At 46.3% G+C, this 276108-nt stretch overlaps 11 protein-coding genes and 3 long non-coding RNA genes across 26 annotated transcripts; 6 read left to right on the top strand and 8 right to left on the bottom strand.

The window, feature by feature from the left end:
• Nucleotides 1–7034: 7034 nt before the first annotated feature.
• LOC148650676 (uncharacterized) lies at nt 7035–11655 on the bottom strand. The gene is made up of 5 exons (XM_088604690.1): nt 11560–11655; nt 10569–10961; nt 9304–9505; nt 8022–8148; nt 7035–7655 (listed from the first exon to the last, which is right to left on the bottom strand). Exons 2-5 carry the CDS (start codon nt 10913–10915, stop codon nt 7252–7254), a joined length of 1080 nt encoding a protein of 359 aa, XP_088460816.1. The 5' UTR covers nt 10916–10961; nt 11560–11655; the 3' UTR covers nt 7035–7251.
• A 42585-nt stretch (nt 11656–54240) lies between these two features.
• On the top strand, nt 54241–102132 carry n4bp3 (NEDD4 binding protein 3). Of its 4 annotated transcripts, none has more exons than XM_088604692.1 (5): nt 54241–54535; nt 90232–90645; nt 93401–93994; nt 95519–95782; nt 97416–102132. In XM_088604692.1, exons 2-5 carry the CDS (start codon nt 90256–90258, stop codon nt 98028–98030), a joined length of 1863 nt encoding a protein of 620 aa, XP_088460818.1. In that variant the 5' UTR covers nt 54241–54535; nt 90232–90255; the 3' UTR covers nt 98031–102132. The 4 variants fall into 4 exon arrangements, with proteins under 4 accessions (XP_088460818.1, XP_088460820.1, XP_088460821.1 ...); XM_088604694.1 differs by lacking the exon at nt 54241–54535 and adding an exon at nt 54784–54802; XM_088604695.1 differs by lacking the exon at nt 54241–54535 and adding an exon at nt 56220–56242.
• On the bottom strand, nt 80680–271509 carry LOC148650663 (uncharacterized). Its single transcript, XR_015926185.1, has 4 exons — nt 271272–271509; nt 258542–258604; nt 252320–256139; nt 80680–80701 (listed from the first exon to the last, which is right to left on the bottom strand). It is a non-coding gene; the product is annotated as an uncharacterized LOC148650663 (long non-coding RNA).
• LOC148650674 (E3 ubiquitin-protein transferase RMND5B-like) lies at nt 107905–120491 on the top strand. Of its 3 annotated transcripts, none has more exons than XM_088604703.1 (10): nt 107905–108218; nt 110532–110734; nt 111837–111979; nt 112923–113060; nt 113249–113349; nt 114180–114346; nt 114721–114886; nt 115270–115372; nt 116631–116785; nt 117272–120491. In XM_088604703.1, exons 2-10 carry the CDS (start codon nt 110596–110598, stop codon nt 117333–117335), a joined length of 1176 nt encoding a protein of 391 aa, XP_088460829.1. In that variant the 5' UTR covers nt 107905–108218; nt 110532–110595; the 3' UTR covers nt 117336–120491. The 3 variants fall into 3 exon arrangements, with proteins under 3 accessions (XP_088460829.1, XP_088460828.1, XP_088460831.1); XM_088604702.1 differs by having other exon boundaries at nt 107906–108218; nt 110535–110734; XM_088604705.1 differs by lacking the exon at nt 107905–108218 and adding an exon at nt 108319–108338 and having other exon boundaries at nt 110535–110734.
• Nucleotides 120401–144048, bottom strand: klhl3 (kelch-like family member 3). Of its 2 annotated transcripts, XM_088604696.1 has the most exons (15): nt 143825–144047; nt 139510–139632; nt 138210–138316; nt 136183–136304; nt 133102–133264; nt 132405–132514; nt 131411–131527; nt 130255–130404; nt 129918–130035; nt 128806–129003; nt 127381–127482; nt 127141–127269; nt 124356–124496; nt 123169–123312; nt 120401–121960 (listed from the first exon to the last, which is right to left on the bottom strand). In XM_088604696.1, the coding sequence occupies exons 1-15, from the start codon at nt 143836–143838 to the stop codon at nt 121932–121934; spliced, it is 1767 nt and encodes a 588-aa protein (XP_088460822.1). In that variant the 5' UTR covers nt 143839–144047; the 3' UTR covers nt 120401–121931. The 2 variants fall into 2 exon arrangements, with proteins under 2 accessions (XP_088460822.1, XP_088460823.1); XM_088604697.1 differs by lacking the exon at nt 131411–131527 and having other exon boundaries at nt 143825–144048.
• On the bottom strand, nt 146394–154337 carry LOC148650672 (heterogeneous nuclear ribonucleoprotein A0-like). Of its 2 annotated transcripts, XR_015926183.1 has the most exons (3): nt 153422–154337; nt 149911–150042; nt 146394–146652 (listed from the first exon to the last, which is right to left on the bottom strand). XR_015926183.1 is itself a non-coding variant. In XM_088604712.1 (1 exon), exon 1 carries the CDS (start codon nt 154233–154235, stop codon nt 153333–153335), a length of 903 nt encoding a protein of 300 aa, XP_088460838.1. In that variant the 5' UTR covers nt 154236–154337; the 3' UTR covers nt 151908–153332. The 2 variants fall into 2 exon arrangements, 1 of the variants encoding a protein (XP_088460838.1); XM_088604712.1 differs by lacking the exons at nt 146394–146652; nt 149911–150042 and having other exon boundaries at nt 151908–154337.
• LOC148650671 (heterogeneous nuclear ribonucleoprotein A0-like) lies at nt 158760–160559 on the bottom strand. Its single transcript, XM_088604711.1, has one exon. The coding sequence runs from the start codon at nt 160476–160478 to the stop codon at nt 159567–159569; it is 912 nt and encodes a 303-aa protein (XP_088460837.1). The 5' UTR covers nt 160479–160559; the 3' UTR covers nt 158760–159566.
• On the bottom strand, nt 162522–167501 carry LOC148650670 (heterogeneous nuclear ribonucleoprotein A0-like). 2 transcript variants are annotated; one of them, XM_088604709.1, is made up of 4 exons: nt 166176–167501; nt 163731–163773; nt 163389–163503; nt 162522–162697 (listed from the first exon to the last, which is right to left on the bottom strand). In XM_088604709.1, the coding sequence occupies exon 1, from the start codon at nt 167424–167426 to the stop codon at nt 166503–166505; it is 924 nt and encodes a 307-aa protein (XP_088460835.1). In that variant the 5' UTR covers nt 167427–167501; the 3' UTR covers nt 162522–162697; nt 163389–163503; nt 163731–163773; nt 166176–166502. The 2 variants fall into 2 exon arrangements, with proteins under 2 accessions (XP_088460835.1, XP_088460836.1); XM_088604710.1 differs by lacking the exon at nt 163731–163773.
• Nucleotides 171097–184486, top strand: spdl1 (spindle apparatus coiled-coil protein 1). 2 transcript variants are annotated; one of them, XM_088604698.1, is made up of 12 exons: nt 171097–171205; nt 173068–173242; nt 173851–174027; nt 174388–174582; nt 175458–175607; nt 176137–176235; nt 176344–176454; nt 179006–179146; nt 179914–180017; nt 180264–180451; nt 181040–181235; nt 184214–184486. In XM_088604698.1, the coding sequence occupies exons 2-12, from the start codon at nt 173075–173077 to the stop codon at nt 184362–184364; spliced, it is 1680 nt and encodes a 559-aa protein (XP_088460824.1). In that variant the 5' UTR covers nt 171097–171205; nt 173068–173074; the 3' UTR covers nt 184365–184486. The 2 variants fall into 2 exon arrangements, with proteins under 2 accessions (XP_088460824.1, XP_088460825.1); XM_088604699.1 differs by lacking the exon at nt 171097–171205 and adding an exon at nt 171374–172079.
• On the bottom strand, nt 184452–185241 carry LOC148650668 (uncharacterized). Its single transcript, XR_015926190.1, has 2 exons — nt 185153–185241; nt 184452–184705 (listed from the first exon to the last, which is right to left on the bottom strand). It is a non-coding gene; the product is annotated as an uncharacterized LOC148650668 (long non-coding RNA).
• Nucleotides 185342–191845, top strand: sil1 (SIL1 nucleotide exchange factor). 2 transcript variants are annotated; one of them, XM_088604701.1, is made up of 10 exons: nt 185342–185481; nt 186036–186236; nt 186731–186866; nt 187267–187375; nt 187949–188060; nt 188298–188486; nt 189504–189625; nt 190011–190107; nt 190552–190716; nt 191093–191845. In XM_088604701.1, the coding sequence occupies exons 2-10, from the start codon at nt 186153–186155 to the stop codon at nt 191453–191455; spliced, it is 1377 nt and encodes a 458-aa protein (XP_088460827.1). In that variant the 5' UTR covers nt 185342–185481; nt 186036–186152; the 3' UTR covers nt 191456–191845. The 2 variants fall into 2 exon arrangements, with proteins under 2 accessions (XP_088460827.1, XP_088460826.1); XM_088604700.1 differs by having other exon boundaries at nt 188295–188486.
• Nucleotides 191975–197383, bottom strand: LOC148650666 (serine protease inhibitor Kazal-type 1-like). Its single transcript, XM_088604715.1, has 4 exons — nt 197163–197383; nt 194542–194582; nt 193312–193421; nt 191975–192118 (listed from the first exon to the last, which is right to left on the bottom strand). The coding sequence occupies exons 1-4, from the start codon at nt 197209–197211 to the stop codon at nt 192058–192060; spliced, it is 261 nt and encodes an 86-aa protein (XP_088460841.1). The 5' UTR covers nt 197212–197383; the 3' UTR covers nt 191975–192057.
• csnk1a1 (casein kinase 1, alpha 1) lies at nt 204439–238108 on the top strand. Of its 3 annotated transcripts, none has more exons than XM_088604707.1 (11): nt 204439–205298; nt 205659–205765; nt 218782–218908; nt 219541–219639; nt 222973–223056; nt 226736–226875; nt 227955–228033; nt 228678–228752; nt 229912–230018; nt 230692–230804; nt 236525–238108. In XM_088604707.1, the coding sequence occupies exons 1-11, from the start codon at nt 205176–205178 to the stop codon at nt 236530–236532; spliced, it is 1062 nt and encodes a 353-aa protein (XP_088460833.1). In that variant the 5' UTR covers nt 204439–205175; the 3' UTR covers nt 236533–238108. The 3 variants fall into 3 exon arrangements, with proteins under 3 accessions (XP_088460833.1, XP_088460832.1, XP_088460834.1); XM_088604706.1 differs by having other exon boundaries at nt 204440–205298; nt 230692–230840; XM_088604708.1 differs by lacking the exon at nt 222973–223056 and having other exon boundaries at nt 204442–205298; nt 230692–230840.
• LOC148650664 (uncharacterized) lies at nt 242116–261395 on the top strand. The gene is made up of 4 exons (XR_015926184.1): nt 242116–242674; nt 245130–245213; nt 245368–246606; nt 259650–261395. It is a non-coding gene; the product is annotated as an uncharacterized LOC148650664 (long non-coding RNA).
• Nucleotides 271510–276108: the final 4599 nt, after the last annotated feature.

Raw genomic sequence — 276108 nt, 5'->3', positions numbered from 1 at the left:
AATGTTAACACCATGCTTAAACGCACCTCCATTCACATGGGGTTGAGCCCTCGGGTTAAGTTTTGGGTTAAGTAAAGTGTTGAAGATCGATATCTCCGGCTTGCATTTATACACAAGGAGCATTCAGCAAACGACGAGCTGAGGCAGCTTTCAAGGTCTTGTGAGTAACTGTTTGTTTCTGCCTTCCCCCAGTAGAATAGGTAGGAGTAACTATTTTGGTCCTCATTTCAGATGATCTGTCCCCTGACAACGCCCTCTGAAAAACTGATACTGTGACATAATGCTGAAGCGTCAATCCGAGGTTGCCCATAGGTTTAGAGAGGAGGCAGGAGACCTGTCATAGCTGTACAGGAAGAAATGGGAACGCAGAAAACTCCTCATGTCATCAGTTCATCCTCCTCTTCAGATATTCTGGTTGTAGAATAATTCAGCAATCCTCTGCACTTTTGCAAATCTTTCATACTTAATTGTTTTACTCCACAAAACGTGTTTGAAATGAAGAGAACCCGCGACACAGATTGAAGTTCCCAACCAGAGGAACAAGACTGCAAACTCACAGGAAAGCTCGGAAGAGGCGAAGCAATGTCTTCGCAGCATGCCAGATGGAAAATATTTCAAATTGGCAACCAGGAAAAGTTGTGTCTTGCAATGAAATTGAAACCAGCGGCTCCTTACCCAGTCCTCAGCAGGACTAAAGGCATGTTTTGTAAACTAGGGAAGAACTGAGATCTCGGATCGTGACGGCACTGGGCCCTGGCTACCTGAAACACCTCTAGGCGTCTCCTGGTGATTGTTCACACCCACATCCTCAACTCAGGTCTCCCCCTTCATCTTCCACAGGCCTGACAGCTTGGCCTGGGACTCACACGGGACTGTACTGTCCTCTCAAAATCTGCAGTACAAGTGGCAGTTGCTTCATTTCCTTCATTTTAAGGTTTAAGGTTCAGGCATTTGCATTTCATGGAAAGCACACTGCTGTGGGCCAAGATGTTTCATTGTGAGTGTTTCAGATGTACCCTCTGTAGTAAAACAGATTCTCAGCCATCCAAGTTCAAATGGAAATTCAAACACGCCACTATCTAATGGCAGGGTTTTTGTAGAAACTATGGTTCTGTCACCGAGGGATGTACTGGACTACATCAATCCATTTCCTAACCGCTTCTTCCAATTCAGGTTCGAGGGGAGCCAGAGCCTGTCCCAGCCAGCAACAGGCTCAAGGCAGGGTACCCCCTGGGACGGGACACCAGTCCACCGCAGGGCAGACACACAGACACCGGGGCCAGTTTTCCAGAAGCCAATCAACCCGTATGTTTTTGGACTGTGGGAGGAAAACAGAGCACCTGGAGGAAACCCAGGCTACATATAAACCCCACGCAGACAGCACCCCAGGTCTGGGCTTAAATGCCGAGGGGCAGCCATGTTAATCACTGCTCCACTGTGCCGCCTTCAGAGCTACTACACCACATCAGTAGTGTCAGTATAAGTAACAGGCCAAGGGATATTCAAATGTCTTTGCAGGGGTCACATTGTAAAGATGTGATGCGTTCTTCCTCCTGTGTTTAGTCCAATCCTGTAGTTTACATCAGTGTAGGTTCTACCACTGTTATTCCAGCAGGGTAAACTGCAGGCAATCCACATGCTGCATATACACTTTTCTGTCCATGTTTTCCAAAGGTTTTCTCAGTACCTGTTCAGATGTCAGTTAATTGCTAATTGCAGTCACTCATATTGGATGCAGTAAAATATTATCTATCATGATCTATCGTTGCACTAGAGTGTAATGCTGTAATCTTGCATTTTAAAGAAGCTTTACATTTCCCTGTGTCTGGTTCCCTGCTTATTTCTCAAAGTGCTGTGGCCTGTGTTTAAAGGTTGAGTTGTGCGCTCTGTCCTCTTCTGGATAGGGCTTTTTTGGTATTATTACTCTAACCTGGCAGCACAGCAATAATGACCCATAATGAGTCAAAGAACAGCAAATGCAAAGCACTCATCTGTTATGCAGATTAGAAAAAAAGGTTCTTGCACTAGGGGTCAAAGGGGATCAAATCAGCTCTCAAAATAAGACAGAAGAAGTATAAAGCTGCATTTTGAACCCTGCTACAGAGTCTTTTGGGCTGAGGCTACAAAAATCAACAAATGGAACATTTTGGAATCAGGTTTAACATATCTTGCAACTTGACACCATAGAGAAAGACAGGCCCCATTAAAGATGACAACGATTTGACTGGGAGAATCAGCCACACTTGAAAGACTTTAAAGTTCAATGTGTGAAAAAGAAATATGTGACGTTCCTAATACCTTTCTTGCATTCACCAGCAAAGCCAAGTTTAACTGGAGAAAAGCCCCCCTTTCAGAAATGTACCACAGCACATCAGCAGAGATTAGGGGAATTACACTGAAATTCAGATGGCCTTAACATTGAAAGTCTACAGCTCTGACAGATGGGAATCAAAGATTTTCCTGGAGCAGAATCATGTTCTGTGATGTGTATACCATCAACAAACGTTCATTTAACCCTTTAATTCGTTTGTTTGAAACAGAAAACGGCTTTATAGGCGGCTCGTGCTTGTAACTGTACGTATGTTCTTGAATAGGACGTTTCATGACGAGCGAGGGGAAGGAGACGCAGCTGAAGGAAATGTAAGAAGAAGTCACAGCTGGGCGAGAAGTGTGGATTTCTGTGGTCCTTTGTTACAAAACATGGAGGGGTACCAGTGTGGAGACTGGCGAAGACAATCTTGTTCTGTTTTTGGAATCGGCTTGTTATGTTGTGAAATGTTGCTCACCTAAAAATGTAAAATGTACAGAGCTCATAGCACCAGGAAGCAGGGGGGTTTGTTGTTGTTTCTGTGCAGGACTGAGACAGGGACTGTGACGTTGTGAAACATCTGAAAGGCCTCCATGTCAGGATGGCCCCGTCTGCAAATTGCGCTCGATGGGCAGGTAATGGTTCTGACTTTCTGCAAATCAGCAGGGCCGATTTCCATCGCAGAGTTTACACAGCCGGCGGAAGAGCGTGACTCTGCCCCGTCAAGACGACTGTGAAGGCCGATGTGGCCTTAACCAAGAGGGGCTCTTAGAAATTCAAAACCAGCAAGAAAGTGATCACAGCGAGGGATTATTCAAATCCTGCCCCCATGCTCTGTTAATTTTTGACCTGAAGTCGGAGTGGCAGTGATGTTTGTTGACCCTGGTGTTTGTTTAACTCAGCTAAAACATCATTTAGGAGTAATCGCTGGTTTGAACTTGAGCAAAGATGAGGTTTGATTTGTTTTCAGCAGCATTTTGAGCAAAAGGCCTGTGGTTACGACTGTACTGGACAAATGCTGTCCAGGGCATGCAATGATATGGACAAGGGCAAACAAATAAAATATTTTGGATTGGTAGCTGGTTCTCCTCAATATGTTTGAAAATACAATTAATGTATTTATATCTTTGTGTTCCATGCAAACACTGAAATATTAAGTACTTAGCAAGTCGTATATCATTGTGTATATGAAGTTCATCTACTGTACGTGTGATAATAGCTCATTTTATTCTCAGACGTATTTGATGTGTGGCAAGGTGTGTCTGCATGTATTTAAACAGAAATAAGTTGTATCTTCATCTGCCAGATACTTAATAAAATGTTACATTATTGGTAGCCTGAGGTTAATTTAGTACATCTGACAAAGTAATAATCTCAAGACAACAGGCTAAATCATTTCTGAAATCTAATATGAGGTTACAGGGAAAAAAAGCCATAATTAGCCATAAACATATGTAGAACAGGCTGTTCTGCTATTCCAGATCACATGAATCACTCAGCAACACGAAAATAGTTTTTTTTCTCACGAACGGGGAAAAAAAAAACTCCAATTCTTGTGATAAAATGTCGGCAGGAAAGATTCGACAGTTAATAATTCATAAGCGCTCGCTAATCTCACTCTAGGAGTCTAATTAACGCATCATTAAAAGCATAATTCTGATAATTATAATTTCTCACTTTTTAAACGAGAGTGCCACAGAGCTGGCTTTTACCAATTCGGCAATTTAAACAGAGGGGCTTGGAGGGTAGGGGGTAGGGTGGGCTTGAACTGCAGTATTGTGCTTAAGCCTCTTTCATCATTGTGGATAATGAACCTTTCAGGTTAAACATATCTATCTACAGCAGTAAACATCCCACAACATTTCTCCAGACTGGATTCTTCCCACAGATATGTGGGGACTGCACCAAGTACCTGTGTTTACTTGTACAGCCGGGGCTCTGCCAGCACACCTTCCTGGTCACAGTGATTCATCGTGTTACCGCGATGTTCACAGCCTGAGTGGATTTTATTTTTTTGGCTTAGAAGAAAAAGGAGTCTTGACTCGCTTACTTTTTTTCGTTTGTTTTCTTCAGATAAGCCTTTTCAAGTCAGTGTGACGCTGCAGGTTCTCGTGCTGACAGAAAGTTCTTCATTTAGAACAAAAATTAGAATTGGGTCATTTACTGTCAACTCAACCAGTGCCTCAGAGCACTATTAATTCACAATTTAACACAATAGTGTAACATTAATGTGCACAGGTCGCAACGGAACATTTAATAAACTGTGAAGGGGGCATTTTACCAGGCAATTATTTTTCCACATCCTTCAGTTGGACACACATTGAGGTCAGTGTGTTAAATTCGGTATCTTACATGGGTTTAAGTCCTTCAAAAACCTGACAATTTCGGTATTTTCACCCTGGAGCCTTTTTGTGAGCCAATAAATCGAGGTTGTGAAGTAGGCAGACAGTAGCAGAACTGCAAGTCAGTTAAATATGAGAACATGTAGGCAATTTGGAAGAGGTGTCATTTAAGAAAGAACAGATCGAGCTTAAGTTGAAAGTTGACAGTTGAATAGATTTTTATTTTAGGGCTCCCAGCTAAACAGAAATGGCAGAGCACTAATTTGTATTCATTCTACAGAAGTTCTGCCTCACTGTCTACAGAAATGCTGATATTCCAAATTTACACAATCACACACCTCCAACACACTAGGGGGTTCAGTCTTCATCACTGAAGCGTTTGGCCTGGTTTCACACCTGCCCTCCGACTCCCACCACTTGAGGGGGAGGAATAATCTCGAGATGGGATTGTACTGATTGGACCTGCCCAGATGACTAGTGAGCAATACATTTCAGAACTTCCTTCCAATTATGGGTGTTCAACCCCCAAAAATCTTTAAACGATTTCTGACTTTAGTTCACGTGAGCTTGCGTCAGTTAGAAAATAACTGTTCATTAAAACTACTTTGTTTCACAAACTGTCTACAAATAGATTTTATACACTAGATGTATGTGTCTACATACGCATGTGAAGCTACTCTGGGTGTATGCATGTCATATAAACAGTATACATTGTATATATACACCTGCCTGCATGCACACACACAACAGGAGAGATGTAAAAAATTATAAGAAGTCGCCCCACTTCGCCACCTCCCTCCTCTTTCAGCAGAAGGTGTGGTGATGTAATTCTCGACCCAACAGATGTTCAGAACATGGCAGGCATCCAAGTCAATTATTACATTCTCAGTATGAATTCAATTCTCTGTCGCTCTCATCAGAGCTGTGAAGAGGTAAACAGCATTTGCATCTCCCTCCTGCCCCCTACCCCCCACCCCACCCTACATGTTTCTCTCCTTTTAATATGTATCATGCAGAAAACAGAGCTGTTTACTGAAGACCCACGCAGCAGTCCTGCTGGCGGTCCACTTCATCAGATGAAAGCAGGGTTACAGATTCTCTCACCAGGCTTGCTTGGTGGTTATCAATGCTGACTCACATCCCCATGATCATGGGTTTGATTCCAGCTTGGTGTGCCTGTCTGTGTGGAATCTGCATGTTCCACCTCTCTTTGTGTTTATTCCAGTTCCCTCCCACTTCCCAGAGACATGCAGGTTAAGGTTTGGCTGGCTACTGTAAACTATCCTTTTCATTGAGGGAATTTCATAGTGGGGGTGTTGGTTCCAAAGCAGTACAAACGGACCCTGTTCTGGGGCGGTAGAGAAATAGGACAAGTGTGCACGATGGGCCTCAGGGCCTCCTCTCATCGTGTTCTTTCTGATGTATTTCTGATGTACTTGGTTCTGCATGTGGCACAAGGCCAATTGATCTGTACCACACCGCATGCTCCAGTGCTATCCTGAGGTCTCTTAACAAGTCTGAGCATTTCTAGCATGTTTCGCAAGAACTCCCTTTTCTAAATCATCCAGTCTTTTAATATGCCACAGTTTGCTGTTCACATGGCTGTGACCCTCATATACGTAACTATACTGGGAACCACAGCATGGCTGATGGGTCTGATAGCTACTAGCTTCCTGATTCCATTCCATCGCCCTTCTCGTGAACTGGTCTTACATGTGAGATTCTCACAATATAAGTGAGGGTTGAAGTGTCCTAGTGAGGGGACTATGAATTTCACTGCTCATTTCCCCAGGTTCGACTAGGCAAATGCCATGAGGGCTGGCCAGTTAATTTAGCTGTCCTAGCCCCTGTAGAACTTCACTGTCAGTCATGCAAAAATTAGAGCTTGTTTAGATCCTCTGTGTCATATTTTACTGTTCACATATTTGACATTTTTTCCCTCAACCCCCTGTATTATTTGATTTTGAAACTCTACTTTCTCATTTGGAGATGTTACACAAGTTCATTGCTAAGACAAATTGAAGGTTTTTGCATCCTTAATGAAGCTGTGGCTGATACCTGGCACGAGACGAACTGATTGGTTGGAGCGAACGCACTGTCTAAGAATAACCGAGTATTGTTATCATCTTAACACTTTTGGCAGGGCTGAAGGGGTAAAACCTGTGCCACTTCAGGTGTGGAAACATTGTCTAATTGGCAGAACAAAACACCTGCTGTTTTCTGAGGCATAACAAAGCTCTCAATATTATACCTTACCTGGGCTGTGGATATGAAGCGAATTGTTCCAGTCTGTGTGCGTGCAAACTTTAAGCGCTAACTTCATGGTGATTTTTCTTTTTCTTGTGAAGGTTAACAAACAAACACCTAGTGCAACACAGCCAGAGTAAATCTTTTGAATACCGGGACTGTTCTATCAGAACGGTCAGCTGTTGACTTTAATGTGAGTGCTGTCTTCTGGGGACAGAAGGGCACTTGGCCATGGGACTGCTTCCGGGGAAGAAGCTGGGTCTTTCGGGGTGCTGGGTTAGATGTCTCAGCTCTGTTGTGATCTGTGCTTGCCTTTCCCTGGAACGGCAGGCCCTCGGGCCCTTGTGCTGTCCTTCACAAGCAGGGGCAGCAGCGCCCCCAGGAAACACAGCACCACACTCTCTTCATAGAGGAGGCTGCCTCCCGGGGGCGGGACTGCGTGTCTTTAAGACACACTGGGGGGAACGCTGCGCGTGTGGACGCCCCCGGAGAGGTATTTAAAGACCGGCGGCCCAAGATCCCCCCTGCTCTTTCTCTCCCGAAGGGCAGGCGCCCGGAGGTGAAAAAAACTCTCCTCCTGCCGGAGCCGGAGCTGCCCGCACGCAGCGGAAAGGTGCGCCCGTCCTGCCCAGCCTCTGCGCTCGCTCGGCCTCTCTGCACCAGCCTCACCCCTTCCCCGGGGTCCTGGCCAGTCACATCCGCTGCCTTGCTCTCGGCCTCCTCCCCCAAGCTGACTGCCATTCCTGCCGGGGAACCTTCTGTATCAAGACACAAGAAAGCAGCAGTCAGCTCAACAACAATAAAGAGCGGCAAACAATTTTTGTTTGATGCAAAATATTTGTAAAAACCTATTATTGCTGTTGTTGTTTTTGTTACTTTTTAGCATATTGTTGGAAACGTTGCTGTGGATTTTTGTACTGCTGCTTTTGCCATTGTCCCGTGTTTCTTTTCGTTTTCATCCGCTCCCCTTCCCTTCACCCTTTGCAGGTTTTAACCCACAATCGTCATCCGAGCAAATTCTTTGGGTAGGGTTCGGCAGCTTCCCTCTGAAATGTGTTTACAGGCGGCCGCCTGACCTTTACAAAAAGCACGGCGGTTGTGAGAAGTAAATCCCGGTTCTGTACCGTCGCTAGAGCAGGGTCTCTCAGTGCCAGCTCCCGGGTCAGGGCAGCGAACAGGTACACATGTTGAGGAAGAAGGCTCTGGGTCCAGCGCACAAGGTGACGAACTTGGCTCCCCGTATTTTAAAACCTGTTACAGACAAATGACACACCTTTGTTCCACCTTAGAGAATTTATGAGGTATGACTGGGCAGATATCTAAAGGATCTTTCTCTTAGTACAATCTATAGTACGATCCAATTAATAATGAGGTTACAAAGCTCGTATAACTTGTATATACAGTCCTGATTTCCCAGACTGGTTATTAAATGTTGGTTAAAAAAAAAAAGAATCCATTCATTGACGGTAGAGAAACCTTTTACAGATTCTGAACGAAGCACAAAATTGTGAACTTTATGTGAGTGCTGTAAGACGCCATGTTGTCACAAACCCCTGGTCTCGTCTCGGGTGAGAGTTCCCACGAATTGTGACGTGAGGCCGCCCTTCCTGTTCACTAGTCACTGTGATGACTAATTTGTGATGTACAAGCAAATAAGGACAGGTTGTGCAGCAGACACTTCACTGCAGAAATGATCTGTGATCCACACGCAGAGTTAACAAGTAGTAAAACCATCTCAAAATCGAGACTTGTTTCGAGAGGATCAAAAGAGATGTATTCACAAGCCTGCTGGTTTACAGTGTCATAAGGCATTGTAGGTTTTGTTGCCTTGTTCTGAGTTGTAGAATATGGCACTGCGCATACCTGGAATTGTTGTCTGTTTGGTGTTGTAAATTGGAGGTTTCACAAGTAAATGTGTACATTTTACTTTCGTTGTGGTTTGAAGGGCACTTGTCAACGCTGATTATTTCTAACTCCAGAAATATAAAAATAGCCCTGTAAATCGTCTAGCCTGTCCATGGCTGCCTGCTTTGTCTTAATCCAAGTGAAGCAGTGAATTCTGTCTCATTTCTACCCACAATGGACACTGACACAGCCTGCCATGTGCACACATTATTTTATAACACCCCACTAGGTTCCCAAAGTTATTTTCCAGCTGAGCTTGTCATTTACTGTTCGGGAACCCTCGTTAACAGGTTTCCCTGGTTTGCTGGCCTGTGGCCCTCCTGGCCAGGAGGCAGGATGGTCTTCTTTAAGAGATTAACGCTTTACAGGTTCCAGCTCCATGAAAAAGCATTTAGCCATCTTATAAAAAATATATATCCCCAACACAAAAGTTTCTTCTTAATGAGGGTATTTTTTTCACATTCTCTCCATTCAAATATGAAAAGAAACAGGGAGGGTTACATTTTTCTTAGTCCTCCATGAGCAGAATGCAATTCGGTCTCTTTTCCAGAATATTTTTTTTTCAGGGATCGAAGACAAGGACCCGGAGGTCTTCTTGACTGGAGCCTCGAGGTTCCCTGACATCTTAAAAAAGAGGAAAGACAGCTCAATTTGCCCTCGGTGTTTCTTCCTCTTCCAGGGCTTCGAACAAAGTGTAAACCACCTGGGAAAGAAGCAGCAAAGAACGGCTAAGTTTAACTACTGAATTAATGTTCCGTGATATGAACATATGCAGGTTGATTTCCCAGACAAGCCAATTATGTTGGACAAGGTCTGGTTTGCGTACATGGCCACAGGCACCAGCTGATGTAACTTTGGAAAAAAGTCAAAGAATTGTGGCCCAGAACCTCCAGTATACATAATGAGACTGATCCAGACAATGATAGGTTAAATCAAGAAAAATTCCACTTAGCCTCGGCAAATATCGAATTAGAATTTGGTTCTCAAAATGAAAAGCCAATGTTTAACCTCTTACAAATCTTGCTCAAGTGATAAACCGTGAAAATACTTCCTGACGCTGTATTTAAGATAAGATCACTTTATTAGCCCTATACAATTCCCTGTATTAGGAATGTGTCTTTTCGCAGACCCCAGCTTGCTGTCAATGAGACACACAGACAGGGAGAGAAGCTGGGGGTCAGAGTGCAGGGTCAGCCAGCGCAGCGAACATGTAGCTCCGTGTTCTCTGTGTTGTTACACAGGATGTCAATGCACTAATGCACAACCAGTAATAACCATCTTCTTATTACGTAACTGCTATTGTAGCCTTACGTAACAATTCTACCACTTTTAATTCGGAAAACAAAAAAAGCTACGTCAGCTGTAGCCAGGATGGATGATTCTTGCCATCGCCATCTCAGGTCATACGGAGAGGTGGCTCTGTGGCTCAGGATCTGCGCCTGTGACTGGAAGGTTGCCGGTTCAAGTCCCGCGGGCGGCAGTCCTACTCCGTTGGGCCCCTGAGCAAGGCCCTTAACCCCAACTGCTCCAGGGGCGCTGTACAATGGCTGACCCTGCGCTCTGACCCCAAGCTTCTCTCCCTGTCTGTGTGTGTCTGTGTCTCATGGAGAGCAAGCTGGGGTATGCGAAAATACGAATTCCTAATGCAAGAAATTGTATAGGGCTAATAAAGAAACATTAAATACAAAGTTTTATTTGTCTTCATGTCTATTGTAGGCTATAAGCAGCGCCGTCAACAGACGTTGCGGGCTCGGAGGAAAACGTACTTGTTGTTCCTCATTAGCTCGTCTTCGTAGAGCTTGCCGAGGGAGATGGCCGCTCTGCCCAGGAAGCAGTCGGCCGCGCCCCGCGCCGGGCTGTGGTGCATGACCCTGAGGGTCAGCTCGGGCCCCCGGCCGCCCGGCGGGCGCGCGGGCAGCGGGAACGTGACTTCCTCGTGCCACCCGGGCGCGGTGGTGGCCTCCAGCGCGGCCGTGCGGTACTTCGCCTCGCCGAGCTGGATGACCGCGTAGGGGTTGCTGCTCCCGGCCGGGCCCTTGGCCCTCAGGCCCCGGGCCCCGTGCACGTGCACGGTGACGTGCGTGGGCATCCACTCGGCGGCGGCCGTCCCCATCCGCCGGCAGAGGACAGGCTGTCCCGCAGGAGCTCGGCCGGTCGCCCTGTCCGGCCGGAGACAACGGAGCGCTGCCATTACCTGAGCTCTGTCTGCGCTGTAAGCCACGTGCCTTCGGACACGGGAGCTTCTACGAGCTCTGATTCGTAAGCGCATTTCAGTCTGAAGTGTTTCAAAAAAGTTAACATTTGTCAAACTTCACCCATGAGGCACTTAAATCGGGGGGGCAGGGCTGGTCGTGTCTCATGATTACAGTTCTAACTGGAGCAGTCAAGTGTTTAATTAACCTGATTATTTTATTTGAACCCTTTAGGTGTTTTCTTAAGGTCTTTTGCAGCTGAGCACCCAGGGCATTCACCTGGTAGGTACGATTACCATCTCTTAACACACCGTGTTGCCTGGTTAGTGTAGTATCAGGCGCACTGTATCACAACTATCCAGCTCATTAAAGAATAGACCACCCATGGAGCTGAGACCTTGACGGGGAAAGAACCCTTTTAACATTGTCTTTGCGAGCAAATAAAAAAAAGTAAAGGCAAAACAGGCAGGTAACACTAAACAGTCAGGTTTAGAATACAAATGTCTTCTTTAAAAATAAAGCAATTAAATATTAAGTCTCAATAGTAGCAGAGGTGTTGACATACCTGTGTTTGACGTTCCCAGTCCTTGTCACACAGTTAAGCTGATGTATTATAGGTCCAGCGATGTCATAGTTATGTCACAAGGGGTGACAGTGCAGGACAAAGCTTGGCCCACTGCAGGCACCTGGAAAAGAGCTATTGTTTTGCACCGCACACACATCGATAGACAGGAACCACGTGTTGCAGATTAATAAATTAAGTGTAAAGTGCTGTTTTGGGGAAACTATAGGCTTGGAGAACAGTATTTAAGCGTTTATTATTATTATTATTATTATTATTATTATTATTATTATTATTATTATAATAGATAGTATTCAATTATAAGTAGTAATAATAATCTAATGTTTTAAAGTATGTGATGGCTCATTTTATTATTTGATCTTGTTATAGTATTGCTGTATAGCTCAAATCATTGTGAAAGTAGTAGAGATTCCGTTTTGTCACATACTCATTGGCTCTCCCTGGAATAAAGGTAACGCCCACCTCAGAGCCTCATTGGTCAAGAGCTCACCCGGTTTCCATGGTGATAATCACACGAGAAAGCACATGGCTCCTTGGTCATGTGACGCTGGTCCACTGCAGGGATTCACCCTTCCATCCAAACAATGGTGATTCCTACTTGTGTAGCTGTGTGAAGCAACTGAGGTGCCCTCAAGAGTACAACACCAGTGCCTACAGTGCACACTTGAATCCTCAACCTGTTTACAAAGGCTTACCCTCCATGATAAGCTGCCCTCACTTCAACTAGCTCAAGGATCAACATGGTCTGACACCCTCCAATTTCTGGGATTCAGTCCATGATCGAGCTGGACCGACCTGACTTACCAGACATCTCTTCATTTCACACAGCTACGTCTGGGGCTCACTCTTTCCCATGTGCACTCCCAGCCCTCTGGAGCTCCCTTCCCTGAGACTTTGGGAGGACCCCTGTGACAGACAGGCCTGTCTTCTGTTTAAAAGAGTTAAGCCTTTCTTGTTTGACAAGGCATGTAAGTGATTTTCTTTCTAATTATGTTTTTTTAAGCTGCGTAAAACTCCTGGAGACATGAATGTGCAGTGTTATAGAAGCCTCTGGTGATGGATTGAGCAATTGTTTACTGTGGATGATCCTCTATTTATACCTTTTTCCTTGCTTTCTAAAGGAGAGGTGGTGCTGGATGAGGTAACAGGTTTTCTCCATTATAATTTGGGCTGAGACTAAGAGGGGTCTTATTTTTCTCTATGCACGCTAAATCGGGTCCTGGACCTGGTCCTGAAGGGTCTAGAATCTGCTGTGTTTTGTCCCGACCTGAGGAATCTCATATTTTTAGACCTGCATTAGATTTCTCCTCATGCCTTTTGCCATTGATTACCCAAGATATTAATTTCATAAAAGGTATGGTTACCCATAACAGAGCCTAGTTATGAGTATGTAACAGGTTTATTCCATGCCGAAAAGAGAAGAAAGAAAACACAACGTTTAGGCCGTGGAGCCTTCTTCAGGTGTGAGGGTTATGAGTTATGAGTTTTGACTATTCAAGTTATGTGTTTCTTCAAATAATTAGGCCCACTATGTGACTGAGACCCAGCCCCCATAAAAAACCAGAAGACACTAGCCCCTCCAGGAACAGGGGTTTGAGACTCTTGCACTAAATTCAATGTTTAATTGTTTACCTACTGTACAACAGGGGCTCCCACTTATAGTCCTCAGGGTGTCTAAGTCGGTTTTCTATACCTCTTTAAATTGCTGGCCGATTATGGCTGTAGAGAATGGGTTAACTGGTCCAGGTAAATCTCAGCTGGATCCATGTAACACTTCTCCCAAGTGAAGAGCAGCTATAACTTAAGAAGATACGGAATTAGGAATTTGTCTTTTTGCATACCTTAACTTATTCTCCATGAGACACACAGACAGGGAGAGAAGCTGGGGGTCAGAGCGCAGGGTCAGCCATTTATACGGCGCCCCTGGAGCAGCTGGGGTTAAGGGCCTTGCTCAGGGGCCCAACGGAGCAGGATTCCTCTGCCGGACGCAGGATATGACCCGTCAACCTTCCAGCCACAGGCGCAGATCCTGAGCCACAGAGCCACCACACCACCTGGGAGAGACAGAAAGTGTGAATTTCAGACACCAGGGACAAGAACTGGGAAACACTGACCTTGCAATCTACACTTTGTAACTTATAACATACATGACATAGTTATACTATAATTCAATCTTTGACTATATCTAAGATAGTTTTCTTATGCTGAAACTCTGAGAACCATTCACAATAATGCAATTCGCAGTGGGAATTACCAAACTAAAAATGGATAGAATAACCCCTATTATCACTAATGGGATATGATCCCCTCTTAAAACAACATAAATTTCCAGGACCCAGAACATGGCTCAGCATTTTGGGATAAAATAATATAAGAATTACAAAATAATCTCCATAAGTAATTTTTTGGCAATAACAAGTAAAGTAACTGGATCCATAGCGCAAGCTCTTACAACTTTGTAAGAAGGTGTTTGTGCTAATCAAAATAATAGACGGCTCAAGCTGTTAAGCAACTAGCATAAGTGTTTTTGATATTTAAAGCTTGTTTTTAAAGACATCTGGTTGCTTTGGAGAAATCTGACTGAATAACAAAGCGAGTCTGTACTTGGCCTGCCTAAAGTCACCTGTTAACCCATTTCTGTCACCACAGCAGAGAAGGTGCACACAGCCAAGGTCACGAAACGCTGCAAGGTCTTCTATCTCCCGTTCCATCTGAAATTTTAATGATCTGATGTGTCGCCAGTATGTTCCTCCTTTTAACCAAAAATGGTGAAAGATGATTTGGTTTTTTTCTTCTTCTCTCTCCAAATGTGATAATAATATTGGACTGCCATTTCCAGCCTCAACCAATCACAACAGACACACACTCAACCGAAGTCCTGAGGGCAGAGGTCATGCTGGCCCTGGTTCTGGTTGACTCCAGTGATGACAGTGCCCCCTAGTGGACACCAGTGGTGGTTATGCCCTCTGGAGTGTGCTCTTTTTGTCCATTGGCAAGATGTTCCCTAAGGTCCCGTTTCTAAGTGAACCAAATATCACATCTTTATCCTTAGTGCACGTGCTTCAGAGCTGGGTATCCTTATCAACACCCTGTGTGTAGAGCATGGCAGCACAACTCAAGTCCTGCAGGGCCAGATGTCTTCTGGTGTCCCATCCACCTGAGCCCTTAATTGCTTAATTAGACTCATTACTTCCTTAATTGGGCAAATTCTTGAGAAGCTGGAGATTTCAAGAGACCTAGAAAACAACAGTGTTGAATGGCCGGGAAACCCAGGCAGCCTGGCTGTTGGTTTGTGTGCCCTGCTGGCACTCATTAACAAGTCCTAATGTGTTTTAGATAGAAATATCAAGAGCGTAATTATTGCCTTGTACCAGTGTCTGGTAGTGGTGTGTTGGGCCCAGGTTAGCTGAACAATTATGTCTGAGGTTTGGTGCCTGTGGTCAACAAATATAATCACTGGATTTGAAGGTCTCAACCTCCAGAATACCAGCTTTTGAAGTAGGTAGAAACACATTCTGACTTGACTTCCTTTAAAGGTTTTACAACATTTTAAGAAGCCTAAAGAGGAGGCAGCCCAGAGCTAACAGGTCACTAGTTAAAATTCTTCCAGTGCCCTGATAAACCATCTGTCTCCAAACAGCACCTCCCCTTGCGAATATCCAGTGAGCATCCAGATTTTTCAGTAGGAATGATATGGATAACTGGGATTTCCGGTTTTGTAATAAATGGAAATTTATTCCATTTTTAATTTAAAAAAAACAGCAAGACGGATTGAACAATCTTTTACCGTCTCCTTTTTCTTTTCAGTCCGCACTCAACATTCACCATACAGCAGGAACAGGTGAACCGTTTTATGTAAGCGAGTTAAGTCTGTTTGTCTTTGTGTTTTGCAGTCAATATAAAATCAGTAGCTCTGTATTCTGCCTTAGCAGCAGGGAAAGAAATGTGGGAGCTATTAGCCTACGCGGGCATATTGTGAAGCGGGTGCCTTTCTCTCAATTTTTTCTCTTCTCTCCTCGGTGTGAGCGGCGCTACTGGCTCCGCGCGTACCATGTGCGGCGCTTCGGCTCGGCGCCGGGCGCCTGATACCGGAACAATGTTGTTTGTGGTGGATGATGTACAAGTCTCAGACAGAAGAAAGAAGCAAAATGAGCGTTTAGCCATGAGTGTGAATTGCCTTTCGCACTAGACAGATTTTCTGATCCCATTACAGCTCCAGCTAGCATTTTTAGTGCAAATTTAACGGTGCTTGTGTCGATCGCACATGCTCCCCGTGCCTAATGAGCAAGCATTAGCCAAGGGAGTTACCAGTAATTACAGCAAGCGTCAGAATGGAGGACAGATGGCGTGCAAAGAGTCTTACTTTATTGTCCCGGCTCGACGAAAGGACTTTGAGAAAACGGGCCTTTTTGTATTTATTATCACTGGTTCTGAGTTCGAGGTTTTTTTTAAACTAAGACCTCTGTCATTGACCAGTTGCCCAACGCACATTGTCCCTCCAGATGTATGATCGGATATTTTTTTTTCTCCATTTTTAATGTTTCAGGTACGGCTACATAGAAGTGGTACTGCCCATCGCCAGATAAGCGACACTGTTTATTTGTGAAAAGTGAGAATATGAAATGGAAGCATTTTTACTGAGAAGACATTTAACACTTACCAACAGGAAAGAGACAGGCTTGTCTCAGGCATTTGTGTTGTGACACTGTTTTGTAATTAGCAGCAAAACACATTTGTAGGAAGTGAAGTTTTTTTTCCCACTTTCTTGATATCAGTACTGAAATAATAATTTATGTTATGTGATTGCAAGTACTGAAAGCTAGGCTATTTGAATGTTGAGCTTTGATTGCACATAATTAGTCTGTGACTTCTCCATATTTTAATGTGTTTTATTAGTGCATTGTTTATGGTAATTTATTGTTTATGTATTCAAGTATCTGCAATGTGTTCTACTTTTTGCCTGTAGAACACTCTGTGAATTTAATGAGTTTTTATTGAATTTCAAGACAAAAAACTAAGCTGCAAATCTAGGTAAAACCAATCCAGATCTCAGTCAGCGCTGAGGATACAATATGAAAATGCTCCTGTATGAAATAGGTAAAGCATATCTACCGAACAAAAAACCAGGTAATCTTCCTTAACGATCACCTCATTGAAAGAGTCGAAATATCAATATTTCAGGTGGGTAGCTGCGTCCGCATGCGTAGGCTGCAAAAGAAGGCTCCACGGCCGAAACGTTGTGTTTTCTTTCTTCTCTTTTCAGGAGGGAATAAACCTACTGTATTACTGGTTCCTAAATATTAATATGTTTATATGTTAATACCATCTTCTTATTCCGTTGCCTTGTTTGCAAAATGAGATTTTCTACATAACACTTTTAAATATGCATTACATATCTTAATAATATGGATGTTATTAAAAATCCATGCATGTACAAACAAATCTATAATCGCGTCTGCGCAGCAGTCACAGGCCTGAGCTCAGTGCAGAGGAGAGGCGTGGTGTCGAGCTGAGGTCTCTGAGTCGCAGGTCACTTGCTGACAGCTTCCAGAACGGCAGTGGAGCTGCTATTCTGAGAACACTGTCATAAAACAGGAAGTCCAATCGAGTTTGATTTCTATGGCCCCTTTCGTGCAACTTGGCAAGTTGGAAGGGGCTTCCCAATGAAATTCTGTGATTGTGTGCACGCTCAGGTGAGGTAAGCTGACCCTCCTTTTTTAGACACAATTAAGAAGTAACTAGTCAAACCCACAACAGTCCGGGTCGCTAACCCTGGTTTGGACTCAGGTGTAAAACACCAGTAAAACAAACAAAAAAAAGAAAACATTTAAGCTTTATTAATATGTATTTAATTCTGAATGATCTGACGCACCCAAGCACTACTGCAATTTCTTTATTTTGTGATACTTCACTGGGGGGAGGAATGTTGGAGGGGGGGGGGGGGAGATAGATTTTGGGAAAGAATAAGAAATCCCCGAAATGATCTTTATTAACATGTTTTTGGTCATGGGAAAAGTAGACGGCTGTGATCTATTTGTCATAGGTCACAAGAAAGCCAGAGACAAGCAGACGTTTAACAGTCCCATCAGTGCGATACATACTGTATTCGTGAACAGCAGACAAGCTCTGCAACCATTTCCCTGTCAACCCTGGTGGAATGGAAAGAAATCTGCAGGGATCAAGGGTTTGTATTGGAATCTCTATATGATATCAATCTACAGTATGGGTACCAAGTGAATTTAGGGACTTGACTTGATGGGGGCACCTTGTGATAATATTGGGAACCTCAACAGAAGCAGGCAGTTTCTTCTGCATGTCTCCCCTGTGGGAGTTGATACAGTTGCTCGTGTCAGTGCTGGGACTGGACCTCTAAGGGAGGCCGCGGGAGGTGGGATGGTGTGGTGATGCCTCCTGTGACTTCCAGAAAGGATGCATTAGGCTGCCTGATAACGCATTAAGTGCATTAGGATGCTTAAACGTACCAAACTACAAGCAACACAGCAAAGTGATTACTGATAATCAGCAGCTCACTCCTAGGACCTGATAATTGATATTTTTTTGGGACCGAGCAGCGATGTTCTAAAGCACTGCAGCACATCCTAAAAATACCAGCCTCAGCAGCTCCACCGTTAGCCCGGTCTTTCCCAGCGGAGCCCTCTGCTCTCCTGTGCCGCGAGCTGGAATCGGAGGTGTGAGGAACATGGCAGGCAGCAGGTAGCCACCACACGGCCTTCAGAGCCGTCTTTAACAGACTGAGGCAATTAGTCAGGGAGGCTCCAGTGTGCAGCTAACTGGAGGAGTTTTGCTGATTTTTCTTTCTTTTTTCTGCTTCAACACCTTCACACTCTTTCCTTGGGGCTCAGGGGAGGACAGGCTCCCAAAATGCGTCTCCCTACGATTCTTTCTCGCTTTGATTCAAAGGCAAGGAATTTGCAAATTGAGAACTATTTTTAAAAGGTCCCACTCCTCCCCCACACCAACCCCACTCCCCACCCCCAGGAAAAGCCTGCAAGCAACTTTACTTTTTTCTGTGTTTTTTGTTTTGCTTTACTGAGATTTTTTTCCTGTCAACACAACCTGCTGGCTGTCTGTCTCGTTTCCTGTCTCTTGCACCTGCACAGCCCCGGGGCTTGTCCATCCCCTCTCTCTCTCTTTTCCTCTTTCCTCCCCCTCTCCTTTCTCTATCTCCTCCTCTCCCTGTCCTGCGCGGCTCGAGAAGATGGCTCTGACCTCGTTTTGTGGTTCTTCTTTCAAGTTCTCAGAGCACTTTGATGATCACACTTGTCACGAGCGCTAATCCTGTTAATTTAACAGGCGGAGGACATTGAATGCGTCTTCCCAGAATTCCTGCATTGTTGCCGTTCATTCCAGCAGGTTTGAGAGAGGGTGTTTGTTGTCTTCGCATCACAAACACGGTTTTAATTAGCTTTCATAAGCTGATGCTGTGGGATGATGAAAAATATTAACACTTATATTTGACAGCAGTCACTAAAGGAGCCCCCCAAAATCTTTGAAATTTTGTCAAAGATGCTAAAAGCTTTGCCTAATTATTTCAGAGATTGATGTAATTTCCTGTGGGTGAACATATTAGATAATACAGAAGTGTAATTTTCCCAGCATTCATGAAACATGCGTGTGTTGGAATGATGATAAGAAAGGCCCAGGGGTGTAGAGACATTCGAGGGAGAGGAGAAGAAAGAATCAGGAAAGTGTCAGCATGTCCGTCATTACGTCTTGTGATCGGTACTCAGGAACTCGGCGGTTCCTCTCCCTTTCTGTCTTGTTTGTGCAGACTCATTTGGGACACTGTTGAAAACATCACGCCCTTTTTTTATTCTCCAAGGGCTGACAGATGTCAAATAAGATCTTGCTCCTGCCCCGGGAAAGGGTATTTCACATGAAACATAATTGGTAAATGAACATTATCCCCCATGAAAATAACCATTTAACAAGCGTCTCCCAGTACTTTTCAGCTTGTCATCCCGATGGTGCATATTCTAGTCATTTTGAGCGCAAAATTCAGAGTGGCTCTGCTTAATTCAGACAAGCACTTCCTGAAACAAATAAGAGGGGGTGAGAAATAACACTTCTGTGACTGTCTGCGTCCGGCCCTGCACAGTGCACACAGCCCTGCAGTGCTGACTTTGGGGTCTGGCATAATGGCTCTTAAGCAATCTATTCAGAGAAAAATCTTGAAGGCCGAAAGGAGTTGATAAGGAAAGGAATCATTGACATGGAATGAAAACATTACCAAGAGTGGAGGACGGGGCCTGTTTAACTTCCCAAAGCCCGAAGGGAACATAACCTGAGACAAAACTTTGCAACGTTAAGACCAGAGGACCTTTCGGCGATTTCAGCGAGCATTTGTAAAACAGCCAGCGCAGCCATGATTTTGCAGGATCTCTCCTCCTCCTCCTCCAGTGCCACGTGGCTCGCAGCGTGCCAGCACCTGGGACCAGAGTCAGAACCAGAAGGACTGCCCAATCCCAGGGTGCCGTGGGGCTCCTGACTGCTTCGCCTTGGCACCTCAGCTGCCAGGCAGCCCCAGCGAGGAGAAGGTGTGGGCTGCGGGGGCGGGGTGGGGGTACGAGTCGTTAATGAAGGTGCCGTGTGGTTGTCACGACAGACGGTTTGCTCAGTCGAGAGCCGCTGAGCCCCGAGCCCCGATTCCTCCTGGGCTTGTCACTCTTGGCAGGCAGAGGAAGACGTTGTCACTGCACCTACTCCCTGATCACCTTCCTGCCTCAGCTACCTACCGCTGACGGCAAGAAGTACTCTTGCCTGGTGAGGGAGCCCAATTAGATTTTTTCTCTCTCTCTCCTTTGCAGATTTTTTTTCTTTTTTTTTTTTCATTCTATTTTCTATTTGTTTTTCAAATTAAAGCCACCCCCCACGCTCTAAAAAGAAGTGACAGGTCAGCGGTAGATGACGCAGCAGACATGGAGCTCTGGACGACATAATCAAACTTCAAAATAACAGAGATTTTCTCAAATGCAAATCTAACTCATTAGGTTCATTGTTTTCTCATTAACCACCTTGCGTGTTGGCTCTTACAGTAGCAGGACTGATTTTATACCAGCAGAGTTTGTCATTACTGCATGTAAGAGCAGTGATTTAATGTATAAATTCATTTGATTAGGCATTTAACTTCTATTCAGTCAGTAGCTCACCTCTGTAAAGTTATACAATTTATGTCACTTTATTCACATGGTGGAAATTGTTGTCTTTGTGTTTGTTTTTTGCTTCTATTTGAATGTGTGTTTGAATCTACCAAGGTTGCTATTCAGCTCCTGACAGGGCATTAAAATTTTAAGAAATTCTCTATTCAACATTTGTACTTACTCATTCAAAGTAAGATGCTGATGTTAAAACCCTCAACAAACTGAAATTCATTCATGTTTTCCATGTGTTGAGTTTTGCTCATCTGTATGTGAGGGCATTATCTGTATTAGTGTTACCATGCAAAAATAAACTTGCTCATTTTATTCTGGTGGGATCCTTTTGGACTGAGAACCAATCAGTTTGGAAGGATGTTTTCCAGTTCCACTAGCATCTCATATGAGAGGCATTTCGATATTCCTTTATAAGGAGTACGAATCCAGTTCACAGGAATCATTAAACATATGATATTGCAAATGTCCATTTTCAGGGATAGAACAGCAAACTCTACTTGCAAATAGCAGGGGAATGGATATTGGTAAGCAAAGACAACAAAAGGTCACCGAGTTAGTCAGCTACTTACCCAGTCTTAATGAGGGACTCCGGGGGGATATGAACGCCCACTTTGTGAAGACTAATTGCTTAATTAATGGCCTGTCTGTTTCTATTAGGATGTTCTTCTGAAACACTCGTTGTAGTTAAAATTATCCTCTTTCGGAAATCTGGGCATCTGACCCTAAAGCCCCAAATAGAAAAAAAACTTTCAAAATGTCCATTTTTTTTCTCTCCAAGAAGCAGAACTTACCGCATCATTTGAAGAAAACCATATGCAATGGCATCTGTCTCTCTCCTGACTTCTCACAAACTGTAAAATAGCTTCAGAGTCTTTTGGATGCTAACTGCGGCACACCGTTTTTTAAAATCATACGGCCATCTGTCCAATTTTTGTCTTCTCTTTTCTACCGGTTTCTTGGCAGCTTCTTTTTATTCATTTTTTTTTCCTTCTTCATTCTACCTCCCTTCAAGTACTTTGTTGAGGAAAGTCAGCGATTTGCCAAAATAATAGAGAAGTTATGTTTGAGCCTTTGTCTTTGTCTCCAGAAACTCTGACACTTCAGTGCAGTTCTGATCTTTCAAAACATTACCCTTTCCCTTTAGACAAGCGTTTCAAAAATGTCATAATATCCAGATGCAGTCATAGTCACAGACCTTTCACATTTTTGGGAGATGCATATTAGACACATCGCAGTATCTCATGCATTTTAATTTCTTGCACAGTAAGCATGGCAGTGCTGCAAGGAGGCATTTATGCAGTCAGATCTCAGATTTCATCTGCTGTCTCCGACACACAACACAGACAAAATGGCAAACAAAGTCAATAAATACTGCTCCTTGACAGTAAGGATATGATCTCACGTAACCCTCAGGACAGTCACCACTGTGTTTCAGCACACGTATAGTAAATCCCATAACCAGCTCGGCTCACATGGGAAAATGTGGGCACTGTGCACAGCCATGTGCTTTGATTGCTTGTTGGGTGTATGTTCAAGAGCCATTAAAGAACGCCAGCTGTAAAGTTACTATTGCTTTGCTCATTCCCGTCTTTTAAGAAGCTGATGGTAGTGTTGCCATGCACCCAAAAACAGATAACAGACATAAAAAACAGAAAAGTGTTCCCTACAGCATGCTTTAAAAGTCACGCTGTTTTGAATGACAGAATATTGTCAATAATGATACTGTATATTGTAAGTGTACTATTTGGATGGGATACGCAAGACTGTTGAAACTTGAACCGAACCCTTAACCCCTGTATACTGTGGACCCTGAATAAGCTGAAGGGAGAGAAGTGGAATTTGAAAATCCCTCTTTTCGCCTCAACCACAAATCGAAAACAGGAAGCACTGTTTCCACTCAAAGAGTTGCGGGGGTCTGGAACAAACAGCCCAGCCCAAACATTGAAGCCGAGACCCTGGATGTGACCCTTGGATTCATGATCTCATTTGCAACCTTTCGTATATCCTGATGTGAACTCTTACACGCCTGTATTTCAGTCTTCGCTCTTACGTGCATCAGCACCTTATGGATCCACAACAACCTTTGATTAGTTCTCATTTACCGCCTTTTTAATTAGCAAGGGGTCTCTATGAGCAACGAAGAGGCAGAGCGCTCGCTGATGGCACTGCATAACTGCAGATAAATAAGTCCACAGACAGTATCGGGCCAGAAGTTCCAGGCACACGACAGCAAGTTGGTTGTGTTATCCCCTTATCCCTTTCAGTTTCTGTGTGGACATCCTGGCAGCTGTATTGTACCTCATAACTCAATCCCACCCCAGCCCCGTTTCTGATTCCTCAGGATGGAGGAGACAATGCGGAGCGGAACTGCGAGGCGCTGGGTCTTTCATCAGTAACCGCTTGTCTGCGCTAATTGAAAGGGCCCCCAAGCAGGATCCCAGCGGTGTGTAGGGGGGTGGGGCTTCTTATTTTCCATGGCTGAATCTTTCAAAAGAAAGGTGAAAGCGAAATGTGAAAGGTGTCGGGGAAGCCAAGCCAGGTTTTGCTTTTGCTTGGGTCTGTAAACCGAGGCCCAAGATTCTGAATTTCAGCCTGCATGTTTGTCCCCAAAGTTGAGAGGAATTGCATGGTTCCGTGTTTTGGCGCGCAGTTTGTTGTCCCGGGTAACAACATGCTGCCTAAGCTCTGTTCATTTAAAAATGAAATTAGCTGAAGATGAGAATGCATATCGCCATTTAAATCTCATGATTGCAAAGCAGCTCTTTGTTTTAAAATGTCCCTTTTCTGCTGTTTAACTAGCACAGTTGGTGAGTCTCCAGTAACAGAAGGGGGAAAAACTGCGAGTGTGAGCTTCACTAATTTAAGGAGATAATATGTCCCACTCTGTCTCATTAAAGGATAAAGATGCAACACTTTTTTAAAGGGCCTTGACATTAGCAGTCTGCACAGATCTCCTGCAGGCGTCTATTGTACAGAGTGACTGAGAACAGTTTAGGAGAGGGAGGGAGAACCCTCTAAATCTGACGCTGGTAGTAGAAAAGAAAGCAGGCTGGATTATGCTGTTCCCATCAGTATGGGGTTATTCATCAGCTAACGTCATTAGATACCATTAAAGTGATGCACTTTTCCCTATTTTTCCATTTTAAAAGGGGATTAGTAAGACTAGCACTGGTTTCATTAGAGGAAGGCATTCTTTACTAATTTCACCGCCAAAGTAAATTTTTTTCCTTGTAAAAGCTTCATTATTGATAGCAACAGGGGATAAACCAGAGTTTCAGGTTACCCGATGCTGTGAAGACTGCTACGGTAGAAGAATCCATTCCAATACATTCCAATGCTGTAAGGCAAGTCGATACAAACTGAATACTTCTTCTTCTTAATGATCAGGGATGGCTTAATGTAGTGGGCACATCTCTGGATTCATAACTCACAGGTTGTGGGTGTGAGTCCCCCCAGCAGACACTGTTGTTGTACCTTGAGTGAGGTACTGTACCCCAGGGGCACTAGTCCGGACCAGCATTACTGGGGGTGATGGACTAGGGTCCCATCCAGGGAGGAAGTCATGTGCACTCCAGTCCTCTTATTGCTATAGAAACTGTGATGAAGTCTGGCTCTATGCTACTGATCTGGACTCTACCTTTAACAATAATTAGTCTTCAACTTAATCCATGTACACAAAACACTTTAGAGACATTAGGACAGGACTGTGTTATCAACACAATGAGACTTAGAGAGTGACATCAGACAGGGCCCTGTTTTATGTCTCTTCCAAGGTACAGAGCACAAGGAGTTTCAGGGTGATGCAGTACACAATGTAACCTTAGTCTGCCTGTTACAAAATCTGTTCATTCTGGGAATCATAACACTGTTCCTCCCTTATCATTGCATGGTTGTATCTTGCTTTTTGTTTTCTCTGGAACAAAAGTCTAGATCACCATGTGCAGCAATGTCAAACAATGGATGAAGACTGTAACAACAATTAGTGTCACAACAGTGATATGATTTTGATCTGATTTAAATTACCATACCTGTTCCACGAGTGACACGCATCTTAAAGATTTAAAATTTTTAATTACAGCCACCTGCCCTTTCTGTGAAACAGGAAGTCTGCGAGCAAAGCTGAAATCCTTTACTGCCTGTTCTTTTTTTCTTGACTTTTGAATATAAGTACCTTCCCCAGATGATAAGTATGTGCATTCAAATGTACTGTGGAAAAAAACTTGATTGAAAACGTGATTGGGAAATATAGTTTTCCCCAAAACCAGCTATCTATCCCTGCACGCAACACAGCTCCACATTACAGTACTCTATCTTATCATCCTTCAGGTCATCTTTATACAGTTTCTCTTGCATATGCAGAGCATCCATTCTATTCTGAAGAGATCCCCAAGTACAGCTCCTGAAGCACTAAACCCTGTGCCCTCTGAAAAGCTTAGCTCACTGACTGACACACCCCTGAGAAATTTTTACATCAGAGCTTTTCACAGCTAATTTTCATCTCGGTTTTTGCCTTGGCGCAAAAAAGCTGTCTCTTACAAATTTTCGTGCTTCATCCCACAAGTCCTAGGGTGTAATTAAAACGTGATTAAGTGGCCCGGCCTGATGAATGTGGTCTAAAGAGCCCCATGCTGAGGTGGTGTTAGGCCCAGCATGGTGTTTTTAATTGATTCGCTTTAATCAGCGGGCAGAATTAAAACAGTCACAGTTGTTTGAAAAGGAAAAAAAAAAACTTCTGTTGGTATAGACTGTACACACCAGAAGGCCTACATCTTTCTGGAATCTGCTTCTGTGTCCTGCATAAATTAGCATTCGTGGATCAGTCCAGCTTTAAACAGAACACTTGTTCTTAATCCATTAAAATCTCACAGATACAGAAAATATTTATGCTGCTATGTTATTCTATAATCTCTTGTACAAAGTTTTCTCTGATACCACCGATAATGACTGTTATTGTTTTCATTACTATTTTCGTTGATGCTGAGCTTTTCATTCCTGTAATGTTTCAATACTGGGATTTTGCGGCTTTTCTGGAGAAGCAGGGAGGTTGATTTGGAAGCAATTGCTAGAGACCAGCAATGAGCAACAAGCAAATTTCCAAGTCACAAGAACCTGTCTTTGTCAGGGGAGCCGGGGACTGACGAGACAGGAGGACCCTGTAGGTAGCAGCAGGAATGGAGTAAACACACGGGGTTGGTCTGGGCTCAAGGTATCGGGCGGAGTCGGGGTGAGACATGAGCCCTCAGGTAGCAGACGTGGGGCGACCTCATGAGGCGAGCCTCTCGACAACCGATCCCAATGCCGAGCGAGGAGGACAGGGAGACCCGGGAATATAATGCCCCAGACACAGGACACACCAGACGTACAAGGAAAGCACAGGGCAACTAGGAACAGGAGAGAGCAGGAGCGCCCTCCGGCTGTGGAGGGCGTGACAGTTTTCGACTTCATCTTCTGTGTTGTACGGGTAGACTACACGCTGAAAATCATCACCTGTTTGGAAGTTTCTTTCAGTTGGCTGCTCCATAGCTTCAAGCGCTCGAAAAGAGCAGAAAACCTGATTTTCATTTTTTACAAAGCGCCAGGACTCATTAAGGCCTCTGGGCAAAAGACAAAGCTTTCAAACAGCAACCAAGAAATCCAGAATACTGTGGTTTGGCTTCCTGAGCAGGATTCAACACGGGCTACAGGGATGAGATCTGCTGCTTACCATTTTGGGCTGAGAATGTCTCCATTCATTACCATGTTCACCATTGCATCAGTTTTAGCACCTTTGCAGCAAGGAAAAAAACACTATGTCTCAAAACAAGATCATTAACACTTCTGTAGTGTGACTTAGTGTAAGACTTTTGTTTTGTTTTTCAGTAATTAAAACATTGCTCATTATGAAATGCCCTGTCAACGTGCAACAGGTCTTCATTTGCAAGAGCATCTCAAGGGAGTAATATGTGATAAAATTGCTTAAGTCCTCTTCTTAGGAGGTATTTGATTAGTTGAGGGGAAGGAGACAACATATCTTACTTCCTGTCTTTCCAAATAAAAAAGAAAAAGAAGTCAACAATTAAAAAATAATACATGGTTAGAAGAGGCATGGTTGTCTGAAGGACTCTGGGTACAGAAACACATGGACACACGTGGGAAAGGCACCGTGTTTCCACCAGGAATCACCAGGTCATCCACACCTTGGCCATGAGTCCGCTTGCTTGTCTTCCCAGCGACCAGGGTTCGAATCACCAACAGGACCTGCCTACCCTTTACATTTCTATGTGTATGATTACAGGTTGACCCAGGCAAACATCTCTTAAAAAGTGTGGACCTCATGCTATTGTCTCTGAGATGGAGGTGTGTGACTGATAGGTTGGCACGATGTGAGCAGATTCTACCATATAAAAAGAAGGAATACGAGCAACTTCCCTAAAAGTGATCCTTGTGTTAGCCTCCTTCCTGTTAATGTGAAAAGTAATGTTTCAGTTTCAGCCTAAAAATTCTTTGATGTCCTTTACCAAAACTGTAAATGTCCTTTACGAGTAGTGACATCATGGTGTTGTGCTTTAGTCGTTACATTATGGCGTGGTGCTGCAGTAGTGACGTCATGGCATTGGGCTGCAGTAATGAAATCATGGTATTGTGCTTCAGTAGTGACATCATGGCAGTGTGCTTAAATAGTGATATCAACAGAGTGGTGCCACAGTACTTTTAGCAAGGTGTTGTGCCACTTTAGTTGTGTCATGGCATGATGTCACAAGGTTGTACTGCAGTACTGTTTCAGGTTGAGCTGCCTGCGAGTCCCTTATAAACTATGTTTCAAGCCTCCTGTTTCAGTACAAAGAAATTAGTTTTAACCCCCCACCCCAATCACTGCAATCTGTTTTCAGAAACAATTTATAGGTCTGCTGGCAGGTACCTTCCTGTCTGAGTCACACCCTTTAGCCTCGGGCATGAAAACAATTAAAATGGGCTTGAAAGGTTTTAACAAAAAAATAAGAGAGTGTGAGTGGACATTAATAGTCCTATTTCAAAAACAGTTTACATGTAACTACTCCTATGCTTTTTATTAGCATGACCTAATGAAATGGTATCCTTATTGGTCCCAGTGTACATTTTAATTGATGAAACTGTAAATTGCAATGGAAATCTGTCTTTGCTCCAAAAGGTTAGATTGTTCCAGGATGGATGAACTTATATACTTGATATGACATTCATAAAGTACTGTGTCTCAACCCTACCTTAACAAAACCACCTTTTTATCAGTCTTGTATAATGTAGTAGGTTTTAGCCAGGTCAGCCTGTAAATCATCTTGAAACATTGTATATTCGTACCCTATTTTAAGTCCACAATCAATTCCAGCATGTGCTGTGAAATGTGAGTAATGTTCTTGTTCAACTGCTGCTTTTAAATCTTTAAAAAGTGTGCAGGGTAGCACAGGGTACTTAGTCTTTAATGTATCTCAACAGAGAAAGCCTATTGCAGTATGTCTTTGGACCCTAATCTTGATTAATTGTGCCCTAACATCTTCTCACAATGAGCATTCTGTTTTATTCATAATGGATAGTCACATTGTACCTCTGAGATTCAAACATTTGAAGATACAGTTTCACATTCCTATCTGAGCATCATGAAAACATTCTGTGCCCATCCTCACATAAAACAAAATTTGGAAAGATTGTAATGGTTGGATAAAAAAAAAGTAATTCTGTGCCTCAGGATGGCTTCATTTTCATTAGAGTTTCCAGAAATGTGGATGTTCCTTTGCAAAGAAAAATGGGTACAACTTAAAGCGTGTGTACTCTTAGTGATTAGATAAAACACAGACTGACAAGATAGGGATAGGAAAAGACAGAATCCAAAAGCGTGCTCCTAAATCCTGGTTTAGGGATAAATAAAATTTACCTGCATACGTATTTTTTGTAAATTTATTGTTGATTATTAATACATAAGTATCAATGACAGGTCCAGGAAAAATTTTAGAACTCATACCAAATCCACTTTATCAAACTGCATTCTGTGGTTCATCTTGGCACACTTTCTAAGTACCTAAGGGGGTGCTTCATTTTCACATTGATTTAATTTATTCTTTTTATGTGGCTCTAAGGAGATAAAACTCTTCTAAGCAGCAATTTCGTAACAGCTTTTCTTAAGCAATCAAATCTGCTGCATACGAAGGGGGGAAATGCTGTTTCTTAATTAATTGTAACAGATATTGTTTACTGCGCCTGGCCACTGTAGCCGCGCTGATGCTATGGTCCTGTTCCTGACAAACAGGGACAGAATGCTGTTGGCATTCTGTTAGATTTTTGAGAATCCAATCTCCTTGGTTTGAAGAAAAAAAAAAGCCTTGCAGAGAAGAGCATTTGCACTTCAGTATATGAGAATAATTTTTGGAACGAGTTGGAGCTGGGTTATTACAGTATATCGCTCATAATGGAATGATATCTGTCAAGAAACGAAGTCACCCTTTGTTTAATGATGTCCTCACCTGCTCTTTGCTTGAAAGGGGAGGACCTGGCAGTAAAGGAGTCATATCTCCTTCACGGCCTGCAGTGAGCCATTTGGACAGAACAGCACAGACAAACACGTGGCTGAGGACAGGCTCCTTGTTTCCAATATGCCCAGCCACGAAACACATCGGTTCGCTATTTATTTCCAGCTGCTGCAGGTTGTTCGCCGTGAAGCAAGAGAACGAGGGCATCTCACCACGGGGGTCGCAATTGTAACGTCGTCAAATTGATCAATCACCCGAAGCACGGGCAGGGGGTTATATCATACTAGAAAAGTGGTACAATTTCAGATGTAAAGATGCAGGAGATCCAAAGAAATTCGACGTACAGTTCTTGAATACTAGTTATAATCATCAGCGGCGGGAAATTCCAGGGGATGGGTTCTGAGATCGAGAATGGGACGCTCTGCAAAAGGCTACAAGAGTATGGAGCACGTGCCCCCAGCCCTGATACCCTGACTTCTTTCAGGGAAAGGCTGGATGTGATCACCAGTTCGCCTAGCTCCAGGATTCTCTGATCAGCCACTTCTTTCTCCAGCCTAATGGAAACCAGCCATTGCGTCGTTTGCGGTGTAGAGTTTGCAGCTGGTGAGCGGGTGAAAGTTTTGGTTTAAACACGTACCGCAGGGGTATGAGAACACTTCGCTGCAGCATTATTAGTGATAATCACTTGTCTATCCATCCACCCATTTCCTGCCTGCTTTATTCCGCACAGGGTCGCGGGGGAGCCAGAGCCTATCCCACTAGCCCAGCAAGCAGCAGGCTCAAAGGGGGTGGACCACAAACACGCACGCACTCACACCTGGGCCGGTGTTTATTAACTCGTCGAGCGCAGTAAAATGGCCAGACAGTCCGAAGCTGCAAGTCCATCCCTGCATGACCAGGAAACCTCCTGTCCCAGACGCACGAGGCTCATGGCATTGTGACCCTCAGGATGGGAGGCCAGGCCGAGGCAGGGCTCAATCAGACACGCGCCCATTAACCTAGGGAGGAGGACAGAGCGCACACAGAAAAGATGGACAGGCACATGGGGGAGAACATACACACAGAAGGCCAATAGTTCTGGAATCGAACCGGGGATCCAAGGGTACTGGCATAACAGCACGAAACACCACACCACCATGCCACCTTCAAGTCATCCACCAAACCCCTGTAAGGTGTCTTAGGAGAAAATCCTGTCAGGCAATTCAATAATATCATTAATAATATTATTCGCCATATTCTTATGGGTCAAGGGAAGGAAAGGGAAGCAGTCAGTCTGCCTTCTTCATGTGTGGATGCGAATCAACAAGAACACCACTGCAGTCAGAAAACATATGTACAGAAATACATACACGCAAAATACCTGTGTATTAATATTCACGAAACAGAATGAGAAACCATACGTTTTTATTTTCAAGAGTCATCAAATGTGCACAAGATTGTAATGAGCATGTCGGCTCTACACTTCAGAATTGTATATTTATGAGAACCCGCACTTCGAGTCAGCTGAATGGCAATGAACATGCATTAATGCTAATTGGCATTCATTTCCCAGAGGAATATGTTCTAAAAAGCAAGAACTTCAGAATGAAAAGTCAAGCCACTTAACAAGTGTAAATTGTGCTTTATTAAGCATGCAGTGGTGTTCAGAGCCCTATTAAACAGTGCTAATACAAGCAGGCCCTCATTATCCAAATATGTTATATTACCTAATGTAAAACAATTAATTGCAGTTAACAAATAAAGGATATGTTTAACTGATGATTGGTGCAATGTATATCTGGGATTCCTAGTGAAAGCTTTTCCGTGGTTAATTTGCTAATTTCACACTATGAGTTTCTTTTCCCTTCTTGTTGTATCCGGAATCCCCTGCATTGCTCTCACTGTGCTCTGGCACACTGGATAAAGACAACCCAGGATCTGAAGATCGCAGACACGAGGCTGTTGTCTGACACAAAACCTTCTAAACATTCAGTATGCCGTTGTCATAGTCACATGCAGTATGCAAGGCTAGCAAGTATCAAACTACGGGAATAGCACTGGTGAGTACAGTGAACAGAAAACAAAGTGGTAAAAAGTTAACACAACTTAACTGCCATACTCAACACTTAGACTGCACAATCACCATACTCAGCACTGAGACTGCACAATCGCCATAGCATTGAGGTCTTTTTCCTTCAATACATTTCAGTAATAGCTGTCGAACAAAGCAGTCTAACACATGATGGCCCACAACTCAGTTGAACATGCAGTATAGTGTAAAAATACAAGGTGTATCAATATGGTATCTATTAAGCATTAAGGACAAGAAAAAGAGGGAAGTATTAATTCTGGATTGATAAGTGGATTGAAAGACCTCCTGTTGGCAAACAGATACAGATGCCAGGGCATGTCTGGGCTCTCTTTCATAGTTTTGGCTACTGTGTCTTTTATCACAGAAAGTGTTTGTCATGCGATAATGTTGAAAAACCTTTTTACCTGCTCGGGGGCTCCTGAGTGCTTTGCTGTCTATCAGCGCACAGCTATAGACACCGAATGACAGTTTTCCAAAGGAATTCCACGTCTGCTGCACAAGAGTTGAAGAGACAAGGCTGCACCTGCGCTGAGCTCTGGATCAGCAAATGTACTGTTTCAACAGAAGGTACTGGCTTTTCTTCCCAAAAAGTATCTCGTTGCACATTAAACTGTGAGCACTGACGTGCTTAAACGAGCCAGCTGGGTCCCATTCTCTCTAACGAAATCTTGTTAATGATCAAGTTTTCTTTCTCCTGCCTGTGATATTTAATTAATCAATGAGGAGAGTCTCATCACTTTGAAGTTGATTTCGTGAAGTACATACAGGAATATTTAGGGTGAGATCATACCAATTGTCTGTAAACCTGCATGAAATGATTATTAATCTTCGTGAAAGAACTGACTTGGAGGACATGGCATGATCTTCCTTATGTATCAGCTGTGAGGTTATTTGGATGATGTGATCAAGCAACCATTACAATGTAAATTGACGAAAACAACAGTTTTGTGTTGAATTCGTGAAAACGAAGATAAACTTAGGACTTCAATTCTTTTAAAAAATCCTTCTTCTAGGCCATCTTCTGTAACTCTGGCCAATCATTTTAAAACATGTTATCCACTGCCACAGAGATGAAAAGGGTAAAGCTGAACTTTAACCCTAAACCTAAATCATTTGAAGGGTGAATTAATTTCCATGTGTTAATGCTCTCATCAAGAAACAATTCTTTTTGCTAACAACGTTGACACAAACAACGTCAGCATAAAAGGAGGTTTGGCATTTTGGATCATACATGGCCCTACACAAAAACACAACTCACAACTGTAGCCCACTGAAGCAGGTAAGAGGCTGGACAGTCCCTGGATGGGAGCCCTCCCGAGAAAAACTAACGTTGCTGCTGGAACTGGTGTTAGAGGGGCCAGTAGGGGGCGCTCACCCTGCAGTCTGTGTGGGTCCTGATGCCCCAGCACAGTGACAGGGAAACTATACTGTAAAAAAGCACTGTTAATTCGGATAACTCTCTGTGGTCATTAAAAATCTCAGGGTGTTTCTCGAAAAGAGTAGGGGTGTTACCCCGGTGTCCTGGCCAAATTTCCCATTGGCCCTTACCTATCATGGCCTCCTAATAATCCCCAGCTATGAACTGGCTTCATCACTCTGCTCTCCTCCCCATTGAGAGCTGGTGTGTGGGGAGTGTTCTTGTGCCCTATGGCTGCCGTCGCATCATCCAGGCGGGGCTGCACATTGGTGGTGGTGGAGGGGATCCCCATTACCTGTAAAGCGCTTTGAGTGGAGTGTCCAGAAAAGCGCTATATAGGTGTAAAGAATCATTATTATTAATATTCATGTGAGAGTCGAGCACTGTTGTGAGAGCACTGCAGGTTTTGTGAATTCTGATTATAATATGGTAGGGCTGTTTATGGTATTGAACAGAGCAGAACATTATCATAGGAGCTATTATTGCTTTTCTGCTAAGCAATTAGGAGATAGTAATAACTGGAAATATGTGTTGTATTTGTTTTGGCACATGTCACCTAAAACACTTTAATTGACTGTAAGTCATGGAGACAGTTTCATGGGCTGTATTTTTTCTAGGCAAGATAATTGTGGTCTTGCTAATGAATCAAGCCAAGCTGGTGGTTTTTCGAGGTGGTAATTACAGGGGTGGTGCTATCATCTGTGATTCTTTTATAACTTAATGATGGCACTTACCTTTGTAAATGGGATAATGCAAATCAGATTAAAAATAGAAGTCTAGAGCTCCAAATTATAATATTTTGATTGCTATGTGTATACACGTCTGAACAATAGCCTTTGTGTGTGCTTTAGCAGTATCTATTTCAATGTATTTATTGAAGAGGGTTTTGTAAAACCTTGTTTCAGGATAGATGCTCATTTGTATAAAGGAAGGAATCTGGTACTAACAATATTCATATTTAAAAATGAATCCATATCCATGGAGTTATTATTAAATTATCCATGACCTCAATATAATCCCCATAGCACGTAGATGTGGATGCAGAAAGTTTAGAAATAGTTTAGCAGATATTTACTACCTCTGTAAACTCAGCTTCAGCAATAAATCTGTTTCTAATGAGACACGCACAAGCACTAATGATTTCCCAGGTTTTGGGATAATAAAGGTCTTCTGATCTAATCTACAAGTGTACACACACAGAGAGGTCCCATTATGCTATACGTCTAGAGGAATATAGTTAAGAGCTGTTATTAGGCTTTGCCTTATAATAGCATGTTAAGCATCTTTGGGAGACACAAGCACAACCAGCAATTGCTTTGTTTCTGCCAGATCAGTTGTGTTTCGTCCAGAATATATGCGCTAGGAACAGGGGATTAATTGTCAGAGGTGCAAGGTTATAAGAATAAAGAATTCTCTCAGACGCGCTCTCACTGACTCACATTAGCTCTTCACAGAGCTCGTGATAGAGGGACGTGAAGCGGCCACACCTGCACAGTTTAAGTAGCTCTTTGCGCGAAGACTGTATTATGTTAATAATAATGCAGTCTTGGAATAATTATCCGTGTAATTGTCTCATAATTTGTAAAGTGCCAGCTAATTTAATTCAGGATTAACACCTCCTCACCTTTCAGAGACTGAAGGCTTAACTAAATCTCATGCATACTCACGGGCACATAGTTGATATTTGTATAGATACTGTGCTATCATATAGTATAACATACACAGGGGTGGCACAGTGTCGTGGGCAAGTCTCGGCACTCATAACTGGCAGGCTGGGGGTTTGAGTCCCTGCTGCAGACACTGCTGTGGTACCTTGAGTGAGGTGCTGTACCCCAGGGGCTCCAGTCCGTCCAGCTGGGTGAGTAGGACCAGAATTGCTGGGGGATAAATCCCTCTGAAGAACCAGTGTCCCCGTCCAGGGGGAGTCACATGATCTCCAATCCACTTATCGCCACGGACGCCCAGATGTGATGTGGCCTCTGGACTCACTAGGCCTCATGGGTGTTAGGAGTATTGCGAAGATACTGGATGCTGGGGATCCACCTGACAGTGTGGAGAAACGTGTGGCCGGGGGTCAGGAGATCTGACACACCTGTGGTTCCTCTGCCAGTGGAGTCTTCATTTTCCTTCACAGCCATCGCGAAGCACGAATTCTCTCCCGCTGGCTCCACTGCGGTGTAGGGCTGCTTCGTGTCTGGCAGCTCACCTCCGTGCCCACCACCCTGGGTGGTCCTGCTAGCAGCACCAGGCAGCCATGGGCATGGCTGTTGGTGGCAATAACCCGAAAATGATTGTTCCGTATTCAAACAGCCTGTGGGCCTAGACAAAATGAAAAAAAAAACATCCATCTTTTAACATGAGAAGCCTCGCTTATATTCCTTCTGTTCCTGTTGTATACGCCAACCACATTCCTTAATTTCCTGAGATTAGTTAATTACCCTTAATTTACACTTTGTTTCATAATCATTGTGGTTTAACTGGCTCTCAGCCCCCAGCAGACACAAATTTGCCTGTTATTGTTGTGGTGGTTATTGGACATGTCCAAGGGCAGATTTCAGGCTTTCTTTTCCGTCCATATTTTAATATTGCCTGTGTAATGGGTACAGCTCTGCACCTACTGGGATTTCCAGTCGGAAATCAGGTGGGGCTGCACACTGGTGGTGGTGGAGGGGATCCCCATTACCTGTTAAGTGCTTTGAGTGGAGTGTCCAGAAAAGGGCTATAGAAGAGTAAACAATTATTATAAATTATTATTATTATTTCATGAACCTCCTGCTGAGGGGGAGCCATTCAGCCACTAGAAAGTTAGTAGCTTATTGATCAAGGATCTCATACTGTCTTTTCTTGTTGCAACCCAGGGAATCAACTTCTACAACATAGCAGGGCAGCCTGTGACCTTGCTGCTTTCACAAACCTTTGTGCAGAGGGCCTCCTGTTCTCCATTTTAACGCACTTTTCCTTAGTTCCCACCTGTGGTCGTGGATTCATATTTTCATTTTTGATTATGAAGACGTCCACTGGGTTGACTTTGTCACTGCTTTTGAAGGTCAAGAACTTGAATCAGGTCCCCTCATCGTCGCCTCTTTTAAAGACTGAAAAGATTCACGTCTCCTAACCTGTCACTGGGGGGTGATCTTTTAACTACGGGAATTATGTTTGGTCGCTGACGGAATGATAAGGCTTTTCTCTGTGTGCTCTGGATTACTTCCACAGTCCAGAAACCCGTTAATTGGTGTCTAATGTGGACTGCTGTGTGTCTGTGCCATGCAAAAGACTAGCATCCTATCAAGGGTATGGTCCCATTTTGTTTCTCCTCCCCGTGAGAGAATACCGAGGGGCTATGTCATACTTTTATAGACAGTGATTCAAACCTTTCTGTAAATATGACTCAATGTAAAACAAGAGACATTTTCAGTCTCCTGTTCATTTATGTTACACATATAGTGTGCTGTGTAAAAAATGTTTGTAGAGAATTAAGCCTGAAGCATGAAAACAAGAGTTTCTCCAAAAGTTCATCTTAATGCTTTTTGACAGTTATGAGTCAGACACTTAAGCTCTGCGACATTGAAGACTTTTCTAATTTAAACATTACTTATATGAATAGAATAAATTCAATTAATTCTGGGAAGAGCATTGCAAGTTCAGGCTTGGGTGGCATTAGAATGTGGCATTTGAAATATTCATACTGTTCCTCATCTAGTTTTCAGACATCTTAAAGGGATGCCTGCAGTTTCCTGAGAAGACATTCAAGAGCCACTCATTTCAATACAATGTAAAATATAAAGATGTAAAAAACATCATGTTGAGATTGTCAAGTGTCTTGTTTCCATGTGTGATTTCAATCAGTAGCGAATATCAGCTTTTTACTATTGTTGTCTTGTTGCTACTTTTCAAAACAAATATTATCTCATTATTAATAAACACGAAAATAGACCTGAAATGCTTTTAAATTTTAAAGAACTTGTACTTTGTAACTTGATTGCCAAGTATTTTGAACAGTTCACGCTGCGTGTTGTTCAGAAAAGGTCAAATAAGGTGTTAAAACATGGTGCTCAACAGAGATGGCATCAAGCAATGAATCTGGACCATCACCTCCTGCTTTGTGCTTGGCATTGATCTTGCAGAATAACACCACACTGACGATCAGGTGTCGGAGAGAGTTCTGAGCATTTGTATACAAGACCAGCAGCAAAGATCGATGAAGCTGATCAGAAGCCCAATATGTGTCAGTGCCGTTTGTTTGAGTGTCTGCTCACTGGCATTGTCACATATATTGTTACAGCCCACAACTGTGGGAACGCTTCACTTGTGGATTAGGTATTTATAACGTCAGTATTCAGTCGCAATCTTCTGTGTGTTCTGAGCTTCAAGTAAATCTCAGTCACAGATTGCCCTGGATGTTCTGCTCCAGGAGAGGAGGATAGAATAACAGCACATTGGTGAAGTTGTATTGCGGAGTGGTTAGGACTCTGGACTGACAACTAGAATTTTTTAAGTTCAAAGCACAGGCACAGTACTTCTGTCACACCCTTGAGGAAAGAGGCTTGACTTGGATTGCTCCACCAAACTGTCCAGCAATAAAAATGTAAGTCACTTTGGATAACACATCAGCAAGAGACTCCAGGATGGATAACAGGTGAAACCCTTGTCTGTTAGGTAGGCCTCTTGTCTTTTTAATTGATATCTGAGCCGTAAATCAAACTCACCAATTAGCAAGATGGGAGGTATGTCTTGCACATCTTCTGAGATTAACGAGTTTTACATACGTATGCCCCAAAGGAGATTTTTTAATTCCAACTTTAATTTGTTTTTAGTTCCTTAAGTGTTCAAAAGTTCATTATAGGCAACTACAGGCAGTTAGCGGTTTCTGCATTGTGAGCTAATTGAAAGGTATCGCAGTTGTATCTGATTAGCTGAGGATATGTGTTTATATACATGTAGATATTTTTTAAATAGGTTAGTCAGACAGATGCATTCCATGTGTAGACATTAGTGTCCATGAAATACATGTGGATATAACTAAATGTAATTTAAAATGGTTTTGCTTACATATCTCAAAACATTTTTACAACCATTGTTTTTAAGTGTTTAAGTGTTTGTGTATACCTTACCTATGTAGTAGTGAGACCCCAAAGAAATGGCAGACCATGTAAGAAGTGTGTAGTGCAGATGTGTATTAGGGCCCTGCAGTCAGCTGTTGAGGATGCGCACTGCAGTGGGATAGAAGCTGTTCTTGGGTCTAGGGGTCCGTGCTTTAACAGTGCGGTACCACTTGCCAGAGGGCAGGGGGGAGAACAGTTCAAGCTTGATTTTGGAGAGCCAACCACTTCTTTCTCAATCCCTGTTCCAAGCAGCCATGCTCATTGGTCACTAGGTACTGCTGTGTACTATAGAGGAGTGGGAGTGTACTGGCATTAAGATTCCCAGTGGAGTTTACGGGGCAGAAAAAAAGAATTTCCATTAAATAAAACAAGAACTTTATTATCGGCAAAACTTATTGTGCAAAATGGAAAAGATACCCCATCTGTTTAAATGAAGAAAAAAATGATCATCTTCAGTAACAGCAATAACCCATTTTGCTAATGGTGATAGAAATTAAATGGCTTTGCGTTGTGAGTAATTTTAATTTAAAGCACTTTAAATTTTGCTATTTTTAAAAGTGCACTGGTAATCTGATATCATGTGTACATTATTTCTAAAAGCATGACACTTGAATGGCTTCAGGAATTGGTCTGTAGATTTATAGTAAGGGTGTCTGTTAAATGCATCATTATTTTCACATTTCTTTTGTACAATCTGCAGCAGCCCTAAATATTGGCCTGAAGCTTAGGTGTCGAGTATCAAAATGCCCTTATCTGATCCAGACCATTCTGGGAAGTAACCTGGGGACTCTTCGGAAGATGCACTGCTGTTTAAATAGCCATAAAAGCAAGATTTACTGTCGTGCTTAGGCTATATATAATGGGATAATCTATGATCCATGTTTCTCTTCACCAGACTTCTCCTCAGAATGTATAAGCATTTAAAAGGGCTGTTTTGTAACATGAGCTCAAAAGGTTAGAAAAGTAGTTTTGAATGATTCTAATGATGACTTGGATTCATTCATGCTCCCACCTGGAATTATGTAAAAGCCTTATTTCAGCAACTGTAGTTAGAAGAATAGACATGGATAAAAGCAGATTTTGTAAGACACAGTTGTGTATCGGACTTATTTTGGAAAAGCAGATGCAAGTTAACATAGACAAAAATCTGTGTGGTGTATACATACAGATTTTAAACACAAGTGCTGTGAAACAGCCCCGCCCTGAAGTGTGTGTGTAAAACACTTGCCAGTTGTTATGGTTGAGGAACATGTGAGAGGAGAGGGAAGTGTTTTGGAGGAGATGAGCAGCGATGTCTTCTTTTTTTGTCCAGCTGAGATTCAGAGCTTGACCCTAATTGTACTCATTGGCTTTGATCTCCCCAGCTTACCTGCTGTCCCGGTTGAAAGACTGTTTGTGCGACACCTAATGTGTTGACAGGTGTCAAATCGGAAAAGCTCTCTCATTGTTTGCCTGAGTGAGGAGGGAGAATGATCCCAGTGCCCTTGGGGTCTTCCTGTGATGGCATATGTCTGCAGCACAATTGTGCAGGTGATGTATTTTTAACCAGAGGGTTTAACCTAGCCCAGCTTGTCCTGCGTACATGCCATTAAGTCTTAAACACCCTTGTGGTGTGTTACACTGTTTGTTTTGTTGGTCTTGCTAAGGTTATTTGCTTTGTTTTTCATTAGAATTTTATCATGATCCTTTTCCTTTCATGTCTGGAGCTAAGTAATAGACAAAGTTTTTTTTTAACCTATTGCAAAACATCTAACAAAACGATTAACTTTTTTGAGGCATTTATATTTAACCAAATAACAAAGATAGTTTCTTCATAATGTTCATAAGTATCCCTTAATGTGCACTTGATTTATATTTATTTAACCAAATTTAACCGAGTTCCTTTACAACCTGTTCCAGTAGGGAGCTGCATCAGCATGTGTAGGCTACAAAGGAACAAGTAAAGGTTTATTCCAGGCTGAAAAGAGGAGAAAAGAAGCTCTACGTTTCGACTTCTTCAGGAGAAGGCTCCACAGCTGAAATGTTGTGTTTCTTTTCTCCTATTTTCAGTATGGAATAAACCTCTAAACCTTGGTGCTTATTGTAGCTTTATCACTGTTAGCGCTACAGGATCACAGTACCTCCAGACCACAGGGGGCAGTGCTGCGCAGCAAACTGTGGATACTCTGACTCCCACCTGCACACTCCCGCTTGGCGAATCCCATTCATATCCATCTGCTAATGATGTAGTCCAGGCCCGATGACCGGGCTATGGGGCCCAGCCTGTGCTCCTTACTGCTGAGTCACCAAGGAAGCATTTTTACTGATCATTTTTCAACAGGGCCACAACAGTTCTTGCTTTTAAGGTCCGATAGGGCTTCTCCAACCAAACTAAATGCCTTTGTTTTAAGAACGACGCACTGGGTGGTAGCTGTGTGGTTTGTGTTTTCAGAGAATAAAGCCATCGTCTTTTTTTGAAGGAGACTTTGGTGATCAATCATCCTCGATTATATTACTTCTTCCATGTTTTCTCTACATTAACACATCTAGGAACTTAAATAGGGGGTCAGAGGGGAACACGGAAAATGACCTTAACTCAAGAAAAATGAAAGCTGTACCTACACACGCTCTTTCAAAGATACGGGTTCAAACCTGCCGTGGGGGTGCTGGGGCAGACGGATTGAGTGAGCCGGATTGAAAGGAAGGAAACCAAGCGATCCTGTTGATGTGACACCGTGTGAAGGAGTAATGTCATGGTGCTGCGCCACATGTCTATCATTACGGAGCAGGAAGTGTCGGTCTCGGGAGTCAAGCTGTTTCTGCCACCACAGCTGCAACCTGCAGACAGTCCGTCCCCTAACCCTCCACGCAGCACACAGCAACAGATTGCACAAGGAGGCAGAAGGAGGTGGAGGTTACACTGGGCTGGCACTAGAAAAAGCGCTCAGGCTAAAGTCTTGGGGAGATTTCCAGAGTTATTTCACCTTGCCTCAGATGTTAAGGTGCGATGTGAAATGTTCGTGCTTTTTACAGTTTTGCTGATCTGGAGGTAGGGGGTACAATTTGACGCCCCATTCTCACTAGAAGATGAACGTGATACAGTACATGAGCTGTCTTTTACGGCAAACAAGACAGCGGCTGTTTCTCTTTCTGTAATGGAAACGGTGAACCACAGTCGCTCAAGGATAATGCACCAGACATGAATCAGGTTCCTTTGTACACAAACCTCTTCCAGTTCAAGCAAGAGCAGCCAACACTCATTGCAGTCAGGGCAGCCTAAGCTCTGCCTTGCAGCAATGGCTCCTGAGTCTTGGCAGTTCGACCGTGAGCAAGCAGACCTCTCCTGTAAGCGACTGTGGAGGATGTATGTGTCAATCGACCAGTGGCTCTGACCGGCAGGCACGCTGGAGCAGTGTGCACACAAGTCTTCGCTCTGCCTGGGCAATACAGGGCTTTTAGCAATTAGATAAGCTGACTGGCAACAGGCTACTCCAAATTGCTGAGATGTCGCATTCATAAGAATAAAGTGCAATTCCAAATGCAATAAAAACTCGAATACAGTAATGGGGAGAGGAGTGGCTTCTCTGCTGTTTCAGCGGAATTAGCATGAGACTTTGCAGGTCGTGACTCCTGAGAGGGATCAGGCTTTACTCACTATCCGAGAGGGAAGCTGCTCCATCAGGAGCTCCGAACACGGGGAAGTCGTGACCTTTCTCACTTCCAGGGCTGACGATCGTCTTACTCAGCCTCAGTCACGACAGTTCGAAAAAATGACGAATCCGTGGAATATTTAAGTGACTGGAATCTGTTTCATCTACAGCTCCCCGAGCACCGAGCCAACAGAGGCCAATGAGCTGAAGGGCTTCTGACGAATCATTATTCAGACAGTCTCCATGCAGTTTTTGTTAAAAAAAAGACCTAAAAGCTTTTGATAGCCTATTGCACCTGAAGTGGAGGCTGGGGGCTTCGCTCACTATGTCAAGGGGCACTGGGTTTTTTATAAAGTTATAAATTAGGGTTTGTCGTCAGGGACAAATTGCTCCAGGAGATTTACCATTAACACAACTCATGCTCTCCTAACTTGTTCTCACCTGCAGCTGAGCTATGCTAAAAATGTCATCATCACTCTTCATACCCCTGAGCAGGAGAATAAAAGTATTTATATATATAATATCTGAAGTTGGAGGCACGTAGATAGATCCTTCCATCACAATAATTGACAATCATGGCCACTTTGTGCCAGATGACAAGCAGCACACTTGAACACTGGTCGATCACTGATGATTCATTATGTCCACATTATTTAGGCCCTTGCTTAAGGCACAGAGGCTTGGATGACAGGAAGACACGATTGTGCTCATTTGTTTTGAACACATTATTTTGTCACAATCCAGACCAGCACTTCAGAAAGCCTCTGCCGAGCCCCCAGGCCAAAACGAGCCCTGGTCTGCCACAGACTGGGCACACACAGTCGGGGGTGACTGGGGTCCTTGCTAGAGAGTCCTGGCATTTGCACAGCTAATCCTCCGAAGCGCTAGCACTGACTCTGAGGCGTGCAGTTGCTCTTGCACACCTTTTCTGCTTCCATTAGTTTGAACAGGAGTTTGTTAATCTAATGTCATTTTGTTTTTAAATTAACCATACTAGTAGTGTATTAGTCCAAAACTACATTGTTGTTTTTTAACGTTTTACCATAAATATATTGAGTTAATGTATCTGTTGTAGTTTTCTTTAACAATTGTTGTGTAGCATAACAACTTATTTTCTTATTGTGGTTATTTATACCCAATACATTTATTTTACAAAACATCCGTTTTTGCAATAGTGTACATCTTTGAAAGGAGATCAATAATTCCCTGTTAGTATCTTGTCCAGAGATCTAATTCCATAGCAAATTTAAAGACCGAAAATTCTCCAAAACTCCTAAAAATGGGTTTGTTGTGCTGTTTAAGAGGAGTCCAGATCGCTACGTAAAGTCACAGAGAGACCTCTAGTGGTGAGTGTGGGGACTCCATCCGCTGGCTGTCCCTCGCGGCGAGTTGATCGTCTTCCATCAGCACGAGGGTGACAGGTGGCACCAATGAGCGATCCGCGTGCTCCGTGGCAGGCTGAGCACGTGGTGCCTGGGAAATGATCAGGTCACAATTCGTCACTTTGCGACGCTGACGAGCAGCAGGATGCAATGGCTGTTCTGCAAAATAGTTAAGTGAAGGATGGTGCAACGACTATAGGATGCCTTCTGGGCAACAAACGTGTCCCATTTTCAGTTTAGCGAACATGCACCGCGTCCACATATCTCTGCCCTCACACTGAATTTGCCGAAAGCCCCGAGCGTAGCTGAAAGCAGTGGGTGATAGGTCTGGCTCTCAGAATTGCTGCTAATGGAACTTCCTACCACATTCCATCTGTTCTCACACCCAGAGCCCAGGCTCACCTGCTTGACGTATCGTTTTCACTTGAAAGGTGGCCTGAAGTCAGTGGCACCGTGTTCAGGAAATCTGAAGTATTATACTGTCCTGTGACTCATAAATTCTAGCCTTAAAGGCAAGCGGTTGCTGATGGGTTAAAGTAACTTGACCTCTTTAAAGGGGACTTTCAATGATATTTTTATTTTTCGGGGTCAGCATTGCAATTCAAACCACAATAAAAGTCAAATGTACACAGCAACTTGTAAAACCTCCAATTTACATCACAGGATTTCCAGTTTACAATTTACAATTTCCAGTTATGCGCAGCGCCATATTCTAGGATTCAGAACAAGGCAACATAACTTCTGGGGACGTGATGTGGCCTTATGGCATTGTAAACAAGCAGGCTAGTGCAGACATCTCTGTTAATCCAATGGAAATATTGATCTCGACTTCGGGACAAGTTTTGCTGACATATACGACTGACTTGTTAGCTCTGCGTGCAGGTCACGTTGAAACACTTCTGCGGTGAAACGTCTGCTGTTCTTCGTTGCTCGTGCATCACGTCACATGAGTTACTCTCTTTGGTACCCTCAGCAGGTTCCCAGCTTAACATAACCTCCTTATGATGTGTCTTATATTCTGATTTCTTGTTTTCTGGCGGTGTGTTATGGTTAGAGGAAGGAAAGTCTGACTCTCTTCCGCGCGCCTCTGCAACTTGATCCACAGCTGGAGAAGAAACATTTTCTAAAGTTGAACTGAACACAAGAACAAACAAACACAAGGGTGTACACGCTGACTCGAATCACTGGCTTGTGACCGGCTGTCTGTGTGAAAGGGATGTGCCTGGGGGGACACTTTGCCTTGTGAGCTTTCAGGTAAGAGGGGCAGGCTGAAAACGAAATAGTCACATTAGACGGGGGGTTTTCTGTTTTGTTCGGTTCCCTTGTTTTTCAAAGGAAGGTTAACATGCCCATCTTCTGGCATTGAAGGACCCACTTCATTGTTAAGGGCCATTACAACATTTCTCTCTGACGAACCGCAGACTTGTTTTGAGGCTCTCCACTCACAGTGCTTTTTTTAGGCTGATTTACACGTGCAGTAAGAAACACACAGAACTTCTCGTACGCTGCCTGAACTTTTGGACTACCCAAAATGGTTCAGTTCAGTTGGTCCACCTTTCTCATTGGGTTGCTAATAGTTCATTGATCCTAGAATCGTGTCCCGCTGTTGGCTGCTCCTTGAAATATCCCCAAGAACTGGCCCCTCCAGCCTTCATACATATAACACCATTAGGTATTTGTTCATTCCATTCATTCTAATATTGAAATATTTACTGGGATTGATTACAAAATGTGATCTTTAAATAAAGACTGACTTTGGAGCCCCATCAGTCTCTTTTAAGACACCAAGTGTCTCACTGGAGTTTAGATGGCCAATATGTTTCTTCATCGCAGTAGATGGACACTACCATCAGTGTACAGGACGTCACAAAGGACAGCCCATCTTGCTGGTGGATCAGCTGAAAGATTCCCAATCAGGAGGTTTTTTTTAAGAATCGGCTCCCTCCCCTTGGAGAGAGACTTTGCTCCATACTCCCGCATCTCTCTGTGTATAGATGTCTCCTGGACTTTGCACTGGAGGAATAATGGGCCCCAGTGAATGAAAATAGAACATGAGCATAGAGTCTGGAAACAAAACACCATAAAAGCTTATCATGTACCATGATGTGTATTAATGTGGAAAAAAATGTTTTTATTTTCTATTAACCAGTAACCCTGCTATAGCGATTGTCTTCAGGGTGCAATTTTCCGAATGTTTTTTGTCTTTTCTTCACACATAACGAAAACCAGGCATAAACCTGAACTGGGAACGTGTTCTTTTTTTTTTCTTCTAGCAGTGCAGGGTCTATTTTTGTCTGGCGGAACAAAAAAAAACTTTAATAAGCAAGGCACTAAAAAGTATGTTTCACACATAATCAGGTTGTAGAGGTATGAGCAGATGCAACAGTGACACATTATTTTGGAGCACTGTTAATGAAGATGCAAATATGCATTCATTACCAACCAATTAACAAATTATGAAATGGAGGCGGACATGTATTGTGCTAAATTTACACAACTAATAATGCACAAAGGGAATTAAAGCAATTCAGGTGTGCTCAAATCATGCTTCACACCCTCCTTCTCTTCCATATGCCTAGATATCACACCTGCCTGCTTTTCAGGTTGGATTTTAATCATGTTACTCCCTATGTACTTATACTAGTGGCCTTTTATCCTTATAACGCATACAGGTAATCTCACAAGGCCCTTGCAGTTATTTATTTTTTTAATTGCGTCCTTTAGCAGGACAAAAAACTATTTTAAGCACCTTTCTGTACCTCGTTTTCTGGTGTATGTTTGTCCACATACAGGAGATGGGCCTGTGAAATGGAATGAAATAATGTAACAACAATAAAGGCTCCTGCAGCAATTCAGTATCGGCGCTACAGCAAACACCAACATATTCTGCATGGAAATGAATGAGTCAAATTCTACAAGAACTGCTCACAACAGCCTGGCAGATTCCACATCATTCATATGATGACGGGGCTTTGGCTAGAGCTCTGGATTCTATCTGGATGACTGTGGATCCAAATCCCAGGTGAGAGATTTCTGTTGGATCCTTGAGCAAGGTACTTTATAGCTTCGGCAAACGTTAACAGCTCTTTTTGGAAATAAATTGAGGACTTCATGGACTAGCCAGCTGTGGCGAGTCGTCAAATGTAATGTTGATTCTGTAAGTGCAAAGTGATCCACACATGTAATTGGAATATCCATCCATCCTTTCATTTTCTCACCACTGTATCCAGTACAGGGCCGCAGGGGAGCAGGAGACTGTCCCAGCAAGCAATGTGCACAAGGTGGGGTACACCCTGGACAGGGCACCAGTCCATCTCAGGGCACTCAGACACTACACACTACCACCAGGGCCAATTTACCAAGAAGCAAATTAGTCTACCAGTATGTCTTTGGACTGTGGATGCAAAAATGCAAAACAGTGGAGCTTAAATGTAGGTGGAACTGTGACATCTCCATCCAGGAGCAGAGTCCAGCTTATCATCGAAGTCCTGCTAAGAACATGAACGAGACCTCAGTGCCATCTGGACTCAACGTCTTCCTGCACAGAAATGTGAGGCAGCCCCAGGGCTGTAGCACTGTTACATTGCTCTCTGAGGAGTCCGCTCTTGTTTCTGTCTTGCATTTTACCAAACCCTGTCATACTAAAATCAGCACAGCAGTGACACAGAGAAGAATATAATATGTGGTGCAACCCCAAGCAGAAAAGGGAGCATGCACAAGCACAGCAGCACCTGGAAGTATATTTGTATAGGGTCTAACGCATTGATTGTCAAGGATTTTGCGGGCTAGTAGCATTTACAAGCCCATGCCACTCTTTCTATGAAGATTCTGTTGTAAGCGGATAAATTCAGAAAATGTGATTCTAAGCTCGTTAACGTGCAGGAGAGCTGTGCTGGGAATCCTGTGTTGACAGTGTTGTTCGGCTAATGAGGACTTACTGGGGTGTCATGTGCCCCCCCCCCCTCATCCCAGGAGGAGGAAGGTGCTCCCAGGTGGCTGGGCCGTGGCATGGGAACCTGGTGACATCATGCCAGGGGGCTGACCCTCAGTCTCCATTAGGCCCTTGCAGGTATTGTTTCCACATGTCAAACAACCATTTAAACTGCGATCCTTTTACACCGGCTCAGCGACTCCGCACCGCGCGAGAGCTGAAAAAGACAAAACATCCCACTTTCACCTCGCAGCACACAGGATGGGGCAGGGGCGGGTTAAGAGCCAGGGGGCAAACACCACTATCCCGTTTAACTGTTATTATAACTCTTGAAAACCCTTAGAGGGGGCGAGCACACCTCTTTCAACTTTCTGTAACTTGGCATGGACTTCTCTCCCGATGTGACCAGTGCGCGGGGAGTAATCTGTAAAACTGTTCCACATTCCGGGACTTAAAAACGTTGCTTCCCCAAGAGGAACCAAAAGAGACAGCATCCGTCTCATGAGAAGTTCCGCAGTGAAGCAAAAAGAAACTGACGGAGGGCTAAATAAAATAAACAAAGGACTAACTATCAATTCTACTTACACTAAGGGTTTAAACACAGGTGTATAGTGACGCCAGAATGTTTTTATTTGATTGAGACGGCTTTCCTCTACTTTCACTTGCTGGAGACAACAGCTCTTGTTGGCAGGAGTGACATATTCAGGAATATGCAGCCACTTACGGGAGAATCGGAGCCCGGACCTACAAGACGCTCATGAATGGCTATGTAGCATTCTGATACAGAAACATGGGATGGCCTCAGGACGCCAGGCAGGTATGGACGGGACTTGTGGTGCACGATCCCAACAGAACGTTACACACTAAGGGGAAAGCAAGGGATGAGGGATGTGTCCAGTTTTGAAGACAGGCAGGGTTAGAGACCTCTCCTCTAGTCCCAGCTAAAGACTTAAAGAACAAGGACATGAGAAATGTCGCAAACAAAGCGAGGCCATTCGGGCCCATCTAGCCCCTTCGGTAGTTGGTCGTTAACTGATCCAGGGATCTTATCCAACCTTTTCTTGAAAGAAGCCAGGGGACCACCTTGGCAACCTGTTCCACACTCCCACAACCCTCTGGGAATTAAGGCCTGGTGCAGCAGGAAGAAGAACCCAGCCTTGGAGTGCTGGAGGGGTTGTGCAAGGCCGAGCTCTGGCAGAGAGAAACAGGTGGGACCGGGCGGCAGGCGGAGAAGCTGGGAGAGGGGGACGTGTCGCACTGCAGTGTTTCAGAAAGGCCAGAAGTTAAACGGAACGGGAAGTCATTGTCATCGGATCAGGCGCAGTGGTCACCCTCCGTCACGGCCACAGGAAAGCCCTGGTTAATTTCCCTTTGAGAAGGCCCTGAACCCCTCTCCTCTGTTCATCTGCAGATGGCTCTTTCACCCGTGCCCTATTCATCTCCGCCCAGACGGAACGGGGCAGACCTCTTAATGCGCCAAACAAAGACTTGTGCAGTTCTCAGAAATGCGGCGGTACGGAGACCGTGCTCAGGCCCGTGAAGGCCATTTTTAGCCCGGCTGTTGATCGATTGCTTGGGAACTGGAAAAAACGTCCACCCCTGAGGATCAGGGCCCTCTGTGGTCGTGAAGCCTACAGACAGCTTTCACACCAGGAAATGTGGAATAAGTAGCATCAACCAACACAACACCTAGCAGACTGTCTTGTTTTTCCATCGGTTGAGCGAGCGGGTGTAGATTAAACTACGTACTAAAAACAAATCTGTGATAAACAATAGCAAACACTGTAAAAAGATGATTTATGAGTGCTTCTCAAGAAACTCAAAGCACTGTCCAACTGAAAAGCGGCTGTGTAGTAATGTTTGCGAAACAAGACTTGCACTAATCCCAGGGTGAGATCAGAAGCCGCAGGGCAGGTTCGGACGAGAGCAGCCACTCTGTCCCTCCTTTTTTTCTGCTCTCTCTGCTTGCAGCTGCCCGGTACGAGGATTTCATCCATCTGCTTCTGGGTAGAAGATAAGACTCTGGCTTCAACAGGGATATAGTTTGCTGTGGACTCCCACACCCTTCTGTGCAAAGAAATCGTCAATTCTACCTGAAGGAAGCGCACAGTGACCCCTCTCTGTAAAACAAAAACGAGCCTGTCTTTCATGCATGTGCCCTTTCCCCTCCCTTCATACCACACACACAAAACAGAAAGGCTGTTTCCCAAGGCAGGAATATGCCTTTGAAGACTGCGGCACTCTCTAAATCCAAAGGTATGTGTGCTCGCACAATGAGGAGGTCAGCAGGCTCCTTGTGATTTTCATGCTGCCTTTCCCTTTTGCACGCAGAGGAGGCAAGCTTGGCACTCTGATTCATTTTAAATCAAGAGGTGCCGTGGCACAGGAACCGATGTAGCAGAGAGCAATGGTTTATTGATCCTGCCGTCTCTGTGAGCTGCCTGCTTATGTGTGTATTTCTTCTATTTTGATGGGTAGATTTGGAGTGGCTCTGGTTTCCTCTGACAGTCCAAAGAACATACTGGCAGGTGAAGTGCTTCCTGGGAAAAGTGTCCCTGGTGTGCCTGTGTCTGTGTCTGTCTGCTCTGTGGTGGACTGGAGTCCTGTCCAGGGTGCACCCTGCCTTGTGCCAGTTACACTGATGGGCTGTGGTTGCCCTTGACCCCCAGTTGGATAAAGCAGTCAGAAAACGGATGGATGTTTATAGTGTTTGGCCATCTCATGGTATCTGAGACACAGGTCTGTGTTGTGCGTTTGTCAGCTTCTCTGTCTACCCACCTACTTTCAACCGAACTCAATGAGCCGTCTTGTCGTCTGGGAGCGGTGGATAATTGTCACAGAGCGAATTTGCGGCTGTCGAATTGCGACCTCTTGTGGTCGCGACTAGGTACTGTAGGGACTGTGCGAAATTCGGGCCGAGAGTTTCGGAAGCGTCTTCTTGACTGTTTTTTTTTTTCGTTCACACTCTTCCGATTTCGTGTTACGCTTATAAAAGAAACGACTACGGCACGACTTGTCGTAACAAGTAACTCGTGATCAAACACGACGTTATGCCGTGATAGACAAACACAAACAAAATGTTTGGTGCAATAATCGCCGTAAAACCATAAGAAAACCCACTGGAGAATTTATCAACTGTGGATCTTCTGTTGCAAATAAATGAAACCGGTGAGAACACGGACTTCCACAAACTCCTTTGAAGTACAATATTCTCTTTGTACTGATGCCATTCGACTTTTTTCACCTGTTGTAACCAAAAAAATACCACTAGGTGACGCAATTAGCTCAGATTTTGATTTTTTTTTTACCACTCGGGACTGAGGTGCCCGAAAACTGAACAAGCTATCAGAATGCAAAATTAACCAACAGGTAAATCACAAACAGTCTTATTATAACACATTGTTTGATCTGTTCGTTTGCTGTTGCTATTAATAGGTGGATATTCCAGCTCTTTGGTTTTGTTGTGCGTTAATCTGCACTGGTGGTACAGACTGTAGACTTTGGTGACTTTTGCGCTGGCTGGGGATGACTTTTTAGTGCAGGATCAGCTGAAAAAGCACGGCATCTCTGTGAACTAAAACAGGTGATAAGGAGCCGTGCTGATCTCGCAGTTTGAGGATGTTTACAATCCACGGCGAAGGCAGCACCTTGCATTTCAACGGCTGCTACCTGGGAGGGTGGCGTGAGGCGAAAGTCCCTCCCAGCGGGTCTGCGGCGCTGACTATGACCTTTCACCACCGAAGGAATGCTGGCTGTCCTGTATACCTGCGACAGGTCGTGGGAACGACAGGAAGCCGCCAGATCTCCGTGAGATAACGTCTGAGCTGGAGAAGAAGGTGAATTGCGAAAATGTCGATAGTATCACAGTTATTTCAAGCCAAGCACCATCTCGCAGCGCTCGGAGCGCCGCCTGGCCTCGTCGTCCTGGGTTTATTCCCTGTCCCTGTTCCCGATCCCGCTCTGGATTTTAACCGTGTTTCGTCTCGCCTTGGGTGGATCACCCGGTTTCGGACTTTGGACTGTCTGGATCTGTTTGGCGTTGCCACGCCCCCCGAGCACCAGATCACCGTCGTCACGCCCCACTGTGTGTCTACCCGTCCAATCCTGCTGTAACTCCCCTGATGTCCTTCTCCACTTACTTCCAGATTACACTGTCTGCATAGGGTCCTGGACTACAGTCATCACCAGCAGGCTGTTGCACAGAGGGGAGCCTTTCAAACTAGGGAAGGTTGGAAGGTCGTGGTGTCAAATCTAGACAAGCAAGGCAGAGGAAGAGTGTCTTATTAGGAAGGGGTGTATCTTTCTTTATCGACCGTTTAAATGGAGGGGATTTCTTACACTCCCCTCGGTGTCTTCTACTTTGAATCAGAAAGAAATAAGCATACTGAAGTGTATAATTCCAGATAATCACAGCGGAGTACAATCTCACTGTTCTGTTTGAGCAGCAAGGTACTGCCACAGCAATGCACATTAATATTTCATTACATCGATACGGACATCGATAGGGACTTCCGTCAATACTGAAATCAACAGGGACTCCCGTCGATGCGGACATCGATAGGGACTAAGCCTTTCTGTCATTCTCAGCATCTTAGGCATCGACCCCCGCCTCGCATTTTCAGTTTAATTAGCTTTGCAAAAAAATATGCATGATTCCAAAGAAGAACAAGAAGAAAGCAGAATATTTGCTGAGTGAGGCACGTTGAGTGGAAGGGTGATTTACCAGTGCTTCCCTTAGGAAGGGCCTGGGATCAAATAACGATGATGTCATGAGAGAAATGGATTCTGGGGTCTTCAGTGCATTCCCCCAGTGGGCACTGGCCTGGGATCTCCTTATTGTCAGGAGCTCGCCCACCGTCCACAGTAGGGAGAATAATTTCTCCGCTCCGGGGGAAGGAATGGCTCAGGTCAGTAGCTAGGTGCATGTGAGAACATTCCTCAGACAGCTGCTGCCTGGAGAAATTATTTCTACAAGCTTCTTTCTAAAACCTTCCCGCCGCTTAGCGGAAGAAACTAGGAGGTGTGCGTTATATCTTCAGGCAGGAGAGACGGGGGCTCGGCTGTACTGAGCGGGTTGTGGGAGTGACGTCACCCACGCATCCCAGGCAGTATCGAATTCCCCGGAGCGAGAAGACGCGGCGCGTGCCTCCGAGTCAAGGTCATTGACCGGACCGGGATCGACGGGCACCTTCACATCCGTCTGTCTCCCACAGGTGTGCGGGTCACAAGGCGTCCACCTGAAAGACACTGGGCGAAATGTGGAATTTCTTTGACTTGTTTGAGGCCAGCACAGCACCCTTCTCTACCCACTGCCTCGGTCTCCAGCGATTGATCTCGCCGAGCCCCTGTCCCGCGTTTAGGGAAAACGGCGCTGGAATCAGACATGTGCACTGCATTCGAAACTATTTTGTTGTCAAAGCCCCTGCTCCATGTTGGATCACGACAAGGTATTGCGTGGCCTCGGGTCTGTGCCGCAGCAGGCGTGGGTGGTACATACCTGAATAAAGGAAGCCTGATTCCTCGTCGCAAAGCCCCACTGACCCGTGTTTTAAAACTGGGGCAGGGTAATCCAATTACCGTGGTGAAACACGTTCAGAAGGAGAAGGGCTTTGAAAAGACTTTGGATTCGGAGAAGGGTTTGATTTCCAAGTCACTTATTGAAACCGTGCAAACAGTGGACGCAGTGCGGTTTCATCTTTCTCGACATGTGACCCAGATTTCTGAACCAGATGTTTCTGACTGAAACGATTCACGTCGCCACTCCGCTGAAAGGAGGTTTCTTCATCTGCACATTTCAATGTCACTCCTCTTGACCCTCTTTCCACCATCCTCAGCATCTGTTTAGCTCCAAAATTAGCTCTTAGATTTGTTTCGACCTCGCATCTAAAAATGCCTTGTAATTAATATGCATTGATCAACTGAGCTGAACCCAGCTAGTTGCCCAATAGGAAGGACTGTTTTGTTGTGTAGCTTTTTGCAGTAGGTCACATATGGTTCTGTTTTCCCGAAACAGCTTTGTAGAACAAAATGAGGAAAGGGGATGGTCTGAAAACACTCATTAAGCCTGCCTTTGCTCATGGTCCTTCTTTAAACGGACAGCTTGCTGGTGACGTATCATGTTAGCATAGTCAAACACCGGTCTGCTAATTGCACACCTCTCCAACTTTCCCCCTGAACCCACGGGGTGCTGCTGGCACAGGTGGGCCCTGCTCTTCAGTGGGGCAACACAAGCCTTCAGGCTGAAGAGCGCTATACAAAAAGCAGGCAATTTAATAATAAGGACGATGACTATGTGTGGTGATACCTCATCCTTTAAATTAATATTATTTCCTTTTTTTTTTGTAATAGAGCCACCTGCAGGATTTTGAGGTTTTGGAATGTATCGCCTTTTTCCCTCACAGCTACATGTCTCTGTCAGTCTGTTCCAGACTCCCACCACTCTGGGTGTACAGTGTCGTCTCCTTGCTGGGCACTGTAAGTGCCCTTCCCCTTCGTTTCCACTAGCGCCCCCTGGTGCTGAAGCGGTGCGCCGGGTTGACTCGCTGTCTTCGAGGATTTGGGGTACAGTGCTTGAATCAGGTCTCCTCTGTAGTCTTCTCTGTTAGACACAGAAGTGTTTAAGACCCGTCCAGCTGTCAGTGCAGGATGTGTCTTTGAGGACTGGACCTGCTTCGTCTTCTGTGGAGGGACTCCAGAACAACAATGTTGGGTGTTTTTTGTATCGTGGTTATAAAAGCTGAGCACAGTAATCTAAATGAGAGCTCACTGCAGTTGGCGTGCAATGTAAACTTGTATCTTTCCTTGATTCACAGTATATCATGTGCTTTCCTCAGCCCGCGGACACGTTTCCAGTTTCTTCCTGGATGAACATTTTGACTGAAATATTAATTTACTACATCAGTCATCTCCCCATCATTGTCTGGAGCTTTACCTATGATATCTCTGATTCCCTACATCTTGTACCGTCCTTTTCAATCCTGTTGTTACAATACTATATTAGCTTGCAGTAAAAAATTGCATTATTTTAGCCTCCATGGAAAAAATATTCCCTCTCTCAGGGGAAAAAAGGGGGACTATCCCCTTTTGCATGTGCTTGCTGTTAAATAAATTCCAGTTTCTTTAATAGAATACTTTTAATTTTTAATCCTTTTCTGGAGTTTTTTTTTTTGGCGTCCTTCCCACGGGTTTTTTTCTGACGATGATGCCGACCAGCCATGATCTGTAAAGAAACAGACGTTTTCAATGCCCGTTGGATACTGCTGTTAAAAAGTAGGTTACACCGTCAGGAAATAAACATCCCAATTTATTTTTACGCCAGACCCCGCTGGAAAGTAGCCTAGCTCATCCATTTTGCCCCGTTGGCACAGACAGGTGGCGCTGTTGCGCTTGCACAGACGGGACGGAGAGCCGAACATTTCCCAGCGCCGGTCTTCATCTTCGCCCCTGCCGGCGGTGCGTTAGCATGTGAAAAGACGGGGGCTGATGCATCTGCACTGCCTCCCTACACTTCCTCCCCAGGACCATTGAAAGTGCGCTGTGGGAGAGGGAGGGGGGGAATAGTTCAAATCGCGACGAGGGAAAAACTGCCTCAGTGCGCCGACTGGAGCCGGACAGAGAGCCGTCGGCCGCTCACTAGAAAAAGAAAAAAGAAAAATATTGTCCCCCCCCACCTTAAACCAGGTATAGCTATTTCTAGGAAGTAGCTTTTAAAAATAAAACCCGCACGCAACGGGACTACACTTGGAGGTTGTGCGCGCTGGTCTGCTCTTTAACATGGTAAGTGTTAAACCTGCGACGGGCTGCGACTGGACAACCACAGCTGTGGGGCTCCTGCGCTCGCCTGCGGCGTCGCTTCGCTTCGCTTTGCTTTGCTTTCTGTCCGAAATGCCGGAGCCCCGTGGTTTGGGGATACTGGCTACGTGCGCGGAGTCTGGACTGCTTTCTCCTCGGCGCAGGCTGGGAGAGAGATGGAAGTGGTTTCCCAGGTTTAGCGACCTCGGCCAAACAGCCGCCGGCGGGGAAAGTGCTCCAAGAACTCCCTGGGTAAGAAAAAAAAACTTTAGGGGGGCAGCTGAGGGTTTGCAATAGGGGGTCGCGGGTTTTCGTCTGCTTTCCGATAACGATTTCGCTCCCGGGTTTGGTTTGTGTGATTGTTGATCGATTGGGTCAGCGCTGTTGCCCAGCGGGTTTTCTGCTGTAGTGGTCCGTCCGGATCAAATGTGTTTTGGGGTTTTGTTTTTCCGCCCCGCTACTAAACCTCGAAGCGATCGCTCACTCCCGGCGATTTGGGTTGACTTCAGTTCCAGTCGGGTCGAAGTGGCCGCTGCACGCCAGCGGGGTCGTTAACTTTGACGTTTCCAGTGTAAGCCATCACACGTTCCGCTGCGTGCCTGAATGGATCCCCAATTGCTTGATTAAGGGGTAGTCGCAACGGGTAACGGGGTGGAAGTGCGGTCACCACGATGTCCCGGTCCAGTAGGCTGCTTTCAGGACGCAGGGGGTTTTCAGTTCTAACCCGGAAGACGATTAGCAGTCTCCATCGCGGCACAACAATATAATTGATATATATATAGTCTAATTCAGAAATGGAAACGGGGACAGTGATGGGCAGCAGCCGGAGGCAGAGATGCAGATGCACCCCGGCCCCGCGAGTGTCCGGGGGGAGGACTACACATGCACGGTACCTTGTCCGAGTGGACAGCCGAGTCGGAGAAGTGGGTGAGCGCACGGATTGCGCAGCCGGTGGGTGACATCGGGGCGACGTGTGCTTTACCTGTCATTATCTGTAATTTCCAAACAGCCGGTCCCGTGCACTCACTGTCGTGAAGGGGGTGACTCTTTCTCTACTGTAAGATTTTGGGGGCGCCACCCCCCCCCCCCGTAGTATGCCCCCCAACTTCCTTTGCCCTCCTGACAACAAGCCCCCCCGGTTTTCCTCCCACGGGGAAACCTAAGGGATACTGCGCTCTGTGGATCATTTCCTCTTGATCCACGCGTGTCAATCGCGGCTCAGCTCCTGCAACAGGGTTAATCGTCCTCAGCGCGGAGGAAGTACCCGCAGCTTGCTGGTGCTCACCAGACGCGAGTAAAACTCTCTTAAGATAAGGAAGCAATTATGCAAAAACTACTGTATTGTATAGTCGGTGCTATATCGGGAACAGAAAGCAGCTTTGTTTTCTCTCCATTGTTCAGTATACACTGGGGCTCCCAGGAGAGTGGACGTCCAAGACCCCCTCTCCTCCTCTCCTTTCTGTCCCTGTGATTTTAGAAGAAACGTGGGTTTTTTTTTGTCTTCAACTCTACCGACAGCTGCGGGTATGTGCTGAAACAAAACCAGAAAAACACCCGCAGAGCAGCCCCCAGCTCCGACAATAGACTCGCAGGGAAGGGAAATAACTTTCTGTCTTTGTGTAGGAACGGGAGCTGTTAGCACCTACTGCCAGCCCTTGGAGAGGAGCTGATTTCACTGGGCAGCTCAGTCGAGTGAGTAGGTTATGGTAGCACATCCACATCTGCTGGGTTCAAGGAAATGTGTTGATGCTATTTGAAGAGTCACCCATAAGCCCTGTATTATTCCATTATTACTGAAACACAGTGCTGGTAAATGGCTACAGTAATTCCTTGAATTCAAGATATTGCTTTATATCCTGAAGGATTCCAGAAAACTTTACAACCATGACATGTCTTATTAGTGAATCATAGTATCTATGGGTGTATCATTGAGCACATGAGCTCATTAATTCTGCACTTCACCATTACATTACTGGCTGTGATCTAGCAGGGCTTCAGGATTTTATGCTTACTCATCCTATTATCCACCTCAACGAAATAGTTTAGATTAAGGCTGACGTCTCTGAAAAAGTGAATTTCAGTGAATGGCCAGGGAGAGGCTGCAGACAAACAGCACTCCAGTGGGTGTAAACAGACTGCAGTGCTTCTTGTGCAGTTTTTCTGATTGCCTCACTGTATGTCGCTGAAAGGATCTGTTTTCGTATGGACCCTCGCTTAGAAATAGCGTTTTTGTGACCCTGAGGTGGGGGTGTCTCTGCTAGCAGTGGGAAAGGGATTTTAAAGACTCGAGTTTGCGTGCTGGCTGAAGAGGTTGACCAGTTGGGCCCGGAGCCTGGGGTGTCTTTTAATAACGGGCTCCTGACCAGTCCCTTCCCTGCCCTTCTGCAGGAAAGTGAAGAAGGGAGCTGTTGGCTCTCTCGATAGCCGCAGGACACAGGCCGAGAGGGAGCTGTTTTCTGCTCAAATACTGATAGTTTCTTCAGACAACTTTCAGCAGCTGGCCTGAGCAAAGTGCCAGGGCTGAGCCCGTCCTTGTTAGTCAAGGATGAACCATACTGCACCTTTTCCCCAGACGTTCTGAGCACTTCAGAGGCATAGCAGCACGGCACCTAACAGAATATCCCCTTACTTTACAAAACCTGAAACGATTCAGGGAAAAGCTTCCCATTGTACAGCTGTATATTCCGTTTTAGGGTGTCCCTGTGCGCATACAGGTCTGGAAGCTGGAAGGGGTGTTGTATGTCTGCTGTTTTTGCATCCAGGTAATATGTTGTGGTCAACTGACCCTGAGCAAGAACACCTGAGACAAGTTGGATGTTAAATTTGATCCTGTGCATGTTCTTGGAACAATACTAGCCTTAGTAGAACTGGTCTTATTATTAATTGCTTATTAGCTCTCTGGAGATGTTGTGACAGAGGGACAGTTCAGCGAATTACCGTGGTATCGCTTATTAGGGGCTGACTGTACTGTGTGGCATTCACTCGACTCACCAAGGCAGGATCATCCTTCCCCACCACAAGCCCAGCCGATATAACCTGATAATGCAGAGGGCCGTGTTTCTTGCAGCAGGACTATTTTCTCTCATGCTCATCGCAGCTCGGAACTGGCATCAGCTGATTTCGGCGGCAGTGCGTTCCGTGCTTGGTCTCGGCCTGTTCAGCCGATACAGCGCTTAGCTTGCATCTGCTTAATTAAGTGTCTGAGCTGTATTACAGTCCCATTGATCAACACACGGAAAGCCCTGCCTTGTCACTTCCCCCGGGCCATCTATCCCGACAGCTGCAGTCTGGCACGTTACAGCGCCTGTTGTGATAAAGCTGCAGAGCCCTGCCACATTAGAATGAGCACCCTGGTGCACCCACGCAACAGAAAATAATGTGAGTTACTCGGCGTTCTGCCGATTACGGCACGGCTATCGTCTCTTTTTCACGAGCAGTAACAGACCTAAATAATACATTGGAGGACGATACGAATGTGTTTGTGGTGGCTCTGTTGTGCGCCCTTTACCTGTTGCGTCACAACTGCGAGGGCTCTCTCGGGGCTGCATTTCCAAACTGCGGTGCACTCTGTATCTCGCACGTTGTGAATCGGTATCGTGCTACTCTTACAACATAATGTAGCAATATGACAACTGTGTGTAGGGTATGTATAAGGTTCAGCATGTGAAGGCCAGTATTCTATTTCTTCTGCTGTCCCTGTTGTACCACATTTCCGTTGAGAGTAAAATGTTTGGAATGAGGAAACAAATCAGGTGTGAAAGCCCCAGGATCCCTGTAGATTATCACAGAGACTTCTTTACAGAAACTTTAGAACCGTGCAATCCACTCCCTGTTATCAAAAGCATAGATTGCATTTAGGGGTGTCCTCATGTACAGATCAAAGGCTCTCTCCTGCAAGTGACTCCTGTCGTGTTTCTAATGCGGGGAAGTGGTTATTAATTCATTGGTGAATTCAATTGCAAGGCTTTGTGACCAACTAACCCTCAAGTATTGGCGGGATCTTCAACTGCCAGTCTCACCCGTTAAACACCAGGCGGGGAGATTGAGTCGTGCACGCATCAGATCTTCTGCAACACTGCCTACGAGCGCGCACACACAAAAATACAGTCATTCAGAGAGACGTGCAAGACTTCGATTTAAAGATTTTTGGAGACTGCTTTTTTCTGTGAAAGTTCATTCCTTCTGAGTCTTCCAGCGGGCCTTCCTGAAGGATTTGTGCAGGATATTGGTAGCAGGAGTCTGTAAGGATTTTGGCCCCAGAAGGCTGGATGATTTTTATTTTGTGGGATAGAATGGAGATGCCAAGCTTGCCTGGAGCTTGTGAGATGTTTGTTGGGTGCTGGGGGTTTTAAGGAGAGGCTTGTGTTTTTTTGGAATAAGGAGATTCTCGTGCGTTTCTATGGCTCTGAGGACTCGGGGAGTGTTTGAAGCTGTGATGAGGGAGCCCTGGAATGCTGGCTGAGGGCTGGCACGTGGTGAGATAATTGGTGTATGTTTCCTTAGGGAGAGGTCTGGGCTGGGGGTTGCCTGCTGCCAATTGTCAGCTAGCCTGCTCAATTGTCATCACTTCCTGGTCTGGGGGGGGTCAGTCAGGGTGCACAGTTTGTTTTTTTGGGTGGGCTGTCCTACCCCGGCCACCCTCTCCAGCCTAGCCCCTCAACCTGTGCGCTGACCGATCCCAGCGTTGTGGTTTGTGCCACCTGTTGTAAATGTTCCTGCGTTCCTTCCCTCTCCGGACGAACCCCCGCGTCGCTGTGTTCCTTTGATTCACAAAACAACATTGGGAACAAAAGGGGGGCGGCAGCATTCTCCCCCACCGCCCAGCTGTAACCTGGAAACCGGAGGCCTGCTGCAGAGATCGCTGACCTGCTTGATAACAGGATGGCCTTTCTAAAGCAGGATGAGTCCGAGCACGGCCTCCAGGCGTCACAGATCTTCCTCAGTCCACTGGAGGTGGAGCAGCTCGCGCAGAGCGAGCTTCTTCTCAAGCAGCACTTTTTACACCCTTGTGGGTGGAGTGCTGTGCGTACCGTGCACGCAGACCACCTTCAGGTTTTTGGTGGCTGTTTTTTTTTCCTGCAACACATGCGTGTGTATCCATTCTGCGGCCCTGTCAGCTAAACTGCATGGTCATCTTTCAAGCTTCTCCACTCTTTGGCACAGAACTGTGCTTCTGCGTTTTCGTAGTTGTGAGCATCTGAGAAAAGCAAGTCCGTTCGGAATCTGTGCGTTGGGACAAAGGGGTATTGTTTTTTCTGTTGCTGACTTTCCTACACCTTTAAGATCGAGCTGCAGTTGTGGTCATTCGAGAGCTTAAGCTCTCTTGAGCAAGGAAGGAAAGAAGCAGAGCAAATCGTGCACCTTCAGATGTAAAAAAACTAACTCTGTGTCACAACCTGTTGTGTTATTGAACCTCTCAAATTGCCTTTGATGAGCGATTCTGCACAGGAGAGAGATGTTTCTGCCCAATGTATGTCTGGGTTCTGAGGTACTGTTACTCATATTGGGTGGGGATGGAGAGGGTGTTCCTTTTAACCAGAACTCTTTAGACAATGTTGACAGGATTACTAAGCAGCATGCTTTTAAGAAGCTGGGGTGCTCGATTATTTTCCACAAATTCTGCAGCACCAAGAAGTTAAATGAAAGCCCCCTTTTTCTTCTGGTAGGGCACTTCAGCTGACTTACCACCGTTGACTCATATGTTGAAAGAAACTATCATTTAAAAAGTGAAAACCCTTTGTGTTAGCTAATGAAAGTGGTGCATTACCTAATTAAAACGAGGGTGTGTTTAGAAAAAAATCAAGCAAGCCTACTTGGCTTATGTGGTATAAGCCAGATGTCTCTATAGCTGCTCTATAGATCTCTCACGGTTTTAATTGAATTGCCATGTTCTGTTGTACCAGACATCGGTTTTTAATCCTACACCTGCAGGTGTTTCTGCACAAAGGCCTGCTCTTATTGTGTGAGCAGAGTCGATACAATGGAGGGTACAGGAGTACCCCGGAGCCTGAAACAAGGGCTCACTGTTTGAACGTCACAGTACCTGCGCTGCTGGCAAGGAGATGGGGAATCAACACCTGCTTGCGTACGAGACGGTATAGACCAGGAGATTTCTTTCAAGGGATGGAGGAGGCTTGAGGCGAAACTTACTGAACGGCATCTGTTTGGTGGGGGTAAACCCTGAAAGGGCAGGCGGGGAGAGATTGTTCTGCGCATTTTTAGGATGTGTGAAGTGCTTTGGGCAGGTACTGTGTGTAATTACAATCTGGAGAGCACAAGTTTCCCAGGCTGAGCAATCTCTCTGTTGTAAAGACACATGTTTCTGCTGGATCTCCATCCACTGGGAGGGGATATCTCGTCCTGCCTGTCACCCTCTCCTGCTCCTCCCTGGCACTCCATATCCAGTGTGCATTTTTTGATGATGACAGGGGATTAATAAGGAGGTGTGTTCCATTTCCTGTGCGTGTCTGCTGCACCTGTGCATATTTGGTTTTGCAAGGACTAGTACTCTGGGTTTCTCAACTTTACTGGCACCTCGGTATAAGACAAAATAATTTGCATCTAAGACAGTCAGTCATCATAAGTGAGATTGATCACAAACTGTTGGGAATGGTACAGCCATCCCACTTTTGAACTGATTCCTTATTTGATGGACTGAAATATTTTCTTTTTTGACCATTTTATTTATGCTTCTGATTAAAAAGGACAGCCTGAATTGTTTCTGTTCCTATTAATCCTGCGTAAAAAGAAGACTTGTCGAGAGAGTAATAACTTGCCTGGGAGAATGACCTGTTAGGCAGGAGCTTTCTTTGTTAGAAGAATAAATATATCTTAAAAGTGTTTTTCGTTCTTTCTGGGTTACTGCAATGGATTGTTTTAATGCGCAAAAGTCTTCATACAGAGGCTAACCGAAGTTCTAAAAATAGGCTCCGTAATTATAGAAATGTTTAGCACCACACAGTAACACAGGTTTGTTTTTTTACAAGTATCTAAAGCACAGCGAGGCTTTGACATTTTCCCCAAATTGAATTTGCTCTGTAACGAGTACCTCTAAAAGATTGGTTGCTACAGATCTTATTGGTTTTGAAATCTGTAAACTCTGTTGATCGGCCTTATCATGGAGGTAATATTTTGTCTTACACAGCACGTAAGCATAAACTAGAGCAGACGCCAACAAAGGTGTCTAAACCTTGTGCATCAATGCAGAGACTTGTGTCCATACAGAACAGGAGGAAGCATTGTAGAAGGATTCTCAGCGGTTTTACAGTGTTTATGCCAAGTTCACACAGTAAAGATATGATCGAGGCGAAGAATTAAGTTGAAAAGCCAACAAAACAATGTCTTTCCAGCACTGGAAGTGAAGACAATCGATCAATGGAACAGTCACGTTAGTTTTGCTTTAGCCCATCTGAGCAAGCAGTGCATGAGCACATTTTCAAAATCGTCCAAATGAAATTACGTTCGGTTCACACCCCGCAGTCAGCTAGTGGCAGCTTCTGTCTTCTCCTGTCGATCTGTGTGCCTCTGGAGATGGCAGATGGCAGACCTGTGTGAATTTCCTGGTTAAGAGTCTGGTCACTGAAATGGTCTTTTCCCCGGAGATCGGAAGCTAATGGGCACTCTAATCTCCTGTCCCTCACGGGCCAGGGAGTGACACACAGCTGATGTCTCCTCTCCTGCGAGTCCTGTAGCTGATCTACAGCGGGGGGTGGGGGAAAGCTCCATCGACCATGCTGATGGTTTTTGGGGGATTAATTAAACCTGATTCATTGGTAATTTGCTTCTAGAATTTAATTTACTTTTCAGTTTGTTTTATTTATTTGTCTTGGTTGCCTCTCCTCTGAGAAGCTTTTTTAAACACTAAGAAAAGGTGCTGGGACTCAGAACACACTTCCTGAGCAGACCAGACCAAGGATCTGTGCTGCTGTATCTTTGCATAGAGCTGTAGCCCCTTATTTTTGTACCTTTCTCTTTTGTCCTCAATGAACAGTCTGGGTGCCAGGAGACCCCTGGAGTCTTGGTCCTGGAGGGCCTCCATGTCTTCTAGTTTTAATGTCTTCCTGGGCTCCTAGTGTCTTAATTCAAATCACTCATTCACTTAATGAGTCTGTATTACCACTGTTTCCAGGTGTTCAGCCATCAAGTATTTTGCATTTAAAAGTTTTTGTATAAAACCAGATTGACAGCACCCCTCCAGAACCAGGAGTGAATCTTGCTGCCCTTGGGTGTTGAAACCACTGGCTAAAATCAGTCCTCCTGAAGTGCAACGCTACAATATTTAATTTAATATCAATTGCTGTAGTCGCACTGTCACGTACAGTGTGATGATGTAATGGCATAATTACGGTATGTACCTGTATCGCAGCAGGATCAAACATTCGGACTTCTTATGTGTGATCTGCACAAGTACCATATTGTCAATTACACTGCAGAATGAATTAAAATTGATTGAGCTTACCCTCTACAAGTGACCTCCGGGGTGTACCTAATGTTCCAGACATTGATACCATGTAAAGACATGATACCACGTAACTTGATACCATTGGCGTGATTCAGTGTGCCTTGTAGCAGCCCTCTGTCGCCTCTCTCAAGAACCTCACTGGCTTTTTGTTGTGACAAAGCCTTCTCAAAACCTTGTCCCATCTACAAAAGTGTTGCGCTTGGATATGTTTTAAAGTTGAACTGTGCAGGTGTGCGGCAGGAGGACGCCACTGGCAGGGAGCAGCCCCTCTCTCTCCGGACCTCAGGGCTTCGGAACGGAGATGTCTGTCCTCTTCGTTAATAATCCCAGCAGCCCGGCCGCACCAGCTGGCTCCTGAGGCTGTTTGTCGGCGCAGGCTGGTGGTGGCGCGGGGGTTAATTGGCGCGATGAATGGAAGTGGAGGCTCCTGACCCCCAGTGGGCAGGGGGTCTGCCTGCTCTGACACAGCTGCAATGGGGGGGGGGGCCCTCTGTGCACCCCTTAGCGAGGCAGCCCCCCAAAAATAAACCGCTAATTGAATTATTTTAGAAGTCCTTCATTAGGACAGGCTTGTTCTCTCTCTCGTGTGGTGGATCCTGTTTTTCTCAGGTCGCAAGGCGGCCACTCGGACTCCCACTGCAGCCTTCGTTATGGAGCAATTACTGGCGAAGCTGACAAAAAGACTAAAAGCGTGATACATCTGTCCAGGGGGCAACTGGGAATGTATGTGTACCTGCAAGACGCGTGAACATGGTTTTCTAAGTTGTTGTTTGTTTTTTTCTCCCAAAACTCGTGGAAGTGCACAAAGATTTTGTTTCATTTGTTTCATTCCAAACCTGTATCGCTTCCCGGTGATTTTTCATTGAGTTGCCCCAATCTCTGACTCAGAAAGGGTGCTGGACCATCAGGGATTGGTACACAATAGCAGCACATGAGACTTGCTGGGCACCAGTAGCTTTCAGCAATGCCACCGAGAGATCTGCGATCTGTTGCAGCATGTCAAATGACAAATGGCTCCGTCAGGCTGATGTGTTGGAGTAGGCAGTGCATTGCGTTGCAGGTGCTGTAGCAGTAAGTCAACTTGATTAGCAATCCGCGATCCCGGTTTGTGAGGGATGCTTTAATTTCACGCTAGACTTTTGTCTCGTAATTAAAAGCCAGGTTTTGTTGCACTTTCAGGTTTGTGCGGGCGTTTGTGCTGAGGTTTGCGAGAACAGTGTTGCAGACTGCTCTCTGAAGACCTATTTTATTTAAAGGATTACCTTTTTGGTTAATCTGAAAGTGTAGTGATGGAGCATTTTAAGAAAACACTTCTGTCCTGCATTGTTTTGTAAGGGTGGGGCAGGATCTGATTAAAGATGTGCAGCCCAAAGCTCCTACTGGGCAACTTGTGTTTGAATTTATCTTCTGGTGGGATGGAGGACGGGTGTTCTATGTGAATTTCATTGCTTTTTTTAATCCGTTTCCTCTTTGCTCTTTTACCCTTCTGAATCTCTAAAGACACTTTAAAGGGGCTTCACACACTGTCGTGCATAAATGTGTTTTTAAACTAATTACTGGCTTTGCAAATACTATACATTTTGCTTCTCCTCGGGTACTGTAGATAAGAGGAGGCACTGCTTATCAAACGCAGCACTGCGAGCGTACCTTTCGGTCGTGGACATGAATAACTGAACACTAACAAAGGGGAGAAGCAGACCCGAAAGTGCAAAGCGATTTGGAAAGACGGTGGAGATCTCCAGGTGGCAGACGGCACGCGACATTTTCACGCAGAATCTCTCTCCCGCATCTTCAGCAACTGTCGGGATGCGTCAACGCCTGTAATCTCCGGTAATTCCTGCAGATGAGGGAGAGCAGTCTGAATCCCAGACTGGCCCTGCCTCTGTCTTTCTGCCACAGAACAATGAGGCTGTTATTGCAGAGAAGAGGGTAGGGCACCCTTTCCACACGCAAGAGATTCAATCAGTAGATTGTAAGCGATGAAAGAGAGATCTTAAGGGGAACAATTGGGCTTTTCCCACAAAGAGCAGTGCCCCAGCAACTCCGGAAGGTTATTTGGCGTAGGAGGTTAAGGGTCATTGTCTTTGACTTTGCTAACGTGCGCACACACCGAGTGAAGCAAATGTTAGCTGTTATCGCTGATGTCGGGACAGTCAGTGTTATTGTCTGGAATGAGCCTAAAAGGTTTCTGTTGCTTGATGTACGCTGGTGTGCAAGTTTAAGGGCATCTGTACATTTCTATGGATATACTCTACAAATTGAAGTGTACGTACTGTATACATATACAGTGTTGTGCATGTCCCACTACTGGAGGGGCACATCCTGACCAGCTGAGTTCTTAGGACATTTTATTTCACTTGCCGATAAAATGTAAAACTATTGATCAAGACAAGGAGGTAAAACTAAATGTAAACGAAGGGGATCAGCTTGTTGAACACCCTACATGAGCTAAAAAACATTTCAGTCCTTCTAGAAAAGCCTGCTGTCCCGATAAACATTGTCCTGCCAGATCCTAGTCAAGTATATCTCTATATTTACTGTACATGTGGATGTTTCTTGTAAATGCGAGGGGAAAGGATAACAGGCTTTTGGTGAGGTTAGTCAGCACTAACATGGATTATGTCACACCCAGTAGATGTGCTTTCCTGGTTGCAGACTCCTTACGTGGGAGCTGGCTTGTTTGGGTTTTCTCTGTCTCAGGAGCGGCTCCATTGCAGCACAATGGAGTATGAGTCAAACACAGCCACTTGTGTGTATCACGGTTGCTTTTTATAGTGACGTGGCTGCTGTCCAGATTCCAGAAATAGCCCTGTTAAGACAGAGGAAGGGTTCGGAGGTACAGTGCCCTCTTCCTCCTCGTGTGGTGTGGTATCGATTGGTTCTCGGGACGGTGATCGGAGCGCGGGGCACCTGAAACCTCACCCGCCTGGTGCAGAATGAGTCATGTCTCTGGGCGACTTCCAAGAAGCAGCGGATCACCCGACTGACCCTCTACAATGGGAGCTTTTTGTGAGTTTGTCCTTGCAATCCTCTCTCTTTCTCTCTCTGTCGGCTACCTTTTCCGCAACCCTTTTCCCCTTCAAGCCTCTGGGAAACGCGAGATGAATCGTGATTTTACAGCTGTCCGTTCTGATTCACCTGGTAGTTCTGCCCCTCCGCTGCGCAAGGTCATCTTCAGTGCCGCGCACAGATGACTTCCTCTCTGCCCAGCTCAGCCTGCTTCTTCTCTGGCTCTCTCTCGTTTCACTTCACTGTAACACGAAGCCCTCGCTTTGTGTTGATGGACTTTGTGGAGTCCGTTGCATTGTCGAAATCAGCTCCACCACTTGTCAGTTACCTTGTCGGTGCAACTGGGGAAGACCGGGGAAGCAGACTGCTTAACTATGACGTGTTATAACTTCACACTGTAACTAACTTTTGAGCAAATACCTTTTTTGTCTACTAAAAGGTTTTGATCCCAAACATGAATCTGCCACAATTGCTCATCGCTTAGTTCAGTCCAGGTGGGAGAGAGAGATGTGTCTCAGTAGCCCGATCACTGTGGTTAAATGCAGCACTCCATTTCTGAAAAAGTCTGATGAGACACAGAGTAGAGGAGCGAATCAGTACAGCCTGTTTGGTAATTAGTAGCTAATTGATCCCAAGACCTACGATAGCTGTAGAAGCCAAGGTATCCATTTCAGCAGCTTCACTGGGTAGCTTGTTCCATAGTGGGTGAAGAGCCCCTGGTTCTCAGTTTTGAAGGCACTTCCACATAGTTTCCACATTCGTCCTCTGGTTCGTGCTGCACTGTCCAATGTGAGGATAGCACTGGGTTGGCTTGGTCAGTGTCTTTGAGGAATTTGGATACCTGGATCAGGTGCCCCTGTTGTCTTCTCTGTTCAAGACCCAGCCTGAGTTCAGTTCCTTCAGCCTGTGGTGGTAGCGCTGGCCGTTGCTGGCAGGAGGAAGTCAATATTTGTAAGTGGTTATACACTGAGTGGTGCTGGGTATATAACAAGTTTTTAAGAGAGACCTAAGCCTTAGAAGGCTGGGGTTTCCTGTACAGTAATTGTTCTGCATCTAAAATCCCAACATCAGTGAAGAGGGGTATGAAAACGTACCTTCCTACCCATGTATACAATGTCAAGAAAAAACAACCCAACAACCTTCTAGGTCACCTGCTATGGCGACAGTGTGCTCTTGGTTCCGGTGAGATCACGTTTCATTTCGCAGGCAGGGATTTATGGGATGCAGCTCAGCCGGAAGAGGCCTCCTCATCTCTGGAGCAGCTGGCACCCTGCTGCCCAGAGAGCTTGCTGGTGCCACTCGTAGCTCTGGCGCGAGAGGCTGGGGGCTTCCCTCGCTCCGCGTGGCAGAGCAGACTGAGCGCAAGAACTGTCCTGCTGTTTCGGCTCTGGGGCGACCTGTGGTGGGACAGTGGGCGCTGGGCAGGATTTGTCCATTTAGTTCCTGTTTCCTCCGTGCTGCTGTGATTGATTGTTAGTTATTCACCTCGGATAGGGAGGACGGTGAAAATAAATAGCATTTCCAAATTGAAATGTACGGTATTTAATTTCAGTGGCCTTTTTTTTTTTTAAATGCTCTGCTTTCTTGGATGAAGAATAGGGATCAACTCAAGATCCAGCCCTGCCCTCCAGGTGTTCCCTCCTGACGGGTGATACAGTGCGTGATGCAGCACTGTTTTGTTTTATTCGTTCTGAACTCCTGGAGAGAACCCCATTTATTAGAATATCCAGCATGCACCATGTTGTTTTCTTAAAGCGTGAAACCAGTTGAATCTCAGTGGGTGCAAGATGCATCAATCAGTTTCTTCCAGCCCAATCTTTAGCGCTGTGGCCATTAAATGCAGAAATGAACTGGATGCACGCTTGTTTTATTGCAAATTATCTTTCACATTATCTGTGAAAGGGGATTTACTGCACACACAGCAGGGAAGTAAATTAAACTCCCTGCTTGATCCGTTTCAGACTTTAATGAGCTCAGGACTCTTTTAGAAGCGCTCTGTAGCTACTGGATATTTTAGATTTGTTTTGAGTGTATTGCTCCCGAAAATATGGGATGGTGATATGGCACTATTGGTGGTACAGTGGCACAGTGGTTGACACTGCTACCTCAGAGCTCTGGAGTCCTGGGTTTGATTATGGAGTAGGGTGCTATCTGCATGGAGTTTGCATGTTTTCCCCATGTTCGTGTGGGTTTCCTCCTCCTGCAGTCCAGAGACAAGCTGGTAGTTTGATTGGCTTCTTGGAAAATTAGCCCTGCTGTGAGTGTGTGTGTTTGTCTGTCCTGCGATGGGCTGGCGTCCTGTCCTGCGTGTATCCCGCCTTGAGCACATTTCTTGCTGGGTTAGGCTCCAGCTCCTGCATAGGATAAACTGGTCAGAAAATGGGTGGATGGATTTGGCATGAATTAATTTTAAACTTCTGTCCTGACAGATCTGTAAGTGCAATATGCACAGCTGTGAATCCTGACCCGGTTCTCGGTGCTCTGGGGTGCAGTGCCTTGTGTGGTTTTCTGCAGGGCGAAAGAGACTGTGCAGATTTCACTATCCTTGGTCATTCCTGTCTTCTTGCCCCTCTCTGCAGTGCCTGCAAGTCTGCACTGTGAAAATCAGTCTCAGGTCGGGTTGGGGTGGGGGGGGGGGAGACAGAACTCATCCCCTGGGACTGTAAGCAAATCCAGTGCTTTAATATGAGGTCAGCCTTGATGAGATGCACTGGCTCGTAAACTCCCCCCTTCGATTAGCGCCGGCCATTGAAGAAGGGGAGATGGATGGCTTCTGCTGGGCTGCCCCTTGCTGGGTCTTGTCAGGGGTGTTTTATTTGTACTCGATAACTTCGATCCCTGGACTGGGCATAATGTACGCTGGAACATGAACACAACTGCCCCCGCGCGCGCACACACACACACACACACACACACACACACACACACACACACACACACACACACACACACACACACACACACGCGCGCGCCGGGTCGGTGATGGATGACACCAGCGAGCTGGGGAATGTGTGTGCCTTTGCATGTTAAAGACTCCTGAGGGCTCTGACAGAATTTATGGAGCGCTCACCGACCAAAGGCTCTTTTATTGCCCGACTTTTATTTTTTTTTAAAAGGCTCACCAGCTAGGTTCAGGGTTTACAGGAGGCTCCAGAAGTACATAAGCACAAACCAGCAGGGCTTTTTTTGTATGGCGTCCTCTTGTTAATTTCTGAATTTTGATTCCTGTTCCACCAAAGCCCTGCTGGCCAGTGAGAATAAAAAATCGCACTTCCTTTCTCACTGCAGGTCTCCGGAGCTGGTTCCTCAAGGGGATCAGAGCAAATCAGCTGGCTGTTTGCTTCTTCGTGATGTGTCTGACCTGATTTCGAATAGTCATTTTATTCTGTTAATCATTGATTGATACAATTATTTAAGCTATTCATACGTTATTTGCTCTTCAGAAGTATGGCCTAAATTTCAGTTGAAGACATCACACAGAGTCTCCCTTATTTGTAATGCTGTTACCTTTGAGATGGTCTAATTCCCAGTGTTCTCTTTCTGCAGGTATAATTACGACCTTTTCTCATTCTGATGCCATTTTCTTTAACCACCCAATTTGGCATCACCAGCTTCACACCTGACAGATGGGAAAGGTATGGCACTGCCTTGATAGCAGCCCACCGATAAGTTGTCTGCTCGCCTCATGAAACTCAAGACCTTACCCGCTGTGTGTAGCCGTTTGCCAAGTTAATGTTGTAGGTGTGCACGGTCGTGTTTTTTTACCGTCGGGGGACGTGCAGTGATAAATATTGCAGGAGAAGCCATGTGGGTTGCTGCCTTATTTTCTAACCACCTTCTGTGTGGAGAGCCTGTGTCTGTGTGCGGACCTAACCTCCAGGTTTGTCGACACGGTGGTGTCTGTACCATATGACGTGTCTTCACAAGAGCTTTGTCAGATTAGCAGTAAGGTGAGGCCTGCAGAAGGCCACACTGTTGTGTTCAAGTTACTTCGAGGGGGCAGCTCTGAGGTGACCCCGAGGACAAGAACTCATCAGTCACAGTATCACTTTCTGTTAAGGTCCCACGGCACGCGGTGTATGTTTTCACTCCATGGAGCTGGAGCTCTGAATTTGCCTGTGGAGTCAGTTCATGATGCATTTTGTTGTTGTTGTTGTTGTTGTTGTACCACTTTGTTGCTCCAATTCTTGTTGTAACTTTTTTAAAGTACATTTTCAGGTAACCAGGAAGATACTGTAATTACCTTATGTCTATTTTTTAATTAATAGTAAAAACCAAAAAGCAGTTAGTTCCTTGTGAAGGTCTTGAGCTTTAAATTTCTGCAAGAACTATTCCAGTAGTGTGAAGCCTAAATTGCTCCTGGTTTCTTTTCATAAACATACAATTTTTACTGGAGCTCTAACCACTGTCTGTTCCTGATTCTCCTGTATTCTCGGAGCTCTGGTGGTGCAGTCAGACCTGATCAATCATCAGTTGAAAACTGTAGACTGCAGAGCGTTCGGTGTTGTGTGTCAGAACCCTCCCAGTTCGTGTTGGAGAGTCTTCATCCGTTCCTGCGTTCAGTTCTTGACTCATGGAACTCATGTTTGCATTTGCTTGTTAATTTTATAAAGCTGCTTAAGCCCAGTCCACACCGAAAGCGCTCTATAAGTTAGCACAATATGGTTATTAGTATTATTACTGTTACTTAATAAACTATCTTTAGGGTTTCTTTCTATTCTGAGAATCCTTTGTTTTCCCATTGCAATTGGCTGGACTTTCTCCAGGCTTCCTTAGTGAATCGGTTTCCTTTTCGTACACCTGTTCAGACCTGTTGCTCGCCGGCTGTTCCCAGGGGCTGTGCCCAGCAGCCAGGAAGTCCTGCTCGTGCCAACGACTTTAACAGAGTCTGCCGATTGGCGAGGAAGTCGGGTTGCCCGAGGGGAAGCTTGGACGGAAAACAAACCTCGTGCCTATTCTGATGCCATCAGTAATCAAGGCGCAGTAGTAAGTATAGATTAGGACTCCAGTGGTGATTTGTCTTTGTATTCATAGTTTCTTTGCAGACTGCTGACCGGAGAGAGAGAGCATGCCCTCTCAGAATGAGGATAGCGATGCTTAAGTAGATCCGGATGGTCCACATGAAGCATTGTGTTGACAAGCTCCTTCTCCAGATGTGGGGAAATGCGATTGCTTTGCATGATGGGAGCGAACAGCTATGTGACAAGGCATGGCAATGGTTAACTGTGACCAGTTCACCTCTGCAGCACGGGGGTTTAATGGCATGGTTTGCACGTAATGGCTTTTTGAATCACCATGTAACTCTCTAGAAAGAGCCATGGCACTGCTGGATTCAGGGGGCAGTCTCTGCTTTGCTCCCAGCAGTGTGTGGAAGTGTGGTCCATGTGATTTATCAAGTTCCAGTGGTGCTGCTGTTCTCTCTGGGGTTGTGGCAGCAGACTCAAGTTGTTTGGCCTGAGTAGCATCAGGAGTCAATCCAGACCTGCAAATTCTAACCTCCCTGCCTGGCGCACAGATCTGTTATTCCTCATCCTGTGATTGGATCGTGCATTGGATTGTGATTTGCTCAGGTACAGCCCACTTTTGACAGCTTAAAGAAACAGTTGAACCCATGTTTCTGTTGCCTTCTGAAATTCTGAAGACAGCTGGAGGGTGTGCTGAAAATCTCAAGAGTTAATAACACTCTGTCAGCCTCCTTAACTTACAGTACAATGCAGAAAAATTACAGACAAACGTCTTTTCACTTTTAAAGTAAGTACTCACGGCTGAGTGAGCCCCCCGTCCCCCCACACACACACTGAAATTGTGTGGGTTTCCCTTGCAGCTTTAGTGCCTGTTGGTATCAACATGAGCCAGAAAGTTGAGTTGCTATGTTGGGGTCTGCTCCCCTTTATCGCAGCCAGTTTGTCATTATTCGTTTTATTTTTGTCCTCTCTTATGCTGTCATTGGAGAGGCAGTATGTACGTTATGAAACGCTAATGATTTACAAAGGTCAGTCGTAAATAAACATAAATACAACGTGAGGGTTCAGCAAACAAGAAGAACTCGCTAAAGTCGCATACGTCATGTCACTGGATTAAGAAAAAGAAAATGGATATTGTGATGTGTTCTGGTTACAGACATTAGGGTTTGGACAGATTATCAGGGAAATGAATTTAGCAATATGTTCTGTGGGGTGTATCATTTATCTTTAAACCACATTTAAACCACAAACTGAAGTGCACATAGATATTTATATCTATGTGATGAAAATGAAACATTATGAATTTTTAATTTGAAAGAAATGTACTTTCCATGAAAGAACCAGGAAAACAGGTCAGACCACGTTTTCTGTCTGGTTGCACTTCAGTAATGTACAGAACAAAAGCAAGGGAATGAGGAATTGAGTCGAGTAATCAGACACCTATTTCCTTGAGATGTCCATGGCAAGGTAATAATAACGGGGGGTTATTGTGGGGGCCGATTTTCTGTGGCGAGGTAACATTTCAGGATTGTTACCCACTAATCAAGCCTCTTCCTCCCTGACGATTTCAATTAGCGCTAAAAATGGACTGGTCTCCTCCCCGTCAGGGGTTCACGGCCGTGCGCAGCTGTTGGCCCAGCGTGTTCTGACGCAGGGCTCCTGGTACCTGCGAAAGGTAGCAAGTTTCCTTTTTTTACTGACGTGCACCCCGCTCCAACTTCCAGGATCCCCGTTTACAAAGCATTTCTGCTGAAACAAATGTTTGTTCACAGGGTTTTTGCCTTAGTATATTTTGTTGTATAAGGATCGGATGTTCAGTGTTTCTCACAGGGGCATGGCATGTTTTCAGGATAGGAAGCACGTGCCCTTTTTTTCCCCCATCCGGAACAGCACAGGAAGCGTGCTGGTGTTTGTGGTGTTTGTGCTCTCTGTGGCTGGCTGGGGTCTTAGCACTGCTCCAGCGATGTGGGCCCTGCTGAAGACACAGTGGGTCAAGAGGAGACACGGCTGAAGCCGATACCCCGGCTTCCTTCAAGAAATGGCCAGATGAGATACTGGGATCAATTAACTCTTCGGGGTTAGAATCCGGGGTTCTTCTGTCGAGTAGTACCATTTGAAAGTCACCTTTGCCTCCTGCCTCATCATGTCGGTTAATAGATTTTTGCGAATCGATCCATAGCCTGGAATATGATATTCCACAAAACCACAGAAGGCAGGTGACAGATTGAAGCTGGAGTGGATAGTGAATCCATAAAATGTGAGGTTTGTTATCCAACACGCATGAATGTTGTAGCATGATGATAATATTCAGAATTCAATTACATGCAAGTGCCTCTAAACACTGTAAGCCAGCATCCAGAACCAGCAGTGACTGCTGTATTTTGACACTTGTGTAATGACGAGGGCACTTATTTTACAAGTAAACCATTTTTTTTGCCTTGTCAATGACGTCTAACAGAAATTTAAAAAAGCTTTGCAGCAGACAAGCTGAGCAGCACTTGAGCAACTGTAACATCAGGGCAGGACAGCTCATTTTATTATGGCAGTCCGGGGGAACAGCAGTGTTCACTTGGTTTGGGACCACTGCTTACTGGGCTCAAGAGTTTTGATTTGCTGTATATACGTGTATCTTACTCGTGTGAAAATGCGCATTTAAGAGAAGAACCTTCTTAGGTGACCTTTTTACTGGCTTCTAGCCCAGTCTGCAACAGGACATTGTTTTACTTGAGATGCATTGTCATTCAAAGCCGTTCATGGAGTAGGAAGTCAAACTTGGGTACACCCTTCAGTTCTTTGTGCTGTGTCCTAATTCTCTAGAGAATTCGGCCTTAGGGCTGTTATTCTGTCTTTCCTTTTCAGTTTAGCTTTTGCCAAACAGCTAATTTGCAATTTAAATCAACCAAGAAAACTTTCCTGTAAGTGATGAGTCTTTTATCAGTTGCTGCTGTCAGGCCGAAAGTGCTCCCCGGCAGTCTCTGCCTGTGGAGCAGATCTCTGTTAGCGGAGCTTGAGGAGAGGGCAGATCGGCCGCCTGGCTTTCTGCTCAAGCCGGAGCGGATTGTACTGCGCCGCTTGGTGGGTTTGAGGAGGCCAGTGTTCGCCCTCTGCGGTGTCTTCCTCCCCTCCCCTTTGCAAACAGACCACCATTGTTTTGCGTTGATAGGCTGGCAGACACGGTTGTTTTGGATTTCTGCGACGCACATGGGATCCGGTAACGACACTGCAGCACGATAGCTAGATGTCTGGGATTCCTTTCCTACGCTAAGAGTTGAAGCGCAAAGTGGACGAGCAGAACGCCACAGGACAGAGTCGCGGTAGTTAGGACTTTCCTATTACGACGAAAGGAATTCCTGCAGCTTGTAAGTGAGATTTTTTTCCCTATAAATCTGGTGGTTGTGGGCTTTCTGAGCTTACCTGTAAAAGTACTTGTGTTTTAACGCGCTGTAGGGTTTGGGCAAGAGGGGATTTTAATCCTAAAACATCCTCTTCAGTAAGCATCCTAAAACATCCGCTCATACTAAGAACAGGAGGCACTTCTTTACACAGAGGGTGGTGGGAGTCTGGATAAGCTACCCAGCCATGTTGTTGAAGCCGGTACCTTCTCGGATCAGTTAGCTGGTAACCTTTCTGATGTGATTAAGTGCAATGCGCAACACTTCAGTGTTCGCCTTTCAGGTGAGACGTGGATATTTTGTACAGGATTAATTTGTTCGTGTTGATAATACAGCAGCCACAAAGTCTGAATCTCTACTGTAGAGTGCTCTTTATATTAGGGCTTCTCCTTTGTAGACAAGAGGGCACAGCTTTTTGTTATGTGTTTGGTGCCACCTGTGTTTGGCTGTGTGCTCCCTGTACATCTGCACACCATAAAGACAAGACACCTGGGGACACCTGAGACCTTGCGTTAAGCTGTGAACTAATCTTCTAAAACCCCCTCTCTGAACCAGAAGTAAAAACAGCGAGCTGCGGCCACGTCCTGTCACCAGCGTTGTTACTTTGTACAGTGTAAGGTGCTGTCATCTCGTGAAATGCACTATGCCTTTGGTCTGGACAGGCCAGCCATTGAGTCCTGAAAACCTTACTTATGGGGTCAGCTGTACCCTTTGCCTTGTGCTTTTTAGGACCTTTGTCTTGCCTCTGAAATGTCTTCACGAAGGCACAAGAAAGATCGAGTGGGCTTATTTAGATAATTATTTGGACTCCCTTATTTTTTATTTAGCACAGTTTATTATCTTGAATAACTCCTTAAAAAAATATTTTTTTCTGACCTTCCAGCTAATCAAGGGGTGGAACTATCCCACAAGATGTTTTTGTTACACACCTTAGTTCTGTCCTAAAAGCATAGTTTTCTTGTATTTGTTGTGGAATGCCTGCGACCCCGCTGAATGAATTGTAAGCAGTGTTCAGTTTGGTATTGGGCAGTAGGCAGGAACTGATTTCACTTGCTTTGCATATCAGTTGGTCTATGAAACGTCTCGTCTTACCGATACTGATACTTCATCACCAGGTAATGCAAATTTGTTTCATTCAGCCGTCACTTTAAGTTAATTCTTTAACGTCACTGTACAGGAAGAGGCTTATCAGATGTTGACTGTTTCCAAATGCGTTAATTTGTTGGGGAAAGTATTAAATATTTTGTCTTACACAATTCACAATTTTACTTTATTTTGTAATGTGCATTTACCCCCCCCCCCCATTTGCAGCCCACAGCAGTGAAGTAGAGTTGGCAGCAGACTCGCAGGCACACAGGAAACCAGGGCACCAGCTATTGCACAGCATGCTGGGAAACTCCCGTCTGCAGCCAATTGTGTGGCACGATCTGGCCAACTCCAATTCCCCTGCCAAATCTCCATATGCCAGCCAAAGTTACTCAATACTTTGTGTTGAAGTCACAGAAATCCCAGTAGTGCACTAGATACCACTAGTTCCAGAAAACAAGAAGCAAAGCAGATACTGTATATAAGTGTGACAAACCCTCTTGCCTCAACATGTTGAGCTACAGGTGTGAAAAAAGGAAATGCCATATCTTTCAAGTGCATTAAATCATGCATGCTTTTCAAAACATAAGGAGTCATATTTTGTACTTTTATGAGTTGAATTGTTGTTGCCTCTGTGCACTGCAGTATCAGGTGTAAGGTACCTGGTACGATTTCCGATAGACTGTAACACGATGTTCATTATTTCTCATCACACCAAAGGCCTCGTATTTGACTGCACCTAGTAGTTCAAATTTTCAATGATTTCTAAAGGACAAAGCTGAGACTCGCTGCGTCAACAGGGGCGATACAATTTGGCATGATGGCGCTGATCTGGGAACAGGTAGGAACAGGGGTGGCTGGGCCATCATCATTACTTTCTGTCATCTTCGTCTCCAGATTTTCATCACCACCGGCACGGTGCCAGTAAAAGACTGACTCTTTTTTCCGGCACATTTTACTGTCGTCACTTGACAGAAAAACATATAATCCACACTCTGTCCAACCCCCAAAAAAATAACGGCAAATAACGAGTACCAGGATCATCCAGGGAATAACAGGCACCACTTGGAGATTCCTGGCCTGAAAAGATACAGCCTGGATTCAAACCAGCAGCTCCTGGGTTTGGGACCCATCCTTTATTCACTTGACATTAGCTGTATGTCATGTGCTGTATCCATTTCTTATTGCGTGATGAACAGGTCACTCTTTATTTTCACAGCAACAGGTCTCGGGTCTGTACTTAATTACAGAATTGAGTGGGTGTTTTAGGAAATTTGAGCATATTAATCACTTTTTCAAAAAAATGAAGACGTCAGCGCAGGGAGTTTTGTTTGGAAAATGATTAAGCACAAGCGGTTCTATATATCCTGTCTCCTAAGTTTACCGAAGGTGTTTTTTTTACTTCTGCGTGAATGTCGAGGTTGATCCATCAGTTCCCCTCCACTGATCTTGTTACTCTCTCTCTCTCTCTTCGGAAGAAGAAGGTATCTAACAATTACCTGGGATACAAACTGCAAGATTAGCATTTCCAGCTACGTGTACTAACTGCTTAATTCATGGAACCGAAACTGAAGCTCAAAAACGAAGTGTGCAGAACGACTGTCGCGTGACTTCAGACGATGGGGTTTTCTGTTGGGAAGGATCTGTTGATATGAGCTTTTGTCCGAGATCATCTTGAACTAAACTTCCCTGAATCCACAAAACAGTGAGTCATTCAGCAATTGTATTTTTCCTTCAAGCCCTTTTGTCTGTGCTGGGACCCACAGCGCTTTGTATACATTTCTATGCGTGAGTGGCAAATACTTTTAAAAAGGCCCCTCACAGCAACTTTATTTTTCAGACATGAGCCTTGTCATATTGCTGCTATGCAATAGCTCCCAGTTTGAACCAGCTACATTCCCAAGTTTAAAGCCTCTGAAAGACAAAAACCATATACTTTTCATCAAACTATGAGGGAACGTGATACAAAGTATTCGGAATCTTCAAAGGAATTGACAAAGTCAACCCAGTGGCCACCTTCACACAAGTGCACTTAAAACTGAGAACAGGAGACTTGTCTTCACACAAAGGGTTGTGGAGGTGTGGAACAAGCCACAGAGTCGTGATGTTGAAGCGGGTACTTTGGCTTCCTTCAATAAACGACTGGCAAGATCCTTGGATCCATTAGCAAATTCCCAAATGGAGACCGGAGACAGGGTGTCCTGCCAGGACAGGATGTTTCAGCCCCCAGGTGGGCACACTGCAGCTCCTCTCCTCAGATGGCTCTGGCACACCTACATGTGTAACTGAATAGGGAAGAGCTGCTTTTAAAAGAAAAAGGTAATCGTAACCCCCTTTCAGTCAATTTGATTAAAGCATCAGCCAGCTGAATCAACAGTAATCTCTCCTAGGCTTCTGCATGATGCTGGCAGGCTGAATTGGTCAATATTTGTCATCTCCAACTGGGGAAGGCAGAAAAAAGTATAACTTCTGGGCAATGTTTTTTTGGGAGGTTCAAGGGCAGGTTAGTGTAATCCCTCTGTCAGAGATGACACCTCAGGGATGAGGAAAAACCCCAGAGTGTCGAAACAGTCCAGCGAGAGGCCACTTCTGTTGTGGGACTGTGTGAGCCAGCCAGCAGCAGTAACCTGCCTGCAGCCCTCGGAACTGGAAAGGTCGGATTAATTATTTCCCGTGTTGGAATGCAGAGAATGCGATTGTTTATCAAAAAGAAGCCTTCATTGTCACAAGGTCAGAATTAAGTCCAAGGATAGAGATATGGCAAAGAGAACAGCAAAGCAAAGAGTTTCAATCAATAGTCAGCTTCTCTGGGCTTTTGGAGGGGGGGTTATGTTAAAAAAAAGGCTCTTCCTCCTGAAAGGGGTAAATGAGGTGGCCTGGCAAGGGAGTTCTCTGTGCCTGACGATTAAAAGAATTCAGTCTGTCTCAAATTAGGGTTCTCGGAGACGAAAACACTGAGGACAGCAGTCCTGGATGCTTCTCTTGTATCTTGGCATCAACAGTGAAAGACCTGGAAGTAATGTAAATTGTTATTCATTAACAAACAGAGCAATTGAGTGAAGGAAGGCCAAGGTGAAACTGAATAACCTGCAGCCTTTTGCAAACAGTTTTGAACCCCACTGCTCTAGAAATGTACGATTCATTATCGTTGGCGTTTTTTTACAATGATCTATAATCTGGAGTTGTTAAACCTGACAAAGTTTGTGTATTAGTACCTTTTCATGCAACATTTCTGGTGGTGTCCTAGAGCTTGTGTATGTTTAAAGCGATGTATTGCAGCTTACAGTTAAATATCCAATTTCAAGGGACACTTTACATGATTGTTTCCAAAGAAATATGGCCAGAGCCAATTCACTTATTACTTTTTTTATCCAGGCTCCAAGACTGCAAGGCATACAAGGAGAGATTTAGTTGAGCTTTTGCCAGGATTAAAATGGATAGTACCCCTAACTCTCCAAAACATTAATTGTATTAAGCTGCAAAGAACAAGTAATAGGTTTATTCCATGCTGAAAAGAGAAGAAAGAAAACGCATTTCAGCTGTGGAGCCTTCTTTGGATGTAAGGGGGTTGTATTAAGCTTTTCTTTTTTGATGAGACTCTGAAAAGACATTTGTTCACTGTGCATGAGACACCTGTCCTTCAGTAATTTTGCACAAGAAAAAAAGTTTGTTTCCGGTAATACCAAAGTTTTATCCCCGATGAGGTGCGTGAGCGCATTGGAGCCTTTGGGAGAGAATGGAAAATCAAAAGGATATGTACTGTCCATTCACTTTGGCCCGTCTATTTCTGTTCTCCAAACTAGAAGAATTTTTTGTATTTATTAAAAAAGTGCACTAAAATTTGTAAACCCAATAAAAGCACATAGATGTAAACATTCCAACTCCCATTAAGTCTGCTGTCTACTTCGGTCTACTGTAGTCAATGACATTCAAGAATCTGTTCTTGAAGAGTAAAGGATTTGGTTCCGTGTTTTCATAATAAAAGCTTGTCAGTCTCATACCTTCACTGTGTTGAGTCAGGCAGCTTTAACATTCTTAGGGATTAAAATATTTCTGCATTTGCTGCAGACAAAAGCCAAAGTTGCCTATAAGCAATTAAATGTAAATATATGTTCCATGGACACAGTTTAAAGTACTTAAAGTACTGTATTCCTCCTTGCTTTTTCAGAATGAGGTATGGGGGTTAGATGATGCTTTGAAAGAGAGAGAAACTACTGTTCTGCTTCTTTAAAAAAGTGAAAGAGCTACAGCAGGTTTTGAGAAGACATGACAGTCTCAGGCTAATAGCGATAGAGTGTGGCTTTGCATGCGTACTCATCTCAGTCTTTCTGTAGATAGACTTAAACAAGAAGCACCCAGACTAGAGTTAACATGCATGTCTAGTACATGCTGTAAGAGATGCAGCGTTTAGGTCTGAATTTGTTCTTTTTTGTATTTAATTCATTTTGCATGCTCTAAAAACAAAATTTAGGATTTTTCCAATGAGCTTGCAGTATCCTGCTAACAGCCTGATCTTATCAGATCTCAGAAGCTAAGCAAGACTGGTGTTGTCAATACTGGAATAAGCAGATCTCCAAAGAAACCCAGGTTACAGCTGTAAGTGGTTTGGTGGGCCAGTAGGTGGCGCACTCCAAACCAGTGCCCCAGTATTGCAACCCAAGTTAAGCTTTGTTTGAATGGACACTTACAACAGTGGAATACCGAGTTTATTTCAGACATGTGACCCTGTATTAGGCAGTATAAGGCATATGTGATTGAGGATTGTTCCAGAAGCTTGTGTTAATGCTTTGCATTGTTGCTGTCTTGACCAGGAATATAAAGTCTTGGTTGCTATATTACAGGATAACGAAAGCATGAATGGCACACAAAGATGTATTCACTTTTATTAAGCATTTGACTTGCAGAGCAGATGCCAGAACAGCACGGTTCTTGGCTTGTGATCGATTGATGGGCTCCGCGCTGCGTTAAGAGTGGTTGCCCAGGCCCTGCCGATGGGTAGGTAACGTGAGTTCCCTGAGTCAAGGCATGCACTGTGGGGCAGCAGGTCTGGGCCTGAGCGTCAGTCGGACAGATCAGCTGTCCTTTGCTTGTTTTTTTTACCAGCTCAGTTCGGGATTTGGACAAACTCCTGGAATGGCAGTACCAGTTTCCCAGAGGCCAAAAGGGAAACGGAACGAAGCTGAGTTTCAGGAATGTTGCAAAACAGGGTTTTTCTCTTTTTTTTTTTTTTTTTTTGGTCCTCGCAGATCTACCTGCCTGATAAGCTCCACACGTCGACTAAACAAAAGGAGTTCAGGAACCCCCATACCCACACTGCAGAGCTGAATGTTCTCCAGTGAACACAGGACACTGAGACAGCTTTTTCCCAGCACAGGCTTGTTGCATTGTGGGAGATGAAAACACGTCCCACATTGCACGACCTCAAGCTGACCTTTCTGCGTCACTCAGTTACCGTTCTTCTTTGTGAAAGTTACAGTGTGTTCTGAGAAGGAACTTTCCTCCAATCACTGACATTCCTCCCCCACACAACTCCCAGTGAAACAGACTGCTGACTGCAAAAGAAAGGAAAAGTTAATAACGTGCGAGTCCCTGTTATAAACCTCCTCAACATGCAGTTCCACATCCTAACGATGACTTCAGAATTCCCCGTGCTTGAGTCCATCGTTTTCAACTTGGGGACTTTAGGTTAACCCAAAGTCGGTTATCTTGCGTCGTGCTGAGCTGACGTATATGTCTGGTCGAGATAAGTTTGTTTAAAATGTCACATAAAACAATTGGCAAATCAAGATAAGGGTGCTCTGGGAAGAGTCTGCTGGGAATCCAGCAGGGAGCCACTCTGGGGGGGTGGCCTTGGCCAGAGGTTCGAGTCAAGGGTCCCTGTCCTTCTCTTCCGCCCTTCTTCAGGTGGCTGTCGTTTAGCTTCGAGCTCCTTCCCGAGTTCTTACTGAATTGGCTTTTTTTTTTTCCCCGGTTTTGGTTCCTTTTTTTTTTTCTTTTGTCTTTTCCTCCCCAAAGACTGGAGTGGAGGTGTGAGCCCTTTGAAGTGGCCGGTCGCTCTGGGTCACCGCTCCACAATACCGGCAAGGAAGGCTTCTTACACCGCTGCTGGTGCTGTTTTTTGGGGCCTTTTGTCCCCTGTATGAAATAAGCAGAATCCCTCAAAGAAGGGAGCAAAATGCACAAAAAAACCTAACGGAAGCTTTCTGCAGTGTACACATCAAAGGTCTTAAATGTTCAAATTCCGTTTTCATGCCTCTAATTAAAACTGCTTCAATTCACTGTAGGCACACAGAATTAAGAACATGGTATATACTGCAGTTTTGGGGCTTCTTAAACTAGACTGTGGCAAGTCTAATGTCTGATCAATAGAACGTGCTGCATTGGATTCTGTATGGTTTTCTCCGCACATTTACAGTAAGTTAACTGGATTATGTAGTGCAATTTGTTTGTGCATTGTTTTAGATATCTTCGATATCTTAAAGTTGCAAAGGCTGTCTTTTTATACCCGTTGAGTTTATTGTCCTGGTCTAATCCTGTTAGCTGTATCCCGACTTCAGGTCAAAGGCTGTGCTGACCTGCCCACAGCTCTGCAGAGACTCGGTGACGTGTCCAGTGAGGCCTGCAGTCTTAGTTGGAGCCCCTCATTGTCAAAGAAGGGCGCTTTCAAACTAAGAGAAGCCGTGATGCGTTGTCTGGATGGCATCCTCTGCTGGGTAGATTCTAAAGGCTCTGAAGGACAGGTCCTTGCACAATAATTGGATTTTTTTTTTGCATTTAATCTCATCAACACTTGTGCCAAGAGAAGGAGTCCTCTCTGCATTCCGTATTTAAAATGATAGCATCTTTTCTGGGGCTGTTGCAAGGCATTTAAAAGATATTATTATTTTGTGCCAAGTGTCTTCCATCATGTATATTCGCCTCCTTGCCAAGAGAGAGCAGACAGATATGGTCGTAATCATGTGTTTTTTTCATGATCAGATAAGTTGCCTTGGCATTGGAATACCATGACAGCTGCAAAACACCTTGCATAAAGGAGAGCACAGGCAACTGCTCTGGTGGATGGACCTGGAGCGTCATGCAGGGCCTGATGCAGACAGTCATGCAGTAGGCAAATGACCAGAGAGAGAAAGTACTGAGGGAGAATCGGGCAGCTCCGTTAATTGTGTGGGTGCAGAAACACAGTGTGTACATATACAGCATAATCGTTATGATACAGCAGAGTTATTAATATGATTGTGCTCTTGTGTGAGGATGCGCTGTGCTGTACTGCCTCCCATGCAGTGCCACAGTGAACGTGCCCGAGTATGAGGCTGCGTCCTCACCTACATGTTATCCTTGTTTGTACTTCACAGAGTCTTCATTTAATCCATTAGGGACTGCAGTAAGACTAACTGCACGAGAGTTTGCAGTGGTTTGTTTTACAGTCGACTAGAGGCTGTGTTATTATGTATGTGTTATTTACGGTCTATAGACTGTTGCACAAATGAAACTTATGAAACAAGCTGTAGAACACTTCCATGTTTCACTATATGCATCATCACGTACAGGAGTCTGGAATCGAATAAAACCTGGAATTGCAAGAACATAGCTGTTTAATGGGAGCTTCATTATCAGCGGTACATTCTGACACACCGAAAAGGGAAGATGATCTGATAGTAGTGCTGTCAGATACCCATTCCTGAGACAGTGATCCTGCAGGTTTTAAATGGACCGTTTGACAGCTGGGAAGGATGCTATTTTTGACACTTGAAGCCAATAATCCAATTAGATATAATTTGAAGAGCTCAGCTGGGCAATAAACTAGGGAAGCCTGTGGAGTTTGAACTCCCAGTTTGCACCCCCAAGCTGTACTTCAGCACTCTGAGAGTAATGTTTGCAAGTGTGCGCGTTCATAAGAAGCTAAAAACGTCAGTCGGGATCAGAAATGGGAAGAAAGTGCAATACTGTAGAGCTGAGAGACTCTACAGACTCTAACTGCCACCCACAAAATCCCAGGGCGTTTCTCGAAAAGAGTAGGAGTGTAACCCCGGCATCCTGGCCAAAATCTCCCATTGGCCCTTACCAATCATGGCTTCCTAATAATCCCCATCTATGTGGCTTCATTACTCTGCTCGTCTCCCCACTGAGAGCTGGTGTGTGGGGAGCGTTCTGGCGCACTATGGCTGCCGTCACATCATCCAGGTGGGGCTGCACACTGGTGGTGGTGGAGGGGATCCCCATTACCTGTAAAGCGCTTTGAGTGGAATGTCCAGAAAAGCGCTATATAAGTGTAAGCAATTATTATTTATTATTATTAATTAAAATTGAGTAGGACTGTAGGAATAATCCGTCTCCACTAGGTGAAATGCTATTATGCCCACTGGTACAGCAGACACCTCGCCGAAGTTCTGCTTCCTCATTAGTTCAGTTCCAGAAAGTTCCAGATCTCGTAACTAAAAACTTGCGGAAACTTGTCCACCATTTTGTTTTGTGTCTTTTTTTCCTCAAGAGCACCTGTGGGTGATTAGTGGACGTAAAGTCTGAGTTCCAAGGAGCTGCCTTCATCAAAGTCTGTCAGAGAAGGAGGGAGGGGAACCTACGCTAGTATCTTGGTTACCCAAGCAGAAAATGAATCTTCTTTGCTTCAGTGAAGGGGGGAGGACTTGTGGTTTCATTTCAGGAGCATGAAACTATAGCTGGTGCGTGAGGTGTTTGTAGGGGGTGGAGGCTGTGGTTGTGCTTGGCCTGGAAAATGACAAGCCACGTACGTTTTGAAGCATGTACTGTATGTGACGCAAGTGTTTGGGGGTTTAGAGAGCCCAAGGCTGCGGTCTGGGTTTATCACAAGTGGTAAGGGAAGCTGCTGGCAGTTCATAAGTGGGCCCGGAAGCTGAATGAGCCGTCGGTGCCCTGCTGGAGTCTGTGCAAGGCCCTGTGAATGAGTATCCCCAGAGCAATCCACTCTTCACAGGCTGTGTGTCCTTCGAGACTGACACCCTGAATGGGCCGGATATTTTCCAGGGTGGGGGAGCTGAGTAACTCAGAAATACAGGGGCAGGCTGTATGTTGTTGCTGTTAAAAAAAAACAAACGGACGCAGAGGAATGGAGGAGATCGTTGTCGACAAAGTTGCTGTAGGAATGTGTCTGCTTTTCAAGAAAATCTGTTCTTGAACTGTTTTCAGGAATCGTGTCCTGACCCTAACAACTACACTGAGGTGCTATATTCTTAAATATATCAATATATCATTCCTATCAGCAATCATACTCCACATTAGTCCTGTACAGCATTAGGAATGAATGCAATAAGCTTTATTCGAACTGGAGAAACCCAGTCAAGCTAACTGGGCTCCTGGGTGCTCCTATGCAGTTCAGTGCTGTTCTGTGCTTGCCCATTGCTCTGGCAAAGCTGAGCAGGAACAAGGGGGAATACTTGCAATTAAACGTTGGCGTGTGTTTTAATGTGCGCTTGTCAAATTATTATATTGCTAGCGCTTTTCACTGCGCTCCTAGTTTCCTTGTTTGGGAAAGAAGTAGTTGTCTTCCACTTGGCGGAAAGCGATTCAAGTGGAAAGAGAGGTTTGTGTGAACGCAGTTGTGGACCCTCAACTTTAATGGCCTGAGTTCACAATATTGTATTCCTGCTCTCTTTGTACCAACAGGCAACTCTGTGGTAATTTGCCTAGCAGCAATTATTGATGATAATTGTTGGCAGTAATTTCCTAGTGTAGATCCAGTCATCCGTGAGTTTTGAATTTAAGCTTAGTTAAGCAGTTTTGCACTTCAGATTTAAAGGCCCAGTAAATCTTCAGTCTCTTTTTGATTTTTTAAAAAACTTTTTAAATTTTTTTTACAGCTCTAGCCTGTCACAGTTCTTCTTAGTAAATGCTCTATCGATTCTTTTTAACCTTGGCAGGAGTTCAAACTCAAGAAAGCATTTAAGATAATTTTTTTTTGTCGAGGTTGAAAAATCCTATCAAGTTGTTTTCGAGGCTGGGCTTCTGCGTAACTGCAGAAATAAATTTCAGGACCCACGCAGGACAGGAGACACATATTTCCTTCCATAGCTGAGCAGTGAGAAGAGGCTGGTGTCAGATATCTTCTCCATGGCGAGCTAGAGAAAACGTCCTTCAGCTTCTAGAAACATTTCTGCACTTCTTTGCCTTGCAGACAAAGTGTTTGTTGATGTCAGCGTTCTTAAGGAGTTTCCGTGGTGTCACTGTACCTGACAGCTCCTTGTTTACGACTGGCTCGAGTTAATACTTTGAGCCATGAAGAGAGATTTGCGACGAGGCCGAAACGGAAAAGTTGACGCATTCATTAAAGGTGGAAAGGGGGAAAAAACAATAGGAAACAGATTGCTGAAGCTCTGCGGCACCTCACAAAGATGAAGAGCGTGCTTTGCAGTACTCGTTTGGATTGGAGCACACAATGGGCTGTGCTTAACTTTTTGGCTCCAGACAGCTTATTAAGCGTTAATAGGGGGATAAACTGCTCTAAGACAAACAGGACACCATGCTTTGTGCTTCGCCTTATCCCAGGGAGCCCTGTTAAGAGCATGGAGTTCATTCCAAAAGGGTGATTTCAGAGCAGGGGGGCTTAATTGGAGAGATAAGGAGGAGGGCTGTGATTGCAGCAGCCAATGGAGAGAGACTATGGGAACAGTCCACGAGCCATTCCAAGGGAGAGGGGTAGGCGGGGGGGGGGGGTCAGTGATGAGTATCACTGTGGTATTTAGCACGAGGGGCAGAGTCCAGTCCTTTCCCCTCATTAGCAGACTACTTTGGAACGGCCCGATGGTGGACACCTCCCTCTGATTGAGCACCGAAGTGGGAAAGGAACAAACCCTTCTCTGTCTGCTTTTGCCCCCCTCCTTCCCAGAAGCGGGCGCTGCAGTAACCTTTGGGGGCAGGTGAACCTCGTGCAGGGCGAATAATGTTTCAGGCTCCCGCATAAAGTTAAGCATGCCTTTGATCTCAGAAGGGGAATGGTCTTGAAAGCTCTGTGCCTTTTTTTATGCGGTTCATTCCGACTTGCCCCCCTTTTACACCATTGTGCAGTCACTTAGCCTGCCTCTTGAATCTGTCCGAGAAGCAGAAGTGTTTAGCGAATGAAAAAGGTGCTTGCTCGGAGCCCACCTGACCTGCTGGGACTCACTCCTGTGCTAGCAGTGCAGGGAAAGAAATCTAATTTCCACTGTGCAGCAGTCAGCTCTGTGGCAGAGATTGCTAACAATAATTGGTACAGATGGTGCTATCTGGCTATAAAAATTCAGTTAAAACAAGCACTTAGTGTCGATGTTTATAAGATAATTAAACTTCTAACGCCTGAAAAGGACAGAACAACGCTCTTATTTTGTTTCTATTCAGTTATTCGTTGTTGCAAGGGGAACTGAGGAGCAGAAAGCATGTGAGCTGTGAGCTTCACTGTCACCTGGCTGTAGTTGAAAACCAGTCTGAAAATGCTCTGGGTTTTCATGTCAACCCCCAACTCCCCCGAAAAAGAAAACGTTTTCTACCACTTCCTTGTTTTCATAAATCCCCTGTGAAGCTGTGCCAAACATTTCCTTCCAACGCTACAAATAAAAACAGCTTTTGTTCTTTAGCTCAGATGGCTCCCTTCCAGCTGCCTTTTAAATCAGTGCAACCCGTTGTGTCACAGATTCCATCAGAAATGACTGACTTTTAGGAGGAAACCTTTGTGTTTGCAGTGCAGTGGAATAATGGACTAGCTGGTGTGCTGAGCCCCTTGATGAAGTGTCTTCTGAAACCCGTGAGAAAATCTCTCCTCCCCATAGTTTCATTGCACTTAAACTTATTAACACAGAAAGTAAGGATCTGCTGATGTTTATGCAGCACTGAGGCAACAACGATGAGAAGTGATTTATTCTCACACTGTGCATTGCGGATCAAAGGCAGAGTGCATCAGCAGAGTAATAGGAGCAATTTGCTCAGTTCTAAAAAATATAGCATTATACATCACCTTCTACAGCAGATTGGCCTATTCACTATTCAGCAATGAAAACCGCACTGGAAAACAGAGAAATTCAGCTGCGTGACGGCAACACCAGAGTGTAGCAGAGTTTACACTCTAGGAAAGTGCTGTGTGGCTTCGGGAGATACCCTGCTGGTATTATAGGGGGTACCCAGGTGTGACCCAGACACCTCTGGACCTGCGGTTACCCAGCCCCCGCAGTATGTCGCTTACATGTTTTCCATTCCTGTGGCTCTGCTCATCTCTCCTCCCGTCCTGAGGGGTTTTGAACTTCGAACCCCATCCCACTGACTCCCAGAACGTCCGCGAGTGTGTGCTTCTGCAGTGGTGCGGGCTTCGAGACTGGAACGAGCATCCCGATCCGCGTTGTTGAACCCGATGCCCTGGCTTCCTGCAAGGTGACCCTCGGATCAACGGGCTATTTAGGACTAAACAGGTCAAACAGTCCCCTCTGGGTGGTAAACCTCCCTTATGCTGTCGGTTTTCCATCTCACCGGGGTTTGGAGAATGTCTTTTCTCTCACTGCTGGCTCTGGAAAATCCAAACACCGCCATCTCAGTCCCGCTACATCAGGCACTAGCAGCTCGAGTGTCCGGTCCTCAGGCAGGCTGGCCAGACCCCGGGAGCAGATACAGGAAGTTTGCACTGGGCAGAGGAAGCTGTGCATTGGTGCACATGGACATCTGCAGAAAACAAGTTTTCAGTTGTCTGCCAGTCACCTCCAGCTTTTACAGTACACCTCCATGACGCGCTATCCTGTGAATCTGGGTCATTGATTTATTTTAAAAATGTGCAAGAATAAAAAAAGGTGAGAACTCTTGGATCAGGGAGCTAAGCAACACATGCAAGTAAATTAATGTGCCGATAAAACGTTAAGAAGTCAGAATTTCCTGCTGCTCCTGTGGTGTTTTTTATGGTAAACAAATTTAGTACTTCCTTTTACACACAGTTGGGTTCAATAGAAGGCTTCACTGGGCAGTTCCAGAATAGGAAAGAGAGAACCTTTTCCACACCTTAAGAGAGTAGCTCCCTCAGGACCTTCACCATTTCCTAACCATCCGGTTTAGTTAGTTTACATTGCATTTTCCATGTTATTGTTCTTGCAGTTTTACTTTTTGTTTCAGGAAGGATTGCATGTGTGTATATTTTTAGCAACAGGTTGTGCTTGGCCGTCAACTAAATCTGAGGCCTACCCCTTGTCAACATCCTTCATCACTTCAGAGAAAAATGAACCTTGCACAATACTGTACTGCATGTAGGGCCTTATGTAGACGCTCAGTGAGAGGATATTTAAACTGGGGGTGGGAATTGAACTTGTCCGTCTGTTTTATTTGCTTATTTTAATACACCAGGCCTACTTGCTTCCATAGACTAGAGTTTACTGCAGCACAAGGCGGTACCGATTAGACACAAGCCATGTGAGAAAAAAAGAACCTGATTTATTTTTGCGCAGGACGTGGTTTAAAAACCAGGGATTGAACCCTTACCAAAGGAGCAGTATTCATTTACTTTAACATGGTCACCAACATTGATGCGAATTTTAAAAACCGTATCTTACAAGTGCATGATTTTGTTTCTAATTGTTTCTGCATTATCCACGTCCATGTGGACACACTTGGGGTCGCTGGGCAGCTGGAGCATATCCCAGCAAGCAACGAGCACGAGGCCAGGTACCCACCCTTGACGGGACGCCAGTCCCTCTGGGGACACACACAGACACACACTAGACAACCACGCTTGGTAGTTGGAAGTTAATTGATCCCAGGATGTCATCTAGCTGTTGCTTGAAAGATCCATCAGCTTCTTTTATTCAAGTTATAACAAAGTGTCAAAATGATGGGGGATTGAAGGCTAAGAAAAGAGAAATACATTCTGTCTTGCTTGCCGTGGAGTGGGATAAGTAGAGACAGAAGTGCCTGGTAGATCACAGTTGTGCGAGAGGAGAACGCCGAGTGCTTTTCCAATTTGATCACTTTGCTTTTTGCGGTGTAAACATAGGAAAAGCAACTAACTACTATAACCACCCTCAGATCAGTGCTTCTCTATATGTAGCAAAAATAATGAGCAAAGAACCAAGCAAAAAAAAGGGCAGACACAAACACCCATATCTGGTGGCTTGGTCTGTCGCATCATGAGCAGAAAGCAGAAACTCATTCCCAAGTGCATGGAAATAATCCTAATTGCTTACACTTATCTAACGCTTTCCTGGACACTCCACCTCAAAGCACTGTACAGGAAATGGGGATCCCCTCCACCACCAGCAGTGATGATGATACAACAGCAGCCACAGTGCGCCAGTACACTGACCACACACACCAGCTCTCAGTGGGGAGGAGAGCAGAGTGATGGAGCCAGTTCAGAGAGGGGGGTTATTAGGAGGCTGTGATTGGTGAAGGCCAGGGGGAAATTTGGTTAGGATGTTGGGGTAACACCCCTACTCTTTTGGAGAAACGCCCTGGGACTTTTAATGACCACAGAGAGTCAGGACCTCTGTTTTACGTCCCATCCAAAGGATAGTGTCCCCATCACTATACTGGGGCATTAGGACCCACACAGACCACAGGTTGAGCGCCCCCTACTGGCCCCACTAACACCTCGTCCTGCAGCAGCCTCAGCTTTCCCAGGAATCTCCCATCCAGGTGACTGGCCATGCTCACCCTGCTGAGCTCCAGTGGGCTGCCAGTGGTGAGCCGCAGGGCGATACGGCTGCTGGCGGAAATACCGTCTGGGGGCTCAGCGACACCCGGCAGAACTCCGGATTGACACGAGGCCTCCCCTTTTCCCTCCCGTCTTTCCAGAGCGCCCTTCAGTGCCCGTGACCCATGGCAGCAGCACAGGCCTTGCCCTTGACCCACCACCCTAGCAACCGCCTCGGAGAGCCCCGCCCCCGCCCGCTGTCCTCGGAGCGGCGCAGGTGCGCCATGGGGAGCGTGGGCAGCCTGATCGAGCGCCCGGACGTCTCCCCCGAGCGCCCGAAGAGCTGGCGCCCCCCCGCCGCGCCACTGGCCGGACTCCGGAAGGGCCCCGCGCAGCGCGAGCTGCTCGGCTACCTCGGCGCCGCCAAGAAGGAGCCCAGGGCCGGCAAGGCCACCGCCGCCGCCGCCGCCGCCTGCATCAAGAGGGAGCACGGCAGGGAGGAGGAGGGCGTCTTCACCAAGGTGTGCCACCGGGACGGCGAGGGCTCGCTGCCCACCCCGGGGAGGATCGAGAAGGTAACTCCTCGCCGCACGGGCGGCCACTCAGAAAAAACAGAGAGGGCGGTTAGCGGAAGCACACGGTGAGCGAAAGGACCGGGTGGGCGTGGCGCGGTGGGCCCTGAGGTCAGGGAGGGAGCTCGCTGGGACGCAGGTGCGCTCAGCGTCCAGCCTGCAGCTGAAGGGCAGCCGTCCGGATGTGCAGGACCCGAGTCCTGGGATGCCTGCGTGGAGGTAGGTGTTAGGAGTGAAGGAGGGGAATGAAATCCGTCTGCCTTGGTCTGCGGTTCGAGGGAGCCCTCTCAGGCAGATCAAAACCGACAGCCCCAGGGTTAAGAAGGAGGTGGAAGCCCTTCCGTGTGATGAGCTATATCAGGGCTCCTTAGTGATGCGCAAAGGCGATCAGCTGCACGCAAGTGTGTTTTTCCGCCTCTGCTCCGTTGTGTGCTTGGTATTTTGTCACGGGCATTGGGTGCTGTGTTTGTTTCGAAGCCGGTTTCTCTATAGATGTGTTTCTTCTCCTGCTGTCCCTAATGCGCTACAACTCTTAGTCTCCCGGCTCGTGCAGGAGACAGAATGTGGGTGCCGGTACTGGCCAGGGCCCGTTGAACAGTTGGGGCCGATATAAAAAGAAGCTGCTCTGAAGTGCTCAAGACTGGAGCATTGAAAAAAAGCATTATGTGAGCTCATGCACGTTGGAGTTGCAGTTTGTCCTTTAAAGGACTTGCGATTCCACATTCCAAATGGGTTATATATTCTGTGTGAATTAACATTCTTCACACCTCGCTGAAATGCTGTCACCATCGTGATGCTGCAAGTCGTGAGGCAAATTTAGGTCTGCCTTAAATAGAACTTATTTGCTAAGGGGCTTCTTACTGCCTCGTAGCCTGATCTTGTCAGACCTGAGGAGCCAAGCAAGGCTGGGCCTGGTAGTTATTGGGGTGGGAGAGCAGGTTGCTGCTGTTATTAGTGATGGTGGACCTGTAGGTGGCGCTCCTACCTCGGCATTGGCATTTCTAAATCAATGTGTGGCAGCACTGTGCTTCAGGGAGGTACTGTTCTTCAGCCGATCTTCAATTAAGATCCCCACTAATTGTTCATTAAAGATCTTCATGACAGTGGGCGTAAGAGCAGGGGTGGTTCCACTCTGGGCTTGCACAGTCTGGCCTCTCTAATGGGTGAACAAATAACTCGCTTCTCCACCAGTGTAGGTGCATGAGAAGGGTTCCTATACGTTAAAGACATTTGGAACTCTTCAGGATGAAAACCCATCTATAAAAGTAGTTAACAATTAGTCTTGACTCGTTTGTGCCCTAAGAAGCCACGCTCTGGGCTCACAGTGTGTCACTGTGGTGCAGAAGGACGTGTACAGCCCTTGGTTTCTTCAGATGCTGAAAAGCCCTTAGCCTCCTTCTGATGAGAATGGCCACACTTCATGTTCCCTGCCCTAGTGTGACGCGTTTTGTGTCATAAACTTGAGGAGAAAACTGATTTAAGTCTGCACGGGGGTGGTGATGTGTATAATATGTTCTTTATGGAGGTAACACCCAGATGATTTAAAGAAATGCATTCCCCTTTGAGAGATGCAGGATTTAGCCGTCCCTGTGGTTCCTGGGGACTTGCCTTTCTAACAGATGTACTGTCCAAGTGAGTCAGCTGAATTTCCGTGAGTGTGCATTGCCGACCCTACACTTTTCTTAGATCAGGCTGATCCCAACTCCCATCTGGAACCTGGGAGTGCGGCGTGTGTGTTTCTTCATGATGTAATGCGTGCCTGGAGCCAGTGCTTTGTCAGTAGCTGGTTTTAGTCATATCGCGTTTGGATAGCTGTGTGTGATGACTTCGAGGAATGCATTTCAGTTCAGGCAAGCCTAGAGGAAATTAGAGCAATGGGTTTTTGGTCGTTGCTTTTTAACAGAACAGGTATGGAGAGCTGCCATGACTGTAGCTGTCTGAGCTAGCTATTATTTATGGGCACGTAGTTCCCTGCTGTGTGTACAGTAGGTCCAAATCGCAAATTCCTGTCAGAATCCGACACCCCGCCTGGCTGGGTTCGCAGGCAGATTCGAAAAGAGGGTAAGTGGAGATCCAACTCTCGTCATTGTGAATTGTGATCGGGAGATACTGATCCTGTTCAATTAGGGAAAAAAAGCCCACAGGAGACCATATTGAGCTTGAGCAGTTAGGATTGCCATGCCTGTGGCTGTAAAAATGGATTTATTTTCAGAGTGAAAGATCTGCTGTGGACATGAAGACGTCAGTGCCACCCTTGCTGCTTAAAAGTCGACCTCTCTCCAGCAGAGGACCTGTGCTGACATCAGCGAGCTCTTCTTTTTGTTCTGAGTTCATGTCTCGCTCTGTTCGCTGGAACGTTTTGTTTTTTTTCCAGGTCAGCATTGCGTTGGGCGATGTGTAAGAGGCGGTGTGGGATTTTCGACGTGCAGTAGCCGTAGATCTGTCCGAGGCTGAGGGAGAAGCGTTCGGCTTCCGTGCTTGATTAAAACGCAGTCGGGCTGCTCGCGAAGCAGAGGGTTTGGCTGGGACGGCAGCCAGAGAAATGCAGAGTCCGTCTGCGGGTTTAGACTGAGACCGCGTTGTACCTCTTGACCTGGGGGGCTTACTAGGCGCCTTAATCAATGAAAAGAGCAGTGGTTGTGGTCAGGTAGGTTCAGATTTGCTGGGAATGTAATCCTGAGACGCTGTGGCTTTGCCAGGATTAGGGGTGTCCTCCGGGGTGTCGCCCTCACTAATGTTCTTTTCCTTGCTTTCCCAGTCTCGCTTCCGGCCCTCTGCCTTCAAGCCGGTCGCCCCGAGGAATTTCAGCTCCGTGCAGAACCTCTACTCCCCCAGATCCGAGGAGCAGGAGAACAGCTTCTCCGGCGGGCCCCACGGCCCCCACGCCCGGGGGCCCCAGAGCACGGCGCCCGCGTCCTCGTCCTCTTCCTCCTCCTCGCCCTCCCGCCAGCGTCCCCGGAAGGCGCTGCCCGCCGCCGCCGCCACCCCCCCGCGGGCCCTGGGCCAGGACGAGGAAAACCTGTCCGACTCCGGGCACAACTCCATGAGCAGCCTGCCCCCCTACCGCCCGCCCTTCAGGCCCCACCTGGGCCCCATCAGCGCCTCCATGGGCCACATCAACCACATCGGCTCGCTGGACCGCGCGTCCGCGGGCGCCCGGGGCGGGGCCTCCGCGGGCAGCATGGCCGCGCTCGGCCGGCTGCCCTGCCGCGGCGAGGCGCCGCCGCCGTACGAGCTGTCCCGCTCGCTGGAGGACGTGGTGAGGGACCTGGAGGACCGGCTCCTGGAGAAGGAGCATGAGCTGAAGCAGATGAGGAGGAACCTGGACGAGAGCGAGGACGCCATCGCGCAGGTGAGGGCGGGCGGGCGGCGGGCGCGGCGGAGGCCCAGGGTTCGAGGTGGACCTAGCCGTCCGAGGCTTGTTTATTGTAGCCCACTGTATTGTTTTTCACTTACGTTGACTCCATTGCGGATTTTGAGTAATCGGACAGCCAATCCCATCCGCGTTCGGCCCTCTCTTGTCCTCGTGTGCGTGGTGGCTTGGCCGATCAGTCCGCGAACACCCATTCGCTCCCCGAACTGAAGCCACATCCCACCAGTGGTTTGAGTTTGGGAGTGTCTGCTGTCCACAGAGATGCCAGGGAAGAAAGCAGATCTCTGGCTCCAATCCCCATTGGCCTGTGTGCCTTTACAGCTATGACAGAGGATTTGGCTGCTGGGACTTGGGGACCTGTGTTTAAAGTTCCACAGGCAGGCAGGCAGTGGCTCAGGGCCACGGTATAAACAGGGGTCATAAACTTCCAGACCTGAACGTTTTAAGCGTTTGGTCATTCTGATTAAGTGCTGTGGAGTCAAACCGGTGAGCTGCAGGGAAGTCTAGTCATTGCCGTCGTTCCGGTGAACATTCCGAGCTAGGCTGTGATCCCGGAGGGAAGAGAGAACGGAAATTCCATTCGGAATCAGGTGCCGTTGATGGCTGTGTTGAATTTGCTCAGAGCCGAGTTTGAATCTGTTTCTGTGCACAGAAACCCCCCCTGGCATGGCAGGCCCAGAGTAGGCAACTTTAACTTTGAAACCTTATATAACCCATCTGTGACGCATGATTTCCACTTCGATGCAAATGTGAAACATTTCGCTTTCTGGATTTTTTTAAACAAATGTTTTGGTCAGGAATTACTCCTGTTCTTTTTTTTTCTGTGAAAATGCAGTGGTGCCGAGGCGCGCAGTGTGGGCACCCATTCAGACAGGGCAGGACAGAGCAGACAGAGGAGGGCAAAGATTAAAACACGCCACCCTGTTTTGCAGAACATAAGAGAATCCTTCGTCTCGTGGCATTTAAAGACAGTCGCAAACTAGGAGCTAAAAGAATGAGTCACAATGGATTCCCTTTCATTTATAACCTTTATTTTTTAACAAATGCAGAAATGGCCATATAAGCTCAGCACCGCCCGTCAATAAGAGTTTTTTCTAATAATGCGAAAGAACCTGGATAATAAATACAAAGGCTTGAATCAGAGAACTTGGATTGTCTGATTTCTTAAAGGGGTCAGAGGTTAATGACGTTACTGAGCTCTCAGGGTTGTATGGCTGGAAGCCTGTTGATCTGGTCAAGATTATTTTGCTTCCCTTCCACTGGCAGACCAAAGTCCTAAAGTCCTAAAACGAAAAAACGACCAGGACCATTGGGGCAGCCTCCCTCACTCGCTTGCGCAGGCCTGTCCGCGGCACGGTCCAGCTGCGTTTGCAGGCTCTGTGCTCAAGGGGTGGCCATGCAACAGCACTGCCGGCGTGAATGAAGCGATCCCCCTTCCCATACGCACACGCTGGGAGTTCTCCCCGTTCTCCTTCCTCCTCTCTCTCTCTGGCCGTGCGGCAGGTCTTCGAGGGCAAGCAGAGGCTGTGGGAGAAGGAGATGGAGGAGCTGAAACGCCTCTACTCCAGCAAGATGCGCCAGGTTTCCCAGCAGTCCCAGCGGTCCCAGCGCACCCTGCAGCTGCAGGTCTACAAGGCGCAGCAGGAGAAGCGCAGGCTGCAGGAGGACCTGGAGGCCCTGCAGCAGGAGTGCCAGAGCCTGAAAGCCCGGAGTTCCGGCCTCCAGCAGGAGCAGGACAGCCCCAGGCTGGAGGAGACTAAGTGGGAGGTGAGCAGGAGCAGGGCCGAGCAGTTTCCATGGCTGACTTGGAGAGATTAAGTGGACTAGCTGGCCAGTTTGTCCACAGTGGAAGCTCAGGCCTAGTGTGTCTTTAAAAACGTGCAGACTGAGACCTGATTTTGCCCCTGTGAATCAGCATGAAGTAATTATTTGTGTGGATTCTTGGTTGCTTGTTGTGTTTTTGCTGACCGTATTTCTATATGTAACCTCCCATCAATGCTGGTATAATGTAAATAGTTGATATTATATATATATAAAAAGCATAATACAATTGTAAAATGAAAGATGAAAGCAGGAATTTATTTTACTTTTGTATACATTTTATCTATCTTAAATTAAAAAAAAAGAAAAGCATGTGGACTGCAGGGTGATGCAGCAGTCAGGGTTCTGCGCTTGCAGCTGGAAGGTTGCGGGTTCAAATCCCTGTCGTGCTTTTGAGGACGGTGCTTCAGCTGAACAGCTGTAGTAAAAGGCCCGGCTGCATAGATTGGGCGCAAATGTCAGTTGCTTTGGATAAAAGCTTCATCCAGCATCATTAGTAAAAATATTTGGTGAACAAGACTACTTTCAGCAATTTTTGTTCCAGTGTATAATTTGCTCTTGTTGTTCCATTTCCTTTGGATTTCTTTAAATGAGTAGGTGGTGTGAATTTTGCACAGGGACGAAAGGTTTTAAACATCACCCTGTAAAAGCATTTTTTTTAAATAATTGTTTTTGGTTTTGCCAGAAGAAAAAAACAGATTGGGCTTGGAGAATTTAATTAAGGGGCTGTGAAATTAGGAACTTCTTTCGTTTTTGAGAACGGAAGATAAAACTTCTTGATATTTCTCAGTACGAAGTTTTGGACACTGGGCATGGTAAAGGCACATGACATGCGTGGCTTTTCTCAAGCCACCCAGGAGCTCCCAATATTTCGTTTATTTGTTGATAACATAGCGGCTGGGCCTTTTATTTTCATTTTTTTGTGTTTTGTCTCTGCGTCTCTCTCGGGGAGTCTGAACTCAAGCATGTCCAATCGGAGAGACAGCAGCTCTGTCTCCTCTGCTCTGGTCCGCATTGTCCGAGTCGGAGAACCTTGCTGGATGTTTCGTCCAGGAAGTGGGAGTGGTGCCTTCTAATTCGTAAATGTTTTAATGGCTGTGAATTATTCTTCTCTTATTCGCAGTTTAGAATAACCAGCCACTACAGCCTGTAACATTCTAACATGCCTGTTGCATTATTTTGGCATTTGACGAGCAGAGAGATCCAGTGCCTTGCAGGAGTGTGGCACGTCTCTCGCTGGCATGCCAGCTTCTAGCAGCTGGGCAATTCCCAGGGATGGTTCCTGCTACAGGCAAAGCCTTGTCAATGTAATCCCACACCATGCCTGGTGATCCGAAAGGGTGGTCCGCCGATTGGGCATCTTTCGATGTTTCAAGTCTGGCCACTTGTCATTAGCTGACTGTGACTGTGGCAATCCGTGGTCACAGTCTGCCGACGACTGATGGTAAAGCCTGCAACATCCACAGGGTTCAGCCTGCTTCCATCTCCAGCCGCTCAGGAACTCCGGATCTTGAGGTTGTTGCTTTTATCCACACGGCCGCCGTCAGTCCTTTTTTTTTAGATCGGCTTTTCGTCCTAGGTGTGCCAGAAGTCTGGGGAGATCTCCCTGCTGAAGCAGCAGCTCCGCGACGCCCAGGCCGAGGTGACCCACAAGCTGGGCGAGATCTTCCAGCTGAAGACGCAGCTGCGCGAGGCCCGGGCGGAGCTGCGCGCCAGGGACGGCCAGATGGAGGCGCTGCGGCAGACTCTGCGGGGGGCGCGCCGGGGGGACCGGGAGGAGAAGCAGCAGCAGCAGGAGGAGGAGGAGGAGGAGGAGGCGAGGAAGGCTCGCTTCTGCCCGCTAGAGGAGGAAGAGGAGGAGAGGGAGGCAGGCGAGGAGAGGCCGGCCAGGGGCGGGCAAGGCACCACCGAGGAGAGGCTGCGGGCGGAACTGCTGCTGGAGAGGAGGCAGAACGAGGCCCAGGCCTCCACGTTCGAGGCCGAGCGCCAGACCTGGCAGGCTGAGAAGGAGAAGGTGATCTGCTACCAGAAGGAGCTGCAGGCCAGCTACCTGGAAATGTACCACAAGAACCAGGCTCTGGAGAGGGAGCTGCGAGAGCTGAGAGGCGGCAGTGGAGGCGGCGCGGCGCCAGGGGCCGACAGGCCGCTCCCAGGCCTGCCCTGGATCGAGAGGATTGAGTCTTCGGAGATATAACGCCCACCACTGCCAGCACAGGCGAAACCCGCTCCCCTGACGTCACTTACGGGCCCCTCTCCTCCCTGGGGTGTCATGCCCTCCTGCTGCTTTTGGGCGTTCTGGGGTGGAGGGTCTGGGGATTGTCCACATGCACAAGTGCTCCTGGCTCGGAAACGACGCCCGCTGAAGGTTGGCACCGGTTCGAAACCAGACCCTGCCACGGCTGAGGGTGTGCCAGGGCAGAGGTGCTACGCAGAGGCACGGCAGACCAGCCCTGACGTCGTGACGGCGCTCCGTCCAGCGTGTCGTTTCAGAGATGAGCGCAACGGGATTTGCATGACTCTCCCGGACACTCCCCTCGCGGTGCATCGGACACCAGTTCACACACCGCCCGGAATCGGCCAAGCAGGCCCACACCATGCAGGCCGCAACAGCTGGCCTTCTCCAGAGGGGTGAGAGCTGTTCAGGCTTCCCAAAGGACAAACGCCAAAAAAGGCATGGGCAGCGTTTTCCTCCTGAAAATGCACAAATGAAGTACGCAACTAAAGATCTCCGAAAAGAGATCCAAGACTCTTTGCTGCCCGTCCTTCGTGACTAACTGTTTAAAGAAATGGCTTTAAGTACATTTGGTGAATGTAATTGTTTGTGGATGACTCGGAGCTGGAGGAGTTTGGCTCTTGAGAAAGTGTGAGAGCTACTGACGCCGCATGTTTTTTTGCAAAGCTGGTATAGATCAGGGGGTGGTATCATGGAGCAATAGAAAAAGGGATTCTCTTTTTTCCGTTATTGGTACAATACGTCTGACTGCCACAGCCTTTAGGAAAAATGCTGGGCTGTTCTATGTAATTAAAAAAGGGAGAATTAGACTTGGGAATTTTGAATGAACTCTGTCTTCCCCAAGATATCGACAAGTGTCTCAGCACTGCCTCTGAATTAATAAAGCATTGATGACTGGAGTTCCCCCAGAAGTAAAATATTCCACACAGTTTCTGGTGTTTGGAGGGACAGGGGGATTCTCGCTAGATCGCCAAAACAGGTCTGCGTGTTTCACATGCAGTTGGATTTTAAGGTGATTCTTAGTTTCCCGGGCTGTCTCACTTTAAATCCAGATTTAGGGCATGGGACACCTTACGTTCCGCTGAATTCACCGGTGCAATTCTCGGTCCCAAAGTCAAGCCCACGTGGTAGTAGATGGTCACTTCTTGAAAGCTGACCGCACTCTCTGTGTTCCCTAGGGAGGTGCAGAGTGACTCATGTCATGTGACTCATGTCGGAGTGATTCAGTTATCACCAGAAACAGGTGATTTTCTGGCCACTGGGGTTACTGTCCCTGTCCTAGATGTTAGTGACACAAGGTATGCACTGAGGTGGAGGATCTCTGTTCTGTACAATGTATGGTAATGCAGTCAGAAACTCTCGCCATACTGCGATATGATCCAGTATCTCAAGTGCAAAGCTGTGCACTCCTTTGAATGTAGGAAGTTAAAGGAAACTGGTACACCGCAACACCTGCACTGTATTTTAGGGCTGAGCTCAGAAGCTCATGGAATATAAGAAGGGCTCCTGACTGGTGTGTACTAATGACAGGATAGTTTGTCTTACAGTGTTCTTTTCCCCTGTAAGAACAAATGGATAAGCAAAAACATCAAATTAACAAAACTCTTTTCACCCCTTAAAAACAGTCAAATATGGACCATTACTAGAGTCCTTCATACAAGTGCATTAGTGTCTAAGAGCAAATGGGTTTAATAGCATCTTTTTAACTGCAAATGCACCATTAATCCCACTGCTGTTCCTTTTCAGCTTATGCATCCCTTTTTGACATTTAGATACTCACAAAGTGGTGTGCTAAAACACCAGACTTTCAAACAGAAGAGTTTCTGTAAAATGTGGAGCAGTGTTCTGGACTTGTAACTGGACGTTTGTGGGTTCAAATCCCGGCTACAACACTGCTGTTATATTCTTAAGCAAGGTGCTTCACTGAACCTGCTCCAGTAGAATTCCCAGCAGTCTAAATGGGTCCAAATACAAGTTGCTTTGTGTAAAGGAGTCAGCCAAATTAGTAAGTGCATTGCAATTTTGTTAACACCTATTAACTGTCCTGGTCCTCTGAGTTCTCACCACTGTGTCTTTCTGCCTCTTTCAAGGCTAATAACACAACAGAAACGGTTTAAGATTCCAGGAGAATAAAGCTCTTCAGAAACCAGGACTGTTCCATTTAGTAATCATCTCTGTCCTGCACAATGTGTCAGAACTGTAAAGATGAATCTCTCTCTCCCGATTTGATTTAAACATATAAGTGGTCATTTTAAGATATAATGTGTTTAACATAAAAGAATAATTAATTCTATATTTGTTTGCATTAAACAGAAGATCTCCAGACATATCTCAGTTATAGCTGGTTTTGTCATCAACGAATAATTGTGATTCAGCTTCATAACTTGCAGCTTAACAGTTCTGATTTAATCTCTGAAGGTGTGTATGAAGGACATGAATAAACGTTGGTATTTGACAGCCACGTGTATAAACTAATAAAACATCTGTATGTCATGAATTGAATGAACAGATCAAATGTGTTGATTGGCTAACAGTCTTTCTGTTGGGAGAAACTGGAGATTGACGGAAGACTGTAAACCCATTGTATGGATATCTGATGCCATCATTAATGTTTCTCGCAGCTTGAAACGCTTAACGAGCCTGTGACTGACGATGCAGTCGCAGAGTGGGTGTCCGGGGAAAGAGTGTGATGTCCCCCTGCACAGTTCCTTAAAAATGCCTTTTCTTTTTTCCGGGACGAGCCAGCTTGTCTTGGCTTTCAAATTCTGTCACAGGCCGAAGTGCATATGAGCCCATATCCGATCCGAGTATAGTAAAGCCATCTACAAATTGGTGCGAATCTGAGATTGATAATGGCATCGGCCCTCTTGCTCCTGGAAAGCGAAGGTGAAGTAAGCAGGGGACAGTGTAGACTAGTGAGCAAGCCTGTGGACTGGTAACAGTCAGGCTGCAGGCACGAGTCCCTCCTGTAGACACGCTGCTTCTGCTCTTGAGTTATTAAACTTCTCCCAGTCTAATAACCCTTCAACACAATGAGTACAGTGAAGGTACTGTACTGTGCTCTGCAGGAGCAGTCACGTTAATTATTTTGGCCTTCTGTGTTAAACAACCGTGGGACAGCTAAGTGTAAGAGCAAGACAGTGTCGGGGAGTCCTAAATCTTCTACTAATAAAAAGAAAATAAAAACATGCTGTGACTTGTGAGCAAAAACCCTTAATGAAATCCAGAAGAATTATTCCACACGTGCCCTCTGAGACCCCATTTAGGAATAGAATATACCTACCAAAACTAGATGTACTAAATTACTATGAAATTAAAATGGCTATGACTTCATAAGATAAATATTTTACCCATCAACTGGAAAGTAGAAACCAGACGGCTATCCAGGCATAAAAATCCACTCAGTGCTTCATTCAATAAACTTCCCCTGCAAAGTAAAGTACTTGTCAACTGATAATCTGCTGCATAACTTTAAAAAATATATGTATATCTAAGTGGCCACAAGCTTCAGGAGAAGACTTTTAAGAATCCATCTCTCCTGGTGGTGTTTTGTTTGTCACCCTGACGGGCGTGCACATCTCCATACCGGCCGATGTGGTTTTAAAATGTGCCCCTTTTACGAAACCCCAGGACTGCACAGTAGTTTTGTTAATTCCTGGAAAAGGAATTCCAATGTTTATCACGGCGATGATCAGAAATCTGGTTTCAGTCATTAGGTTCCCATGGAACTGAGGCTGACAAACATTTACCTCCGGAGACAGGCATTCCAGGTTCCAAGAAAGAATCGGGAAGAGCAGATAATTAGAGGCAGGGTATCGTACCTGGATGAGGTAACACATTCCTCCCCTCGCAAACCACATACCCTCAGAGCCTCAAGCAGTGTTTGGCAGTATTGTATCCAGATGACTAAAAAGCTACCCTTCAACTGTCATAACAATTTTAATGCTTCGTCTTGCAATAGAGACACGTTTATTTTAAACGATGGGTATTAATTAAACAAAGTGCCAAGTATATAAACATTGTGTACCATGCTGTTAGAAAATAAAGGACATTTTCATGAAAACTAGGTACGTCGTTTCATTTTGCCCGTGGTCAGAGGAAGGTGTAGACGAAAATCCGAAACACCTGGTGCCCTTTCATATAAAATCCTACACTTCAACCTGTTCATATTATTTATTTGCAATGAAGTCAAAGGGATTTGTTAACATTGTTTAAGAAAGGTGGAATTTACGGCCATTGTGATTGCAAATGTGTTTAGTTTTTTTTTATAATAGGGTGCACTAGTCTCTACAAAGAGGAATATTCAGAATCTGATTTCTTTTCTTTTTTTTGTTTTCCACTATTCCTGGTGTGAGCAGATTGACCCTGTGAAAAATAAGCCAAATATATTTAATTCTAAGTTGTGTTTTTTGTAGGTGTATTTAGCGATGGAAAATGACCATTTTACAGTACGTAGAGAATTACTGTACAGCCATTCATAAAAAGTCTCCCTCTAAATAAATATAATGCATATGTGCACACTGCAGGCATGGGAGTACTGTACCATGTGTATCACTTCCTCTGCACAGGTTGAAGTTATTCCTGCTTCCTCCTCCTTTTTTTTTTTTAGCTCAGGGTGACTTAAACCCCCAGACTTTTCCTGGACTTTTCCTTTTCCTCACTATTAATTCCTGCGTCATCATCGCTGCATGTCAGGATGACAAATCGCGTAGGCAGACCGCGAAGGTCCTTCTCCAGCCTTCTGAGGGAGTGATGGGGGAGACTCCAGAGGAACGGGTTAGTACTGTATTTTGGTATATGCTGCTGGTCTATTGGGGGGTGGGCAGGGTGCCATTTTGGTTTTGTGCCTGTAAGCTCTACCCAACTGCTGAAGAGCTCAGAGCACCTGCCTGTGATCAGCTGGCCAAATGGAATTGACCTGAGGACTTGGAAGTGGTGCTGATGCCGTGGGAGACTATAGATAGATGAGCAGGGTATCTAAAAGCAGGCTAATCTACTGGACCTCTTTGACTTCCACCAGGACAGAGCAGGACAAAGTGTAGAGGAGAAATGTGTGACAAGTACAGTTAAGGCAATATTATTCACTGCTCTTGGGAAGCCAGAATAACCTTGTTTCAGACGTGGGCCATCAGCATTCATACCTAGTATTGCTTAAAGGCTGATAGAAACGTTCGGACTCCGACACGGCACATAACCCTTAATTACTGATCACCCGAACCCTGCCATCTTAAAACCCTGAACTCCCTCTTGTCCCCCAGACAGGACAGAGGAAAGAGGAGCTGCAGGTCACTTCATTTCCGACCTGAAATAAGGTTCTGCTTCCCTGCCCCACCTGTGTGAAGTCATTGGGTTATAATCATTAGCGTAATGTCCAAGCAAAAAATAGACGTTCTGGTGCAGTTCCACAAATGGGATATACATTTTTTCATGAAAACAGGAAGGAACTAGCAAGGAAGGTTGTTGGGTTTTTTTGTTTTTTTTTGCAGTGCACAATGTGAAAAAAACAGGTTAAAGGGCTTTGGTTTTTCTCAAGGGTTAACTGTGCATAAAAGTACGTTTACTGTAAAAATACTGGTAGTTCCTCCCTGCCTGTGTTTGTGTGTGTGTGTGGGGGTGGTTCTAGCATCGCTATCTCAGCTTCCTTTGTTGCAGTCCCGCTATTTTTTTTTTGCATGTTTTCACATTTTTCCCCAACATGGGGGTTGGAGGTCAGCTGAGTTGAGCTTAAAGAAAACACACATGCAGGCCTCTGTTTGTCCAAGGAACAGGTGTTTCCACGGAAACATGGGCAATAAATGACAAAGGAGAAGGGAGGGAGGTTCCTCTTTCTGCAGTCAAAATAAAGTGGCTCAGATAACCTAAGATAGCCTGCCTCTAGTTTTGCTATACAGTACATATTTAGCTGGCATACAGTCTATTTAATGCAAACAGTGTATCTGCAAGAATGTGTTTATACAGGGAGAAGTCACACGTTAATGAGTGAACAAGAGCCCTGCTGACCCCAGATAGCGTTACACTGGCAAAAAGAAGCATAAACCACAGACTCTCTCCCCAACAGGTTCATCTTTCTTTGTTACACAAGATATGAGGTACGAACTGTCGGAACCAAGACAGGTTAAAGGTTTGCCGTCTTCTGCAATGAAGGTCACGCGCTGTGGAAACATGAGGACCTGACACTTGATTGAGATCACAGAGTAGCTGCTTGCTGTTGGACATCCTTGTGTCACGTCCAAACTTCAGAGTTGTGCTGTGTTTGAATTTCTCCCTGGAGTGGGAGCTTGAATCGCATTCCCAAGCCAGCCTGAAGAAAAACAGAAAACGTTTTTAAAGGACTTGCCTTCTGTCTAAACTCAGTGCCCTTTTCCCCTGATGTCCCCTTACTGCATCGCGGCTTGTCACTGATTGATTCTCAGGAGTGCTCTTCAGCTGCTTGCTCCTGTTCTGGCTGAAACAGGGCTGTGGGGATGTGCAGATCCCTTAGGACAGCTGCGTGCCTGTATTTTTAACTGACATCTGTGATCCAGCCAGACCCTTCCTGTAACAGAGTAGGTGGATCTGGAGGTTAAAGTATCGGTTAGGCTACCAGTGGCCAGCCTAAAGACACTCCACTCCAGAGAATGTATGATCTAAATGCGTGGGGTTGTTAGGGCACTGGTATCAACAGTGTGAAGCCAGATTCTCCTAAGACTTCCATCAGTCCTTGGGTTAGACTCTCACTGTCAGTCAGGGCAGAGAGAAGCAGGCTCATCAGTTCTGGAGACCTCCAACGGAAACTAGGCCGTTGCTATTATAAATTGTGTTGGAGGACTAATCGGTGGCACTCTGACCTCTAACCCACACTTTGCGAAACAGCGCCCCAGTATGTTAACCGGGGGGCACTGTGCCGTAAGCGTTGCCATCATTTCCAACAGAAGTTAAAATGATATCTTGACTTCTTGGTCAATGAAGATGGCATGCCATTGTAAGGGTGTTAACGGTAGCATCCTGTCTAAATTCCACTCTGGGCTTGTGTGGTCCGGCGTTATTGTAGTTCCGTCTTTGTCCAGCTGGTGAAGCAGTTTCTCACTCCTCCCCCTACTCTGCTGCTGAGCAGCGGGGCTGCTGGTGTTGAATGGCTGACCCACATCACCCAGGTGATGGTGAAGTGGGTCTTCGAGACCAAGACTACATCTCCCTCTTGTGGTAGACTTTGGTAATTACATCTGTGTCACGAGTTTCTGTTGTTTCTCACTACCTCTAAATTTCCATTATGTTGATAATTTAACTTGAGTTTCAGCTGTAAAAATAGCTTGGATCGCTTGCTTCCAGCTTGCATGTGCATGCTACTTGATGGTTTTAGAAATGGATAAGCCCATTATTTTTGGATCATTTGTTTGGATAGTGAGGTAAAAATAAACACTGTTCTCGGAAAATCTTGGACATCTTGCATTGTTCTGCTTGTTTCATTTGACGTTTTTCCTCCTATATTCAGAAACAACTCTATGGCAATTTTTATCTTGACATTGTAGCAGTCTGCATTTTGTTGTACAAAAAGAAAACTTTCAGCTTTGTGGAGGAGTAGAATGAAACAATTATGCAAATGGTGAGGAACATTTGACAATAAGTCCACTGGGCCTGAGCGATGACTAAAATAATGACATTGGCAGTCCATGTGAAATTTACCTTGAGTTGTTATGATCAGGTTTTTTTTAATGATTCCAAACAATGTGAAATAAAACTTATTTAAAAAAACTTATAATTACTTAAAAGCTGTTACAATAGTAGAAAACATTAGTGGAGTCATTGAGTTAACTGTTGGTGTACATAACGCTTATATATTGTAACCCTTAATCAAATCTAAGGTGTCCAAGACTTTTTCACAGAGCGGGATTTAAACCGTATATAGTTGACAGTAAATATATATACCTCAGTACTAGCATCCTACTCCCCATATCACGATCTTCATTCATCCAATTCTGATCCCCAAGCCCATCTACATACTACGGGCAACCTGGCTTCTCCTGCTGCACCCCAGAGCTCGGGAATTCTATCCATAAGGATATCAAAGAGTCACCTTCCCAGACCACTTTCAAATCCTGACTCAAAACCTTCTTCTTTAGGAGGGCTTTTATTTAACTGCTTCTCTCTGCCTCTTTGCTTTGCTATTGTATTCCAAAGCCTTTTTGTCATTGTGCCACTCTGCTGTCTCCTCTCATTGTGTGCTTTTTACTTTTTTCTAACTGTAAAGCACTTTGAGAATCCCCTTTTAAAGGTGCTATATAAAATAAAGTTTATTATTATACTTGCATGATATGGGCATAGAGTACACATGTTTCTTTGCCCATGAAGAACTAGCAGGCCCTCACATGACGGAGAGCCAAAAGAAAGGATAAGTGCTGATCAAGGTGTTTATTTGCTAGAGGCCTCTAGTCCACTTCATAATGTCATGCATTAGAGGCTACATTTCAGCTGTGTGATCTGAAGGTTAGTTACAATGCCAAAGTCTCTTTGGGGAAAGAGGCTGCTACTATTCTCAGTCCAGATTAGCTGCCATTTTCTGCACTTTGTGGCTCAGGGTCCCTGCTTCACTGTGGCATCTGAAGTGATCCTTTGAGTTGGCTTTAAGCACAGAGTGGACAAATGAACAGAACTGCTTTCGGTTTTCCACAGAGAAAGTCGGGAAATGGGATGTACCCAGATTACTTTCCTTGTCCATCTCTGTTTGACATCCCATCAAGAATCTCTGATTCGAACTTCTTCCAGAGCAGGAAAGAGTTTTATTCAAAATACCTACATGAACTCGGGGAACGTGCAGACTCCACAAAGACACTCAAGACCAAAATTGACCCAGAAACCTGAAGGTGTGAAGCCATTATTCACCCTGCTTACCTTGTGTGTTGAAGCTTTTTCACATCACTGTCCTCGGATGAAATTTTATACTTAGATTATCCTAAAGCAGACCGGTGAGAAATAACCTTATGTTTTAATATTTACTGAACTTGCAAAAGCTTTACGTATGACAATCGTAATTTATGGAAATGCCTTTTATTCATTTATCAAATGAGATCATACATGGGGCTGCTTTCACAGACGTCAATGTGGACGGGACTCCGTAGCTCTTAATCTGTGTTTCTGTCCAACATGAAAGAAGCTTTTTTAATTATTCAAAGTGTTTTTTTACAAATTGCACGGTTATTACTCAAGGATTTTCTCGCGGACAGTACGAAAGGGTTGTAATTCAGCATTCACCCATGGGAGGGAGCTCTGAACAAAAAAAAACGATAACAGAGTGTACTATACACGGTCGTCGATGCTACCTTTTTTGTCAAAGACTAAAAATGAATAACGAATCGCACAAGCTACAGCTTATTAACAATTGACTGCATGTCCGCCTACAACTACATGCCCAATTTGCAAGCAAAGCATCTATCCAATAAATACTTATTTTAAAAAAGCAAGTCTACTTGGTTCCGAAGTGAAATCGCTCCTTCTGGTTCCGGTTATGAGCCCGGTAAAACGCACAATTTTATTTATGTGCAGTATTAGCAAAGCGTCGCGCCGCCGGATTTCCTTCATCTTGTCTTCTGTCAAACTGAGGCCAAAACCACTTTCCCCCCAGCTGGAGAGGGGGGGGGGGAGCTTCTCTGCTTGATAAAATGGCTTTGTTTGATCTCTTAACCAAACGACACAAGTCGCACACCGTCGAGATTACTGCGACTGGTGTATAACTGAAATAAGCTGGTTTTTCCATCACGGGTTTTTTTTTTCCCCGCTTTTGTTTTTTTTTTGTCCCGATGCGGGGTTGGTCCCTCGCAGTTGGTATCGGCCGCCGAGTCTTGAACCACAGCCTGACGTACAGAGGAGGAGGAGGCGGCGGCGGTGGTAGCGGTGTTGTTGTAGGTTGTGAAGCGTCAGAAAGAAAGAAAGAAAACATCTTAAAAAAACGGGTATTTCTCAGGACAGCGGTAGCAGCGAAAAGAAAGAAGAAAAAGAAACCTTAACTCCTCGGGTGAGACGCGGAGCCCAGACGTGGAGGCTGTGAAACGACCGCTGGCTTGGGACTGAAAATGGCAGGGTCCAGTGTCCGGTCTGCAGTCTGTTTACACAGGAAGTGCTGTTAAAGGGGCAGCCGGCGGGGGAAGTCGGGGTGTCCGGCGCTCTGGGCCGCAGGTGAGCAGGTTTCCTGTCTGCTTTCGTGCCTGCCCCGGTGTCGGGGGTGCCTGGGTGCGCTAATCCGGCCGCTGTCAGGCCCCGGTGAGCTGGGCTGAGGGGTCGGTCCTCCTCCTATCGGTAGTTTATTTTTTTGTGTGTCTGTTTTCGTCTCCCGTCGACCCAGGATTACAAAACAAAACGCGTGTTTGTGTTTGTGTGTGTGTGTGTACGTGCGAGAGAGAGAGAGGAAGAGGGGGGTCTGAAACGCGTTGTTGACTTTCTTTCTTGTGTCTTTGAGTCCCGCTCGTCTTCCTCGGGCCGGAAACGCGACCTGGAATGAAACGGGGTGGGAGTGGGAGTGGGGGGGTCCAGTGGGTACCCCCACGCGCTACCCACACAAGAGCAATAGAAACTGTGGTTCTTGTTGTACCCCCCTTCCCCATCGGGCTTGCCGGTGTGTCAGAAACCGCTCCTGGTTTCTGACCGGGGCTTGAAGACGGTGTCCTGTTAAAACAGGGTGGTGCTCTGATGGAGGCAGGGAGATCTGGCCTCCGGCTACAGTGCTCTGTACCCCCCACCCGTTGTCCTCGCGTATTGCAATGCTGAGACCCCGGCTTGCAGACGCAGACATGATCTCTCTCTCTCAACCCCCCCAGCACAGTTCAGCTGTTTCACTGCGCTAGGATCTCGCTAATCCTCAACCGGACGGCGCAGTCGGGTCGTGTCGTTCACCGCCGATCGAGCCCTCAACAGCAGTTATGCAGCGACGCCCAAAATAATCGATAACCTCTAGAGTAGTTGGCGCTTGGCCACCCCGGGCTGAGATGTAGGGGTCCCAGTGAAGTGCCCCCCCCGATTTCGGTCGGTGGGATTTGCGATCAGGCTCTTGTCAAATAACTGTTTGTTGTGGAGACCGCTGTATCCTCCCGTTAAGCTAGCCGGGGGTCTCCGCTGAGAAACTGGGGCTGGACGGGTACCGGGCTCCCACGGTACGGGCGGTCGTGGGTTCAAATCCCAGCTGAGAGGCGCTGCTGTGTCCCGTGCTGTACCCGCAGAACTGGGCTTGCAGATCTCCCATCGCTTGGGTGAACAGCGTCGGCCAGACAAAGGAGTCGTTGTGGAGATGAGGCATCGGTAGGTTTTGCTCCGCGGCGTGAATCCGTTGCGATCGTGGTGGTTGCCGACTCCTTGGAGAGGACCGGAGCGGCAGAGTTGTGGTACTTTGTGTTCCTCGGTCTGTAAAAAAAAAACCGTAATCCGCAAACCTCCTTGGTCGTCAACAGCAGCAGCCGTTGTCTCCTTCCCCTCTGAAAGACAGATATTCCCTTCCGAAAGCGCAGAACGGTAAGGATTTGAGCTTTAAAAAGGGGAGGTTTTGTTTTGCGTTTTGCTGTTTCGCGTCGGGAGACGCGTCGCTGCCGTGCCAGCATGCGGGAGCCCTTCCCGAGCAAGTGGGTGTCATTCGTGGGAGATTGCAAGGCACGAACCAGCGTCAAATGTAGGTCATTTCAAATGAGATCACAGGCCGGAGCGTCGCAAACTAGGCGCTGGATGTTCCTGTGTTTTCAGGATGTATTTATTTGTTTGTTTTACTGGCGCGTCGTTGGCCCCGCTGTGAAGTTGTTCACTCAACACACCCCCTCCTCTCCTGTCTCTGGTGTTCTGCCCAGCAACACGCACCGCGACAGGACTCCCCTGCACACCAGCCAGAGAGAAGTTGCCCCCGGTGCACGTTTGTAAACACCGCTGACGCCGCACAGACTTGATGCCGCTTTAAGGCAGATCTTATGGCTCCTCTCCGGAGAGCCCCAGTCCGGCAGATCTTATGGCTCCTCTCCGGAGAGCCCCAGTCCGACAGATCTTATGGCTCCTCTCCGGAGAGCCCCAGTCCGGCAGATCTTATGGCTCCTCTCCGGAGAGCCCCAGTCCGGCAGATCTTATGGCTCCTCTCCGGAGAGCCCCAGTCCGGCAGATCTTATGGCTCCTCTCCGGAGAGCCCCAGTCCGGCAGATCTTATGGCTCCTCTCCGGAGAGCCCCAGTCCGGCAGATCTTATGGCTCGCCACTGAACCATTTCTGAAGACAGTTGATGAGCACTTTCATGGGGAATCAATCAATCAATCAATCAATCATTTTTGCTATAGCGCACCTCTCGGCAGTCTGCTACAGAGCAGTACTCATCTGTTAACTGTCAAAGGGGAACTACGGCGCTATTTGTATATGTCGGGGTTGGAAAGAATCGGCACTGGTGAGTGCATTTCAAAGCGCAATAAGAGTCAAATGCACGCTTGCAAAAACAACAACAACAGCAGCTCCAATCTCTCTCTCGAAGCAGACACGACGGCCTGTAGCCCCTGTTCCTGCTCTGCCTGCTCCGGGCGGGGGGTCCGGCGGCGATGGAGCAGTGCGCGTGCGTGGAGCGCGAGCTGGAGAAGGTGCTGACCCGCTTCCTCATGTACGGCCACCTGTCCGAGGAGAGCCTGGACGAGCTGCTGCGCTACGTGTCCGAGCTGCGGGGGCAGCTCATCGCCTACGGTAAGGCCCGGGAGCTCACTTTTGTTCACTTATTTTTATTTTTTTTAATTAAATCAAGCATGTCCTGCCGTACAATTGCGGGGGGAAGAGCAGCACACAAGAGCGGGACAAGACTGAGTGAGAGTGTACGGTGTGCTGAAGCAACAGCCGGTGACCAATCCACCTTTAACGCCAAACCAGTCGATGGGAATATGACTGGGACCTTGAGGAACATGTTCGTAAGGACAGCCAGCAGCTTCACTAAAGCGTCTGCACATGCAAATGATCCTTAACAGGATAGGCAGGTCTGCAGATTCTCTTTCCAACTCCTAAAGCGACTACTTGCTGACTTTATTGGACCACGTTAAGCTTCGCTCACAGCCCTTCAAAGAGACCCATAAAACTTGCAGACGCTTGCAGACTTTGCTCTGCTTTAACGCAAGCGGTGATCATGTACATAGGAGAGCTGGCCTGACAACTGCATCACTGATAATGGCCTTTATGGGCTTTAAAAGTGCTGTTAATTAACTTATTTTAGCTTGGAACGTTAAGTCTTTGATTTGTAAAAAGTGAAGTTAATTCGATTGTGGATCTGAAAAACTTAATTCGTTTGCCCAGAATTCTCTTTTGTAGGAACAGAACAGAAACAGTGGCACTAGAGCATTGCAAGAATGATTGCTTTAGTTGTTGAATCTGTTTGTCAATAATTAGGCTTGGTTTGCATGCCTGATAGAAGTGTGTGAGTATGGCAAATAAGGAAACTGACCTTTCTGTTTTTCGTCTACTATATGCCCATTCCAAATGAAATGTAGTGTGATCGACGTTTTTAAAGTCCTGTCACTTATGTAAGTCAGAAGTGATCATCATATATTTTGTCTGATTTGACATTGGGAGGTGTTTGCTTCTCGTCACTTTCAGAAAAGAACTTTTTGTTTCGGAGAACATGAAAACCTGACTTGACTCCCACTTGAATTTAAAAGAAAGACTAAAGCACCCGCATGAAAAAAAAAATCCTGCGTTTTTCCTATTCTTTTTTTTCCCCGTGTATGTGCGTTGGATGTCCTGTAAGTGCGCTGACTCGCCCAGTGATGGGCGGGAGAGTAATGGCAGCCCTTCTCTGCAGGTGTGCAGGACGCGGACCTGTCCGTGCTCTCGCAGTCCATGGCCCAGTGCTGCAAGAACATTAAAGACACTGTACAGATGCTGGCTTCCCGGCACAAGGACATCCATGGCAGCGTCTCCAAAGTGGGGAAAGCCATCGACCGAGTAAGTCTCGCTGGCCGAGGGGGCAGCTGCGTCAGTCCGATCCTCGCGCTCAGGTTTTGTCCAGGGAGGTGGCTGCTGGGAAATTACATCGCCCTGACTGTGGGGAAACTGCTTTCGCATCATTACGGTTCCATAAATGATAGAGCCCTCGGATCTACTTCTTTGCTGTCCTTCACCCATGTGTTAGCAAAGACCCTCTTCGGAGGCAGACCCAAAGTGGTCTTCCCTTAGTCGGACTCTTTCCTCGTCGTCTTCCTTAACGCAAGTGTCACAACGTCGTGGGAAGCTCAACACGACGTCATGAATGATTAGCCCCTGCATGCTTTTATGCTGCCGTTGTCATTGACTTTGCTTGACATTGCGTCTTGTGCGACGTGTTCATCCCGAATCTGTCTGAAAAAATGTTTTTGAAGACGGGAGAGATGAGGGGGGAAGAATGTGGATCCTTTTAGCAAGCAGTAAATGCTGCCCAGGGAAAACTCTCTTACCCTTGTGTCCATTCATAAGTTCCTAAACGTAGTGATTACCATCTTTTTTTCTTCATACTACAAATGTTAACGAAGTAAGATGAAGTTCTAGCCACTTATTGTCCTATAGTTCTGGCTTGAGGCAGTTTTTCTAGTTCATTTTGCATAGTGATCATCGATGCCTAGTTCAGACCTGTCTGTGTGGCTCTAATGTTTCGTATTAAATAACGGATCCTAGAATTTATATTAAAATTAGAAGGTAATGTTCTTTTTCTGCCTTCCTTATTAGACCCACCTCGATTTTACAAGCCCTCCTCTGCCAAGCACAAGTTTCTGAAGTTCAGGACGGCCTTTTCTCTCATGAAGTGTGAAGAAAGTTTAGTTTTCTTTCCAGATTCCGGCACAATTAACGGAGGATTCCACCAGTTGTGCATCTGCTGGGCTCTGTTCATGTTTTGTTTGGGCTCTTCCTGTAGAACTTTGACGCAGAGGTGAGTGCGGTGGTGGCCGAGACGGTGTGGGACTCTCCAGAGAGGCAGAAGCACATGAGTGAGTCCATAGTGGAGCACCTCTATCGACAGGGCATGCTGAGCGTCGCGGAAGACCTCTGTCAGGTACATCCCAGTCTGAGCGCGAGACGCGAGAGAATTCTGGTCCCGGTTTATAAAGGGATCTTCGCTAGAATTAAAAAAAAATCTCACTTCAGCTTCAGTGGTTTTTTTTTTTGGTTGCTTGTCGCATGATCCTTTCTTTCCAGGATGGCTTTTGAAAGACCTCCATGGTTCGCTTTTCTCATCTGCAGGAGTCTGGTGTGGTGATTGATACGAGCCTGAAGCAGCCCTTTCTGGAATTAAACCGGATACTAGAGGCATTGAGAATGCAGGACCTCAGGCCAGCACTTGAGTAAGTCTCAAAGCTGATGACTGTTTTTTTTTAATTATCTCATCGGGGCTGTGTTCGAGTTAAAAAAAAAAAAGCCATTTAGTCCATCGTAATAAAGAAAAAAGTATAAGCACACATGAAACCTAAGTAATTTAAAACACGATAAGAAAAAAATGCCTGTGTTTAGTGAATGTATTAATATATATTTTATTTGTAGCGGCTTTTGACGCACTCCATTACATAAACACATCACAGTAAAATTCAGTATTGTGAAGCAAATACAGAAGATAAGTCACAGATTATAAAGCACCCAATCTTTTGGGATAGAGCTCCAGTGCTTTCAAGGTACAGCAAGACGCCCGTCTCCCAGGCGGTTCAGAATAACAGTGGGAGCACTTGAACATGAATGAGCTGAGGGAAGGTCACGTGGAGGGGAGTGGATACCAGGCAAAGCCTGTGGGGCCTGTGGATTGTCCTGAGTCAAGGAGGGCCACAGTACAGCAGGTTCTCCCATGGCTCACTACTTTTGGAAAGAGGGATTGATTGGTTCAGTTAAGCCAGTGGTGTCCAGTTATGGTCCTGGGCAGCCAGTGTCTCTGTAAAGCTGTAAAGACAGTCAAAGGCTAGATGGGGTGCTTAGGATTCCAAAAAGAAAAAACAAATGCCAATACATGAACTGACCAGGACCGGACACCCCTGATTTACACAAATAAAGCCCGGCGCTCAAGAGCCGAGGTGCAGTGAACTGAAGCTCTGAACCGTACGTCCCTGCTCTGGTCTGTCGGAATTTAAAAGCAAAAGAAATGCCGAGTGAGGAGCCGTGAGTGACGGGCAGGTTCCTCTGTCTCCAGGTGGGCTGTGGCCAACCGGCAGCGCCTGCTGGACTTGAACAGCACCTTGGAGTTCAAGCTGCACCGCCTGTACTTCATCAGCCTGCTGACCGGCGGCATGGGGAACCAGCTGCAGGCGCTGCAGTACGCCCGCCACTTCCAGCCCTTCGCCGCTCAGCACCAGAGGGGTGAGTGGGTTCGGGGTCGGAGCCTTCCTGCGCTTCTCGGCCTCTCCTGCCATTTTCCGGACTGTGGCGCGGTATTATTAAATGACTGTTTCCACAGGATTGAACAGTAGCCTCGGGCCATGAAGAGAGCCCGGTATCGCCAATCAATACACACTGTTTATGTACACTCATCAGTACTATACTGTATAAATATAGTATATATCATTTTGTATGTACAGCAGTCGTACATTTTTTAATAATTTTGATTATATCTCTAATTACACGTACATAAAAGACGTCACCGCACCGTAACAATAACTTGTCTTGCACACTAAGACCTGTAGGATGACTTAAGGTAAACATGAGAATCAAAAGCGTTCTCTGCCCCTTTGCAGACATCCAGATTCTGATGGGCAGCCTGGTGTACCTGCGGCATGGAATTGAGAATTCCCCATACCGCAGCCTCCTGGAGACCAACCAGTGGGCAGAGATCTGCAACATTTTCACCAGAGATGCCTGCGCTCTTCTGGGGCTCTCTGTAGAGTCCCCTCTTAGCGTCAGGTAGGTGCTGAACCTGTGAGCTTATGGAGCAGCCCCAGCCCTGGATAGCCGCAGTCCAGCAGGCGTCCTGCAGGTCAGCCGTTTGTAAAGAACTGGGACACACGAGTTTTCGAGAGTAAGTTTTAACAGATTTGGTTTAGCCGTGAATGGCCTGGTGTGGTCCCCGAGAGCTACAGGGTGTCTAGGTTTTCTCTGATCTGCTTAACTGGACCAATTCCCTACTAATCTTTAATGGATAAAAAGAGATTATTTCAAATGTCTGGAGCTGGACGAGTTAAGTTGGGCCTGTGCAGTCGGCTGGTTTGTGCCTCTTCAGGGCCGGGTTTGACAGCCTTGTATTGGAGACTAAATCATTCCCCCCCCGTTCTCCTCTCTACCTCAAGCTTTGCTTCAGGGTGCATGGCTTTGCCCGTCCTGATGAACATCAAGCAAGTGATCGAGCAGAGGCAGTGCAGCGGCGTGTGGACCCACAAGGACGAGCTGCCGGTAATGCGGACGGTCTCCTCGGTACCCCCACAGGCTCCAGCCTGCGATCCGGCCCACCAGGAAAGAGAAGAAGCGATGTTTCTTTAACCCTTTTTAGCTCTCCCGTGTGTGTCGAGGCAGTTTCCGTCTGGAACGATGTCCTCTTAGTCATTTTGTAATAATTTTGTAAGTGTAGACAGTAGCGGCCTGGTTCAGGGCTTAAGAATCCCCCTGATGGCACATGGCGCCCTTGGTTTTCCTCTAGTTTTTCTGGCCACCCTGTTGCTTCTTTGTTTCCCTTCCACTTCCGTTGGCGTAACTGTAAACCAGTGTCTCGCCACTGTTTGATTATCATTTAGTGTTGCTGACCCTATTCTGTTATACAGTGGTACTGCTCTCAAAAACGACACTACATTGTCATTAAAAAAGGGGCACGCCTGAGCTGGGGCACTCGTTTATGAAACAAAATGTGTTCTTTGTGTTCCCTGTTCTGCTTTTTGTTTGCGGGACAGGGTTTTGCTTTCCCAAAATGTCAAAATACAAGACAAAGATAAATATTTTGCTTTTATGGGCACAAAGTTCCACAGTCTGTATCGCCAGTTTGTAAGCTAGCGCCATGTTTGTTAATCCATTCGTTTGTTAGTTCCTGGGTGAAGAGGGGTGTGTGGAGTCCTTGTCCACGTAATCTGTCTCCTGGAGTTTTATCTCCAGCATTGTTTCCTGACATTCATATTCCAGGTCGCAGTCTGCTGCTGCCTTGACCTGCTTGTGATTCTGGTGCCACGGCCACACTGTCATCAGTCTCTCTGCTATGGGCTGGGTAGTCAAGCTCACTCTGGCAGTATGCAGTAATTAAGCTGACAGGCGTGCTGGCCATTATGAGCTCCCAGACCTAGTGCGCTGCTGGTTTTAAGCAAGGAACTACCAGTGAGCAGGCACGTCTGTGGTTTAGACATGCCCTCTACAGCGACAGTGAAGGCATGTGTACTTAAAATACAGCATTTTAAAAAACCTTTAAAAAATATCCTAATTACTCTGCTGTTGCCTCAAAACGCCCAACAAGGGCCACAATGGAGTAGTTCTGTACTAGGAGGTATTATAGCTAGCATGTAAATAAAAGCCATCATTTTTCTTACATCCTAGATCCCCAAATGTCTTGCATATGTTCAGTCCCCAAATTCTTTTTGTTCTATTGTTTCTGGGAAATTCACATTTTTGCGCTCCGAAGTGAAAGCATTTTGTCACTCTCACCTGAAGGTCCGTCTGCTCTGTCTCGTAGATCGAGATCGATCTGGGGAAGAAGTGCTGGTACCACTCGGTCTTCGCCTGCCCCATTCTGAGGCAGCAAACGTCCGAGAGCAACCCTCCCATGAAGCTCATGTGTGGACACGTCATCTCCCGGGACGCGCTCAACAAGCTCACCAACGCCGGAAAGTCAGTGTGCTTTCGAGCTCCGTCGCCTTCCGCCACGAGGGGCGATAGTAACGATCGCATGAGTATTGAGTTGGCCAGCCCCGTCCTTTCCCTTTCTCACACTGATGCCTGGATTCAATCAAGACCCCGGCTCGCCCCAGTTCACCGCGCTCGCTTCTTGGTGCCAGGTTTGAATTCTGGGGAAAGAGAAAAGATTCTTGCCTGAAACAAAAACGTGGATGGTTGAGTCCAAGTCCCAATTTCTTCTGGGGCCCAGAGATGAATTTAGTTTTAGATTTAAAGCTTTTATAATTCTGTTTATGGCAGGAGCTCACGTCTAGTAAAAATGAGCTGCATTTGTATTGGCAAAATCGGGTGGTCACTGTTAAAAAAAATGCTTTAGGAAAGCGCAGTGAGTGTTATGAATTGATAGTGTCATTGAGAGCCCCCCATTGTGTTAACATTATCCTTACCCTTGAATTTGCTAACCTTCTGTTCTCTCCACAGATTGAAATGTCCATATTGCCCAATGGAGCAGAACCCTTCAGATGCCAAGCAGATCTACTTTTGATGTCACGCTGGAGGAACACAAGATTGGAACTCCCTCGAGCTGCACTCGGGACCCAACTTCACAGGCAGGGAAACGGTTGTCTTGAGTGGTGGTCAGAGACGAAGCCTCGGGGAATGTCATACCCTCCCTTCACACACTATAGTTAGTTTACAGGGACTCTGTGTTTATGCTGGGAGTCTACCATTAGGCAGATTAAATACTGTACCTCATCAAGTAAATATTAAAAAAAAAAAAGGATCATTACCATTCAACATCTGTCTGCCGTCTGGTACTGTAACCTTTTTTTTTGTCTGTTAAAGAAATCACGGTTAGTCTTTGATGGGATCTCTCGCTACGTCACTACAATTATTTAAACTGCAGGAGAGGACTGACTTTAAATGGCACAGACGTCACTGATTTCTGGTAGCCACTGTAAATAAAAGGACAGTTTTTATATCCAATAATTGTTCCATGAGTAGCTAATCTATACCTCTCCTCTGTAGAAGTGGATGTAAATACAGAATTATAACACTTCCATGTTTTCACTCTTAAAAGCAAAATAGTTTCCACAGTGAGCATGTTAACCAGAGTTCACAATTGGGCAAACAGAAGGTATACTTCGATACATGGCTGACTTCCCTCTCATTTGTATTGTCATTACGACGTACCTGAAGGTTTTACCAAACACTGAAGGTGTACATCCAGTATTTTTGTATTAAAATGGAAAAACTGAAAACTTTTAAGTCTGAACACCGTAAGGACAGATGTGTTTAGCATAATGGCATGTTTCTCTGAATGTGCTGTGTTTTGGAATTATTTGTGCTCCATTGATCTGCCTTCCTCTGTGCTAACAGGGGAGACCCTGTCAGTGTGTGCAGGCTCTTCTCAGCAGGAATCCCTGACCTGTCCTCCGTGCAGGACGTCTGCAGCCCCTTCAGGTCCTTTAGTTCACATGTTGTTGTGGACAGGGGGCTGGGGGTTCTGATGGCCCAGCAGGAACACACTTCCTGAACCATCCCGCGGTGGATTTGGAGGCTGTGTGCTGTGGCTGTTCCTTGCTGGAACCACGTTTTCCTGATATGCTTGGTCATCCGTCTATTTCTGTAAGGGACCCAGGATCAGACAACGCAAACAGTCCCGCCTCCAAACTTAACGGGACAGGGGGTGTTCTTTTTCAGCGTGGGCTTCCTCATGTTGAACTTGCAATCACACCTGTGCCCTTTGTGTAGGTGTCCTGTTGATGAGAGAGTCTAAAATCTCAATTTATGCTTCATCCCACTTCGTAATGTGGTTGTTATTTGACAAATTAATGTTTGTTTGTTTTTTTGTCCTGGAACTGCCAGGGACTCCAGAATAATGAGGTCGGCCACAATTAATCAGCTGTACCAGAGTTTTCTGAATATCCCAGTTGTTGCCCTTGGATGTTAACCCCACAGACTACACATTAATGCAAAACATTCTTGTGTCCTCCTCCTTGTGTGGCAAAATCTAGCCCATTATCCGTGAATTTCTAGATGAACACCACAGGTAACAGTTCTGGTTGTTTTTTTCTGACAATTAAGCAGTCTTTTTGTTTCAATATTCTGTGTCCTTGAATACCCAGTGACAATCAAGGTAAGGCTTTTTATGAACATCGAGTATTTGTGAGACTACATTACCGGAAAAATGACTTTTTGACATAAAAGTATTTGAATAATTTTGGACGTAGCATATTTAACAAAATATGCTGTATTATTGCACAGGTTTTACAATATCCAGTACATATTCTTACAATAATTTAGATTTTCTTTTATTTAAATATTTAAAATACTGAATGTACATTTTATTTTTGTAATCACAATAAGGCTGTAAATAAATGACCATGGTATATAAGAATAACGATGCTAAACCAAGTTTAAATTTTCCACGTTTGTGAAGCTTTGATTCAACAGTTAAACTTTTCTGACGGTCAGCCTGTATTGAAATGTACTTTGGGGTTCTTGGGGAACAGTCATATGACCAGAGGGCTGGGGTACGTAACAAAGCCATTTTTCAAATCTAAAGAAATATCCCCTCGAATACGTCTTTTCACCGTCGACTCTCCAGTGGGAGGGCAGTTAAGAATGTACCATTCTGTAGCTGACAGGGCACGAAAACCACTGTTGAGGTTTTGCTTTCCTCAATCCTCCGGTTTCTGGGCCTGGGCTCCCCATCGCGGGGGGGCGCGGGCTTGTAACTCCCTTCCTTGAAACTTGAACGTGCGCTGTGAGCCGCTGTTGTGAACACGGCCGCAGCTCGGACCCTAGTACATCAGGGTGCTTTTAATTTATCTTTCATTTTTATTGCTTTCATATTTTTACGTTGAGTATTTTTTAAACGCAGTATGTTCGTAGCAACGTGCCTCCATAGTCACCTGTGCTTTTCTCATTTCCATCCTGTATTCCTGCAGCTCCTGGTGTTTCTTGTAGATGTCACCTGCTCCAGATTTTATATAACAATATGGGTATTTGTTTTTTTTTTAAAGGGTAACTTTTTCAATCCTATTTCCATTTCATTTGAAATAGAGCAATAAGCATATGCAAATATATTGTACGTTGTCACATTTTCTCTTGGAGATTTGTTTTAATGATAACTCTACAACAGTGAGTTTTTGTTGTGGTTACAGACCTCTTCTGTGTGCTGGTATTTGAAAGTTGTCTGCAAGATGCTTTCCCCCATGTGGTGTCCTTACATGCTTTTTCATCAGCCACCACTATTGCAGTGCTTGGTATCGCAGCAGTGCAGGAGCACAGACCTCGGACTACTGGGTATTAATAGACATGGAAGAAGGCTGAATCCCCTGAGGAATATAAGCACCTCAGTTCCTGATTGTCGAAGTTGTTTTTATTATTAAGGTGTGATCTTTTTTTGTCTGCTTGTTGTTAACTCGTTTGAACTGTTTTGTTTCCATGGTAGACAATCTGTCTTTGCCACACGTGGAACCCAGAAGGCTTTGAAGCAGAAAAGCTGGGTTTAAAAGTGTTGACCCATCAATCTTACTAGAGTACTTGCACATCGATATGTAGCCTCTGAACATTGTGTGACAGGCATGCATTTCCTGGTTACCATAATGTTAATGCAATTTTTATTGTACATATTTATCCTTTAATAAATTTCATATTACACATGTATCATAATAAAATGAACCTTTGTACTGCACATCCTTTGCACTTTTTATTCTCGTGAAAACTTTTTTGGGCTCTTTAAAATGACACCTTGTCCAATGAAACCGATCAGGCACTGCCGGATGATGTACAATTCCTATTTGGGCATAAGTAGTTTTGCATTTCCTGTTTATTTTTGGCATGTGACAGCCCTTTGAACTTTCCTTTTGGCCACTTTCCCGATTAAGAACAGTAAAATCTGCTAGTAATGAATGAGGCCTGAGCTGCTTTTCACTTACCAGCATGGGGACATAATGAGTGTTTTGTATTTGATCCTGCAGTTTAGCGATTGCACCATAAAAAAAGAATCCCAGCTGCTTGTTTTACAAAAAAAGGTACTGTACTATGATGGAAGTACATCGAAGTTTGAGTTTCTGCAGAACTCATCTGAAATCGTATCCTTCACATCGTTCCCCTGTCCAGTACTAAGTTTAAACACGTTAACAACTCCAGTCATTTCAGAGCTGAAAACACGTCCGGTCAAATCAACTCAGTTCACTGTTCAACTTGGTAGCCAGCGCAGAAGGCACCGGAGACACAAGGGCTGGTGGTGCAGAGTCTGGTCTCCACCCTGCTCACCAGAGAGCCCCTTCCTGGTGTATGGGTTGGCAGCATGTTGTACCTCATTCCACCAGTAGGTGGAACCATAGGTTCCAGGCTGTGGTCCTGCTGAAGCATAGAGTCCAAACTGTCTCCCAGCTGCTGTGAAGGACAGAGGAAGACGGGGACCCAGCTCTCCAAAAAAGACCCCTGCCCACTGACCTCCGGCTTTCCCCGTCTTGTCAGTTTTTCGCACAGGCCACACGGTGAGGCAAAAATCTCTCGGCTCCTGCCCTTCCAAGACAGACAAATAAATAACCCCCCCTCCTTTTAAAAAAAAAAAAAATTGACACTTTTGAGATTCAGTGCATCCTTGTTCAGTAGTATAAAACCCAGCTCCCAGCTGGTGGAGATGATCTTCGCAAAGTGCAGACCTTTGAGTCTCCATTCTCAGGTCAGCTAGTGCCAGATCAACCCTCGAGGCTCTTCAAAAACAAAAAAAGGTGTATTCTTCAACTAGTTCATTCTCAACTGTCCAATTATAGCAGGACCAAGGGAGAGGAGTAAAAAAAAACCCCTACCTCTGCTGAGACAGAACAAGCCATAGCCAAAGGTAGCTTCCCTCACAGCGGGTGCTGTTTTGGTCTTGCCAGTAATATCCATTAAAAAAAAAAACACCCTGTTTCAGGCCCTACAAGGCCAACAGGACCCTCGAAGGCTATAACTCGCTTATAGCAGGAACCTTCCTAGAGTGTTGGCATGAGTCCCTGCTCTTGTATAAGCCGTTGGGACTCTTTGTGTTGTCCTCGCCCTGCTGGATCGGACCCAGGTCTCTCTCTGTCACCAGGGAAGCTGTCGCTGTCGGCCACACCGCCCTGTTGACTGGCGCCTTGGGTCATAGTGGCTTGTCAACGACAGACACGCCTGCAGGGGAGGGAGATGTCACACATCAGCAGCAGCAGCAGCAGCCCAAGTGATGCCGCAGCTCTCTCACCCCGAGACCCACCCCTGGAGCCCAGCCCGTGGGAGCCTGGCCAGTACCCGGAGGGGAGACCTCCTGGGAAAGCTGAGGCTGCTGCTGGAAGTGGTGTTAGAGGGGCCAGTAGGGGGGCACTCACCTTGTTGTCTGCGTAGGTCCTACTGCCCCAGTATCGTGATGGGGACTAGGGGTATAAAAAAATGCGCTGTCCTTTGGATGAGGCCCTGACTCCCTGTGGTCATTAAAAATCCCAAGGCGTTTCTCGCAAAGAGGAGGGGTGTTAACCCAGTGTCCTGGCTAAATTTCCCCCTGGCCTTTACCAATCATGGCCTCCTAATAACCCCCCTCTCTGAACTGGCTCCATCACTCTGCTCTCCTCCCCACTGAGAGCTGGTGTGTGGTGAGCGGACTGGTGCATCACCCAGGTGGGGCTGCACACTGGTGGTGGTGGAGGGGATCCCCATCACCTTGTAAAGCGCTTTGAGTGGAGTGTCCAGAAAAGAGTTATGTAAGTGTAAGGAATTACTATTCACAACAATTGAATTTTACACTGATCTCCTACAGTATCGCACATGTGTGCACGAGCTGTGATTTTTTTTTAAGTTTTAAAAGGCAGGTTTTCCAGAATGAACACTCCCACACACGCTGGAGTTGAGCTGTGCATGCAGTACAAATGCAGGTCTTCGTCACAGTGAACACTGCGGTAGACACACATCGGCACAAATCCAAGGTTACAGTGTTAGTTTTTAGTTGTGCTGTGGAATGCCTGGGATAATGACTGGAATATGTTTGCGATGCAACTCTGTATCAGCTACCCAGCCGCATCAAGGTCAGTTCAAGAGCAGTAAGAACTGACTTTGTAAGAACAACAGTAATTGATCTGCTCCTAACGAGTTTGTTAAGTGTAGCAGCGATCTACTTCAAAGAACGGGATGTAAACTACAGGAGCCCCCAACAGACCAACCCGTCGCTGACAATGTGAGGCTGTGTGGTACAAAAAGAAGCAGGCCGCGAGCTGTGGCAGTGTGTCTGTCCTGGGGGGCCAAGGCGGTGCTGTGGAGGGTTACTGTGGACCGAGCTCAGGAAAGGAGGGATCTGCACAGGGCCTCATCCTGCTCCCCCGTCACCAAGCCCCCCGCACGGGCGCCCTCACCAGCGTAACTCCTGCCGTTGCTCATGTTGGTGGGCAGGAGACTCCAGGTGTCTGTGGTGGGGTTGTAGTACTCCACCGAGGACAGGTTACAGGAGCCATCGTCTCCCCCGATCACGTACAGCAGCCCGCTGATGGCACACACCCCTGCAGAGAGAGGCGAGAGGACGGCGCAGGTCACCCCAGGAACCAGCTGGGAGAGGGCCCGGGCGGAGCAATCACGGGGAAGAGAGAACGTTTCTTTTCTGAACCGAGGCGCTTAGGGGAAAGTAACAATACAGTTCCTGGAAAAATGTGAAGAGATTTTTTTTATGAGTAATTAAAAAAACGTACGGCTTAGCTGCTGACTTTAGAAAACTGCAGAATTAACTTTACTCAACAATGTGGGGCATTTAATTAAAATCCAGTCACCTAAAATCCGTTGAGTCTATTTGCCTTGATTTTTCCACAAATTCTCTGTGCTTTCTCAGGGTTATACCCATGATTTCACCCACAACCCTGCTCCTCTCCCTCTTTGCTCAATGCACACAGTTACTTCCAGCTCTGCTGTTAAACAGCACTCTCCTGGGTACCTCGCCTTTGCGAAGTACAGCTCTCAGCAGTTTGCATAACCATTTTCTCTTCACTCATTTTTCTTCCATTGCTCATCCATGTTCTGAAGAACAAGTGGGAGTTCAGGAAAACATACGCATGTTCTCCGCAGGCCAACGCCATTCAAGATCACAAGAACCACCAAGCACGCCCTGCTCCCTCGAGAGGGAGGGACACACAGAGGTTGTGGGGTTCACTGCCTGGGCGGGGAGCTGCATCAGCCCTGCTCCGGCAGCACTGGGACAAGTACAGAGCAGGAAGGGGAATGTTTCCGCTGGTGAGCCTCCTGCCAGCGTGAGGGAGTGAGGGAGTGAGGAGGAGGCTGGAATGTCAGGCACAAAAGAAGGAAGGGCAGAGCAGGTGAGAAAGAGAGCCCAAACGAGGTGTGAGAAGCTGAAAGGTGTAAAAGAAGAGAGGATTTAAGAAGAGTTGAGTCAATCGCATCGAGAGGAGGGAAGGCGCGATCCCAAGGTTAAGGATAATCTTGGCATCTCGTGTTTTCCTGCAGCAAGGGTCCTGAAATAAAAGGGTTCAGCCCGAGAGGCCTGCGTGCCGCCCTGCGGGGACCTCTGGTTTAGAGCGCTCGGGGGTCCGCTTACCTGCGTTGCGTCGGCACATGTTCATGTCGCACACCTGCCTCCAGGTGTTGCTGGGGGGGTCGTACACCTCCACGCTCTTCCTGACCAGGGGCCCATCGTGCCCCCCCGCCGCGTACAGCTGCCCCCCGAGGACCCCCACACCTGCACAGACACACGGCGCTGGGTCAGGGGCGTCAGGGGCGTCAGGACACCAGTCGTCTCCCCTCCTCTCCCACTTACCACACTGCGCGGCTCCCCCCCAGCTGCAGGCCACCCTCACGCCCTTCCTGCACAGCCCCGGATTTCCGGAACCTCAGCCTCGCTGTCCTGTAGCCCTGACCCCCGATTCCACATGGGGGCCGACTCAGTTTTCCCATTTCGGATTGCAGTAATACACCCCAGCAGCCTGTTCCGCCCTGAAGCGCACGCAGGTTTGAGGCCTGCAGAGCTGTTACACATGAGAGGAGGCCACTGGGCCCTTCTGGCCCGTTCGGTGATCCCGCCCAGCCGTTTCCCGATATAAGCCAGGGCATCAGCTTCCACTATGTGAAGGGTAATTTGTTCCATACTCCTACCACCCTCTGGGTAAAGCATTGCTGCCTGCTCTCTGTTTTAAATGATCTTCCACATATACTCCCCTGGTGCCTTTCACTGTTTCAGGGTTTAAAGGCAAGATCAGATGAAATAACAGGCCTAGTTCGCAAAGCGATGGTCGCAGAACTTTTAATTAAAAAACAAGTAGTACGCCCATATGAGGCTGCATGATAGCTTTGTACTTCGACTACAAGCTTTCCTGCGCTGTACTTCTAAAACCACGTGATATACTGAGATATTATAATGTCTGTGAATAAAACACCCTTCTTACACAAATAGCCATCTACAGCCTCTCTCTCATTTTAAACTATTTTCTTCAGCATTACAATATTCCCACTCGGCTGCAGTGGTCCGCAGATTGACTCCTAATAAAGCAGGCGAGAGCAATGCAGGCCCCAGGGAGTGAAGAGAACTCAGGACACGGCCATCTGGTGTCCACTGCGGGTCCAGCGACCAGCCAGCCTGCTCCTCAGCAGTCCTCCTTAGTTATCCACAGAGCCTCAAGCTCAACCGCACCTCAAGCTCAACCCCCCGAGATGAGTCTTATATTTCAATAAACAATCCAATCACAAGGTATTCATCAGTCTGTGAAAAACACATACTGCAGATTGCAGAGGATCCTTACTGCTTGGAAACTCCCAAAGTCCAGATGCCAAATAAATTATATCACAGTTCAGATAATCGTTTGCAGCCATATCTGAATAAACGTTTAAAGCTTTTAATATAATGAAATATATTAAATGTTTCTCTTTCCAAGTCTAAAGTACTGCAAAACGTTTAAGAGGTCAGAGGTCCAATGCCCATCTTATTAATCAGAGTACCCTGCTGATGCCAAAACCTAAGACAAGTCGTTAACTACCCAATTAGAATTTAAATACATTGTACAGATGTAGTGAAAACAGCTCTGAAGAGCCTCAGGCCAATGTCCTGAGCACACCGTCATTCATTCCTGATTCACAGAGCAGGGCACCGTGCCACACCGAGAGGCTCATCCCCAGTACAGCCGGAGAAACCCCTGCAAGCTGAAAAGAGTCACACCTCTTCTGAGCTCCATGTGACGCCACTGTTACCCTGGGGCCACCATTAGCACTGCAATGCTGCACTAAAGAAACTCCACCTTTACACCCTTCACTTCTGAGAGCAACTTTCTCCCTGCATCTGGCCCTGGAAGGTTCCCAAGCCTGGGCAGCTACTACAAAGGAAAAGCCTGCGTGAGTACAGATGGTCCAGCTCTGTACAATGGGCTGTGTCTGGATCAAGGTGTCCAGCCATCTTGCGGAAGCCGACTCCCAAGACTCTTTCATGAGAAGACTGATAAGAGTCTGATCAATAAGCTATCACGTGTGCCAGAGTCATTTGATCTCTGCTCATTTGTGTCTTACGTGATTAGGTGTCAGTTCCACTTTGTGCTTGGCGTTTTGTCGCAGTGATACTATCCCTGTTTAAGCTGCAAACTGTAATAGCTGAGATCCATATCAGTTAATTAATAAAACGCAGCCTCATTAAAAAATAGGTTTGGTTAAACCGCATGTAGTCTTTTGGGGAAATGTTGCCATAGCAAGAAATAAATGCTTCTGTTTGGTTCAGCTAATGTGACGGCAATGCTTTCACTGAAGCCTTGCTCCTGTTGGCTTCATTCCTCCTGGAGCAGCTGAGACTGGGCAACTGAAGAGCCTCCTAAGCGTTTAGGCCGTTCAGCGAAACAGAAGATCCGCTCGTGTTTGTGCATTTCTGTCCCCGCGGGGAACCAGTGAAGGGGTCAGAGTAGGAGGAGGCTGAAGCCTGAAGCGAACACAAAAGACAACAACTCCACTGACTGCGGTGACAGGCAGCCGAGTCACATGATTTTGTTACGCCATGGCTTTGAAAAGCATGGCTCCAGGTTATACTTAACGGATTGGGGAAAAAAAAAACTTTTGTTTATGTGTTCTGAAAGCAGAAAGGGCCGGTGAATAACAGAGCTGGTTTGCAATTTCGTATTAATCCATTTACAATCAACACACTTCCAATAAAGCGCATTCTTATAAAAACATACATGGGTTTACAGGATGTCCCTACTTGGTGTGACAGCAGGGCCGTCACGCAGGAGACGGGACACTTTTCTTCCCAGGGGGCATCACCAGTGATGCAACAGGGAACAGGAAGTGACTTACAGTCAAACCAGGGGGAACAGGAAGTGACTTACAGTCAAACAGGAAGTGGCTCACAGTACCTGCCCCACTGCGGCGCGTGCTCATGTCGGCCACAAAGCTCCACTGGTTGGAGACGGGGTTGTACACCTCCACGGTGCTCAGGCACTGCCGCGACGCGCCATCATAGCCCCCGACCGCGTATAGCTTCCCTGCCAGTGGACACACACGCACAGGCACGGGCTTGTTTCAGCTGCCTTGATCGCAAATGAAGACTTGCACATATTCCAATCCCGACAGCGCCGGGACACAGAAGGACTCACCCTCCACCACGCCGACGCCCACGCTGCTCCTGCGCGTGTTCATGGGAGCGACGAAGACCCACTCGTTGGACTTACAGCTGTAGGCCTCCACCGAGGACAGGCCTGACAGACAGACAGACAGACAGACGACAGAAAAAGTACACCTCCTAAACTTTACTGAAAAAGAAGCATTTGAGCCACCTACACGTATCAGAATCTGAGTCTTTCCAGCACGTTATATATTCATGAGATTTCTATTGGGTTACCAATAACCGACACGCCTGGTGTGCCAGAGGTGCCATAGATGTAACTTTGCGTTGCTGTGCCTGTGGCACAATAGGCTTAAATTTTCTACAAATATTAGACACAAGACACTTGTGCCTAGACACAAGACATGAAGAACACATAATAACTGACCTAAGACTGTGTAAAACTGGCTTTCCAATTTTAAAACCTAAGGAATAATATGCTAAAACTGATCTCAGTCTGCCGTGAGAAACATGAAGGAGGCCTTTCAGGACACTGGCAGGGGAGGGGGAGGTCACCCAGAGCACAGCAGGAGCAGAGCAGAAGACCAGGCCATGGGCCGGGATGGGAACCAGGTGACAGGTGACAGGGGCCTGCAGATGACAGGACGTGATCTCCCACGACGGGCACCGAAGTCCTTCTGTAGTGAAGTAGTGAAGAGCCCGACGCTCGCTCAGCCTACTTGCACCAGCAGCAGACAATTCACAAAGCCCCCTGACAGCACCCTCTGTCCTGGAACGTGGCTTTTATTGAAGAGCTTCACCAACGCGGACCCTTATTCAATCCTTTCTCACAGCCCTCGCCACAGCCAGTGTCTATCCCGGTATTTTTCTCGTCCTGCTTTAACTTGGCTAAGAAGGACTCCGACATGTGCTCCCATCTCACAGACTGGCTACGTCACAGTTCCGAGTTTTTTTAAAGGCTGTGCTTTTCTCCCTAAAGGCCGATGTCAGCACCTACTGCCAGTCTCTGGTTCATGACCACACATCTTCAGAAAATCACTGCACAGCGTCCTAAAAACCCACCCTAGAAACCACAGCTCTCTGGAAGTCTGAGATGGGTAGAATAGCACGATTCAAGTTTTCTATGGAAGACTGTCTGGGCCTGGTTGTGCACTGATCTGTTACAGTAGTTCCAGCAGGCAGCTGCGTCAGCAGGCGCAGGCTGCAAAGGAACAAGTACAGGTTTATTCTCTGCTGAACAGAGGAGAAAAGAAACACCAAGTATCACCTGAAGAAGGCTCCACAGCCGAAACGTTGTGTTTCTTCTCTTGTCAGCAGGGAATAAACCTGTACTTGTTCCTTTGACCCATTACAGCGCCGATGACACTGACGCTCTCGAACGCTGGCCCCTCTCGCCGGAAGGCTGGCCGAAGCCCTGGGGTGCAGCGGAGAGGGCGCAGGCCCGCAGGCGGGGTACCTGTGCTGCCGTCAAACCCCCCCACGGCGTACAGCAGCTCCCCCAGCACGGCCGCCCCCAGGGTGCTGCGCCGCTCCTGCATGCTGGGGATGGAGCTCCACTGGTCCTTCGCGCCGTCGTACGCGTCCGCCGTCCGCACCCGCAGGGACCCGTTGAACCCGCCCACCGCGTACACGCAGCCGGCCATGGACACCACGCCTCGGGGACGGACAGCCGGGGCGAGAGAGGGGGGGGGCAAGCAACGAGAAGCCGTCAGCACCCGGGGAATAGGCGATGCGTCTTTACACAAAGGGTGGCGGGAGTGTGGAACAAGCTACTCTGGGTGTTGAAGCCGATACTTTGGTTTCTTCCAAACACAACAGCTAGATAAGATCCTGTTCAGTACCAGAGAGGCTAGAGAGCCCCGAATGGCCTTCTCTCGTTTGTAACCTTATTTTCTAGTTGTTCTTATTTTCTAGTTGGTGAGAGAGAGGCGAGAGGATCAATCAGTGCGCTCGTGGCTTTCCACAGGATGTACCCAGCAGGGTGGGCCAGCCACCTGTGCTCGGCTTAAATCAAATGATAGCAACAGCAGACAGAGAAAGAGAAACAGCGAGTATCATCAAAACCAGGAGGAAAACAAACACAGCAGCACCGCAGGTGTACCGCAGACCTCTAAGCCCAGGCTCATAGTTCAGTTTGATTAAGGCTTGCATACCAAAGGGATGAATACTTATGCAATCTACTTATTTTAGTTTTACATTTTCTTTGCAGTTCTTGCTTGCATTTCAATTGCTTTTACCCTAAAGGGGTTCAGTTCAAGCGTTTTCATTTTTAAAAAGAGCACGTCTTTGCAATTCAACACAACGAGGCACCTCTGGGAGAGGGAGGAAGCTTTTCTGTAGTTTTCACAGCAGGACTGCTTGTCCCTTTGCCAGTGAGCACCGAGGAATGGTTTGAGTCTTAAATTATTTTCATCTTTTGCCTATCGCTTTGCTGCTATAAAATGGAGGCTGGAACCGGGAGGATGAAGAGACAACGACACTGGAATCGAAGAGACAGAGGGCACCGAGGCCATTTCCCGCCCGGATTCCCAGCATGCCTCCCTCTTCCCCTGTCCCGGCTCTGGGTACCTGCTCGGCAGCGCCTGGTGGGCAGATCGGCCACTGGGTACCAGCGGTCCTCCTGGATGTCATAGCACTCCACGCTGCGGATGGCCTTGGGCGCCTGGCCCCCCACCACGATCATCACCTGCCGGCACACACAGAGGACAGAGGAGGGTCACGGCACGTAGACGTGGGCCGGGCGGAAGACCGCTCCCTCGCTCGCATGCGGCAGGGCCGCGCAGGGGGGACTCATCCGACTCGCTGCGGTGATGTCGAACCTCTCATCCCGGAGGGCTGGATTTGGCCAGCCGGCGCAGAGCAGCCCCCACCTGGGCGACACGTGCTGCCCATCGAGGCGCCGTACCTTGGGCAGGCTGACAGGGGTGCGCGGGCGGGTCCTGGCGGTCTTCATCAGGTGGCGCTGGTCGGCAGGCAGCAGGTGGTACTTCATGGCCTCGATCAGGAAGTCCTTGCAGGTGTTGTTGTTCTTGATCAGGGCCTCCTCCTCCACGATCTGCCCGAGTCACCAGCGCGGGGCCAGAGAGGACACGGTACCGGAGGAGCAAAGAAAAAATAACGACATCTGGCTCGAGCCCCCCCACGGAAGTCAACGTGATGCCGCGAGGAGCGGCACCGGAGCGGACACCCAGGGGTCACGTCGCCCAGGGAGGTCACTTCCTCCCGTGCTCACAATCCTCTGCCCCTCCAACCACCAGGAGAAATTTCATGATCAAACTAGTTTTCCACCCCTTTAAAATAGGCCCGATTCTGCCTATTCAAATCTGTAGGAGCTCATCGAGTTTAAATATCCAATCCGAGTTGCAGCGCCATGAAAATGTCATTTTGACAGCCGGTTCCTGAGGAAAACAGCCGACACAGCAGTCTGCTGTGTCCAGCACACAGGGAACAACCCTGGTCAGCCTCCTGTGTTACTGCACCACGCAGGACACAACATGCATTTAAACTGCAACTGTAAAAACACATATAGTACACGGTATAGGAATACTTTAAACAGCGAGTGCTCTGATGCGCAGATGTTTGAGAATCAGGGGTGATGAGAGTGTGGAACAAGCTGCCCAGCTGTTCAGCTGAAGCCGATACCCTGGATTCCTTCCAGAAATGGCTGGGTGAGATCCTGGGATCGATTAATGGCTCCCCAGCGGATTTTGTGGGCCAAACTGCCTCCTCTCGTTACTAACTTCATGGGGTCAGAATGTCGCGCACTCCTGCAGTCCGCTCAAGTCGCCATTGCCCGACTGAGCCCTGCATTGCAGGCATCAACGGTCTGGTCCAGAAGAGAAACGATATGTACAATCTGCAGCAAACTGTTTTCAAAGCTGTTTTTAAAAATTGTGCACCAGAATGAAGTGAAAAAACAAAGACCAAAGATTTATATATATGATGTATTGAATATATAAAAATATTTTACAATAAGGGAAATAAAGACACAGATGTATCTATAACACCTCAAGAGTCATGAGCTTTTGGTATACTCTTGAGAAAGGTAAAGATCACTCTACCTGTACCAGGTAATCCCGTGGCAACAAGGGCAGGCGGACATGCTCCATCATCTTGGGCATGTGCTCCAAACGGGTCTCCTTATCATACTTGATCCATGCAATCATGGCCTCAAACACCTGCCCCGGCAGAGAAGGTTAGCACCCCAGCATGAGAACACAGGGTTGAGATTCACAATGGCAATGGAAAACAATCCAGCGTTCTGATTGGCTCAACACGTTCTTACTAGAAGCCAATCACGGTGGTAAGATTCATGGTGAGCCAATCAGAATGCTCAGTCTGTTTGACTTGCTGTTAATTGCTTGCTTTCACCTTTCTCTGCTCCACTCTCCTCGCCACTGTTCTTCTGGCAAGTTTGAGCTAGTTTTCTCAATTCTGTTCTTCCACAGCCTGTGAGTCCATCTGTCTTTCTATGATTTTTAGTCCTTTATAGAACAATCAGCAAGAGACCTTTTCTCTGTCACACTCACCCTGTCTCTCTCGTTATCCACAGCGCTTCGAGTTACATTATTCCAACAAAGGTGCTTCTATTAGTGATTATAAAAACATTTCATTTTAGGGAATGTGGAAGTGTTTAGAGGGTTCGAATAAATAAACGTGTCACATCATGGAACAGAACAAAAAACAGCACAGAGAGAAAAAGACGAAGCCCAAGGAGTGTAGAAGGGAGGGGAATCAAAGTTTCTGATTCAGAAGAGGAAGAGGGGCCTGTCACTAAAGTGCCACACTGTCACCAAAGGCTCATGTTTTCGTATTAATGCAGCATTTTCTCTGTGGAAGAGCCACCTGGTAGTGTTTTCCTGAACATCCTGTTTAAACAGCTGTACTGTGTGCCCATGCTTGCAAGCAGAGCTGCCACAGAACACAGATTCCCTCCAAGTATGTAGCGGTTATGAACTCTGTTGAGAGGGTTTCAAGACTCTCGAGAGCACGCAGACAAGCACACCTTCTTAATTGAGAGTCCAGGAATGGGAAGGCAGGTAGCCAAACTCCTACCTTCTCCTCTGAAGACACAGTCAGCTTGTCACTGGAGATCAGGCTGCAAACCTGCTGCAGATTCAAGCCCAGGAACTCCTCTCCCAGCATCACCTCCGAGAAGTGCAGCTCTGTTTGACAGAGGCACTGCATCACACTTACAAGCCAAGTCCATAGCCATTCAGTTACACACACTCACACAGACGAGGGTCAAACAGGCCTCTCGTGACACAACCACAAAACTACCTGGTACCACAACTATAGATACCAGGTGCTGCCATTTAAAAGCTTGTTAGCTAAGACTGAATAAATCTGTGCAGGCATCCAGATTTACAAAAGCAACACACTCCAGAACCAAAATATGTGTAGTGACAGGGACACTGTACTATAAAAAGGTGCTGCCCTACACATGAAATGGTCATTAAAAATCCCAGGCTGTTTCTCGAAAAGAGTAAGGGTGTTAATCCAGTTTCCTGGCCCAATTTCCCATTGTAATCCCCATCTCTGAACTGGCTTCATTACTCTGTTCTCCTCCCCAGTGAGAACTGGTGTGTGGGGAGCTTACTGGTGCACCATGGTTGCCATCACATCATCGGTGGTGGTGGAGAGGATCCCCATTATCTGTAAAGCGCTTGGAATGGAGTGCCCACTCCACTGTTTGAGTGATTGTCCACTGTTTCTATTCATCGGGGACACACAGAGCCCACCAGTGGCTCACCTGCGTAGGTGTGGGCCTGGCGCAGCAGCTGGGTGCAGGTGTGCAGGTCTGCAAAGGCGCGGATGCCCAGGCAGTTGGTGGGGTGCAGCTGGGCCTGCAGGAAGTCACAGCACACCTCGCGCACGTCCATCAGCTGCAGCAGGCTGGCGGCGGGCAAGAGCACCTGGGAGGGGAGAACATCACTGAGCACCTGTGCCGGCATGGGCGGGGTTTGGTGATCACGACTGAGCACAGCCCACACAAACACGACCAGGAGAGCCTGATGCAGCGCCACAAACCATGTGGAACTGGGGGGAGTGCTCGGTCATCTATTCATCATCTCATCTTACTGCAAGAGAAATCTACACGAGGAGCCGTGCAGCATCCATAAGACTAGAAAGCAAAAAGAAGGGCTCTGTGGTTTATTCGATACGAAGCCCAGCTATAAATGTCAACAACGACGAGCAGTAGGCACCAGGTTTGTGACCTAAAATGTAATGAAGGTCTCGGCTGCACCATGTGTTTTTCTGGTATTGGAACATAGATATAAAGTTACTACAAGAATTGTGAATCAAAAAACTACAATTAAGACCTCAAACCCCCTGAGTTCTGATGGAAACAATATGCCCCCCCTGCCACTAGAGACAATCAACTGCATTAACAAGACAGGGACCACCCTCACACAGCTGATTAAAGGCAGGAGAGACAAACTCAGACCCTCACCACTGGGTTGAGTTACAGGGTACTGCGGCACTACAATGATCAGCAAACCAAAACTATGAACGGAGAGTAAAAATATCTTTTCTGCAATCTGGATATTATGCATTAGGTCCTATGTCGCCCCATAGGTACGTGTCTGCTCCCGTGTTCCAGTGTTTATAACCTTTGTCAGGGGTGCTCGATGCTGAGATCAGCATAATGACAACAAAGGACAAAACCAAAGAGAAAACGCATGATGTACTTCTGGCAGTCGCATGTCTGTCCCTGCTGGAGCTGGGGGAGCGTGGGGGATCAGTAAAGCCGAGTGGAGAGCCAGCGCTCAGAGCAGGGCTTCAGTAGAAATCTGGGGCGAGCGTTCTCTGGCGAACACCCCAACAGCAGCAGTCAGCTCTGACGAGAAAACCATTCTACCTCCTCTCCCTTTAATCGACTACGGCGCTGTCGCCCTTCGAGCTGCCCGTCTCAAGCCTGTGGTTTTAAAACCCTCCTCCTCCCCCCTGTCCCGCCCGGCCTCAGACACCACTCCAGGAAAACAGGCTGGCAACGAGGGGAGAGGATATCCCCCTGCGCTCAGCCCTGCAGACTGCTTCCTGCAGGAATAATAGGAGGAAAGGAGCAGCCCTCGCTGCCCGGGAAAGTGACCGCAGACACACTGTTCCTGAGAGAGAGAAGGAGAAAATAGGAAAGCGTGGGGAACAAGGAAAGCACTGCCTGAGAAGTCACCAGATGTCTTTTTTTTTTTTTAAGCGAAACATCACCAAAGCGGCGTGATGTTTTCTAGTATATAAGCGAGCTAAACTGCGGCACTGTTTGCAATCCGACACCTCAACTCCACATCGACGCTTTTTCCGCTTATCCAGTGGCGACTCTGAAAAAGTAAATCTATGAGCTTTTCATCCGAACTCCTGTAAGCAGGCCCTGGATTCCTCGAATGCAAACAGAATTTTTTTCCCCGTCCTGAAAACTGAGACCCAGATTCCGAGTCTTGGGGAAACGCAAAAAAACAGGACAGCACCCTGAGCCTATGCGGTTCGTCACATGATTTCCGAAAATGATTAGCTATTACTGTAGACATCCCTTGGCAATACAGCCAAAGCCCTGCCAACAACACTGGAATCACAGCTAGCGCTGCCACATGGTACTGGAGCTCTTCAGCAACTTAGTCAAGAGAGATAGGAACGCACATCATGAAAACCTTAAATACAGGCAAGTTAGTCAATATTAAAGATGCAGCGACCAGAGAGGACCACGTCAAGGCTCTCTGTAGTGACGTATGGTCCGTTAAATTGAAGATAACAGCTGAGACGACAGAAGAAGACAGGATATAAATGAAAAATTATTCCGTCTTAAGCCTTTCTTTAATCATTGGCTTTAAAATGCAAAATTTTGAGCTGCTGATTGCTCTATGATTATTCACGTGGAAGGGAGAGATTAGGAAAATCATTTGCAGATTAATTATTAAATTATCTCCTAATCAAATTAATCAAAATCAAACACAGAACTTAGCACGTCTGCTGTTCCTGTTCTCTGTACCAGCGATGCAGTCTTTTTTGTTGTAGTCCTAACTTTTAATTAATTATCATCCATCCCTTTTCTATCCACTTCATTCAATTGAGGATAGCGGGGGGCCCGGAGCCGATCCCAGCAATTGATTTAAGAATTGTAATTCGACAACTACTTGGAACAATTTTTGACGAAGTCTGTTCATTTCTGATGTGCACAGACTCAAAGACAACCTTCTGAACGGAGAAAAGAGAAAAGGCTGCACTTAATATTAAATCCTCGAATGGAAGAAACTGTACTGCAATGGGAGAATAATTGGCTTTTCTGCACAACACAGAGAGTTGTTGATTTACACAGGGACCACACAACTATCTTCTGACCTTACACTCCGTGCACTTCAAAAGCCATTTAGTCTTGCAAGTAACATCACAAATATTTTTTTCTTATACTACGTTTAAACAAATCATTGTAGACAATTTCAACATTTTATTTTTGAATGTTAAAATTGACTACCGTTGTTTTAAAAAAATGGAATGTTTTATATATAAATCCCTTGCACGGAATTTTGTTTCTAAGATTTTTTTTCACGCAGCACTTTATTGTAGTTACTTTTTTGTAACTAAATTTTTGCCGATTTTTAGATTTTCACACAAAAAAAATATTGGTTACAGACAACGACGATTTCTAGATGTATTTAGCAACCAAATCCGAGGCTGAGAGACATCCAGGTCCAGCGCCGTACACGCAAATCAAGAACGAGCAAATCGAAAACTACCTGGATTGGGTCAACCCCTCCCCTGTGACTGGATTTAGGAAATGCTGTGTTACAGTGGAGCAGCGACGTCACCGCGAGGCGGTGAGGGTGTGGCACTCCCCTACCTGCACGTTGTCCTCCGTCACCTTGATCTCCGCTGTGTAGATGTAATCCACCAGCTTCCGGAGGGTCTGCCCGTCCACATCCTTGATCTCCACCCGCTGGGCCTTGCTCTCGCTCATGTCCCCTGCAGCCACACACACACACACACACACACACACACACACACACACACACACACACACACACACACACACAAGAAACACGCTGTCACTTCCCTGCAGCTCCAGGACACGGGCTGCGCACCACGCACGAGGAGCGCAGAGCACGGAGAGCACACACAGGGCCACCGCGTGCAGGGACAGAGCTCAACTGCGGAGCAGGCTCACGCCAGCAAGTGCCCTTATCAATACAAGAGCCAGCGTTCACCTCGGAACCACATTCATTACAGTGGCAGGGGAGAAACCTGAGCTACCCCCACTACCACATCGGCGATAGCACTTAACCAGACGCTCTGTAAGTTCCTTCAATGACTTGCGACTAACTTTTTTTCTTGCGGTGTTTGCATTCTGTACAGTTGCTAAAATAAGCAAGACTCGGGGCCAAACACCAGGGACCCCCAGAGCAGCAGCTCCCCAAGATTCCTGGGTACCTGCCGATGGGTCCTGTAAGGGCGATTTGTTGAAGATCAAAGTGGTACTTAATTTCTTAATTAACCGGTTTGCGACGCATTTTATACACATGTTCTGGGACCAAAATGCGTGGCTGGATTTATTCATCGCGGACCAGCAGCCCCCGGAAAAACAACGTTCTCGGAGTAAAAGCCAGGAAGGTGAGCTGTGGGGACATTTCTCGGAACTGGGGTGCCCCGCATGCCTGGGAGGGCCAGGCCTAAGGCCCGAGCACGTACGGTTCACCGATGGGAACGGCATCCTCTTTACAAGCGTCTCTCTGTCGACAGCCCGAGTGATACTGAGCCAATTTAAACAGGAGGCCATCTCTGCCCCCTGCCTGCTCGAAGCCGAACAGGGAGTCAATCTGTCTGCTGCAGAAGCACGATCGAAGTGGAGAGGGGTGGTGTGGGGAGACGTAATTCAGCTAAAACACTTCAGTATGAGTTGGCGACAGCCGAGCAGCACTTCTTAGACAAAAGGACGGCCGATGGGGGCCAAACAGTCACTTCAGCAGGAGCAGAACAGAGATATTTAGCATGTGTTAATTTCCTGAGGCAGCACCACCACATTTCCGCAGATAAAAGCTCCAGATTAAAGTGCGCCACATGCAGCTGATATCCAGGATGTTCAGTATTAAGATCTGGGGAGAAAAGGGAATGCAAACTGCAGGATTCTCCGAAGAGCCTGTGCTTCTCCCATTAATCACTACTTCATCAGGTTCTGTGTGGAAAAACCTAAACCAAACCCATCCAAGTAAAGATTTTGCTCCATGCTTTGTACAACAGCCCACCATATCAAAATGAGAACACTGAGCACAACGCGGAGCTGGCACAAACACCCGTGTCTTCCGCTTGCATTGTGCAAGGCCTGATGCTTGTAGCAGCAAGGAAGGCTGATGCTTTCTTAAATGCTGGCCGAGTTCATCTCATGATAGCAGGGCCTTTGCGAAAGCGTTCAATGCAATATGAAAAAAGGCCTACATAGCGCCTTCCACGCCAGGGCACTTGCGGAGAACAGCAGAAGCATCGTGATCAAGCTACACTCCAGGTTGAAACCGGTCACAGTGAAGCACTTTAGAAAAAACAAAGGTTTTCATTATAGAATTGAAAAAAATCGAGTTTCGACACTCCCGATATGAAAAAGAATGAAGGGCAGCTGAATCGTCTGGGTCCTGCTGAATTCAGATGATACTGTGAAGCAGCCGAGACAAAATCCTGCACTTTCCAACCTGGAGAGATCTGCCTCCGCACACTTCCTCTTTAACGAGTGCTTCCCGGAAAACAAGGACGCCTGCATAATTCTGAGGCGTCACATATCTGTGTCAAGGCATGCTGACGTATTTGTATGGGGATCACGAGCCACACTGAAGCCCTTGCTCTCTCTCAGGAAAGGGATGCCGGACGTGTGAAATGGCCCACCTGTGAACATGGCGCAGAAGTAGGGGCTGCAGGCTGACAGCACCAGTCGGTGAGCCGGGATCTCGATGCCCTCGGCCGCGAGAAGCACATCGCACAGCATCTTCTTACTGCGGGAGACACCAGCGTTAGACCAGAGAAAACAGCTGTACGAGGCCACTTCCAAAACTCAAGACATCTTGTGCCCCGTGCTGCCATAATCAAATATATAATCCTGACACTCCACTTAAAGTGCTTTACAGGTAATGGGGACTCCCCTCCACCACCACCAATGTCTGCCCTCACCTGCATGATGCGACAACAGCTATAGTGTCGCCAGTCCGCTCCCCCACACACCAGCTCTCAGTGGGGAGGAGAGCAGAGTGAGGAAGCCAGTTCAGAGATGGGGATTATTAGGAGGCCATGAGGCTTTTCGGGAAACACCCTCTGATTTTTAATGACCACAGAGAGTCAGGATCTTGGTCTTACATTACATCTGAAGGACGGCACCTTTTTTACAGTGTAGTGTCCCGATTGCTATACTATGTATATATAATATCGTTATGGGGCACTAGAACCTGCACAGGCCGCAGGGTGAGCGCTCCCTACTGGTCCCACTACCCACTATCACTTCCAGCAGCAATCTCCGCAGCTCGTTCACCTGCTGGGGAGACCCGCCTCCGCAGCTCGTTCACCTGCTGGGGAGACCCGCCTCCGCAGCTCGTTCACCTGCTGGGGAGACCCGCCTCCGCAGCTCGTTCACCTGCTGGGGAGACCCGCCTCCGCAGCTCGTTCACCTGCTGGGGAGACCCGCCTCCGCAGCTCGTTCACCTGCTGGGGAGACCTGCCTCCGCAGCTCGTTCACCTGCTGGGGAGACCTGCCTTCGCAGCTCGTTCACCTGCTGGGGAGACCTGCCTCCGCAGCTCGTTCACCTGCTGGGGAGACCCGCCTCCGCAGCTCGTTCACCTGCTGGGGAGACCCGCCTCCGCAGCTCGTTCACCTGCTGGGGAGACCTGCCTCCGCAGCTCGTTCACCTGCTGGGGAGACCTGCCTCCGCAGCTCGTTCACCTGCTGGGGAGACCCGCCTCCGCAGCTCGTTCACCTGCTGGGGAGACCCGCCTCCGCAGCTCGTTCACCTGCTGGGGAGACCTGCCTCCGCAGCTCGTTCACCTGCTGGGGAGACCTGCCTCCGCAGCTCGTTCACCTGTTGGGGAGACCTGCCTCCGCAGCTCGTTCACCTGCTGGGGAGACCTGCCTCCGCAGCTCGTTCACCTGCTGGGGAGACCTGCCTCCGCAGCTCGTTCACCTGCTGGGGAGACCTACCTCCGCAGCTCGTTCATCAGCTGGAAGGCTCTCTTCATGTGGGCTTGGCTGAAGGAGGTGCTCCCCGCATCCCGCTGTTCTTCCTCGGGTTCGAGAGACGGCTGTGGGCTGGACTTCCGGCTCCTGACCAGGAGGGCAGAGTGGAGGAACTGTCATGGCAGTTAGGAAAGCAAGCAAGCGCCCCCCTTCAAAAGCAGAATTAATGGACTGGCCACGGTCATTAATTTGAGGTTGTAAAGCAGCCACTCCCCCTTGCCACTACAAGAGTGGTTTGCAATCTGGAACTTAAAATACAATGCAGAAAATGATTTTATTCTATGGGTGCATTAAATGGTTAAGGAGACTCAACTGCCCAACTCAAACCTGACAAAGAAATCTGGACTGATTAACTGACTGACTATCCATATTACCCCTTAATTGCACTACTGTTTGTTTTTCTCACCAGGACCACAATCTCTAAGGCTAAAGGACCACAAAAATTAAAAACACCATCGTTCATTTTATTACTTGCAAAGCAATCGCATGCTTACATCCCCTCTCAAGACTTCTCTTTACCAGAGACAAAGACGTTCGTATCTCATGAGTTACAAGTTGTTTTTTAGAACTAAAGCAGGGCCCTCCAGCCTCCAGCCCTGAGACTGCAGAGCCCCAATTCAATTCAATTAAATTCAATTCAATTTATTTTATATAGCGCCTTTCACAACAAGGTTGCCCCAAGGCGCCCCAATCCAGTCTGTCTGACAGGTCACCTGTTTTTTAAAGACGGCTCTTGATGAATCAAGCAAGTAACCCGTTTGATTATGAGAACTCTGGTCCTTGAGGGTTTAAAAGTACTTCGATTTTAATCCTAAACGATCTATTACTTGCGTCGTTTAACAAACTGCCTGTGTAATTAGGGATTTCATGGTGCTCCACAGAACCTGCAGGACTGAGGCCGGAGACCCCTGGACAGGAGGCTTTCCTCATCGACCAGATCAAAAATACTGAAGCATGAATTATCTGAAAGACCGGGGCCTGTCCCAAGTTCCGCCACTGCTCATTGTGTTCATTCGAGTGCAGACGAGACGGGTTCGAGCCTGGGTCACGGGACCTGGGTTGTTCCCCAAGCAGCACCACCCGATTGGCCCTGTCTGCCCAGGTGGCGCCCCCTGTGGCGTCCCGGGGGCTTGCAGGCTTGAGGTGCAGCAGGCGACGGAAGCGCCTCTCCCTCAGGACAGGGCAGCACGGCCGCCCGTTACAGAGGAGCGCCTGCAAGTCTGGAGTCCGCCTGTCCTTCCTCCTCCTCCCCCCGTACGAGCCCAGGCGTGAAAAACTCGACCGTCAAGTAGACAAATCAGGCGTGCTAAAAACAACCGGGGTGGTCTACAGCAAAGAAGAGGAAGATGAGAAGCGAGAGGAGGCCATTTGGCCCGTCTAACTGGTGACAGGATCTCATCCAGCTGTTGCGCAGAAGAGGCCAAGGCATCGGCTACAGCCATGTGGCTGTGCGCCTCCTTCCTCACTCCCACGGCTCTCTGGGAGAGACAGAGCCGCAGTTTTCAAAGCACTTCATGCTAATTTGCACTTGTCTCCCCTTGGTCTTCTCGTTAGTTTACTCAGGCATACGTCCAAACTGCCACACATTATTTATCGGAGGAAGAAAAGGTTGTGATTCAAACTATGTCACCCGTTAGCAACAACCCGACTGGACTGCCTGCAAGATCAAATCTTCTGCAGCTGTAGGACTTACAGTGCAAAACAAAAAAAAGAAGAAAGCTGTCAAAAAAAGCCGTCTCATCCTCCATGCTTTACTTGAATTTTTTAACCAAAAAAAAGTTATTTACGCATTCATCCAACTTCATTCTCATCCCTGAGACTGAAGCACATACACAACCTGTCTTGCTGTAGACAAAGTTTGACATCTCAGAAGTGCTGTCACTCATTTTACTTGTAGAAGGATTGCCCCAGAGGTCTTTAAGACCCTAACACAGCCCTCTTTTTCCTCATAACCAGCAGATCAATGTAAAAGATCCCCCATCTCCTGGAAAAACACGTGCTGCATCTTGCTCATTTTCACATCACTCCTTATATTCGCTCTGCTGAATGACTTAAAACAGAGCCGCAGATTAGAGAACTCAAAAGAGAAATCTCTTTCTCTTTCCAAATGAAGATTCCTGAACAATTACCACCTTAAATCACAGTATTATTTCTTTTCCTATTCGCTGCCGATCGCTAACAACTGATTTCCTTACTGCTGGACATTAAACTACCAGTAAACAAAATTACAGATCAGTGAAGAGCACTTTTAGAGCAGCCTGTTTTGCAATGAGTTAATTTTTTTCTTCTTTTTCTGTTTGGCACGAGTCCGGTTTCCCAGTGAAGCATACATAATTGTCTACTCAGAAAGGGTAAGAGGTGGACATTCCTTCTGGCTAAACATCTGGGTTCATCCACAGTTCCAAGACCCATCCCATGCTTACCGCCCAGCCCAATAGTGACTGTATAGTGCTATATTGCAAAGGGGAGAGCCACTACGCACTCAATACTGTACTTATTACGTTCCAAACCCTGACCCCAAAGCATATGACAGTAATGGTGTCATATGGTCTCATACAAGACTCCCACAGTGGACTGCAGAATTCACTTTTGACCCAGCCTGGCCCTGACATGAACAGTAAATTCAGGTCAATAGCTTACTTACTCAATCTACTCTGCCACCTGTAAAACACCAGGTTTAAGTACCCCCTTCAGAAATTCTAAAAAGCTTCTCAATGGCTAACAAACACCAACACAGCTATTACAAAAGTATCTCATCTACTTTCAATTGTAACTTTCAAGACTGAAATGAGTGCTGATTGTCAAAGACAGCAGGAGTTCACAAACTGACCACAGCAGGGCCTAACAAACTTCAATGCAAGGGAAATTAAGCCACTTTAAGGTTTTAGGAATTTGTACATGAAATAACAAAAGGCTGATCCTATGTTTACTGCCTTAGTTGGAGTATCTTTGCAAAGACAGCTGCAACTGAAGAGGAAGGGAAAAAAACCTCAGTTTCAAAGCTTTCTCAAAAACTACTCAGTTAAGAACAAAACTCCCTATGTCCGTCCATCCATGTTCTAACAGACTCATTCAATCCAGGATCGCAGGGAAGCTGGAACCTATCCCAGCATGCAACGGGTCCAAGGCAGGACAGAGGCCAGTCCATCACAAGACTCCTTATGTCCCATACACAATTAAAGGTACCAGTGAATTCGCTTTAATGGGTACTGTTGCAAGAGGGCAGATGTGATACCCGAAATGCTTTCAAATGAAGAACTACTACCAGAGTCCTTTGCGTCATGAAGAGGGGAAAGAGAACACTTGACTACAACAGGCAAGATTTTCTTCTCAATGGAAAAGTATACAATCATTTCTGCGATGTGGGAATAATGGATATAGGTTTTTTCAGCCAGCTTTAAAGAGAAATAAAGTCTGAATTGCAAGGGTTTCCCAGTAAACTTTAAAAATGTAAACCTTGTATAATTTCATCCAGTACTGCAGACGGAAAGGTCACAGATCTCAGGTCTGGCATGAGCCCTTGTCGAAATGTCACACTGGAGAAGCATCAGGAACACCGGCGTTACAAGCGCTCATAGCGTGAATATTCATCCTTCTTAAAACAGCAAAAGCGAAGCTCGTGTTTTTCACGTGATCTCCATATTGAAAATGTATAAGCGATGTAACTCGTAAGAAAAATAGTCAATTTGACGTTTTTAATAACCGTGCCTTATCTACTCCTTTTTAACGTTTCCTAACCAAGAATTCTGCGCGTCAAAACACAGGTAATATACAGGCACACCTGGCGAAAAAGAAAAATCACACGTTCTAGTTTGGTCGGGCTCGCCACTAAACTTGAGCACGACATCCTGCCGTGCCGCCTGTAAACAATCCAAATCTTTCTTTCGGATTTGCACAGAGTCGAAAAAAAGATCAACACCTCCCGGTCAGGCAGGAGGTGTCGACTGCAAGCAGTTGCGGTCGCCAGCTGTACGTTTCCGACCGGGGCTGTGCGTGGTCCTGGGACAGTTATCACTGGGCTCGGCTACACGGTAACACCTCATCACGTGTCCGAGCGAAACGTTGGGAGGTACCGGTACTCCCCCACCTGCTGCTGCTGCATGCCTGTACAGCAGCGCTTCGCCGAGGAGCGGAAGACGGCAGAAATGCTGCCCCCCCCCCAAAAAAAAACAAACAAACAAACGCGATGGCAGCGCACAGATTCGAGGGGGCTGAAGGCAGGGGCAGAGGGGTCTCAGTCCCGGCGCACGCAGGGACACAGCGGCGAGGCAAAACTCACCCTGCATCTTCCATGGTTCCGGTCCTAGCGCATGGGTGCTGTCCGGCTGTCCGCTCACACCCTGCTGCTGCTGCTGCTGCTGCTCACGGCGAGAGCCGGGCGGGTAGCGGCGGGGGACTGGCGCAGGGCCGCTCAGGGGTACAGGACGGACCAGCTCCCGAGTTCGCCAGCCCTCTTCCGCCGCTGCACAGCAGACCGGTGAATGAGAGGGAAGGACACACCTCCCCCCTCCCTCTCTCTCCCTCTCTCTCCCTCTCCTTGCTATTTTTTTCCCAGGTCTCCTTGCTCCAACCCCCCCTTTCTTTCCCTCTTCCACTCTCTGTGCGCGTGCGGACCCCCCGAGTGCGCGAGAGCGTCGCAGCCCCCCCCCCTCCCCCCGAAAGACCCCCCGTGATCCATAACACGCTGTCATGAAACGGTCACCCCCAAAACCTGTATCGTTCGACAAAAAACGTGACACGGTGAAGACTGAGGCTGCTGTCGAAGCGCTGAAGAGCGCCGCCCCTTCCAGTGCGAGCCGACACTTAACACTGTGCAGTCTGAGCAGCTGAGCAACATGTGGAGGTTTATAACTGAGCGTAACACAGAAGAGGTCAAACAAAACTGTCATGTATTTTAATATATAGACATGGTATGTGAGAAAACATGCAATCGCCTTTCTGTGTATCTTTCTACAGCTGGCTATGAACAGTCTTCATAGGACATGAGCAGCCTACTGCAGTATATCACGAATGATCTGGTATTGAGAAATGAACACGCTCGTAATTTTGTTTTATTGATTGTGCGACTACGTTATCACCATTGTTGATTGGTAACGTGGAATAGGCTGTCTTAACGCATCTTACTTTCACTGTTTCTCTTATGCAAAGCCAACAGCTGTAGGAAACCCGTGTCAATGGACAATGTAACACGAGAGTATGTCTCCTAAAACACGAGCGCAGTAATTTGTTTCTGCTGATCATGTGCTAAGTTATAAAATACAAATTGTCTTAACAGGCAAGCACATAAGCTTTCATTTTTTCCAGTCGAGCTTCTAGTTTCTTCTGCAATACAGTATGCAGTCTGAAAAATAAGCTATTTTTAGCTCTGCAATTTGGTTACCCGCAATTCTGGAACTAGACATTGTGATGACGATAGCCGGGCAGGCCTCGACAGGAGCGAGAACCTTCTTCACTGTTGGTCTTCGTCCTCACTTCCAATGTCTGGGGAGTGCTGATCCTGGGTTGTCGCATAAGGCCTTGGTATGATGATTTCTTACACATTTATATAGCACTTTTATGGATGCAACGGCAGCCAGAGTGCACCAGCAGGATCAGCAATCAGGTGGGAGTGTGATGAAGCCAGGTCATAATTGGGGATTATTAGGTGGCTATGATTTGTAAAGACCAGGGGGGAATTTGGCCAGGACACTGGGGTCAACAGCCCTACTCTTTCTGATAAATGTCCTGGGATTCCTAATAACCAGTCAGGACCTTGGTTTTATGTTTTTTTTACACTGTAGCGTCCCCTTCACTACCCTGGGGCATTAGGACCCACAAAGTTTCTAGGCCCCCCCGCATCTAGACCTGCTACTGAGTGTCCAATGAGAAAGGCCAACAGAAACACCGAAATCCCCCACCCCCTCCTTATTTTGGTCGGACTATCAATGTACCGGACTCTCGAGCATTAGTGCTTTTCCAGAAGGATAAAACGGGGCACCTAAAGGCCCTCAGCCCCAGAGTGGAAGGGACTCAAGACCCAGGTTGGGACACTGCTGCTACTGTTAAATAAGGTGCCTTACGCCACACCGCTCCAACAGACCCAGCTGATTTGGAATCAATATCAGTATAGTAAAAACGACTGCTGACAACCAAATAGAGGAGCTTTGGAGCTTGCCTAATATGTGCAGGTGCTCCCACTTAACACGGGAGGAAGCTGGGCTATACTGCTCTTAAGATTGATCAATTACGGCACAATTTATCTGAGGTAACATGCATTGGCACCAGTTTAAACAACTGGGCACGTAACTGGGGCAATCTGAACAAACCCTCTTGCTCAGGGGTATGACACCCGTGTCCCACCTGCAATACGAACCCGGTCTTCTGGTTTCGAGTACGGAGCCACATTCACTGCTCTTCTTCGGCCACAGTGGGGAAACAATCACAATGTCGCAATCGCCCAGAGCTCGTTTCATAGCAACTAGAGTGTCCGGAATGCACAGCCGACAGCTTATAGACACTATTCCCAAAGGATTAAAAAGAATCTGGAAGCAACGGGGATGCAAACTCCATCACATTCCAGAAACTAGACATGCATTTATTGAAGGCAGGAAGGCAGGTACTCGTAGTGCTGGAGCCTTCGTGAATGAGCACCCAGGCTGAAAGGTCTGAACAGGAGCAGTCACGAAAAGTACATTCAAATCTAAGTGCATAGTTCCAAGTATTCACTTCTCCCCTGCACAGTACAACCACCCTTAAGCTACACCCGAGTACTGCTCTGTAGACTGTAACTGTACCTGGAAGAAAAACATACAACAGCAGCTCAGAACACACAACTCTGAACCTTGGTAAGAGAAAGAGGACGGCACCGATACTCAAATACTTTTATTAAATATATATTTTTTTAAATCACAATATTTTTTTCCACCGCTTTTCGTTTTTTTTTTTAAAAAGAGCGCCCATCAGTGATATTCCAGTCCGTGGATTCGTAGCCAAGTCTGCGTGACCTGTAAAACAGTCATCGCATGAGAGCTGCTCTGGGCAGCTGGCGGGGCACACGGGGCAGCTCCGGGCAGCACACGGAGAGCACACGCCAACTTCACGCCAGCCAGCTGAGCTCCAGGATAGCCTCTGAGTGTAAAGAGAAAACAGTGTTAGAAAGAGTATCACACCTTAAACCCAACAATGATAAGAGGCTTCCCCCAGTACGTATTAACTGAAGAAACAGCTTCTCGAATGTAAGAAGGAGATTAAGCTGATTGCTTTTATTGAATGCAGTAATTGCTCAAGCTGACACGACTCGTTTCAAACCCACTTTAAAGTAACTGCTGCCCCCGTGTGTTCCAAAAGTGAATACGTAAGGTGTCATCTTATGAAATTGGAAAATGAATTATTGCACATTTCCGCTGAATGGTGCTGTAACTTCAAATGATGGGTGAAGGTGACAAAACTCGTGTGTGCATGTGATTTTTTTTTAAATCTCGCACGTTTTTGGTTTTAAATGTTCCCTCCACGTTTATCAAAAACGCGTTTTAAGAGGTGGTCATGCTGTTCCGATTTATTAAACTTAATAAAAAGGCTTAACGTTTAAAGTAGCAAAGGAACATAAAACCTTCCTGAGGGATGGAACAAAATCAAAAAGCGAATATCTGCCGACGCGCAATGTTTTTAAAAGCCGTTTATAAGTGCCGAAAAGCACTCTTCTATCCCAATAAAAAGTGATGTGACCAAATCTCTCTCTACCGGAAAGACACCGTTCAGTCTGTGTCCATGTTCAACGCGATAAGCGCTTCGGGACTACTATGCAACATGCTCTCAAAAAAAAAACATTTCTCCCAAACTTACGGAGCCATAACCCTGAGGCTAACCCGTGGCCGATGAATGGCTGTTCATGAGCCCACGGCCAGACACAAGGGCGCGTCGCCAGAGCTGCAGAACAGGCCGCCGTGTCCGCCATAGCGGCGTTGCCATAGGAACCACGGTCTCCACGCACGGCTCTCCCGCTACGCAGCACGGCGATTGCGGAAAGACACGTGACCATCGCTGCCCGACATCGTCCGCCTCGGCCTGACAAAGCGCGCAAGAGTCACCGCAGTCTGGTGTTTAAATAAAAGACTTCACCGCATCAGGGTAGGCAGTGGGCCAGTAAGCCCGAGTGCCTCCTCGCTTCCCCCCGATCTCGACTTCCTGCCAAGCCCGACACCCCCCACTTCCGGCAGTCCCGTGCCACACGAGCCGCGCGCAGGAAAATATCCGGGTCCTCTCGCCCGTGACGTCACGCCCACTTCCCCCTCCGCCATTTCCAGCTCTCCCGGCACCCCGTCGGCGCCGAAACGCGCCTTCTGCTGCCCTGCCTGTTCGCAGTCTCTCGCAGGCCCTGAAAGTAAACGTGCGGTTCGTGGTTGCCTCTTTTAATAGCAACTTGAGGAATGCGAGCACGTCGCTAATTCTCCTACCCACAGGAACTACTCGCGGCATTTGTTTTAAGGAAAGGAAACTTCCAAAAAACGTCTGTGGACTCCTCTAAATGCAGGCTCGTCTGTTTAACACATCACCCTCTTTCTGTTCAACCAGCACAAACCGGGATTTGGCCGCCTGGTGCGTTCAGGGGGTTGGTTGCAACAGCTGGTCCCACACGTGTCTGGCCCCCGGGAGTAATTCTGTCAGCTGTTATCTGCTGTGGCTAATAAAGCCCTTCAAATAAGCTCATCACCACCCCGCACAACCCAAAAGACCCCCAAGCATGAGCCCACTGGGAGCACTAAGAATAGGCGCAGGACGAACCGGCTGATTTGTGCAGGAATGAAATACGTGCACGCCAATCCAGTCAACCAATGAGATGATGGAGGGCTGGAATACCAGAGGCCGTGGTTACCTTGTGCTCTGTTGTGTGCATTAAAATGACGTTAAGGACATCACAGGGTCTGGATTAGCGCAGCTCAGAGGGTAAGGCTTTAGGGGGGAAATTAAGCACCTGCATCCATCAGGGGACGCTGGCAGAAATGTCCTCCGAGATCCCAGGTACCTTAATTCAAGTCCCCCTGGACGAGTATGCCTGGGTTCTGAAATACCACACAGCGGATGTTTTCAGAGCAACGACCCCAATGAGTAAACAGGTCTGAGCGTGGGGGAGGGGAAGGGAACGGGTTATGGGGCGGAGCGGTGGCACTGTGGCTAAGGATCTGCGCCTGTGGCTGGAAGGTTGCCGGTTTGAATCCTACTCCGTTGGGCCCCCGAGCAAGGCCCTTCACCCCAGCTTCTCCAGGGTGCCGTATAAACGGCTGGCCCTGCGCTCTGACCCCAAGCTTCTCTCTCCCCGTCTGCGTGTCTCATGGAGAGCAGGTTGGGGTCTGCGAAAAAACAAATTCCCCATGCAAGAAATTGCATCTGGCCAATAAAGCGATCTGATCTAAAGGTCTAAAAGAAAACGCAGAAGCCCTGGGTCAGGAGCCAGTTTTCCAGCCCATCTGAAGACAAAACCCTCAGGCCACAAGCAGCTTCTCATTTGCAGATACGCTGAAACCCTGCGGGAACACTGGGACCCTGCGTGGGGAGACAGATGGCCCCACTGCGCATATGGACATGAGAGGAGGAGCCGAGGACGAACAAAAGAAGGAGGAGGGGGTGGGGAAGCAAATCGCTCGTCTTCTGTTGGGGTCGGTTCTGGGGAAAAAAGGCTAATTTCCATATCCGAATATCCCGGCTTCACGTGGGCACAAATGGATTTCGGGACTAACGAGAGTAGCAGCCACACCTCCTTGAAAGCCTACCATGGGAAGGGATTCCCAAAGGATGGTTTTGAGAGGGGGTGGCGGCGGCAGAATCCGAATCGCTTCCCTTCTAAAAGAAGCTTCGCACGACGCCGACGAGTGCCAGACCGCCACACAGGAAGCCCCAGAGGAGTCAGGGTGAGGAACACTCTACTGCCTGCAGAAATCGCCCGGGACGGCAGGTTCAGAGCCTTAACATCTCACGAGAACACTTCCGTCCACAGCTCTTTTTTTGGGGGGCAAGAATTGGCTGAATAAAGTGGTAGCAAGACACACAGCCTGACAGCCGTGACATCCATAGCATTCAAATATCTTCCAACATAGTTGGCGACCCAACGTACCAGTAGCTTAACTCCAGCGAAGCCCAATCTCTTTACCCAAAGGGTTGTGGGAGTAGGTAACATACTACCCAGCCAGGCCGATACGTTGCCTTCCTTCAAGACAGCTGGATGAGATCCTTGATCAATTAGCTACCAACCTCCGAATGGGCTAGATGGGCCCAACGCTCAAAAGTGTGTAATGTGTAGCGGTCACAGCAAAGCAGGTAGTAGTATCTGGGATACCCTTCCGAATGTATCGATTTCCCTTCTGAAAACTAAAACAAGAAGCCCTTGCTCACCTGATACAATGTGCTTCCCTTCTCCTTCCAAGATCAGGACCAGGCTCTTTGCGGATCCTGTTCAGTCGACGGTACTTTGGGAAAGGTAATTTAGGAAAGGGTTTCAAATTCCAGCATTACGCAGGCTGCGTTCTGGAATGAGGGGGGGAAAAGAAAAAAAAAAAGATACCTTTAATGACTGGGCAGCTGTAATTCAGAACACACTAAGTCAAACACCAATACACCCTGAAGTCTTCTCAGTTAGGGAAGATGTGTTTTTGATTTGATCAAATCATAAAAAAAAACTTCCATCACAAATCCCTGGAAGGAATTTCTGAGTACTTTCTTATGGTTCTCACACTTATGCCTGTGATCCCAGGTACCAAAATACCAGAACAAGCCCATAGATTTCATTAACTTCTTGCTTGATAACTGAATAATCACAACCCTAGAGCCTTTCTAAAAGGGTCCTTATGAGTAAGCATTCAGCAGAACACTATTAATTGTGCACACAGCTAAAAAGTTTAGTGCTTTCACCAATCAGGCAAATATTAAAACAAGGTATCGGGCAATTATATTAGAGATATCAAAAAGACAAAGCCTCAATTGATAAAGAAATGCCAATTAGGAATTTAAAATACAGTGTGGCAAGACTATTCCCCTATCTGCTATCCCCAGCTTTGACTTTTAGGACATCGTGTTTTTCCAAGATCTTCCCAATCAAAATTTCAAAACACTATAACTTAAACCTTTTTAGGAATCACCTAGTTTTTTTAAAAACAAAATAACTTTAGATTTCTCGTGGCTCTCAAACTTAATTATGGAATGCAACACCTAGTAAAACATGATCACAAACAATGAGTATAATTTTGGTTTGAGTGAAGGGGGGGGGGGGGGTAGATGATTATGAAGCATAAGATAGACATACCTAAAGTCACAAACCTTGAATATTAACGCTGCTCTCCTTGCTTTTGGTCGCATAAATATCTTGAGGAGCACTAAGGAACACTAAGCCAGACTCCGGTAAGACCTTCGTTACTGAGGGCTGGCGGGAATAGTGGGTTATAAAACATCACAGATAGCCTATTACCAGCATCAGCTTTAAACACTGAATAGTTAAAACATAAGTCAACTGTTTTAATGAGTCAATAGTTACATCAAATCTTATCTTTATAACTCAGCTCTTAATTACGGGAAAGCTGGCCCACTGCATTCACAAAGTGAAAGTTAATAAAGTAGAAATCTGAGAGTTTCCCCATTTTATACTTTTCCCCCCCAAGATGTGTATGATTACTATGCAAAGAAGACTGAGAGGTATGGATAATGGTAGTTTTCAGAAGCATGCAATTTCCTGCTAGTTAAATGCAGACCTCCCAGATAGGGTTTCCTGTTAAAACTGCTACTTTTAATTAAAACTTCTTCCATTCTTCTAAAGAAAGCGTGTTTTCGATATATTGTATGAAGTCTTTCTACAAACCTGAGTTGCATTTCCTATGGACTTTCGGAGATCAGTTTCTACAGCTCTCTGGAGTACACACTTGGAGATTTCCACGGTGCAGAAGACACAGCTAACAGTATGAATCCAGCTTTTTGTTGACTAAACAGTACTGAAACAGGAGGCTTAGGCTCCACTTGGGAAAAGACACTTATATATTTAGTTTGCCACAGAAGGTTAGGTTTAACATTAAACATGAGAACCTGGGAGCCGGGTTTTTCGTGGTACTTAAAGGGCACTATTTTCTTTGTAGAAAGGAAAAAAGAAATTCCATTAAAGTGTATGTGAAAACTAGTTAAGCTGCACGTAATATACATGACAAGTAATGGGCAAGACCACTTGAAACATGGAAGACCTAGATGGAAACAGCAAAGAGCTCAGTACGCAGCTGTATCAAGTACAACAGAAGGACGCACATGGCCTGCATCCATCATCCAATTTGGAATCAAGTGAAATATTCAAACACTGTAGAAAAAATGGATCATTAACTGATTTAAATAAAGCATATTTCCTCAAATAAAAGTAACTTCTATAGAGTAAAAAGTTTTATTTTAAATGGAAAAAAAATCCAAAAACAAAACATACATACAATTTACTGGGTATAGGAAATTAACAACATTAAGAGGCTGACCTGTGTACCAAGAACACAATGAGACATTAAGGGGTTTACTTTCTTGTAAGCGAGTCTGAAGTCCATTTTATTTAACGGCTTGACTGAAAAATAGGGAAAAGGCTCAGATAAAACTTGTAAACGCATCTTAGAAATCTTCAGAAGCTGAAAACAATTTCTCACCATAGCAACTATAACAATAATCATGTTAACTATTAACGATTTTAACATACACAGTAAAGAGAAGATTCCACCCCAGGTACTGGTGGAAGAAACTGAATTCCCTGGTTTAGTAACAACGGCAGTGAACCTAAGTGTTTAATTTGACCTAGTCCTTACAATCGGCAAACATGCTTCTTAAATTTGTCTTTTTGAGGATCAATAAGTCACGCCTGATCGCAAGATTTGAAGAAATATTGAGTTGCACGCTAGGTGTCTGCAAAGTCACAATTAACTTGATAGCCTTGGTAATCACAAAACTAGCTGCTACCCAATTTAAACTGCCAAGGACTAAATCGAGTTCACTGCAATTGACTACAATTGGATACTGAGATGCAGAAGAGCCCCCCCCAGGGAAAATGACTTAATATACCCCACTTAAATACACATAAAGTCATTTACAAAAGTACATTTAAACTATCTTTTTTTAAAAAAGCAAAAAAAAAGCAAACACCTAAAATAACAAGCAGTAATCTAATCTTAATTATAACGAGGGAGGAGGAGGAGGAAAAAAAAACAGAGGTCGTCTGGGAATAATACAGTAAACTCACAATCGCTGCCCAAACCCTCCCCGCTTTAAAAAAAAAAAACAACTGGGAAAATAAAATAAAAAACAGAAAGGCTGGAATCCAGAGGATGTAGTCCTAAACCTTGATAAGAAACGCGGCCTAGTATATCTGGGGGGGGTGGGGAGAGCGACGCACATCTCTGCCTCCTACGGTCTTAGGGAGCTGTGCAGCAGCCGGGGCTGCAAGCGGTGGCGGCGGCCATTTTAGGCCAGGCTCGCGGGCGAGGAAGCCCCTACCTGTTTCGGCCTGCCTGCAGGGGGCAGTAGGGAGTAGGGGTAGGAGGGGGGGTCTCTCCCTTCCTTAACCACAGGACGAGGGTTCACAGTGTTCCAGTCAATCCCAGGCCGGAGTCGCGGTCGGGCTCAGGAAATATCGTGACGGCAGGCTTAAGAGGTTTATGTGTGTGTCTTTTGTTGTTGTTGTTGTCGGTTTTTCCTTTCCTGCTGGTCTGGGAGAGTGTCGTGGATACTCGGGGGGAGGAGGAGGAGGAGGAGGGAGGAGGAAGGGGGGGGGGGAGAGAAAAAAAACTTGGGGGTGGGGTCCTTATGTTTTAATAGGAGCCCCCGTAGCCCCCCCGGCCGTAGCCTCCGCCGCCGCCACCCCGGGAGTAAGGAGCGCCGCTTCTGCCCGAGTAATTACCTTTCATGGGGCCGTAGCCGGAGGACTGCTGGCCGTAGCCGCTGCCAAAGTCACTGTAGCCGTTGCCCCCGCCGTAGCCGCCCATCTGGTCGCCGTAGCCGCCCCCGTAGCCCCCGCTGTAGCCGCCGCCGTAGCCTCCCCCGTAGCCGCCATCGCTGCCGCCGTAGCCGCCATAGCTGTTGTAGCCCCCACCTCCTCTGCCGCCGCCGTAGCCATTTTGGGAGCGTCCCATCCCTCGCCCGCCTCGCCCCCCGCGGCCGCCCCGGGCCCCCGCCGACTGCATCTCCTGCTTGGACAGGGCCTTCTTCACCTCCACCTTGTGCCCGTTGATGGTGTGGTACTTCAGCACCACGGCCTTGTCCGCCGAGTCGTTGTCCTCGAAGTAGACAAAGCCGAAGCCCCGCTTCTTGCCGGTCTGCTTGTCGGTGATCACCTCAGCCTTCTCGATGGCGCCGAACTGCGAGAAGTAGCTGGACAGGTGCTCGTCCTCCACGTCGTCTTTCAGCCCCCCGATGAAGATCTTCTTCACCTTGGCCAGGGCCTCGGGCTTGCCGGCGTCCTCCCGCGCCACGGCCCTCTTCAGCTCCACATTGTTGCCGTCCAGGACGTGCGGCCTGGCCGCCATGGCGGCGTCGGCCTCCTCGGGGGTCGAGTAGGTGACGAAGCCGAAGCAGCGGGAGCGCTTGAGCTGCTGGTTCTGCACCACCACGCAGTCGGTCAGCTGCCCGTACTGCTCGAAGTGCTGGCGGAGGCCGTCGTCCGTGGTCTGGACGTTCAGGCCGCCGACGAAGAGCTTGCAAAGCTGATTTTCCATTTTGTTTTTTTCGCCGTCTACGTCAGAAGGTTTGAAGTATCTCCTACCCTGACAACAGCTTCCCAGCGCAGAGAAGTGCCTTTCTTTGAACGCTGGTATAAATGGCGGGCGGTGGGCGGGGCTACGCCGATGTGGCCACCCCCATCGATTGCGTCGCGACGTGTCATTGGTGGATTTGAGCGAATTAAACGTATTATTTAAATATTTCCCCCGCCCCGCTCTGCCCGTCCCGCGCTTCTGTGCGGGCGGCCAGGAAGGCCATTGTGGGGCCGTGCACGCAAGCGACTCATTTTCTGCCACCGAAAAAAAAAAACATGTTTCAAGCCGCACATAAACGGGAGTAGTAGCAATAATCGCATGTGGGCTGAAAACGCCAAAAGCAAACGAAATAAAATCCGTGAAGGTTAGATTTTTAATCAAAATTAATAGAGAACAAAAAGGTCCAACATTTAGCGATAACATTTACTCAAGGTGATTTCATTGTATATGAAATGTGCATTCATCCATATACTATACTATAATACTGTATAGTGTAGATAGTACTATACACATGCTACACAGGTTACACAAGAATAGTCTGAATGGCACATAATATAAACGTTTGGTGTCGTTTGAGGTGACCGGTAGTGTTCGGTAGTTATGAATGACAAAATTATGTAAATAAAATGCTTTTCTACCAAACATGATCAATTTGTAATGCAACATGTAACCATTCATTGCAAAGCTGCAATGGTAAAACTAGCAGTCGATCTTAAATAAAACCCAAATTGCACCAAGGTTAGCAATCCAAAGAAAAGGGAATCATTTAAATTTGAAGCATTTCCCCTGAAAGCCTCCCGCTTGAAGATTTCCAAAATCCCAGCGCTGAGTGCAGCGTGGCGTGATCTAACGTTCAGTTGGTAGGAATTCATCAGAGTACTGTGCAATTACACAGTACCCTGGATATTAGCATCCTTCAGGATTTATTAACAAAAGAGGGTCTTCAATGTGCATGATTCTGGGCCAGATAAGTCAACGATCTCTCTAGAGATAGACAAACATGTTGTCTGATTTGCAGTTGAGTGGGTGGCTCAAGTGTTAATTAAGCGTATGTGTAAGTGTGTACATGTATTGAAAATAAAAATCCTGGCAATAACGTTTTCTGTGTTTACCTGTGCTTTACCTTCGGTGCTGTCTGTGTGGAGTTTGTATGTTCTCCCTGTGCCCACGTGGGTCTCCTTCCACTCCAAAGATTTTGATTTTTAAGAACTTTATTTTCTTTTCACAAATAAATACAGAGAATCACAAAATAGAAAACTTTACATTAACATATATACCTAAAACAGTATACAGTAGATGAGCACGCCTTGTTAAGGTTAAAAAAAGACAACAGTTACATAATAATAATTACTTTTGTTCAGATGAATTTTTTCATAACATTACATCACTTTATTAGCCCTATACAATTTCTTGTATTAGGAATTTGTCTTTTTGCATATCCCAGCTTGATCTCCATGAGACACACAGACAGAGAGAGAAGCTTGGGGTCAGAGCACAGGGTCAGGCATTTATAGGGCACCCCTGGAGCAGCTGGGGTGAAGGGCCTTGCTCAGGGGCCCAACAGAGTAGGATTCCTCTGCCGGCTGCGGGATTTGAACCAGCAACTTTCCAGCCACAAGCACAGAGCCACCACATCACCCTAATGACTTACATCATTTTGAATCACTTCCAAAAAAAGTCAAATGCTTTTGTTTCCCTTTACATGATAATCAGTATCACAGGTTCTTGAGGTACAGTCCTGTGCCCTCTATTGTCCACAGATTTTCTGCTTCCTCCCTCCCTTCTCTCCACAGATCTCTGAGATGATAGTTCTCTCTAATAATGGACAGGGCCAGGCTACCTGCTGCCTTGACTGGGACCTCGATGCCTTTGAACACCCCCATGTTCCTCACTCTCCACAGGGCTGTTCACCGCGGCCCCCAATTCTGTCAAACACATCAGAAGGTAGTCTGACAGGAGAGATTCAGGTGGGTAGCTGCGTCAGCATGCGTAGGCTGCAAAGGAACAAGTAATAGGTTTATTCCATGCTGAAAAAAAGAAGAAAGAGAACACAACGTTTCGGCCGTGGAGCCTTCTTCAGCACCTGAAGAAGGCTCCACGGCCGAAACGTTGTGTTCTCTTTCTTCTTTTTTTCAGCATGGAATAAACCTATTACTTGTTCCTTGACAGGAGAGATGCTGTACACTATGAAGGCAGTGGTCAGGGAAAGGTGAGGTGAAAGGGCCTGTAACCAGTCCTCAAACTGGGCCCAGAAAGCCTTAGAGAAATGACAGGACATGAGTAGAGGGGTCACAGTCTCCTCCTCACTACAGCCCACCCTAACACAGCGAGGGCTGGGGGTGAGGCCCCTGCGGTACAAGAAATTCGCACCGCTAAGCTCTGGTGGACGACACTCCAGGCTACATTGCACAGAAACCTAAAGGATGTGTGTGTCCACACCTTGCTCACTTGGGCTGATGTTGAAATGCCCACAGGGGTCCGCCGATTGCTCTGAGGCACAGCGCCATCTTCCAGGTTTTGGATGCTGACATCTTGGAGAGCAACATGAACAATTGGACCGGATCTTAAAAAGCTTTTAACTGGCCCATGAATTGCAGGCCACGTGCCAGAGTATGGGGCGTGCAGCCTGGGTCTGATACCCCACTCTCTAGACACCCCCCTCCCTACCCAAAGCCTGGCGAAATAAGTCCAGGTTTGCGCTTCAGGTGCTGTCGCAGTGTCTCTCAGTACAGAGGCCAGGAAAATGCATGGGAGCTTCATAGCAATATCTGGGACAGACATCCCCCCCCAAGGGCAGCGGTCTGTATGTTATTTCCCTCCCGAGTCTTTCCTGCTTCCCAACCCATAGGAATTGCCACACTGAATCAGCTGCTGGAAAACAGGCCCTGGCGCGCGTGTGTGTGCGTGCGTCTGCCCTGTTGCGGACTGGCGTCCTGTCCAGGGCGTACCCTGCCTTGCGGGGACAGACGCCGGCTCCACTGAGACCTGAATTGGAAGAAGCAGTGAGACCACGGACATATGGGTGGAGCACAAGCATTCCTCTTCCCTTGCGCCAGCAGGGGTCTTCATGTGGGATTTGTGGACAGCGAGGGCCATTGCTTCCGAACGCCCTTTGGCAAAGAAGTACATAAAGGTGGGGAAAGACACCGCATTGCATGTTGTTGCGTCTTCAAGTTTTAGCTGAGCCTTTACCCTCTTTTTCACTCAGACCGTCGAGGGAGTAAACTGCACAGTAAAAGTGCTGGAATACCAACCCAAACAGCTCCTAGTGCAGAAATGAAACTTTTAAATCCAGGCCGAAGTGTTATAAATTAAAAAGGCCTTACTGAACACAGCTTATCTGATAACGGGCAATTGTTGAAACGGACACCACATTCCCAGCCTCTTTCGGTTCTGTGCCCCTTTGCTTTCCTTCTGTATATCCCAGCCCCGTCCACTCTCTCCTCTCAACGCGTATTTCTTGTTCTGTGAAGTGCCTTGCGAAACCACCTTTAACAGCACTATATCAAGTTAGTTTACTTACATTCAGCCACACTTCTTGACAAGCATTTTCACATTAAAAACCCTTGGAAGGATTTGACCTGAAAATTGAATTTTGAATTGAATCGGGCCATATGGAAGTTTCCGTAGAGCTCTCACACAGCTCACCCCTGCAGCTCGCGAGCTTCATGCAAGATCAGCATAGTCAGTGAAGTTAATCCTGAAATAAAGCCCGTCTTCAAAGAGTTTTTGGTGGAAATGCAAAGTCTGAAGTCAAATCTCTTATGCCCATGCATTTTTTTAATTGCATAGTGAGCATTTAAAAACGTTCAGGCAAGAACTTAAGCATTTAATGAGGGAAAACTTTTTTAGACTAGGTAATTGAATTTATTAGTCCCTTCTATTCTTTATTGGTGATTAGTTTTATCACTCTTAAATATAAGACACCAATCCCATCTTTAGTAATGAAATGAATATACAATACCCCAAATGAGGGATTTTGCCGATTGAAAACTGAAATTCTCACACCAGTCTTTCAGATTAGACTGGTTTCGGTTGGATTTCAAGTCTGAGCTATTAAAAAAAAAAAGTTCCTTACTGAATACTAAAATATGTGCGTTGTTATAGCCTGGAAGGCTACCTTTATTGAAGGTACAAGTAATAGGTTTATTCCATGCTGAAAAAAAGAAGAGAACAACGTTTCGGCTGTGGAGCCTTCTTCAGGTGTCACCTATGCATGCTGACGCAGCTACCCACCTGAACTACTACCTTTATTGAAGTTTGCAGTTGGGGGTGCCTCCAAATGCATTGGAACCTTATATCTGGAGAAGGTTCAACTCTTGACACCTTGTGTTGTTTTTTAACTAAATCGGCATAAAACTTAACTTGCTCCTGAGTTGGTATTGATTCCATGAAGATTTGAGTAACACCACAACACACTCCTACCCCCCCAAAAAAAATCCAACCCTAACCGATTACCAGCTAAAACATTAAAAACACAAAACATTAAGTAAAAAAGTTTATTATAAACAGGCCAAAAAACAAAGGCTTGCAATACATTTAGACTGAATTCAGGACAAAATATAGCCCAATTTCCACAAATCACCTTCAAAAGTACAGATTTACTAGAATTGAAACAGCATCATGAATACAGTCGACAGATCAGCGTCGTTACAAACAGAACAGGCAAAAAAAAAAATGGTTCAGACACTTAAAAGCGTTTTGCATTCCGTTTTACCAACAATAATTTAAAGGCCTAAAAAGAAAAAAAAAAATCAATTGTTTAGTGATCTTTACGGTCCAAAAGCTTTAGTAATTTCCATGCCCTGAGTTTTATGCAGACAAAATGATCCGGAACTCTAGCAATAATGTGGAAATACCTTTTGCACGATATCAGAGCTGAACTTCGGCAAAACACAAGCGACATGTTCCGCACGTGTCGTCCCATCCCCCCCTCCTTTCAGCTGCTTAAATACACATAAAACCCAACACGAAATTTTTAAAAAAAACCGGTTTTTAAAATCATATCATGGGGGGGGGGGAGATATTGAAAACGTTACAATAAGACAGCGATTTTTTTTTCTTTTCGATCTCAAAAAAGGGGGGTGTGGGGGGAAAAAGAAAAAACGGATCTGAGGGAACCCCGCACCCTGCACTACAGGGGCTCCCCTCCCCGGGGAGGGATTTTTAAAAAGGCGTGTATTGGACCAGTTCTCTACGCTACGCTGGAGTCACATCTGCAAGTCCCGAGTCCTGTTTGTGGAAAAATTCAACGCGGTCGGTCTGTGCCCGGAGCCTCCCGGCCCTCCTGCCCTAATACCCCCCGTAGCCGCCGCCCCCCCGGCCGTAGCCCCCGCCGCCGCCGCCCCGGGAGTAAGGAGCGCTGCTCCGGCCCGAGTAGCCGCCGCCCCCCTTCATGGCCCCGTAGCCGGAGGACTGCTGGCCGTAGCCGCTGCCAAAGTCACTGTAGCCGTTGCCCCCGCCGTAGCCGTCCATCTGGTCGCCGTAGCCGCCGCCGTAGCCGCCCTGGCTCCCGTAGCCGCCGCCGTAGCCCCCGTCGCTACCCCCGTAGCCCCCGCCATAGCCGCCGTAGCCGCCGCCACCCCCCCTGCCGCCGCCGTAGCCGCCGCCGTAGCCATTTTGCGACCGCCCCATCCCTCGCCCGCTCCGGCCGCCTCTTCCGGCCGACTGCATCTCCTGCTTGGACAGGGCCTTCTTCACCTCCACCTTGTGCCCGTTGATGGTGTGGTACTTCAGCACCACGGCCTTGTCCGCCGAGTCGTTGTCCTCGAAGTAGACAAAGCCGAAGCCCCGCTTCTTGCCGGTCTGCTTGTCGGTGATCACCTCGGCCTTCTCGATGGCGCCGAACTGCGAGAAGTAGCTGGACAGGTGCTCGTCCTCCACGTCGTCTTTCAGCCCCCCGATGAAGATCTTCTTCACCTTGGCCAGGGCCTCGGGCTTGCCGGCGTCCTCCCGCGCCACGGCCCTCTTCAGCTCCACGTTGTTGCCGTCCAGGACGTGCGGCCTGGCCGCCATGGCGGCGTCGGCCTCCTCGGGGGTCGAGTAGGTGACGAAGCCGAAGCAGCGGGAGCGCTTGAGCTGCTGGTTCTGCACCACCACGCAGTCGGTCAGCTGCCCGTACTGCTCGAAGTGCTGGCGGAGGCCGTCGTCCGTGGTCTCCACGTTCAGCCCGCCGACGAAGAGCTTACACAGTTGGTTCTTCATTTTCGCCGCTGCCGGTTGTCTGCCGATTTCAAAATGCCTGCCGAGAGCGCCGTCTTCCTGCTTTTTTCAAAGGACGGGAGGCCGGTTTTTGCATTGACGTCACACCCGTGTGGGCGTGGCCGGGCCGTAGTGCCACATCCGTCGCGCGGCGTTCGTTTCATTCATAACCTCTTCAGGGGGGGGGGGGGGGTGGAAACGTCGCTTCTGCCTTTCACACGCATTGCAATCGATAATACTTTTTTTTCTCTCCCCAGGCTGTGCCCCGGTCGTCAATAAATACCCCCCTCGTGTTGCCGAGTCCAAACGCCCTTTCATGGGACAGCAGCTCTCTCGGCGTGGTGCGGCTTTGTGTGGATGTGAATCGAGCTCAGGGGTGGCTCTAGAGACGCTGTAAGGCGGGATGCATCGCTCAAATGAATCAGAGCGACTTGCTTTCTAAGATTTCTGCGGTGAAACCTTGCTTTGTACGGTTAAGCGTCCACTCATTAGGATGAAACCTGCGTTTCAAGTTATGTTTTACGTGTTACCGAAGTGCCGGCATAAAAGCACCCCCCTCTAGGATCGAGTTTCACGGTGTGTTGCAGTTCGTGTAGAAATTCTTCATTTAATAGTCCACTGTTTTTTTTTAACCAAACGTGTTTTTTGAGGTGGTCCCCAGGAGATTATAGCATAGGGATAAGAAAAGCAACCGCCGAAATTTAAAGCAGAAATGTATTCCATTAAAGTTTCAAAATTACAAATTATAATTATTAACCTTTGACTGCGTACATTTGATATTCTTTAAGAACCACTCAGGATTCTTTTCCGACATTTAATTACAGTGATTCAGAGGGAATGCTTTAGGCAGACGTCTCTATCACAATGATCAGTGCAAGGTTTTAAAATGCAGCCAGAGGCAACAGGATGTTGTTCGTCAGATTAGTCCCGCTTTTCACCACCTTAATTTTAAGGATGAAATCACACGGTTGTTGAATACAAAGCGCAGTAAAGCTAAATTCATTCGTCCCAAGCCTAAATCTTCTCGGACTTTTCATTCGTCCTCAACATCGGGAAATGGTGGCTAGTACCAAACTCAATATGTATGCAAGATGTTTACACGAGCACAGAACACGAAGTATTCTACACAAGTAGATGTGGCACCGCCATAGCGTTCAGGAACAAGCTTTGAGATCCCAAATAACTTCTCATCCTTGTTCCTATTGTCCAAAAATATCCTCATTCGAGAAGATGAATGATTATGCACATATATTTAAAAGGATTTAATTCAGACTAGTTAGAAACCTAGTTATGATTCAGCTCATAAACCTTAACTAGAGTAGTTGAAGAACCAAAACCCCTGTTATCTCAAGGCTGCTCAGATTTGGCTGTAGATGTGTGTAACCTGCAGAAGTCCACCTTTAAAAAGGTTAGGGGCTTGAAAGGGTATTTTTTAAATAGGGAATTCTAGCAGAAAAGATGACCCCCCCCCCCCCCTCTAACTCCCCTTTCCACATGTACCATTATTTTCCTTAACTTGCTCTGACCTTCAACTTATAAAGCATGTATTTGCATTGGAGTGGCTTCAGGTCCCCACCAGCAAGCATGTTAAGGAAGTCGTTGTTTTCAAAAGGCCACAACACTGCCTAATCCAGGCAATTCTGCCCCTTGAGAGCAGTAGCCCTTTGGATACCATCTAATTTTATGTAATCATGAGAAAAAAAAGCCATAAACAAGTAGTTTAGCAGAACTAAATCTGTTAATATGCATTATTTGGATCACCTGAATAAATCCCCACAATTGCACCATATTCCTGACAATTATACCAGAATGTTGCTTCAAAGATCTACTCGGAAGCAGTGTATCATGTACTCTTAACAAGACCCCAAAACCTTGTACTCCCCCCCTCCCCCATGGAGATTGTTTAGAAACTACAATCCCCACACTACATAACTAATTCCTGGGCATTTCAAATTCATAAAGGAACATCCATTAAGAGGAAAAAATGCGATTTCCAGTGTAATGTTATCTGCATTTCAGTCACAATCAATGAGTTAAGCAGGACACTTTTCAAAGTAGAAATCAAATCTTTATTTAAAAAAAGATAACAAAACCAATGTTCCAAACATCATGTAGAAAAGATGTTTTCAGTCTCCTCAAGTGACTGACGGACTTCTACGAAGTCTATGATGCCGTGCAGAGTGGAGAGCAGAGAATAATATTCACCAACAGACCATCCTTTCCTGAAAGATAAAAAGGTTCTGTAAGGGACATGAGCCTGGTTACAATTTCTCATACCTTGCACGAATAATTAACATTCAGACCACTCTGGACAGCCAATGGTGTAGTATGCGATACCACAACCTTAAAATGCCAAGTTACTGGAGTTAAGCATTACTGCTCTGACAATTCTTATGGAGCCCCTCTCTGCTGGGCTCATGAGCACATGTGCAGTTTCATCCCAACTACCTCTTGATGAATTGAATAATATGCCCAAGGCTCCAGGGATGGCATTTAGTGCTCAGGGCCACTAATTCACAGCACAAGAGGATACAAAACTGCTCTTCTGACACCTGGTGCTGGTACTTTCACAAGACTCCCAGATTTATTAGGGGCAGCAGCACTCGCTGTTCTGGAGGGCTGCAAGTTCAAATCCCAGGCTGCGACACTGCAGTTATACTACAGAGCAAGGTGATTCACCCACATTGTTACAGCAAAAAAAAAGTAGTGCAAATTAAGTCACTTTGGATAAGTTGGCCAAATTAAAATGCAAAAGGGGAGCTAGTCAGACCACAGGTTCTGGTTCTGATGGATCCGTGAATATTCAAAGTGACTTGCTCCAAAACACGGGGAGGGGCTTAAAATGAGCAATTAAAATGCAGCCTTAAATTTTATACTGAGAGGGTGTTAAAATAAGTGCCAAAAGCCACTTACCTCCACCCGCCCTCCAACCTTTCTTCAATGGCTCACTTGCACGACATTTCTAGCCCCAGACGCTTTCCTTTTCAGCGCCTGAAACTTTTGACAGGGGTCCAGCCCCTGTGGCTCCCTGGAGACAAAGGGAAAAAACCCATTACACAACTTTCAAGGACAGCAAAGAGGGGTCCAACGACAGGAGCTCACTTCTCAATATCAAGCACATGACGCACAAGCAAGGATCACCCAACCCAGGGTAAAAAGAGGACAGTCTCAAGCAATTAAACTAGACCACGAAGTTACTAAAATAGGTTTCTAATGGGCAACCTATTTAGTTGATGTAATAAAGTAGTAACAAACCTTGTTTTGCCTTTATCCTTGTAATATATGGTTGCATTACAACCTAAAAAGACGACAGGACTTAAGTTACTAGACATAATGGGTACAGTACACTAATGTGGCTCAACCAACAAGGGAAGCCTTATGTGCTATTAATGTGGCTTTTCCCCCCCTTCTATAAAAAATTACTTTTATTTTCAAAACTTCAGAAGCCATAGAATTTAATAGGACTTGATTGGTTAAAGAAATTCAAAACATTTACCCCAGTCCCCCATGTTGATAATTCTTTTAAGAGACTTACTGTAACACCCAAAAAGATCTATATGGTGCTTGTAACCAACATGTAGGTGAAGACAGAGAGTGATTTACATACCTAGTGTTGCACGGTGTGATCCTAATGAGAAACTTTCACAGAGTCCTATCACAACCGACCCCAGATACTGAACAGGGTCCCTGTATAAACAAACTTCTACAGCTATTTTGAGGTACCAGGATTACAATACGAATACCTAAATGTAGGAATCAGAAATAAATATGAGCCCTCATTAATCCACACATTCCTCCAAGATAAGTGCATCCAATGCCGCTTCACATAGGCCTAAAAGTTAATCAGGTAAATAAGGTTAGAAGTCACTTAAAATCACCCATGCATTATGCAAGGACATTTTCCCCACTGAACATGCCATGGGATAATGTACAGAAGAAATCCTACAATGTTAACTGAAATATACTTTTACCATAGAAACTCAATTTAAAGTTAAAGGTGTAGTACCAATAATTAAGCACTTTTGTTAGGGTAGACAATCCGGTTCTGCAGCAAAACCCAGCAAGGGAGTAGTGTTCAATCGCAAGTGACTCAGCGTCACCCAGTATTTCCGGAATTTAAGCAAGCAGAGTCCCACATTCCAATATAAGACACCCCTTGTGTACATCAGTGGCACTTCCAATGTAACGGGCAACTACTGAAAGCCGTGAATTTTGCTACAGAATCCAACATGCAATTAAAGTAAATAGATTTGGCTACACCCAACAAATCAATGACTCATCTAGCAAAACGGCAGATACCCATCCAAATAAAAAAAAAAGTGCAAATCAGGCTCTGGATAAAACCAAATTTGGAAATCTCAGGACTCACTCCCCCACAATAGTTCATTGTGAGCAGATGAACTCGGTAGCAGTAGTTTGAAATAGTGGGTGAAGTTGAACAAATTTATACATTTTCAAGGGCATGGGATGTGGAGAAAAAAAAATCAATTGCACTTTAAAACTAATGGCACTATTTAGCCCACTACTGTTTTCAATTTCTACACTGTGGTCTGTGGGACTGTTTAGCCATAAGAAAACAGTCATTTTTACATTAGTAAAATGCCAGGTTTGAGGTTTCAAATGCATCCTTCTGAATTTTGATTTATATACAATAAGCGTGTAAACTTTCCAGTTCACCAACAATTAGTTGTTTTCCCCCCACTGCACTTTGAAACGTCATAATGGATGTTAAACTACCACACTCAAGCAGTGAATGTGCTTTACATTAGATTAGACACTGCTTTATGGACACATGGGTCCACCAATCAGGGCGTTTTGATATTAGAGCCATATAACTTCAGTGACACAAAACAGTGACCCGATTGCTGGGAAAAATCATGAAAACGTCTTACCTGATAAATCTAAACGGGCGTCCTCTCTAAGATTCTCACTAAATAAATATTGGTTATGTGCTACATAAAACTGATAACCTGGGTTTTGCTTATGAATGTTTTTATTTAAAAAACGAACATACAATTGTATAGTTGTATACCATCTTTAACAACACTAATGATAGACTGCACCAGGATTATACAATGAAAGGCATTTATCTGAAATAACCCCCCTTTGTCCTTTGATGTCCCTGCACTTAAATAGTAATGGCGTGGACTTGCAGGGTTAACAAGCGATCAGAGAACTTCGGGGAAATATTACCATACTGTACAGTAGTTATCTTGCCCGTGTTACCCCACTGGTTCAACTTCGTAGGTTTTCAGGAACGTGGTCAACTGCAGTGGACAAGTGGACTGAAAGGAAACCTATTTGAGCACGTCTAGTCGATGGCCGACGGTGACAGAGCAAGACTTAAGACTGGAAATCAGCCCACAGTGTTCACTGTAGTTGAACTAAAAATCTCTAAGACTGGTGGGGGGGTTAAACACGTCTGAAGCTAAAATACAGGCGATTAAAAAGAAAACAGATGTCCAAACTAAAACAGTCAAACCTAGTCTAACAAACAAGACCTCTTCCTCCGTTCGCAGGGTTGTTTTTTTTTTTTTTTAAAAGAGGGAGTTTTAAGCTACTCGTTGTCCTGATTAACTGCCGGATGTAGTCGTGCGTGGTGGACACATGGCCCCCTACAGTCTATCTGCAGAGCTCAGTCTAAGATAACCCCTGCACAGGTGTCGGGTTCGCCGGGGGTGAGGGGGGGTGTCTTCCTACCTGTCAGGAACACCAGCCCGGACAGAGGTCTCTCCTTTCTTAGGGATAGCTGAGGGATTCTCGCCCCTGCATCCTCACAGACGCCAATTCACGGCGGTGGAAAAGGGTTTTCCCCGGGAGTTGTGGGTGGTTGGGTGGGTGGGTGGAGGGGGGGGTCAATAGGATCTCCCCCCCACCCCCCGCCCAGAGTGAAAGAAAAAAAATTACAAAACAAAACGGATTTCTTCCCGGCTTTCGAGGTGAAGCGGTTCAGTCCCAGTGTCGTCCCACACCGCTGGGGTGAAGCGGGGCCGGTTGTTGTTGTTGTTGGGTTGTTGTGTTGTGTTTTTAATAGGAGCCCCCGTAGCCCCCCCGGCCGTAGCCGCCTCCTCCTCCTCCTCCTCCTCCGCCGCCCCGGGAGTAAGGAGCGCTGCTCCGGCCCGAGTAGCCGCTGCCCCCCTTCATGGGGCCGTAGCCGGAGGACTGCTGGCCGTAGCCGCTGCCAAAGTCACTGTAGCCGTTGCCCCCGCCGTAGCCGCCCATCTGGTCGCCGTAGCCGCCCCCGTAGCCCCCGCTGTAGCCGCCGCCGTAGCCTCCCCCGTAGCCGCCATCGCTGCCGCCGTAGCCGCCATAGCTGTTGTAGCCCCCACCTCCTCTGCCGCCGCCGTAGCCATTTTGGGAGCGTCCCATCCCTCGCCCGCCTCGCCCCCCGCGGCCGCCCCGGGCCCCCGCCGACTGCATCTCCTGCTTGGACAGGGCCTTCTTCACCTCCACCTTGTGCCCGTTGATGGTGTGGTACTTCAGCACCACGGCCTTGTCCGCCGAGTCGTTGTCCTCGAAGTAGACAAAGCCGAAGCCCCGCTTCTTGCCGGTCTGCTTGTCGGTGATCACCTCGGCCTTCTCGATGGCGCCGAACTGCGAGAAGTAGCTGGACAGGTGCTCGTCCTCCACGTCGTCTTTCAGCCCCCCGATGAAGATCTTCTTCACCTTGGCCAGGGCCTCGGGCTTGCCGGCGTCCTCCCGCGCCACGGCCCTCTTCAGCTCCACGTTGTTGCCGTCCAGGACGTGCGGCCTGGCCGCCATGGCGGCGTCGGCCTCCTCGGGGGTCGAGTAGGTGACGAAGCCGAAGCAGCGGGAGCGCTTGAGCTGCTGGTTCTGCACCACCACGCAGTCGGTCAGCTGCCCGTACTGCTCGAAGTGCTTGCGGAGGCCGTCGTCCGTGGTCTGGACGTTCAGCCCGCCGACAAAGAGCTTACACAGTTGGTTCTCCATTATGGTTCAGTTTGCGCCGCCCGTCACCGTGAACAAGCTTCTCCTCGCCTCTACGCAGCAGTGCCGCCGGTCTGCCCGAAGCGCAGTTTATAAAGGGCTGCTCTGACGTCACAAAGAGATGACGTCTGGGCCTACAGACCCTCCCACCTCGCGCATTCCCCCCCGCGTTGTTTTTCGTTCGTGTGAGCAAAAGCATTGGATTTCACGGTAAATTTGGCCTGACTCTGTTGTGGGTAATTCTCCTTTGCTTTTTACACAATCTGGGCAGTAAGTGTATGCGCATCTGTATACAGTACGCAGATATCATCTCCCGAATCATGTAAAAGGTACCTGGATAGAGATTGCCGGACTGTTATTCCCTGTAGTCCAGGTTAAATTATAATAATCTGAGTGAAATCCTTGAACAGTATAATGCTTATATGTGTTTTTTTTAAACGTGGTTTGTCTCTTTTTTGTTTACTATGTGTTAAACGACCAAAATACAAATTTAAGCATTTCTTTTATTGTTTGACCTACATTAAAAATACACAGTCCCTACCATGGTAGTTTGGTAGTCCAGACTACCATGTTCAGCCTTCAAACTGAGAGACTTAATCCATTACAATCCATTACAAGAGGCAACTGAAGGGATTATTGGCCGCGTGTCTCACAAAAATGAGATTTCTTTTCCAGAGGCATCCTAATGTCTGCACACAGAGGAATTGAAAATTGGCAACGATTCTGAAGTTACTGCTAATAAGAGGCTAAAAGCAGAACAACGGTGGATAAAAGATGATTTGTGAATACTGCCTGGTTTCAGGCTGAAAAGTTGTTCAGCAGGAACACATATTTTATCTTAATGCGTTATTGCATTTTGTTAACACGACTAGTTGTCGGTTTTAATAACAGCCCCGTTTGGCCAAACTTGTATAAAGATACCCTTCAACTACATGAAAATCTCATCTTAAATCTGGTCGTCAGACATTCTTACTCTGCGAACTGCTGGCTTTCACAGTGTACCCTTGGACTGAGAAAGTCTGGAAACATTTCACGTATACTGTTTGATTTTTTTCTACTACTATTTTCATATTCAGTATTATACTACTATATGGTATAAAAGACACTTGTCTTTCCGAAGTATCTTACTACCGTGGAGCTGTAAAATGGCCTTTTTGCGAACCGGGGACAAGCAACCTGACATCCAAGACCATCTGTTTTCTTAGGAATACCGGTATGTTGTGAAAGGTTTGTTGGGGGTGTAAGGTAAAAGCTAGCACGGATGCGAATTCTATCGCGTCAATTAAAATCAGAAAAAAAGACGCAGTTGGGAATAAGCTTAATTAAATCACATTATAATCCTCTCTTTTGAAAAGTTATTTTCCCATACACAGAATCTGGGTCCATTCTCTCCTAATGCAATGCAAAAACAGCATGACAAGTCGTCCCCATTTTCTTTAAAGCGCCTTAGTGGAGTGTCCAGAAAAGCGCTCTTTACGTTTAAGGTATTGCTATTAAGTCATTGGAATGGAAGATACAGTACGGTTTTGATTTTTTATTTATTTTTTTTTATTGTTAATGGCAGCTACTAAGCTGAAGAGGGGAGAAAATGATCGTGCTACTTAAAAGTATAAGCTTGCCACGGCAGAGCGCAGTTGGTCACGCACAACAGAAACCGCACGAAAACGATTGCCGTTAAACCAAATCAGTTCAGGACAAAGACGCGCTGGAAAAAAAAAAAGAAATACGGTCTGGTTGGGGGCCCAGAACAGCTCTCGGTCTTTCTAGACTACTCAGTCTTTTATCAAAAACAAAAATGTAATCTTCCAAGATACTTGATCGATTTAGTTCACATCGAATACATTAATTAATCATCGACTTCTTGATCTTTGGAAAGCGAATTATATATTTTATTTTTCTCTTTGAGGCCTGAGCCCGAGGGCGGTTGTGAGACATGCTGGGGAGGGGGAGACCGCAGGTTTGATTGGATTGGAGGGCGGGTGAGAGGCTGAAACTACTGGCATCTCCACAACAACGGCCGAGACATTAGCCGCCCGTACGTTACAAAGGCCCTGCCACTCCGGTCTCCTGCTGTTCACAGAGGCTGATGAAATACTCGTGTTTAAATGAGAAAGATTCGCGGAGTGCGAGAGATATGCTAATTAAGCACTCCGAAACCCTGACCTGGGGGGTGGAATGACTCAATTTTAATTCATTGTCTTTTCAGACCGGTTTTTCCTTCTTTTAACCCTCTGAGTTCAGTTTACCTGGCTCAGTTACCGCTGAACGCTCTCATATATTCTGTTTGCCTATCAGGAATGGTCCTTAATATGAATCTATGCCTCAAAAGATATACATAAATCAGTATTTTGATAACAGTGCTAGATAAAAGCCTTTGTCATAAAAAAATGCATACACGTTTCACGAAGATGCGTGTAATAACAGGAGAGGCACTCCATGTTTTCAGTCTTTAAACTCAAGAAAAAACAATACAGTTTGCTAGGTATAAAAAACGCGACTAATACCCCACGTAGAAATGTGTCATAAAAGTCGATGTAATTGCCTTTTAAGTCCAGCAAAAGACAGTGGCGAGCGTTGCTGCCTCACAGCGCTGGGGTCCGGTGTTCAATTCCCAACCAGAGATGCTGGCTGTGTGGAGTTCGCACGTTCCCCCCGTGTGTTTCCACTGGGAGCTCCGGTCTTCTCCCACAGAAGGTTAATTGGCTACTGGGAAAATTGGCCCTGGTGTGTGTGTGTCTGTGTGCTCCCAGGGACAGCCTGGTGTCCCATCCACACCTTGCACTTGTATCTTGCCCGGATAGCTTCTGGCTCCCTGCGATCCTGAACCGGAAGAAAGGTTCCGAAAATGGATGGATGGACCATCCATCAGGATTTTACTTCAGGATTTACTGCTGGGGAACAAAAACACCACCTGATTGTTAATAGAGGATGGGCCAACACCTCCACCTACTGGTAAAACCAGGAGCAGGGGTGTCCATTACTAACCAGATGAATGTAGGTATTCACAAGTGTATGTGACGTTTCGGCCGTGGAGCCTTCTTCAGGTGTGGAGGTCTTCAGGTGTCACACCTGAAGAAGGCTCCACGGCCGAAAAGTTGTGTTTTCTTTCTTCTTTTTTTCAGCATGGAATAAACCTATTACTTGTTCCTTTGCAGCCTACGCATGTTGACGCAGCTCCCAACCTGAACTACATATAGTAAATATACAAATGCGTTTTGCATGTGCATATATATATCTGAGGATTTATTTTCATGGTGATAACCATTTACCATTAAATTTAACATGAGCTTACTTTAACAATTAAAACTGATAGCATCGTACTTAAAAGAAATTCAAGTTCGCACCCGAAGAATGCTCCACAGCCGAAACGTGTTTCTTTTCTTTACTTTTCAGCATGGAATAAACCTTTACTTGTTCCATTATACCTTAGTTTATTTTAGCCCATAAGATAATTAGCCCACCTTTTGTAAACCTATTTTATACGAAATATTAACCACGAAGGCTATCACAAAACACAATGTTATAATTAATATTTATTTGCATTAATAATAAACACCAAATAACTGGAACATTTTAAATTGTCTAGTTATCAAAAGAGAGAAATATGTATCGCCTCACTAAATAAAGACACGATTGGTAATAAACTACAGTGGCCATCATGCACCGCGGTGAGCAACTCAATTCGGTTATCGCGAGAGTTGTTTGCTAAGCGCAGGACAGGAGCTGAATTCAAATTTTGACGGGCAGTTGCTCCAGAACCGAGGGAATCGGTTTTAAAAAAGGTAAACTTGTATAGACATACAAAGAATAACTTAATTTCGTGGCGTCATTTTGTTAGAATAATGTCCAGCTTGGTATAAAGTTGGTTGTAGATCATTTTTTTTTACTTTTAGTAATGGTGTTTGTCGAGAACAAAAGTACCTCACTCATGAAGTTGAGCAGAGTATCGACTTCAGTTAAAAGACATTTAAGGTGTCGGTAGGGCTGGGGTTCAATCATGATATAATGTGAGTAAGGAGCTCCGAGGCTGTGGAGAGTAGTCCTTGCAATACGATTTAAGAAGCACTTTAAAGAAGTACCCGAGAATGGCGAAAGTGTGGGTAGAGAGCTGTCGTGGGTGTTTCAAACCCGCGTTTGGTCTGCTGGCTCGCTTGTAAGTCGTAGCTCAGTCACATGGACCAGCAGCTGGCCAGCCTCATCCCCTGGGGAGAGCGGGGAGTCGCCGCGATGCATTTGCACGGCAGGGGCTTGCGGTGTGTCTGGTGCACAACGGAGCTGTGGGTCCGGGAAGCACCGCCTTGGCCAAGCGAGAAGAAGCGCTTCCTTTGCACTGAGTGTCCTGTTACTCTGTTATCCCCCCCCATGGAAGAGCTCCAGGTCCTTCTTGTGTGCAGGAACGGCCCCCGACCGCATAGTTGCTCTCTGCGATCACGTTGCTAAGGAGAGGGGCTCTGTGCAAGCAGCCCCCTGTCCAGCGCCGCCACCGGAATGCCAATAGCACGGCCCCTGCGGGGTGAATGCTCCCTTTATTTCGCCGAAACCGAAAAGACAAACCCTCTCTTACTGAGCAGCTCGTCTCCTTGCTGTCGGGTGCATGGCATTACAGAAAGAGGGGGAATCTGGTGTCTTTTTCTCGGTGCTCTCCTGCCGAAGATGGTGAGAAAATCTTTTTTTTTTTTTAAATGTCGCTCCTTTACTTTTCCTTTTCCATCCAGTTTTATTTTTATTCACGTCCTGTGGCGAGGTGTAAGTTTCCCTTTTCGCTATGCGGTTCATTGCACAACAGCGGATTGTTTTACACAGCACTCCGACACAATTGAACAGATGGCAAGTTTGTGTTGTGCTTCTTAAGTTACTTGGAGACCTTAATAGCGATCATTGTTACCTTGATCTACCATCAGGACTGAGGGCTCACAGGCTGATATGCGCCATGTTTGTGAGCAGAATCTGTCCTCACAGACAGAACGGGTCTCCTCAGCCCGTGCGTCTCCTGTCCTTACAGACAGAACGGGTCTCCTCAGCCCGTGTGTCTCCTGTCCTTACAGACAGAACGGGTCTCCTCAGCCCGTGCGTCTCCTGTCCTTACAGACAGAACGGGTCTCCTCAGCCCGTGTGTCTCCTGTCCTTACAGACAGAACGAGTCTCCTCAGCCCGTGTGTCTCCTGTCCTTACAGACAGAACGAGTCTCCTCAGCCCGTGTGTCTCCTGTCCTTACAGACAGAACGAGTCTCCTCAGCCCGTGTCTCCTGTCCTTACAGACAGAACGGGTCTCCTCAGCCCGTGTGTCTCCTGTCCTTACAGACAGAACGAGTCTCCTCAGCCCGTGTGTCTCCTGTCCTTACAGACAGAACGAGTCTCCTCAGCCCGTGTGTCTCCTGTCCTTACAGACAGAACAGGTCTCCTCAGCCCGTGTGTCTCCTGTCCTTACAGACAGAACGTTTCTCCTCAGCCCGTGTGTCTCCTGTCCTTACAGACAGAACGAGTCTCCTCAGCTCACGTGTGTCCTATCCTCACACACACACAACGGGTCTCCTCAGCTCATGTCTCCTGTCCTTACAGACAGAAACGAGTCCCATCAGCCCGTGTTCCTCCCGCCCTAGCAGATAGAACGCATCCCCTCAGCCTGTGTCTCCCGTCCTTACAGACAGAAGATGTCCGCTGCAGTGGACTCTGAAGTCCAGCGCCTGCGCTGCAAGCTGAAGGAGGCGGAGGAGTCCCTGCAGAAGGCAGCCCAGTATGGCCTGCAGCTGCTGGACGATCAGCTGGATCTGCAGAACCGCTTGGAGGAGCAGCGCACGGAGATGACGAACTCCATAGAGGTGAGTCAGAGGCGGTGCAGGAGGCCCGGACTGGGCTCAGCTGCGCCGTCCAGACAAGGAAGGAGGGGTCTTGTGAGACCCACCCGCGCAGAAACAAGAATATTGGCTTGAGAAGACGGAGGGTAGGTCAAAGAAGCTGGACGATTGGTAGATCACCCCCTTACCTGCCTTCGTGAGTATAGCATTAGTACAAATCGAGGCAAACAAGAAATTGATGTGAGCTGCAGGGAACTCGTGTCTTGTTTTTGTCCTGTCCTACTGTGTTAGCTGCACCGCATTGCAAACTCTCAGGTTTGGAGGCAGTTTGCTGGGTAGTTATCTGGCCAAGTGATTCTGGGGAGGGAAAGTCAGTGCAGTTGCCTCTGTGGTAGCCGCAGTGAATGAAGGAGAAGGTTTCTGTGTTCCTGTGGCCTGAGAATTATTTTCCCCACCACAGGTGTCAGGTCCAGCCTGTGTCAGAACACAGGAACCTTGGTACCATCTACTGTCTCTGCCCTGAACCCAGCTCTGTTCAGGTTTTCAGTAGGTCATGGTAATTGGTGGACTGTTCTAGCAGCTTGGAATGGAGCGCTGGTCTAACGTGTGTTTGTGTGTGTGTGTGAATGCAGGCTCTGGAGCAGGAGAAGTACTCCTTGCAGAGAGAGCTCGAGCTGAGGGGCCGCATGCTGGACAGTCTGAGGTCAGAGTGCGAATCCATCAAAACGCAGCAGAAGATGTTGTGGGTGCAACAGGAGGCCCAGCTGGAGAGGAGCTACACCCTGGAGATCGGTGAATACAAGAACAAGGTAAGGCTGTGGGCGAGTCACCCAGAGCCGCTCAGCGGTGGGGCAGGGTCCCACACAGCCCGTCTCATTTGCTGCAGCTGCACAAAAAAGTCATTTTATTATTCTGAATTCTGTTACTTTTTTGGTGTTATTTTGCGTGGTGCAGCCGTTCAAACTCTGATTCAGTAAGAGATAAGGGGGTCGCCTTTTACACACCTAGATGATCGAAAAAGACAGGTTTTGGCCATACTTGGGTGAATTGGGATTCTGGTGTTCTAAGCTTGAAGTGGACCTACAGTGATTTCCCCAGCAGGCACTACTGCGCTTTACCGATGTGGCGTGTAGTCTTGCTGTCTCAGTGTGGCTCTGTCCCGTGAACAGCTGGAGAAGATGAAGGCCGAGCTGGACGAGGCGCGGCTCTCTGAGAGGCAGCTGAGACACAAGCTGGAGCTGCAGGCGGAGGCTCTGAGCAGCAAGACCGAGGAGCTGAGGATGATGGCGGAGCGCTCCCAGGAGACACTGTCCTCGGAGATGATGGAGCTGCAGATGGAGAAGGCCGAGTTAGAGACCGCCAAGGTGGGCGTATTCCACACAGTTAACCACAGTCATCCCAGCACTCCTCTGCACCCACAATCACTGCCTGCTTCAGTAGCGGGATGGAGGTTTAGAGCTCTGCTGAACGTTCAAAAGAAAGTTAATTTGATAGTTAGGGCTTTACAAGTATTTCTTGATATTTCTAAGATTTACCTATAGCAGTATATCCTGTAGTGGAACATATTTTAATAGAGGAAAAAAAAGTCCAAGAGACATTGTTAAAATGCATTCGATTGGCCTTTTTTAAAAAAACTCTGTACAGTTCTGATCATTTTGCAACAAGAGAATGCTGCTGTGAAATCTGTTCAGTGGATCAACAGGATTAGTGTCCAGCAGTACTGTTGCAGCAGGTTACTTGGAAGAAGTAAGAACAAGATGGAGGAGGTCTTGGGATCAATAAACGTTGAGAAGCCAAATGAATAAGACAGGCCGAATGGCCACCTCTAATCTGTAACTGTTCTTACAGGCACTGGCTTTATGATTATGAAAGTTAGGATCAGAAAGAAGAGTGAACAGACTATCCTTGCAGGAAATATTCCATGTTCTTCATATTGTGTCTTTAAAAAAGACTGATGACCGTTAAAGCAAAGTGAGCGGAAAAGAGAGCTGTTTTTGATGACTGTGAGTGGCCATGTTTTCCGTGATAAGTAATCCAATAATAGTTGGAAGGTTTAGTTTTTATTGTATAGACTAGGAGAGCGAATGAGCCACAAGTAAGTATATGGGGTGTCCTGTGAGGAACACACACCAGAACTCCTGTTAGCTGTGTGACAGGCGCGTCTGTAAGATCGTGAGTTAATGCGAACCTGTGGTGAGTGAAGGGCACAGACTAGACCCGCCTTGTCCTCTGCTCCCAGGCTGCACTGGAGCACGAGCTCAATGAAATGAGCTACCGAGAGCAGCAGCTCCAGCTGGCCGGCAGCCATCTCCAGCGCACGGTGGAGCGCCTGACCCGGGAGAAGGAGGATTGCGAGAAGGAAGTCGTCTCTCACTTTAACGCCTTGGAGGTGCAGTGCCCGTGTCCGTGCCGCGAAACGGTCTTTCCATCGGGCTTGGCTCTGTTTTGTCTCTGATGCGCGTTTCACAGCGCTAGCTTGTTGGTCTTGGAAGCACTCCTTTATCTCTTAGAGGGATTTCCATTTTATCTTCTCATTTTTATTTACATTAAAATGACGTTAAACCCTCCTTCTTCTACCAAAATAGAACGTTTGAAACATTGATCTGATTAGAAAGACGATAAGATTATTTCAGTCGTCAATGTTAGACTTTTGTCCTGTGTTTTGTTTAATTGAAATATTTAAATCTCCCTGCTGCGCTGTCATGTCAGATTGTCAGTTGGTGTCCTTTAGGAGCCTGTACATGCCTGTTCATTTATAAATATTGTTCTACTTTCCTTTAAGAGGACGAGGATCTGTTAGAGAAGTTTTTTTTAATGTAATTTGAGGGATAAACGGTAAATAAATAATGGGATATGCTTTAATATGATTTGCATTACTTATATTTGCTTGGCGTCTTTTTCTGATTTGCCTGGTCTAGAAAGCACGGGAAGCTAACCAGGATCTCCAGCTGCAACTGGACCAGATTCTGCAGCAGTCTCAGGACCCCAACAGCAAGGGCAACTCGCTCTTTTCTGAGGTATGACAGCGCCTCTCCTGCGCGCGCCCGGCGAGCGGGTGTGAGCGGCGGGGCTCGTGTGTTTTGAGTGGCGCGCGCCCCTGACCCAGCGGTGGCCTGTGCTTGCAGGTGGAAGACCGGAGGGCCGCGATGGAGCGGCAGCTCATCAGCATGAAGGTGCAGTACCAGTCTCTCCAGAAGCAGCACACCTTCTCCCGACAGCAGCTTCACAGAATGAAGGTACACATCCCCGCCTCTCGACCCTCCTCCTGTCAGGACAGCTGCTGGAAACACTGGGACAGCAGCGTCTTTTACAAAACAGGGTGGCACTCCTATACAGAGCTCTTAAGCATAATTCTAAGGAGATCCGCTATCCTGGCACCGATTGTCCTGAGGTGCTTGATGCTCTTCCTGGCCAGCCTCCTACAGTTTGTTTCCAAAACCTTGAGCAAAACATTAAATGGCGTTCATTACACTGTTGTCTGCGGGTGTTATTTCAGGCCGTGTTAACCGGCACTAAGGGTCTTGGAGCACTAAGACAAATACCTCTCTGTCTTGATTGCATTTTCAGAATTGCCATGATTGTTTTTTCCGAATCCCTGCAGTGTAATTTGAAATTGGCAGTTTATTGAACTCACTGACCGGATTCTTTGCCGGTTTTAAAGAACGGAGTCCGTGATGCAGATACAAGTGCACAGGGCTACTGCGGTGTCCACGAAGGCGGTCTACATGGGTTGGTCCTGCACAGCACGGTCATTCCAGCTGACACACGCCTGCTTAAAACATGGCGCCTGCCAGCGTGCTGCTGCTTGGAGAGCCGGGGTCTCCGTTGGCTAACGTCATGACCCAGACAGGAATCGGAGATCTGGGTTTTGGGACACAACCCACACAGGTCACAGGCTAAGTCACCTGTGACTGAGAAAAGGCCTTTTAACCATCTTGTCAGACCCATGACACAAACACTTCAGTCTGATTAGCCACAGTTGTGGCAGTCTGTAACCCTTTCTTTTTACTATTTTTGAAAAAGCTTTTTGTTTTGGAAAGCCTTGATTTGAGCCCTCTGCCTTGCATCAACGCTCTTTTTCTCTTTAAACTCTCTCAAGATTAGGTACTTGCAGCTCCATCATCACATGGAGAGCAGCAGGGAGAATGGCTTTCAGAAGCATTTTCTAGTATGTTGTCGACAACTGGACAGTCATCGCAGGAATTCTTCTGGGCAGTCTCGTTAGCCTTGTCACTGGACCATTTTTATTTTCCGTTTTAATCGTTAATTTTGGGGCTCACAGCATTACAGCCTATCCGAAACTTCAGAAAGTCTCTGTCTGCCACAGACCTCACTTCATGTGAAGGATATTTTATTTACGTTTTGTTGCTGTGCAACAATGATACTATATGGTGAGCTCTACATTTATTACTGTTGCTGTTTTTTTCCTTGGGGAAAAATGTCCTGCAGAAGCATCTGATATAATCTGTGTGTACTGTAAATGAATTGGAAATGTAACTTTACTGTTTGTGCAATGTCCTTAAGATCTACATGTCTGACCCTTTTAATAGGTATTTTTGTGCATTGTTGTAATTATCAATAAATTTATCTATATTGAATTTTTATATGAATAAACAAGTTCCACTCCTACTTACAGTCTTAATCATTTGATTTTAGGCTAATTGGTTTTGCAATTTTTTTTGATAATTGGAAAAACTGGGTCTTTAATTTCAATATAAATTGTGTACAGTTTTGTTAAAAAAACTTGCAATTTTAAGGAAATGGACATTCAAAATTTACCCACTTAATTCCTTTCTGGAACTTGGGATATGTCAGGACATACATGTGGAAGAACACCTGACATGCATTGGACAAGTACAAAATTCAAAAGCTGGACCATGTTTGTCATGCTACTCATGAGGATGCAAGATCCTAACCAACTCCTTCACCTTTGCCAAACTGTTCTGCTTCAAGGTCATGAAAAGTGTTTTCAGTTATTCCATTGAAATCATTTAGTCCCAGACAACTGTTTTTTTTGCCATGGGGCTATAATTACATTTCAGTCATCTTAAAGATCAGCTTTCTGACTGAACATTTTAAGAATAACCTCAAGATACTAAATGTCAAAAGACCTGTCGTATAAGCTCATTCCCTTTGCTATGGATTGTAACAAGGCAGCAGTCGTAGCGTGTGGGGCTTGTGCAAATGTGTGCACTTAACCCACCTGTGCACACATGTCTGATCTCTCTGCTAACCATTATGAACCAATTTACCTTTTGTATTCTCTAGACACCCCAGACATGCAAGCTCACCTCACGGTTACTGCCGCCCTGTTACAGTATTCGTCATCAGACGAGTCACAATCTGACGAGTCCTTAAATGTGTGGAGACATTTGGCTTGACACTTCCCTTGGGCCTCCCTGATCTCCTTGAGACGGTGTGACTGTATTAGGTTTTCCCCACACAGAGGTTGTTGGATGTGGCTTGCATCTCTCATCCGCAGGAGAGACTCCTGGGTTAATATGTGCGGTTTTGTCTGCTCATTGGGGCAGCCGGCAAATAGGGTTTCATCGCTTTTTATAGGGGGGAGAAATAACTTCTACCCATTGTATTGTCAGGATGTGGCCTGCAGTTTGTTTTCTATGTCTGTTTTCTTCTGAGTACCACGTCTGTGCATGGCAGTTCAAGGGGAAGAACGCTTATCCTGTCTTAGCTCCAGGGGTAGACGGCTGTAGCAGATCAGGGCAAAGCTTTTTGTGTCCCTGCCTGTGGGGGCTAACCGCCGTCCTGCTGTCTTTCCGCGGGCAGGTCCAGATTGCCACGCTGATGCAGATGAAGGGCTGCCAGGCAGACCCAGGGCAGCTGGAGCGCCTGCAGTCCATGCTGGCCCAGAAGAACAACGAAATCGAGGCGCTGATGATCAAGCTGCGTCGTCTGGAGAGGGCAGAGGTGGGGACTGCTCGTCTGAGCTCGGGGGAGAGAGCTGGCCACGGCGGGGAACCTGCAGATGCAGTGCGTCCTGCTGGCATGGCGTTTTCTTGGGAATGTCATTTTTTACCCTTGGAGAAATGTTTTACTCTCACGTGACAGGCATGACACCTCTGTGATCAGCCACCGTGTTATATCATGAGGACTAAGACAACAAACCGCATACTGTAGAAACATGGAGTTGATGTTCATAAGGTTCTTATATCCTCCTTATCGGTTTGAGTTTCATTTTCAGTTGATATAATGTGTAAGATTATAGATGATTAAATTGTGGCAGTTAAAATCTTAGCTCTGAATAATTTGTACTTGTTTTTCATTTATTCTGAAATGTCATCTATTTTGCTTTTCATAGGTAAGACGGATGTAAGATTTGAGCTAGACGTCAGATTTCACGAACGCCTTTTTAAGTACTATACTCCCAGATTAATGTGCATGTCCTTAACTCTGTCAACGAAATCCTTTTAATCTACTCACAAAACAAACTCAATTAGACGGAGTAAATCAAAATGTCCCCCACTGTTTGCTCTTTGATCAGGGTGTCCTACAGGGTGGGGTCATGGAGTAGAGAATACAGGAGGAGAGAGTGAAAAGTGAGCTTTAATTATTCAATTAAATAATTCAATTTGAACATAAAAGTCCCAGGTCCTGTGATATCAAAGGATGTTTTTGTTTGTGGACGTCTGTATTCATTTGGTAAATTAAAGCAGCTCTTTTGAAATCGTTTCCAGATGACCATAAAGGCTGAGCCATCCAGCGCACCCTCTGGAGAAGGAGATAGCGGTGACATGACGTACTACACTGACCTCCTTAAAATGCAGCTTTCAAACTCCGTGTAAGATGCCCTTTGGTCTCTTCTCTCTATTTAGAATGAGTCTAATATCTTCAAAAGTGTCACAATTATGAAGAAAAGGAGTGATAACCTTCACTATGAAAGCTCACGTTCAGTTTAACCTCAGATCTCATAACTGTAAGAGCTGCCTCTGAACTGGGCATCTTGCAGATTGCATTGGCGCCCCTCTAAAAGCCCTGCCAAGGGCTGAGTGGGGCTCCGGTGTGCTCAGCAGTGCTGTGTGTGCAGGAAGGAAGCCGAGCGGCTGGGGGAGGAGCTGTCTGTGCAGAGGATGAAGGCGCTGGCGGAGAGTCAGAGGGTGCTGGAGGTGGAGAGGAGGCTCTTCAGCAGCGAGAGGACCCTCAGGCTGTGCCAGAGCGAGAACATCAGGCTGCAGGTCCAGCTGGACGAGCTCAGGATGAAATACCAACCCAATGGTAACGCACACGCCCTTTTGTCCCCCACCTCTGCGTTGCTTCCTATCTGAGTGCATAGAGGTCCGAGGCAGGGATGTGTACCTTCATTCTGTGAGTTCCGAACAGGGAACAGGGAAAGGTTCGTTCCCTGCTGGAAGGAAAAAAGAGACACAACGTTTCGGCTATGGAGCCTTCTTCGGGTGTAGTTAAAATCTACACATTTAGACAGAATATCTGAAGTTTGTATATTTGGTGGGTTGTCCAATAAGCTTAGATTCCAATGGCTTAGATTCAATCAATATTCGATCTTTGACGGATCCTTTGTTTGTGTGGCTGCTGCCGTTTAATAGATACGTTTTCAGAAAGCGAGTTAGGTGCCTAAAGCGTAAAGATTGTTTTTTAATGGGTCAACATATAGCTTGCCTAAAAGCCGAGGTCGTGTCTCTGGAATGCAGGACTGCAGATCCTTCCAGTGTAGCCTGCTGCCGGGGGGTGGCTGTGTGAGGGCGCAGGCTCTTGCGCCCAGTCCAGTCTGTTTCTCAGAGCTGGTGCAGCAGGCAGCCCCACATGTAGAGCGAGCGCACATGCCTGACCCACGCTTCCTTCCAGCGGTGAACAAGAGCCAGGTGGCGAAGCGCCGGCGCGAGAAGCTGCCAGTGGACGTCCCGGCCGAGGCCGACGCACCCGAGCCGAAGGGGGAGGAGCAGAGCGCGGCGGGCGCGAAGGAGGGGCCGGCTCCGGCAGAGCGGCTGGCCCCCGGCCCCCTGCAGCAGGTCCCCGCGCGCATCGGCGAGGAGCCCCCCAGGTCAGTGCCGCCCCCCTGCCGACCTGCCTCCCTCGCCCTGCGCTGCATGAACTTCGCCCTGTGCGTCCTCCTGCTCTTGCTCGGCCTGCTGCGCTCCGCCCTGGCCCGCGCCGGCCTGCCCTTCAGGAGGGCCGTCTCCCGAAACAGTTCCCGCTGAGGCCCGGGGGGCCAGCCTTCCTGCCCCGCGGAGATCCGAGGAAATCTGGGAATCGCCGCAGGGGGCGCTTGCGTCCGCACGTGCTCGGCCTGGGCCTCCCGTCTGGCTGACCTTCGCCGCGACGATCACTGACGCTCAACGAGTGTGGCCACTGTGGAGTCCCTCCGCGCCGCTAGATTTTAACACGCATACCAATTATTACTGGTCGCGGAATCTTTTTAATTCAAGTTTCTACTGCCCAATTCTTCCCAGATCAGGCGCATGGCAGGCGTTGCGTTATTGTAACCACTAGCCAACTGTTACATGCGACGTGCTTTGTGTAGTTAGTAAGCTTTCGCTACAGAACTCAAGCATGTACTCTCGGCATGAGTTTGCTCCTTGGGCGGTAATGATCCAGTACTACAAGCGCATCATTAAAAAAATAGTTCAGTAACAAATGTTTATTAGATAATGTCATTAGCATGATGTATTACAGTACATTGAAGAATACAGATATGAAAACATCTGTTACAATGCTTGGTGTACCAAATACACAAACTCCTTGCACAGTAGAGCTGGATACTAGTGTTGCAAGCTGAGTCCATTTCGGTTAACGATATATAAACATTGCTTCTACATATTGCATCTTCTTGGATGATATTTATGTATTGTAGATGAGGGTGCAAGGATTTCTGTGTAGGGTTTCAGTGCACTTAACTACTGGGCAGAATGGCACTGATGTCAGAATGACTGATTGAAAGTTATCCTTGCAATTTGTAATCTTCTGATCTCTGGGATATGACTGTGATATTTCATGCTAGAGTTTAACTAGTATAACTATGATGACAGTTCACTACAGACTGCCTGGTCTTCTCAATATAATATAACGAGTCAGCTGTCTTAGGATCAAAGCCAGGAATTAACTACGGAGCAACAGCCGTGAGCTTGGTGAGAACGTACTGCCCATGTCAGCGCTGGCCAGTCAGCTCCGCCTCTGCTAGATACAATCACTAAATTATTTTGTGACTAGACTCTCTGTAAAAGGATTTAGTCAGCCAATCAGTGTACTGATAAAAACATGAACTGGAAAATGAGCTTCTTCCAGACGTTTTAGCGAGTGACTAAAGGGTGTGTTTCGGGGATGGGCCTGTGTGAGAGGGACATGTGCACGTTGTGCAGAAAGCCTGAGTAGTGTGGAAGGGGAAGGGCGCTGGTGGATGGGACGAGGTGGTGTGGGATGTGATGAGACAGACCGAGGGAGAAAAGGGGTTTGGGGACGCGTGGAAGGAAATCACAGCTGAGACTTAATTCATCAGCTGTATTTCCTCAACATGAAGAGGCGTAGTATCGGGGTTCTTGTAGCAAAATAGCTGCTGGTTTCAGCCACCATACATTGAAATTCCTCAGACTTTCATTAATCACCTGCTCTCACAGCAGTGTCTGCTTCAGGCGCATTCCAGAGCTGTGATCATCCTAATCCTCAGAACTTAGTTTGTTTCAGCACCGGTTTTGTGAGTCATGTGGTATAAATGGACGTGTCAACATGGAATTTATTTTTTATTTTAATGCAATAACACATTATTATTGGCTAATAATGTCCTATTTTGAATGTCTATAGCCTCTGAATAAAAAAACTGTTTTCTTGGAAACTGACAAAATCTTGGTTTTATGTGAAGAATGTCCTACTCAGCCACAAATCTGTACTGCAAAAAGAGTTCAAGGAGATTGTTCTTAAGTAATATTCAATATCCGTAAAAGGGTTCAAATGTAGCAAAGAAATTATTAACAAAATGTAATATAGCACTTATCAAAGTTCTACTAAATCAAGGTGCACTAAATTACTAACATGATTTGAGCTGGGAATGATTGTTAAATAAATCTGTTTTTTATCCATTTTTAAAGATCCTTTAGCTGTGCTCACTTTAAGGTTTTTAAAGCTAGACACGAATATTTAGAGGATATCAAGTTGCATAGTTATTGCTGCTGTTTTAAAACAGCCTTTGCTTCAGAACACGCTTCTTGTGCTTTCTGCCTTTCAAATACTGCTTCCTGCATTTTCTGCAGTGCTTTAATATTCTTTCTTGTGCTGTGTTGTGTATCAAAGTAGTCTATATGCACTGCACTTGTTACTTGTGCATTTTTACCTTTTGTAATTCAAGCCTGTTTTATGTGTGCTAATGCATGATACTACTGGTATGTCTTAAGGTAGTACATTCTGTTTGTTTCACTTTTAAATGATGCCATTAACTATTTACTGAGTAATTGAGAGTAGAGTGTGTATTTAAGAAATGGAGGCTACCAGCTAATCAGGCTATATGGAAGCTTACCTGAATTAACTGAACTATGTATAGATATGAAGATTAGTAGTTCCAGGAAAGTTTTAACATACTATACACTTCTGTAGTTTACCGAAAAAACAGATAGGCTTAAATTTTAAGGCTGTCTAAAGTATTTTGCTTAGTATAATATTCTTATTCAAACAGTTATGGCTTTAATTTTTTATATTAGACGTTTTGTCTCGGCTTTATGCTTATGAGTGGCCTTCATGGTGCTGTGAAATATTGCAGTGACACTCAGGCCTTTATGTTAGCCAGTTCTAATATGTAATTAGAATATTTAAATTAATTAGCCAAGTCACAGGCTTACACACTACACTCAATAGCTCAGTATGGGGTTGGTGAAACTGGTGTAAAAACAGTTTTTCCTGTCTGTGTGACTGACCACCGGGGCTCAGTGTCTGTGGATGGCCTGCTCTGAGTCGCAGTGCTGCCTGTCTAACGTGCATTGAACTGTGCGCAACGTCTCCGCAAAGCTGAACGCGAATTGGATGGTTTGCCTGTAGGTCTCCCCCATCCGGCACCACTGTCAAGGCAGAGGAGGTGGATGCAGGAGCCGAGAACAGGAGGGAAGAGAGGAAGAAGGAGATGAGGCCTCAGCCTGTCATCCATGTGTCCTCCAAGCCCACCCTGGAGAATCAGTGTGCCCAGCAGTAGGGAGAGGGGCAGCGCTGCTACACAGAGCGCCAGGCACACTCCACCTTGCCTTCCTGCTGGGGTTTTTTAGAATAAAATGTTTTAGAATAATTCAATAAAACTTTATTCAACTTTTCACAAAATGGTATGTCCTTGTGTTTTTTTTTATCTGCTTCAGCCACGTGGCTGGGGAGCTTTTCTCAGACTCTTCTGCTACATTTCAAACGCAGGTTCCTGGCCTTTCGGCCTCCTCTGGTTCACGCCTCGCTGTTTGATCCCGCCGTGCCTTTGAAGGAGTGTGAATACTTGAAATGCACGCAGCCGTCTCTGTTCAAGACCGATGAGATGAGGCTCTTTGCACCCTGTGAATGTAGGACATTCCGTTAAGATCGAGTATGAACCTGGTCACTCTGAGCAGTTAACAGATTTTTTATTTAAAAAAAAAACTATGTACAAGGTATTCTAAATGAGGCAGGTCTAGACTGGACCGTTGTGCTCTTTTAACATACAACCCCTTGATTTAACGGACCAAACTGCTCCGAGAAATAGTTCGATTTATACTATAAAGCCTATAAATTATAGGACGGCTTATTCTCCTGTTCAAGTGCATTATAATTCTACAGTTTATACGGGAATCTGGGTAGAGAAATAAGAGTAAATAAATTGTCTTGTACCACTGCCTGGATTAGGGCTGTTAGAAAGTTGATGTAAGAAACAAATATGCTCTTATAGAATGCGTCACTAACTAGTGTACATTGTGTGTGTGTTTCCCTGACTGGCGGCACAGGAAAAAAGCGTGTAGGTTTTACCCAATCAGATTGCAAATCGAGCTCTTCCGCTCGGAAGCCGATTGGGCCACATCATTTGAAGACGCGGTGGGCGGGGCTAAGAAGTGCCTCTGGTCAGTGTGCTGATTATTTTCCGGACGGTGTGTTGAGACTGTGTATCATAGTTTACTGAAAATGCCAGTCCTAATTCTGACAGGCTAGTTGATTTTTTTAAAATAAAATTAATAGGTACAGAACCGGACGCACAAGAAAGCAGTAAGTCCTAAATAACAAGAAAATAGGAGCTTTACATCACCGCAATTTGTAAAGTCTTCGTTACACCTGGCGCTGCTCTCGAGAGACTTTAAAAGGTAAAAACATTTGTAACACTAAGACAGTGCTTAAAGTACTGACCGGCAGCAGATTTATGATTAGAACTTACTACCTTTGTTGTACAAATTCCAAATTAAGATAACAGTATATCGGATGATTTCAGAACTGATAAGACTCCTTAGAAATATAATTAACAACTGAAGACCAGCTAAATACTTGTGTTGTGTCGGTTTCTTGCGAAATGAAAATGAAATAACTAAACACCTAACTGCTTGACCGTATTTAAAAAATAATGACGAAATGTTTTGAAAGGAACCTTATATACTGCGAGAACACCTGGGCATACCAGGTGTGCAAACAGCAATGCAATGCCAAGTTTATGTATAGGATGTATATCTTTCATGCAAGGATGACTGTGCGTGGTGATGACGTTACAAACGCGCCCGGGTTACCTTTAACAAAATCCATTATGACAACTGAAAGAGTATTAAACACGCAAATTGAGAGGATCTCCAGTTAGGAGCGTTAGGAACCAATATCGCATTTCAAAATAGTATATATAAAAAAAAAAAAATTGTCCTGCTCGCTACAGCAAACTGCAGCGTTAACGCTGGCGCTGGGACATTCCGAGTCTCTGCAGTGACGCCGAGGCGCAGCGGCGACTCTGTCCCGGCCGGTACCCGACTCTTGGCCTCGTCTGGGTGTCAGAATGACGGGCTCCGGCGGCTGGAAGACAGCGTTTCTGCTCCTGTCTGTGCTGTGTGCTCACCTCGCCCAGGCTGACAGCGGTCAAGTATGTAAACCGCCCACTGTAGGTGGAGGAAGATGCAAGATGCTGGTTATAGTGTTCCTACTTACACCTAAGTTATGGACAGAGGCCACCGTTCTATAAATATCTGCAGAGTCCCACTACGGTCACATGAGCAGCTTTGCCATGGAGATAGAGTGAATGTACACACCACCAGGCTCACAACGGAGCAGCCACAAACCCAGGCTAACCTGGGGCCCTGTCCCACAGTTCTGTGTTGCTGCCTTTTCATATAGACGGGGCTCTGTTTAACTGTGATAGCGAAACACGTTTTATAGCTTTGAGATAATGTCCGTTAATGTTGTGGCTGGATCGACTGCAGGGCAGGTTTAGCCGCAGGTGTTCAGCTGCAGAATGTGACTTGTCGCATTCATCTCCGGGTCTCTCTTCCTGGATAAGAGCCCTTGTGTCTCGGCCGAGCTGCGGCTCTGTGATCGGCTCCCAGGCCTGTTTCCCAGCCGGCCTGTTTCCCTCGCTAGGCGCGCTCTGCCCTGACGGTGGTGGACAGCTCTGAGCCCAGCGACGAGGCAGAGGAGGCCCCGGTGGAGGAAGATGTTGACGAGGAAGATCTGGAGGTGTTCCAGCCCACAGACCAGTGGCAGTCCCTGCGGCCAGGTACTGACTTGGTTCTGGGCTCTGCTGCTGAAGCAGGGCTGGTCCTCACTGACCTCAAACCCTGTGTGTGTGGTCCAGGAAGAGGACCTTTTCCTTCTGCGTGCTGTCTGCAGTGTGGTGGCCAGAGGGAAGTGTGTGCTGCCTGTGTTTGTTGACTTCAGAAGCTTGTCTGTTGTTGGGAGAGAAGACTGCCTCTGTGCACCTGACAGCGGCTCTCTGAAAGCCTTGGTAACTTGGAGTTTTGCACCAATCCTACAAAGTATAGGGGAAAAAAAACCAAGGAGAAATGTAACAATCCACAGGGAATGGAGTTCTTTGGAAGCAGACTCTTCTGTTTGTGAAATGCAGGCCAGTTCCCACACTGTTTGCTCACGACGGGCCTGTGTGTCTGTGTCCCCAGGCCAGGCAGTTCCTGCAGGCTCTCACGTGCGTCTCAACCTGCAGACAGGGCAGAGAGAGGCCAAGGTGGACGACAGCAGTGGGCTCAAGTACTGGACGAATGGTCAGAGGTACCTGCCAGCACTAGCAACTTGATTCATTTGTCCATTTTTTTTTCTCTCTGCATTTCTTTTACTATTTTTGTTTTAATGAACGGAGTCTGTATTTCATTCTGCCAGTTTGCTGGTCAGCCTGATTAGAGAACTTTGCTCCACCTCTGCCTGGGGGACATGCCTGCTTTCCCAGAATGCTGTGCTGCTGGCCCATCCTATTCTCTTTGTGCTGTGAGACAGAGCCTTAGGCCTGAGACAGCTTGTTCTTGTAATCCCCTCTCCAGGAGGAGATTCTCAGGGCAGTCTCTTCCTGCCAGGCTCCCACATAGCTTGGCCAAATGTGTGCCCCACCTCCTTGGCGGTTTCAAACTCCAGCTGAGTGATGCCAAACCGAGATTTGAATCTGCAACCTGAAAGCTGTTTGGCCCAGCCCTCTTGCACTTCGGTCAAGAGCTCACGATTTTATTCCTTTTTTATGTGAATTTCAATGATTATACAGAGGTGTTGGGGCATCTCAGGGCAAAGTGAAGACATGCTCCATTGTTCCTCATAGGCACAGTCCTTAGAAGCACCTCTTCTCTCCTGTGCCAGGCAGGGCATGGTGAATACAGAGGCCCCATACTTCAGCACCCAGGAGCTCAAGAAAGCTCTGAAGAAGTTTAAGGAGGAGGGAGTGGAGCCCATCGACAAGGAGAGAGAGAAGGTGGGGCTCCGAAATGACTGTTTCTCATCATGGCTGCTTGGAAACCAAGCCTTAATCGTGCTTGGATGCAAGCAGGGGAATTGTTGGTTCCACATTTTGTGAGAGCACATGGAATAGTTAAGATGGCATATGTTCTGAACAGAGCACATGGAGGGGAGAGGATAAATAAACTGAAGGTTTCTCACTTCATCTTGATTTGAAAGAAATGATTGATTGTGTGTGTATGTGTGAGAGAAGGAAGAGGCAGCCGTGCGAGCTCAGTACCGCCCCCTGGAGGAGCTGAAGAGGGACATGGAGCAGATGAACATGATGGTGGAGACGGACTTCCAGGTGATGACCCGTCTGGTGCGCCAGTTCAACCGCTCGGAGGCCACGCTGGAGGAGAGGGTGGCCGCGCTGCTGGACCTGGAGTACCTGGTGCACCAGGTGAGTCCCGGGGGGCTAGTCTGAGACACCCCAGCACGCGGTCTGATGGCAGTGGGGAGGTCTTGTCCAGGAAGAGGCCGGAACGGATTCAGACGAAAGGAGGCCGTTCAGCCCAATTAGTGCAGTGGGAAGTTAGAAGCTCATCAGTCCCAAGAATCTGAAAGAAACCGGTGCATCGGCTTCGACAGTATGGTTGGATAGCTTGTTCCAGACTCACACAACGTTCTTGAATGTACGGTAGATGCACTTTCACCTAGTTTCCACTCACATCCTCATGTTCGTATTTCCCTGTTCGCTCTGAAGAGGTCTGCTGTGCTGACCTGTCTCTTCGACTGCTCTCTGGGCTGATGCCAGAGTGGTCTCTTGGTTTTTGATCTGTCTCAGCTCGAGCTGAAGAGGGAGTGTGTTGTCCAATTTCTTCCCCATAATTTCAGGTGGGATAATAAGGGATCCCACTGCACTACAGCTGACCTGTATGGTTGGACTGTAATAATTGTACATCGTGGAACAGTGGAATTAGATGCAAATACACATGGAATCACGAGTTGCATATTCTTGTGGATGACAGTACCCACCAGAGAGCATAGGGGTCCATCCAAGAAGATATATTTTCTAGCACTTGTTGCCAGCACTTGCCCATGTACTCATATGTATGAATCCCAAATTGCATTGCTTCATAGTGCACGTTTCAGAAGACACGGTCCTTTCAGTAGCTCAGCTGAACTAATAAGCTCCTTACATGCCCATGATCTGTCTACAGCAGCTGTCCTCTGCAGGACGGTAACAGATGTGGTTTAGTGCCACTTAGTTGGATATCTGCTTCAGTTTATGTCAGGTTTGTACTCTTGGGGGGCACTGCAGAATCTTTCCGGCTGAGCAAACATTCTGCAGCGCGTCCACATCCGTGTAATGGGTTATCGGGATCTTAGTGCCTGCTTATTCACAGTAAAGAGGTTCTAGGATTTTTTTTGGACATGTCCTCCTGGCTGAAGCTGTCCTCCGCCCGGGTCCCCGCAGGTGGACAATGCCCAGGACTTGGTGTCGATGGGCGGGATGCAGCTGGTGATCGACAGCCTGAACAGCTCCGCGGTGCAGCTGCAGGAGAGCGCCGCCTTCGTCCTGGGCTCTGCTGTATCCAGGTGTGACCATGAGACCATGATCCCCACAGAACACAGGGAGAGATCGTAGTCGCTAGGAAGCTAAAATAGTTGATTCATTTTTAAACACGGGTATCCGTACTGGTGGAAAGCTCTGAAAATGTCCCGTATGTTTATTTATGCTTTTAAGATCCACCAAACCCACTTAAATCTTTTAGCTCAGGTGTGTGTCCTTTAACCCTGTTCATTCTGATGTGCTGAATTACTTTCTTAGCCCAAGATGATGGTTTTTCTGTGTTGAAAAGCTGTGTGTGTTGGGGGGGGGGGTGAGAATGAGAAGCTCCCACAAGGGTAGGAACAGGAGCTGGTGTGTCTCGGGGGGCTCAGTGCCCATGGGGTTGACCCCTGTGCGGCTCTGTGTTCGCAGTAACCCCAGGGTTCAGGTGGAGGCCGTGGAGGGGGGCGCTCTGCATAAGCTGCTGCTGCTGTTGGCCACGGACCGGCCCCTGTCCGTCAAGAAGAAGGTAAGACACGCCCCCTGCAGGTGGCCTGCTCCCAGCATCCCCTGCAGCCCAGCCTGCGGAGCGACAGGCTGGACTCTGAAGAGTCTGCATTCCTGAGCCCCCTTTCATGTGCTCGGGGAAGAGCTGTGATTTCTATAGAAGGTGTTTATGTCTTGATGAATGACCTCTGCAGTCAGTATCAGCGCTGACAGACTTAATCTTAGACTTAATCATCAGTTTTCTCTCAAATCGTATGCAATCACTTTTTGTATTTGTGTGAACGTCTTATTGGCTGAAACCACTGTCCCTGTCCTGAGGGTACGAAACAACACCCTGCCGCCATTTTAAAGAGAAATTGCCCCATGGCAGCGCCGTCCCCTCCGGACAGTTTTTGAGGGGCCAGCCCAGCCCGGAGCTCGCTTGGTTCTGTCTGTCCCTGAACGCCGCCGTGCCGTGTGTTCGCAGGCGCTGTTCGCTGTGGCCGCGCTCCTGCGTCACTTCCCCTTCGCCCAGAGGCGCTTCCTGCTGCTGGGGGGCGTGCAGGTGCTGGGCGAGCTGTTCCGGGCGCCGGGGGGCGCGGCCCTGCGCGTGCGGGTCGTCACCTTGCTGTACGACATGATCGTGGAGAAGGTGAGGCGCAGAGCACCCCAACATCCAGATGTGGACCAGGTCCTGGGTGATGCAGATCAAGGCTGCTGTGGCTCCTTTTTATGGCTTCTCTGTTTCGTGCTTGGTGTTTATTACCTGCTTGTACCTGCATGGCATGTTCCTGAAAAGAAATGTTTACTTTCAGCACCGAAATGGGTCTCGGGACCAGTTTCCAGCCATGTTTCAGGAAAACCTGTTTGTATGAGCTGAGCAGTGTCTTTACAGCTGCGTACCCTCAGTTTTGTGAAATGTGTGCGTGCATAACAAACAGTGCCTGCAATGCTTTACACGGGGGGGAAGACTATTTTTCTGTAAAACTATAATTTTCTTTGCCCGGCTTCCTTTCTCTCCATCTCAGGAGCTGATCTCCCAGGCCGGCCTGGACCCTGTCCCGGACTCCTCTCACCAGGAGCGGCTGCGGCAGTACGCGCAGGTCTCTCTGCTGCCCCTGCTGGCTGAGCAGGGCTGGTGCGGCCTGGTCCCGGAGCTGCTGAGCTCCCCGGAGCACGACTGGCGCGAGAAGGCCCTGCGCACCCTGCTGGCCATGATGCCTCACTGCCGGGAGCTGTACCGCCGGGACCGCCGGCTGGCGCGCTCGCTGTCCGCCTTGCAGGAGCAGTACCAGCAGCTGGCCGAGGGCGAGCGCGGGCTGGGCGAGGAGGATGGCTACTTCGGGGAGATCCTGACCCTGCTGGACACGGTTCTGGGGGGAGTGCGGTGAGAGGGGGGCCCGTTCTCTCCTCTAGGGCGGCGCAAGCGAGGTGGCCGCCCTAACGCCCCGGATTGACAGCATGTGACTGCTACAGTAGGTGTGCACACACAGGTGTGGAGTGGTGCTGCATCTTTCACCCTCCCGCCCCCTGAATGCACCTGTCTGGCCAGAGCAGGGTGTAAGAACCCCGTAATAAACCCCCACTCTTCATACTCGCACTGTGTTGTATCGCTGCTCGTTCGGGATGCATCTTGGCCACCATTCCTCTTGTCCGTGCGGGTGACCATAACTTCACATCTGGAAGCCCAAAGAGCTGGACGAATCTGCATTTCCCTCCTTCCTTAATTATGGACACATCACATATTTATATTAAAGGCATTTCTGTAAGAGCGATAAAAATGTTGCTTATTGACTCAGGGGACCCCTGGACAGTCTCCTAAGGACCCGTGATGGAAAGATACCTTACGCAGGTATTCCTCCCCGTTATCCGGCGACAGTGGTGCTGTAATGAGACACAAGGACAGTGCGGCATGCTAAATTATTTTATTTGGAGCAGCTTCTGCAGCTAATTCCACGGCCTTGCTGATTGGGTGGGACTTCAGGCCCACTTCTCAGGCGGGGGGCACCCCACACTCCCCTTTGTATTGGATTTGGATGTTCGTGTTTCTGATCCTGCAAAGCAAGCACACGAGCAGAGTCCGGTCACTGAGGAAAGCCGATAGTGATCAAACGAGCCGCCTGTAGGAGGTCATTGGATAAAGTGTCAGATAAATCAGTGGGTTTTGCAGGATATTAGATTCCCCAGCTGACAAGTGTAGCGAAACAGTTTGTTTTTATTAATTTGATCCTTGCGGGCCTGTGCCTCTCTAAGCACATTTCATTTGGACAATACAAAATGTGTCATGATGGAATTAAAAAGAGCTGCTCGGTACGCTGAAATGTTTTATGTCATCCTCTCAGATTTGAAGCAAACTGTTCGAACTACTGTGTCTGAAAATGCTTGTTGCAAATTACAGGAATTATTCAAAGAGGACACCATACTGCCAAACAGAGTAAAGATCTCAATATTTAGCCCTCGGTTAAGAGTAGTGATCACAGCTGATCAACAGAGTTTGTGAGAATCTCCTGCCCTGTGCAATCTGACCAGCACATACAATCAGTGGGACACAGTGGGACCCCACACACTACAGGCTAGTGAGTTTTCAGAATCCTCATTGTTTACTCAGGGGCATGGTGTGCTGGCAAGTTAAATGTTTTGTAGGTGATTTATAGCAGCGAATTGGATTAAGGTGCTTTGTTTCATGCAGTCAAGGTGACCACCTGTTGCCCTATCGCCTTTTCCCACCCTAGTTGAACATTACTCGGTGCTCCATCTCCGACAGAGGTTTTCCCTTCTGAGTCTCCGGGAAAACTGTTTTCGGCAGTAGTCCACTATTTGCCCCTTTAAATTTGAAAGCCTGATCTTTGCCACAAGAGCGGCAGAGCGGGTCAGCTCACTGCTGCAGCCCTGGTATCGGCGCGGGTGACGCGTTTCCTCTGCGCTGTCTGCTTGCCGTTGGGCTTTCCTGCCCTGCGGGCCCTGCAGAGTGAGCGCTGTAGGAGCGGCTCTCTGGTCTCTCTGACACGCAGCGTGACCCCCAGGGAGCTGGGGATACGGACACACAAGCCCAGCGGCGCTCAAGAACCCCGGATTACTGGGCTAGAGTCCGTCCCGCCTGGAGCACGTTCAAATCTGCAAAGCCACTTTTCTTCGCTCCTGAAGGGCAGAGCTCTAGAGGGTGACTTGCTACGGGCAGGAGAACCAACGTGCCCAGGTCAAGGTCAGGCCCGACACACATGCCTGTGCGGGCGGCTCTCGGACTCACTTGTTCTCGGCGCAGAGCACGCACTCGGTGGCGTACGTCTTTCCATCACTGCCGCACACCGGGTCGAACTCCCGGGAGCACGCCGGCTCGGTGTACCTCTCGCACTGGGGCTGCGGGAGACACAGAGACGCGTCACGGGCCCTTGCACGGCGATCAGCCCTACTCAACGGCAACATTCAGCCCCCTCTGTGAGACCCCGAGGTGTTTGTGGATCCTCTGTTTCATGGTTGGCACCTTGTCCGCAGTGATGCCTTCTCCAGGTCACGCCTGTTGACATTAATCCGAACCCTGACCACAATACTCGCAGAATACCCCCTGCCCCTACCCTCCGTTTAGTATTTTGATCCTGCGAGGCTTGTAGAACCCAACATATGTGAGTGTTGGTCAGGGATTCTATCCTTTTAGAGTGCTTTTTTGTGTTTTGTATGTCTTTGCTGACAAAATCATACAAGTTAGACTATAGGCTATTGAGGACGGCACATAAATTAAATGAAATAAAAACTGGATAACATGGGCAATTAAAACTTACATGCTACAGTATTCAAGACGGATGGTGTTCTTTGACTTTTTTAAATACTACAGAATTGAAAAGTTGTCTCATGGTAGAAAAAGCAAAGAGTATTTAGTAAAGGTTTAAGATTTAAGCATTTGGCAGTGTTTTTGTTAGAGTAGTTTTGCAGGCTTTTGCACACTGACTGTATGATTTTGACTTCAATCCCCTCACAGCAAAGTGACTTTTTGGACTTTCCCGTCATTGTGCAGGAGAATCCATCAAGCTCTGGACTGCACACATGCTCGTGGGGAACAGCAGCTGGGTTTAGACCAGTGGGAGGCAGGCTAGTTTCACCCTGCTGGTGATGTGTGGTTGCAGTATTGCAGCTGCGATCCTGCTCAGAACGAGAGGCTCCGGATCAGACATCAGGGGTCTGTGCTTGTCTGAGGAGCCAGTGGTGTTGATTATAACTGAATCCCTCTAAGTCAGACTCCCAGCTAACAGAAACTTTTTTTTCATTTTGAATTTCAGTTTAACACCTACACAGTCTTGCTATGTAGGTGCTATGTACATGAAATGGCTCTTGTTTTACACCCCGATTCAGAGCACGACTGAACTACTAAAGGTATTTCAATCAATGCCACGGTGTGGCCAATACCCTCCTTTCAAAGGTGTATTTCACATTTACACTCCACTGTGCCTCGGGAAAGAAGCAGGGTGTCAGAACAGGTGCCCACCTCCTTCAGCTGTCCGGGCTGCTGCTCAGATGAGCCGAGTTCTGGAAGACACACATTTCAGAATGTTACAACCATGATGCTGAGCACAGCTGGCTCTTTCCCTCCTACCCAGAACGCAGTTCCACTGGAGACTGGCTTTAGCACATAAAGAAGGAAATGTGCAAGGTGTAATTAGACCAATCATCATCACATCACTTTCTTCATTTCTTATTAGATACGCAGAACTATCTTATTTTAATTTCCCTCCATGATGCATTTCTTGGAACTTGGAAGCGTACTGAATGTACGCTTGTATATTTGTATTTGCTAGTGCATTGCAAAATCACAACCACAGAAATAGTTTGTGTAACTTTGTGGTAAATAATAGAAATAGTTTGTGTTCACTTTTCCTACAGTACACTGTCCTGTTTTGCAATATGCTCTACCAACATTCTTTAACATTCTGCAGTGTTCTCTGCATCTAATTCACTTTATAGGCTTTGACACACATTTGGATCCACGAATAAATGATACGGGTGAATAAAAGCAAAACCAGTGACTTGCAGGCTGCCTCTCAGCAGCAGAGCTTTAAAGGAAGCAGAAAGATTGATACCCGTAAAGACCTTTTTCACGTGATCTGACCTATCTGGTTATTTTAATTTGGAGTACTACCACACCAGACCCAACTAGGGGACGGACATTTGTCACGCAGCCCTGGGGACAACTGGCCACCTTCTGGTGCTCTAACCCCACCAGCACACAGCAGCACTGACACGGTCACCAACGAGCTTCTGGAGCACCTGAGACGCTGGGCTTGACAGGACGTTCTGCTGACTGGACCGCCCATCCCCATTCCAGCAGAGCTCTCCACTGTTTTACCCCCCCGCTCCCCGGACGCGGAAGATGAGTCAGGTTAATGGCGTAGGTATCGACGGACCCATCGGAAAGGTGACTGACGGGGAGACGCAGGGAGACAGTGGCTGGGCTGCTGGCGGGCGTGCAGGTGGGAGGGCTGGAGAAGCACGCAGCAGGAACTGGGATCGCAGCAGTGAAAGGGAGCTCCCCAGGGGGAGCGAGGCACGCCCTCCGCGCGGATCACCTCTCGTGGTGAAACCCCTCAAGGCCTCTATTACCCCCCCCCCCTCTCCTCGTCTGGTTTCCGATTGTCTTTTTTCCCTCTCCACAGCTGGTGTATTGTACAGGGACGGGCAGCTGACAATGCCCCCTGTGAGAGGCTGCTGCCCGGCCTGCTCTCTCGTTTCCTGCCTGCTCCATTGTTCCCAGGCGCAGGGCTAACTGGGACAGGAGCCTCCCCGACCTCATTCCCACTGCTGCAGCGTGACAGCCTCTGAGCCGCAGCAGGGCGGCGGATCCTCCCCACGGTGCCTGCAATTCCCGAGAATTCCTGACAATTCCTGCCATTTCCGACAATTCCTGACAACGCCTGCAATTCCTGAGAATTCCTAACAATTCCCGCAGTTTCCAACAATTCCTGAAATTTCCCAACACTCCCTGCAACTCCTGTAATTCCTGACAATTCCCAAGACTAGCCAGGGAAGAATTGTCTGCCAGCCAACGTTCCCTCTGCGCGCACCCACAGGTTATGAAATCCGCGCAGGTAGGAAACCGAACTGCGCACAAAAAGATAAATTCCCCAGAACATATACTAATAATTATATAAACATGGCGGTCAATTGAAAAATGCTAAATTGACCACATGCGCCTGTCTGCGAGTGGGCCAACTTGGCTGTGTGCAATATTACTGCTACTCGATCACCGATATCTGTGCTCTCGTAGTTTTGAACCTCACTGCTCATGCTCGCTGAATCGCTGTCCCGGTCTTTTGGATCTCTATGCTTCTATGAGAATGGCTAAAATAATTTCAGGTGTACAACTTTACCTCCACTCAATTAAGTGCGCAGACGTTTTTGTCACTGGAGAAAAAAATTGCACAATTTTACATTTTTGTGCGCACAGGCCATTCCAAATCAGAGGGGACATTGCTGCCAGCCCCTCATTGATGAATCGGATTATTAGCTCAATGAGGGGGTCAGATGAAATCATTCAGACGCAGCTGGAAGGAGACTGAGCAGACGGAGTGTGCTCTGGGCACTGGAAGATGAAGGACTACTGACCAAGTGCTCGACCTTCGGGGAAACCACAAGGCAGGGAGTTGAGAGAGCTGGAAAACCAGAGCCCCAACCTCACTCTTCAACAGGGCTCCCCTCCCCTGTGGGCCCCAGCCTGTTTAACTTTGGATTCGTGGTGTAACTGAACCCTTCCTTCAGCCGCTCATTTGCCAACTGAACTGTTGTCCGGCGCTGAAATGGAAGACTTTGCATTCCTAAGCGCTTTGAAAACTGCAGCTCTTTCCCGGATGATGTACTCCGCGTGGTGTCCTGAGCCGGCGATCTGTTCAGAAAGAGCCAGGAACGCCGAAGGGAACTGGAACTGTGGCGGGCAGAGGAATTTCCGCGGAGGAAGGACAGTTCAGCCCGAGCAGGAGCCAGAGGAGAGAGGTAGGTGCACAGCATGAACCTGAACAGCGTGCAAAACTAAAAAAAAATAGATGCTCAAGGAAACAATTCGGGGGGGTGGTGGTGGGGGGGGGGGGGGGAGATAAGAGAGTAAAGAAGACTCACCGGTGAAGCAGATCAGCACAGAGGCGAGGAAGAGGAAGGTGAGCTTCATGGCGGCTCTGGTAGCTGTGTGTGTCTGCGTGCGACTGTGCAGGAGCTCGCTGTATCTCTCTCTGCCTTCAGAGCCAGCCTGCCTCGCCCGTCTAGTGGCAGACTGGCTCTGATCAACAGCAGCCTCGAGGTCACGTCACGCTCAGACAAAGCGCACAGTGTAGAAGGGCATGGGAGCTTCTGGATTGCTCCAATAAATAAACTGCTGGTTCCCAGGTGTTACCGAGTTACTGGCTGGAACAAATAAAAAGCACCCCTCACTGTTTTTTTCTTCCCAGACGCCCTATTGTTACTTCTGGGTTTTTCATCTTTACCTAAGTGGATGTTTTTACATTTCTTCAGTGCCTTTTTTCAATATTCTTCTTTGCTCACGTTCACCACACGGAGATGTTTCGCATTTCTCAGAGTGGGTTACCTGAGAGAAAGTAAGTGCCATGTTGTGGCACGTCCATACAGGACACCTGAACTGTTCTCTGTCCTCGTTGGGTCTGGACCAGCGGCCAGCTTGGAAACACGAACCGCGCTCTTTAATACACTGCAGCGCCCAGGAGGTGGAGCCATCGAGCAGTCTGTCGAGATCTAACATAACCACGGTGCCTTACGCCGGTTACCCGGACTGGACAGTGTTGAATAAACAGCATCACGACGAAATTGCGACGATAGTTCTCGAATAGTGAAAAGGTTGTCAGTAATAAAATAAACATTAGCCGCCCGAGTCGGTTTTCAGTATCTATATGCCTGTATATTTATCGAGACGGTTTTGCCCATTCGTACTGAACATTTTCCTTGAATTTACCCCCCAAAACACACACTCGTCGGAGGTCACCGCGGATAGCGGTAAGGGGACCGGGTGGACGTGACTCTGCGTGGGACGCCTGTCCACGGCTAGAATAACCCTCCAGCAATGCTGGTCCCCCCTCCCCACTAACACAACTGGGGCAACTGGGGCAACTGGTTTGTGCTGCACCACACCAGCACTGCCTTACGGACCCCAGCATGTGTCCAGCGCCACTTAATCAGGAATCACTTAAACCTGCTGGTGTGTCTTTGTTTTTTTTTTTGCACTGTTTCTGCTTCATGTGTAACGGGAAACCTACACGCAAACGAGGGGGAGTACATCTCCAGGGTGCACCCAAAAGCTCCCCGTTGATCCTAGACTCCACACCCCATCGTTACCATGTGTTATATTTTCAGCAACTGCCGTATTTGGTTTGGTACGGCAGGGAGGAGTTTAGTCATTTTTTGTTACTAAGTGCCATATAGGGAGAACGGAAGTAACATCCGCCGGAAGTGACGTATGTTTAGAACGTGTTGGTTGTGCCGAAATCCTTCGGCTTTGTCTAGATTAAATAATAATAAAGAAAGACATGTTCTGGGTCATTTCTGTACATATCGCCAAGGAAATACAATTATACCATTTGCGGGGTGTACGGAGACTATAAACTCGGACTTAATCCGATTTGAACTTTGAGATTTGAGAATTATCTAAAATGATTATCAGAATTACCACCGACCATGAGAAAACAGTATGGAAACTGTATTAAAGCATTAATGGTTGTTCAGTATTACAATTCCAAGAGTATCGACTAAAAAAAGTTACCTTAAAGCTACTTGCTTCATCCGCTAACCACGTGATAAAGTTGTATCTCGGCATCAAATGCCCTTATTCGAGTTCAAAGAGATACCAATGCCATTTAGTCGAGCTAGCTCGTATTAATTCGCTCCTTCATAAGTGCATTTTGGATTTTTGTCTGTCCAAGAGCCACACAAATTTTATGTTGTCTAAATGGAAAAAGGTATATTGGAGTGTCGCACAGAAGGGACACAATGCAAAAAAGCGAGATTATCGCTGTCCAAATGTCCGCAGGGAACCTCCTTGACCGGACATTTGCACGTTTCTGCAAGATCGAGGGCAAGAGTCTCTGTGGTGAATAGGTTTCCACCTCAACCCATCCTGCGAATGCAGTAGCAGAAGGAACAGACTCAGACAGCTGTCCGGTTACTATTTCGTCTGGAGGATCAGTGTAATACAGGGTTGTACATTACCAACAATAAAGTTGCTAATATAGGGGGCATTTTAAAATAATTCAGGTGGGTAGCTGCGTCAGCATGCGTAGGCTGCAAAGGAACAAGTTATAGGTTTATTCCATGCTGAAAAAAAGAAGAAAGAAACCACAACGTTCCGTCCGTGGGGCCTTCTTCAGGTGTGATCTGACATATAATCAACATAAAATCCTCACACCTGAAGAAGGCCGCACGGCCGAAACGTTGTTTTTTCTTTTTTTCAGCATGGAATAAACCTATTACTTGTTCATTTTAGAATAATGCAGACTGAACGTGAATAATTTAAATATGCAGTTTATTTCTTGATTGTTTTGTAAAACTGATATTTAGTGGTTAATAGCATAACTAACAATAAATATTTCTGTAAAAACTCGGTTATAATTTCGATACGTGCAAGCAGAAACGGTGTCAAGGGGCCCTTTTAAAGAAAGCTGTTACTCTCTGTACTGTGAAACCAAATGACCTTATTACCGAACCACAGAGAGACCGAGGAGCTGCGGTAATGTCGCAATGAGGTTCCCTCGATTGTACAGACATTGGTCAGCAATGAGCAGCACTTAATCAAACTGTCTGGAGCGGATTCCGTTTTCACGGAACAATGAGCCCCAGTTATTTCATCAGACAACGAGAAACGTGGCTCTGCACATTTCCATGATATCAGCCCTCCGCTTAATGGCGTTTTTATTTTCTTGGAAGAAGCGCTGCTTATTCTAATCATGTCTCCGGGACGACTGCGGAATAAGCCCATCGCACTGCCGCCGCCTGTAGCCTGACAGGCCCAGCGTTTAATGCGCTTGTCGGTCGGAGGAAAAACTAATGAGAGCCCTGATGTGGAACTGATGAAGGAAAGGGAAACTTGGATTTTCCAATCTTTGCGCACTGAAGCTCAGCAATAACCGCACGCCATCCCTCGGCGGTTAAACGGCTTTCAAGGTCCTTAACATAAATTTCCGGTTTTAAAAAGCTGATGTTTAAGTTTTACTTCGGTTCTTTTAAGATTCCCAAATGTCAAAAACTATCCTTAAAGCAACGTCTATTTGCTTGCAGCTATATTAAAACTTGCGTGCTCCGGAATCTGGAAATCACTCAATATTGAGAAGAATCTGCTGAGACGCTCCTGTTCCTCAAACCTTAGGCGAGCGCTGTCTTCCTGTTTTAAGTCCTCATCTGGAACGTGCTTTCTCCTAAGTGATAAAAGAACACCACCGTTACACTATGTAAAACAACTTGCAAATTGCTGAAGAATTCTTGACTCTAATGTCTATTTAATGACGGATCCGAGGAACAGTAGTTTTTGGAGAGAACACGCTGTCTACCCGTGTCTACCTGCTGTCAAATATCTGTCTGGTCCTTTCCATCAGCTCAAGGAAAAGCACATTATTATTGATAATAATTCGGTTAGCTGACACTTGCAAAGTGACAGGAGGAGATCTGTGCATTAACAGTTGCAGTGGCAGACAGGTTGTCTGAGTTACAAGCTTCACTTCAGTGTCTCATCCAACAGCACCAGGAGGAGTTCAGAAAGGCACCTCAGGGTGACACACAGCAGGTCACGAGCTGAGCCAGGAGCTTCCTGCTGACAAAAAAAAACCCTCCTTCTTGACCTCATGAGGACCGACAAGCCTGCTGTCCGCCTGACAGCTCTCGATTTTAACCACCCAGGAGATTCTTCACAGGGAAGAAACGTCCTTTTGTCTTAAAACCCGGTTGGCGCTCTTGCTGGGAGGATCTGTGAAAGATCTGCGGACAGTGGCCTGACGGGAGGTCTCCTGACCTGGCACTGATGCCCCCCTCTGACACAAGAAACCCCCTCGCTGTAACTGACCGCCTCCAGCCCGTCCCCCCACACGCTCGGCAGGACATCTCCACTCATCGTCTCTTCTCCGGGGCTGGGTGGCGTGGGGTCACGTGCTTCCACTGGGCAACAGCAACTGGAACAGATCCATGGCTCCCTCAGGGACGGTGTGACCCTGCGCAGAGCTCAGGCTTGCGCGTCCATTTGCCGCTCGCCGGGCTGGTTGGTCGGGAGATTTGTTTTTTGTTTTGCACACAGGAGCTCCGGTGGGCCTGGACCCCTGTCACTACAGTAGCCACTCCAGGGGTCAGGGTGGCCGAGGGGCTCTGGGTCCTGCACGCGGGCTCAGACACGCGGGCAAACTCTCTCACGCGCCCGAGAACACAGTGTTTTATTAAAATTCTGGTTCTGGAAAACAAAATACCGTGTTACGATCTGCAGGCGGCGAGATCCCGGGTAAACGACCTCATTATCAGTGGTTTTGCACAGTACAATGTCGTAATGAACTTGGAACAGTACTTCAAAAGCAAAGAGAGCCCATGGTAAACCTAGCCCACTCTAGCTTTTTACCTGTAGTTTATGACAAAGCAATGAGACCAAAAACAACACTGATGTATGCTACTAACAGTTCTACTATATAACCTACATATACTCAGCCACACTCACAATTTCCACACCTCTCTCCCTGGGTTCGGACTCTCATTCTCTCCTGCTCTCTGCCCAGTTCCTCCCTGCTCCTTCTCGCCTGCTGTCTTCTGTCCTCCTGGGTCTCTTTTTCTGCCCTGCTTTCCCTCTCTCCCTCCCGCCTGAAGAAGGCTCCACCGCCGAAACCCGTCTTTCCTTCGCCAACGAGCGGGAAATGAACCCTCACCAGAGTCACCACAGCCAGGATCGTGGCTGTGCCTTTTATGAAAGAGGGTTTTGATGTGTCATTAGCGTCCAGTCCATATTGTCACGGCAATCTTGGTCATGAGCTTCACTGCAAATGATCTGTGTCAACTAGATAAAATAATAATCACACCCGGAGAAGGCTCCACGGCCAAAACGTTGTGTTTTCTATCTTCTCTTTTCAGCATGGAATAAACCTATTACTTGTTCCTTTGCAGCCTACGCGTGCTGACGCAGCTACCCACCTGAACTAGATAAAATAATGACACTTAATAAGGTTTAGGAACGAGAGGAGGCCTTTTGGTCACTCCAGCCCGTTTGGGGGCTAGTAGCTCTTAGCTATGTGATCTGCGGGTCACGTTCAGGTGATCGGGTCCAGCCGTTTCTTGATATGTATCGTAACAAATAGACTAGCTGCACAACCACACGCTGTCCCCCTCGTAAAATGGATCTTCGCAACAACAACAACAAAAAAAAACAAGAGCGTGTTTCGGGAGGGGTTTCGCTAGATGGCGCCGCGGATCCATGCGAGCCCTCCGCTGGGGCATGACAGAGTCGGAGCCCTCCATTTTGAACATATTTGGGTCGGCTGTCACACGGCGCTCTCCCTGGTGAACTGTTCGTGTAGCAAGGCGACCCGTCGGATTTTTAATAAGAATCGAGGAAAGAGTTGGAAGTTACTTATCCGGTACTGTGGGCAAAATAAATAACAGTCAGAGCCCCCACTTAAAAAAAAAAAAATATCTTTCTCTGGTTGACATCACTAACGCGGTTGGGCTTGCCGAAAGAGAAGTGAGAGCTTTTTCCTTTCCACCCTGTAGCCATGTTGTACAGCAAACCCGCACGTAGCCGGGGCTGGAGACGGGCCTTAAAAAAGCCACACGGTTATTTACGCACCTAAACGAAGAGTGAGTAGTTTCCTACAGATTTACCGAGTGTCAGTAAATAATGAATGATAAGAATTAACTTGAGCATTTCGGCCCCAAAGTGTTTTAGACTTCTTCTTCTTCTTCCACTGAAAGTTTGCACACGCCTGGAACACACAGATGGAGAATAAAAAAAAAACGCTTCACCAATTAAATTAAGGGAGATTAAAGAGGCCGGATTGCCACCTACTGGTCCACTGACGCCACATCTAGCAGCAACCTGTTGTTTTCAAGAGGCCTGCTGTCCCGAGACTGACCCGCCCTGGCCCCGATCCAGCCAACGGGTGTTTGGGTTTTGTTTTCAAGGGACGTTCCAAAGGCGTGTGAAGGTCACCCTTCTTACCTCGGGGGTATGAAGACGAGGACAGGGCAAAACACCTTTGCACAAAGGGGTGTGGGAGGAGGGAACAAGCTCCCCTGCCTGTTGGTCATGCCCCGAGATGCACCTTTAACACCTGGGCGAAGTCCGAAAATCCTATCAGTAAACAAACACGTGAGATGGGCTAAAATAAACAATTACAGTCGGTTTAATTGTTTAATTGATTAGTCGGGGTGGAAGAGAGACCGGAGGACACCAGGACCTCCTGGGTCTTAAGAGTCCCCTTGTGTTCTCGTGGATAACCGAGACGTTATCAGAAGTGTTCAAAACCCTTTTAACCGGTTTCGGCTCTGGTAGTCAAAAGATTTAAAGCGACTTCACTCACGGTCATCATCATAGTGAAGCTTAAAATCTGCCAGTGCGGAGAAGCAGAAAGGAACGAGGTTCAGTCAAGGAAGGCATGAGTTCAACAGGGGTGGCCGAGCCCGGGTGCGAGGCCTGCTGCTCCTGGCGAGAGGAGTTTGCTCTCCACACCGGATCGGCCCGGAGCAGAGGGACTTACAGACCTAGTTACTCCCGTGAAAAGAAACGGGGAAAGAAGTATATATTTTTTTTTGATCCACCCATTTATAACCCTCAGAGGAACGAAGTTTAATCGTCAGAAACGGAGAGCAGGAGACATGTGTTTACCCCAAGTGTTGCAGGAGCAGGCGCCAGGCTGCCAGGCCATGCAGTTGAAAGGGATGCCCCAGCTCCTTTCGAGAAAGCACCCTATGAGACCCCCATCGATCGGGTACTAACTCGAGGTTAGTGGCGTCCTCTCGCCTTTTCATCTTTTTTTAGGGTCCCAGACGTGGGCGAGCCCACTCATTCCGTGTTCCTCACTGTGTAGTTCTTCATAGCGAGTGTGAAAATGCAAAGCCTTCTTGCCTTAAATGCTGTACAGTACAGCAGTATGACACAGAGTGTGAGGCTAAGGCAACATTGGGGGGTGAAATGACTGCAGCTAATGAACCAGGCCAGCGGCGGTGGTGGTGGAGGAGGAGGAGGGGGGGGCGTGCATCACGTGACGGGGCAGCTGAACGTGGAAAGCGCGCACGGCGCACGCCCCTCCCCCCTCCCCTCCCCTTCCTGACGCCGGCGTTCTGGACGCGCGCTCCCGCGGGTCCGTGACGTCACCGCCCCTCCCCCCCCCTCGGCCGCACGGCTCGCTCACTCATCCCTCCCTCTCCCCTCCCCCCGAGTCAGAGTGTCTCGCTCAGTGTGTGCGCTTAGAAGCCGATCCGCCTCGAGACCGACAGAGGGACGACAAGATGGCGGAGTGAGCGAGCCGCGCTCGGGGGTGGGAAGAAAGCCGCGCGACTCCGACAGAATTCCCCAGCCAACGGAAGGGCGACGAGGCTCAGACCCGCCGGAGAGGAAGACGACACGGCCGGTCGCTCCGATTAACGGCAAAAAACAACAACAACAACGACGAAAAAACCCGTCGCTCCTCGATCCAGGACGCCGCGCTGCGAGAAAGCGTCGATTAATTGAGGGGGGAGTTTTTTTTTTTCCTCCCCCTTTGCTGTAGTGTCCTTTTCGCCACCAGAAGAGACCGGTCTGAGGGGGGGGGGGGGGACTCCGACCGATACGCTTCGAAAAGAGAGAAAAGACGTCGTGAGGGACGACGAGACACCCAGCGCCAGCGACACAAAAGACCTCGGCTTTAATTCACTCCTCCATCCCGAAAGCCGTCGCCTCACAGACCCATGCTGTAAACCGACCCCCCCACCCATCTTCCTCCTGCTTCCAAAATATTTTCCTCCCCTCTCTTCTTCCGTTGCCTCTGTCCCTTTCCCTCCGTCCTCGACGCGCCCGTCGGCGGGACTCTTTTTATGATCTGCTAGCGAAGAGGCGGAAAAGGGCGGCGGATCGGTACCCCGAATATCCTCTCTCTCTGTCTGCCCCGGCTCCCACGGTCTGCGGGGGACATGGCCAGCACCAGCGGCTCCAAGGCCGAGTTCATAGTCGGTGGAAAATACAAGCTGGTCCGGAAAATCGGCTCCGGATCCTTCGGGGACATTTACCTGGCCATCAATATCACAAATGGAGAGGTAAAGGAAATGTTCGGAGAGAAACAACAACAGCCCGAGAGATACTCGAGTTATTTCGCGTAGCATTGGGGGGGGCAAACAGACCAACCACCCCAACGAAACTTTAGCTCTCGGGTGGGTTATAGTCTCTGTAACGTTAACGTTTGTCCTTATTAGCCGAGAAACGAGTTAAAAATGTCGCGAAGCTGCTGCGGCCCCGGAGGTGAGTCGAGGATAGTTAATTCCTCTCCCGCGGCGGGCAGCAGCTTGCTTCGCGGATAAAAACCAACCAACAAAAAAAGAAAAGAAAGAAGCGATTTTAACCCTGGGCCGGTTTATTCGGGCTTAACGACGGCGCCCTCTCTCTCCGTGTGCTTTCAGGAAGTGGCCGTGAAACTGGAGTCCCAGAAGGCCAGGCACCCCCAGCTGCTGTACGAAAGCAAGTTGTACAAGATCTTGCAAGGGGGCGTCGGGATCCCCCACATCAGGTGAGCGAGCCGGGCCCGAGCGGGGATCCTGCGCTCCCCCCGGCCGGAGCAGGCGCCGCCGACAGCGGAACCGGGTCTCCCCCCGGGGGGGGAGGGCGAGAGAAGTTGCCAACAAGTTGCGCGTCGCCGTGCTCGGCTTGGGGGGGGAGGGAGAGGGAGGGGGTTGTAATACAAGCCGCGATTTGCCTTTTTAATTGATGCCCCCGAAGTGATCGGGAGAGACGTGTCCTGCCCGGTCGCTTTCTGCTGAGCGTTACCGGATCACTCTCGGGTCCGTGGCTCTGCTAACCTACCTGTAAGAGGAAGGGATTAAACAAAATCCCCGCGACTGCTCGGGTCTTCATAATAAATGCTAGGACGTGAAGTGAAGGACCTTAAGGGGGGGGGGGGTTTGGGAGGGTTTCACGGGAACGTTTGGCGTCAAACCCCCACATTTTCGTGGCATTCCTGGCCTCTCCTCTGCCCGCAGTTGGGGAAAAAAATGGCCGCTCCTCTTTTGTTGTGTTTGTCCCAACATGTCTTCCTGCTCTGCTAGAAAATGGCGGCCGGGTGCGAGTGAAAACAACCGTGGAGGGGCCTGTGGGTATTGTTCCCCAAGGTGACGGCGAGCCCACCTTGCCACACACTTGCTTTCATTCTGCTGAAGCAGGGGTATTAGCCAGGCGTTTTACACGCAAAGAGAGATGCATCGGTTTTGAAAATCGAATTGAATTTCGTCACTGGTTTTAAGAAACAGTCATCCACGAAGCGCTATTTTTTCTTCTCCCTTTAAGCCCTGACTGCATCGTGGGGTGTTTTGCGAGACTTTCTCTTTGAGAGAGGACGTGACAGTCTAGGTGTGTAGGAACGTAGTGACGCGTTTTGTGGTCGTGTCGACTGGTATTGGTAGCGAGCTAGCAGAAAGCCAGGCGGGAGAGGTTTTGGGATTAAGCCTGGTTTTAACAGACAGTCACCTTCATGTGAGGATAATCTCAAAAGTGCCCGCTTGTTGTGTCTCTTTCTACACAGCTTACTTGTGTTGTGATTATTAGTGTTTCTGTAACTGGGGAACTGCGCAGGTTGTGTTTCAGGTTGGTGCTGCAAGCCGTTGGATTATGTATGAGGTGGTGTTTGTCACTACTGCAGAATCAGGGCTTGGTGAGTTTTGCAAAGAACCTGGGCGCCCTGGGGTGAGTTTTTAAAAGACGCAAGGCGGCAACCTTGCGTGGTATTGAGATGACTGACAATGCTGTTTTGGTTAAGTATTTAAAGTATTTAAACCCATTTACCTTATTTTAAAGCGTCTTTCCTTTCAACCTGGTAAGAATCCTTGGACTAGGGGATCTGTTGTGCTCCTTTTCACAGTTATACTAGACAGAATGTCAGTTGAGGTTTTGCACTGTTGGTTGGACCTCTTGGTTGAAAAGTGGAAAAGGGCTCAGGGTTAGTAGCTGGATCTGCGTAATGAGCTGAAATGACCTTCTCTCATTGATAACAGTTATGTAATTGACAGTTAACAATTAGTGTTGATAAGTTAGCCAGTTCTCAGACACTTTGTGACATTTCTTTAAATGGGTGTTAAACCATTTAAAGAAGAACATTTATCTAGTGTGTTGAACAGAAGTCGTACTGAGTAAAAACAATGCACCCATAGCAGTCCAGCTGTTCTTAAGAAGTGTACAGAGTCAAAATGAAGCCCTGTTAAGACACTCTATCGCATACAGCAGTCTCACACCTCACAACCCGCAATATTTTCTATCCCCCTGTACAGCAGTACTGTCGTCTTGGAAGTATTTTTGCTGATGAGGACCTGGTGCTGCTGTTGTCAAATATTATGACTAAGGAATGCTAGTGCACCCCCTCACAAGAAATCTCCCAGTTAAATGAGCACAATGAGATGAATTGATTTACGCCCTGTTGCAACTTTTAAGTAAAAACCTTCCTCTTTAGGGTTATTACTCTTATTCAAAGAACAACTATGCCAAATTTAAAAAATAATCCCTATTTTCTCCCAGTAGGGATTATAATGAAGTTTCTCATGTCCATGGTGTGTTCAGGGTCATTTGTGTTTTGTTATAATGTTGCCTAGATGCAGCCTGCGCTGCAAAAGCTTGTTAGTGTTAGAGGGGTGACATAAGAATATTCAATGCTTGATGCAATTCAGGTCTTCAACATTTAAAGAAACTGTATCTTACAGTTTTCAGTGCGCACTCTACACAAGGTGAATCTCCATACCAATAAAAAAAGCTTTTCCCTCTGGTTTTGCTATTTGGAGCTCCTGCCTTTTCCCATTCGAGCTCCAAGTTGGAATGAGCTGTGTACAGCAGCTCCCATCCTTGGAACGCCTATGGCCATCAATGTGTCTGCAGGCTGCAGTGGAAAGCTGGCAATAGGGCACTAGTGGTCAGCGGCTAAGTGATGTTTTTCATGTTCCGACTCAAGAGTAATGGTCACATCTCAAGTGTCTTCTCTCCATGACCTCTCCTTGGACAGCGTGGATGAGGTATCACCTGATAAAGACCGTTTTACATTTACAACCTCGTGACATTTACTGAAAACCCAATTCCTGAAGATTGCTCTCGGGCAAGTTTATTGAATATTTGACTTAATATTGATGTTTGCGTTAGGCGTCTTGTGACCTTTACATGGGCGCACGTAAACATTTAGGGGCATATTCAGTTTGTTTCTTTTTTGTGGTTTTGTTTTCCGAGTTAATGTCTCAGACATTACAGCTGTTTGTGGTGAGATCTCGCTGGGTGATACAATTCTCAGCCTAAGACCGCTGAGGCTCGGGGACCCAAACAGAGGTGCATCATTGCCCACAGGAAAACATCAGCAGGTGATCAACGTGACAGATTTCAGGTGCAAAATAAATAGCGGTTTGGGAGTGAAAGATAAAGATAAGATTTTGAAATATCTGAACGGGAAGTAATTTCTCAAGTGCACAAGGTCTAATTGAACTGCATGGCAGGTTTGTCAGTGCTTTGTAGTTCCCTGAGGTCTTTTAAGCAGCATGCAGCCTTCACCTGTGTCCCATCTCAACCTAGTTAAGCTCCTCCAAGGATATTATCCTCAGTGAAGGTCTATATGTGTTTGATAGCATTAAGCAGGAAGAAGATGAAGGCCTTGAGTGCAGATGGTTTATCTTTGGCCTTTGAGCCCAGTTTACAATCCTGACTTTCAAAATGGCACTGCCTTTAAAAGGGTTGTTTGTTTTTGCACATAAAAACAGGTGTTTCTGCACGCTGGTTTGCAGGAGAAGATGTTTTTGACAGCTACTGTCATTTCAGTTTTCTCTTTTGCCCTTAGCTTTCTTCATTTTAAGTTTTTCAGCTTCCAAGGTCAGATTGTTGCCTTTCTGTGGCCAAGAATAGTCTTTCATTGTGATTTGGGTGTAGATCATTATTTAAACTTTTTGCTTAACGTTTTAAAAGCTGGTTGAATCCACAAAACAGACTCTGAAGAATGCACTTTACAGAATTTGCTTTTCAGCTATTATTAGATCCAGCATCTGCTCCTGGTGGGGCACAATCTTGTTAAGTGGCTGGGGGTCTCAAATGGATTTAGTTATGAATGAGAGAAAAAGGCTCCTTTGCATCAAACCTAAGTACACTACAGCACACATGCGTGGTATGGGTTAGTGGCTATGAACCCTATGAGTCCTAGAGTGTTTGTAAATTATTTTGATTGGTTATACTCGAGGACAGACTATCAGACTGTGCTGCTTATTCCACCATGATTTGTGATTATTTATCCCTTTTTGTAACTATACCTGTTTTCCTCAAGCTACACAGCCATATGGTTAAAGGTGATGTCCTGTTTTCCTCCAAGAAACAGCTGGATGGGATCCTTGGACCAGTAGACTGCTGACTACCAGATGGACTCAATGGCCCCCACTTATTTGTAACCTTTCTATGTTCTTAAAGGCTCGTTTAATCCTTGAACGTTTATGGTTCCAATAAGGAAGTCTCTTGTTTCCCGGCCTGGGGGTAAGCACTTCTAAATGTTTGCTGTTGCTGGTATTGAGTTGCTGTGCCGTTTTAAAAGAGGCCTGGTGCTTTATTTGGCAGTGTTAGGCCAGAGTGAATGCATGGTGGTATTTACAGCCGTGACGGGACAAGAGAGATCTTTAGATTGTGTAGACAGCCCGGTGGGGTGTGCTACATTAAACGTTAATCTACCGTCTCATTTTTGGTATTAGAGAATTTTAGACGAGTGAAATCATTAGAAAATTTGTGTAAGTATTGAAAAAGGGTAATGATACAGTAAAATTGAATTTTAAAATTCATTAGCGAATAAGATATACACCCACCAGCATCATAGATTTTATGTCCTGTACTGTCAGAGTAGATGCACACTATATACATTGACATGGGTAGTTGACCCAGGACAGGAGGAATAAGCAGGAATGTTACTAAGTCTAAGAGGCATTAATCCTTTGAGTGTGGTTTTGTAGACTCTTTAGGGGTTGGTTTTGTATTGTTTTCCCTAAAGTAGGCACAGGTATTTTGCAGATGCCATTTATAGAAAGCTGATTTCATACTCAGTCACAGCACTCTGGTGAGCATAAGCCATCAGACAGCATTCCTTGCAGTTGTATTTTTAAAGTAGCAGTGTTTCTCAGTGTAGAGGTTGTGTGTGCGTGAAATCAAGAGTAATGCACATATTGAAAGTTGTGGAGTGTGCTTTGATAAAGAGTGAAGTGAGACTAGTGTAAAGTAAGTTCTTTTCACATCTTTGTTTCGTGTCCGGTTTACAGTTTAGGTCCATTTTTTTCTTTACAGTTACAGCTGCAGTTTCTCTTTTCCCTGGGACCTATGCTGATCACCAGGCACCTTTTTTTGTGAATGCAGTTAAGGGTGTCGTTTTGGAAGAGCTCCAGTCAAACTGAGCATCTAAAGGTCAAAGGAAGGCTTGGAACAATTTATGAAGGCTTGTAGTGAAGTGGGGTTGTTACAGGCTTTGTCTGGGAGCTTTTCATAAAGGTTTTGAGATACCATATCTGAAGCCAAAGCAGTTTTGTTGTTCAACTGTCCTGAAATATTGCATTTATCAAGCTTCCACACATTTGCTTATTTGCACATTAATTGCATATTCGGCATGAAAATCTTTCTTATAAAGAGCAACATGTAGCCTGGCCAAAAAGTAGTTTCTTGGCAGGTTGTCTTCACTTTTAGCATTTGAAAATGAAAGCAGTGTGTTTAATACTGTGTATCTAAGTAATGTAAGGTTGGTAATGAGATTTAGCTGTTTGGTGCGTCAGTAATTTGTGATTGCTTTTAGACGGTTAATCTGAGGTTCTCGTTTGGTCAGTCCTTAGTGGATGATTGTCAATGACAAATCGGAATGCCACTTTTGGGCGGAGCGGTGGCTCTGTGGCTCAGGGTCTGCACCTGTGGCTGGAAGGTAGGCGGTTCATATCCCGCGGCCAGCAGAGGAATCCTACTCCCCTGGACCCCTGAGCAAGGCCCTTAACCCCGACTGCTCCAGGGGTGCCGTATAAATGGCTGACCCTGCGCTCTGACCCCAGCTTCTCTCCCTGTCTGTGTCTCATGGAGAGCAGGTTGGGGTGTGTGAAAAGACAAATTCCTAATGCAAGAAATTGTATCTGGCCAATAAAGTGATCTTGATCTTATCTTTATATCAATCTGTTCATGTAGTACAGATGCTTTTACATTTTCATAGTGCTAGCTTGCTGTCCCACACAGTTACAGGTCCCAAGCTTTCACCATGAATGTAAGAGCATGGCCCCCCAAAGCAGACCATTTTAAACATGCTGCCAGTGATGAGCCAGTTCTGCCCCCAGTCTTGTGAAACACAGCTCTAGTCTGAGGACACGCAGAACAGCAAGTCAGTAAACCTGGCTTTGCTGCACGGAGTTATCCAGCTTATGTAAAGCTTGTTTCTTGGCAGGTTAGTGTGGTATTGAGCTTTGTAGTGCATCCTGCAGTCTGCCAAAGCAAACAGAAGTGGTTACATAATGGGCACCTCTAGTTTCTCCAGGATAGGCATTTCCATGCTGTTAATATTTTAACACCACTGGACCTTTGTTCGTGTCTTTGTTTTAGGTTTCATGTACCTAGTAGTCGTGTTGATAGTCACGCTTGTATTTTATAAAGATTCTTCACAATTTTAAAGGGGTATGAGATTTGTAGTTCAGCCTTACATTATGTGCATTATTGCAAAATTATGCTGATGACCTCATCCAAATTGTCAGGCTTCAAAATAAGGATTTACCTTATTGTCTGGGAAATGTGAAGATTGTTTTGCCACTACATATATATTTCGGTGAATGGAAACCACAGTTAAGTGAGAGATTCCTTCAGTCAAGATAATGTTTGTTCAGACCAATTATGAATTTAGTTCATTAAGTACTATCTTGCATGGAAATTCTACAGTATGACTACAGTATATTTTTTTCTGGACAGGAAACCAGTTAGGTAGCCAATGTAACCTTCAACATTTATCAACATCGAGGTTGTGAATTGGTCAGGTGCAGACTTGTTAAATCTAAATCAGCCTTGCAGCGGGCAGGATCTCCTGCTGCGGGCGAGACGTGATGTTGGTCAGTTAACTCCATGGGCTATTGTGCTTAGGACACAATAACACAATATGCACCACAGAGTTGTCTGTGATGCATCTCAAGGTTATTGAAATGGGGTAAATGGATCTGTTCAAGTTAATGGGACATATAGTTGGTTATAGAAGACAAGAACGGGCCCAAATGAGAAGAGGCCGTTTGGACCAACTAGCCCCTTGGGTAGCTGGGTGTTTATTGATTCCAGGATCTCATCCTACCCTTTCCCTGAAGAAAAGCATGGGGTGGGATTCAGCGAAGCAACCGGGTTGCTTGTTCAACAGCAGGTTCTGGGGGCAGGGTCCTCTGTCATTCAGTGAAGAAAGCCAGTTCTCACAGTGCAAGTAGCAAGGTGTCTGTTGAGAGGCTTCTCTGGCTGGATTTGTCTTGCTGCCTGTAATACCTGATTTAAGAGCTACAGAGCTGTGTAATCCCGTGTGTCCCGGGAGGCTGGGCTTGGCGGGGAGGGGCTTTCCCTCAACTTCATGTGACGGCAAAGTACAGTTTCAGTGAAACGAGTTCTGGGCAGATCAGGGTACTGCAAGGGGTTCACCAGGGTTCACACAGGACTGCACTATACTACAGATCGCTGGCATGACTCATGAAGGGGTGATGCAGGCATTTTCTCTGTCTTAACATCTCATCAAAATTAACCTTTTCTTTCTCAGAGCATTACTGCATATCCGTAAAGAAAACAGTTTTCATGTATGCTTTGCTTCAGTGATGCAATATTTGATCTCTTTATATTCTGAGTAGCATTCCCTGCAAGACTACACGTGTATAGCCTATAGGAGAAATATTACAGGGAGTAATTAAATCTCATCCTAATATTTGATGCCTTTATAAGGTGTTGCATGAAGTTGGGTTCAGTCCCGTATTAAGATTTTTTCCCCGTCGTTTGAAATGGAGCCTTTTGCAAGTGAGGAAATGGGTGAAAATCCATATTTGAACACCTGCTTTGGCAGGCGACATTGCATCAAACTGACCTGTGAGTTCTGTCTGGCAGTAGAAGAATTAAAATTTCTTTATGAGATAGTTTGAGATCTGACAGCAGGAGAAAATGTTTACTTTTGTTTGCTCTTCCTGTGGGTGCCCTTATGCAGGCTACACTCTACCCTGTCACATTGTCATGTGATCTGAAAGATGACTCAACACCAAAGCTGGGGAATTCTAACTTAAAAGGTTATGTTGTGTTTTTTCCTTTGCCATAACCAGGTGAGCTTGATGATCAGTTGCATGTCCCTAGCAATGATTAGATTACCCGAAGCTTTGTAGTTGAAATTCTCTTGTAACCTCTCAGTGGCCAATACAGAAAGACACAAATAATGCTTGTAAGAAAATTTCATACTAACAAATTAGACTGGCTTTGTTTTTGTTGTTGAAAAAGCAGAATATTTTAGCAATCGTTATACCAAAGGAATAGATGGTGTTAACTGCCAAGTTGAAAATACAGATGTCCACCAATGATAACTAGTGACCTTTACAATGACGTTCTTGTATTGGTTTTTGAGGAAGATACTTCTTGATCTGTGTACTGCAGTGACCTTTGTAAGCGCCTGAAAAGGTGCCTAACTTGCTTAACAAGTTGCCTCTCCCTTCACATGTACAACCAAAGTCATTGCGAATTTCGGTTAAATTTCCATTCTTCCGTAAGACGTGCTCATCTCTTCTGTGGAAGAGTGGTGGGCTTCACCCCTGGGAAGCTTTATAATGTTTTACATTTAGCGTGCTTACACCTAGGAGTAGAGGTTTCACTTGAATTTGTATATGTTGGACTTCTCTATATGGGTAAAAGGTTGGATAAAGAAGCTTAATTGTTTGATACATTGTACTAGAGATGTTTACCCTTTTTGTGTAGGTAGGAAAATGTAGTGGTAAAGGGCAGCACTGCAGAGTATTTCTTGTGTATGTCTGATAACAGAAGGCCTGTACTAGACTCACTAGAGTGAGAACAGAAAATATCAAGTGCCCTGAGAGTTCGAATGTGAATGGACAGTGCCTGACCCCTGGCTTGTTATAGAGTAAGCAAACCGACAAACCGAGGCTTCTGTTGGTTCCTGCGTAGGAGAAATGGGCAATGTGTGGAGGTCTGGCAGCCTGATTGTTTCCCGCTGAGGGGTATTCCGAGGCGGTGGGGCTTCAGCAGCTCTCAATGGCTGTCATGATGTGGAGTGCTCTGTAGCTGGGGGCTGCTTGCTGCTTCCATTGTCTGTGACGCCTCGGTGCCGTGTCTCTGAAATGCAAATCTGGAGAGGAACATCATGCTCTTAACACTCTCTGAAGGGAGTGTAGGAAGCAGATGAATAAACAGCCTCCAAAGCCATGGAGAGCTTAAGGAAGAAAGTGTCCACCTTCGCTGCACCACTGCCAATCGAAACAGGAGTAGGAATTTGTTTCTTTCACCGGTCAATCGTTCTCTCTGGTTTACAGTGTTCTTGATGTGCGTTTAATGAAACCATTTATTTTGCATTCTGCACTTTTATTTTAGATAGTTTTCAACAAATAAGATGCTGGGATATATTTGTCATAAGCTGGTTGAGTCAGTCATAAGCGAAAGGTGAGAACTCTGTGAGTCAATTGTACTGCTGACTCGACAGGTACTTTTGCTCACATCTCACAAAGTATCTCTTGAAACTAGTGAATTTCTCCCCTCCTACATTCCTGAAAAATGCATTTGTCCTATAGTGCAGCTGCCTACCGAGTGGTGTTGTATTTACTGAAATGCCCGGAAAGCATTGCTTAGGTATCGCTTGTGTGCAGTTCAAAATACACAACGTAAGATCTTCAGCACATTACACTTGCCGTGAAACTTTCATATACATAAGGATGTAAAATCTGAGGGCATTTTAGGGGCATTAAATCTCTTGAGCTTGCTACATCAATGACGGACCTGATTCTCTGCCACAGCTTCTTTGTTTCAGTGTTCAGCAGTACTGTTGCTTGCTGACTTGGGTTGTTCATTGTTGGCGTATTTTTTTGTCATGTGGTTCATTCATGCACTGCTGCAGGATTCTCACCTGGTTCTCTGTGCTTAAAAAAGCTGGAGGAACTAAACTGATTTGGTATCAGAAAAGTTTAAGCATTTTCTCTAATTTAGTTTAGCCTTTAAAACTCAATTATTAAGGTCCACAATCTACACAACGTCTCGGTCGTTTCAGTCCTGTGTCCTGAGCTATTGATTAGGTTACAAAGAGATAAGGCAATTGTTTTCTCCTGTCGTTTTGCATCTTGTGCCATGATCATCTTTACTGGTCTTTCAAATATCCTAGGACGTCAGTTTTTGTTGCAGACACTTTGATTTAATTTTGAAGTTGTTCAACTTAAGTAATTTTTTTTTCAGGCACTTCATTTTTAAATTACCATTTGTTCCCACATTTATTGTAGCACATGTGCTCTGTGTAGTATCTCCTCTTTTTAAAGGGGTGTTTCTGTGAAATGTTCGTGGGCGTCCTCCTGCTGAGAATTTTTTAAAACTTGCTGCCTTATCTTCATGCCACATGCTTTAATGCAGAGTGTGTACACTGACGATTTGAATGTGGCTTCTGTTAAAAACAGCCTTATTCCTCAAACCGTTTTCTTCGTCAAAAACACTGTTTTTAAGTAAAGTAGCAAATGTTAAACACATCATGGGATAATTTGCAATGCATGATTCAGGATCATTTTGATTCTTCTCATGCACCAGTTTTCCTTTTATGTAAATTAGTTCTGAAAGAGCCAATTTGAAATTATAATTTTTTCACTGCCACAGTTGCCACGGGGGGACGGAAATGTACTGATATTATTATGAAGTTTGAAGAAATCTCTTCCAATGACGAAAGTGTTGAAAACGCATCTGGGGTTGAATTTGAGGCTAACAGTAGAAGAAAATATACATAAAATTGATTATGCCTTTTGTTACAATGCAGAGGGTTCTATTGCTCTGAAATAGGCCAAATATATTCAGTGGTATTGTTTTCATGAGGAAGAATACATGAAAGAGTCCAGTTTTTTTCTGCTGGTGGCCTTTACGTCATTGCTCCCAGCTTGCAGTTTGCTTGATGCAGTTGTGACGTGGGTTGTGACATAGTCCTGATCCTGGCCATTGGCTAAATCCAGGATTTTTTTGGTCTTTATGGTTCTCTGGGAACAATGGGCTTGTTTCCCTGGGTAATGAGAGAGGAAGCCCGTATGGTTGAGCCCTGTTTTGATTAGCAGTGGCAGGACTCCTGCTCCTTTCTGGTGAATCTCCAGCTGAGTGCTGAGTAAGGTAAGGGTGAGTTCTCCCTCTTGTACTTCAGTTTCCCAGGCTTGTTTCTCTTGCATCAGCACTAATCCCAGTAGTGGAACGGGTGAAGTTTATTTGGCACATTCACTGATCTCATGACACAGTCCTTTCTCTAAATCAGCTGAGTGTGCTGTTCTCCTCTCTCCTCTCTGTTCCCTTCAGAGTGCTGTTGTACAAATTTACTGCAGTCATGCAGGGCTTTCTGTATGACCCCCTTTCCTTTGGTCATATTGATCTTATCAGTTAACTCCCTTTTATGCGTTTTGTTTTTAAAGAAAACTTGAATGCCCCACTCTCCCAGACTGCTGAGCTGCTGGGAACTTTGGGGCTTTCTGTGGGTTTTATCCACTTGAATAACCTTTAACTCATTTTGCGTAGTGCTTCACTGGGATTTAAATTCGAGCATTTTAAATTTGTAAACAAAATTTTAAATTTTATTCCGCCTCACTTATGTAGCGTACACAGATGTCTTCTTCTCTTTGAGGATTCCTTCCTCGCTGTGAGGCAAGGCTCGTCTGCAGGCGCACCTCTCCAGCTTGACCCCTGTTTCAGTTCTGGGTAGCAGTTAGCTGTGAACAGGCCTGCAATTTCACAGTCTGCTTGGCCTTTCGGTAATAACAGTGCTGGGGCTGTGGGAAGAACTGGGTGTTTAATGTACTTAGAAAAGTAATTGATACCCGCCTTTGTGTCTAAAGACATGTGGCCATTGACTGCCACCCATTTTTGCCTTTTCCTAGACATTTAAATTTCACTGTAAAACATAAAGCTATAATTTTAAGATGGTTGTACTTATATTTAGTTGCTACTGTGACATGGTTTGTAACTTGCACTTGTGTATGCTTTTTTTTTTTACCACTGAAGTGCAGCACTGCCACTAGATCAGGTGAAATAGTGGTGCTGGGCGAACTTCAGAGAGGCCACATTTGACATGCGTGGAAGTGGAGCTGAGCTAAAACGCACACAACTTCTGGAAGGTGCCATAGATCTTTAATGGCCATGTAGGCACGACCTCGGTTTAGCTTGCTATCCAAAGGATGGCACACTCTACAGCATGGTGTCCACTGTTGCCATAGCTCTTCTGCTGGGGGAAGAGCAGCCTTTTTTCTCGGAGGTCTTCCAGTGTCGACCAGGCTTCTGAGATGTGACCTGATCAGACCGTAGGCTGAAGCTGGCTTTCGTTTGAGTTGTCCTACAGTGCTATGGTCTCATTTTCTAGTTTTGCCATTGCAGACCTGGGTATTAACTAATTTTTTTTTGTATATAATTTTAACCCTTCATGGCCATCACAGGATTTACTCAGTGCCATTGAATTCGTCTGTGGGGCACAAACAGTAGGCTGATTACGTATTGCATTATCAGTCTGTTTCCATGGAGAAACAGCCTTGACTTTGGCAATCATTCATGACTTTGTGATTTAATACTCCTGAAATACTATTTCGATTTTTTTTTACTCTCAGGCTTTGTTATAAGAATATTCACTCCTGGATGTGAGAAAAATGATGGCATAGTGGTGTGTGTGTATATATATATAGGCATGTATTTGGGTTAGAAAATCCTCTGAGAAAGAAACTTCATCTATTTCATTTGGAGTTCCAAGGCAGTGCAGCTGGGATCACTCAATGGTGGCTGTGGAGGGAGGGATTCCCATCTACGAGTTTTTTCTCAGCTTGATTGTGACTTCATAACCATGCTGTACATTCGCAAATTAATTTATTGAAAAGGGTGAGTGTAGTGAAGCTACCCCAGTTCAAAAAGGCACCTTAAAACCGACAAGTGTGTCTGGTAGGGGGAGAACACCAGAGCTTAAATGAATCTCCTACACTATCTGGCTGGGAGAGCTGAACGTTTTTAGACTTCTTAACAAAGAGGACTACAAGGTAACCTGACTCCAGTATTCAAAATCCTCAAAGGTTTCGACAGTCCCAACCGAGCGGGCTTTATCAGAATGAACAGAAATGGCACACTTAAACTTGAGAACAGGAGCGGTTCTTTACGCAGGGAATTATGGTGCAAGCTACTCGGTCATGTTATTGAAGCTGAACCATGGCGTCTTTCGGGACACAGCCGGATGACATCGGTGGTTCAATTAGCTGTTAACAAATGGGCTGGATGAGACAAATGTGTATTATATTACTCCCTATCTCCCTATATATGGAGGGACGGACGTTGGTGACTGATATGCGTGTTGTTTTGCAGGTGGTATGGCCAAGAGAAGGATTACAATGTCCTAGTGATGGATCTCCTGGGGCCCAGTCTGGAGGATCTCTTCAACTTCTGCTCGCGCAGGTTTACAATGAAAACCGTACTGATGCTAGCAGACCAGGTAAGCCGCTGGCTGGCCAGGGAGTATTGAAATATGGTGGGGTGACAGGGGCGATGATTACACAACCTGTGAACTGCCACTCTCTTTTTGCACGTCTTTAGATTGCTCCATATCCTTAAACCATGCAATTTTAGCCGTTTTGCTTTTAACTAAAGTTTTGTGCCATGAATACTTTGTTTTATTGAAGAGGAAACAGTTGGATACCTTGAGCCATAGCGTTTTTCTTAATCTCTAGTTGTGTTGCATACTTGTACACACTCTTTGTGGCAGCATGTATAGTTTGCAGAAATGGCACTTGCTGCTTGGCTGGAGCTGGTGGGCGAGCTCACGAGGCAGTATGATTTCCACTTACTGTGAGCTAAGAAGCACACTCTTGTGTGGATCATCTTGGAATGGGCTTTGATTTAGAGCTGAAGTGGAGAAAGATTTCGGTGCCGAGAAACTGTTTTGCATAGCTTATAACATGCATCTAGGTCACCTTACAATTTCACATAATGAAAGGGGCTGTATTTGCATGGCTTGTTGAGATGGTAAACCTTTGACAGATTAACTATTAACATGTCCTGTGCCTGAGACATGAGTGCTTTTAGAGGGAAACTGAGGAGGGTGCTTTTGTTACCTTTTCTTTGCAGATGATCAGCAGAATCGAGTATGTGCACACAAAGAATTTCATCCACAGAGATATCAAGCCAGACAACTTTCTAATGGGTATCGGGCGCCACTGTAATAAGGTAAGCTTTTTAAATGGTTACCTGCAGGGTCTGCTGGGAGCACAAGTAAGACCTGTTTGTCAGAATGCTGAGGTAGGACAGTAGGAGGAGGTTCAATAACTACGAATGTGTCCTTTTAGACAGCTGAAGGGAGGGTTTCCTGTATCCTGACAAGGTTCTGCAGAAATCCACACCTCTTTCAGGACTGTTTCCATTCCTTCTTTTTTATTTAGGTGTTGGAGCTTGATGTGTCAAAACACTTGCGTTATTGTGACTGTAATACTTAACAAACCTGACATTTTTTTCAAAAGCTCCAAGGGGGGGCCTTCAACTTCTAAAGTTTTATTGCTTGCTAAATATGTGAGCAGTACTAGTTGCAGTTCCTTTTTCTTAGTAATTTCGAGCTTAACTGCTGTACAGATATTTTATTTAGTACACTTTGCTGTTAGTCATCCCTGTTTAAAAGGTAACCATTCAGGGGTGAAGCAGAGGTGCAAGGGTGCACTTCAAGCCCTTTTCAGTATCCCAACCTTTCTGTTTCAAGCCTTCATTTTTACAGCAGTTTTAATAATTGATTAAGCAAGCACAGTAGACTTGGTTTAAAAGTCATTTTTCTTTCAAGTCTAGTTACTATGTGACAAATCGAATCTGATCGTTCCTTCTCTAAGAGATGGTGCTTTTCTGGAAATGTGGTAATTGACAAAGATCTTAATGTTCAGACATTGTTCCCTAAATAAAATTTGAATTATTCAGGTATGTCTAAACATCATCATCATCATCACTATACTGTGCTTTAGATTGTTTACCGAGATGAAAATGAAATTTTTACTTTGTTTATAAAACATATATTGCTATCATTTAATCATGCTTATTGTTTTTAATATAGTATTCCTAATTGATCAGGGCATTTTAAAACATTGTGAATGGATGCTTTCCAACCTAGGGTGCTTTTGATGCTCAGTATACCCAGTGAGCTTTGTGATGATTTTGGTTAAACAAAGCAACATTGATTGCTTATTTTCATGCCTTCAAAGATAGCTTTTGCAGGAATAACAGCCTTCTGCATGCCTCTACTTGTAATCATACCTATTTTTTTTCCTGCAGAAAATCACTTGGTCTCTTGTGTGTGATATTATATATTGTATCTAAAGTTAAGTTGCCTGATTTTTATTTTTGTTTTAAATACTTCTATTTTGAGCCCTTGCAGACAGGCAACATTTGGCAAAGTTAAAGCATGATGCATATTTTAAACTGGAAGCACCAGTACCAGGACAGGATTAGCTTCTTGTGTTGTATCTTACTTTTCAAAGCAGGATTAATTATAGGACAAAGATCAATACTTGTCACATACTGTACCATCAAAGCCTGTATGACCATTTTTGGCAGTGCTGTCTGAAACTAGTGTTTACCATTGTGTGTCTGTGTGAATGCCAGCCTCAAGCTTTTTTTATATATTTATGAAATTTAGTTTATTCCTTTATTGACCGTGTCTGCCAAAAAGCCCTGTTCCCCATTAAGGATCTCTCCACAAAATGAATGTTCAGTCCCTTTGATGTCCAGAGCTGTTCTCCATCGCCCTGAGGTCAAGATCTTGAAGCAGATTACGTGCTGAGAGAGAGAACTTGATGTCAAGACGAAATGTTGAGCAGCTGTTGCGAAACCCACACTCTTCTGCCGTCAAATCGACAACCCGTCTGTCTTCGCTTCATTCCACCTGTCCTGTTCTCCTTCATTTTTAACTTTTTATCACCCATTTCCCTTTTACCTGCCAACTTTTAACAAAGTTTTTCCAACATGAAGAGGACCAGTGACTGTAGCTAGAGAGAATCCCAGTTAACGTCCTGCAGTGGACAGTTGCTCATTATGATGCAGTAATTTTTTTTTTTAATGGCAAACTATACCCCAGGCTTTTCTCTTTTTCCTCTATTGCCTCCCAACTGGGAAGTAAGAGATTTTGTGTCACGGAGGTGATGCCAAGGGTTTCATCTCTATTTTTCCAGCCAAGTGAAGTGCTGCAGAGCACATCTGCGTTGGGCTCTCATGATAGAGCTGGGATATGACATCAGATCATCTCCCTATGTGTCGCTCACTTCTAATTGCACATAGGTAGGAAAAAAAAAACAGTTTAGCGGATTAGAAAGCTTTGGTCCATCCTCTGCCTTCATGTTTTCCTAGTAGAGGAAAGAGAATTTATGTAATGATGAGCGTGATTTTTTTAAAGATGAAATGGGAACATTCATTCCTCTGCCCACTTCCCTATAGTCATCTCTGTACCATTTTCCATGCTGTGCCATTGAGTAACATTCAGCCCGGCATTATCCTAGGCTAAAAGCTTTTTTCACTTCTTAACTGCTTTCTAGAAAGCTCCTAAGTAGATACCACTGCCAGGGTTTCAACATGATAATCCCAGAAGCGCTCCTGTCATACTTTTTTTTTAGCTGTGCTAAATCTGATGCGTAAATTTACAGATTAATTCATGCTCTTACTTGTATTGCATGCTTTTTATTTTTGCTCTTTAGAGCTTCTCTTTGCATGTTAGTCAGCTTGATGGTCCTTACAAATGGTGCCAAAAAGCCTTCTGCCCTCTTCCTTACTGAAGGTGTCTCACCTTTTCAGTGCTGTCTTAAAAGCCAAAGGCATCATTTCATACATTGCTTTTAAGGAAAGATTAATGGGGGTAGTGAAGGGGCAGGGGAATTTTGTTAGTTTAATTTAAAAAGTTTCTCATGCCTAATGCAATCTGAGGGTGCCCATTGTAAGGAATAGACTGAAAATTAGGCCCTTTAACTCTAGTTGTGCTCAACTGCAGCTTGTTTTCTGCTTATGGGCAGAGCTGCTTATATTCTCTTTTTGATCGGGTTACGTCGTCATTGAAAGTCTCCAAGAGAGCTTGCGTATCAGGTGGCACTGCTAGTGTTAAAGGCTGAGATCATTCAGAAGCCTCTGCAAAGTAAAAAAAGAGGAACAGGCTTGGAAGTGTTCTGTAACCAAGGTGCATGTAGCTGGGGGAGGGGTGACTGAATTTCCTAGCAAACTCTTCTTGTGCCAGGGTGGCTTTTAAAACGAAAAGGCTGAATCTGCGCAGCTCGCAGACCTCCTAGCCCTCAGCCTTGGTGAAGCGTTAATGTTGGGGCTTGTGACCGAGGCAAGGTTAGGTCCTCCGAGAAAGGCGATTAGCAGAGCTCTCTCTTGGGTTGACTAGAGTGCTTTGTACTGGGAGAAGGATGGCTTTGGGCTTTTTCCTCCTCTTCTGCTCCGTTCTTTTTCTGAGCCTTGGTGTTGCCTGTCTGCGCTGGCCTTGTGGGGTTGTCAGCAATACTGTTTGATGCACTGCACCCTCTATTGTTTGTTTAGTGTTTAGAATCTCCAGTGGGGAAGAGGAAAAGAAGCGTGGCTGTTAGTTCTTCTCAGGACCCATCTTTCTCAGGATTAAACCAGGTCTGAAACACCTACCGTTTCCTAATACTCCCCCAAATTAACTTTGGCTTTATTTTTTTCTGTTTATAATTTGATCAGTAATCAATAAAATGTACACTTGTTGGCATTTAATCCAGACACACATGCTAAACAGATCTAGGGCTTAACGTTTAATCTAGATTGCAGCTTCTATGTTTAGATGTAGGACATGATTTAAGGGAGGTAAGGTGGATTATGTTGGTGTATTGGGTTGTTTGGAGTATTGTGGGTTCACGTTTTTATCTAAAAGTCATTCTACATCTGTTTGTTTATGTATTTTGTGACGGTTTTGTTTCAGTGGTGGCACTCAGTTGGGATTTTGGAAATGTTTGTCATTATGGAAGACTAATGTAGTCATTAAGGTGATGAGGTTACATTTCATGGAAAGCTTTGGAAAGTTCCCATATCTTTAAATAGAACTAAAATTGAAATGTGCAGTTAAGTTGAGTTTGGTAGGAATGGATATATGTCAGTGACTTGCTAGTTACACATCCTTTTTGTACGAAAATCAAGTTTTCTGAAATTTCCATACTATACTATGAAAACTTTATTTGGAATTATACAAGCTTTTTGTGTGACTGATTTGCAGATTACCATGAGTAGGATTTTATTCCAGTGGAGTAATGTACTGAGGGATAAATTAGGTTGTGTGCAGGGTCTCCTCTTTAGGTTACATCGGTTTATGCATAAGGCTTAAAAAAGTGGATTTTTAAAAGATCAAATCTAGATCACCCTGGCATTAGTGTATTTTTATAGTGGAGTAATAGGTGACAGATGTGAGTTGTAACCCTGCTCTGTAATGTGATGTTTGTTGGGGTACATTGGCGGTAATGTGCTCAACACCTAGCAGGGAGGGGGGGGTGGGCTTGAGCTGGCCCAGGAGGAGGGGGGTGAGCAGGAAGCAGCCTTCCCCGTGACCCGCTCTGCTCGCAGGCGGCGTGAAGCTGGTTTGAACCAGCCGCGGGGAGGCAGCGCGCAGCCCGGCTGACGTCAGGGTCTCGCTTTGCATCTGGCTCCCGGCCAGGTGCGCAGAACGTTGACGGCAAAGCAGGGGGGGATCGGCAGGGCTGCTGGGAATCTGCCTGTGTGAGCTGGGGATGAGACCAGGTGAACATGCCCAGTATCTTCCTCAGAGCTCCGCGGCCCGTGGGAAGTTTCCCAGTTTTTGTCGTGTGGGATTGAAACAGTCCATTATTTATGTGCAGCTGAGGATACTCCTGCTGGGTTTCAAATTTGGCTTTGGGGCTCTCAATCTCTTTTTTTTTTAAATTGATTTAAAAAGTTTTTGTCAGGTCTGGAGACCACTGTGGGTAGATGTAGTCTAATACCCTCATTGTGGAAATGTGTGATAGGAGATAAAAGCATCTGAAATGTAATTACATGATGTCTCTATAAATTTAGTTTGTTTTGCCGTCTCCTAGTAATGCAAGGCCTGGAGGAAAGTTTTCTGTTTTCAGTAGTATTTTTAGATTCTTGCACTGGATAGAAGACAGCATTGCTCTGTTTAAATGCAGAAATAAAAGAAAGAAGAGTGTTGGGACTGGCTTGTACCTGAGATTTGCATGATATTCCTCGTTAGTTCCCAGGTCTTGCTGGTTAGTATATGTAGCAAATCCCACACTCCTCACTTTTTTGATCAGATGGTGACATGTTGGCTATTCTTTCTGAATGAGCACATTTCAGTGAAGAGAAAGGAAGGCTTGATTGTAACAATGTGCCTCTCTTTGGGCATCATTAAAATTATTTTAGGCTTTACAATCCTAGGAAAATCTGTTTGATTTTCAGTAACTTCAGTAGCTAGGTTCAGTAACTGAACCTTTCTTTCTTACTTTGAGCAGCGGACACTTACTGGAGATGTTCTTTCAGTGACCTTATCAGATCATTCTTAACAGTGTGTCTTATACAAGCAGTTTTGGAATTAATTGGACAAATGTAGGTCATAACATACCAAAGGAAGCACTACCTACATAGTATTGCTGCTGGTCCACTCTGTAGCGGTGAATCCACTGTAGCCTCTTGAAGCAGGAGGCTGAATGACTAGTTTTCCTTCAGAACTTGTACTTTTATATGGCTTTATTTTACTGTCAGACAAGCTAGCCTTTCATACCATACCCCCTTCTGTGTCAGCCAGCTGCATGTGTCTTACCGCAGTCACATGGTGACCTTTACAAGTCCAGCAAAACAGTTTTGTTTTTAAGGAACTTGAGTCCTGGGAGCCTAGAATGTGAACGCCTTCCTCCTTCCAAGGATATTGGCAGCAGCCTGTCCCAAGATAAAGATGATATTCATCTCCCCTTATAGATTTGTTTCCAGTGTTTTCTGTAGAGTTGGCTTGTCTAGAACATCCTGAAATCTTTAAAACCAGCTCCTCTCCGCTCTCCCCAGCTTCCATTACTGGATGGATGGGGGTAATGCTAAATCCAGTTGTGAACTAGAATGTATTGCTCTCAAATTTTAAGACTCCATTTTGGTTTCAAAGTTTAAGACATGTGCCATCACCAAGATGTCTTTGTTAATAAGTGTCACTTGGTATAGGCTAGGTCTTGGCACCCATATCCTTCCCATCCTTGTGCTTTGACACCTTACAACTGGTAAGAGTATTTTTGAGGTACACAGCATGTAAGTGAAAGGGAGGACATCACATTTTCCCTGCCTGTTATTCTGCCAGCAACTGTTTATGACTCTTGAATCATGACTTTGTGTGGAAACATGCACCAAAATGTTCACAGTGTGAGTAAGGTCTTTAGAAGGATCCAGATTAGTAAGGATTGTGTACGATGTACTTTTGTATGCAACTGCAGCAGCAGGGACTCTTAACATGCGCCTGTAGCTGCCGTGTGACTGGATATTCGGATAGTGGCCTCTAAATGGAATGTTCTCGCTGAGCGCGACTCATCCTCTTGACAAGAGGAAGTAAGGTTGGAGTCCCGGGCCGAGCTAAGTGAGCAGAGCAGCACGGCTGAGTGGGTATGTTTCGATGCGATCGCCCCGTCTCGGTGAAGATGCACTCCCTACGGCTGCCCACACACATGTTCTTACGCAGGATAGCGGTCTGGTCCAGAGAAAACTTCCGTAATGTGATGTTTCCTTAGCAGTCAAGCCTGTGTTCGGAAGTCAAGGGAGTCGTCCCTTTTACACTCTGAAGAGGCCTTGGATTTGTTATATGACCGTGCTCTTAGTGCATTGGATATGTGGTGGTTTAGGATGTTGGCTTCCTTCTCTACATTGTGAGCTGCATTGCTGCTAGTTAGTCATGAAGTAGGAGGCATGGAGATTTAACTGGTACTGGTGATGAAATTTGAAAATTAAAAAAAAGTCTGCAATAGGGAAATTTAGAAGTAGGTGCAAAATGGAGTGAGTTTGAGAAGTGTTGACTATAGAGCTTCTGGATTTTGTGAATGAAATTTAAAGTAAACCTTTAAATTGTGTAATTCAGATTTTGTTTGCATCTCTAGAACACAAGAATAAAGGTACTAATTGCTTTTTTTGGTCTGAGGTTTTTGTTCAGTTCTTTTAAACTCACATTTACTGAATAACATTTTGATCAAGACCTACTATGGCCAGAAAGTTTCAGGTAGTTCTGTACATTGTTGTAAAGTACAACAGACTTTTAAAAAATAATGCCCCTTTTCCATGAACATCTTTTTTCTTTTCGTTTCAGTTGTTTCTTATTGATTTTGGTTTGGCCAAAAAATACCGGGACAACAGAACACGACAACACATACCTTACAGAGAAGACAAAAACCTCACAGGCACAGCTCGCTATGCCAGCATCAATGCACACCTGGGCATCGAGCAGAGGTAAGAACAGTGGTGATGCTGCATGTGATTCCCGAGCGTATGTAATCTGGAACTGAAACATTGGGTTAGATCTTGTATTAAGGGCTGCCTTTAAACTTCCACGTCTATTTCAGCCACAAAGATGTAGGAAACAAGAGTACTTACATATGAGAGGAGACCATTTGGCTCATCTCACCTATTTCATAGTCAGTAGCTAATTGATCTTGCCCAGTTGTTTCTTAAAGGAAGGCAGGATGTCAGCTGACAGACTGAGCAGCTTGTTCCATACTTTCACAATACTTTGAATAAAGACATGCCTCCTGTTCTAAGCTAATTTGAAATGTAGTTTCCGCTTGTGCCTTTTGGTTCATGTTTCACTGTTGGTTTGGAGAAATCCACTAGGCTTACTTTGTCAGTGACCTTAAGGATTTTCTGATACTTGAATCGGGTGCCCTCGTAGTCTGTGCTGTTCAAGACTAAAAAGGTTGGTCCCTCAGCCAGTCAGTGTAGACCTTGTCTTTTTTAGTCTTGCCTGTAGACCCTGCATGCATAACAAGGTTTTGCATACTCAACAACCCTGCTCAGCCATATGTCAGAGAGGGGTTTTGCCTTGTCTGATGAGGCTTTTTCTGACTATGGGTGCTTCCTGCTACCAGTAACAGCTGCTGTTTCCATTGACCCAGAATCCCACATGTTGTCAGCAAGGCTTTGTCACTGTTCTGTGAGAACACAGGTTCAGCTGTCAGTCATGTCAGCCGTCAGAATGCATGTTTGCAGTTACTCAGCTTCTTGGCATCTCCTGTAACCAGTAAGCCAATTTAATATCAAAGCTGAATGAACTGCATAGTGCTGCTAGGTGTGTTAAAACCGTTTTCCTAATAGCTTCTAACATTGAACTGAAAGGTCTGTTAGAAGAGCAGTACTGCATTGCAGTCAGGTCCGGTTTTACAGTATTCTTTATGGCATAAATTTAAGAAGTATCATGTTTATTTTTGGGTATCTATTTTTGTAACAGGCTCAGTTCTCTGTGTGCTAAAAATAGCAGTATTCTGAGATGGTGTACTGTCTTATTTTAAGCCTTAAAATCCTTGTCTTTGCAGCCGCCGAGATGACATGGAGTCGCTAGGATACGTGCTGATGTACTTCAATAGAACCAGCCTGCCCTGGCAGGGATTAAAGGTAGGACAGGCAGGTACCCTAGGGCTCCCAGATAATGTCAGGCTTGTGTATTTGACAATCTTAAAGGACAAGTCTCAACAGCCCTTCTCTTTCCAGGTTTGCATTGCAGTTCTGTGACAGAGTAACGATTTAATATCGAAATGATGTCAGCTCTTATTTAAAAAGCAAAACTGAGGATGCTGTAGGCATCTTTTCTTGTAAGACATTTTCTATAGTCACACTGGAATGTAAAACTCTGTTTCTCTGTAGGCTTTGCATGCCTGTGGAGGGTTAAAAATGAGCATTTGCATGAGATTCTTCTTAGTGTAATTAGATTAAATAGAACTTCAGCACTGGACAAGTGCTGAAATGTAAATCCTCTGACAGGGCAAATGTTGCAGTTTGCAGCTCGCTGTACTGGTAGTGGATTAAGGTTGTAAAAGAGTGGTCCAGCACACATGGACGACCGTGTGAGCAAAGGATCAAGGCCCATGCTCAAGACCACACCGCTGTTAATGCTTCGACTGTTTTCAGCGACAATTAAAGACATTCATAACTTCCATCTTCTCGACTGTGGGATTGTTCTACATGGGTGAAAGGGCAACATGTTGGTTTATTTTGGTGTTGCACAACATTTTCATGTTTTTCGCCCACATGTTCCACAGGCTGCCACAAAGAAACAGAAGTACGAGAAGATTAGTGAGAAAAAGATGTCGACTCCTGTTGAAGTCTTGTGTAAGGTATGTGCCACCTGTAACATCCTGTGGCTTTTGGCCTTTTGTGTCACCCTAGCAAGTATTCACAGTGAGCTGGTGTGTTGAACAGTCCGCCCTTAAGGAAGGATTATATAGAAGACCATGTTACTGAGCTATTCTAACTTGCTAGACAGGTCTTGGTTCGTTTTCAGAAAAATGAAGCGCTGCTTCTTGGCAGTTTGAAGCTGTGCATATGTGCACAGAGAAGAAATATCAAGTCGGGTACCCTGAGTGCCGCAGGTTAACATTTTCAAGCTGAGCTGTGCTCTGAGCTCTGGTTCACGCACTGTGGCTTTTTGCGGGAGTCTCGTGCATGTAGCAGGATGAGATCATGGGCTGACTTCAGAGATGCTACTGTCCCATGAATCCGTATGTGTTGCTAGGCCTCAACCTGATGTAGTGTCCATTTCTGTCATTGCCAACAGCATTAAGTGTTTGGTAGTTAAGTACATGTTTAACCACTCCTCAGTGTGCTACCATGTGACTTCTAAAACTGCAAGTGACTGACGTTGTTTGGTAATCCGTAGCTCAAACAGGGACACGGAAGTGTTGTGATGCGACTGAGAATGCTAGGAATGTATCCGTTTACAGGAGTGTCTAAAAATGCCTATTGGCTGTTATACTTAGATGTGAGAATGAAAATGTAGCACTTCTGGATCCTGTGGATCTAGGGCGGAGTTTTTGTTTCCATTTTAAAGTGATGTTAAGGTGGAAGCAGGAGTGGGGTGGCGAAGTCATGTAATTCCCGCTTTCGGTGAAGCAGCTGTGCTCGCAGGCCTGAACCAGAGGGATAGAGAGGGTGGGGTGGGGCGTGAGACTACAGGGCTGCGATGGAAAGGACGTGAGTGGAAACGTGATGGGTGACGCTGCCATCTGCTGGCTGACAAGCACTCGTGTTACCTGTGCCTCTGAAACGGCTTCTGGGCGGGTTCGTCCCGGAGAGCGGGGTACAGAGGCGTTGGGGTCCTGGAGGCTGTGGTTCGAAACTGTGCGCTAGTACAGGGTTTGGGGGCTCCATTCTGGCAGTGTTCTGGGAGAGCCCGACTTCGCCTGCACATTGCCTCTTTCCCCTTGTGCGGCTGGCTGGGTGAAGAGGCTTGAAGAGAGAGCCCTAATCGTGTTTTTCACGTATCCCTTTGTCTAGGGTTTCCCGGCAGAGTTTGCCATGTACCTGAACTACTGCCGTGGGCTGCGGTTCGAGGAGGCGCCCGACTACATGTACCTGCGACAGCTCTTCCGCATTCTCTTCAGGTGCTCACCATTACTCGCCCTCGTAGCCCTTTTCCTTAACGTCGAGTCTCGGCTTGCAGTCCTTCCCCAGAGAGCAGTGACGCACGCATAGGAACGTGTCTAGTTTCAGGCATTTTACAGTGAGTGAGAAATGTATAAGGCATTATCTGGGGGAAGACAAAAGTGGCTTACATAATGCTACATTAAATGTGTATGTAATGTAAGATATGGAGTTACGAGATGGCCATGTAGTAGCATTTTAACAATGTATGAGATTTATTTGGAAATGCTTTCAGGTCTGTAAGAAATCTCTGGCCACTGGCGATTGCGATGGCAGGTATGCTGTGGGAGTCTTATTCTCATTTCCCGGGGGTTTTCCTCCCGTTGCCACTGTGAAAATGTTCAGTCTTATTGTACATTGAACGGTTGCACCCACACCACTCAGGTTTGCCCTTTTCATCTCAAGTGATTCTAAATTAAAGCGGAGTTTTTCGCAACCTCACCAGACAATAGCCAGGATCAGATTTCTCTCTGGTTCCTTTAAAAATGTTAAATCTGAACAGCCTCACTGTAATGTGTGCTTTGACGTGATGGGACTCATTTAAGTGTGCTGCTTGCAGGAGTTGGCCTAGGCTGGTGGGAGAGTGCCTGTTGAGCCCCTCTGGGCGCTAATCTGTGCTGGTCTCTCTGGCAGGACCCTGAATCACCAGTATGACTACACATTCGACTGGACCATGCTGAAGCAGAAAGCCGCCCAACAGGCAGCCTCCTCGGGGGGGCAGGGGCAGCAGGCACAAACCCCCACAGGCAAGCAAACTGACAAACCCAAGAGTAACATGAAAGGTTAGTAGCAAAGAGCCAAGCGACGTTTTGAGTGCAGTAACAGAGACGCCAATTGCTTTCAAAGCAAAGGGTTAAAAAAAACTGGATTTGGAACACTCTCTGTACCCCAAATTCATTTTTTTTAGTAGATCAATGAAAAACAGTGTTAGATCAAGGAGACACCCAAAAATTCAGTTGGTCTGTCTTGCAGATGCAAAGACGTCCTTGGAAAATTTGACTACTAACTTTGAACCAAAATGTCTTTCTTCTTCTTTGGGACAAAGGGGTTGCTTTATATTTGTTTTTGGAGGTAAAAAAAACATTAAATTATCCCTTCCTTGAATTAACCTCTTTCCAAATGGGATAACATTGATAGAGAATTATTCCAATCATCGTTCCTGGACCTAACACTTGTTAGTTTTGATTGGCATACAGATGCATGTCTGATAATAAGATGTTAATGGATGAACATGGGAGTGAGATTCTAACCTATTACTAACACTGGCATTTCTGGCTTGTGCTTTATAATATATTGATTAATAGAGGGATTTGTAACAGAAGTAAAATGTCTGATAATTCCCGTCTAATTCCACTTTAAACATTTTCTTTTTGATTCCTTATTAATATTTCCTTCACAGCTGGAAAGAAGAGATCTGTCTGCCAAGATACTGGTGAATCAGCAAGGAGTGATGTTAGTTAAAAAAATGATCCGCCTTATCCCACAGGTTTTGGTTGGTTTTCCGGATTAATGATCTTAATTTTTCTTTGTCAGATTCCCTGTACTGAAGTGGCTCTCAATACTGCAGTCGAAGCCTCATTAAATGCTGCTTTAAAAGAAATGCCTGCTTGGTCAAAGGTGGGGGGTGGTGATCCAATATATATCTGCCACGCCTTTGCATCTTACTGTCTGATTTATCAATACGCTCCCTGCAGGGTGAGCCGGTTTCGTGAAAACAATCCTGGTTGTCGTATTATTTAATCCCCAGATTGCAGCGTGGCTTGTTTTTTCTGTGAGCTATAAATCTTTGAGCCAGCGATGTCTGTGCAGCTTTGTTGTAGGCTCACTGCTACAGTGTGAAAGACACCATGTGAAGGGCCAAATGTTTGATCAGTCCTCCCCATGGAAACGACCTTGTTGGGTTTAAGTCATTTGATGCTGGCTCACATGCCCCCTTCTTTGCGTTCTTCCTGGCTTTAAGCACAGCTCGACCACCCCCTTAGGAGCCTTGTGTGTAATACTGCACGCATGGTGAGGCTGTTTATCAGGATTGTGCTGAGTGTTTGGGTGGGCTATTCTCATCGCAGCCCTTTCTGCTCTGCAGAAAATGTGATGCCCTAATTGAGGTTTTGCATGAAAAGCTGATGCATAGATGGCTCCTTCGATCTGGAGTTCTGTTACTGTCAGTTCTACTAAAACAGCATGTGTTTAAGGAGAGGTCCTCAGTGCTTAACTGGATACCTACATTTCTGAACTGGCGTTAATCCAACCTGCCTGAACTAGTTTACATTACATTGTAGTAGTTTGAGTTTCATTGCGATTTTTAATGGTTGTCAGACTCTTTACATTTGTCTGCATTTAGGTTTAGTTTTACGTGCCATTCTTCTCGAACAGATCGAGATTTCTTCTACAGAAGAAATGTACGAAAGCCAGTTTTCATGTGTGTGAAAGTATCTGACGTTTTTACCTTGTTCCAGTTACCCTGCCAGTATGTTTCTGTACAGCTTCCTTGTATAGATACAAAGTACATTTAGCTCATTTCACTGGCTAGCTGCCTGCAGCATTTCCTGGTGATACTTAATGAAATTCTGGAAAATGTCCCAAGCTAACGAAAAAGATTTCTCCGTTCTGCTGATGTCAGTGCAGTCTGCATTTTGCAAAGTTTTCCTTGAAGCTTTGAAAGACATTACAGTATCACAGGAGAAAGGACTCTTCTTAATACTGCTGATAATTCATTGCACTTCTCCTGTTAAAGGCAATAAACAATACAAAAATTACACCACAAATAGAACTGCTGATGTAGCAGTGGACTAACCCTTCATCTGCGCTGTCCTTGAGTTGTTTTTGCAATGTTGGTAACCATTGTTGGAACCTCTCTAGAATGCTTTTGTCCACAAAGCTGAGCAAATTGCCAGTTTTGAACTTGAGTTTGACAGTGTTTTGCTGATGTGAGATTTTTTTTTTAAACACGCAAGGTCAAATAAAAAAATTGACACATGTCCTTCCACACCCTCTCCCCCAAACCTTGGTTTCATGTTTCTTTAGGACTCTGACTTAAATTGAAAATCTGTTTAAAGGCATTTCATTTTTCTTAAAAACAAGCTGGGTTTCACTGCACCTTTCCTAGTTGTTATAGGCATATTGACCCATTTAAACTAACAACCCCTCCATGCCTGTAAAGCGAAGCTCTTTAGCCAGGAATTTTAAATGGCAAAGCTCTAGAGTATTGGAGCTTGAAAGGACTTTGTTTGGAAGGTATTGCTGGTTTCCTGGATACCATCTTGGCTTCCCCACTACAGTAGGTTTGTAACAATACCAACATTGTTAATGTGGCTTTGTATTACAGCCTTCTTGCGTAGTTACCCAATGAAGAAGTATTAAATGAAATTTGTTCAGAGTGAATAATTTCAGTCTGATTGCATTACCGCATGGCCGTTTAACTTGTGGTCAGCTGATCTTACACCAAGCATCTGTTGGATTGCACTAGATTTCTGAAGATTCACCCGCCTTTTTACACTCGTGTAAGAAGTGGAGTTCATTTGGTTTAAAGGTTTAATTGTCTGACCTTTTGGAGTGCTTTATGAACAGCTTTAGCGTAGAGAAACTTGGCGTGTACTTCCTTTGCAGTTTCTAGTTTTCCGAAACAGTGCGACCTGCTACTCATAAAAGTGTAAACCTTCAATTACTGTGATGACCATTGGTTGGCCCTAAAGAATAGGACCTCAAAAGACCATGTTCAGGTCAATTTCAGGAAGCTGGCCTTGCACAGTTTTATCTAGCTTCCCCAATCTAATGAGCCGATACCGAGACATGAAATTGGAAGAACTCTGTTCTGGTGAAAGTACATTGAAGTGAATTTAAGGGTCATCTTGTATACTCCAAATATGAATAGAGTTGATGGTGCAGTGTTTTTAATTGCTCCTATCGAGGTCCAGTTTATTTTATTGCTAATCCAGGATCCTTTCCAGTGTTAGTGTTTAGAGGCCTATAAATTCTTAATCCTGAAATCTCCTTAACCTGAACTGAAGCTTTAACCTGGACCAGCTTTTTAAATGCCAGGTTGAGATTTAAAACTTAGTGTGTTATATCCGTACTCTCAGTGGTTTGAGACCGTTTCTTGAGAATGCTTGCACCGTCACCTTTGTTTATAGAAAACGGAGAAATTGCTTACTCTATTTCCTTAATTAATTTCAGTCTCCATCTCATAATTGAAACAGAGGTCATTTTCAAAGGAGTTAAGGACCTTTTAGATTATTTGGCACAATGAAACTTTCCATGCCTTAGGCAACGATTAATTTATTTTCTATAAACATGAGTGCATTCCATTATCTAATCACAATACTTATAAAACAGCAGAGGCAGTCTAATTGCTGTTTCTAACTATACAAGGTTAGGTTTTTGAAAATATAATTTGGTTTTGGAAATTGATGGTCAGTATCACCTATATTGAATTATATTTGGAAATTTTGACTTAGCTGAGCTTTTAAAACAGTTTCCAGGTAGGCTGACATAAATAGTGAAATGTGGGTATGAAGTACCTTGGGATTTTGAATTTTAAAGCCAGTGCTGAATTCGAGGTTTTTCAGAATTTCATTGCATCTCAAGACCTATACAAATGTTAGTTGTTTTTGGGGTGGATATTGGAAGATGCATGTTGCCGCTTAAAACCGAAGGAGTGTCAAACAAGCTCTCCAGCAATCAGTGTGTACTCCACCTGGATTTCTTTCTCCCTTCTCACGTACCACTGCAATGTGCTTGAAATGTTCAGAGGCTTCAATCCGCAGCCTCACTTTGCCTGCAGCCAGATCAAACTGTTCTCTGAAGCCTGAGCTGAGCGGTCTTGCTTGGGTCTGAGTCAGAGGAATGGGAGCCAGAAAAGCCTGTCAAGATCCACACACTAAGCACCACAGTTAAAACTTCACTGCACTGGCGTGTTCATGTACAGGCTTGTGTGCCGTAACATTTCTGGGTGAGGATTCAACAAGCCACTGGTGTCTTTCATCCTGCGTCTCGAAGGGAAGTTAAATTACTGGTTTCTTAAGCCTTATCTCTTAAAACAGTCTTTTTATTCAGGGAATTGTTTAGATAATTCTGTTTTGCAGTTTTTCTCTAGCGTGAATTGGATTGTAACTTCAGTCTGTAAACAGTCTGCCCGTTACTGTATTACCGCTAATGAGTTATGGGCTGGCTCTGGAAGAGCCTGGGGCCTTTGCATTCAGTTGTGTTTCTGCCCTGTTGATTAGAACACCCATTAATTTACCGACCTGATTACGTGCTTTGAAAGCGTAAATAGTTTCGTGTGAAACAGAAGATTTGGTTGCTGTCGGGAATGTACTTTTGGGAAAGTGGATGCTCAGGTCTGTGTTGCAGCCCTTGTCACTGCGTAGCCATTGTCAAAGCCATTTGGGCTTGGTGCTGTCTCTATCTGGGACAGTGGGAGCAGAAGCAGAAACATCGTCGTTGCCTTCTGCGTCACGGGCTGTATTGAAGGGCTGTAAAGATTCTGCTTCCAAAATCTGTTTGGTATGAGGTATGCTTTACTGCTGGAGTATGAGCTGCTGCAGAGCCGTTGGATAGATCCTTCACGCCCCTTTTGTTTCTGCTGCAAATTCCTGAAAAGACAGCTGTTTCGGATAGGTATGCCAGGCACGCGCCTTGGTCTGTAGTGCGACTCCTCCCCTGACCCATGAAACCGTGGGGGTCCCGAGTTCTACAGTTTTGCTCCAAAATTGAAATGTTGCATAAATTCCATATCTGAACTTGGGCCTCAAGTCTTAAACGCCCCATATTTTTATGTAATCTGGAATTCATCGTTTTTGCCCAGTGATCGCTTACTTCGTGAAGACTCGTAAATGATTTGTAGTGACGCTTTTAACCAGGTTAACATGCTGCATTTTCATCGTCTTCATTGTTTGATCTTGACTTGAGAGGAAGGACATTGGTTCAACAGAGGACTACCTCTCTCCAGTAGTGGTTTACAGTTTTAGTAAGACACCCTGATTGAGAATGGAGGTCACGATGTTGCACTGGTGCGTCCAGTGTAACTACTTAAATTAGGTTAAACTTGAGTTGGACTTTCATACATTCAGTGCTGTTTTTTCTTGATCATTATTGGTGGTGTATTACAGGGTTTATTAATTAATCTGCTTACTACATTTTCTTACGTTCTTTAGAAATATTTAGGGTTTTGACGAGCCTTTCCACCTTGCTTCAAATAGAATGTGAAATGAGGTCGTTTTAAGTAGTTCTAACTATAGCTTGATATAAATGTTTAATGAAATCTCATGACCTCTCTGCAGGATCTAATCTCATATTCTCTTGTTTTTAGGTGATGTATTCTATAAAGACAACTTTTTGTTGCAGAAAGAGCTGCGGCCTTGGCAGAGTTTTTACTATGTGTTGTGCTGTGTTGTTACACTCTGCTCGTTCACCTTGACACAAAGTCTTGACCTAATCCCCTCCCCCCTTTTTTGTTTTTCTCTTGCAGGTTTCTAAGCATTAAGGTGATGTAATGAAGCAGAGCAGAATGGTCGTAGCAGGATTTGCCTTCTAATCACTCCCCGGCATCTAGGATTTTAATTCACAAGAACCTGCCAGGCATTGTGGGCAACCATTTTTTGCTGTTTAAGGACTTTCGTTTCATATATTATATATGTAATCGGTATATATAGATAATATGCACAGGCATCTATCTATATATAGGTTTGTATATACTATATACACACTGAACAGGCTATGTATGGAGCCTTGAAGCTGTAGCCTTTTCTATTGTCCTGTTCCAGAAGACTTGGGTGTCTCTCCCTGTTTCTTTCTTCAAGCTGAAAACTGTGTAAGTGGTTGGCTCACAGAGGAATATAATTGTGCACATGCCAATTTTTCCCTGAGTTCTCTCTCCAGACTCGAACTGCTTGAGTTTGTCCCGCCCCTCTTCTTCGTCTCCCATCGGAGAAGCTCGACCCCCTGTCCCGTTCCGGCACGGCTCCGCTGCGAGGCGCGTTCCGAGGAGTCAGGCCTCACAGCAGGATGTCATAGATTTTAAATGCACCTTTTTTTTTCTTCCCTTTTTGTTCTTGACCTCAAGAGAAATGAAAAGATGTGAACCTTCCGGCATCAGTTCACATCCTCGTTATCGAATTCATTGTTCAGAGATTACTTAGCAAACATCGGGGCACCTTTTTTTTTTGAAAAAAAAAATGGTAAAATAACTCTGCCTGCTGATACGCGCTAGAATAAAAAAGCTAATGTGAAGATTTAAAAAAATTCTAGTGACTACTAGGTTTCTCTTTAGAACGCTGCATTAACTGTATTGTACTTGGTAAACAGTTGAAAAAATAAAACAGGCATATTCATTACAGATTAGGCATCACTTCTTAACTAAACCTGTATGTACAGTAAATTGCTCAAGTAACATAATTGTACACATTGATCTGGGGTTTTCCGTTTGGACATGTCAACATGTTAATTGAAAGAAGTAAACACCATCTGTTAGAGTTGATTTTATTGCTGTGATGGCCTCAGTGTTCTGTGAGACAAAAGAACATGTACAAAGTATTTTCGCCCCACTCACCTGGTATCATGCTATTCTTTTTTTATATATATATACTTTTTTTTTAAATCAGTAAAGGTAATTTTTTTTCAGTTTTATAGAGATGTATCTTTTCCCTTTTTTTATTTTTATCGTTTTGAGGAAAGGGTTGTTTCTGTTGGTTTTTCCTGCGGTGGAGCAGATCCTCTTGTAAAATATCTCTGGGACTTTCTCTCTGCGACCGTGAAATATTGCGCTGCTGGGTTGAAGCAGCGCCTTTTTTTCTGTTAGTTTTTTTTTTATTAATTTGGAAAAAACGTTGTTGGAGGGTTTTCTTTTCTATTTACTTCTGAGTCTTGTGAAGAAAGCAAAGGTTAATCTCAGCCTTTAGCCACAGCAGATTCACACCAGTAACTTGTTAGCTGGCTGTCCTTCTCCCTTATTACTCCTCTGACCCAGCCTAAGATATTTTACTGCTGGAATTCTATAACAGTGTAATTTATTCCCTTTTAGCATGTCAGAATAAATTAAATTTACTTGTCAGAACCGCTGTTCCAGTGTACTGTGTAATTCAAAACATCTGCCTTCTAATCTTAAATCCCGCTTTACCTTGGAAAGTCTGGTCCGTGGACTGGGTGGGAACCTTTACTGTTGAACACTGGATATTGTTTTGCTTTTGTTCCTTTTATTTTCTCTTTCATGGCTTCATTTCTTACACATCTTGTTTCTCTCTCGAAAACCAATCCCACCATCTTGTTTGAAAGCATCATGAGCCTTTCGTGTTTTTTGCAGCGTCCATGTTAAGTACCTGGAGTTCGGGAACAAGGCCGCATCTGTGCTGGACTCCCATTTCCTTGGACAGCCCCCATTTGAAGTCCTGTAACAATGTATGCATCTAATTACTGTGCAGTCGCATACGACAGATTAAAAGAAAAATGTGGCGAGTGTTTTCTTTGTGGGAAGAGTGCATGCCTTTTATATAGAAGCTCAAGCAGTTATATACTTTTGTGATGCTGATGGGATTGCAAGGGTTGAATGTCCAGATTTTAAATTGGATTGATTGCTTCATTTCTGACCTTTCTTACCTGTTGCAGAAATTGCAGTTCAGCTAACAGAGGTTTATACATGTACCACCCAGTCCTTTCCCACAAGGATGCTTGGCATCAGCCCCTCAAGGTTTAGTTTTTTTTCCTGTGCTTTACACATCCTTTCTTCACCAGCCAGGCTCCCCACATGAAATTTAAAGACTAAAGGTCTCGTTGAGATCAACATTGCTAACTTTGAGGTACTGGTTTTCACCAGCTGGGAATGATTTGCGTTGGGGTAGTTTAAACCAAGTGACAAAAGAGAAAACACTACTGTTTTCTAAAATGCACCCCTACTTAAACGCAGAGGAGATGGCAGAAAGGTGCAAGTCAAACATTGAAATGGAGTATAAAAACTTTTCCTGGTTGATTTGGCACCACTACTGGCCCATAAGCATTTTCATGTCCCAAGGATTTTTATTCAGAATGATCCTTTGTGTTGGGCTGGAAGTTACTTCCTTTTCTGTTATATAAGCTGGCCATGGTGAGAAACTCATTGTTACAGTGGCGTCACTCTAGTCTGAAGCAAGAAGAAATCATTTACGTGCACAAAGCATCTCCCTAGAGAGTAAGCAGTTTTTTGTTAGTATGTCGAGGTCCAGTAACAGGCATCCCATTTATGTTTGCAGTCTAAAAAAGGTTTAACCAGAGGATTAATTCTCCAAACCTGGAAGCTGGAACTCTTGGGACAAAAGATGTGTTCATGGATAAAAGCATAACTTGTAAGATTTTGGGGTCTTGGGAGAGATTGTCCCTATTGCTGTCTTTAGTTTAGAACAAAGATTTTACTCCTGTTTTTTTTTCTTGACCATGATTCTATCCATTTTGTAGAATTCATAGACCTTTTTTATATAGGGGGTAGTCTTCCTTTTCTCCTACTGTGTTAAATTCGTAGCACACCTGGTTATAAGGTCAACAGAATCCTCTTAACTGTTTTGCAGTGGTTCTCTGGTTTTTTAGGTTACAGTATTTTGAACTTATCCAAAAAACTAAAACCAGCAGTCCTGTTCATACTTCAGCACGGCACCTTGCATGTCATGTCTGTGCATCTTTCATTTCACCTTGGGAAGAGTTTTCAAGTTGCCCTGTATCTCCTTGGCGCTGGTGCTGCTCAGTTTTATGAGTGGCAGGGTCAGAGATGGGGATTTCCAGCAGGAAGGATGTTGCTGTTAAGCAAGTGGTAGCATTGATTTCTCTGGCACCTTGTAATATGAGCTGGCGTCTATCTAGCGTTCAGCCCAGAAGGGCAACCTGAATATTAAACCAATGTCCTGTTTAGAAGTAACAGCTTCAGTTTGAATTGGATGGGAACCTTAATTTGCTTGCAGTGCAAAATGGCTTAGACATTATTCTACTAAAGCTTATGGGTGCTGCTGTAGTTGGGCTTTAGTGTTGTACTTATGGCAACGATGAGATTGGCCTTGTTTATTAATAAAAAGGTTTGACTAACAATAGCAACAGCCGTTCTGTTGATGTGACAGCCGTGGAGCGTCAATCACCTGTTTTGTCCTCTCGGCCCACACTGCGTTTCTGAGATGGATGAGTCAGCCCTCTTCTCCCGCCACACCAGCTGAGCCCGAGGCCTGGCAACCGAACTCGAGAGCTCCACTGCAGGGTATTCTAATAAATGCTCCGATGAGAACACTAAAGGGATCCTGTGTGTTTGCACAGTTTCGAATGAAGTCCAGGCTCTTGCGGTTCCTCGCCACAGTCCCCATCGCGTTTTCCTTTCGGCGAGCGTCATTAACGGTCGGGGGCTGTGTGCGTCTCGTGAGCTTCTCCAGCCAGCCTCGAGTGTTTTTATTTTAAAAACCTCGTGCTTCCTATTAATAAAAAAAGAATCGCACCTGGATCTCGCCTACTGTTGATGTGTCTCGTGAGATACGAGTTGCCTAGTATAGCACAACAGTGGTTACAAGCAAGAGGCCACATGGCAGTACCCGATGGAGGTTTTCAGCTTCTATGACACGGCTGGGTAACTTGTTCCAGATTCCCACAGCCTTTGGTCTGAAATTCCTTGAGTTCTCTTTTAAATGTGCTTTCTTAGATTCAAATTGTCCTCCGGTTTGTGTTTCCCTGTTCTTTAACAGGGAAACAGTTTGTGTTCAAGACTAAAAAGGTTCAGCTCTTCTAGACTTGTATCAGACGGGCTAGATCCCATTTGATTCTTGTTATTTTGTGGCACTGGTTCCGGCATGATTGAACAGGCTGAGTCAGTACAGAGATGGGTGTAATCAAGGACGACATTGAATCATAGTATTTCCGTTTGGTCATGTGGTATTAACGGGTTTTGTCAAAATGACAATGTGTAGGACAAGTACTGCCATGAATGTGTTTTTCGTTTTGTTTTGTCTTGTTACTTGATTGCGAATACCTGTGGATTGAGCTCTCTTGGGGTGTGCTTATGTCGCAGAGCTCCTTCGGCTGAAGGCTTCGACGCCTGATCAGCGGTGGGATGCTTGTAGGTTTTTTTGAACCAAAGCTTGGCTTGATGTCCGGAAGGTTTGGAAAGAGAACGTTAGAATTGAGTTCCTGAATGTTATCCATCAAGGCGGAATCCCCCCCCAAACGCCATTTTGCTTTTACCACATAATTGGTTCTCTTTCCCCTTTCTCGTCTCCTGCCTACAATCCATTAGGCACTCCATTGTGCAGCTCGTTCAGCCCACACAGACGTGATCCTGATGGCCAGCCCACAGGTCGCAGTGGGTACATGAATGGCAGGCGCAGCTAACGGTGGTTACCTAGCAGCAACAAATCCAGTGCCCTGGGCTCTAATGGCAGGGGACTGCTTCCTCAGACGGTGGAGGAGCAATGGGTGTGTCTGTGTATTGGCCCTCTGTGGGACTGATGCACAGTAGTACAGGCTGCTACAGCCAGCGGAGCCCACAGCTCCCCCAGGCAGTGCAAGTGAAGCAAGGCCCCTGGGAAGAAGGGGCTTTCATCTTTCTGGAATCTGTAACGCCAGTTTTGCAAAGGCCTGGCTTTGATCATCGTTAAAATATTCCAGTGTTTTTCTTCTGCTGCCGTGCCTGCTGTAAACTTGATACCGGCTGATGGAGAACTATTTAGACAGTCTCCACACGACATCAACAAGGGCAAAGCACTCTGTCTCGTATAGAGCGTGTACGCAATGGTGCAAATACATTATTCATCCTGGAATTGTGAATTAAGGACATCCGATAGCCTTCCTCTGACGCTCTGGACGTTCGGCGAGAGGCAGGAGCTGCAGCAGCTGGGATGTCTGAACTGCCGACGAAGCAGGGGGCCTCCTGACCTGAGAGAGCCTATTGAGAGCCAACGGCAGCGGGAAAGGGGTCGAAGGTCGGGAGAAATGGGTTTGGGAAGCGGTGTGCTGAGAGCCATCATCTGACGCGCTCCATTAAAGCTGCAATTTAAGGGCTGCCTGGCGCAATCCGAGACTCAGCCGCGCCAGCGTCTGCCCGGTCTGCGGGCAGACGCCATCGACTGCAGCCGGGCTGCATGGAAGCCTCTGGCTTCGTCACCCTGCTGCCTCATGCAGGCAGCCTGCCTTCCCTTACCTCTGAAAGCACAGGTTCACTGGGAACTGTTCTAGTCCGGTTCTATTGTGTATGTACGTATCGCAGTGTGTTTAAGATAAGATCACTTCATTGGCCGTGTACAATTTCTTCAGGAATCTGTCTTTTTTTCCGCAGACCCCAACCTGCTCTCCATGAGACACACAGACAGGGAGAGAAGCTTGGGGTCAGAGCGCAGGGTCAGCCATTTATACGGTGCCCCTGGAGCAGCTGGGGTGAAGGGCTTTGCTCAGGGGCCCAACGCAGTAGGATTCCTGTGCCGGCCGCGGGATTTGAACTGGCAACCTTCCAGCCACAGAGCCACAGCTCCGCCCCTGTTATATCTCGTTCCTCTTGAATCCTGTTTGCCCAGGCCCTGTCCTCCCTGATGCCGGCCGTCGAGCGGCGGTGTTCACTTCCTGTTCCCCTGGCTTACCTCAGCAGAAAGCCGATGCTGAGACTAGGGCTCCGTACCCCGGCTCCGCGCAGGTGAATAGGAAGAGCTGCTTATGGCCGTGCCAGGCCACGAGGGCGTGTCCTGTAGCATAGGCTCTATTGATCTTCCAGTCCCTCTGTGGGTCACACCTGTGTGCTGGTTTCGCGAACGCAGCAGGACTCCTCCCCCTCCAGCGCAGGTGTGTGGGGAGGGGAGCAAACCTGCCACCTCCCCACAGGGCCAGTGGCTCATGATGATAATAATAATAATCATAATAATTCCTTGCACTTATATAGCGCTTTTCTGGACACTCCACTCAAAGCACTTTACTGATAATGGGGACTCCCCTCCACCACCACCAATATTTCAGATCGGGCCCTGTGCACGTGTGCTGGGGTGAATTTATACTCGCCGAGGGGTTCACTACGCAAGTAGAGATCTGCATGCTGGGTTCTTGCCAGTGAAAAGTGCGATTAGTTTAGATATTAGTATATGGGGATGATTCTTCTATTTGGTTACACAGGGTTGCCCTAAAGGAACAGTTATGTATAGAAGAAGAGAACGGTCATGCAAGTATTAGAAGTAAGACATGTTACAATCATGCTGTTAATTAGACCATCTGTGAAACAGACATAGAGGCAGTAAAGAGCAGAGGGCCTCAGGCTCTGGATTAACAGTCTGATGCCCCAACCTTCACAATCCATCACCGTTGTCTTTTGACACCCTTCCACTAAGGGGTGCAAAGTCCCCAACAAAAATATCTGAACTAAAACTGCAATGGTTCAAAGCTAAAATTACCAGCCATGTTGAAGGCAAATAAGTAAAGAAAGTGATGATCCAGCACACTTCCTGGACGTGCCACTTAATAAAGCTGAAGTATAAAAAAGAAGACTTGCAGAGCTGCCACCAGGAGAACACAATTACTTATTGACAAGTGGGGCGGGGTGGATGAGCTTGCCTGAGGGAGACGGGCATCAGGGCGCGATCGAAACAGAGAATTTCCTCTGGCCTCTTCCGCCCTTGTCCGGAGGATCGGAGCGGAGGAAATCCTCTGTCTCCTGCCGGGGGAGAAGAGGCTGGAGCACAGAGCTTTCCACCCACACAAAGGAGTGCCGGGTGCCGAGGCAGGGGAACCAGCGAGCGTGTCCTTCATCGGAATATCTCTGCCCCTTCTCAATACCCTCGTGTGGGGCAGTTGCCACTGTGTCGTTACGGACAGACACCCCACCCGCAGGAGGCCTGAGTCTGATCGATGCGCCGGAAGCAGGCCGCTATCCAGGTGCCCTAGTGTTCCAGGGACTTGGCAGCTGTAGTGTTCATAACCCTGATTAGCCACGCTCCCTAGACTGGCCAGGAGACAGCGGGTGAATGGTGGAGATGGGGGTGGACAGGTCTACCCAATCTCAGGCTGTGGCACGCAGTCTTGTCCAAATATTTGTCTGTATTGCAGAGCAGGTCGTAGCCTGTGTGCAGTCACCACTGTAGCTACGCAGTTATTGCAGAGTTGGCTTTGTGAATAATACCAACCTCCTGCCACACCCCAGCGATCAGCAGTTGATATCTAGCATGTACAATTACCTGCCTGTGCCTGCTGTAGATTTATTTGATACGGGGCTGTTTATCGAGTTACTTAATGTTGCGCAGTAGCAGGGATAAAGAGATTGCATGCTGCACGGCGACACCATCCATTCATTTTCTAACTACTTCATCCGATTCAGGGCCGCGAGGGGGTCAGGGCCTCTCCCAGCAAGCAACAGGGGCAAGGCAGGATATACCCTGGATAGGACGCCAATCTGTTGACGCCAATCTAGATAGACGCCAATCCATCTATACAAACACATACATGCCAGCACGCTCACACCAGGACCAGTTTTCGCAGAAGCCAGTTACCCTACCAGTCTGTCTTTGGACTGTGAGAGGAAACCAGAGCACCTGGAGGAAACCAGCATGAGCACAAGGTGAACTTACTAACTCCATGCAGACAGTGCCCCAGGTCCAGAATTGAACTCGGGGGCAGGGACGTTATCCACTGCACCACTGTGGCACCCACCGAGGGAAAATGTTTGTGAAATCAGATATTGCAGTGTGCAGGGCATGCAGACAAGAGTACATACTGTACATGGAGGTGTCAAAATTATGCCATTCACTGGCATGCATTATGAGCACCCAAAGTCCCGCAGGCTTCTGTAAGTCAATTGCAGAAAGCATTAGAAAGATGGCACCAGTATTCAATTAAACCTCCCAGAATACAACAATAAGCAAAGGGATGTTGTCCTCAGTCCCATGTTGAACAGTTCTGCTATATCTCAAGCCAAATATGATGTGTGCTAGGAGGAAACTCGAGTTAAAGACAGCAGGGTCTCTAGGAGTTTGCAAACAATACAGTATCAGATTTCCTTGCTAGCTTTGCCCAGCGGTAGTGTGCGTTCAGTGAGCAGTCCATGACAGCCCTTGGCTGTGCATGTAGCTAGCTAGAATGTTTTCCATTGAGAAATATGTGTTCTGCAGAGTCCAAGCTACAGAGTGGCAGCTGTGGGGCAGCTAAAATCAGAACCCTCTGCGGCACAAAGAACAATCACCCTGGCGAAACTGGTAAGAACTTACAGTCAGGTTCTGAAGGATGCGCGGCCATTCGGTGCATCTGGCCTGCGAGGCAATTAATCGCTAATTGACACAGGGATCTTGTCCTGCTATTTCCTGACAGAAACCAGGTTATTGACTTTTTTTTGTCACCATGACTCAACAGCTTGTTCCACACTCCCACAACTCTTTGGGTAAAGAAGTGCCTCCTGATCACAGTGTTCGGTACACGTCCCTGCGGTTTTCTTCAGTAAACTCTGGTATGTTTCTCCCTCGATTCCGAAGACGCTTGGGTTGGCTTTGTCAAGGCCTCAGGCGATTTCTCCTGCTGGAGTCGGTTCTATTGTGCTCTGTCTCTGTTCCACACTAAATATATTCAGTTCCTTTAGCTGGTCTGATAAAGGATATTCTTCAAAAACCTGGGAAGGTATCGGGCTTCCCCTCTCTGCACTGATTCTAGATCAACAGTATGTTTTTTGGTCACCAGAATTGTATGCGATGTTCTAAATTAAGTCATACCTGTAGATTGTACCTCTTAAAATGTAATATCTCTTAATTTCAATATGCTCCTAGTCCTGAAAAACTAAGTTTCCAGGTTTTGGATCTTGAAAACACTTCTGTTTGGCCAAGATTTCTGTTTGCCTTTTGAATTTCTTCCCCACGTTGTCTACAAGATGAAAACGATCTATAAAGTTAATGCCTTCACGATGGCGAGATTAATTACATTGTGCAGTACTTCTACCGCATTCTCAGTGCCGACTGCAAGAGCGCCGAGATCGTTTTTCGATTCTGTGGTGAGCAGTGCTGTTGGGTTTCCAGGAGTCGTTTGTTTTTATTATTTTTACTTGTCCGGTCAGATAACAAGATAGAATGAATCCAGAGGCTGGGAAGTTCCGGAATACTGTTTCTGAAAAACAGGATACGTGACAATTGATAGAGAATGCAAACACACACCTTGCTTTACAAACATCAAACACGACACGCCTTGTTCCATTTAGACTTTAGCCCGGTATTGTGATATATACAGTATATATCCGTATCGCATTTCTATTGCTTTCTCTTTGGCTGCTACTGAGCAAGTGATTTTAAACACTGAAGATGGAACAAGGGTGTCTTGCAAAGAATGTCACTAAGAACAACAAATTATAAGGTTTCATAATCCTGTTTTCAGAAACTGTGCAGGCCAGGTCAAAACTGGAGCGTTAGAACTTTATTTCCTGATGACATCTTACAAACCACTGCAACCATTGCGGCAAATTTATTGCGGTCAAAATATATAATCTTATCAACTCTAAGACACGGAGGGAATTATGTTAAAGAACCGGTTTGGTAACGGATCAGGAAGTTGTGAGAACGAGGCTGCGCAGGACAGCTCCCCGGGCGGCTGAACTCACCTGAACTCCAGGTAGGTCCACCTGTGGAGGACGCCTTTTCTTAGGCGCCCCCGTGTGGTGTGTACAAGCAACTGCGCCACCGCATCCCGCGCATTGTGTAACAGGACTGCAGGCGCAGCGGTTAGCAATCTGCTCATGGAGTCCGAAGACTCCCAACAGCATTGTCCTGGGATATTTCCATATACAGAATTGCTCCTTTCCTTCTCAAATAAATCTTCATCGCCTTCCAGCTGTAGACATCTTACGGATATATACACGTGCATATTATGATACATGCACAGATTATTTTGTACACAATAATCCAATTGCTCCAATTAGAAACAGACTATTGCTGGAAAACAACTAATGTCTACGGTGATCTATGCAATGGAAGTTACATGTTAGGAATATCTAATAAAACATTAGCAGCTTTATTGGATGAATATTTACGAAGCATATATCAAACGCGTTTGTATATTTGAGACTCGATGTTTAGTAAAGGGTTAAAGCTGTCCTGCCTCCATGGCATTGTAGCTGAACGAGGGAGCACCCCCTCCACTGCAGGGAACACGCTAGCCAGTGTGCCTTCAAGAGGAAACCACACGGTGAAACTCACATGCCCACAGAGGAGCATGCACACTCCACACAGAACATACCCCCCAAGCCAGAGATGACTTGATACCTGCTTTCATTCGTTTTTGAATCTAAGAAAGTTCCAGATATGCAGAAAAATATGCAAAACACAAATAAACACCCAAAATAAAAACATATGTTTATAAACCTTAATGAGTGTGCAATACGGTTATACAACTATATATATGTATGTGACCGTATTATAGTATTTTTATGGGCCAAAGTACCACCGTGTTACTTCCACGAGATCCTTTATTTTCCCATATCCCTTGTGGAGGTCTGAGTGCTGTGATTGCCCCTGATTTTGCTGTTGTAGCCACACACACACACACACACACACACACACACACACACACACACACACACACACACACACACACACACACACACACACACACACACACACACACACACACACACACACACACACACTGCTGCCTGATGACTTGCTCTGTAGGCTGTTTCCTCTCCTCCAAATCTGTTCTGACCTGTCCACCTTGTCCAGAAAAGGCTCTCTGACCCAATTATTGGACCGGCTGGTAGCAGAACCCAGATCCATACGGGGCCGCGGGCCGTTTCGAGACAGCGTGTGAGTTTCACAGCAGGGCTGGCTACTCTTTACAGCGCCCGTGATGCAGGGCTTGTCTGAACTACGCCATCAGGAGGTCTAATAAGGAAGAGTGTCCACAGAGGTGTTTCTTGCCCCTCACCCCACTCCCGGGCAAAAGCCCCAAAGTCCTCCAGGCCGGTGGTCTGTTATTTATAGGCTGAAAGACTTTCTCTGGTTTTCTTTGCTGAGGTTTTGAAGACTGAGTAATGAATCTGAGACACTAACACCCCCCTCCTGCACGTTCCTGTTCTCCCTCTCCCTCTGCCAGGCTGTGTGGTAGAGGAGGGTGATTAGTGCTCTTCAATAAAGCCTCTCCTGGAATAAAGAGCCACCCAACTGGGCAGACAGCGGAGCTGAAACGCTTTGCAGAGAGGTAATTAATTCCGCCCTGCGGATCATTAGTTAATTAGAAAAGCCTTGCAATTTTCCTGGTTGGAGCAGGGAAAGCTCCCACATAGCTTTGCTAAGAGGAGAAAGGACACGCTGCAGCACGCTGGGAGTGATTATCATCACCCAGTACTGAGCAGATCGGGATTCACACGGGCATTCGGGAGCTCTCTGGGCTCTTCCGTTCATTCATGGGACAGCACGGGAGTCGCATTATTACGATATGCTATTGAAATGTTGGATCAGCAGAGCCTCCACACAGGTTGATAAACAGAATCAGACCTGCTGTTCGTGTTGGACAAATCCATATTTAATCTGTTGGCCATGCAAGGACTTCCCCATATCGTTGGTTAGTTTGCCCCCCCCGGGAAAAACAAGAAGCAAATACTTTTGTTGAATCTGAGAATAGTCTAAACATGTAGAGAAATACGCAAGAACACAAATGTTTAAACCCCAAACCCCAGCAAAAGAGAAAAATGTTTATAAATGCCTTAAGTGTGCAATGTTTTTTTTTCACTGTACAGTTCAATGTGAATTCATGTCAAGTTGTCTATATTGTACTCAAAACACTGACGGTAGCATTTAAGGTATTACTAATAATAGAAACAATGCATGCGTTCATGCTTACAAAACTGCAATAGCCAAGTACTGCTATCCTGTATCTACTACCGACTGTTCGTTGTGACAGGGCTGTGCTGTGTGTTACACGCTGGGAGGAGTTTCAGACCCGAGAGCAGACGGGATGGTCAGGGCCTGAGCTCAGCAGGCTTGGGGAGCCCCGTTCGGATAGAGGGAGGAGGAGGGGTGTGGGGTGTGGGGGGAGCCCCCAGGATTTCACGGGCATTGCCTTGGCTTACCGAGAAACACAGGCTCCCTCTTTTCTTTAAAAATACCCTTATTCTGACCCCCTCTGACCCTCACTGCAGCCTTGGCCTGGACCGGGCAGAATCGCCTGCAGGATTGTGACTCCTTGTAGGACCGGGTTCGTTTTCCTTGAATAAACCCGGGCATTCCTGGCACTGCCCCACTGTTGTATAACAGCTCGGCCCACAGACGCCCCTCAGAATGTTTCCGTTCCCAACAGGAAGTGAGAAAGTCTGGCTCCAGATTTGTCATTGGAGTTCTCTTAGTCATGCGCGGCCTGAGATGATGCTGCAGGCAGCGGATGCTGGCTTGGTTGTGTTCTGGTGTCAGTCTCCAGTGAAAGCACTGTGCCTGCTGCTCTGTCATACAGATACTGTTCAGATCGAGTCCACAGGGTCTTTTTTTTTTCTATCAGATGATTCAGACCCATTACAACGAAAAAGAGTTTTGCCGGCTTTTCACAGGTATACAAATTATTTACCGGCATTTCATTCAGAAACGGGCTGGATCTCAATGTTTTTCAGGTGAGGCGAGGAGAGGAAGTGAGAAGCGAAAGGAAGATAGGGACACGGATTCTGAAACCTTCTGGCCACGGTACAGCGCACAGAATAATTATACTGTGTGGATGTAAGAGAGGAGGCAGTTTGGCCCATCGAGCCTGAGTGGTAGTAGCTAATTTTCCAAGGATCTCCGCTGGGTGTTTCTTGAAGGAAGCCAAGGTATAGGTTAGATTCAGTCCCCCTGTTCAAGCACTGAACAGACTCTGATCTTGCACACAAGCCATCAATCCTTATTATACTCGTGCACAAATATTAACAAGGATAGGAGAACGCAGACCAGGATTTCAGCCTCATTCGTCTACAGTAGACTGGGACGTTTCTTCAGGAAAATGAAGCAGTTGCTTTTCCCGGGACTCCGGTATACTGTGGAGAGCCACACCCAGCCTAGGTGTGAGTGCCGCCGCTGAGTCAGCAGCCACAGAGGGTGAGGGCGGGGGGGAGAAGAGTGAACTGACTCACCTCCTCCTGTTAGTCACTCCAGAGTCTCACCCTAGACCCTGCAGGCTGCCTGCCACTCTTCTCCTGGCAGAGGAGCTCAGTGATTAAGATGTCTTCCCTTCTGCCCTGTTTCCAGCTGTGAAACGGTAATCTGAAAGCTTGTTTCTGCCTGATTTCAAACCTACAGACCTTGCGCATGCGAGGGGAACGTGATAACCACTGCTCCCAGCGCCTCCCAGTGACTGCTGCCTGTCACCAGTTGTCGTGAGTGATGAGGGGAACCCTTTACTCCTGTGTGTGCTTCACTGCAGGCAGGGGCTGAGAGTTGTGCGTTTCTGCAATGAAACCCAGGGAGCTGGTGATGGGAAGACTGTAGATAAGTTAAGCAGCTGTTGTGCTCAAAACCCCAAAAACCTCATTGGTGACACGTACTGCACACCTGACTAATTCCACATGCTTGGGTTAGAACTAGTCAGAAAAAATAGGTGGGAAATCAGGGTTCATGAATTCAGCAGTAAATCACGTCCAGCTAGCACTTGTCTCATAATACTGCCACCTCACTGCAGTCTGTTCACCTCCGGCCCCTGACAGTACAAGACCAGTTGCATTTTACTGGACAGACTCTCGCTATGTGGGAAATCAGAGCTGTCCAGTCAAGTCTGATCTGAAGTGATCTCTGGTTTTTTTTCTAACGTTTTGGCTAACATCATTGATGAAGTTTTTGGTTGACCTGGGGGAAATCTGATAGTATAATGCTCTCTCACGGTAATGATCCCACTTGTATTTGAGTAAGATTTCATTTCTCTACCCTCTGTTGATAGTGAAATGTGAGATGCAGAGTTTTCAGGATGTGTTGTTTGATTGTGACTGTTTTATAAGCACTCTGAAATTATACCGGGAGATTATTCCTCCGTTGAGATTTCTCATGTTCTCTTTCTGATCACACAGGAACTCCTCGTTCTAGAATCCTCTCCTGTGCTACGACTATGAGTGTTCCGAAACCTGAACGTCAAACCTGTTGTCCGTCATAAAAAGAAAAACGATCAAAGGTGGAGTGGAGAGATTTATAATCGCTTCTTTAAATATTGTATTAATGCAGACAAAAACAAACAAACAGAATGTTTGCTTTTGTAATGATGACCGCCCAAGCAAAACAAAACGCCTTCTCCTGCACGCTTAACCACACACTCGCTGTACAGGCCTGTGGAGCGGCGCTCTTTCAGAGCCTCAAGGACGCACGTGGCTCCTCTGCCCAGCTGGGCTGTGGCATTTCAAAACAGATCTGTTGCGCGTCCATTACTAGAGCGCTGCTTATACCTGGTAAAGGTCATGGCAGCCTGGAACTGATCCTGTGCACACAGACTACAAAAAGGGACTAATACACAGTATTGTTAGATGGTAGAACCACACCAATATAAGCTGTACTGCAGAGTGTAACTAAGTGTTACAGAGGAACGGGCTGGATTGTCTCACAGTGATACGTACTGTATATACAGAATCAGCACTTAGTTATTTGAAACTGAAGCACTATGTGTGCCAAAGCCCACGCATCCAAACGCATAACTCTCCCTGTGTCAGTCACACGCAAAACACTGACCAATGTCTGCTCATTCAAATACATCTTAGATACTTTTTATTTTACATTTTCACGAAGAACGGGGCTGTCACCCAGTCTCGTTAAACAGAAGAGTAACTCCAGTGTACAGTGTACCAAAAGCCTAAGGTCTTATCGCTGGGAGTCTTATTGATGACGCCTTTGAGGTGCTTTTTGCTGTCCAGTCTGCTGCTTCATAGCTCGTCTGCCCCTCTATCTCATCACGGCCGGCGCCTTCACCGGTGGTGAGCAGCGACCCCTAGTGCCGGGTGTGCGAAATACCTTTGCCACCGTGTCCTCTTCGTTAAAGGCATAGGAAACCCTCGTGTTGTTGTATGCCATGTTTACAGAGCAGGGCATGGAAGCGTGGTCACATGTATTAATGATGCATGCGCGAAGCGGCTCATAAGAAATTAATTGGCTCATAAATTGGAGACACGTGCTCACGTTGCGTTTATTTGAGGACAACGTCACTGCATCGCCCAGATGGGGGCTGCGCATTGGTGGTGGTGGTGTAGGGTGGTGTAGAGTTCCCATTGCATCATATTAGTACTTAATTATTACTAGTGCTGCTGAATTGGAAAAAAAAAACACGAAACGTCTGTATATGTAATAACATCGAGGCCCAGCAAGAGACATAGCAAAACGGCGATACAAACGATAATCCCAATAAAATATCTTTATTTCTAAAGAGTAATGCAGTATATCAAACTGGGAAATGATTTGATAATACAGGACCTTTAAAGGAACATTTAACATGAAATCATTACAGTGATTTTTCAAAAAGGTTCTCCATGACTGGAGGACTCCAACCTGACCACAAGATGGCGCTTCCGAACCGAACATCTTGCTGCGGTCCGTGTTAATCAAATTAAGACTCCAATGTGTGCCTGAACGTGTCCAGTATTTACACGTATTAAAATACATTGTAATGCTTATGCATCACATTGAGATTAAAAAAGCAAGGCTTTTTATTTTCAGAAGTACACTATGATGTTTTGTCCTATTTGCACAGATTTTTACACACATGAAAGTAGAGATGTGCGATTTGCTTCCCAGCATGCAGGTGACAGCAGTTTTACCTTTCATGGTTCACAGACAGGTTACTGATTTAAAATAAAAAAAGCACAACTCTGCACAACAGGTCAACACACACACATAAAGCCTCACTTAAGGAAAGCAGCCAGTGCAGTTGCTTACCATGCAGCGGTTTCGGACAGATGAAATAACGAGAAAGGGCAATGTGTACAAGAGCTGCAAGGCCGAGCCTGCTGCGCAGGCGCATGGTCCGAGACCCTGGCCACGCCCTGGGCGAGACAGACCGCAGGCCAGTCCACGCGTGTTTGGGGCGCAGGGGGGTAGCATCACTGCTGCTCTTCCGCAGCCTCTTCTTCATAAGCAAAACAGGTTCTTTTTCGCGGCAACCTTTTGCTACAGAAACGGAAGCCTATGAGGACAACACAAACCACCTGCTGGGTCAATAAAACTGCCTATACCGAGAAGCAGATGATGGAGTGCGACTCTGAAACAGACTCGTAGATTAACTTTTAGTTTGGACACCACGGCTGGAGCACTTTTAAATTAATTGCACAGTCGCACAAGCATCTACATTTGTTTTGATTTATTTGGTTGGCACACTGTATAATGAGCGATCCGATTAAAATCCATCTGAAACTGTATGTATGTTCCAGACTCCCAAAAGCTCAAAGCCTGTCCCAGATGATGCTTTGGTAGCTCTTTAACAGTCTAGCCTGTTTCCCATCCTCATTACTATGTTTCTGATCGTGAATGGTTTGTGAACATCTCATGGCAGACGACGCCTGTACGTTCAAGCACGTCTTGCTCAGATCTGAACGTATCTGGTTAATGGAGGTTTACAGAGCTAGATGGCACCAGTATCCCTCTTACAATATCTCCAGATATTCCAGCAGAGTCCCTGAAAGTGACACCTCACTCACGTTCAGAGACAGATGGAGACAGCGGCTACAGTCCAGACTCCCCTTTCCGATCTGTCACGCTGCCTTGTGCACAGAGGACCACCGAGACAGTGTGCTGTTTGCTCAGGCTTTATTGAACATCTGTACAAGGAAACGTTTTCAACTGTTTCAAACCAGAGCGCCAGATGGTAAATAAAAGAGTTACACAGGGCTTTTCTGCAAATGTCCTAATTCTGGAGATTCACAGATCCAGTCCTCACGGTCCAGTGGGTTTTCTGTGTTCTAATAAAATTGAACAGCTTTTCACCCAGGAGCAAGTGTTCAATGGACCCAAATATAGGTTACCTGGACCAGTACAGCTGCTGACAATGTAAAGACATGTAGAAAAGCTACTAGATTGTGGAGCTGAGGACACATGTCCTGTGCCTTCCTCCTCCTAGGGGTTTCCCTAGCACTGTATCCATGACAGTAGGAATGAGCAGACTTATAATGGCAAAACACAGGAAACAAATCTAAGTCTGTTACCACCAGTCACACATAAAGCCAGTGTTCGCTCACCCCTAAAACACAGATGCACATACGGCAAATAATCATTAATCTTTTGTCCACCTCTTCTGAAGTGACGCTGAAATGGGCCAGCCCTTTCTGGCTACGGTAGAGTGAGCGTGATTTTGAGTTTTTAACTGTGGCTTTCCGAGACATGACAAAGACAACAGTTTCACACGATGACAATCCAAAAGCGAAAGAGGAAGGGAAGAGTTGCTCCATAGTGAGCGTGCGGATGGTTCTGGGCTCTACGCTGTGTTGCTCCTGAGGGCTGGCAGTCGTCCTCTGTTCGCTGTTGTTCTGTCAGGTGTGTGCAGAGCCTGAGCTGGACATTTTACCCATGGTTCCTAGAGGCAGGGGGTCACTGTCGTCATGGTGCCGTGCTGCCAAGCCCCGCCCCCAAGAACAGTATTTCCAGGAATCCCCCTCTGAATGCCCAAGGGATTCCTGGGAAAACTGGACCCCGAGGACAGGGAGACGGCCCGCTGCCGAGGGCGAGAGGGAGAGATCAGGGAACAGGGCGCTGAACCGTGGAAGATTACGCAGCGGAGAGGAAGAGAGGGGGAAGGAGATGGAGCTGCTGTGGTGATCCCAGCGAAGCACTGGGCAGAAGCAGGGAGAGGAGCTGGGAACGTGGGAATGCCGGGCTGCTGTGCTCTGACGCCCTTGAAGTTGTGCTCCTGCTCGGGCGAGAGCGAAGCCTCCCCACCTCCATGAGCAGACAGCGGCGAGAGTGTCCCTCCTCCCGAGCTACAGTGCTTCATCTCAGACTCCCAACTGACCAGAGATGCAGCACTGCACCGTGGGCCTGGGGACGGGATTTGAACTGGTCCTGGAGAGCCTGGGAAACTGGACATAGGAAATATTGCCGATGGAAACTCCATTTCCCCCTTGAGCAAGGTCCTCACTTGGTTGCTTGCTGATGTCCCCTTGTCCCTGCCAGTCTGTGACACCAGATACAGGCAGCCAGCCACAGCCGTTTCCTTCTCAGAGCTCATCGTGTGGCCGAGACGTCATTATTACGTTTATTTGATTAGTATTCTTTCCACCTCTTACATGTCTGCCTTCAATGACTACTATGCCTGTTGCTATTTCTGTACTGCTCTTAAAGTTCCACTTCCAGAGTACTTCCTGCCCCGGGGCATCTCAGCTCGGTGGTTTATCAGCCTTTCGTAGGTCTGTACTTGTGCCCCAGCGGTGGATAACGGAGAGTTCCACCAGCCTGGATATTCCTGTGTGTGATTCATTAACTAGCTCACTGGATCAGGCAGGAAAATTAGGTTTCCCTTCCTGCTTGTAATAATAATAATATAATAATTATTATTATTAGTTCCTGGGGTGTAAGTGCAGCTAGACTTCTTTGTCTGTGGTCAAAAGTTTCACCCAGGTGTGATCACAGAATATTTCAAGTGTGCCAAAGCAGACAACATCATGAACATTTGCAACTTGAGATACTTACCTGCTCGATACCCATATCAGCTGGCAGTGCCTCTGCACCACAGCGTACATTACTGCTGCTGATGTTTTTTTGGAAGTGGACAAACAATCACTCACCTGTTCGTGTACAGTCCAGAAAAATGAACTCAACCTGAAAACATCCGTTTCTGTTCAATTGCAACCTGAAAAACATCCCACCACCGAAGGGGAGTCGAACGTGTTAGAACGGCACAAAACGGCAGAACACATCAACTGTCTTTCCCAGTGTGGCTCCAGGAGGTATTCCCTTTTGCAGTCGGAGCACCGAAAGGACCTCTCAGTATCTTACCATACCATCACACACACACACACACCCCTTTCGGGACAGAAATTGCATCTCAAAGAGGCTGTCGAATATCAGTGATAAGTGATAACAAGCTCCACTGGATAGTTTCTCTCCTCCGCTCATCGTTTCTTGACGGATGCCCAGGTGTCGGCTTCAACAAGATGGCTGGGCAGCTCGTTCCAGACGCCCGTGACCCGCTCTGCTCCGGACATCGCCTGGACAGGCCAGAGAGATCTGCAGAAACGGAAGGCAACATGGGTGAACTTGCCACGTGCTGCCTGCAGCTCGATCCCCCGGCAAGCAGCAGCAGACATCGCATCACGCAGCGCACCGCCTCTGAAATGAGTCAGATACAACAACGGGACTGGCGGGCCAACTGCTCTGGATGCTGCAGTCACCGAGGACAGCCTCAGAAAGAAGGAGGTTAAGGCAGGACAGATCGTTCTTGCTCCACCCCCCCCCATGCTGGAGTGCAGCCAAGTGGACACATCCTGGAGGCCTATCTGAAACCCAGCCATGGGAGCCGGGCTCATCGTGTTTCAAATTACAGCGCGCCTGGCCTTTCGCTCTGACCGCAGAGCAAGAGATGCGTGGGCGGCGTCGCCACAGAAGAAATCAATAATGACAGGGCGCTGAGATGGCCGATGTCAACTGAACAGTTTTTCGAAACCTCCTGTCAATCTGGTCTTTACCCTCTGCCTTGCTTGTGAATCTGAATCCCTTTGGACAATAAAATCTGGATAATCTAGCAGGGCACGCCCCGCTGTCTTCATATGGGGCTGTGCAGCAGCAAAAGGGGTAAAAGACACACGAGCTTGCATCGTCCTACTCGACCGGCAAGTGTAGACCGACCTGGGGAGTCCCATTCCTCTTGTTTAAATTCACAGCCAGCATGATCCATCCATTCATGCCTTCTTCTTCATGGATAGGTATAGAAATTTAATGTAATTTAATGTTTAATTTATTTAATGTTTCTTTATTAGCCCTATACAATTTCTTGCATTAGGAATTCATCTTTTCGCATACCCCAGCTTTTCTCCATGGAGACACAGATACAGACAGGGAGAGAAGCTGGGGGTCAGAGCGCAGGGTCTGCCATTGTACGGCGCCCCTGGAGCAGTTAGGGTTAAGGGCCTTGCTCAGGGGCCACACGCAGTAGGATTCCTCTGCCGGCCGTGGGATTTGAACCGGCAACCTTCCAGTCACAGGCGCAGATCCTTAGCCACAGAGCCACCGCTCAGCCCAATGCCACTGCTCCGAAAGAAAGTACTGTAGCTGCCGAGGACCATTCAAAAATAAGGAATGCAATTCCAGGTGAATTTAAAAACTTCAGTGTAATTTGTGCTAAGATTCCCCATGCAGGCAATGGTGCTGTGGTGTCAACACAGCATGGACACACACTGTCACAGCGTGAGATGAGCCGAGGGAGAAGTCTGTGAAGACAGCTGCTTGGTGATGGCGTGCAGCTGTGATAGACAGGGGACAGTGTGGGCAGGCCTCACCGAGAGCTGCTTTCTAAGAATGGGACGCATTGGCTGGAGGGGATAACAGTTTGTGCTGGCGAGTGTGAACAGTAATTAACTCTGCAGTACCTCCGGGCATCTTGTATTATGCTCTCAGAATCAATTTCAGGGCTCGATCTTTATGCTGGGACTGGTGCAGACACAGTATCTCATTTGGCTCCCAAAAACTAGTAGCTTATTATGAATTGCAGTACTGTACTCAGACAAAACAAGACACAAAGCGGGGCTACTCCGCTGGGTTGCCCTAGTCTGCTCCAGTGCAGTGCTCTGATGGACCCAGCTTTACTGCGGTATTGATCCTGCAAATTACCCCACCAAAACATTATGGAGCTGGTTGTAGCAAAACTGTGTAACGGAGTAGATTGGAAGTTGTGTGTCTGGGCAACCCTGTGTTTTATTTTTTAAAAAGGAGGCATAAGAAATCAGCTTAAAGTGTCCCTCAACAACACTGTGATTTAACCTGCTTTCCAACACAGAACACGTATGGTCCAAGGTCTCAAACAAACAGCATTCCAAACTAAACTTATCATCTCCTCTACACAGCTGTATAAACTAGGAACTTTTTCAAGTTTTAAAGTTGACGACTTTTCTTTTTATTTGCACACGGTTTCAGTAAGTTGATTTCTTTGCATCTGTGTGTGTGTATACGAGTTGTTGATAAGTGTTGATAACTCTGCAGAGCTCTGGGATGCTGTAAGACGAAGAGCACTATGAGAAAAAAAATCTGATTGGACTAAACAGCAGGATGCAAATAATCAAAACTCGTCATGTGCTCAAGAGTGACTTTTGCCTCCTGTAAAAATCTCAGCAGTTAACCCAAATCTAGTTGGCATTGCTTTTATTAAAGTGGTGGAGAGTGTCGGTGTAGGGGACTCTCCAGTGGCTGAAGTTCAATGTGGAAACGCCTGTCCTTCTGCACAAACAACAGGCAGCGCAGGGTGTGTCACTGTGTGGAGCCCCAGAAGTCCAGCTTCTCAGGACCGCGGCGAGGATTCACGGTACTGCCTGGCGGAAGTCAGCTGGCGAGGTTTAGCTTGTCTCATTGGCAGGACAGTGCGTAAATCATTTCTAAATATAACTAAGCAGAAGAAATCTGGGGGACTCATCTCTCACCTGGCTGGGGGCCTATATGTGGGTCTGCTCCAGCACAACTCTCTTCCAGATGCTTACACGGTACTGTGAAAAGGAGATAAAAAGAGAACAAGATCCTGTTTACATGAATTCTAACAGATGTCAGACAGCCCTGCGGCCAAGAAGTGTTGGTGAACCTTTCGATCCCGGGCCGGCTTTTACCAAACAAAGCGTGTGACGAGACCCTCTTTGAAAACAAAGAAACAAGAAACGCACAGACAGCTTTCATCTTTATCGAGGAATGTATATTTGTTGTTGTCTGGTTCTGTTGCTTTTGAAATCGAAAGCTTCTTACAATAGTGCCTGATGGAAGCTCTTTATAAAAGAGTACTAGAAGATCAGATTGTGGATCTGTGCTGAACTGCTACCCTTGAGACATCAGGACAGAGCTCTCTAGGTCATTCCTGATCCAGGAACTATCTCCCTCTGGTGGAACACTTCTGCATTGCACACGAGAGAGACACCTTCAGCTCCTTGCCAAGCAAGTTCTATTGGATCCAGCCCATTGGGTAAACATGGTTTTGTACAGGAGCAACAGGTGTAGCTTGCCATACAATGATGAGATAGTAGCATTAGCACCTCCTAGCTTGAACTCTTCAGATCTCAGAAGCTAAAGAGAGATAAGAGATGGGCTTGGACTGCACAGGGATAGCTGACCTCCAGGGAAAACCTAGATGCTGCTGTGTTGCTGCCTTTTCCCTCTGGACATGCATTTCCAAACCACGGCTGCAGAACAGTGACAGAGGACAACCCGCTGTAGGTCCTTCAGCTGAGCTAAACTGAGGTCTTCACTCCGCTTGGTCATTAAAGAGGCCAAGGCACCGTTTGTACGGATGTTAACCCTGATGTTCTGTGTAAACTCCAGTGTGGGCCTGGAGCTTTTCTACAGGCTCTGCTGTGCAGTGGGGCTGCTGCGTGTCTCCTACAGGGGAGCTGCACTGCACTGCTGGATGAAACAGCTCCCCTCCTGTGTGTGGAGATCCTGGGATGAATCTGCAAGCAATTAAAATGGAGATCTGGTCCTGCTCATTTTACAAAGCTTCTCAATTCTCTTCTGAATGTATTTTCTCTTTACTTGTTTGTTTTTTAGGCATATGGAGCACAAGGAGCTCATCGCCTGTCCCCGGCTGTCAGGGGAAGCAAAAGGGAAACGAAAATGAGAAAAAATGAAAACACGAAAATTCCTCAGCTCTTTTGAGCCTGCTCCAAGTGCAGGCTTTAGGTTGTCTCAAATCGCTCTCCAGGAATCTGCCTCTGGCCTTATAAGGAATCTATTTTATTTTTGGGATAATGGAAAATGTAAGCAGCGCTCTCGATAAACGCCAGCGCTCGCAGCTCCAAACAGGCCACGATCGCAGGAGCAGATACTTTGTCACTGTTCCTTCGCCTCCCCCTCTCCCCCCCTCCTCCCTCCACACTTTCCCTTTTCTAGTCACATTCTGCTGGGGATTGACATAAAAGGAAAGGAGAGAGGATGCTGCCGACGTGGGCAAGACCACCTCCCAAGACAGATCCTGTAGCAGGGACCTGAAACACTGCTGACGCTTGGGTGTTTAAGTTCCACTGTGACAACGAAAGGCCCATGGAGCCAATTGCAAGTGGACCAGGAAAGCAATTTGGCTTTCCAAAGCGAGAAAGCGCACAAGAATCAGACACATCCTTATAGGTTTTATAAGCTGCAGGCGTGTAGACATTCTACTGATGGTGCAGAAAATCTGAACCTTTAAGGGGGATTCTGACTTAGAGGGGTTCAGTTATAATCAACACCACTGGCTCCTCAGACAAGCACAGACTCCTGATGTCTGATCCTGAGCCTCTCGTTCTGAGCAGGATCACCACTGCAATACTGCAACCACACATCACCAGCAGGGTGAAACGAGCCTGCCTCCCACTGGTCTAAACCCAGCTGCTGCTCCCCACGAGCATGTGAGCAGTCCAGCGCACAACGACGGGATGAGCCGACATCGAGAGCTCAAAATGGGCCTGAGACTGGCAAGCGCAAGCAGAGCACAGTCCTGCTCGAGGAGGGATCATCTGTTGCACAGGAGTGTGCTGAAGGCCGACCCAGCGCTGTGCTGAGCAGTCAGATGACCACAGAGAGCAGATACAGTATGCAAAAGGAAAAGGGAAACATCTTTAACTCAAGAGAAATAAAATGAAAGGCTTAGAACTCTAAGGTTCAAACCTTATTGCAAAAACTCCAGCACAACAGTGTCCCTGTTCTTGGATGTCCAAGGAGTGGGTCTGCAAGAGTTCTTGGACTCTCTGAAACACCAGCACCTGAAGTGTGGGGAGATTGAGCCTGTAAACAGCTCGTAATCAGCCCATTAACACCCAATCTGGACTGAAAACCGGGATTGGTCACCCCTGCTCTTGAACATATAGTGTATGAAGCTTGAACTCCAAGCAAGGTTTCACCGCATTGAAAAACTGAGGCTGACTGAGACGCCGTTCCAGAGAGAGGACATCCAGAAGCTGGTGCTATCGTGAAGTGAAATCAAGATTCAAAAGACTTTAAAATAAAAACACCCCTTCGTTATAATCGAAACATTTCTAAATATGGAGCACACTTGGCACTGAAGCAAAGAGCTTAGAAAAGTGCTCTGTGAGTTAAGCATTCACAGTTCAGCAGGTGAACTGTGACTCAGACAAAACCTTTCCGATTCTATCAGACAGACAACATTTGGTGATCTCTTGCAAAACTGGTGAGATAGCCCAGCTTCAGACCTCTCACTTAAAATCTACCAAATGCTTTTTGGTATAATTTGTACTAACAATGTACTGTAATGCACCTACCATGTCTTAAACAAGATGATAAATCAATGGTCATAGGTCAGATGGTTGCAAATGTGGTTTTTCCTGTGAATAGTCAGTAGAAACACACGCAGTTTCATACGCACACCAGGCAATGAGAAAAACATGTGGCGTCACAGCTGTGGGCATTGTAAGGGCTGGTGCTCATTACCGTCAGAATGTTTTGTACCTGATTAATGGAGTCCAAGTCGGCTCACTTCTGACCCTACGATGGTTCTCTCTCCATTTTTACCAAGTGCAAATTAGTCCTGCTCAACACCGCTTCCTCTATACGCAACGGCAACGGGCATTTTCACATCTTCCCCTATCCTGTTGGGTTATTAAAAGTCAGTTAAAAAAAAACAGTACTTGCAGCTCCTTTTCACCTCCTTCTCTCATGCCTTCACAGATGAAACAGGGGCAGGGGAGAGTCTCTGAGTCCAGACTCCTTAGGCAGGAGAGCAAAATTGTCCGGCAACATCAGGAATCCCCGCCAGCTGCTCCTGCTAGCGAAACACACTGTCGCACTTCTACAAGCCTGCCTTGCTGGCCGGTTCCCAGCACTAATCATTTCTTCTCATGCGAGATACTTGGGCTTCTCAACTGAAAGCTGGCACACCGGAAGATTACAGCCACTCTTCCTCGGGGTGCCTTGTCGTTGTTCCTGTTTTGCTACTGCTCTGCTCTGCCTGCCTCATTACAGAGCTGTTTGTTTTCAGAGGATTCCCGTGTAAAAAAAAAAACAAGTAAAAGATCCAGGACTGGCCTTCCCTAACCTCTCAAATCGGATATGTCTGGCTAAAAGTTTGTGCTCAATACACTGTTTCGGACGCAGCGATTAATTGGTACTATTAGCGAAGCTGATGAAACGCTAGGAATCTGCGTTTAGGAGAAATAGCACCAGATTTAGATTGAGGGCCAGATCTCTTTTACCACCATACACCAGTAAAAAAAAAAAAAAAAAAAGCTAGATTAAGACTGAACTGTTTCCCAGGTTCAAGCAGCGCTGAATGTATACACGCGTTTTCTTAGGAAGTCACAGGGATACTTCAGCGGTCTCTAAACCTTAAAGTAAATCTCCGGGAAGCATAAATGTCACTAAATAAACAGCCTCCCAAACCCACTTAACTACTACAGGACAGCTAGCAAGAAAAAAAGTTATATTACAACATAACTAATCCACCTTATTCTGGGGCAATTTGAATTTTAGACATTTTTACAGTATTTTTAATCATAATTGCTTTCAATAAGACAACTGCTTAAACCTCTATTTTCAGCAACCCAGTGGTAGGAGTCACCTATTAGGCATGTATTTATGACTAACTAGCACATAAAACCCGCTGTAAAAGACTTCGTTAGGCTCTTAATTATGTTCTTCTTTCCAAGTGCATCACAATTAAATGACTAATGGCACACTAAGCTCTTAGTCTCGCATGAACTGCCTGTTTTATTCTCACTCGAGAGAGTGATCTTTCTTTGTTAGGACCTAATTAGTTGTTTTTTTAGGTATTTCACGTTCGGGCTGCTCAGAAAAATGCCAGACATTTCGAATAGGTAATGCCTAAAACACAATATAACGTTGCCACCAGAACGGTCAATCGAGGGATATAGGTAGACCTATGTTCTTGCACCAGTTTTAGGCGGGACGTTTTGTTATAATGGGGGACCGCTATCACAAAAATGACATTTTATTTTAAAACCGGTGCTCTATGCACGGTTAAAATAAAGAATTCCCTACACAACAAGTCTGGAGGTCTGCCTCTTGGGATAGTTTAGCGAACGTAACGGAAAGGGCTGCTGTGCTGCTTCAGGGAGAAAAAGACAGAAGCTCTCAGAAGTAGACAGAAGTAGAAGGTGCGCCTGGGCGCGCAGGTTTGTGAACTTCAGACAGAGGGAACAGGCTCAGTGTTTACACCACGACGGGGCCCTCTCCTGATAAACACAGACAGAAAGCCGCTGTGCTGCCAGACACGGCCTTTTAAGGCTCCCTTCCCTCATCTCGCTAAATCATTTGGACAGGAAACGTGGCGGGGAGGAGGAGAAGGACAGACTTTCTACCCCCCCCACCTCCCCTCTCTCTCTCTTTTTCCTTCCGACTTAATTTGGAGATGCATCTAATCTGGAGGATGAAATATGTCCTCTGCCTTCCTTACTGAACTCTTCAACTTCGCTCCAGAAACGCAGACAGCGTGAGGGGCCCGCAAAAAAAAAGAAAGGGGTGTTATGTGGTGGGGGGGGGGTGACCGAGCATTGATCGCCACAGGTGAGGGTTTCCGTCTTTCCTTCAGAGGAAAAGAGAAAGAAAAAAAGCTGTGACCTACAGGAATGAGACCGTGGAGTGGAGTCCATTTCCTGTGGATTCCAGAACTGACGCGCCTCTAATATGTTTTGCAGATCAACTCGTCATGACCGCGTCCTGCCAATCCGTATGATTTATTAGATCTGGGAGTATCTGTGTCAGTGTTGCTGCAAATCAGGGCGATATATTCCTAATCGGCAAACTGTAAAACCTATCAGAATCTTTATTTAATTTGAAAGAAGAGAACTGCTTTAGAGCCCTTTCCCTGGCTTCTCAAACAATATCAATACACTTGCAACTATTGATATTAAATTACAATTGATTATTGAATTGCAATTATTGTAAATCTAACCCAAAGAAGTGAGAAAGCCACAATACTTCAGATAATCTACAATTTCGCACAATTGTGTGCACATTTGCCATAACCATAATACTTGTAATACTCATTAAACAATACTTACCAGTGCTGCTGAAGGCTGTTGAACCCTTAATACATATTTTATGGCTGGAAATACAGAAATTCTCTCAGACATTCCCAGGAATTTTCACATGTCTATGCGTTTGACTCAATTCCCACAATAACTCACCAAATATGTGAAGGGGGACGTCTGAGACAATGACAAACGAGCCAGCACCTCCCTTGACAGATCAGAACCAAGCCCAGACACAGAAAACCGAGAGATTTCAGCCCAGGAATGGTGTAATAATGTATGAGTTTGCAGAGCAATTGGCAAACTAATGCAGTACATTATTGCGGCACAAGAATCCACAGACAGAATATATTTTAAACAAAAATTAAAATAACAGAAACCAGAATCGGTTCTGTAAATGCAGAAGTACCTAATACAAATACAGTTCCCTAAGCCTAAGACACTAAAGAGGTATTTAGAAAATGGCACCTGGGCATTTAAAGGTTGTGACAGAGGCAATAGTACCGACTACACTTTTAGGACACGAAAGATATTATGTGAAACTGGACTATAAGAGAATCATTTTAAAAGGAAAGAAATGTTTCCCCAGCTACGTCTCTTCACGCCATTAGGAAAAGAACAGTCTTGGTTTCACGTTTTAGCTCCTGATTTAGTAGCCGATTTCCAAGATCAAGCCAGGAAGCTCACCCTGTCCCCCCGGACCAGCCAGTCAGCCGGGCGTGACAGCAGAAGAGACGTGGGCAAAGACCGGGCAGGCAAGTGAACGCAGAGATTGAGAGGTTTCATCACGACAGCAGGCTGCTTCTTAAGCGCCTTCTTTAGCATCTCGTGCACTGACCTGCGCTATCTCAACACCACTGCCTCCCATTGTGAGAGACCTTGTCAACGCCTCCAGTTTTACTACTTTTCTCAGCTGCTCAACTTGGTTTTTTTTTATGTTGTGCATGTGAAAACATTTCTTCATTCCCTTGACAGTATGTTGGGTCTCATGTTACAGTTGTCTAATCTCTGTGCAATTTTATTAAAGACCTTATAAATGTCTTAAACCCCAGTGTGGAACAGCAGCCCGAGTTTCAAAGGGATTGGAGTTCCCTACTGTAAACACAGGATTCTGGATGCATGGGAATGCATTCTGGGCATATTTTCCCAAGATCTGGGGGATAATTCAGAGAAATATTATTTCTATGATGTCAAAGCCAAAGGAGAAATGCCTAAAAATTTAGACTGGTGGTGGGGGTGGGTGGAGACACTGCCCACTGAAATTTTATTCTGCATCCCTGAGCAAAACACACTGAAGAAAGAAAGTTCTCTCATTTCATCTGCCTTCTGTTCCTGAGGCAGAAGGTGACGAGGCAGCTGTCTTTGTCATAGTTGGATTATATTTGGATATTATAGAAAGCAGCCCTAACTTTCTTCTGTAACAAAAGAAAAATAAAAATAGTGGCCATGTTATAAAGGGATGCTATTTTTGTAATCAACCATTACACACACACAAATAAATATAAAGCAGCAATATAACATACAACTCAATAAAGTGGGATCAAGCATTGGCTAAAAACTATGAGAGATAGGATTTGAGCCTAGCTTTCCCGGGATGGAGCAAACAACTACTTTCATTCTTAAAGACTCTAAACCTTTCGTGCAGCCTGCAAAATTCATTCAAGCATGAAGAGAATTGCCACATCAAAGCCCTTTTCAAGACTTTTGCTCTAGCCTCCACTGTCTGCTCTTTCTTCGAGCCGGTGGGGGGGATGAGGCTTTGCGAGCTATCTGGCCTGCTGCTTTCAGTGGGGACTTGAACCCGCAGTACCCCGCAGAGAACTGGACAAGGTTAGCAGAGCAACTCGGCCCCTTTAGGAGAACGAGGACCAGCGACCTGTCAGCTCTAATTTAATTGGGAGTCTACTGGGGCAGAAGGCAGGAGAGGAAAACTGTAGGTGTGTTGAAAAATCTGCCTACAGTTTGTCTGACCTCAGATTGGCACTAAGTTACCTTCATGAGAAGTTCACACCCTTCTGGTCCAACTAAATTTCACCAAACATAATGACGCCCAGGAATTAGACGCGATTGAGTGTGTTCATCAAGCATTTAGGTGGAGTGAGTTTTGCTTCAACCCAGTTGGCCGAGGAGAAGGAAGATGAGGGGGACGAGAAAGCCGGGACCCCTCTGCAGAGCGAGGAGTGACTGAGGGCCAGCTGCAGGTGGAGGGGTGTGCGAGATGAAATGTGATAGACCTGTATATTTATAGGGCGCGTGATCTACAGTATATAGCTTTCTAGAAATGACGCCTGGAAGGATTATAATATAAAACAGCTGGGGCTGTTGTCATCCGTCCCCAACGGCAGTTGAGAGCTTCCATTGGACAGAAGAGAGGAAAAACAAACACCGAACAGTGACGCTGAAAGGAGAAGAAAAGAAACATTTTGGCTGTGGAGCCTTCATAGGGTGTGTTTGGAATGCTCCACAGACAAAATGTGTTTCTTTTGTTCTCTTTTCGGCATGGAATAAACCTTTACTCGTTCCTTCGCAGCCTACTCATGCTGACGCAGCTCCCTGCTTGAACCAAACACCAATGTTGAGACTGCCTGAACACCACAGTGAACGTCAGAAACGCTACTTGAATCCCTTTCTAGACTGAGCGCTGGACAGCGCTGCGTGTGCGATCTCCCGCAGCCTCGCGTCCCAGGAGCGAAGCCGAGATGAATAAAAATGTGCAGGGACAGGCCCCGGCCGGCCGGCCTCTTGCGAGAGCACCCTTCCGAATTCCGCCCATGCGGTCCTGGCGAAGGTCCGCCCGCCCGGTGGTTCTGGACCGAGAGCGAGAGCAGGGAGAAGGAGGAGGAGGGGTGGGCTTGTGGGACCGTGCTCTTTGCTCATGTGAGAATGACTGTGGAAACGGGAGTCCCCTGAGCCCGCAGGGAGAGGAGGAGAGAGCGAGGCAAGAAGGGGCAGCGAGGGGTCGTGTGAATCTACTCGGATTTGATGACTTCCAGACTGCCGACTCCTTCAAAAATAAATAAACCGCTTCCTTTTTCCTCCCGCGCTGTCTGTCTGTCTATCTGCCCATCTGCATGAATTGATAGATGATGTGTTTTTGGCGGTGTCCCTAAAGTATTTTTTTTAATCCTAAATTTAGAAAAAAAAAAAGTAAGATGCCAGTGTGTGGAATTTATCAGGTTGCGTTAGATAGGATGTATTCACATGACATGGAATATTTTGGATTTTTTAAATGTGCTGTAATAATAAGGCAACTCTACACAATATGCAAAGTAAATACTTTTGGGGAAAAAATAAAGCCACTGTAACAAAATAGTTTATCTCTTTAATATAACAGCTACTGGATGATGTTGAATGGAGGCAAGCACAGAGTATTACAGTGCATGCAGGCAGCAAAAAATATGAATTAAGATCAAAGGTGGGAAGGACCATCCCACTGTCTTCATCCAGGCAATGTGAGGAAGAAATAAAAAGACAAACAGAATCTAAGTATATACTGTAAAAAGTGAATAATTTAAACCAGCAGATATGTTGCTGGTATAAAATTGTATAATGCCCCAGTAAGCCCTTCAGTCGAATTTTGGTCACCAGAGTCAAGATGATACTCCTGTGGTGCCCAGGAATCAGTTTACAGAAGAGCAAACAGCTACATTCTGGTGCTCAAGAGAACGTCTAGACTGTCAAACTGACAGATCTGAATCTTTTTTTAATCTGTACTACAAGGGAACACAGTCAGTTCAGTGGATGACTTCAGAAGAATCAATACAAAACAGAGGACACCAAAAATAGGTATGGGGTAGTGAATTTAAAACTGCAAAGAATCACTAAGCTACCCAGCCCTGTTGTTGAAGATGTATCCCCGAAATAGCTGGGTAAGATTCTGGATCAATTAGATACTTCAGCCAGTCGAGCTAGATGAACCTAATGACCTCTTCTCATTTGAAACTTTTATTTACAACAGATAGCATATTGTTTTTTTGAGTGACTCCTTAATATTATCTATTAACCATCTGTGCATTAAAAAGCATGCAAAACAGACATTGTTATCCACTGCATATATAAAACCCTTTGGCAAACCGTATGATACACCCATACTTATTTTTAGTCTGATATGTCTGTATATCCCTTTCATATAAAAGGGAAACAGACAGCATATAGACGTAGCATCAACACTATCAACAACATTGCTACAGGAACCAGGAAGAACTTACACCCAGTTTCCCAGTTTAACCATTATGCCTCTGCTCCTTTCTTTGTCTTTGCTAAAACAATCTTATTGCTCAACCTTCAGTACACAATACTCCCTCCGGGCCTGGGATTAATAATACCCCCAGTAAAAATTCACTGGCATCTTTCCTGTTCATTTTAGCAGGCAGATATCCGAAAGCTGTTAGGGGACCATTAGGTCTGACAGTGCATGTCGCTGCTGCTCAAACTCAGAAACACAAATGCTTGTCCTCCTGGCTGTTGAAAGCATGTTTCCCCTCTCCTCTATCTCCAGTCTGGCCCCTGTGAAGGAGGCCTTGACACACTAATGGTCTGCTGGCCTGTTTGTTTCTTGTAAGACAAGTATTTGCGTGTCAGATGTTCCACATGCTAATGGCCACAGAATAAAAACAGTCGATTGAGGAAAGATTGGTCTTGGCCAGGGCTACATTCTTCAGGCAATGATTAATTCTGTCTCCAAAAGAAATAATTCAAAACAAACACAATAACAACGTTTCACATTACATTAACATTAGTTCAGTGGATTGCAATACACTACGTGCAGCCTGGTATTTATTTATGTAATTTCTACACAAGCAATGTTGCGAGAGTATTTTTATGTTACCTCTGTAACATTATCAATACCAAATAACTGCAACCATTACTAATACATATTGATGCAGAATCGTTTCATATTACTTTTCTTCTCACTAAAGGAATGTGAGTATTGCTTATACATGGATTGTACAAGGAACATCTGTCAGTGAACATCAATACACTTTAGATATGTTTCTTGATTCTACATTAAGGCCTTAAAACCAGGGTAGGACTGATTTATTGATGTACTTCATGTACTTGTAGTTTTGAAAAGGCATACCAGCAATAAATCAGTTTAGTTGCCAATAGAAGCCATATAAAAAATGTTTTCCTAAATCACACCAGGTTCTCAGTCTGAGCAGCTCAATCGGTTGTACTCTGAAATGTTGAAGCCGTATCGTGTTACAGCTTTAAAGCCATTTCTGCAGTACAATTTACTATCGTGGAGGAACCAGACAATTACAACAGGATGCTGCCCTACAGGCAACACAAAAACTGAAAAGGGCTCCACTCTTACACACGGAATCAGAATTTGTTAGCTCTCCACTTTAAAATGTAAGCTTTGCCCCAGAAAATAAAAATGCGAACTTCCGACTTAAAAAAAAATCTGCTTTCCACACTGTATATTTTTTCACACTTGAAGCGAGCATATCTAACAGCTTGAGCCACAGTGGCCTTTTCATGTTGAGGGACAGTATAGGTTACGGGCAGCAGTTTGTGGAGGACTGCGGTGCAGGGACAGAAGGGCAAAAGGCAGACATTTGAAATGATTTGCCCTGCCTTGTTCCCTTCTGGAAGCATGACACCGAGACAGGGGGGGTTTCAAGACTCCCTCAGCAAATGCGAACAGCTGGCAACATCTGCCGTCTCCTCTTCCACCGATTCCTGGTGAAGAAACCTTCTCCGAAACGAGACAAAGAGGAGTCTCAGTGAGGGAGGGGGGCATATCCTTTCACACGTGTGATCGAACTAGGGTTTATCTTAACCTTTCTGTACCAATCCCCATTCACCCCCCCCCCCCCCCACACACACAAACTCACAAAGTCTTTTCTGGCTCACAGGATTACACACGCTGACCGAGAATGAGGATTTCTTCTTCTCAGTTCTTTTATCCCCGTTTTTTTTTACTAAAAGTAAGTTTTGGCAGAGTTGAAGTTTCTTCCAATTAAAAAAACAAAACAACAGGCAAAAACAATTTTAATTACTTTTTCCTACGAATTGTTCCTTGAGTCATTATAACTGGGTGTGAGGGAGCTTGGAACGTGACAGGTAACACAGCAGAAAGCACATTTTTAGACAAGTAACTTAATCACTGCTGCCATCTCCTCCCACAACAACAATAGCAGTGATGTACTTGCTCTCTGCGGGTAAACTGTCTGTCTAATACACTCTGTGGACTGGGCAAGCCAACCCACAGTGTGCACAGGAAGAATGATGGTTTGGTAGTTATGGTTTGGCTAGGATCATGTGCACTCGTACGCGCTTTGATACAGATTAGTGGACCTTGTGCCACCAAACACCAAGAGGAAAAACAGTTCCAAAAGGTTAAAGAAACCCTTCTCTGCTGCTGTTTCTAGCTGATCACAGAGATCTCCTGACGCCAACTGTGCCAGCCAACTGCGCTGGACTGGCACGCAGGGAGAGCCCTAGTGCAAGGGAGTGCCCTCCCTCTTGCAGAAGGGTCTTGAGACAGCCAGATGATTACAGCACAGCCAAGGGGGCAAGCTCCTGATCACCGACAAGCTTCAGACTCTGGAACCTCCTTCCTCCACCCCCCATGTGTAACTGCGCCACGACACTGAGGAGGAAAAATGAGCTAGTTTCTTCATTGCTTTCCAGTTAGGCTTTTGCTGGTTTTGATTGAAAAGTTATACCCCTGTCTTCTCCAGTAAGTTAGTTTTTGCATAACTGAAACAATGAGCTCAGGAGGCCCCAGAAAAACCTATAAATGATCAGGAAGGTTCTGAGATGCACAGAATTGTCTCGACTGCACCTCTCGCTGGGACTGGGGAGAGGAGGATCAGTGAAAACAAGCTGGTGGCTTTCTTTTGACCGCTGTCCGAACAGACTACTTGATAAACCAGGACCACTTACAACACAACAACACAGAATCACAGACCTCCTGCCCATTTATAAAGACGCTTCTGGCTGCAGCTGACCAGGCAACGGGCAGGAACTGCGATATCTAGACCCTGTCCAACTGGAAGCCATTCCACTAGCGAAAGGCACCCTTGAAATTCGTATCCATACAAACCTCTAGGATGCGCGTCTCTTATTTCACCTGCTTTCCAGAGAGAACCAGGAATCGGCATAGTCCCTAGGCTGCGTGAAGCCTGCTGTATGTGTCGGTGCCGTAGAAGCAGGCAGGTTTAAAAGAAGCTGGACGTACCTCTCAGTCCTGCGCTCCGTCTCCTCTCCACGGGGAGCTGACCTGCCGCAGGTGTGTGGCCTCGGCCCGGGGGGCACGAGTCGCCGCAAGGGGCTCCCGCTGGCCGTGTGGGGGCGAAGGAACCGGGGGCGGCGGGAGGGGGGGGTGGGGGGAGAGACCCCCCGTTGTTCCCACGTCCTCCAAACCCCAAATTCTGAAGGGGGCTGCCGGCGCGAGGCTTCCTTTTCTAGCTGGGCCAGCTCTGGGAGACGACACTTTTCTTTTACCTTATATGAGGCGGGAGGCAGGCCGAGCAGAGAGAGGGGCATGTTTGGGAAATCCCACCGAGGCGCGTGATTGGCTAGCGCCGGGCCCCCTGTGACCTCAGGCTGTGACCTGCGGTGTCTGGGAAAGAGAAGGGAAGGGGGTGGGTAGGGGGAGAGGCCGGGCCGCTCTGCCTTTGTAAAGGAAGCCGCCTTTGACAATTTTCATATTTCTTCTAAATTTGGAGATTTCTGCCCGTGCTGGAGGCTTGGCTGATGACTCCAGATGTCCATGTGGAAACCATTAAAAACAGAGGGCTGCCTGCCACTCCTGGCAGCGCCGGGCCTGGGAACATGAGAGCAGCGCTCAGACACCGTTATTCTGAATAATTCACTTCCTCTCCCAGTCCTGACTGTCCCCATATGGGAAAGCGCTCGCCTGAAGGAAGGTCGGGAGCGAACGGCATACAAGGAAAAAAAAAAAAAGAAAGGAGAGAGGGGAAAAAAATAGAGGAGGTGGAGAGAGAGTGTTTATTCTAAAAGGAGGAGGAGGGGGAGTGAGGCGAAAGAGGTGGAAAGGGGGGGTTTAGTGTGGAGGAAATCTCTGGGTGCACGCCACAGACAGGGCCCTTTGAGTTCTAGGGGTAACACAATGGGGCTTGAGTTTTCTTGTAAAAAGTAATATCTTATCTTACAGTGGAAATCTGAGAGATACCCTAACAGGTTACTTCGGCTTGTGAAATGTATAGAATTGGGAAGGTTGTGCGTTTGTCTACGAGGAGACGGGAGTCTCACCCTCCCTCTGAGAAAGAGAAGTGTGCCAGTGAGACAGACAGCTGGCATCTCCGAAGGAGTACAGCCACAGGCAGCCTGTGAAAAGACCTGAAAGGGGAAAACTGAAGCGTGGATTGGCCCCCATGACACAGCTAAAAGCTAAGCTCAGAAACACCTGTATTTTACACACCCTGCTCCTTGCTCTTGAACAGTTCGAATCAAAGGCTTCAAGAGAGCAATGCAGAGCGGAGGAAAACGGTTTTAAGGGAAATTCCCCCTGCACTGCCCTCTTTCCGGCCACAGGGCTCCTGGACTCCGTTCCCAGAGCCTCTGGGTCTCCCTCCACTGCGCCGGCTCAGTGCATCTGCCCGTGTCTGAACCCCCCTTCGCTCTCACAACACACAAACCTTCATGGGGCCCATGGGGCTCCGTTCTTTGAAAATCTATTTGGTAAACACTGATCCGCATTCCAGTTAAATGGTGCGTCTTGGAATCGTGTTCCACGATGAACAGGCCTTCTTGTTTTATTGATCTCCCTGCCGAGCGCATGAAGGACAGGTCCAGGGCACGTCTGCCCCCTTTTGTACGTTCTAAAGGTTCTCTCTTCCACACACATTTAAGGAAGTTGATGCCAGTTGGTACGGCGCTCCGGACGGGACGGTCCTTGTTTAATCCGCACGTCTCCCATTCAGAACCATCATGTTAACGTTACCCCTAAGCGAATGTGAGAGATACAAACGAGCTACGGCTCTTGCAGGGGCTTCTGCAGCTGCTGAGCTCCTAATGTGGTTTATTAACTCTCCGTTTCACTGCACCGGTTAAACCATCTTCCTGAGGCCATGAAGACAACTGGGGTTCGCCTGGCGAACTGGGGTGACCGGCTCGGGAGTGGGGTGACCATGGTTTTTTTTTTGCGGGGTCACCCTTTCCCATCGCCCCGTAGAGGACCACGTTTGAGAAACACCGGTTTCGAAAGCGAAGACCGACTTTGCTTTGGAAGTACTGAGCGGGACTGGTCAGAAGGAAGGCCAGCGGAGGGGAGGCAGAGAGGAAGACTCACTGTCCCATCGGTCACTTCCAGCACGAACCCTCCCCCCCCCGTCCCCGGGACTCACACCGTCCTGGGACAGGGATGGAGGTGCTGGTGATCCGAGGCACTGCGTGTCCCTTGGAGGAGCGCTCTCAGACAAATTGCCATGAGAACCTAAATTTAGACAAGCAGGAGTGTGTGTGTGGGGGGGGGGGAGGAGATCTGGGAAAGAGCACGAGACTGTAAAAGAAATGTAATGCGATTGTTAGGCAGGCTGCGTTCGTGAGCTCAGTGAACTGCTACACAGGTCATTCCTCTCCAAATCCGAGAAGCCTTAAAAAGGCAATGTTTGAGGAAGATTCCTCTGTTTACATCTCAAATAACTGCGGCTATAAAAAAACTCAGCCAACTCCTGCCTCTCAGCATGCCAGCTCACTGCTCTTATAACCAGGCAGTTTTATGTATATATTTAATTGCTGACTTCATACATGTTAAATTTCTTGTTCCTATGGAAAAGGCTTCCTTATTTTCAACTGCACTGGTTTTGCATGCAGCACGGTCCTCTCTGTCCACACACTACAGCATCTGCAAGGCAATTTCTCTCCCCGCGCTGTGATTTGATGCCACATACTTAAATGGAAAAAAAATAATTTAAAACACTTAAATTTTTAAGCTACATCTGGTTACACATGGGAGGCGGCAGGCTCTGTGTCAGACTGAGAACTGTGATTTTAACCAGCATCATACAAACTGCTTTTCACATACAGTGGAGTTCTAGAAGAATTCTTCAATTTTATTTTCCCCAGGGATGATTTTTGTGTCATCGCCCAAGTCTGGATTTTCAAATCGTTTGTCAAAATGTGCCTTTTTGGCACCTTGTTCACACAACAAACCAATTCACTTAAACTAATATTTAGTTCAAACAGGCAATCAAGAGGATGAGTGGCATGACAGCTCTGGAGGTCTGGTCGTGCACCGCTGTTTTTTAAAGTTCCTCATTAACCAAAAACAGAGACTGCCCCCACCCCCAGAAGACCCACCTAGTAAACTCTTCAAATTGAGCCCGTGGTCCAGATGTCATTGGTTAACAGGACCAGGATTCTCCAAGATAGGCCAATCGGGCACCGTGAGGGTAGCGCTTGTATCCACGGTACCCTGGGGTTACCGAGCAACAGTGGCCTCTCTGGGCAGTACTGTTAGTGAGACCCGTCACTCCTGTCAATCAGCAGTAAACTCTCCTGCCAGGCCCTGCTGCGTTCTTAAACCACCAGAAAATGACCTGTGCTGAAGGAGCCTCACTCAGGTTCCCAAACGCTCTGCACTGCAGGGGCTGTAGTGAGCTGGCTGGATTAAAACACAGTGATTCCTGTGGGGAAGAAGGTGGGAAACGCACAGAGACTGGCTCAACTCCTGAACTGATGAACAACTGCAATTAAAAAAGCCCTGAGGGTTTAAGTGGCAACGACAGATCAGAATGAGATTTATGGCCGGCGATTAAAAAAAATGTGCATGTGCGCGTTCAGTTATGGATAAGTCTTTCCAAGCTCTCCACTTTTGTTTACGTCCACACCCAAGTGAAAGCAGAATGAGTTTAACAAAACGGCACCACATTTTCTGGGGGAGGGGGGGGGGGGGATGGGACATGGACTGCCAAATGTCTTCGCAATCATATCGGTACCTTAATTCTGAGTCGCACTGAAAATGATTTGTATTACATCAATGCCTGGGTGCATGTATTTCAACTGTTATGGCAACTGGCCGATACAAACTTATTCTGGGATAGTGTAAATACATTGTTAAGACATCTGGGCCGCGGTTTATACAAAAGTCCTTTTGCTCAGAGCAGTGACATCTGCAGTTCCAGCCTGTTGTTTTTAGCTGATCGTTTTGGGGGGGACAGAGTCGCAGGGCAGCCAGCTGGCCTCAGACTCATCGGACTGCGCTCTTTCAAGTTGTTTCCGAATTGAAATGAATCAACGCGCAAATTGAGAGCGGATCAAAAAGCCTGAACTGTTTCCTTTTGGCCAATAAAGGCTTCTTAATGATCAACGCGCGTCACCAAGCGCACTGAAATTTCTTAGAAATATAGTAATTTAAGGAAGGCAAATTCTTAGTTTGGAAGAAAAAAAGTATAAAAATTAAAAACACGTGTAATCAGCAAGATGATTCTGTTTTATTTTAGACTATTTTACAGGACTAAAGCTCCATCTACTCTCCAGTTAACCCCTAATAGTGTCTTATTCGTAATTCCATTAGCACCACACTACATATTGTAGCGCTCGAACAACCTGTTTATTTTTAAAAAGAAAGTTTGAACAGTTTTTTTTTAATCATTTCTTGCAGGTTCTTCTAACTTCACGAGTTTGTGTGCGTCTTTCGTTTCAAAACTGCAACATATTTAGGGAAACGGCAGATACCAGACAAATACAAACAGACCCCGTCAGGTACAGAAACCAAGTGCATGAAGTGAACTCGAGTTACCGAGCAGTCAATAGCAAACCCGGGGATCGAACACTGTCCGGTCACAGCCTCATGCCCCTGCTCAGCTGTGCATAAGGCCTCCTGGATCCTTAAATCTTCTCAGCCGGTTTAATTAAATTTGGTCTCGTTTTCGGCTGAGCCACGCCATTGAGCTGTACTTCACATGGGTGTGGTAAAGCTTTCTAACACTGTATCCGCTTTTAATGTGAAACAGATCTGGAAGAAACCGATCCTAGACAGCTAGCTGAAGGCCTACCTCTCCTGGCTCTTGCAAACGACTCTTCTTTTTATACTTCTGCGTGTTTTTTCC

This window comes from Lepisosteus platostomus, chromosome 13 (genome assembly GCF_059453375.1).
Source record: "Lepisosteus platostomus isolate fLepPlt1 chromosome 13, fLepPlt1.hap1, whole genome shotgun sequence".
In the NCBI taxonomy this organism is placed as follows: Eukaryota; Metazoa; Chordata; class Actinopteri; order Semionotiformes; family Lepisosteidae; genus Lepisosteus; species Lepisosteus platostomus.
The sequence above is the reverse complement of the archived record's forward strand: the minus strand, read 5'-3'. Positions and strand labels throughout refer to the sequence as shown.

What these genes read in the sequence shown, in the direction of transcription:
- LOC148650676 (XM_088604690.1), bottom strand. Translation starts at nt 10,915, where the DNA reads ATGGGGACGGCCGCCGCCGAGTGGATGCCCACGCACGTCACCGTGCAC. An exon ending in GAGCTAATGAGGAACAACAA is followed by an intron (nt 9,506 to 10,568) that starts GTACGTTTTCCT and finishes CTTCTTTCCCAG; the next exon opens with GTGGTTTACACTTTGTTCGA. An exon ending in CATGGAGGACTAAGAAAAAT is followed by an intron (nt 8,149 to 9,303) that starts GTAACCCTCCCT and finishes TGTCTGTAACAG; the next exon opens with GTTTTAAAATACGGGGAGCC.
- csnk1a1 (XM_088604706.1), top strand. Translation starts at nt 205,176, where the DNA reads ATGGCCAGCACCAGCGGCTCCAAGGCCGAGTTCATAGTCGGTGGAAAA. An exon ending in GTCGGGATCCCCCACATCAG is followed by an intron (nt 205,766 to 218,781) that starts GTGAGCGAGCCG and finishes GTTGTTTTGCAG; the next exon opens with GTGGTATGGCCAAGAGAAGG. An exon ending in CTTTCTCAGGATTAAACCAG is followed by an intron (nt 223,057 to 226,735) that starts GTCTGAAACACC and finishes TTTTCGTTTCAG; the next exon opens with TTGTTTCTTATTGATTTTGG.
- n4bp3 (XM_088604692.1), top strand. Translation starts at nt 90,256, where the DNA reads ATGGCAGCAGCACAGGCCTTGCCCTTGACCCACCACCCTAGCAACCGC. An exon ending in GCGAGGACGCCATCGCGCAG is followed by an intron (nt 93,995 to 95,518) that starts GTGAGGGCGGGC and finishes GCCGTGCGGCAG; the next exon opens with GTCTTCGAGGGCAAGCAGAG. An exon ending in TGGAGGAGACTAAGTGGGAG is followed by an intron (nt 95,783 to 97,415) that starts GTGAGCAGGAGC and finishes TTTTCGTCCTAG; the next exon opens with GTGTGCCAGAAGTCTGGGGA.
- LOC148650674 (XM_088604703.1), top strand. Translation starts at nt 110,596, where the DNA reads ATGGAGCAGTGCGCGTGCGTGGAGCGCGAGCTGGAGAAGGTGCTGACC. An exon ending in TGGGGAAAGCCATCGACCGA is followed by an intron (nt 111,980 to 112,922) that starts GTAAGTCTCGCT and finishes CTCTTCCTGTAG; the next exon opens with AACTTTGACGCAGAGGTGAG. An exon ending in GAGTCCCCTCTTAGCGTCAG is followed by an intron (nt 114,887 to 115,269) that starts GTAGGTGCTGAA and finishes CTCTACCTCAAG; the next exon opens with CTTTGCTTCAGGGTGCATGG.
- LOC148650670 (XM_088604709.1), bottom strand. Translation starts at nt 167,426, where the DNA reads ATGGAGAACCAACTGTGTAAGCTCTTTGTCGGCGGGCTGAACGTCCAG.
- LOC148650672 (XM_088604712.1), bottom strand. Translation starts at nt 154,235, where the DNA reads ATGGAAAATCAGCTTTGCAAGCTCTTCGTCGGCGGCCTGAACGTCCAG.
- klhl3 (XM_088604696.1), bottom strand. An exon ending in CTGTGTCTTCAGAGGAGAAG is followed by an intron (nt 131,528 to 132,404) that starts GTAGGAGTTTGG and finishes CTGCCGGGGCAG; the next exon opens with GTGTTTGAGGCCATGATTGC. An exon ending in GGGCGTCGGCGTGGTGGAGG is followed by an intron (nt 127,270 to 127,380) that starts GTGAGTCCTTCT and finishes GTCCACTGGCAG; the next exon opens with GGAAGCTATACGCGGTCGGG.
- LOC148650666 (XM_088604715.1), bottom strand. Translation starts at nt 197,211, where the DNA reads ATGAAGCTCACCTTCCTCTTCCTCGCCTCTGTGCTGATCTGCTTCACC. An exon ending in TGTGCTGATCTGCTTCACCG is followed by an intron (nt 194,583 to 197,162) that starts GTGAGTCTTCTT and finishes TGTGTCTTCCAG; the next exon opens with AACTCGGCTCATCTGAGCAG. An exon ending in GTGCTCTGCGCCGAGAACAA is followed by an intron (nt 192,119 to 193,311) that starts GTGAGTCCGAGA and finishes CTTGCTTTGCAG; the next exon opens with GATCAGAAACACGAACATCC.
- sil1 (XM_088604700.1), top strand. Translation starts at nt 186,153, where the DNA reads ATGACGGGCTCCGGCGGCTGGAAGACAGCGTTTCTGCTCCTGTCTGTG. An exon ending in GTGGCAGTCCCTGCGGCCAG is followed by an intron (nt 186,867 to 187,266) that starts GTACTGACTTGG and finishes CTGTGTCCCCAG; the next exon opens with GCCAGGCAGTTCCTGCAGGC. An exon ending in TACTGGACGAATGGTCAGAG is followed by an intron (nt 187,376 to 187,948) that starts GTACCTGCCAGC and finishes CTCCTGTGCCAG; the next exon opens with GCAGGGCATGGTGAATACAG.
- LOC148650671 (XM_088604711.1), bottom strand. Translation starts at nt 160,478, where the DNA reads ATGAAGAACCAACTGTGTAAGCTCTTCGTCGGCGGGCTGAACGTGGAG.
- spdl1 (XM_088604698.1), top strand. Translation starts at nt 173,075, where the DNA reads ATGTCCGCTGCAGTGGACTCTGAAGTCCAGCGCCTGCGCTGCAAGCTG. An exon ending in AGATGACGAACTCCATAGAG is followed by an intron (nt 173,243 to 173,850) that starts GTGAGTCAGAGG and finishes GTGTGAATGCAG; the next exon opens with GCTCTGGAGCAGGAGAAGTA. An exon ending in ATGCAGCTTTCAAACTCCGT is followed by an intron (nt 180,018 to 180,263) that starts GTAAGATGCCCT and finishes CTGTGTGTGCAG; the next exon opens with GAAGGAAGCCGAGCGGCTGG.